Source organism: Pan troglodytes, chromosome 2, assembly GCF_028858775.2.
Source record: "Pan troglodytes isolate AG18354 chromosome 2, NHGRI_mPanTro3-v2.0_pri, whole genome shotgun sequence".
Lineage (NCBI taxonomy): Eukaryota > Metazoa > Chordata > Mammalia > Primates > Hominidae > Pan > Pan troglodytes.
Window position 1 is genome coordinate 16,018,732 of NC_086015.1, and position 267,247 is coordinate 16,285,978.

The 267,247-nt window shown below is 40.7% G+C and overlaps 2 protein-coding genes and 2 pseudogenes across 2 annotated transcripts; 2 read left to right on the forward strand and 2 right to left on the reverse strand.

Moving 5' to 3' along the window:
- The first annotated feature begins 1,592 nt into the window (after positions 1–1,592).
- On the forward strand, positions 1,593–185,793 carry SYN2 (synapsin II). Its single transcript, XM_001171832.7, has 13 exons — positions 1,593–2,125; positions 135,142–135,199; positions 136,393–136,484; positions 140,174–140,330; positions 145,736–145,825; positions 155,972–156,034; positions 156,438–156,580; positions 161,663–161,737; positions 162,799–162,901; positions 164,174–164,323; positions 177,716–177,776; positions 181,769–182,012; positions 184,894–185,793. The coding sequence occupies exons 1-13, from the start codon at positions 1,752–1,754 to the stop codon at positions 185,027–185,029; spliced, it is 1,746 nt and encodes a 581-aa protein (XP_001171832.4). The 5' UTR covers positions 1,593–1,751; the 3' UTR covers positions 185,030–185,793.
- On the forward strand, positions 62,542–63,858 carry LOC134809537 (actin, cytoplasmic 2-like; annotated as a pseudogene).
- On the reverse strand, positions 147,571–153,528 carry TIMP4 (TIMP metallopeptidase inhibitor 4). The gene is made up of 5 exons (XM_516284.7): positions 153,143–153,528; positions 151,827–151,924; positions 151,268–151,382; positions 148,830–148,954; positions 147,571–148,215 (listed from the first exon to the last, which is right to left on the reverse strand). The coding sequence occupies exons 1-5, from the start codon at positions 153,279–153,281 to the stop codon at positions 148,018–148,020; spliced, it is 675 nt and encodes a 224-aa protein (XP_516284.1). The 5' UTR covers positions 153,282–153,528; the 3' UTR covers positions 147,571–148,017.
- A 63,891-nt stretch (positions 185,794–249,684) lies between the features above and the next one.
- Positions 249,685–250,245, reverse strand: LOC470750 (glutathione S-transferase Mu 1-like; annotated as a pseudogene).
- Positions 250,246–267,247: the final 17,002 nt, after the last annotated feature.

Genomic DNA, 267,247 nt, shown 5'->3' on the forward strand with positions numbered 1-267,247 from the left:
CTGTATGATAGCATTTCTCACATCTTATGTGGTTCCTGTGTCTATCCTCCCTCCATCCCCCAGCCCACATAGATCATGAACTTGCAATAGACAAGAGCCACTTCCCATTCATTTCAGCCTTTCCAGCTCTTTCCACTGTGCCAAGCATGTAGTAGATAGGAAGACCACTGTGTTATTATAGTTGACTGGAGACTTCTCTGATAGCACCGGCTCAGAGCTGGATTGTGTATCTCTAGGCCTGAGTTCAGTGCCAGCTGGGATATAGGAAGCAAGAACTGCCCGCCAACATTAGTGACAAGCCACTCCCTGACTCCATTCAGCCCAGTACATACTTACTGAGAACCAATTGAAAAAAGGATTCAGGCATCACTACTGGAATACCTACTGCTGTGTACCAGATGCTTTACATACATGATCTCATTTACTCCATGTAACAACTCTGAAAAGGGTTACTTATTCCTTTTTATCAGCTAAGGAGAGAGGCTCACAGGGGTTATTGATCCAGGGTCACATATCACCCGGGGTGGTCTGCTGCAAAGTCTATCTGCTGTGTCCTGCTCCGTTACAACACAAGGGAAAGTGTATCTAATGAGAGATGAAAACTAAAGGTCCAAGAGTCACGCAAGATTTAGAGTGCACATGGGAAGGTGGTCATCAGAAATGTCTTCACAGAGGTGAAGGCAACGAATAAAATGGAAAAAACAAGTAGAAAGATCTTGAAGAGATGTCCTTCTTGGTATAGCACTGGATGCATCAATGCATGCTAGGAAAGAAACACGGTGGGGTTGGGGGATCCTTAGATATCCCTCTTGGGGTGGAGACCATGTCTCCAGTCTTCTCTTGGTTTTCTCTCACTGGTCAGTGAGGAGGGGGAGAGAAGTACATACTGTTGTTGTCCCTAGAAGTGCAGGAGTGAAAACACACCCCACCCCTCCTTCCATGACAGAGTAGAGGATCTGTTTCTCCCCTTTCCTCTCCCTCGCCTTGGAGTAAGGAGGCTGCCTTCCTCCCTAGAAGAGGTATTTCTTTTTTGTCTCACCATAGGGTGTGTGTGTGTGTGTGTGTGTGTTAGTAACAGCGGATTATTCCCTTCCCCCTCTTCTGGGGGCTGGGGAGATGACATCTTTCTCCCCAGCGTTGGGAAAGGAGGTGGTTCTTTTCCTCCTCACTACAGGGTGTTCGTGCTTGTGTGCGTGTGTGCGCGCGTGATTGGGATGACTCCTTTCGTTCTCACCTCCGCATAGGGAGGCTGACACCTCTTATCCTTCCAAAAGGAGTGGGGTCGGTTTCCTTCGCCTCCATTTCAGCTGGGACACGGCTCTTTTTCTCTCCAACCAAAAAGATGGTGGGGCCTCTGGTTCCTTTTCCTTCCCCTGGGGAGAAGGCCTGGCTCCCACGCCCTCCCCGCATAGTCACTCTCAGGTTGCTGGAGGCCTGGGTCGCCCCCTCCCGCAAGCCCCGAGAGTCGCCAGACGCGCGGCTAGGTGCCCTCCGTGAGCGGGGCGGGGCCGCCTCTGCGGCGCGGGGCGGGGGCTATCTCTGGCCCCGCCCCTGCCCCGCCCGCTCCCTCTCCGCGAGCCTCGCGCCGCGCGGCTTGCCTGGCCCAGTCCGCCGCTGCTGTCTGGCGCCGGGGTCTGAGTCTCTGCTGGCTAAGCCGCCGCCTCAGCCGCTTCAATCTCGCCTTCCGCCCTCGCTCTCCCTCCGCGCCGCCAGACCCCGTAGCCCCGCGCGCCCCCAGCCCTTTAAGCCAGATGATGAACTTCCTGCGGCGCCGGCTGTCGGACAGCAGCTTCATCGCCAACCTGCCCAACGGCTACATGACCGACCTGCAGCGGCCCGAGCCCCAGCAGCCGCCGCCGCCGCCCGCCGGTCCGGGCGCCGCCTCGGCCTCGGCGGCGCCCCCGACCGCCTCGCCAGGCCCGGAGCGGAGGCCGCCGCCCGCCTCGGCGCCCGCGCCGCAGCCCGCGCCGACGCCGTCGGTGGGCAGCAGCTTCTTCAGCTCGCTGTCCCAAGCCGTGAAGCAGACGGCCGCCTCGGCTGGCCTGGTGGACGCGCCCGCTCCCGCGCCCGCAGCCGCCAGGAAGGCCAAGGTGCTGCTGGTGGTCGACGAGCCGCACGCCGACTGGTAGGTGCCGGGCGCCGCCGCCCTCGGGGGTCGGGGTCCGCCGGCAGCCGCAGGCCAGGAGAGGACGGTCCCAGGTCGCCGAGGAAACGTTTCAGACCAATAAAAAGGAGGGTCCCCGAGGTCCCGCTGGGAGGAGGTGGGGGCTGAGCGCGCGCGCGTTTGCGGGGTGAGGGAGGGCATCCATCAGCCCGGAAAGGCGAACCCAAAGCTAAAATACCCCTCAATTGCCTCAGGTCCCCCAGGTCCCATACAAGAAGGAGCTACTTTATGCAACAGGAAAGGCCCTTAGGAAATAGTTTTTTTGGGGGGAGAGGAGGGGACACACTTGTTAGCTTAGACACATAAAATCTGAAGTGAAATAGTCCCAGGTGGCCGAAGGAACATTTAGGGCCAGTAAAAAAGGTTTAACTTCATGAAGCACGGAGTGAATTTGGAATGGAAATTGGTATTTTGGAGGGAGAAGGTGGTGGTGGGTTTTTTTTAAGCTGGACCCATGAAGGCTGATATCAAGTATTGACATCAGGTTGATGAAATCACACATGTAGTGGCCCAGGTGTACACGGGCTTGTTCCCCGGAGCATGGCTGAAGTCTCTTTATGAATAATAAAATTGTTGTATTTTGTGCAGCAGGGAGGGGACGTGTGGAATTTTTTTTTTTTTTTTTTTTTGATTGCTTGTTTTTCTCAAATGTGCGTGGTGGGGGGCGGGGGGTGGAAGTGAATGGTAGCTTTTTCTAGCTGAAAGATGAAGACCTTGGTAAAATATACTGGATCATTAAAGGGGTACAAATAAAAGGAGACCTGCCTTAATGTAGTAGATGGGAAACTTCAATAATTTTTTTTTCTTCTAAAGAGATAGGTAGCATGTTTCCAACTTAGAATGGTGAAGGCTGCTGCTTGGTAAAAGTACGAATGAGGTCCACTGAAGACAAATTAGTTAAAAGCGGCTCTATTTTATAGTTAACCTAGGGAATGGTGGGATGGTGAAATTGATAGGTGAAGGGCTTGGAGAAATGAAGAGGCCGAGAATCTGGGGGTGCCTTTTCTCCAGGAATGTGAGCAAGGGTTTTGTTTTTTTTTTTTTTCTCATAGGGGTTGAGGTTGGAGACTGGACCTGAGTGTTCTTCCCAGGAGGGGTGCACAGAGAGACCACAGAGCTATTTCTCTCCATTTCCTCTTTTGGCTGCTTCACTGCTTTCTCTCTCTAGCATTCTCTCTTTGGGAGACCCAGAGGGAGGGAGTGCTGGCGTGTGGGTGTGGTGGAAATGAGATGCAGATGTGGAGATGCCCTCCTGCTGGCTGCTAATGTCACCATTCTGAATAGTCCTTTGGGTGACTTATGTGGTTGGCCTTTTCAAGAGAGTAGAGTAGAAAATCCGAAAGGACTTTTGCCAGGAAATGACAAAGGCACATGGAAGAGGGTAATGGGGAAAGTGTAATGCATATGATAGTGCCACTGGCAGCCCTCCTTAGAATTACTCTGACTCAGTTCATATCAACAAGTGCTTATTACGGAGGAAGGGAAGGTAACCAAGCTAGTAAAGGTGCTCAGTCAGAGCATCCATTATATGCCAAATGCTGTACTCTCAGCATGATATCTCATTGCATTTTCTTCACAAAACTGAGGCTTAGGAAAGGTAAGTAATATGTTTACAATCATGTAGCCAGCAAGTGGTAGAAGCAGGATTTGAACTTAGGCCTGTTTGACTCCACTGCTTTCATTCCACTGTGTTATATTGCCTCACTATTATTATTAGCAATATTAATAACAAGCTCCCTCTAGGCGGTGTGGGGGCCTTTTAAGAGAACTCACTCAAATTTGGGACACAAAGTGGATACATGCAACAGTTAAAAAGAAATCTAGAATTATTGGTTGAGACTAGTGTTTCAGGCAGTCAACAAATGGAGTGGTTAGTGAGAGCCAGAGTTATTGGAGAAAGCTTCACAAAAGATGAATCTTGAAGAAAGGCCAAGAAAAGGAAGAGGAGAAATGAGAATGACATTCGTGCTTTATTTTTCTGTGCAGGAATTTGACCCTTCTGTACCTTGTCCTGATTTCTTATCCTATTAAATGCACTTGTTTTGAGTCTTATTGCCAGTTAGGTATCTATAGATAGGTACGGATACTTATTTGTATGGGTATGATGAAGCTGCTGCAGATTTCTGTTTAGTTATAAATGCTTCTGTAGCTTAAGATTTGAAACTCTCTTTGGATAGTATTCTCTAGGAAGCCTATTTGGCATAAACTAGAGAATTTGCCTTGCCCTGGAGACTAGAAGCCTCTGATGGAAGTCATAGAAGCCACTTTCCTGTGGGCTGACTCCCAACTGTTTTCCTATTTTCTCTGAAGTAATAACATTGATTTATTAAAACTCATAAGCCCAGTTCAAGTCTAGTTCTTGACAACAGTTTTTTGCTCCTGTGTTTCTGTGCTTAATAGCAGTTCCCAGAATTGCTCTTCTAATATGGGCCTAAATTTGTCAAAAACATCTCAGTTAAAAATTGATGAGTGGTTTTATTGAAAAGTCTCTATGAGTTAAGGAGCAGGTGCTTGCCGTGACAAGCGCAGTGACTTACACAGGTGATTTTTGCACTGAAGACTGATTTTAGTAAAATTGTCTCACAGTTTAAGCTACCTAGATAGTATTCAATGAGTGATATCGTATATGCCCTATATTATTTTCCTGGTGCTGGAATAGGAAGTCAGAGTGTAGACTCATTAGAACTTAAGAATATTGGTCCCCTCTGAATTATATAATGCTAAAATAAAAAGAGTCTGAACAAGCGTTTAAATAACAAGAGATGTAAAAGAAGGGCTTAAAATAAGCAGCCTCTCAGAGCATCCTTAACACAACAGCAGTTTCCTTTGAATTTCTGTCATTGTAATTGTGGGCAATTGGAGACCCCACCACTGACCAGGTTGATGGGAAAATTGGAAGATGTTTTTCTTTTGCTGGAAATGTTTTCATTGGTTGTTTGAGATCTTTAGATTAATCGCACACTAAAAGATCGTTGAAAAATTTATCTGTGCCATTAAAAAATGAAATCAAGCTCTTTATATACCTTATTATTTATTATTAGTATTTTGTAAATATTGTCAGAAAATGTCCTCTTTTAAGGTTCATGGCTAAATTTGAAATGCAATTAAGATTGCACTTTAATGATTGTGCTTAAACAAGGAACAGGTGTTTATGTTGTGTCTTCTGTGTGTTATACTCTCACTAGCGAAGAGGTACGTTTTCTCTCAGATTGCACTTTAATGATTGTGCTTAAACAAGGAACAGGTGTTTATGTTGTGTCTTCTGTGTGTTATACTCTCACTAGCGAAGAGGTACGTTTTCTCTCAGATTGCACTTTAATGATTGTGCTTAAACAAGGAACAGGTGTTTATGTTGTGTCTTCTGTGTGTTATACTCTCACTAGCGAAGAGGTACGTTTTCTCTCAGATTGCACTTTAATGATTGTGCTTAAACAAGGAACAGGTGTTTATGTTGTGTCTTCTGTGTGTTATACTCTCACTAGCGAAGAGGTACGTTTTCTCTCAGATTGCACTTTAATGATTGTGCTTAAACAAGGAACAGGTGTTTATGTTGTGTCTTCTGTGTGTTATACTCTCACTAGCGAAGAGGTACGTTTTCTCTCAGATTGCACTTTAATGATTGTGCTTAAACAAGGAACAGGTGTTTATGTTGTGTCTTCTGTGTGTTATACTCTCACTAGCGAAGAGGTACGTTTTCTCTCAGATTGCACTTTAATGATTGTGCTTAAACAAGGAACAGGTGTTTATGTTGTTTCTTCTGTGTGTTATACTCTCACTAGCGAAGAGGTACGTTTTCTCTCAGATTGCACTTTAATGATTGTGCTTAAACAAGGAACAGGTGTTTATGTTGTGTCTTCTGTGTGTTATACTCTCACTAGCGAAGAGGTACGTTTTCTCTCAGATTGCACTTTAATGATTGTGCTTAAACAAGGAACAGGTGTTTATGTTGTGTCTTCTGTGTGTTATACTCTCACTAGCGAAGAGGTACGTTTTCTCTCAGATTGCACTTTAATGATTGTGCTTAAACAAGGAACAGGTGTTTATGTTGTGTCTTCTGTGTGTTATACTCTCACTAGCGAAGAGGTACGTTTTCTCTCAGATTGCACTTTAATGATTGTGCTTAAACAAGGAACAGGTGTTTATGTTGTGTCTTCTGTGTGTTATACTCTCACTAGCGAAGAGGTACGTTTTCTCTCAGATTCTGTCCTGCCTTTGTTCCGGAGATTCTGACCCCAGTGATCAAGTGAGCTTTTCATCCTGGCATGATGTTTCAGTGTTTGATTCAGTATAGCACAGGTACTCTTGAGTGTCTAGACTGCAGATATAAGGCAACAGATATTTATGAAGCACCTTCTCTGTATAGGGGATATTTACTAAGAAAAATGAGACCCAGTATCTGCCATCTAAGAGCTTGCTGTCCAGATAGGTAGATAAGATAAATACTTTTGAAAAAAAATTTACTAAGAAGTATGGCCTTTCGATCAACAGCATTGGCATCAACCAGGAGCATTTTGAACTGCAGAATCTCCAGTCCCACCTCACACCTACTAAGTCAGAATTTGCATTTGAATAAGATCCCCAGGTGATTCATAATCACATTAAATTTTAGATGCACTTAGCTGAAGGATATGCCATTAGTGCTAAGGGTATGGCAATAACACCAACTACTGTCATTATTGAACAACATATGCCAGATTTACTAAGCTTTGTACCAATCTCATTTACTCTTTACATAGCAATGTAATACTGCAGAAGTTTAAAAGAGTTAAGAGATGGATCTGGGCTAGAGTGGGAATGGAAGGTTTCTCGGAACAAGTGAGGTTTTAACTGAGCTCGAAGAATTGGAATCAAAAGAGATAGGTTTGTCTCAGTCCAGACAGTGGATAGCATAAGGAAAGTACAACTGCAGAAAAGAGGGGGACAACGAAGAGACTGGATTGATGCGTTATCTAGGCGGTACCTGTCTCCATTCTTTTCTAGCCAGCCTTTGAGCATTTCATCAAGAATAGAGGAATTCAAAGTACTGCGAACCAGTGCTTGTGAGTGGCTCTAAAAAATACTTGAATTTGAACTTGAAAGAACACTCAAATAAGGTTTGGGGCTTCTCTTTGTTTAATACTTTAAGCATCTTATTTCTAACATAAATATACTGATTGCACAGAATTTGATTGTTCATAGCAGCAGTTGCCTGTACTTTAGAATTCTCAGATATTAGAGCTGAAAGATCATCTGAGTTACTTTATAAATGGGGAAATCTTGATCTCGAGAGGGGATGTGGCTTGTTCAAGGTTACTCACTTAGCTAATGGCAGAACCAGAACTAGAATCTAGAACTTTAATCTCTCTACCATGTTTTTTTTTTTTTCCCAACTCTACCACAGTATCCCTCCATTTTTACTATTTTCTACCTTTAACTTTTATATTTTTCCATCCCTTACTATCTCAAGAACTGGTGGGGACTTTTAGTCTCATAATGATAGCATTTAAACCTGAGGGAACCTGAATCATCATCTAGCCTAGAGAAATGGAACATTTTGCCCAAGGTCAAATGAGAAGTTAGTGAAAGAATGGGAACTAAAACTCACATCTGACTCCAGCTCAAGTTTCTTTTTACTCTTAAGTCGCTCTTTGAGATTTCTCAAATTCTTTTTCTCCTGAAAAATACTGTTTGTGTCGGCTTCTTTTAAAGACTCATCATGGAGCTGTTAGTAAGTGCTTAAAAAGACCATGTAAGCACGCTCACACTATTAGCGACACCAGCAATTACACTATTCCTTGTTTGTGTTCATTTATGTTATTGTTGTTTCAGCAAAGTTCATTCTAAAATGGTTGAAGAAGGTTGGGCGCGGTGGCTCACGCCTGTAATCCTAGCACTTTGGGAGGCCGAGGTAGGCAGGTTGCCTGAGCTCAGGAGTTCAAGACCAGCAACACGGTGAAACCCCGTCTCTACTAAAATACAAAAAATTAGTTGGTTGTTGCAGTGTGTGCCTGTAGTCCCAACTATTCGGGAGACTGAGGCAGGAGAATTTCTTGAACCCGAGAGATAGAGGTTATGGTGAGCCGAGATCGCACCACTGCACTGTAGCCTGGGCGACAGAGCAAGACTCCATCTCCAAAAAAATAAATAAAATAAAATGGTTGAAGAAGACTCTTGGAGACCTAGTCATCAAAATCCAGCAATCTAATAAAGTTAGTAGGACTGTGCCGTAATGCTGACCTTCCCTTCAGGAACCCATTTTTACGTTAGCGTTCCTATCTACCTAAGGTTGCTTACTGTCTTTCTGTACCCAAGTTCAGATCTGTAATAACCTTGTTCTTTTTAATATCTTGCTAAGGAAAAAGGAATGGAGGCCTAAATAGGAAGTTTTCCAGATGTGCATACCTTTCCCTCAAATTTACAAGGGATATAAGGATTAAACACAGGCCGTGTCTATTGGAATCGTCCAGTCCAATGGGAGAGGACAGGCATTTAAAGAGGATTTTAATATTGTATGGTAATTAGTATGCATAGGATGCTATGGGAACACAGAGATAAGTTATCCTGGGGAATGAATATCTTGTACTTAGAAATGTTCCATTAAAATGTGCCACCATGTATTCTTAGATAAACCACTTTGCATCTTTGGACTTTGATTTTCTAAAATTTGTCAAATGAGAGGATTGAAATATATTCTCCAAGATCCTTTCCAGTACTGTATTATTTCCGTGGTTCAGTTTTTGTGCCATTTTCTTTTAAAAGCATTAGCTCTAATTTTTTTCTATATGGTAATGCCTGTAAATCTTTGGAAGCAGAGACATATGTCAATAAATGACTAAACATTTCCCGGAATGAAAAGCTCACCTTTGAATGGTCTTAATTCAGTACCTCCTTGTTACATTATTGCTACCATATGTTATCATGAAAAAAGAGGCTAATCCTGTGATGCCTGCTGTGTATATTTCCTCATCAATGATGGGAATTGGGACTTGTGGCTAAATCTATGTGGGAATCTAAAACAAAAGATGACAATGCCACCTGATAAGCTTGCAGAAGTTCTTACAAGATTTACAGGTGTACACATAGTGGGAGTGCCACTAAACACACAGAAAAACCAAGATACAACTCTGTCTTGAGGCTACTGCATTTAACCATGACTTCACTCTAGGTGGTGGATATGATCCTGAAAAAGCTGTGTATATTGAGTTTTTGTAAATTGAATAATTTCAAAAACAGTGGGGCACTCACTATTTAAATGAATTGTGGAAAATCTTTTGCAAGAGAAATTGCCTTTTTTATAAGAAAAAAATTGTTACCTAATTTTTTTTAGCTTCCCACATAGAAGCAATTGGGTATCAATAAAGCTACAATATCTCTTTAGAGAAAGGAGAGGATGATTTAGAAGGCTTTTCTGTTCTGCAGACACTGCTTCAATACAGCAGGAAGACGTAGTTTTTAGTAGGGCAGTGACCTGTGGAGAGAATAAAGTGAGCAGATACCACAGGTGCCTGAACTCTAAGGATGTCCGTGCTGCATGACTAAGAATAGGAGGATGTATATGGGCCTTGGTGTTTGTTGCTTGACAGCAGGCATTTCAGAAATTTTAACCAGTTCATGTAAGATTGTAAAATAGATTAGATTCAGTCACCCTGCCCTTCTTTCCTTTTCAGCAGCATGAAACAATGCGAGATACAGGATTGAGGGTCAAAAGACTTCGAATTGAGATCTGGCTCCACTGTTAGCCTTATGGCCTTATCAGGTTTACATAATCTCCTTGAGCCTTTCTCCCATCTATTTGACAGATTTCCGCTGGAGGTCTACTATATATCAGGCACCGTTCAAGGTTCTAGAATAACAGACAAAAATTAGTTTCATTACCTGTAAAGTGGAGATAACATTATGTATTTCTGATACCACTGTTGTGATAATTAAATAAAATAAGGTACCATAAAAGCATTTTGTAAAAGCTAAAGAGCCATACTAGTAGTTAGTGTTACATCTTTCCCTGTTTCCAGCCGCAGGTATCTGATCTACCTTGGTTCCTTTTTTGAGTTCCCAAAATTTTGTTATGTAAGTGATTGTTTATTTTGCACACTTCTGGGATGAGGAATCTTCTTTTTGTTGTTGTTATTTAGTTGAGGGCCACCGACTCAAGACAATATCATCAAAGGCTTTCTTTTGTGTTTTTCAAAAGGCAATATAACTTAGTTTTTTTTTTTAATGACAAAAACATTACCCATTAACTCAGCTATATTTAATAATTAGGGGCAGAACCACATACATCTTAATTTTATTTAATAAGCGAATTCTAAAATAGCTCTCCTTCAGTTTTACTTGTAACTAATTAAGGAAGGATGGCTACAGAGGAAAATGAAGGAAGAGAGAAATACACAGAAGGCCTTTAAAAGGTAGTGCTTGTATTTGTTTCCCTATCCAATCAAAGCCTAGAACATTGCTTTCAGAATATTTTTAAACAAAACAAAAGCATTCACGGATCTTAGAAAGTTAGCTTCTTTCTTAACATTCTTCCCTAACACGTAGTTGCTCATTGTGCTTATTCACAGTTTGCCTCCAGCTTTTCAGACTCATTTCTCACTGTCCCCTCAATCCTGAATTTTGCTGTACTCTGGATTACCCTCTCCCTGCACACATGCTGGACTTTTAAGACCTGGTGCTATTATTGCACAGCTGCCTTTGTTTGGAATGCTCTTGTCCTGGTTCTCTTACCTTAAGGTTGATTTTCTTTATTTCATTTTCCGAGGATAAAGGCATTGCCTATTGTTGAAAAAGACTCATCTCTTGTCTTCTGCATGACCTTGCTTAAGATTTCATCTCTCTTTTTCCTTCTGTTCATATTCTCATTTTCTACTGATTGCTCTTTCTATGGGTTGCTCCATTCTTGTAAATAAAGTAACAAATGAAAAACTCATCGTCACCTTCCTAATCACTCTTCCAAACATGAAAGATAAATCTCACTCGTTACTTATCCAGTTATTTGCCCTTTTCCACTGACACTGGCCTTCTGCCTTCTCTGTAATATTGATACTGTTCTTGCTAGGGAACGTAATTGCTAAATCCAGAGGAAGGTGTCAAATGTTCACTGATGTGTTTGACACTGTATATCTTCCCTTTGGAAGTCGCTTGGCTTCAGGACACTGCATTCTTTGTTCCTTTTTAAAATTTTTAAATAGTTTTGTAAAGACAAGATCTTGCTATGTTGCCTAGGCTAGTCCCGAAGTCTTGGCCCCAAGTGATCCTCCTGCCTCAGCCTCCCAAAGTGTCAAGATTACAGGCATGAGCCACCACCCCCAGCCTCTTTGTTCTCTTCATACTTGTTTTATCGAAGTTTCTTTTCTTGTTCTTTCCCTTTGTCTACCTCATTAAATGTAGATGTTCCTCCGGGCCCCCTTTTCCTGCCCACTTCTTTTTTTATACTGCATATTCTCCCTGGTCCATCTACTCTCAAGGTGTCAGTTACCTCTTAAGTACAATCAGTTCCCTAATCATTACCTTTAGTCCAAAACTTTGTCCTCATCTTTAGACATATGTTCAGCTGCCTGCTGGACATCTCCATCTGGGTGGTTAAGGGTCGTTTGATCCAATATTGAAATCCATGTTTTTCCTTCCTATTCCAGCTCTTCTATTCTGTATTTTAAGTGGGACACCGATGGTCACCTATTTCAAGTTCTCATTAACTTTCACCTAGAACTTCTGCAAGTCTCATCATGATTTCCATTTAGTAACCTGAATGAACTATTTAAAATGCAAATTTGACCTTTTTACTCCTTTGCTTAAAGTTTTTCAGGAGCTTCTTACATCCTATAGGTAGTTTATGGCCCTCCTGTGATTTGACCCCTGCTTTCTTCTCCTGCCGTCTCTAATTATTTCCATGTCCAGACTTCCTTTTCCAGCAATACTGAACTGTTTGCACTTCCATACACACATTGTTGCATTCCTCCTCCTTGTCTTTGCTGTCTGCTACTACAGTTTCCCTTCCTCCTCTTTCCTTTTCTTGATTAAATTCATATTCATCTTTTGAGACTGAGTATTTCCTTTTCCAGAAACTCTTCTCTAACTCTCTAGATTGTATTGAGCGTCTATGCCCCCTCCATGCCCTCTTTAAATACTGCAAGTATCTTTATCTCTGGACACAACACAATGGTCTGTTTATGTGTCTGCTTCCCCACTAGATAGTGGGTTCTCTGAGGACAGGCTGAATGTTTCATTCCTTTTTGCATCCTTAGCATCCAGCATAGGGCTTGACACATAGATTGAGGACAGTAAATCTTTGCCATATTGAATTGAGCAGCAAGAGAGTCAAAGGATGAGATAAGGGATAGAAGGTAACAATGAAGAGAGGGAAGTATCCTAGGATTAGAAGTATATGTTAATATGTTGGAAGTCATCCTTACTGTCTTCAAATATAAGCTTTAGAATGCTTTCACTCTTACGTCCTATGAAATATAAATTAATTACTAATTTTCAACCATACCACATCATAAATCTTTAGAGATTTAGCTCTGAATGAGAGAGCCATAGCAGCCCACAATACTGGAAAGTATTATCTAGTCCATGGCAGCTCTGAGCAGAGCAAAGGCAAATGGAATAAAATTGAGGACCAAGTTTCTCTTACCATATATTGACACTTGGCTCTCAAGGAACCATTTTTCTGAAAATTCGGTCTTCTTTTTTCCTCAGTGTGAAACTCCAACCTCAGGCCACCCAAGCTGTGTGTTTCTTTCTCTTTAGTGAAAAAGTTCCTTTGGGCTATTGCTTTGTCTATACCTTTATGAGTTTTGTGTGCCTTCTTCCACACAGCTTTTTTGGCTTCCTGTTTTTTCAACTGCAAAGTGGGATTGTGGGAATGGTTTAACTTCCCCATTCTAAGGGCTCTTTAGAACTATCACAAACAATATATTTGTTTTCTTGAAAACAGCTTTAATTGTAAACAGTATACTAATGGTAGAATAGAGATTTGGAGAACCAAAACATCATTGTGATTGGAAAATGTTGAAAGTACACAGCAAGCGTTCATGATGTGACTGCTTACTTCTTCTGCCTTGCCTTTCTTTGATTTGCCACATACTTTGATGTAACCATGAGACACTACATAGAGTTAATTGAATGTGCCGTGCCCCTGTGTCTTTATTTGTACTACTTGTGCTTCCTGAAAGGCTTTCTTCTCCTGTGTCTTTACCTGGATAATCTTCAAGACTCAACTCAGTTGTTGCATCGTGTAGCATCAGGACTTAATCCTTCCTTAAATTATTTCCATTTGTGTTAGAAACCACAATACCATTGATTACCTGTCATAGCAGTTAGCCCACTGTATTATAATCAGGGTTTGTCTGTCTTCCCCAACACCTCACTTTCGACAACACTGAGATCCCCTTGAAGGCAGTGACTATAACTTTTATTTCAGTATCTCCAGGACAAAGAAAGTTTTCAGTACTTATTTGTTGAACTTATCAGTGACTTATGAAAAAAATTATGAAAATATCAATGATGAGCAAAAGCAACTCGTTGGTTCCCTGTAAATATAAACAAATGACAGCTGCATTAACCGAAGTAACTAGTCAGCAAGTAGTGGTATATATAAAATCTTTTTATAAAGTGTAAAGTGCTATAGAAGCATTAATTATTGTTACTGGATTAGAATTTCCTACACCTTCCGTTACATAAGGCTGATTACGTACCTGCTCGCACCTCTCCCTCATTCACCCTTGTCTGATGTGCCTAAACACCCCATGCTTGTTTTTTTCTGAAGAACAGCTGTTGTGCTCTCTGCTTCTCCTCTCTCAGCCTAGGCATTAAGCTGCCTTTGTTTCCTTGAGCTTTTCTCAAGTTCTAGGGTTTGTTCGTTCTTTTCTTCTTTCTATCTAGGACTATTCTTCCATTCCTGTCCTCCCAAGCACAACTATAATCCCTTTTCCAGGATATATACCTCTTATCTCTTTCTCTGTTCAGGGGGCCTGACAACTTCGTACAATAATTTCAGCCTGATTTAATCCTGTACAAAGAGGCTTGGGCTTCGTGAGAGGAAATTGAGATCCCCTTTCTCTATCATGGACTGAATCTTTGAAGGCCCTCAATAACACAACTGAAAACTGTTTCTTTTATATTTCTAGATTCCAGTGATATAGTGTGAATCCTTTTTTGTTGTACCTTGTAATGCAACTGTAGCAATACATATGAATATATATTTCCCTCTTCTGTCCCTCTCTTCCCCGATGAATAGCTAATGGTGAGAATTTAAGTTCTAGAGTCCTGTGTTCACTAACATTTTAACTGTTAGATAAAAGGGCACCAATGAAAGATTGATGAAATAATTAGCAAACTGCTACTAACTTGAATGTGTTAGTTGCCATGAAGGCTACGAAACCAGTGAAATACTTGAAATCAAATAATTATAGAATATATGCTTTCAGTCTTGAGGACTTATACAGAATCTCAAGGAAGACAGAATTAGGATAGTGTAATGGAAAGAGCATTGCAAACACTTAAAACACCTGGATTCAAGTCTGTACTCTGCCAACTAACTTTTTGTGTCACCATAGGCAGTTTAACTGTTCAAGTCTCAATTTCTGTTTCAAAAATTAGGGATGTAGGCCAGGCGTGGTGGCTCACGCCTGTAATCCCAGCTCTTTGGGAAGCTGAGGCGGGCAGATCACTTAAGGTCAGGAGTTTGAGACCAGCCTGGCCAATATGGTGAACCCCATCTCTACTAAAAATATAAAAATTAGCTGGGTGTGGTGGTGGGCACTTGTAATCCCAGCTACTCGGGAGGCTGAGGCAGGAGAATTGCTTGAACTTGGAAGGTGGTGGTTGCTGTGAGCTGAGATCGCGCCACTGCACTCCAGCCTGGGTGACAGAGACTCCATCTCAACAACAACAACAAAATTATGGATATAGGCTAAATCATCGATCTTCAGAGGCCCTTAAGAAATCAAGTGATCTGTAGAAATCAAGTGGTTTCTAAAGGTTGGACTGTTTGACTATATAAAGAACTGTTTATATAGTCAAACAATATCACAGTCTCAGTGGACTGTAGAAGTCAAAATGTTTCACAGAAGTCACAGATCTGAGCTGGGTTTTGATGGAAGAATGGGATTTAGATTAGTGAGGTGGGAGAGAGGCATTTCAGTTAAGAGTAAGAGAAAGAGCCAAAGCATAACATCAGTAATGAGTAAGATGTGTGTAGTGCAGATGTAGGCTAGTTGGCATAAAGGTTTCAAGGCAGGGAAAAGAGGGAAAGGCTTGGATAAACAAGGTGGGAAAAATGATAATACATAATGTATTGGGCATGTATTTTGTGACAGGCAGGCACTGTTCTAAGTAGATGTATTAACTCATTTACTAGGGTATCAAATAGATTACTACTATTAACCTAATTTTACAAATGAGGAAACTATAGCTCACAGTGAATTCAGAATTTGTACCCAGGGAGTCCAGCTCCAGAGTTCATGCCTCCATGCTCCTAACCATCATGCTCTGTGATTAATGGATAACAATTTGTTCCATATTTCTCCTTTCCACTGAACACCTTGGTATATTTCTTTTTCTCAGTGACACAGATACATGTTTGACCTTGAACAATTTCTTATTCTCTCTGAACTTTCTTCATCTAAAAAGAGGAGATAAAGTATATCTCAAACTAATTGAAATAAACTTTGAAAATGTCTAACAATATGATTGACACTTGACAGATGTTCAGTGAATGTTCCACCATGACAAGCAGATTTTCATAGCAGCTTTAAGACAACAGCTTACTACATGAGTATTTATAGGAGCCTTCAAGTGAGGATAGGAGCCTGTCATTTGTGAACAGATTTTCATGACACTAAAAAATGATTTAGAAAAATAGAACAAACCTAGATGAATATTCCTTCATTTTGGTTGGAGTAATTTGTTGTACATGGTTTGGAAAACATTGATTAGCACTGTTTTGAAACAGTCTCTGGGGAAGATGTTTTTAAGCTGACTTATATGTGGAAACTTCATACTTTGAGCACTATCACATTCATGTCTCATTTAATCCTCCACACAATAGAATCTGTGGTGCAGTACTAATACTATTCTCATTTTACATATGAAGGAATTAAGGTCTAAGTAGGTTAAGATGATTACCCAAGCTCAAATAACCAGGAAGTGATAGAATCAGGACTAGAACCCAGATTTGTGGGTTCTATAGGTTCTGTGGCCTGGAAAAGAGAATGTTCTACAGAAGGGACAAATCTGAGCTGAGCTTTGAAAGATGAGTGGGATTTAGATTAGTGAGGAGGGAAAGAGGCATTTCAGTAAAAAGGAAGAGATAGTAAAAATATAGTAACAGTAATGGGAAAGAAGTGGGTAGAGCAGATGTAGGCTAGTTGGCATAAAGGTTTCAGGGCAGGGAAAGGAAGAAGTTTGGATAAGCAGCGTGACTTTGGATCCTGTGTGTATTTCTTGAGGCTTCCTAGACTGAGTGCCAGGTGCCATAGAGCCAGGTGGTTAGCTAATCTGGTTGGAAATTTTGTGGGCAAAAATATCAGTTCTTCCAACCATTTAATAGACTTGTTTTCCGAGGGCATTTAGCTTAATGATTTCCCTTTGGTGCTAGCTTGGAATTCTCTTGCAGAAGCATCTAGATTCTGATACAAAAGGCCAATGAACAGCGCCATGAAGAGTAGTGATGGGAGGATTGAGACTAGTTTAATTCATGCCATAACAATTTGCTATTCTTCTCTGAATCTCAGTTTCCTCATCCTTAAAATTGGAATAATTTTACTTGTCCTAATTTCTTCATGAGATAATGTCTATGGGAGGACTTTGCAAACTGTAACAAAAACAACAGATTTCAATATGTATTGTCTGAAACTCTAGTAACTGGTGGGATTGAGAGTAGGTAGATATGAGGAAGAGTTCCCCACTTAGTTTCCTTTTAGGTATTGTCATGGGCACTTTTTCTAGTTATGAGAGTAAGAACTTAGGGGAGGAAATAGGTTTTCTCAAGTATCAGGGCTGTTGAGTCTAGTTAGAACTGTGTAGGTAGTGAATTTTTTTTTCTTACTTTTTGGTGCCTTCTCTCTCCAATGATGCCTCTTATTCTCTGTCTGTGGACATATATCTTATGACCTGGGACTCATTCCAGATGTGAACCTACTTTCTGAATCAAAATTGGGACATGAAGTCTTATTTTCCAGTGCAAGAAATAGTCTGGGAGATTTTTAGATGCTGAAATGGGGGAATTTGGAGGGAATTTTGGTGGTTGGAGACTACAAGACTGAAAATGTGAAATCAGCAGGTTCTTGGGACATTTAAGGCAAATTGTTGTTGGCATCCCTATTTCCTAGCCCTTAGTATTCAGTAGACTGAGCCCGTGAGCTAACCATGTTAGCTCAACTATGAGTTGCTAATGGTTACTGGCAACCCTTTTTCAGGTTTCTGCATGTTCATAGAAGGAGCTGGGAAATAGAAAAACTTCTCTGACACTAAGTCATGTATAGTGGAATTTCAGCACTAAGATCAGAGGAAAAGGAAAAGTATTCTTTATTGCCACCCACCTACATGAAAAGTCTACTCTTTGAAAGAATAAAACATCAGTTAACTTGGCAAAATGGGATGAGACTAATTTTCCTGTAGCCTCCAGATAACTTATGCAGTCAGGTTTGTTTGAAAAAAATGCACTCAACTTAACTGTGACCCTTGGAAGGAAATTGTAGTATTTCTGATTCATTATTAAGGTCATATATTTAAGTAAAACTTTACAATTTATGTACTTTGACTTGTATGTACCATTGCACTTAATTGTCACCTTGACCTTGTGAGGTAAATTGGTATAATTTCCTGCTTAGATTAGGAATCCAAGGCTCAGAGAGCTCGCGATTTTGCTTAAAGTTATAACACCGAAATAAAGCTGTGTCTAAAATCAATACTCTTCTCACTCTGTACCCTTTCTCTGTGCGGCTAAGCTCCTTTCTGATCTCTGCATTAGTCAATTGATGATGCTTTTGCTTAGAAGCACCAGGGATAGATAAAAAAATTGCTTAAGATGGCAAGAGCCTGTATGGTTTGTGACAGATGTTGCGTAGGTTGGATGAAAATAATTTAAAGATCGTCTCCTTTCCCTATATGCTTTTGTTAATGCTTATAATACTTCTATGACTTAGAGTTCTTCTGGTATATTTCAGACTGATTCTGAGTTGTCAGGAAAGAGGATTTTCACTCCAGAGCTCAGTTCTTTTAAAGCTTCTTATTTTTCTTTGTACCTGGAAATTTATTTCTTAGCCAGAACTCAGAGTGGCATCAGACTTAAACTTAAGTTCCTACTAAAAAGACTGTTCTCTGCTGGTCTGTCTTTTTTCCTGTCCTCTTCCCCCCCACCCTGGCCCCCCACATAATTAGTCCCTCTTGCAACATCCTCCTCTTCTTCTGTCCCCCCAGTTGATTCCAGCTGTAGTGATATGGAAGGTTCCTGGAGTAGAAGGGCAGTGGGTTTTGGAGTAGGGAAAGGATTTGAAGCACCTGGCCCTCTGACTCGGGGTACCCCCTGAAAGTTTTGGGAGGTTCCCTGCTGCTATGCCCACTTCCCAGGATCCTGTGCTTTCCCCCAGACCCTTAGGAGAAAGATCTAGGTAGCAGCTTTGAAGGAAGAAGGACTCTCCAGAGATTCTTCAGTGCTGATTTAGTTTTTCCCCTAGATGTATCTTAGAAACAGGCACCTAGATATAAACTTTTTGTTTGACTTTAATGATTTACCTCCTCTCCCCTTCTTGGGGGTATTTATTTTGAGGTTTCCCATGTATTTCATATATTCTTTCATGAATTATTCAGTAGGAATTGGTGCTGTAACGCGAGCACAAGAAACATTGCCCTGTCTTCACAAAGCCTATAGTTTAGTGGAGGAGACAAGCTATTAAACAAGCAATATAATAAAGTATGATTTATTATATCAGCATGATTAAAGGATGTTTTAAATAGAAAACATTTATCTCATAATTTTACCATAGCAGTAGAGGAGCTGCTTTCACATTTTTTGTATTCTCTTCTAATATTTGTTCATATACACACATTTTTACATAATTGTGGTTGTACTCTAGCTATAACTTCATATTTTTTTCACTTATAAATGATTTTGACATATGCCAGTCTTAAAAATTGTATCTTTTCATGGCTAATGTACCATGATTTCTTCAATTTATAATTCTGTTAAAGAACTGTATTGACTTCCAATTTTTCACCATTATGACATAGTACAACCATAGGCATTCTCAATTTTCAGGAGACCAACTACTTGATCAAAGATTATTATATCTGTAACTCTTGGTAATGTTACTATATTGCGATATCTGAAAAGATTCTATGAAAGGTTTTTTTCTATTATATTTGCAGTCTATCAACCATTTTTACCTCACTTTGCAGCACATGGTATTATCTTTTTTAGTGTTAATATCCATAAAGCAGTATTTGCCCGTTTTAACATGTATTTCTATGAGTATACCAGGTAAGATTAAATGTTTTCCCCAATGTTTGTTTAAAAATATGTGAAATGTCATGCCACTTTGGAGGCTGAGGTGGGTGGACCACTTGAGCCCTGTGACCAGCCTGGGCAGCATAGCAACATCTTGTTTCTACAAATAAATAAATAAATTTTTAAAAATGTGAAACGTCAGTTCTTGTCTTTTGGCAGTTTGTTTGTTTACTTGGTGGTTTGATTTTAAATGGGCTATTCAGTGTTAAAGATGAGGAATGGGTAGCAGCAGCTAGAATGGCTTCTTGGGTGTTTGTTCCAACTTGGCAGAAAACATCAGTGATTGTGAAGATAAGAATCAGATTCTTGGCTGGGCGCGGTGGCTCATGCCTGTAATCCCAGCACTTTGGGAGGCCGAGGTGGGCAGATCACCCAAGCTCAGGAGCTCGAGACCAGCCTGGCCAGCGTAACGAAACCCCGTCTCTATTAAAAATATGAAAAACAAATCAGCTGAGTGTGGTGGTGTGCACCTGTAATCTCAGCTACTTGGGAGGTTGAGGCACGAGAATCCCTTGAGCCCAGGAGGAAGAGGTTGCAGTGAGCTGAGATCACACTGCCTCACTCCAGCCTGGGTGACAGAGTAAGATTGCAAGGCTCTGTGTCAAAAAAAAAAAAAAAAAAAAGAGGTTCTTTCAGCTAAAATCAGTACTACATACAGGACTGACACCTGTGGGGTCTATACTAGGCTGTGAGTTCCATCAGGGCAAAGGCCATGCTTTATTCTTTGCCTCAGCCTTTAGCAGCCTGGCTGATGGTAGGCCTCAAAAAAAATGTTGAAGAAATTTCAAGTTCTTGGGACACTGGATAGTCTCCTCCAAATATCACTTCCGCATCTTCTTATATTGCCTAAAGTTTCACCATTTAAGTTGCATTTCATTCTTTGGATTTTAAAGAATGAAAATCTAATCTTGGAGACCTCTAGGAAGTTATTATTATTATTATTATTATTATTATTAGTTTTTGAGACGGAGTCTTGCTCTTTTGCCAGGCTGGAGTGCAGTGGCGCGATCTCGGCTCACTGCAACCTTTGCCTCTTGGATTCAAGTGATTCTCCTGCCTTAGCCTCCCGAGTAGCTGGGACTACAGGTGCACGCCACCATGCCTGGCTAATTTTTGTATTTTTTTAGTAGAGACAGGGTTTCACCATATTTACCAAGATGGTCTCGATCTCTTGACCTCGTGATCTACCTGCCTCAGCCTCCCAAAATGCTGGGATTACAGGTGTGAGCCACTGTGCCTGGCCTATTCTTTAAATTTTTTTTTTGTAGAGACAGAGTCTTGTTATGTTGCTTAGGCTGCTCTCAAACTCCTGGTCTCAAGCGATCCTCCTGCCTCAGCCTCCCAAAGTGCTGGGATGACAGGTATGAGCCACCGTGCCTGGCCAAGAAAATTATTAATGCCTATAGGAGGATGAATATGGTGGTCTCAGGTAACATACTGGAGATTATAGCTGCAATATGAGAGCAACACCCTGCAGAGATAGAATGTAGAATGCACACCCGGTGGTGGAGGAGTAGAGAAATGCTTACAAGAGTAGTAGGAAGTTGTCAGAAATAACAGCTACATTTATTGACCAGAATCCCAGGAATATGAGAACTGGCAAGTAATCTTAGTGTTTACCTGAGCCTTGGTGTCCTTATATGTTAAATGTGGATGAGAATGCCTATTTTCCAGGGTTATTGTGCCACTTAAAGTGGGTTATGAAAGTGCTCTGTAAATTCAAAAGTGCTTTATAAATAAAAAAAAAAATCATTGTCATCACCATCATGTAGGAAGCTAGGGAATACAGGGATAAAATTTCTTTTTATTATTTTTTCAGGAGCTAGATTTATTCTTCATATTTTTAGCTAATCTTTATCATTTGAAGGTGAAATTGAAGTTTATAAAGTAGTATTTCCCCCCCCCCCCACCCGCAAAGAAACAGTGAGGAAGTAGAGAGGATAGGGAGGTAGCTTTGGGGAGTGTAAGACTTTTTTAGCTTTTTATCATGTTAAATGAATAGCTTCTTTCTGCCCAAGTCTTTTTCTGAGAGGATGGTGAAAAGAGGAAGGCACATTGTGGACCATGTTCAGAGTCAGTATTTTACTTGATTGAAGCAGTGGGACAAGATGAGGAGGAATTATGAGTTAATCTTTGAATAGTAGGGTGGAATCTGCTAAGGAGAACCTTGAATACAAAGCTCACATATTTTTTCTTTATCTTGTAGTCAGTAGAAAGTTGTGAAGGTTTTGATCAGGGGAGTGAGTTGATAAGTGCTGTACTTAGGAAGGTTTATCTGAAGACAGTGTAGAAAATGGGCAGTGGGGGGCATGGGTGGAGAACTTGTGCAGTCCTGGAGACCAACTAGGAGCATGTTTTGGTTGTCCGTCTGTGAGGTACTGGATGTTTGAACTAGAACCGTAGCAGTGGAAAAGAAGGAGTGGATACAAGGGTGTCTTGAGAGTGTAGTCCTGGGGTAAAGGAGCTTTGGGGACCTTATGACCCTCAATCTGTTATTGCTTCCAAAGGTTTGTTTTCTCTGTAGACTTTTTAAAAATCAAAGTATAAAACTGACATACATAAACGTGCAGAAATAGTAAGTTTGTAACTCATTGAGTTTTTAGTATAAAATTATAAAGTATGACCCAAGATGAGATATGCATGCAACATTACCAGCGCCTGCTAAGCTTCTATCCATCATTACTTCCTTTTTTTTTTTTTTTTTTTTGAGACAGAGTCTCACTCTGTCGCCCAGGCTGGAGTGCAGTGGTGTGATCTCAGCTCACTGCAACATCCACCTCCAGGGTTCAAGCGATTCTCCTGCCTCAGTCTCCTAAGTAGCTGGGATTACAGGTGCATGCCAACACGCCCAGCTAATTTTTTTTGTATTTTTAGTGGAGATGGGGTTTCACCATGTTGGCCAGACTGGTCTCCAACTCCTGACCTCGTGATCCGCCCATCTCGGCCTCCCAAAGTGCATTACTTCTTTCAGTCTTGACTTCTTCTCCCTGAACAGATAACCACTATTTTGCTTCCTTCAGCATATGTTAATTTTGCCTACTTTTGAGCTTTATATAAACGAAATCCTACAGTAGAAACTCTTTTTGTGTCTGGTTTCTTTTGTTTAACATAATGTTCATGAGATGCATTTGTTTTCTTGTAGATAGCATTAGTTCATTCTTTGACATTGCTGATTTGTATTTCATTCTCTGAATATATCACAGTTTATGCATTCTGCTATAATGGATACTTAAGTTGTTCCCAGTTTGGGGCTACTGTGAATAATGGTGATAAGAACAATTTTTGTACATGATGTTGGTGATTATAAGCTCTTATTCCTGCTGGGTGTGTACCCAGGAGTGGCATTTGCTGGGTTATAGGGCATATGTATATTCAGCTTTTAGTAGTTTTACAGTTTTACAGAATGATTGTACCAGTTTACACTCCCACCAGCAGTATATGAGAGTTCCTCACCAAAACTGTGTCTTGTCAGCTCAGGCTGCTGTAACAAAGACCTTAGACTGGGAGGCTTAAACAACAGAAATTTATTTCTCACAGTTCTGGAGGCTGGATGTCTGAGATCAGGGTGCCAGTGTGATTGGGTTCTGGTGAGGGCCCTCTTTCCGGCTTGTAGACGGCACCTTCTTGCTATGCCCCTACATGGTGAAGGGAGAGAGCCTTGGTCTCTTCATCCCTTTATAAGGACACCATTCCCATCATGGGGGGGGAGGGGCTCTCTTCTCTTGACTTCATCTACACTAATTACTCCCAAAGGTTCCACCTCCAAACGTCATCACAATTGGGGATTAGGGCTTTAATATATGTGTTTGGGAGTGACACAAACATTCAGTCCATAGCAACATGGTATTGTCAGTATTTTAAATTTCAAAGGCTTTTATGTTATAGGAAACTTGACTAGAGAAGGCTGTACCTAACATAAAGGAAGAAAGGGATTATTGGTTATTGAATGCCTGCTGTGTATGAGATACTGCCTAAGTGCTTTTCCTAATATTGTCTCATTTAATCAAGGTAATCTCATGTAAATTTTGGGATCAGTGTTGTGTTGATTTTACAAGCCAGAAAACTGACGCTACAGGTTAGTCAGCTTGTAATTGCCATCCAGAATCCAGCCTAGATCTGCTGGAGTCTAAACCAATCACATTACATAGAAACTACAGTTGTCAGTGAGGTGTGTGGTTTTTTTTTGTTTTTGTTTTGGTGGATGGGGGGGCTTTTCCTGATGACCCTGAAAGTCCGTCATATAAGTGGTCCCCTTCTGATACATAGTGCCTAGCTGGCCCTGCAAACAGCAGCCACCCAACCAGGCACCTCCCCCTACCCTGTGCCTTCTCTGCTGCCTCACTGAATCTCTTAGCAGCCAGTCATTCAGACTGTCTCAAGGTAGATATTATACTGACACATCCTCTCCTCCAGCTGGCAAGCTCACGGAAGAAGCTTCCATTGAATTTTAAAGACTAGCCAAGCCTCTTGTTTCTTTCACCAGTTTTTTTCATGTAGCTTTTTTCCCCCTAAGAATGGGAAGGCAGGAATGACATGTGATAGAAAGAGCTTATAGGTGCTATTATTAAATTGTTGTATGACCTTGAATACCACATTTTCCTTGTCTTGGCCCAGATTTCCTAATTCATAAGAGAGTGTTGGGTTGGGGTCGGTGGTTCCATGGACCCTCCTCATGGCCTACAGTGGGAAGAGCCAAGTGGGAAATACTTTGGATCCTCTGGATATTATTACAACCAGTGTAGCTCTGGTTTCATTTATTGAATATGCACTGAGCTTTCTCCTGAGAATTTGGTTAAAGCAAATAATTATATGACAAATATATGCTTGAAATCCACTATAATAGATGATACTAGATGATCTCTACTAAGGGCCCTATCAACTTCGTGAAAGATCATGAGTGGCAAAACTGAAATGAGCAAAATTTCTACCCTTAACCTTTAAAAAAATATATATATACAAGGCCTTCATGCTACCCTCTGATCACTATGAGAAAATAGAAGGGGCTATAATTAATTTGCCTAGAATAGGAGGCTGGGGAAGGATTAACAACAAAGGCGGCATCTGAGTTGGACTTAAAGGAAGAATAGAAGTTCACTAGGTGGAGTAGGAGATTAGGGGAGTAAGGCCTCTCAGATAGAGGAGTGAGGCAGAAGATATGAAAAGACATTGCTCTTTAGGAAACATTGTGTTCTTGGTGCGGATATTGTGTGTGATGAAAAGGGGAAGAATGAGGAATGCTAGGAGACGTGGCTGGGAGGATCACTGAGCCACTTTGTAAAGAGACTTGAATAGTACAGTGGTGGGGACTAATGAAAAATGTTAAATATTGTTTGGGTTAGCACTGCATAGTTGCTAATCTGCAACTGCATGTTAAGCTCCTCTCAACTCAGGACCCTGATCCACACAGCACTGTTTGGATGTTAACTAATGCAGTGGCAGTGCCCACAAACTCAGAAGTGATTCCAGTTAGAGCCTTGGTGACTTGGGGTTTACACTAATTTCTTCTTCTTAATTGTCTCAGGGTGTTGGATATACGCGTAATGCTTGTATAAAATAAAAGGGTAGGAGAGTGGGGGGAGGCTCTGCTGATAGGCAGCAAGTCTCAGACTGCAATAAACTCAGTGGTGTCCTTGCCATTTTAAACTCATCATCAGAGGTGAATGTGGCAAGATTGTAATTTTGCCTCCTGTGTGAAAAATTAGAGTCAGCTTCATGGCTCAGCCTTCCCAGCTCTTCTCCATAAAGGATCTCCTCATTGTGTCTCCGGAAACATATGTTTATTTGTAATGCATTTCGTTTGTGGTAATTAGAGCAGCGTGCCTTTTCATTCTCCTGTCAAACACCCATCTCCCTGCCTAGAGAGCTTCGGAGCCTGATATAATGAGCCTGTGAATTACATTAGGTTGGAAATCAGGTTTCTAATTAAACACATATGAAAGATGTCGTACCCATTGTCCCCCTTTTTATCATTTGTGATCTTGAGATGTCCCTAGATCCTATGAGATTCCTGTCCTGGTTGATGAAAGATTTCAGATTGGAGCACAGTACCTGATCAGTTGGGGCTAATGTCAGCTTCATCCATTTTACAAAACACTGAGAAGAGTGAGTATATTGACATTAGTTGAAACATTGATGTGACTAGGCACTTTACATATATTATCTCATTGAATCCTTATGTCTTCAAAGAGATATTATCTCCGTTTAGCATATGAGCAGATGGTTAAGTAACTTCCCCAAAGATGCATACAGTTAGAAAGTGGTGAATGAGGATTTGAATTTTTGTCTGAATTCAAAACCCATGTTTCTTTCAATTCATGCCTCTGAGAGCAGAATGATTGTGCTATTAATATTTCATGGCCCAGTGGAAAAAAGTTTAGAGGGAGGACCTTAAGCATCAATGTCAGGAAAGGGGCTTTGGAGAATCAACACTTAATCAGAAGAGTAACTTTCATGACTTATATAGAGGAAAGAGGTTATAAGTAATTCTTGTGCTTTCTTTACTTCGGGAATGAAGCAGACTATTGTGACCAGTGGTAAGCTTAGATAATTTCCAGGTGTGAGGCAGACTAGGGTACAAGAGACTAATACAGTATGTAGCTGGGACTCTCTTTTTCCCAAATTGAGATATTATTTGCATACCATAAAATTCACCCCTTTAAAATATACAATTCGTTGGTTTTAGTATATTCACAAGATTATATAACCACCACCACTTATTCCAGAACATCTTAATCACCCCAAAAACCATATACATGTTAGCAGTATTTCCCATTCCTCCCTTAAGCAGCCCCAGGCAACCACTAATTTACCTTCTGTTTCCGTGGATTTGCTTATTATAAGCATTTCATATAAATGGAACCATACAATATGTGGCCTTTTGTGTCCAGCTTTTTTCATCTTAGCATAATGTTTTCAAGATTCATCCACATTGTATCATGTGTCAGTACTTCATTCCTTTTTATGGAATTTTATTCCTACACACAATATTTCCTTTATAGATATACTGCATTTTACTTGTCTATTTACTTATCAGTTGATGGACATTTGGGTTGTTTTCACTTCTGTGTAATTATAAATAAAGCTGTTATGAATATTTATGTACAAGTTGTTGTGTGAACATACGCTTTCAGTTCTTTTAGGTATATACCTAGGAGTGGAAGTGCTGGGTCATATAGTAATTTTATTTTTAACTTTTTGAGGTACTGCCAGACTGTTTTCCAAAGTGGTTGCACTATTTTATATTACCACCAGCAATTTATGGTTCCACTTTCTTCACATCCTCAGTGATAGTAGTTATTGTCTGGTTTTTTTATGTTATTATTATAGTCATCCTACTCTTTGTGAAGTAGTATCTCATTGTGGTTTTGGTTTGCATTTCCCTAATGATTAATGATATCAGCTATCTTTCCATGTGCTTATTAGCTATTTGTGTATCTTCTTTGGAGAAATGTCTATGCAATTCCTTTTCCCACTTTTTGATTGGGCTAATTTAATTGAGTCTTTCTGTTGTTGAGTTGTAAGGGTTCTTTATATGTTCTAGATAAAAATACTGTCTTAGTCTGTTTTGTGTTGCTATAACAGAATATTACAGACTGAGGAATTTATAAAGAAAAAAAACATGTTTCTCACAGTTCTGGAGGCTAGGAAGTCTAAGATCAAGGGACCGTATCTGATGAGGGCCTTTTGGCTGCATCATAACATGATGGAAGGCATGACATGGCATTACATTGCACAAGAGTGAGGGTTAGAGGGCCAAACTTATCCATTATCAGGAACCTACTACTGCAACAACTAACTCACTCCCAGGATAACAGCATTTGTCCATTCACGAAGGCAGAGCTTTCATTAGGCCCACCTCATAACACTGTTGCATTGGTGATTAAGTTTCCAACACATGAATTTTGGGAGACACACTCAAACCACAGCATTCCACTCCAGCACCAGCCCCCTTCTCACATGCAAAATATATTTATTCAGTGCCGATGGTCTTCAAAGTTTTAACTTGTTCCACATCAACTCAAAAGTCCAAAGCCCAAAGTCTCATCTAAATCAGATATGGGTGAGACTCAAGGCACAATTCATCCCGAGATAAGTTTCTTCCAGCCGTGAGCCTGTGAAATCAAAACAGGTTGTTTATTTCCAAAATATAATGGTGGGACAGGCATAGGATAGACGTTCCTATTACAAAAGGGAGAAATAGGCAAGAAAAAGGGGTGACAGGTCCCAAGTAAGTCCAAAACCCAACATCATGAATAACGGTAAATCTTAAAGCTCCAGAATAATCTTCCTTGATTCCATGTCCCCATCTTCTGGGCACTCTGGGTCAGGGACTGGGCCCACAAGGCCTCAAGCAGCCCTGCCCCCTTGGCTTTGCTGGGCTCAGTCCATGCAGCAGCTCTCACAGGTTGGAGTCTCGTACCTGCAGCTCTCTCAGGCCAGAGTTGCACACTGGTAGTTCTGCAGTTCTGTGGTGTTAGGGGGCTTATTACTGAACCAAACTTGGGTCCATCAACCTGGCATAGCAAAGCCAAACACTGGCATTGAGATTTGCAGCGAGAGAAAGTGAGGCATTTATTGCAGGGCACCAAGCAATGAGAATTGACAGCTAATGCTTAATACCTGAACTCCCCAATGGCTTACATGTAAGGGTTTTTAAAGGTGGGAGGCAGAGGTTACAGGCAAAGCCATACATTGATATACGGAGGCTATCATAAATTGATTTGACCTGAAAAGGTGGGGCATCTCAAGAGTGGGGGCCTGCAAGTCATAGGTAGATTCAAAGATGTTCTAGTTTGTAATCGGATAAGAAAATAAAGCTTTGTCTGAAAACTTGGGGTCAGTAGAAAGGAATGCTAATCTCTGGTTTGTGAGTGTGGACTTCCTCCAGGCCTCTCAGCAAGAAATTTAGAACAAAGAATGGTGGAAGACAGAGTTCAGTCCTCATTTCCTCTTTGTCTGAGGTCTGCATGCAAGAGGATGGCATTTTCTGTTGGTGAGGGTCCAGGTTTTTTTGAAAACAACTAAGGGACATATGTTAAGATATTATCTTTAGTTTCAATAGGGAACCAAACATTTTATGGCTCTAACTTCCTTGCTATTGTTTTAAGCTATTACTGCCTTCTTGTTTATCAGATGGCTCTTTGGTTTTTAAAGCCAGCTAGGTGCCTGGAATTTTTCTTGAAGGAACTAAAGATTTTACTTCATTTCCATGCTTGGAGTGGGGCCCAGCAGACCCCTAAGAGGGGTACCTGCTCCATCTTAGGCTGACCCACTCACATGGCTCCACTAGGCATTGCTGTAGTGGAGACTCTCTGTGGTGGCCTCATTCCTATGGCTTAGCTAGGCATTGCCCTAATTGTAGGGGAGGGGTGCGGCACACTAGCTGTGGTGGCTCTGGCTCTGTTCCTGTGACAAGTCTCTGCGTTGGCCCCCAGGACATCTGCAACATCCTTTGAAATCTAGGAGGAGATTGCCATGGCTCCACAGTTCTTGTATTCTGCATATTAGCAGAGTCAGCACCCTGTGGATACCACCAAGGTTTACCATTTATGCCCTATGGAGCTACAGCCTGAGCCACACCCAGGACCATTTGAACCACAGCTGGGGAGTCTGAGGAACACTGTACTGGCATGCAGGGAGCAGTGTCCTAATGAAACCCGAGGCAGTAAGTCCACCGAGGGTGTGCCAGGCATAGTGAGGAAACCATTCTGCCCTCCTAGAGCTCTGGGCCTGTGATGGGAGGGTCAAAATCTCAAAGATCTCTGAAATGCCTTCAGGGTCATTCTCTCATTGTCTTGATGAATAACACCTGGCTTCCTTCTAGCCGTACTGCTCTGTTTAACAAACTGTCAATTGGCTACATCCTTAGTATTCTCTCCTGAATACACTTTTTTATTCTTTGCCTTTCCAGGCTGAGAGTTTTCCAGATCTTTCCTTCTCCTTCCCTTTTCATTGTAAATTATGTCTAAGTCATTTCTCTTTTCCTTCACTTTACTATAAGGGGCCAAAGGAAGTAATGAAGCATCTTGAACGCTTTGCTGCTTAGATGTTCCTCCTACCAGATATCCTAGTTCATCACTATTAAGTTCTGCATTCCACAAAGTCCTAGGACATGAAGACATTTCCACTAAGTTCTTTGCAACTGTGTAACGAGAATAGACTTTACTCCAGTTTCTAATACCTTGTTCCTCATTTCCATCTGAGACCTCATCATCAGAATTGCCTTTACTGTCCATATTTCTACCTACATTCTGATTATGGCCACTTAAGTAATCCCTAAAAAGATTTAGGCTCTTCCTACAGCTCTCATCTTTTTCTGACCCCTCACCAGAATTGTCCTTAAGACTCTATTAATGGCAATCTAGCCTTTTTCTAGCCTGCTTCTCCAGATTCTTCTAGACTCTACCTATTACCCATTTTTAAAGCTACATCCACATTTTCAGGTATTTTTTATAGCAACAGCCCCACTTCTTTGCACCAATTTTTATCTCAGTCTGTTTTGTATTGCTGTAACAGAATACCACAGACTGGATAATAGATACAAACATTTATTTATTATAGTTCTGAAGGCTAGGAAGTCCAAGATCAAGGGGCTGTATCTGGTGAGGGCCTCCTTGCTACATCATAACATGGAGTAAAACATCACATGGTGTGTGAGAGAGAGTGTGAGCACAAGAGCAAGTGAGAGCAAGAACTAGAGAGTGAGCAGGCTCAAGTGGAAGGGGGTTGAACTCATCCTTTTATCAAGAACCTACTCCTGAAATAACTAACCTGCTCCCATGATAACAGCATTAATCCATTCATGAGGCCTCATGACTTAATTGCTGTTAAAGGTCCCACCTCATAACACTGTTGCAATGGGGATTAAGTTTCCAACATAAGAACTTTGGGGGACACACTCAAACCATAGCAAATACCTTACCATATATATGATTTGCAAATATTTTCTCCCATTCTGTGGCTTATCTTTTCACTTTGGTAGTGTTCTTTGGAGCACATGTTTTTAATTTTGATGAAGCCCAATTTTTCTGTTTTTTCTTTTGTTGCTTGTGTTTTTTGTGTATATCTAAAGAAACTGTTGCCTAATCCAAGATCACAAAGACTTACACCTATATTTTCTTCTAATAGTTTTATAGTTTTATCTCTTACACTTAGATCTTTGATCCATTTTGCCTTAATTTTTATATATGCTGTGAAGAGTCCAAATTCATTCTTTAGCATGTGGATACCTATTTTTCCCAGCACCATTTGTTGAAAAGACTCTTTTTCCTCTATTGAATTGTCTTGACACCCTTGTCAAAATCAACTCACCATAGAATTGTGGGTTCATTTTTGAATTCTAAGTTCTATTCCATTGATGCAATAGATTGCAATGATACATTATTTGTTCTTATATCAATATCATATTATCTTCATTACTGTAGCTTTGTAGCAAGTTTTGAAATTGGAAAGTGTGAGTCATCTAACTTTGTTGTTTTTTTTAAAAAAACTTTTTTTTGGCTATACTTTGAGTCCTTTGAATTGCCATATGGATTTTAGGATCAACTTGTGAATTTCTGCAAAAAAGGCAGCTGAAATTTTGATAGGGATTTAATTGATAGATTAATTTGGGGATATTGGCATTTATTAAATATTACAATCCATGAACACAGATTTTTTTCATTTATTTTGTTCTTCAATTTCTTTCAACAGTGTTTTCTAATTTTTAGTGTATAAGTCTTGTACTTATTTTAAAATTCTTATTCCCAACAATTTTATTCTTTTTGATGCTGTTGTAAATTGAATTGGTCCCTTTATTTCATTTTTGGATTGTTTATTGCTAGTATATAGAAATACAATTGATTTTTGTATATTGATTGTGTATCCTGCAACCTTGCTGAACTCATTTATTAGCTCTAAGAGTGTGTGTTCATGTTTGTGTGTATTCCTTAGAATTTTCTATGTATAAGATCATCTGCAAATAAAAATTTTACTTCTTCTTTTCCAATTCGGATGCCTTTAATTTCTTTCTCCTGGCTAATTGTCCTGGCTAGGACCTTCAGTATAATGTTGAGTAGAAGTTGAGAGAATGGATATCCTTGTTTTATTCCTCATTTTTGGGGAAAGCTTTCAGCCTTTCACTATTATAATGTTAACTGTGGTTTTTTATAGATGCTCTTTATTAGGTTGAGGAAGTTTCCTTTGATTTCTAGGTTGTTGAGTGTTTTTATCATGAAAGGGTGTTGGATTTTGTGAAATGCTTTTTCTGTGTCTATTGATACGATTATTTAGTTTCTTTTTTTATTCTATTAATATATATTACATTGACTAATGTTCATATGTTGAACCAACATTGTATTCCTGGAATAAATCTCACTTAGTCGTGTTATATAATCCTTTATCTATTGCTAGGTTTGGTTTGCTAACATTTTGCTTGTAGCTGGGGCTTTCCACAAAGTGTGTTTAGTAGATTTTCTGACATTGTACAGAGGGAAATACAAGGTCCCTCATGTTATTTCACCAGCTGCTATGTGCTACCACCATGTCACAGGCCTTACATACATTATCTTGTTTAAACTCTACCTTTGTGCTAGGTAGAGGTCACTTCAGTTTTCACTGTATTCTTGATGGTGATGTTCCTATCCTGCAGATGAGAAAACAAAGAAGCAAAGATTTTTTTTTTTTTTTTTTTTTTGTCATTCAGCATTTATCCTGTCTTTTTTGGGATTAATGCTGCAAGAAGTGAGACAGAGCCAAATAAAGCAATGGATTTTTTTTGAAGGTGTGCCATGAGTTATTTCTGATAAAGGTAGCTTTATGTATGTAGTAACAGAATTGGTCCTCTCATGGATATGATCATAGACAAGAGATCTTGTATCAGATCAGGTATTAAGGATCGGGAGGAAGAAACTAAACTTTTTCCTAAAAGAAGGATGTTGCCACCCTTTTTCTGAGATCAGATAAGATCAGGTCTTAATTCCTAAATCAGAATCCTTTTATGACATGTTTCCTGCCTTTAAGTAGTTGATAGTCTAGTATGAATGAAATGCAAGTTGTACAGTGAGGTTCTGGGCCTCTACCAATGGCCCACTTTAGTCATGTGGGCATTGGTTGGGGGAGCCTGGAATACTCATTATTTACTTAGCAATTATAAAGTATAGAATGATTAAAGTACAAAGTATGCTGATTTGGGACATAAATTGGTGATTTGGGAGATTTGTGTCCATGTTTGAGGAGGAGAGACTCCATGGATTTTCAGCACTTGTTGGATTTTCATTAACTAGGATTTGGTGAGGATTTGTCTTCCCAAAGATAATTGTAATCTGGTGGAAGATGGGCTGGCAACTGTGTAGTTGCAGACAGAAAAGGCAGTGAAAGTGGATTTCAGAGTGGTAATAGGAGGCAGGAGGTCTTTGGATTAATCTGCCTCTGATGAACAGGAGAGAATGTTAAACACAAAATCCTGCATAGTGATTACTTCTGATGGAAGCCAGAGTGAGGCAGGAGGGTATTCGTAGACAGCATCAACGGTATTGGCAAGTTCTCTTTCTTTCTTTCTTTTTTTTTTTTTTTTTTTTTTTTGAGACGGAGTTTCGCTGTGTCGCTCAGGCTGGAGTGCGGTGGCGTGATCTCGGCTCACTGCAAGCTCCGCCTCCCGGGTTCACGCCATTCTCCTGCCTCAGCCTCCCGAGTAGCTGGGACTACAGACGCCCGCCACCACAGCCGGCTAATTTTTTGTATTTTTAGTAGAGACGGGGTTTCACCGTGTTCTGTTTCTTAAAATGAGTTGTAAGGCCATGAGTGTTCTTTTTATTACTAGGCTTTATAACTTTCATATATATCACATTTAAAAAATATATCCAATATTTGATTCAAAAAAGAGGATAAAAGAAAGATGGAAGGATAGTGGAAGAGGACTAAGTCTCAGTGAGGAACTAAGGTGTTGATAGAAAAGTCAGGCAGCCTTTGCTTAATGTAGATTGTATTATAGTTTTCTTGCCCATTTGGAGTTATTAGGGGAATATGTGCTTCTCTCTTCTCCTCTATAACCTTTAACTGAGAGGTACTTTCTTAGAGCTGGAGCTTGGGAAGAGGAGAAAAGATGAAGCTTTGAAACAGATTTTGTTTCTACTTCTCAGAGAATAAAGGGGTGGGTGTAGGAGTGAGAGCTTATGTGTCCAGGCATCAAACTTGGCAGACAACTCCCTCAGAGCAGATGGAGTGAGGATTTCATTGCTTGACAGACTGACTCAGACCTGCCTCCCTGCAGCCAGCCACTACTGGGTATGGCTTGAATCTCTGTTGAAAGCTGCCGGATCATGGTATCCCTACTTCTACTCTAGCAATGATGAACTCCAGCCTTCCCAGAGGAAGAGCTGTCCAAGGAGCTGATGTGTTTGACCCTTATTGCTTGCTGGGATGGTGGCTTTGGTGAAATGGGCATTTCTTAGACTGAAGTGTTTTTTCAGAGATTGTATAACTCCCCCAATCTATGTTGCTTTAGAGAGGATTTTTACATTGGAATAGAGCTTGCCTCTGTGTCCTCTAAGCTGTTTTTCTGCCATGAGAAATATGAACTGGAAGATTCTACACAATTGGGTGATTGGTTTAGTGAGGTCAACACGGGAAAAAACCCTAAGACGTAGAATTCTTGTTTAAGAAGTAAGCAGCTTTCCAGAAACTTCAGATTTCTCTGCCAGTCATGATTTTAGCAACCAGTGAAGATGAGCATGTTTTGGATTAGAGCCACAGCCTTCTAGTTCGTGTCCTTGCCTTTAGTCTCCCTCCTGCCAATCTAAGGTGTAAATGCTGCCAGGCTTTTTTCTATAAAGCCCTGCTTTCATCATGGCATTCTCCATTCAGATAACCTCTAGTTGCCCCTCCTGTGCATCAGGTCTAGGCATACTGTTTAGCTTTGAAATTTGTTATATCTGGCCTTATGTCTGATATTCCTCCCCAGCATTCACCATCTGCACCTGACAGGCTGGTTTTCTCTCAGTCCTCCAGATATAATATTCATTTCCACTTATATCCCTCGCTCAAAACATTCCTTTCTTCTCTAGCTAAATCCTGCCTGTCCTTCTAAGACAGCTCATTTCTTCTTCCTTCAATGCTAGCATTGGCCACAGTCTGCTCTGCTCTGCCAACATATATAGTAGTTTCCAAATAATTTAGTGACAAGTTGTTTTCTATTTTTTGTATATTAGCGTTGGTCTGTAAGCCTTTTGAAGTCTTGGAACATGTTTGCTTCTCTTACTTCCCCATGGAATTTAAGATGGTACCTGGCATGTATCAGTATATTTGGTTAAATAATTAAACATTGAAAGTTTTGTAAATAATGACTAGTATTTGTATATCATGTTAAAGTTCGCAAAATGCTCTCACATTTATTATATTTCTTAATTCTCCCCCAAATTTTGTGATACTTCTATTTAAAGTTGAAGAAATTGCATCTTAAAGAGTTGAAATAATTTGCCCAAGGTTTCACAGTTGATAACTGCTCTAGATAGGACTAGAGCCCAAGCTTCAGGTCTGTTAAAAATGCTGACTTGCCTTGTGTTTTCTTGAAATCCCAGTTTTCTTTAAGGGATTTGTAGATATTGTTGTTTAATACTATGGAAATATGCTGGGAGCTCAATGGAAAGGTAATGTCTTCCTGTGAACTAGACAGTTATAGGAGACCTGAGAATGTTTCAGCTGCAAGTGGATCTAAAGAAGGAGGGTGTAGTGGGTTGAATAGTGTTCCTTTCTGCCTGGCCCTCCCCATCCCCCAATTCAGGTCCACCTCAGAATGTGACTTATTTGGAAACAGTGTCTTTGCAGCTAAGGATCTTGAGATGAAATCATTCCAGATATAAGGTAGATCCTAATTCCAATGGCTGGTGTCCTTATAAGAAGAAGAGAAGATACAGAGAGCAGCGCAGAGAGGAGAAGCCCGTGTGAAGATGGAGGCAGAGATTGCAGCTAGGCAACTACAAGCTAGGGAATGGCAAGGATTGCTTGTAACCACTAGAGGCTGGAAGAGGCAAGGATTGGATGGGCCCTACAGCCTTCGGAGGGAACATAGCCCGGCCAGCACCCCTTGATTTTAGACTTCTGGCTTCTAAAACCGTGAGAATAAATCCCCCCACACCTTTTTTTTCCTTCTCTTTTCTTTTCTTTTCTTTTTTTTTTTTTGTGAGACAGCATCTTGCTCTGTCACCCAGGCTGGAGTGCGATGGGGTGATCACAGCTCATTGCAGCCTTAAATTCCTGGACTCAGGCGATCCTCCCACCTCGGCCTCCCAAGTAGGTGGGACTACTAGTGAGCATCACCATGCCCAGCTAATTTTTTAAAAAATTCATAGAGATGGAGTCTCACTGTGTTCCCCAGGCTGGTCTCGAGCTCCTGACCTCAAGCAATCCTCCTGGAAAACAAACCTCTCAAAGCACTGGGTTTACAGGTGTGAACTACTGGTGCCCAGCTGCTTTTTTTTCCTCTCCTAATTTCACTTTTTTAAAGCCACCAAATTAGTGGTAATTTGTTATGACAGCCTTAGGATACTAATCTAAAAGAGAAGAAAAATAAGCATTTACTGCAGGGTCTCCTATATAACCAGGTATATTTTAGGCACTTTAATGTGTTATTTTATCTCCCAACAACTTTGTGTGGTAGGCATTATTTATCCATATTTTACAAATCAGAAAAATAAGGCTCAGAAAGATAAGCTTGTGTTTTAGGAATATTCTGTCATTTTGTTTTCAGCTGTCTACTTTCTTCTGTTGATTGCCTGAGGAATTTATTATGTGGCCCTCAGAATGACTGGGCATAAAACTGTGATGTCCATTCTACTGGGTTGGTTAAAGAAATGCACCGTGGATTAGTCAAAGGAGGGCCAGACATATCATATGACCTTTCCTATGGAAAAGTCTCAGCATCTGTCTTCCCCGACGTCTGTACCTATTTCTCACCTACTATATAGTCAAATCTCCATCATGAAACTTCCCTAGATTTCTTAACCTAATATTTTATCTGTTTCTCTCTCTCATCTGAACCTCCATAGCAGTTTATCTACTTCAATTTTATTGTACTCACTGCATTCTACCTTGTATTATATGATTTCTGCCTTGTGCCATTTGTCCAGGTATATTGTAGGTCTCAGGAGGATGGAGATCTTGTCTTGTTCATTTTTATATCTTCCATATTACCCACCAGAAATTCTTACCCATAACATGTTAATTAATTGTTGAATTTCTGTTTTCCTCTTCTCCTTCTTCCCCACTTTCCAGGTTCTAGTGTCAAAGTTCTCTCTCTCTCTCTCTCTCTCACACACACACACACACACCCCACACACACACAGGTGTGAGGAGGATTCAAGTGAGGAGAGGGCAGTAAGACATGAAAATGAATAGCATGAGCAAAAGCAAAAAAGAATGAAATGCTTCCATAGTAGTCAAACTGGTAGAATATCATATTCATTTTGTCTTTCCCATTTCATGAGTAATCAGGATATTGAAAGATTTGAAATGAGATCCTTCTGAAAAAGCAAAGGGTTCCAGAAATATGACTGAAAACTTAGTAACTGTCTAAAATTATTTTGCTCTGTGATCAAAATAATTATGAGCAACCATTCTTTTAGAGGAAAGAACCAGGATAATGGGTATAAGATATTTAGAATCTGATGAAGACATTTGATGAAACAATTAGAACCCCTGAAAATAGGAGGAATCCTTTTATGTTGAGTCTTGGTCATTTACTTTTATAGGGGTGTATGGAGGCACTATTTTTAGACAAGCAGTTAGCATCCCTCTTCATTATAAGTCTACATGGTAAGTCTACATGTGCTGTGAACTATAGTACATTCTTGCTATTGGGGAATAAGAAAAATACCTATAGTAAAGGTTTTTTATTGTGCTCTGTGGCATTGGGTTTATAGAATCATAGGACTTCAGAACCAGAGAGATAAGAGTAAGATATCAAATATTTATTGAGTACAATTGTGTGCTACATACTGTGCTAATCTCTTTATATATATTTAAATTTCACAATTACCTGAAATAATAGGTACACTTATCTCTATTTTATGAATGAGAAAATTGAAGATTAGAGAGGTTGGGAAATATACCCAAGGTTATGCAGCTAAGAAGTGGTGGAAATGGAATCATTAGAAAATCTGATTATATGCCTTAAAGATGATGTGATCCAGAGGTTCCTATCCTGGGCCCTCCAGGCATCTAGTAATCTAGTTAAGTTCCAACCCTGTCTCATTCTACTGTACCACCACCAGAGAGCTGTACATGTGGTATACCATAAAAATGATGTTTAAAGGGGGGTTTACTGCATTTAGTATTTTGGTGTTTTTTTTTAAACTTCAGCAACTGCTTAATGACTGAGATGTGATTATAATACATGAGAACTGTCAGACTTTTGAAGTTTTTCTGATGCAGTAAAAAGGAGTAGATAAAAAGTGAAATGGATTGTTCTTTGCTGCAAGCAGAGTTTTGTTTGTAAAATGTAGAAAGAGTTAAAATGAGATGGTAAGAATGAATGAGGAGGAATGCATTTCAGTTTTTTTCTGGGTTAAATAAGTAAATGTCTCTACTGTTTTCCAATTTGAATAGATGTTTTTCCCCCTTTGGAGGATGGGGGATTCCGTTACTTAGAGAGACTACCACCACTATTGCTATCACTAATAACAATCATTTGATTAGTGCTTTACATTTTACAAAGTACTTTCACTATGCTGTAGCCCGTAGACAATTAATCTTCCCATATCTTGCATTCCCATAGTCCTTTGCACATACCCTGCATTGTACTGAATCCCTTTGCCCCTACAATCTCCACCTCAGTGCTCATGGCGAACTGATTTGTGTGCCCTGTGGAGTGGGAGTACTGCAACATTGAGTAGTGGGGGGCCCAGGAATACCTCCCAGAAGCACAGGAGAGTACTATATAGAATTTGAATCTGGCGGAGTTAAGAAGAAAAAAGTTAAAATCAGTTATGCTTTTAAAAAATGAGGCTTGAATTTACAGCATAGTATAGTGGGTGAGAAGCATGGGATTTGGAGTCAGCAGAACTGAATTTGAATAACTTGCTTCTTTCATTTACCAGACATTTATTCATTCTCAAAGGAACCCATATTTCTCCTTTATAGTACTTAATTACAACTCTAACTAAATATTTGTTTAATGATTATACTTTCTACTAGGATATAAGTTTAATTAGGAAAGAGACTGTCAGTATTGTTCAGTTTTATTCTCTGTACCTAGTACAGCTACTAGTGTGGTTTAGTTGTTCAGTCAACATTTGTTGACTGAATAAAATGAATGAATGTCTGGTAAATTGGGTGGGTGAAACTGACCAAATCTGAGGAGTTGGGAAAGGTTTTGGTGAGTATATTACATTTAAAATGAGACCTGAAGGATGAATAGGAGTTGGCTAGGTAAATAAGGAGAGCAACATCCTGGGAGAAAGAACATGAAGCTTGTGAAAGGGAAAGAGCATAGTTAGTTTAAAGAAAGACATTTCTTTGTGACTGGAATGTAGAGAGGGGGAGCACGTGTGAGATGAGGCTAGAGTAAACAGAGGTTCATGCAGAGGCTTATAGGCTTTGCTAAGGATTTTGCACTTTATTCTCCTACTGTAGAAATAGGAAGCTATCTAACAGTTTTGATGGAAGAGAGCCATGATTAGATGTTCCTTTTGATATTTTGAAATGACTGCTCTGGCTGCCATCTAGTGGAGACTGGATTGGAGGAAGGGAAGAGTGGATGTTCGGAAATTATTAAAAGGCTATTGCAAAAAACTAGGTGAGAGAAGATGGTGGCCTGGACAAAAGTAGCAAACGTGGAGATGAAGAGAGTTGGAATAATATAAGAAATATTTAATAGATCATCAAGACTTGATGATTGATTAGATAAGAAATGAAGGAGAGGTCAAAGTATGACGACTAGGTTTCTGACTGCACAGCTGGGTGGATGGAGGTTGCCATTTACTGATACGAGGAACATTGAAGGAACCTGAAGGACAGATTTTAGGGGGAGATGATGAATGTTGTTTTAGATATGTTGTAATTGAAGTGCCGATGAGACAATAAAGTAAGAGAATGATTATGGGAAGTTGGGTGTATGGGTTTGAACTTCAGGAAAACATATTGTACTCCATGACTGTTCCATATCAAGATGGAAAGCACTACCTTGTTTTTTTCATGACTGAATGGTATTTCATTGTATATACTAATGTTCCAATTATGTGCCATAATTAACTTAAGGGAAAGGCAAATTGTATGGAAAGAGAAGAATACTTAATAGTGTGAGTTTCCTTTAAGAGGAGGAGGAAATGAGGTCTGGCTCACAGGTGTTTTTGGTCTTAGATAAGAGGAGAGACACCTGATCTATTATTTTAACAGAAGGGATGGAGGAGAATATGGGTGAAGATACAGAAGGGTGTGTAGATTGGATGGTGGGAAGTTGAGGATGTATCCATCTGGTGGCTTCTATTTTCTCTGTTAAGTAGGAGGCTAGGTCATCTACTGAGAAGAAGGAAGGATGATGGAAGGGGTACTATTTGAAGGAAATGAATAAGATTTTAAATCATCATATTTTGACCAGACAAACTCATGATTTAGTGAGAGTTGAAGGCCTTGTTGAGGTGACAATCTGTTCTGTTGTGTTATTTCTTTCTGGCATTCTTCAGCAGCTTGGGGACACAGAAAGTGGATACTTGAGCTCATTAAGGGTTTTTGAGGTTTTTGTCAGATGGAGACGATGAAAGGGAAAGGAAGTTTAGGTTATTGAAATACTAGATCATGGCATCTAAGTTGGATAGAGAGGCGAGTGATGGATTGGGGACAGTGATTCTCAAACTTTAGTATATATTAACATTATCTGAAGGGTTTGTTAAAACAGAGATCACTTCCATTTGTAAAACAGGAAGCAGTGTTCTGATGCTTTTCTCATTAGTTGTTGGAGTTGTAAGGTGGCAGCATGTGATGTTATGTTTAATTTGAAGAAAGCATTTAACCTGTTTTTTGCTGTAAACCATTCAGATTTAAGATGGTTCAATAAATCAGCAGTTAACTCTGGGTATGAGAGTACTTTGGTTTCCTTGGTACCTGATTGTGAGACCCTCTACAAGTTACGTACGTTGTGTATTCCAACCTTTTACTTCTGACTTACAGATAAAATGCCCATTGTTTGTTTCTAGGGTTTTGAGCATTTTCTGTAACCCTAAGTGAAAGATTTAGCCTTTTTATGCCTTTTTAAGATGAGACAATTCATGTTTGCTACATTTTACTTTCCCAAGGGCTTATTATGAGATTTTGTTTTATTATTTTTTGAGACAGGGTCTTGCTCTATCACCCAGGCTGGAGTGCAGTGGTATGATCACGGCTCACTGCAGCCATCGGACTCAAGCGATCCTCCCACCTCAGCCTCCCGAGTAGCTGGGACGACGGGTGTGCACCACCATGCCCAGCTAATTTTTGTATTTTTTGTAGAGACAGGGTTTTGCCATGTTGGCCAGGCTGGTCTTGAACTCGTGAGCTCAAGTGATCCACCTGCTTTGGCCTCCCAAAGGCCTCCTGGAGTGGTGGGATTCTAGGGGTGACCCACTGTGCCAGGCTGAGATTTTATTTTAACTACAAAATTCTTTTAAGACTGTTTGCCATATAAAAAGTCTACATTTTAGTTGTAGAACCCAGTGATTTATTGTAAAGATGATGATGATAGCTAACATTCATTGAACGCTTATTGTGTGCCAGGTATTGTGATAGGTAGATAGTGGATAAGACAGTCTAAGGAGTGCCTACTTAGTTAAGTGTTTTAATATAGTATCTCATTTCATCCTCTCAGCAGTTTTATGAGGGTATATACTATATTTCCCCCACTTAAAAAGTATGTGAATTGAGGCACAGGAAAGATAATATGCCCAAGTCATGCAGCAGTAAATGGTAGCTCGGGTTCAAATCTAAGTTTGTCCAATTCTGGACCCCTGCTGATAATCACTGTACTGGAATTGCAGCAGTCGGTAGTGACTATTTTATTCATTGTATCATTGGTTTATGGATTTTACAATCACTTGCAGACCTAAACCGTGGGAACCTATGTGTCAGTCTTTTCAGTTCTGTGTAAGATGAGATTGTCAGAGTTTTGTGAATATGTAGGTGAGATGTGAAATTAGAAGCCCTTGAAGTTTGGGAATGTACATGGACCCTTCTTTCTCATTCATTGAGCACATGCTTATCGAACACTTAGGGTATGTCAGGCCATTGTGCTATGTGTAGTAAGATAGTCTGAATGCTTACTAGTTTAGCGTAACTTTGGGAAAGTTAACATTGGGCCCAAAAGAGCAGCTGAGAGGAGTTGTAGGAAGAACATTAGAGCCCTGGCTCGGTGGCTCATGCCCATAATCCTAGCACTTTGGGAGGCTGAGGCAGGTGGATCACCTGAGGTCAGGAGTTCAAGACCAGCCTGGTCAACATGGTGAAACTCGTCTCTACTAAAAATACAAAAATTAGCCTGGTGTGGTGACACGTGCCTGTAATCCCAGCCACCTGGGAGGGCTGAGGCAGGAGAATCACTGGAACCCAGGAGGCGGAGGCTGCAGTGAGCCAACATTGTGCCACTGCATTGCAGCCAGGGTGACAGAGTGAGACTCCATCTCAAAAAAAATAATAATAAAAAATAAAAAAACTGAAAGATGAGGGAACTGAGTACTAGTTTAGTATCAGAGTGCTATAGATGGCTTGGGAGTTATATAGGAAATGATACAGTAAGTTCCTATAAAGTGACTGGTACATGTTGAATGAAAAACAGGGTTTGGAACTCATTTTGTTTTGCAGTCTTGTGATGTTTTCTGCTATGACATTCTTCTCTTTTATTCATTTATATATCCATTGGACGATACATTATGTTTGTGCCACATCTGCCTGGGTGGTTGACAGATTTGGAAACATGGCTTATATTTAGAAGAGTGGAAAAGCAGAAACTTTCCAGAGATAAAATCAGTACCTTGGAGAGCTCTAAGCAGGCACCAGAACTGTGCAACACAAAGCACTCTCGACAGTTTTGTTTTCTTTTTGTTTTGTTTGTTTTTGTTTTTGAGGGGGCTCACTGCAACCTCCACCTCCAGGATTCAAGCGATTCTCCTGCCTCAGCGTCCCAAGTAGCTGGGATTACAGGCACCTGCCACCACGCCTGGCTAATTTTTTGTATTTTTAGTAAAGACGGGGTTTCACTATGTTGGTCAGGCTGGTCTCGAACTCATGACCTCAGGCGATTCACCCGCCTCGGCCTCCCAAAGTGCTGGGATTACAGGCATGAGCCACCGAACCCAGCCTCGACAGTTCTTAGACTGTTAATGGTTATAATTCTCTGCAAGATTCTTGAAATGTTAGAGTTTATTAGAGTAAATCCATAAGTTACACCTTTCATTTAATGTTGATTCTTTGACCCAGGAATGGCTCCAGTTTGGAATGATTTTTTTTTTTTTTTTTTTTGAGATAGAGTTTTGCTCTGTCCCCCAGGCTGGAGTGCAGTGGTACGATCTTGGCTCACTGCAACCTCTGCCTCCCAGGTTCAAGTGATTCTTCTGCCTCCGCCTCCCAAGTAGCTGGGACTATAGGCGTGTGCCACCATGCCCAGCTAATTTTTGTATTATTAGTAGACATGGGGTTTCACCATATTGGCTAGGCTGGTCTTGCACTCCTGACCTCGTGATCTGTCGGCCTCGGTCTCCCAAAGTGCTGGGATTACAGGCGTGAGCCACTTTGCCTAGCCTGGAGTGATTTTTTAGGTTTGTAGACTTGTAAAGATCTTTGGAATAATCTCATCTTTCTTCTCTTCTCCTCTCTTTTTTATTTCTATATAGATAAAACAGAGACCCAAAAATAGAATAGCAAAAGGATTAATGTCTTGTTGACAGAAAGTCATTAGAAAATTCTGGATAAGAATCCTAGTCTTTTGACTTCCAGACAGATGCTTAGTATGTAACAATGGACCTATTATGAGGATAAAATAATAAGTTCTACACAATGTTTTTATCAAAAAATTATAGCTTTCTAAACAGGATTTTAAGATGACCTTATAAAACTGTGGCAAGGGGAAATGTGTCAATTTCTTCAAGTTCCCTGGTGGCTTTTTTTTTTGAAATGTAAAGCAGAGAGTATTTTGCTTAGATATGAGCTGCTACATTGTTCTACATCTCTGGCAGAGGCACAGGGACTAAAATAATTTGTCCTCCAGAGCTACTGCTGGTCTTCTAGTTTTGGGTCGTAGTGGTCTGTTTCTCAAATTGCTGCTGCCCCAGTGCTGCCCCTGAAGTTTTTATTTTTTTTTAGTACATATGAATCCTCAAATGTGAGAACTGAAAGGTCTTAGAGATCCTATAGTCTGCCGCCTTCATTTTATGATTTTCTTTTAGTTCTGTGCTAATCTCTTAAACTTCAAGTAGATCTCAGGTCTCTGAAACTGAACATGCAGGCTTATTTCTGGATCAGCCCACTTGGAAATAGCTTATCAGAGATCTTCTCTGGACCAGAGGAAATATTCCTTAAATGGGTCAGTTGTCAAGAATGTTCTTTGGAACACATTGTGTAACAACATCTGCTTCAAGGCCTTGTGTATGCCTGAGGTGTTAGGATCTCATTCCTTCATATGGAAGGTTTCTCAGGAATTTATTCAGCTTCTCCAAGAAGGAAGCTTTTCAGAGGCTAGAAATCTTACTAAATTCACCGTGTATTTCCCATGTGGGCTGTTGCCTCTTAGTTGGCTCCCTGCTGGTTTTCTCTTTCATTCAGTTTATTTTGTATTTTTTAATGATAATAATTATTCACCTTTGACAAATGTTTTGGTTTTAGAGCATTTTTGACACATCTTTCTTTAGCCCTAACAGCAATCATATGGGATCGATATTCACATTTTAGTATTTATATTCAGGAAACATTTATTGAATGCTAGCTACATGCTAGGCGTTGTGCTAGACTGTATGCTATATATCATTTTAAAAGTCTCACAGTATCTGTAAAGTATTATTCAGATTTTGCAGAAGAGAAACTAGAACTTTAAACAGGTTAAGTAAGTAACCTCTGTTCTATTCATTTCTTTTTTTCTTCTTTATTTTTTTGCACCTACTGCCTGATAGGAGCTGTGCTTAGCACTTAGGAGAGACATGTTTGCTGTTCTCCAGAATTAATGCAGTGCCTGAGGAACTCAAGATTTATAAAGTTACATTAGAATTTAATCAACTTGTTAAGACTTAATTGTTGGCTATACTTTCAAGAAAAAAATTAAATTGACTGTTAGAATTGGGCAAGAAGAATCAAAATTTGTGTGGACCAGGGAAATAAATACAAATTTATGGAGAAGGAATAGAACCTAAATTGAAGAATGTGGCACCGTTGTAGATCCCTGATCTCTGGATAACATGATAAAGAGTTAGGTTAGGAGTGTTAAGGTATCTGGATGGATTGGTAGGAGGAGAGACTAGAGGCAAGAAAACAAGTCAGGAGGTTGTTGTAATCAAGATTACCCATAGGAGCCAGCCTTGGTCATGTCTCCTTTCTTTCCAGAAAGAGAAAAACAGTTTTTTTTAGGCCAAAGCATCATAACATTCTTGAAACTCTTAGCATTGCCCTTGCAGTTTAGCTGTCAGAGAAATGCTAAGTTACGAGATTTGAACTCACATCCTACTTATCTTCCTTTGACCCAAACATGCTACTTTGAGCTTGCTGCTGGTTCCCATATCTCTTCTGAAGATGACCTTTTTGTTTTTTGACATAATTTCCATACATGTTGTTTCATTTTACCTTTACAACAACCCTACAGCAAAAGGCATGGTAGATATTATTCCCATTTGATAAATGAGGAAACTGAAACAAAGGTAAATTAACTCATCCAAGATCATACATTGAATTACTTTAGAACTGGAAATAAGATTCTGATTGATCCGGCCAGGCACGGTGGCTCACGCCTGTAATCCCAGCACTTTGGGAGGCCGAGGTGGGTGGATCACGAGGTTAGGAGTTCGAGACTAGCCTGACCAACATGGTGAAACCCCGTCTCTACTAAAAATGCAAAAATTAGCCAGGCATGGTGGTGGGTGCCTGTAGTCCCAGCTACTCAGGAGGCTGAGGCAGGAGAATTGCTTGAACCTGGGAGGCGGAGGTTGCAGTGAGCCGAGATCACACCACTGCACTCCAGCCTGGGTAACAGAGCGAGACTTTGTCTCAAAAAACAAAAAACAAAACAAAACAAAATATATATATATGATTCTGATTGATCCTTCTTTCTCATTATCTGATAAATGTACGCTTAGGTCTCACAGCCCCCCTCTACACTCCATCTATCAAACATAATTATTCTGTAATTTGTATTTATATCAGTGTTTACATTATTCTCATATATGTTTCTTTCTGCAGAGCTAGGTGACATACTTACTATGATTACAATGTTTACCATACAGGACTTTTCCCCCCTAGAGTTAATAGTATTCTCATGTTTTTTACATGAAAATTTTTATAACTCTCAAATTGAGAATAATTTTTGTAAACCTCAATTAAAATTTTTATATGCCTCAATTAAGTAATTAACTTAAAATAAGTTAAATTAAAAATTAAATTTTTTGTAAACCTCGAATAATTAAAAATATAATTAAAATGATAAATTTTGCAAACCTCAATTAAAAATTTTCATATTATTTTATCAGAATCCATCATATACCTGTGACTTGGTCCATGTTCCTTAGATAACAGAGCTTGAGGCAAACATTAAATGCGAATCCTTTACTGGGAGGTGCAATCCCAGGGCAGCAAGAATGATAGTAGGGGGAGTGAGGCAGGAAGGACAGGAAGCAAATGCAAGGTAATGCCTTATCACACTTGCCGCTGCTTTACAACAGGCAGTGAAGAGATAACAACTGGTCATTTGGCAGGTACACCAGTCTACCCACTCAGGACATTTCCATGTGGGCTATCCTGAAAACTGTTAGAGTAGTCCATGAGAAAGAGGGAAAGGGGCTCTATCTGTTGATTCCGCCTTATGTTCTGTCTCCCATTGGTTAAAAATTGCCCATGAAGAATAACCCTCCTCCCCATGCTTCCTGGTTGCATCATCAGATTTGTCCTTTGCAATTTTAGGGGAAGCAAGATCCTACATAGTGGCACTTCATCTGAATCTGGGAGTTGTAGGAGGAGCCAGAGACTTGGGGTGTATAGCCGGTTGACACAGAAGGTTTAACTACATGAGTCCATCTAGAATCACTCTGGTGGCCCCTGAAGGCAGAGTGAGTAAAGCCAAGAGAATCTGGGGAGGAGCAAAAGATTTGTCTGATTCAACCAATTACTTACATTATCTGAAAAATCTACCAATTCTCCCCTCTCTGATCCCCTGCCCAGAGGTCGCCCTTTGTAACCCTCTATCCTATTTTAATCTGGACAATTTGCTATCTAGGATTATTGCATCCTGGGACTTTTTTTTTTTTTTTTTTTTTTTTAACACTACTGTCTCCTGAGGAGTAGTTCCAGTTTCTTGGATCCCACTTTTTCTTTTTTGCTTAGCTTTACTTCCTCATTCTACAGGAAAATCTTTTCCAGGAGTTTTTAAAGAAAGGGTGCCTAAGAGATGAATCTTCTGAGAAATTAGATATTCAAAAATGAAATTATTAACCCATACATTTGATAGTTTAGTAGAATATAGAATTCTGGGTCAAAAATAATTTTTCTTCAAAATTTAGAAAAGTACTGCTTTTGTTTTCTAGCATCCTTTATTAGTGTTGATAAATTTAATATTGATTGGTCAAGAAGACAGAAAGTGAACAGTATAGGAGATCTGAATGCCAAAATTAAAAAGCTTGATACTTGACCTTTTTGACATATAGATTTTTATATTTAACAATTTAAGAACACACAGTTTCTCAAATATTCATGGAACATTCATAAAAATTAATATGAATAAAGCAGAGAACACATCAACACATTTCAAAAAGATATAAAATGATCTTTGACTATAATGAAATTAGAAGTTAATATAAAAAGATGAAAATCTTAAAAATTCCCCATGTATTTTGAAAATTTGAAAACACCACTAAATAATTAATGTAAATTAAAAATACCTAGAAGGTAATGACAATGAAAACACTACATAACGATATTTAAGAGATGCAGCAAAGGCAGTATTTTGAAGAAAACTTTTATTTTAAATATATTAGACAAGAAAGCTTTAAAAATGAATGAGCTCCATTTTGTGAAGTTATCAAATGAAGAGAATAAACTTAAAGGAAAAAAGAAATATGAAAAATAACGGATTTCCTTGCATACAGGAAAGATCTGGGATTTTGTGATTGTGTTGATTCTGTGGTCCAATTTTTGGAGAAATTATATATTTGCAGTTATGAATTTTTAGAACATGAACATGGTATATCCCACCAACTGTTTGAGGCTTTAAAAACTCTCAAATTATGCTTTGTGGTTTTTAAAGGCAGAAGTCTTTTACATATTTAGTTGCCTTTCTCTCTGGGTATTTGGTGGTTCTTTTGATGCTATTATAAATGGTATTACTCTTTGAATTTCATTTTCTATTTATTGGCTGTTGGCACATGGGAATAAAATGAATTTTTGCATAAAAATGATAAAATTAGAGTATTACCGTTTTGCAACTCCCATTGAATTAATGCATCTAGGTATTGAACATCAACAGCTGTTAATATCACAGAAAGGCAGACTTTATGAGCTCCTGATAAAAGGAATCTAACAGGAGTCTGATCAAGCCTCTGCATCCAGCTGCCAATTTGTGGGAAACACAAAGGATGGAGAAAGACGATCTTCCTGGTGAGAGTGTAATCAGCAAAACTGCTACTATGGGAAATTCTACATATGGGTCAAGATGCTCCAGGTTCTTGAACAGATCAACTCTAAGGAAAATAAAGGGATGCACAGGGAAACCTGTGGATTAAAAGAGATTTGGAAGACAAAGTTGTGTTGTTTTTTTTTTTTTTAAATAGGCAACTGTAAACTGTAGTGTTTAAGAATATACACTTGAATACAAGCATAAGGAAGTAATTCCATAAAAGTCAAGAGAGTGGTTACCTTTGCGGGGAAGGAGGGGGTCAAGGCTGGGACTGGGTATTGAAGTTGCTCCTGGGGTGGCTGTCAAAATTGGTTTATTAACCTGGATGGTGGATACATGAGTGTTTGCCTTATAACAACTCATTAAACTCATTAAGCAATACTCTTTTTTTTTTTTTTAATTTTGATGTGGCTTTCTGTATCTTTGTTTTATTTTACAACATAAAGTTTAAAGAAAAAAATGTTTTCTGTTGTCTGAACAAGAGCAAGAGGATTAGTGGGCAGAGAGGAGAAAAGAAGGGCACCTATATATTAAAAATATTTTTGCCTAAGGTATACTAGACTTTGTCCTAGAGCATTTCACACATGTTATCTTGACATTCAAAATGGATTATTCTTATTTGGCAGAGTCTCAGAAGTTAAATAATTTCCTCATGGTAATGAGTAGGGGGCAGGAGTTCAAGCCCAAATTTGATTGGTTCCAAAGCAGACTTTCTACTTCCCTCATTTACTGATGTTGGCAAATAGAAGTGTGGGTGGTATACTAATTTCTCTCTAAACCTAGTGTCTATAGTATCTAGCCTTCAGTTAGTCACCCTCCTAAAAAGTTGTGTCCTTTGTGTATATTAAAAATTATATGGAAACATGTATATTCTCACCCTCTCAACTAATCTGTTATATAAAAGACTGGTTATATTACTTGTTCTAACAGAACAAAAACGATAATTCTAAGACAAGATATGAAAATATAGTGACATCTGGGCCAGGTGTGGTGGCTCACGCCTGTAATCCCAGCACCTTTGGGAGGCTGAGGCAGGCGGATCACTTGAGGTCAGGAGTTCGAGACCAACTTGGCCAACGTGGTGAAAACCCATCTCTACTAAAAATACAAAAATTAGCTGGGCGTGGTGGCATGCGCCTGTAATCCCAGCTATTCGGGAGGCTGAGGCAGGAGAATCGCTTGAACCCAGGAGGCAGAGGTTTCAGTGAGCCAAGATCGTGCCACTGCACTCCAACCTGGGCGACAAGGCAAGACTGTCTGTCTCTCTCTCTCTCTGTGTGTGTGTGTGTGTGTGTGTGTCTGTGTATATACTTTTTGACATCTTTAAATCCCTTATTTTTAGGGGAATTGTTTTTCTAGTGAAACATGAACAAAGATATTTGAAATGAGTTTCAAATATAGTCCAGCAGCTGAGAAGTCCTAGAACAATCTTAAACATATAAAAATTAGGCTACAGGAAGGGATTTTATTTTCAGTCCTCTTATGTGATATGACTTTAGCCATGAACATTGTATAAATTTGGATTAGACATGCCTGTAGGATGACTAAGATTCAAACTTATTTCTTTGGTTACAGTTTGATTTTAGAAAGTTGGCTTTATATTTTGTAGCTTTGATTTTGATTATTGATTTCTCAGCATTTGATTCAGTCTGATAACTTTGGGCTCTTAATTTATGGATAACTGGTTTCTAATCTCTATAGCTTTCTGCTTTTCCACTCCCGTGGCATGCTTTTACTGTTACTATGAGACAATCAGGGAAGATTTTATGAAAAAATATAGTGGAAATACTTAAAATAAGCATGTAAGTAGAATTGGTTCTATAATTTTAGAAGAACATTAAAACTGAAACATATAAACATACTCGAAACATAGTCTTTATTTTGATCCTTTTAGAGCATAGTATTTCAACGTGTGGTCCTCTATCTGCATCAAAATCACCTGGGATGCCTACTTTAAAAATATATTCTGTGGTCCCATCCCTAACCCTTCTCCATCAGAATCTACATTTTTTAACAAATGCACATACCTAGAATTTGATCCCTGTCCTTTTCAAATGTCCATATTTATTTCTTCACTTTAAGTTTCTTACCTACAATGTCTATAAGGACACTGTAGATAAGTAGGCCATCTGGAGGTTGATTTGGTAGACCATTTGCATGTTTTTGAAACAATAGATTTCTGATGTAAGTTGATTATCTTAACAGTTTAGCATAAATATGTTTTCTTTCCCACAAATTAATGATCCCTTTAATGACAGTAGATGATTTCTGAATGATTCCCAGGTGTATTGTTAAAGACATTAAATTAAGATATGCTATTATGCTGTGTGTATATATAGGACTACTAAAGGAATCAGAACTCAGAATTTTTTTTAGAATGAGTTATTCCAGTCATTAACCTTTGTATGTTTGTGTGATATAAGACAACAGTAATTTACTTCTTTTCCTGACAAATGATTATTCTATCTCTGAAGCAAACTGTTCCTTCCAGTGCTGGACAATTTGCCTCAATTATTTCCACTTATTCTAGTATCAGCTCTTCTGATAATAATTAAGCACTAGCATGTCTAAGTGGACCCAGTGAATAAATCAAGATAAAATCACTGGGGAAGGGGAATATGAAAGCAGTGCTGGAACAGGGGGAGAGGGATGGGCAGAGAAAAACCCAGAAAGGGAGCATGGGTACTAGAGATGTATTTGATATTTTGCTTTTCCTGACCTAGTCAAAAGATTCTGTTAGAGTGTCATATCAGTGCTGAGAATGGCTTCTAAAAGCAGCAGTTACCTTTATCATTCCCTCTCTCCTCATCTCCTGAGAGTCCCTTCTCATTACAGTTTAATGCTGGTTCCAACTGTTTTCTCTTATAAACCCAACTTCTAGCGATAGCACTTGAGTCCCACATTCCCACCAGTTTGGATGAGAGAGTTTTAGTATTTGACCAAGAGCTGGATTCCACCACTGAAGTGTATCTAAATCTACCTGTCTGGTTATATGCATCCAAGTCATGTGTTGCCAAAGTAGTTCTGTTATAGAACTGAACTGGGGTCTACTTGCCTGGCACAGTAAGACCAGATATCCACACCAAGGTTTTGCAGTGGTAGAAAGGAAAACGTTTATTTGCAAGGCACCAAGCAAGGAGGACCAGGCAGCTAATGCTTAAATCCTGACCTTTCCTATGGTGTATAGGTAAGGGTTTTTATAGGCAGGAGTAAATTTCAGGAAAGCAGAAGTACAAGGAAAATCATAAATCAATACATAGAGGTTACACATTGGTTTTGGCCTAAAAGGGTGGGACATCTTGAAGCAGACGGGGTGAGTGGGTGGTGGGCCCACAGGTCATAGGTGGATTCAAACATTTTCTGATTTGCAGTTGCTTAAGGAAGAGAAGCTTTGTTTTAAAAGCCGGAATCAGTAGAAAAGAATGTTAACTCTGGCTCGTGGGTGTTACTCCCTCCAGGCCCCTCAGGAAGAAATTTAAAACAACGGTGGTTAGAATTCAGTCTTCATTGCCCTTTATCTGAGGTCTGTGTGCCAGTGGATCTGCTTGGTGGAGGTCTGGGTTTCTGAAAAACAACTCAGGGACATATGTTAAGATGTTATCTTTAGCTTCTACAGGGGAATCAAACATCTCCTGACAGTAACTTCCTTGGCTATTGTTTTAAGTTACTGTTACCTTCTTGCTGTAAAGTTGTTTATTTACTTCTCAGGGCTAGCTAGGCACCTGGAATTTTTCTTGAAGGAACTCAAGATTTTCCTTTATTTCCATGCTTGGCGGGGGGCCCACAGGCTCCTATAAAGGGGGTCCCTGCTCTGTCTCAATTCCTCAAGACACCAATTCATTAAACTGTAAGGATGAAAATGAAAGCAGCGGGTATCAGCTCTGACATTTATAGAGCGTGGAAATCATCAAACCTAGCCTTGCTCAAGAAACAGCTGAACAAAATGAAAATCGGAACTTTTCTTGCATCTATCAGAGGAATGAGATTGCAGAGCAAAGTGCTGCCCTAAAATATGGAAAGACAAGCAAATCTAGGAAGTCTCAGTTGAGATCTGCATACTTGGAGCAGAAGCTGCTGGAGTCTTAAACTGGTAGGAACACTTCAATGGTAATTTTGACAAATTGCTGAAGGTTGTTTATGGGCTAGCTGGAGATTGAGAAACTCCTGGGTCTGTAGTCTTAACAGTGGCATCACATTTTTATAGATTTTACTTTTAGGAACCCCACAGGTTTGTACAGTGTAGAGCCAAGAAAAATCTCATATTGGTTCTGGCAGGAAGAAAGGGAGAGTAACCATTGTGAAATACACCCAGAGCCTTCTCCATAACAAAGATCTACTCTCCAGAGGAAAAGACTACCAGAGTCTTATCCCACCTGGGAGAAGGGCATTTCTCTGACTCCAGCCCCCTCTAGTTTTACTATCTCACCTAAGGGGGAAGGGGAAAGAAACTGAGAAATACTCGTGAAGGTGACAGGCCCACTGAATGACTGAGATTTAATCGTAAGATAGCAGAATGCTTCCTTTCCCCCAACATCTTATCACCACACCAACAGGGCTACAGTGTAACTGCTGGGTTACAGCCAAATGAGTTATAACACACAGACTCTATCTGAGGTGGAGTTCTCAGGGAAGCCCAAAGACAACAGAGGACATACAAGCAGGGACACTGGAGGAATTTGAAGCCTCTGGCACTTACCACTGCAGCATGTATTAAACACAGCCAAACTCCTAGCTAGATTAACATAAAACCTCACACTAAAGGCCTATTTAGACCAGTTCCTATTCCCAATACATCATGTCTGGCTTACAAAAAAATTACAAGTCATGCTAAAAGGAATAAATAACACAGCCTGAAGTGTCTTCAAACCAAGCATCAGAACCAGCCTCAGATATGACACATATCTTGGAATTAACAAGCAGGACATTTAAAGTAACTGTGATTAATATGGTAAACGCTCTGATGGAAAAAGTAGATAACATGAAAGAACAGATGGATAATGTAAGCAGAGAGATGGAAACTGTAGGAATGAATGAAAAGCAAATGCTATAAGTAAAAACTGCAACAAAAATGAAGAATGCCTTTGATGGGCTATTCTGGACACAGCCAAGGAAAGAAGCTTGAAAATACATATGTCAGTGAAACTTCTCAGAAAGGCAAAGAGAAAAATAGAGTTTAAAACAGCAACAGAACATTTAAGAATGTGAGATATTTTCAATAGGTATAAGATGTGCAATTATATGAGAAGGCAAAGAAAGAACAGAAGAAATATATGGTAAGATATTTGAAGGCTAGGAATTGATGCTTAAAAAGCCTCTGACAAAATGCAACATTGATTCATGATAAACATTCTCAGCAAACTAGGCATAAAGGTGAATTTCCTCAACTTATTAAAGAATATCTTACAAAAAAGCCTATATTGTACTTAATGGTAAGAAACCATACTTTCTCCCTAAGATTGAGAATGAGGTAAAGATGTCTTCTGTCACCACTATTAGTCAACATCATATTGGATAACTTAGTGAAATAAGACAAGAAAAGGAAATTAAAGCTATATATATTGTGAAGTAAGAAATAAAACTGTCTTTGTTCACAGGTGACATGATTGTCTATGTAGAAAATTGCTAGGAAATGATAAACCTCCTGGAACATAAACAAGTAGAGCAAGGTTCCAGGACACAAGGTGAGTATATATAATTAGTTATTTTCCTGTATACCACAATGAAAAATTAAAAAAACACTACCATTTACAACAGCACCACAAAAAAAGAAAAAAAGTACTTAGGCATAAATCTAACAAAATAAATTCAAGACGTATAAGCAGAACACTGCAAAACTCTGATGAAAGAAATCGAAGATCTAAATAAACAGATTCTATATTTATAGATTGGAAGACTCAATATTGTTAAGATGTCAAGTCTTCCCAACTTGATCTGTAGATGCAGTGGAATCCCAATCAAAATCCCAGAAAGCAATTTTTGTAGAGATTAACAAGTTGATTCTGAAGTTTATATGGAAAGCCTAGAAACCCAGAATAGCCGACATAATACTGAAGAGGAATAAAGTTGAAGGATTCACACAACTTGATTTCAAGACTTTTTATTACATTGTAGTTATCCATGCAGTATGATGATGATGATATGAAACAATAGATCTATTTCAATCAATGGAACAGAGAGCCCAGAAATAGACTCACACAGATAATAATCAAATGATCTTTGACAAAGGAGCGAAGAATTAAATGGAGAAAGGACAGTCTTTTCAACAAATTTACATTCATATGCAGGGTAGTGAACCTAGACACAAATCTTATACTTTTGACAAAAATTAAAATGGACCATAAACCGAAATCTGAAATTTAAAACTAGAAATCTTCTGGAAGAAAACACAGGAGGAACTCTAGGTGACCTTGGGTTTGGCTGTGAGTTTTTAGATACAGCACCAAAAACATAATCTGTGAAAGAAAAAAACCGATAAGTTGGACTTTATTAAAGTTGAAAATTTCTGCTCTATAGAAGACATTGTTAAGAGAATTGAAAGACAAGCCACAGACTGGGAGAAAATATTTGCAAAATATGTACCTAATAAAGGAATTGTATCCAAATATACCAATAACTCTAAGACTCAATAAGAAGTGTAGACAGTTTGGCAGTTTCTTACAAAACTAAACATAGTCTTACCATACGATCCAGCATTCATGCTCCTAGGTATTTACCCAAATGATTTGAAAACCATATGCCAAGACAAAAACCTGCATGCAAATGTTTATAACAACTTTATTCATAATCAGCAAAAACTGGAAGCAACCAAGATGTCCTTCAGTAGGTGAATGGGTAAACTATGGAACATCCAGACAGTAGAATATTATTCAGTGATAAAAATAAATGAGCTATCAAGCTACAAAAAGACATGGATGAATCTTAAATGCATATTGCTAAGGTAAATAAGCCAATTTCAAAAGGCTACAGGCTACATGAGTCCAATTATATGACATTTTGGAAAAGACAAAACTATAGTGACAGCAAAAAGATTGGTGTTTGCCGGGGGGAAGGATGGGAGGGGAGGACTTAAATACAGTGAAACACAGGAGATTTGGGGGGTGGTGAAACTATTCTATATGATACTGAAATGGAGGAATACATGACACTATGCAAAATCTGTGGAATTCAGCAGCACAAAAGGTGAACCATAATGTTTGCAAAATTTTAAAAAATCACTTAGGGGATTGGGTGATCCCAGGATAGAATGCAGAATGTGATAAAATTACAAATGTGTAAAATAACTCACTGAAATGAATGAGGGAAAAAGGTGCTGATTTAATTGACTATGGAAATGAGTAGAGTCTGTAAGATTAAAGGCAAAAGAATCTAAACGTAAGAACTGTAGTTGATAATGTATCCCATGAGTGTGTGGATTAACAATTCTGATAATGCTATACATGTATACTGAAATTGAACAATTAAGTAAATGGATGGAAGATGGAGTCAACCAGGTTTCTCACTGTCGGAGTGGAAGTTCACAGATAAACATGGGAAAAGGCTAGAATAATCCATGTAATAATGGATTAAAGTTGGAGACATCGTTATGAACTCATGTTTAGTTTAATATAGGCACATACAGTTTCATATAGAAATATTTATGGATATTTTTAAAAACACATGGAAGGGGGCTGTGTCAAAAGAGCCTGAAGGCCAGTTGAAAGGGTTACCAATGGCTAAAGCTGGAATAGTTTGAGCAAGAAAATACAGTATTGGGTTATAATCCAAAATAATAAATATGCATAGGTCCATACTGATGCAAATAAATGATTAAAGGGAGAAGAGGAAAAAAAATCTACCATGCAGGATAATTTCCAATTTATGTAGATATTCTGCATCAAGAAGGTGGAATATAACTTCCCACCCCTTAAGTGTGAGCTGTGCATAGTGACATCCTTTCAAAGAGTACAGTAGGGAAAGTAGGAAAAAAGATTACATTGGAGAAACCTGACAAACACTCCCTCAGTCAGGTGATCAAAGTCATCATCAACAGTGATAAGTCATGTTGGTAGTGTATACCCTTGACATGTGACTAAAATGGTACTTTATCTCTGTGGTCTTTTTTTCCTCAAACCCATAACTCTAACTTTGAGAAAAACATTAGATAAAGACCAATTGAGGGGCAGTCTACAAAACACTTGGCCAATACTTATTAAAACTGTCAAAATTATCAAAAACATGGAAAGTCTGAGAAACTGTCAAGAGGAGAACTTAAGGAGACATGGTGATTAATGTGGTATCCTGTATGGGATCCTGGACCAGAAGATGTCATTAGGTTAGAAACTAAGGAAATCTACACTTAAAAACAAACAACCAAAGAAAATATAAATAAATTGAACTTCATCAAAATTTAAAACTTGTGCTTCAAATGATACTATAAATACAATGAATTCACAGAATGGGGGGGAAAGTAAATAATGTAGCTAAGAGAGTTCTAGTATCCAGAATATATAGAGTTCTTATGATTCAACAATAAAGAGACAACCCATATTTTAAAGGGGCAAAGGATTTGAATAGACATTTTTCCAAAGAACATATACAAAAGGTCAATAGTACATGAAAAGATGCTCAACCTCATTAGTTCTAATGGAAATGTGTCACAAAGCCACAATGAGATATAACTTTACACCCCATAGGACAACTATAATAAAAAAGACAGAGAGTAACAAGTGTTGGTGAGGATGTGGAGAAATTGGAACCCTTGTACGTGGATGGTGGAAATGTGAAATGGTGCACTTGGAAAAACAGTTTGTCAGTTCCTCAGAAGTTAAATGTAGAGTTACCGTATGAGCCAGCAATTTCACTCATAGGTATACCTGAGAGGATTTAAAACACGTGTTCACCCAACAACTTGTACACAGATGTTCATAGCGTTATTCATATAGCCAAGAAGTGAAAACCCAAATGTCCGTCAACTGATAAACAAAATGTGGTATAGTTCTACAATGGAATGTCGTTCAGCAGTAAAATGGAATTAAGTACTGATACATGCTACAACATGGATGCACCTTGGAAACGTTATGCTAAGTGAAAGACGCCAGTAACAATCATCAAATAAATGCAAATAAAAATTACGATAAGGTACCATCTCACACTATTCAGAATGGCTATTAAGAAAAGTCAAAAAACAACAGATGCTGGTGAGGCTGCAGAGTAAAGGGAACACCTACACACCTAGACACTGCTGGTGGGAATGTAAATTAGTCACCGTAGAAAACAGTTTGGAGAGTTCTCAAAGAACTTAAAACAGAACTACTATTCAACCCAGCAATCCCATTATTGGGTATATACTCAAAAGAAAATAAATTGTTCTACCAAAAAAACACATGCACTTATATGTTTGTCGTAGCACTATTCACAATAGTAAAGACATGGAATCAACATAGGTGCTCAACAGTGGATTGGATAAAGAAAAGGTGGTACATATATACTATGAAATACTATACGGCCATAAAAAGGAATGAAATTATGTCCTTTTCAGCAAAATGGATGCAGCTGGGGGCCATTATCCTAAATGAATTAATAACAGGAACAGAAAACCAAATACTGCATGTTCTCAACTTACAAGTGGGAGCTAAACATTGGGTACTCGTAGACATAAAGAGGGCAACAGTAGACACTGGGGACTACTTGAGGTGGGAAGGAGGGTGGGGGCAAGGGTTGGAAAAACTAACTGTTGAGTACTATGCTCACTACCTGGGTGACGGAATCAATCATAAACCAAACCTCAGCATCATGCAATCTACCCGTGTAACAAACCTGCACATGTACCCCCTGAATCTAAAATAAAAGTTGAAAGTATTTAAAAAGCCAGTAACAAGAGACCACATGTTGTATGATTCCATTTATATGAAGAGTCCAGAATAGGCAACTCTGTAGAGACAGAAAGCAGATTAGTGGTTACCTAGGGCTACAAGTGGGGATGAGGCATTAGGAGGTGACTGGTAATGGGTACATGGTTTCTGTTTTGGGTAACAAAAATACTCTAGAATTAGATAGTGGTAAATATACTAAACCCTACTGAATTGCACACTTTAAAAGGATGAATTGTATGGTATGTGAATGATATCCGGGTAAAGATTAAAACTAAGGAAATCTGGATAAAGTATGCACTTTAGTTAATAATAATGAATCAATATTGGCTCGTTAATTATAACAAATATACCATACTGATGTAAAATGATAGTATGGAAAGCTAGGCTTGGGGATTGTGGGAACTCTGGGCTATCTTAATAGTTTTTTCGGTAAATCTAAAACCATTCTGAAAAATAAAATTAAAAAAATGAAAGCAGCTGTTTCAATGTCAGAAGTGAAAACACACAAAATCCTACTTATGAAAACAGAAGGATATTTGGAGGCAGTTGTTTTAGAAGAAAGACTCAAGGTTGGGGGGAGTCTTAATAAATTATAAGGCATGCATTGAATATATTCAGCAAAACTCTTGGCAGCATTGGTAGAAAATCTGGCTGGCTTTTATGCAAACTGACTATTTGCATGGCTACTAAGTTTTTCAGCCCAAATAATTCACCTTCCTTACCCTTACATTTGTATACTTATATCAGAATATTTATTATGTAGGATATGAAAATAAATATGCTGGAGTCCCAGCATCACAGAAGGTGGCATGGTACTTACATTCAGAACATAGAGCAGTTCTGTTCAAGAACCTCTTTACAAGTGTATTAGTCCGTTCTCACACTGCTATAAAGAACTACCCAAGACTGGGTGATTTATAAAGGAAAGAAGTTTAATTGTTGCACAATTTCACATGGCTGGGGGGAGCCTCAGGAAGCTTACAATGATGGCAGAAGGGTATCACTTCTCGGCCTTTTGACTAAGATCAAGTGTAGAATCATGGCAGAAGTGAAAGCAAACATGTCCTTCTTCACATGGTGGCAGGAGAGTGAGTTCCAAGCAAAGGGGGAAAAGCCCCTTATAAAAACTGTCAGATCTCATGAGAACTCACTCTCACAAGAACAGCATGGGGGTAACTGCCCCCATGATGCAACTACCTTTCACTGGGTCCCTCCCACGACATGTGGGAATTATGGGAACTACAAGCTGAGATTTGCATGGGGATACAGCCAAACCATATCAACAAGATTTGTTAAATTATATTTCACATCTCCCTAGGGGAGAAAAGACAAATGCAGATTTTAGCATGGGAAAAGAAACAGAATGAGTCATGTCAAGGTTTTAATCCAAGTCATTCAGTGATTTAAAAAAAAAGAAAAAAGGGATGTTTTTTCCCTTATTGTTTCAACTCTATATGAGAGGTAAACCTTTCCTTTCCTTGTAAAATTCTTTTCAGCCTTCAAGGCCAAGTCTTCTATGGAACTTCACTTTCTCCCTGGTCCCTACTATATTCCTTTGTTGAACTCCTCTAATTAATATGCATGGCATCACAACATCAATTCATAAATAAGAGACTGTTAGAATGTTTATTAATTGGGGGTGTGGTGGCTCATGCCATGTACAGTTTCTCCTTCTCTGTTAAATCATTTTCATCTGCATATTACAAGCTCCAGACTCTCTTATCTTAACCAGAAAAAAAAAGGAAAGAAAGAAAGGGAAAGCTTTCTTGACACTTTCTGAACTTTCCTGGTTCATTTCCTAGAAATATTTCTCAAATTCTATCTCTCTGTCTTCAGGTCTTCACTTCTTAAGCATTCTATAAATTTTTAAAATTAAAATTTGAACTCAGGCCAGGCACGGTGGGCCCATGCCTGTAATGGCAGCACTTTGGAAGGCTGAGATGATAGGACAACTTGAGCCTAGGAGTTTGATACTAGCATGGGCAATGTGGCAAAACCCTGTCTCTACAAAAAGAAAAATTAGGCAGGTGTGGTGGTGCATGCCTATAGTCCCAGCTACTTGGGAGGCTGAAGTGGGAGGATCACCTGAGCCTTGGGAGGTCAAAGATGCAGTGAGCTGTGATTACACCACTGCACTACAGCCTGGGTGACAGAGTGAGACCTTGTCTCGAATGAATGAATGAATGAATAAATAAAAATTTGAACTCAAATGTAATAAGTGTATTTGATATATATCTACCACTTGATATCGCTCTCTTTTTATAGAAACATTTAAAGCTCAACCTTTTATGTCTGAAAAAAGCTCAACCTTTCATGTCTGAAAATATCTTTATATTATCCTTGTACTTAATTGATAGTTTGCTGGCTTTAGAATTTTAGGTCGGAAGTCATTTTTCCTTAGAATGTTGAAGGCATTGCTCAATTATCTTCCGGCTTCCAGTATTGCTCCTGGGAAGTTTGCAGCCATTTTGATTCCTAATCTTTTGGATGTTGATCTGTTCCCACCCTCTTCCCTGAAAGCATTTGGAATTTTCTCTTTGGCTTGCTTTTCTGAAATTTATGATGGTGAATCTTGGTGAGAATCTGTTTGCATTTGTTTTGCTTGACTCTCTGGAGCCCTTTCAGTCTGGGTAACAAACCTTTCAATTCTGAGATATTTTCTTGAATTCCTTTATTGTTGATTTCCAATCCATGTTTTTCTATGCTCTCTTTTTAGAACTATTATTCGGATGTTGACCTTCCGAATTGATCAGCAGATTTAAATTTTTTTCTCTTCTGTTTTTCATTTCTGAGGTTTTTTTCTGTATTTTTAGGAAGATTTCCTTGACTTTTCTTCCAACCTTCCTAATGAGTTTTCTTCCTGTGATATTATTTTCTCTCTTTAAAAATCTTTCCCACTTAAAGTGTGCAATCCAATGGTTTTTAGTACATCTGCAGGGTTGTGCAACTACCACACATCACTATCAATTTTAGAACATTTTCATTAACCAGAAATAAAGCTCTATACCCATTGGTAGTCACACCCCTATTTCTCCACACCTTCTCAGCCTTAGGTCACCACTTATCTGCTTTCTGCCTCTACAGAGTTGCCTGTTCTGAACACTTCATATAAATGGAGTCATATAATATATGGTCTCCTGTCACTGGCTTTTTTCACTTAGCATAATGTTTTCAAGGTCCATCCATGTTGTAGCATGTGTCAGTACTTCATTCCATTTTATTGCTGACTGACATTCCGTCATGTCTGTACCACATTTTGTTTATTCATCAGTTGATGGACATTTGGGTTGTTTCCACTTTTTGGCCGTATGAATAACGCTGCCATGAACATTTGTGTACAAATTGTGTGACCTTTTTTTTTTTTTTTTTTTTTTGAGACGGAGTCTCGCCCTGTCGCCCAGGCTGGAGTGCAGTGGCACAATCTCAGCTCACTGCAACCTCCGCCTCCCGGGTTCAAGCTATTCTCCTGCCTCAGCCTTCTGAGCAGCTGGGATTACAGGTACATGCCACCACGTGTGGCTAATTTTTGTATTTTTAGTAGAGACGGGGTTTCACCATGTTGGTCAGGCTGGTCTCAAATTCCTGACCTCGTGATCTGCCCGCCTCAGCCTCCCAAAGTGCTGGGATTACAGGTGTGAGCCACTGCGCCCGGCCGTGGACACGTGTTTTAAACTCCTTTGGGTATACCTAAGGAGTGAAATTGCTGGCTGCTATGATAATTCTCTTTAATGTTTTGAGGAACTGCCAAACTGTATTTCCAAGTGTACCCATTTTACATTTCCACCAGCAGTTTGTGAGGGTTCCAGTTTCTCCACATCACATCCTCATCAACATTTATTATTGTCCATCTTGTTAATTATATTTATCCTACTGGGTGTGATTTGGTACCTCGGTTTTGTTTATTTGTTTTGTTTTGGGTTTTTTTTTTGAGACAGAGTCTCTTTCTGTCTCCCAGGATGGAGTGTAGTGGCATGGTCATAGCTCAGTACAGTCTCAGTCTCCCAGGCTCAGTCAATCCTCCCACCTCAGCCTCCTGAGTAGCTGGGACCACAGGCACACACCACCATGCCTGGCTAATCTTTAGTAGAGACGAGGTCTTGCAGTGTTGCCCAGGTTGGTCTCGAATTCCTCAAACTCAAGTGATCCTCCCGCCTTGGCCTCCCAAAGTGCTGAGATGATAGGCATAAGCCACTATGCCTGTCTGGTACTCCAGTTTTGATATGCATTTTCCTGATGGTTAATGACGTTGAGTATCACACAGTCGCTGCCGCCAGCCCGTGCACCATGTCCTCCTACTGCTCTGCCGCCCTGCTCCTCCGCCTGTCACAATGGAAGAAGAGATTGCCATGTTGGTCATTGACAGTGTCTCCGGCATGTGCAAAGCTGGATTTGCTGGGGACGACGCCCCCCGAGCCGTGTTCCCCTCCATCCTTAGGCGCCCCTGGCACCAGGGCACGATGGTGGGCATGGGTCAGAAGGACTCCTACGTGGGTGATGAGGCCCAGAGAAAGCATGGCATCCTGACCCTGAAGATTGGGACTCTGACCCCATTGAGCATGGCATCGTCATCAATTGGGATGACATGAAGAAGATTTGGCACCACACCTTCTACAATGAGTTGCGTGTGGCCCCAGAGGAGCACCTGGTGCTGCTGACGGAGGCCCTTGTGAACCCCAAGGCCAACAGAGAGAAGATGACCCAGATCATGTTTGATACCTTCAACACCCTGTCCATGTACGTGGCCATCCAGGCCATGCTGTCCCTCTATGCCTCTGGATGCACCACTGGCATTGTTATGGACCCTGGAGATGGGGTCACTCATACAGTGCCCATCTACGAGGCCTAAGCCCTCCCCCATGCCGTCCTGCATCTGGACCTGGCTGGTGGGGACCTGACTGACTACCTCATGAAGATCCTCACCGAGCACAGCTACAGCTTCAACACCATGGCTGAGTGGGAGATCATGGGTGACATCAAGGAGAAGCCGTGCTATGTTGCCCTGGACTTCAAACAGGAGATGGCCACCGCCGCATCCTCCTCCTCTCTGGAGAAGAGCTAGGAGCTGCCTGACAGCCTGGTCATCACCATTGGCAATGAGTGGTCCTGGTGTCTGGAGGCGCTGTTATAGCCTTCCTTCCTGGGCATGGAATCTTGTGGCATCCATGAGACCACCTTCAACTCCATCATGAAGTGTGATGTGGACATCTGCAAAGACCTACATGCCAACAAGGTGCTGTCCAGCGGCACTACCATGTACCCGGGCATCACCAACAGGATGCAGAAGGCAATCACTGCCCTGGCACCCAGCACCATGAAGATCAAGATCATCGCGCCCCCAGAGCGCAAGTACTCTGTGTGGATCTGCAGCTCCATCCTGGCCTCACTGTCCATCTTCCAGCAGATGTGGATTAGCAAGCAGGAGTACAACAAGTTGGCCCCTCCATCGTCCACCGCAAATGCTTCTAAATGGACCGTAAGCAGATGTGTAGCATTTGCTGCATGGGTTAATTCAGAAGTATAAATTGCCCCTGGCAAATGCATACACTTCATGCTAGCCTCATGAAACTGGAATAAGCCTTCAAAAAGAAATTGTCCTTGAAGCTTGTATCTGATATCAGCACTTGATTGTAGAACTTGTTGCTGATTTTGACCTTGTATTCAAGTTAACTTTTACCCCTTGGTATTTGTAGAATGCCTATACATATCTTTGATTTCACCCCTTAGTACAAGTGGCCACTTTGTGGCTGATGTAAGAACGTGCTTGTGGAAGACAAGTCTGTGGCTTGGTGAGTCTTTGTGGCCAGCAGTATCCGATCTGTGCAGGGTATTAATGTGTCAGGACTTAGTGTTCTGGAATTTCTCTAGAGGCTGGTAAGGGCTCCTGAACCAGTGGTTTCTGTCCTGCTGGTCTGTCAGGGTTGGAAAAGTCCAAGCCATAGGACCCAGTTTCCTTTCTTAGCTGATGTTTTCCTGCCAGAACACCGAGGGCTGTTAACTTGCCTTGAGTTGGAAGTGGTTTGTATTTACACCTGTAAATGTATTAATCCTTTTAATTTATGTAAGGTTTTTTTGTATGCAATTCTCAATTCTTCAAAGAGATGACAACAAATTTTGGTTTTCTACTGTTACGTGAGAACATTAGGCCCCAGCAGCACATCATTGTGTAAGGAAAAATAAAAATGCTGCCGTTAAAAAAAAACAAAAACCTTTTTATGTGATTTTGGCTATTTGTATATGTTCTTTGCAGAAATATCTATTTAAATCTTTTGACTGTTTTGGAATTCGGTTGTCTTTTTATTATTGAAATATAAGAGTACTTTATATATTCTGGATACCAAACCCTTATCAGATATATGATTAGCAAATATTTTCTCTTGTTCTATGAGTTGAATTTTTACTCTATTGATAGTATCTTTTGAAACACAAGAAATTTTGTTAAAGTCCAAATGTGTTTATTTTTTCCTTTGTTGGTTGTGGTTTTGAGGTCATATCTGTTATCTAGTCCGAAGTCACAAAGATTTATGGCTATATTTTCTTTTAAGAATTTTATAGATTTAGCTCTTACATTTAAGCCCTTCATCCATTCTGAGTTAATTTCTGTATGTAGTATGAAATAGTGGTCTAAATTCATTATTTTGGATATCGATATATGGTTGTCCCAGCACCATTTGATGAAAATATTCTTTTTTCTCCATTGACTTGTCTTGGTACCCTCACCAAAAGTAAATTGACCATAAATGTGAAGGTCTATTTCTGGGTTTCTCCTATTTATGTTTTTAGCTTCCAAGAGCTCTTTGTTTTTCTCCAATTGCTTCCATATTCATCCTGTTTTTCTATCATGGGTCCATTATCTTTGTGAAGATATTAATAATGGCTTTTAAAGCTTTCATTTCTCTGTATAGTCTCTGTTTCTCCAGGTTACCTTTTTCTCTGCCCACGGGCTTGATCTCTGTGTTTTATTCCATAGTGTCTATTAAAATATGTATTGTTCTCAATTGTCTGCTCAAGTTTAAAGACAGAGCACTAAAGGCTAGTTGAAAGCTCTGTGCGTTTAAGTAGAGCCTACCAGCTGTGGGCCTCACTGTCAGATGATCTAGTAGACTTTATCAATGTGGCAATATCTAAATTGTTTTTCTTAAACAACTTAGAAAGCTCTCTCTTACTCTTCATGGAAGGGTATAATCATGGCTCCCAACATTCTACAGTTTCAGTGTGGAGTGGACTGGGTTTTTTCAACTGTTAGAAAGTAAGTTTTCCCTTAGTTCTACATGTTTTCAGTAAAGCATCTGCATCTTCAAAAGTGTCTAGTGGCCCCTAGGGCAAAACCCCTGCTTTTTAACTTCTTCAGAGAATAAATTCTGGTTTCCTGTATGGATTAAGGGGCGCCAAGGTGATGAGTCACCCAGCGAGGTATAATAGTGGAGATGACATAGAGGCCTAAGTGCTTCTTAAAAATCAGCTCACCTGTATGTATAACACCACTTCCAGAGACTTTTGGAGGTTCCATGGTATAAACCAGGCTGCTTTTTCCCACTGCTGGCTTAGGACTCAGTTTTCTCAAATCTGCAGTCAGTTACCACTCCCTCCATTCTCCGATATCCACAGTTTTGTTGCTGCAATTTCTTCTTCCATTCTCTTCGTCCTTGTGGGTTTATAACTAAAAAGAAAACCAAAAATAAAGCAACCCTTTACATTTATTGTAGTTGGATTTCTGGAGGTAAAAAGTTAACTATTTGTGTTCATTCTGTCATCTTTAACCACAAGACAGAATATTAAACAATATTTTTGCTATTGGTTTGTAATTTATGTTATAAGTGCATTGGAGCCAAAGATAAAATCTTTGAAATTTGTTGAGGGTGGCTTTATGAGCCTTGGATCGATTAATTTTTATAAATCTTTCATATGTGCTTAAGAAGAATGTACTCTATAATTGTTGTTATCTAAATCATTTGTTGGATCAAACTTGCTAATTATTATATAAATATTCACATACTTGGTAATTTTCTTATTCTTAATCTATCAGTTATCTAGAGAGGTTTGTTAGAATCTACCACTTCAATTGTAGACTTGTCAGTTTCTCCTTGTAAATCTGTCAACTTTTGCTTCATATATTTAGAAGCTATGAATTAGAGCCATACATGTTCCAGAGTAGTTCTATCTTCTTGCTAGATTACTCCTATTAATCATATATAATAGGCCTCTTTATTTCTCCATCAATGCTTTTTGCCATTAATTCTGTTTTATCTATCATATAGTTTTGTCTAATTTTAGCCTGGTACATCTTTTTCTATCCCTTTACTTTCAGCCTTTCTATGTTTATGTATTTTAGGTGTATCTCTTGCAAAACAGCCTATAAATGAATTTTTAAAATCAATCTGACAGTATTTGTCTTAACTTGAAATTTTACATTTATTATAATTACTGATGTTAGATTTATTTGTACTGTTTGTATAATGCTCACTACTGTGTTTTTACTGTTTATCGTTGTCTTTTTCTTTCCTGCCTTCTACCAGATTGCAAGCCCTCCCACTCTTTTTTCAGTCCATTAATTTGGAAGTTATATATTCTGTTTGTATTATGTTAGTGAATACTCTTAAAATTTTAAAGTTGCAGTTGACTTAAAAGTCCAAATTCAGTCAAATTCTTTATTCTTCTCCAAAACAACTCCGCAGTCTTGTTCTGATGATGTGTTATTATTGTCCAGTTTTTATACTTGTTTTTGTATTCAAATTTGTTCTTTTTTGTTTTTCTGTGGCTTGGATTTATACAGGAGTCTTAATTCTGCCTTATGCAGACTCTTCCTACTCCCTATATTTAGTTGATTGGACCAGGGGTAGACCCTGGATCTAAGTCAGGCTAACCCCTGGAAACCTGAAACTGGGCCCAAGAGACACTAGTTGGATCTAGTGAAAAGCCAGAGATGAGAGAGAGGGAAAATTTGGTTCCTGATGACTTTGCAGTTTCTGATTCCAGTTTCTCAAGAGGTGCAGCTTTGGAGTTCTCTGAGATATCCCTGTATCCTTGCAATAAATTCTCCTGTTTTGTTAAAGTAATTTATAGTGGGTTTCTTTCTTGTTATCAAAGGAACTTGAAAATGCCATTCTCCTTCCCAGAATACTAATTTTAAATTAATTATATCATTGCACATCTGTTTAATACTTCATAGCTTACTAAATATGTACTGTCATTAATCTATTCTTACAACAATGTGAATATTAATGGTTTTTCAACTAGATAAATGAGGAAACTGAGGCCCAGACTCATGAAATGATTGGCCCAAGTTCTTAAAGATATGGTTGATCAGCTTATATGAAAACCCAGGTGTTATTTTTAGCCCAGTGGCTTCCTATGCACCATTGCATTCTAAATTGTCCTAAGGTTGTCACAAAGGTTGTTTTCCTAACATAGAGCTTCATTTTCTCCAAAGAAATAGAATTGAGATTATAGGGAAAAGCTTTTATATTAAATGCTTAGATAATATAATGAGAAATCTGTTATTCTATTTGGAGGAAAATTACTTTGAGTACAATTGATATGATGTCAATTGCTATGATACATGGTTTTTAATAACCAACACAGGTGGAGGCTTATAATAAAAGGATGCCTTGCTATTATAGTAGAAGAATGAAATAACCTGCAGTCCACATTTATCTGTGAATGCTACTCAGTTTTCTTTCTTCTTAGCCTTGCAGTTTTCTTTAAATTAGAAAATTAAATCTTCAGGGTCATTATTTTAAAAGATATTCTATTCCTCTTCCCTGATAACAAATTCCTTATATATTAAGAATTACTGGAACAATATTTTTATCCTGTATATGGCCAGTGATTTAAAGGATGCTTTCCATTTCTGAAATTGCATTAGGAGTACATAAATGCTTTTAAAAAATTGTTCAGTAAAGCAAGTGTGATACCTATTTGCAACACTAGGCCACATGTGGGATTTTTAAAACAATGAATTAGTCACTGTCTTTAAAGAGCATATAGCTGATAATATTACCAGCCAATGTTCCTTGAATGCTTACTATTTGCCAGTCACTGTTGTAAATATTTTAGATCATATGTTAATTCACTTAATCTTCACGACAATCCTGTGAGGTATATACTATTATTATCACCATTTTATAGATGAGAATCTTGAGGTGCCTTTACAGAGAAGGGTAGAGTAACAAGCTCAAGTCACATAGCTAGTAAGTTGTAAAGTCAGGACTAGAATATATGCCTGACTCGCTGCAAAGTTCATGCTTTTTCTTCTTATGCCATGCTGCCTTTAAGCGCTGGGGAAAAGCAATCTAGTGGGGAGGCTAATGAAATAATACCAGTGTGAGGTAATGAGTTCCTGGAATAAGTGCAGTCATATTACCACATTTCTTGAATTTTCTCAGTAGTGATTTCAGATACTCTGCTTGTCCCTATGAGCCATGAAAATGTTAGGCAAAATCTTGTTTTAGTACATAAAGTAATTGTTTTTTGAACCTAGAAGTAATTATATTTCTTTTCTCAGGCTGTGTACAAATTTTTGATTACGGTAACATGATCACCACGGGAAGTGAGGATGGAGAAAAAAATCATTTCAAGGGAATCATACTAATAATACATATTCACCTTTTTATCAGTCATTACTAGATAACATGATCACCATGAGAAGTGAGAATGGAAAAAAAAATTGATTTCAAGGGAATCATACTGATAATACCTATGTTTTTATCAGTCATTACTAGGTGTTAGACACTATGCTAAGTGTTTTACCCGTTTTAATTTAACCTCACAACAATTCTGTTAGGTAAGTATTATTACTCACCAAAGCTAAGAAAGGTTAAGTAAGTTGTACAGTCTCACATGGCTCATTAGTGATAGAACTGTGTTTTGAACATAGGTCTATCCCATTACAGACCTCTTTGAAACTGTTTCTGGAAACAAATTTGATGTCACTCAAATAGCCCAGGGATGCTAAGATTACAACATGTCAAATGCCTCTGTAGTGACAGATGGTTTGGATAACAAGATTGATTGAAGTTAACTTTAACCTGAGAAATTGTGTGGTTTTAGATGGAAGAAGAGGTGCTGAAGGAAGACTGAGCCAGCTGCCAATCAATGGGATAGAATTTGAGAGGGAGAAGTGTTGGCAGTGGAGTTACAGTTTCCTCCCTGATTTTCCTGATTAACTTTACTACTCAGTGCAGGTTTGCGATGGGGCAATCTTGCTACAGTATCTCCTCTGTGAACTAGTCTCCACACCTAGTTAAGTTAATATGGTTAGTTAGGTTAATATGTAAAGTTAAGCATTGAGCTTGGTATCCGTGACCCAATTATGATGGTTTCACTCCCAAGAAAATTCATATAAGAATAACTCTAAGCATGGCCATAGATTTTAATCAAACCTTGCATAGAATTTTTTTCTTTTTTTTAAAAAAAATTTATTTTTCTTTTAAGTTCCAGGGCACATGTGCAGGATGTGCAGGTTTGTTACATAGGTAAACATGTGCCATGGTAGTTTGCCGCACCTATCAACCCATCACCTAGGTGATAAGCCCAGCATGCATTAGCTATTTTTCCTAATGATCTCCCTTCCCCCACCCAACTCCTGATAGGCCCCAGTGTGGTGTTCCCCTCCCTGTGTCCATATGTTCTCATTGTTCAGCTTCTACTTACAAGTGAGAATATGCGGTGTTTGGTTTTCTGTTCCTGTGTTAGCTTGCTGAGGATAATGGCTTCCAGCTCCATCCATGTCCCTGCAAAGGACATGATTTTATTCCTTTCTATGGTTGCATAGTATTCCATGGTGTATACGTACCACATTTTCTTTATTTGGTCTATCCTTGATGGGCATTTGGGTTGATTTCATGTCTTTGCTATTGTGAACAGTGTTGCAGTGAACATACATGTGCATGTATCTTTGTAATAGAATGATTTATATTCCTTTGGGTATATACCCAGTAATGGGATTGCTGGGTCAAATGGTATTTCTGGTTCTAGGTCTTTGTGGAATTGGCATACCATCTTCCACAATGGTTGAACTAATTTACATTCTCACCAACAGTGTAAAAGTGTTTTTATTTCTCCGCAACCTTGCCAGCATCTGTTGTTTCTTGACTTTTTAATAATCGCCATTCTGACTTGTGTGAGATGGTATCTCATTGTGGTTTTGATTTGCATTCTCTAATGATCAGTGATGTTGAGCTTTTTTCCATGTTTGCTGGCTGTATGAATGTCTTCTTTAGAGAAGTGTCTGTTCATATCTTTTGCCCACTTTTTAATGGGGTTGTTATTTTCTTGTAAATTTGTTTAAACTCTTTGTAGATTCTGGATATTAGGCCTTTGTCAGATGGATAGATCACAAAAATTTTCTCCCACTCTGTAGGTTGCCTGTTCACAGTGATTATAGTTTCTTTTGCTGTGCAGAAGCTCTTTAGTTTAATTATATCCCATTTGTCAATTTTTGCTTTTGTTGCGATTGCTTTCATTCATGACATCTTTGTCTGTGCCTGTGTCCTAAATGGTATTCCCTAAATTTTCTTCCAGGGATTTTATAGTTTTGGATTTTACATTTAACTGTTTAATCCATCTTGAGTTAATTTTTGTATAATGTGTAAGGAAGGGGTCCAGTTTCAATTTTCTGAATATGGCTAGCTAGCTAGTTCTCCCAGCACCATTTATTAAATAGGAAATCCTTTCCCCATTGCTTGTTTTTGTGAGCTTTGTCGAAGATCAGGTGGTTGTAGATGTGCAGTCTTATTTCTGAGTTCTCTATTCTGTTCCATTGGCCTATGTGTCTGTTTTTGTACCATTACCATGCTGTTTTGGTTACTGTAGCCTTTTAATGTAGCTTGAAGTCCAGTAGTGTGATGCCTCCAACTTTGTTCTTTTTGCTTAGGATTGTCTTGGCTATACAAGCTCTTTTTTGGTTTCATATGAATTTTAAAATACTTTCTTCTAATTCTGTGAAGAATGTCAACGGTAGTTTAATGGGAATAGCATTGAATCTATAAATTACTTTGGGGAGTATGGCTATTTTCACCATATTGATTCTTCCTGTCCATGAACATGGGATGTTTTTGCATTTGTTTGTGTCCTCTCTGATTTTCTTGAGCCGTGGTTTGTAGTTCTTCTTGAAGAGGTCCTTCATTTCCCTTGTTAGCTGTATTCCTAGGTATTTTATTCTTTTTAGCAATCGTGAACAGGAGTTCATTCATAATTTGGCTCTCTGCTAGCCTGTTGTTGGTGTATAGGAATGCTTGAGACTTTTGCACATTGATTTTGTATCCTGAGACTTTGCTGAAGTTGCTTATCAGCTTAAGAAGCTTTTGGGCTGAGATGATGGGATTTTCTAGATATAGGATCATGTCATCTGTAAACAAAGACAATTTGAGTTCCTCTCTTCCTGTTTGAATATCCTTTTTTCTTTCTCTTGCCTGATTGCCCTGGCCAGAACTTTCAATATTATGTTGAATAGGAGTGGTGAGAGAGGGCATCCTTGTCTTGTGCTGGTTTTCAAGGGGAATGCTTGCAGCTTTTGCCCATTCAGTATGATATCGACTGTGGGTTTGTCATAAATGGCTCTTATTATTTTGAGATATGTTACTTCAGTACCTAGTTTATTGAGAGTTTTTAACGTGAAGGTATGTTGAATGTTATCGAAGGACTTTTCTGCATCTATTGAGATAATCATGTGGTTTTTGTCTTTAGTTCTGTTTATGTGATTAATTACATTTACTGATTTGTGTATATTGAACCAGACTTGCATCCCAGGAATGAAGCCAATTTGATTGTGGTGAATAAGGTTTTTTGGTGTGCTGCTGTATTCAGTTTGCCAGTATTTTATTGAGAATTTTTGCATCGATGTTTATCAGGGATATTGGCCTGAAGTTTTCTTTTTTTGTTGTTTCTCTGCCAGGTTTTGATATAAGGTGATGCTGGCCTCATAAAATGAGTTAAAGAAGAGTCCCTCCTTTTCAATTGTTTGGAATAGTTTCAGAAGAAAGGGTATCAGCTCTTTTTTTTACCTCTGGTAGAATTCAGCTGTATATCCGTCTGGTCCTGGGCTTTTTTTGGTTGGTAGGCTGTTTATTAATGTCTCAGTTTCAGAACATGTTATTGGTCTTTTCAGGGATTCAGTTTCTTCCTGGTTCAGTCTCGGGATGGTGTATGTGTCCAGGAATTTATCAATTTCTTCTAGATTTTCTAGTTTATTTGCCTAGAGGTGTTTATAGCATTCTCTGATGGTTGTTTGTATTTCTGTGGGGTCAGTGGTGATATCCCCATTATCATTTTTTATTGTCTATTTGATTCTTCTCTCTTTTCTTCTTTATTAGTCTAGCTAGCAGTCTATTTTATGAATTTTTTCAAAACAACAGCTCCCGGATTCATTGATTTTTTTTTTGAAGGGTTTTTTGTGTCTCTGTCTTCTTCAGTCCCACTCTGAGCTTGGTTATTTCTTGTCTTCTGCTAGCTTTGGGGTTTGTTTGCTCTTGGTTCTTTAGTTCTGTTAGTTGTGATGTTAGGTTGTCGATTTGAGATCTTTCTAGCTTTTTGATGTGGGCATTAATGCTATAAATTCGCCTTTTAACCCTGTTTTAACTGTGTCCCAGAGATTCTGGTACGTTGTCACTTTGTTCTCGTTGGCTTCAAAGAACTTCTTGATTTCTGCCTTAATTTTATTATTTACCCAGGAGTCTATTCAGGAGCAGGTTGCTCAGTTTCCATGTAGTTGTGTGGTTTTGAGTGAATTTCTTAATCTTGAGTTCTAATTTGATTGTGCTGTGGTCTGAGAGACTTTTTGTTATGATTTCAGTTCTTTTGCATTTGCTGAGGACTGATTTACTTCTAATTATGTGATCAATTTTAGAATAAGTGCCATGTGGCACTGAGAAGAATGTGTATTCTGTTGTTTTGGGGTGGAGAGTTCTGTAGATATCTATCAGGTCCACTTGATCCAGAGCTGAGTCCAAGTCCTGAATATCTTTGTTAATTTTCTGTCTCAATTATCTAATATTGATAGATCCCACTGGAATTTTTTAGGGTACTTGCTGTTCCAATTGTGGTGAAAGAAAAGTGTTAACAATCTGAAGGCTGATAGTTTAGAAAAAAATATAATTAATTAGTTATCTTTTTTAACAGCATCACCTGTTAATGTATTTTCACTGATGAGAGGATTTTATCACATCTGAATTTTAGATTTTAGTGCTTTTTAAAGACAGTAAACAACAATGTTTAGTCAAAGGGTTATCTGCACTATTAACCTCGTATAGTGCTGGGCATATAAATGCATGAAAAATGCTCATTGAATAAACAAGTGAAAATCTGCCCTTTATTTATGCATGCACTATTGCTTTTCCTAATGCATTGCTGTAAGAATGTCCATAATATCAAGTCACAAAAAGAGCAACTTAAAAGGAAAATGAAATACTTAATATTACCTTCTATTGACTTCTGAAGGAATGAGCTATTGTTCCAGATATTTTGTATTTCCAAAATAAAAAGGTAACTGAAAGACAATTTGCTTTTTTGGCATTCCTTATTTTTGTGCACATTATTAGATTGCTCATTTTAGATATTTGAGCTTTTAGCTCCTTCCCTTAATTTACTTTTTTTTTTGTTATCAATGCAAATTGCAAATGTTCTGAAAGAATATTTAAGAAGGCCATTCAGACAGTGATCAGTCCTTTGTAATAGACCCAAGTAATATGTTTTGTATGTTTCTGGGGTTAGGAAACTTCTGTAAGTGAACTGATGATTTCTAACAGTGCTTGAAAATTAGAGAATTAGAATCCCAGAAGTATTTTTCTCAGTAGCCATCTAATCCGTCATTCTTCCACCACATATGCCCCCTCTTCCACCAATCCTCAGGTTTTCCCTGTGTTCATACTGCTTACTTGAGTATCTATATTGATTTGTAATCTCTTTTCCCACTTATCTATATGCCACTCTTACCTCAAGGCCCAACTCAAGTATTATTTCCTCTGGTGAGCTTTCCTATAGCTCACATTGTTCGTTCTTTGTGTGCTTATTGGTTTGTCATTAACTTTAACATTTGTTCTAAGGGGTAGAACTGAAGGACCAATGGGCGGAAACTAAGGAAGACAGAATTAGGATCAGCATGTGTGTTGGGGATCCCCAGAACCACCCCCATTTTTGATGATTCACTAGGGGAACACCCAGGGCTCAGCATATAGTCACATCTAAGATATATTACTGTGAAATAATACAAAGCAAAATCAGCAAAGGGAAAATGAACATTGGGCAAAGTCTAGAGGAAATCAAACATGAGCTTTCAAGGGTCGTCCTCTGGTGGAGTCACATAGGATGTATTTAATTCCTCCTAAGTTGTGACAAGGGTGAAATGTCTACCAGGAAAGTTCATTAGACTCAGTGCCCAAACTTTTTACTTGGGCCTGGTCACATGGACACCCTCTGCCTAGCACATACCAAAATTACAGACCCGCAGGAGTAAAGCAGGTATTCAGCATAAAGCACATTGCATAAACAGTTTAGGCACAGTGAACCACTCTTATGAGTCCTGAGAATTGTATTATCCCTCCTGAAATCCAAGTTCTCAGATGCCGGCCAAAGACCAAATTTGCGAACAGGCTTTTGTAAGGATAGCAGTCTCAAGCTTGCTATATTAACTCTTTTCTGCAAAGTTTGGTATTAGGAAGGCCTTTCCAAAGTGCTAACTTCAGAACTAGGCTGACTTAAGTAAGTATTACCTTTTTACTAAAAGGCATTTACAAATAAATTGTGTGAGAAGTTTTAGAGGATGTATATCCATTGCTCACTGAAGACTCACTGTTATTCAAATCTGGGGCTTTTATAATCCCTTGATATATATTATAGTTTCTTTTTTTAAAAACTGTGTTACTCTTTTATTATACAGGAGAATGGCTTTGAGTTAGAAGTCAGGATACTTGAGTTTTGATGTAGTGTTGTCACTCTTCACCTATCTCCTTAATATCTCTTACCTATTTATAAAGGATTTGAACTTTTTTATTTCAGAGTTTTCTTCCTAGCTCATATTTCTGCCCCTTGAGAGAGTCTATTGGATTTGATTTTTAAAAAGTTCTTAATGATACCTAGTAGAAAAACCTACTTTCCCGTAATATTTAACCATTCTTCTTCTTATTTTTTCCCCGAGACTGAGTCTCACTCTGTTGCCCAGACTGGAGTGCACTGGTGTGATCTTGGCTCACTGCAACATCCACCTCCTGGATTCAAGCGATTGTCTTGCCTCAGCCTCCTGAGTAGCTGGGATTACAGGTGCATACCACCACACCTGGCTAATTTTTGTATTTTTAGTAGAGACAGGGTTTCACTATGTTGGCTAGGCTGGTCTAGAACTCCTGACCTCAGGTGATCTGCCCACCTCAGCCTCCCAAAGTGTTGGGATTACAGGCGTGAGCCACTGCGCCCAGCCTGTTGTTTTTAATCAGATCTTTTGGAGACAGCTCTATTTTTTACCTAGGATGTCTGTGAATAATAGTTCTGTCTCTCTCTATATTGGTGGTAACAAATCTTGCAGACTAAAATTTGAGTTTAGCTTCCTACCTAGGGTTGGTGGAACTGCAGTGGTGAGGAATGGGAAAACTCAAGGAGAGAGCTAAGGACAATAGGAATGTTTATTCCTTCCTCCCAAAGTTTCTCCTTAGACTTGGAAAGTCTTCAGGGTTAGGAAAATCCTTAGAAAATACTGGAAGTGCTAATGTTCCTGAAATTCCTGTGTCATTATAACTTCTGTTTTTGTGGACTGTCATGATTCTCTGAGTATAAAGAGCCTATGTGTGGGCTGCTGCTCCCACTGAAGATGGCACTTCATCATCTGTTCTACCTAGTGGTCTCTGGTGAGAATGATGGAGCCTAACCATCTGCTAGTTTTAATCTGTCTGGAAACAGGAGCCCTCTGAGATTGAGGAAAACCTAGTTTCTCCATCTACCTAGCAGAATTACCACAATATCTCCATTCAATCCCATATGCTGCCAGCACTCTACCAAGTAAGAAATGACCAAAGTTAGGAACAGAGAAATCCTTAGAGACCATATAATGTGTTTCATGGGTTGGGATAGGGAGAGGAGAATGCTGGAATAGTCCCCTTGTTCAGACATGTCTCTCCCCATTCTTATAATTTAGAAACCCTGTTTATGGCATCTCTGTTAGGTAGCCATCTAAGGTTTAATTAAAACTCTTCATTGATCAGGAATTTATTTCTGCCCCTTGAGTTAAGCCATTTAATCACTTTGAATATATTTTTTATAATGTTAAGATGAAAACTGCCTCCCTATAATATCTAATCATTTCTAATTTTCTTAATTATGTCTTTTGATATCACTCAGACTACTCCATTTTTTTTTTCCTGAGGAGCCCTTCAAAATAATAGAGAGTTTTATTCTCTTTTTATTAATTGGTATTGTCTTATACCCTGCAGATGCTCTTGGGAAATATAATCTATTAAATTAATATTCAAATTAATTAAACAGATTCTTTCCTCCTGGACAGTGGCTCAGATAATAATCTAGAAGGAATATTATGCCCAGAAATCTTGTTCTTCAAAAATGAAGGGGAGATAAAAATCTTTCTCAGACAAAAATTGTGGGAATTTATCACCACTAGACTTGGCTTATACAAAATGCTAAAGGGAGTCCTTCAAGCTGAAGGAAAATGTTACTAAGCAGTAACACAAAAACATGAAAGTACAAAACTCACTGGTAAAAGTAATCACATAGTAAAATTCAAAATATTCTAGTACTGTGATGACAGTGGAAAATCAATTACATCTCTTATATGAAGGTTGAAATATTATATAGTTGCAATAATCTGTTAAGGGATACACATTATAAAAAGATGTTAGATGTGATACCAAACACATAAAATGGAAGAAGGAGTAAAAGTTTAGAGTTTGTGTAAGTGATCAAAGCTGTTACCAACTTAAAATAGCCTGTTACAAGATGTTTTATGTAAGCCTTATGGTAACCATGAGGCAAAAACCCCTAGTAGATACACAAAAGATAAAAAGAAAGGATTCAAAGTATACCACTACAGGAAATCATTAAATCACAAAGGAGGACAGCAAGAGAAAAGAGGAACAAAGGGTCTACAAATTAACTAGGAAAAAAAAAAATCAGCAAATTGGCTGTAGTAAGTCCTTACCTAATAATAATTATTTTGAATTTAAATGGATTAAAGTTTCTAATCAAAAGGCATTGAGTGGTTGACTGGGTTAAAAAAAAAATATGTTGCCTACAAGAGACTCACTTCACTGTTAAGGACACATGTAGACTCAAAATGAAGGGATGGGAAAAGATATGCCATGCAAAGGAGCAGGAATAGCTATACTTACATCAGACAAAATAGACTTTAATTCAAAAACTGTAAAAAAAGACAAAGAAGGTCATTATGTAAAGAGGTCAACTCATCAAGAAGACATAATAATCATATATATAGATTGTTATGGAATATATATATACACACACACACACACACACACACACACTCAATGTCAGAGCACCTAAATATATGTGGTGAATATTAAAAGATCTGGAGGGAGAGACAGACTGCAATACAATAATAGTAAGGTACTTCAATACCCCATTTTCAACAATGGGCAGATTATCTAGACAGAAAATCAGTAAGGAAACAGAAGTCATATTGCGTATCTTTTCCAACTACAGTGGTATGAAACTAGAAATTAATAACGGCATCTTGGAAAATTAACACATATGTGGAAATTAAACAGTATGCCCTAGAACAACCAATGGATCAAAGAAGAAATTAAAAGGGAAAATAAAAAATATTTTAAGACAAGCAAAAATGGAAACACAGCATACCAAAACTTATGGGATGCAGCAAAAGCAGTCCTGAGAGGGGAAATTATAGCAATAAATGCCTATATCGGAAAAGAAAAATCTCAAACAACCTTACGTCATACCTCAAAGGAACTAGAAAAAGAACAGAGTAATCCCAAACTTAGCAGAAGGAAGGAAATAACAAAAGTCAGAGCAGAAATAGATAAAATAGAGACTGGAAAAACAATAGAAAATATCAATAAAACTAAAAGTTGGGTTTTTAAAAAGATAAACAATATTGACAGTATTTTAGCTAGACTAACAAAGAAAAAGAGAAGATGCAAATAAACCCAGAAATGAAAGAGTGGACATTATACCTGATACCACAGAAATACAAAGTAGCACAAGAGACTTCTATGTAACAAATTGCATAAGCAGAAGAAATAAATTCCTAAAAACCTAGAACCTATTAAGATGAATCAAGAAGAAATAGAAAACCTGAACAGGCAATAATGAGTAAGGAGATTGAATAAGTAATAAAAAGTCTCCCATCAATGAAAACCCAAGACCTGATGGTTTCACTGCTGACTCTACCAGATATTTAAAGAACTAATACCAATCCTTCTCAAACTCTTCCAAAAAATGGAAGAGGAGGGAATACTTCCAAACTCGTTTTACAAGACCAGCATTACCCTGATGCCAAATACAGACAAGGACACTACAAAGAAAGAAAACTACAGGACAATATCTTTGATGAACGTAGATGCAAAAATCCTCAACAAAATACTAGCAGACCAAACTCAACAACATATTTAAAAGATCATTCACCATGATCAAGTGAGATTTATCCCTGGGATCCTAGGATGTTTTGACATATGTAGATCAATAAATGTGATACAGCATATTAACAAAATGAGGGACAAAACCCACATCATCATCTCGATAGATGCAAAAAAGCATTTGACAAAATTCAACTTCCTTTCTTGATAAAAACTTTCAACAAATTAGCTATAGAAAGAATGCAGTTCAATACAATAAAGGCCATATATGACAAGCCCACAGCTGACATACTAAATGGTGAAAAGTTGAAAGCTTTTTCTCTAAGATCAGGAATAAGACCAGGATGCCTACTCTTGCCACTTCTATTTATCATAATACTAGAATTCCTAGCCAGAGCAATTAGGCAAGAAATAGAAATAAAAAGTATCTAAATAGAAAAGGAGGAAGGGAAATTGTTTCTGCTGATGATATTATATATTTTTTTAAAATCCTAAAGACTCCACCAAAAAACTATTCGAACTGATAAATGAATTTAGTTAAGTTTAAAGCTGTAGGATACAAAATCAGCATACAAAAATAGCATTTCCATATACTAACAATGAACTATCTGAAAAAGAAATTAAGAAAACAGTCCCACTTACAATAACATCAAAAAATAAATAAAATATCTCATAGTAAATTTAACCAAAGAGGTGAAAGATCTGTATATCAAAAATTATAAAACATTGCTAAAAGAAATTGAAGATGACACAATAAATGGAAAGATATCTTGTGTTCATGGATTGGAGACATTAATGTTGTTAAAGTATCTATATTACCCAAAGTGTTCTACAGATTCAGTGTAATCCCTATTGAAATTCCAATGTCATTTTTCATAGAAATAGCAAAAAAATCCTAAAATTTCTAAGAAACCGTAAAAGACTACAAATATCTAAAGCAATCCTGAGCAAGAAGAACAAAGCTGGAGGCATCACACTCCTTGATTTCAAAATACATTTTAAAGCTATCTTAATGAAAACAGCATGGTACCAGCATAAAAACAGACATGTCAACCAATGGAACAGAATAGAAATCCCAGAAATACCAGCCTGGGCAACATGGTGAGACCCTGCCTCTACAAAAAAGGAAAAAAAAAAATAGCTAGGAGTGGTGGTACACACCTGTAGCCCCGGCTGCTTGGGGAGGTTGAGGCGGGAGGATCACTTGAGCCCAGGAGGTTGAGGCTGCAATGAGCTGTGTTCATGCTACTGCACTTCAGCCTAGGTGACACAGTGAGGCCCTGTCTCAGAAAAATCCCAAAAAGTAACCCATGCGTTTATGATCAATTGATTTTCAACAAAGGTGCTAAGAACAGATAATGGGGAAAGGACAGTCTCTTCAATAAATGGTGTTGGGAAAACTGGATATCTACATGCAAAAGAATGAAATTGGACCTTTATCTCACATCATATAAAAAAAAACCCCTCAAAATAAATTAAACATAAGACCTGAAATGGTAAAACTCCTAAAAGAAAGCATAAGAGAAAACCATAGGTTGAGCAATGACTTCTTGGACAGGACCCCAGAAGCGCAGGCAACAAAAGCAAAAATACACAATGGGATTGAATCTAACGAAAAAGCTACTGCACAGCAAAGAAAACAACAGAGTGAAGAGACAACCATGGATTGGGAGAAAATATTTGCAAACCGTACATCTGATAAGTGGTTAATATCCAAAATATATAAGGAACTCAAACAACTCAATAGCAAGAAAACAACCCAATTTTTTTAAATGGGCAAAGGACTTGAACAGACATTTTTAGAAAGAATGCATATGAATGGCCAATAGATATATGAATAAGTGCTCAGTATCTCTAATCATCAGGGAAATGCAAATAAAAACCACAGTGAGATAACATCTCATACCTTTTAGAATCACTATTACCAAAAAGACAAAAGATAAGTATTGGGGGGGTTGTGAAGAAAAGGGTGCACTATTGGTGGGAAGGTAAATTAGTATAGCCATTTTGGAAAACGCTATGGAGGTTCCTCAAAAAATATAATTACTGTACAATCCAGCTGTCCCACTTCTGGATATATATCCAAAGGATTTGAAATCAGTATGTCGAAGAGATATTTGCACTATGGTCATTTCAGCATTACAGTAACCAAGATATGGAAACAATCTAAGTGTTTGTTAACCAATGGATGGATAAACAAAAATGTAGTATATATACACAATGGAATACTATACAGCATTTACAAAGAAGGAATTTCAGTCATTTGCAACAACATAGATGAACCTGGAGGATGCTGTGTTAGGTGAAAGAAGCCAGACTCATGGAAAACAAATCATCTCACCTTTATGTGGAATCTTAAAAAGTTGAACCCATAGAAGGAAAGAGTAGAATGATGACTAGGGGAAGTGGTGGAAGGGGAAAGGAGAACTGTTAGTTAAAGGGTGCAGAGTTTCAGTTAGACAAGAGGAATAAGTTTTAGTGATTCATTGCATAGCATGGTGACCATAGTTAATGCTGTATTGTCTACCTCAAAATTGCTAAAAGAATAGATTTTGGCCGGGCGCGGTGGCTCACGCCTGTAATCCCAGCACTTTGGGAGGCCGAGGCGGGCGGATCACGAGGTCAGGAGATCGAGACCATCCTGGCTAACATGGTGAAACCCCGTCTCTACTAAAAATACAAAAAATTAGCCAGGCGTGGTAGCGGGCACCTGTAGTCCCAGCTACTCGGGAGGCTGAGGCAGGAGAATGGCGTGAACCCGGGAGGCGGAGCTTGCAGTGAGCCGAGATCGCGCCACTGCACTCCAGCCTGGGCGACAGAGCGAGACTCCGTCTCAAAAAAAAAAAAAAAAAAAAGAATAGATTTTAAATGTTTTCACCACAAAAAACAATAGGTAAAATGGTGAATAAATTAGCTTGATTTAATCTTTCTGCAACATGTACACATATCAAGACATCACATTGTGTTCCATAAATATATAAGTATTCGTCTGTTCTTATGTTGCTAATAAAGACATATCTGAGACTGAAAAAGAGGTTTAATGGACTTACAGTTCCACATGGCTGGGGAGGCCTCACAATCATGGTGGAAGGCAAAGGAGGAGCAAAGGCACATCTTACATGGCTGCAGGCAAGAGAGAGCTTGTATAGGGGAACTCCCATATATAAAACCATCAGATCTCATGAGACTTATTCACTATCATGAGAATAGCATGGGAAAGGCCTTCCCCTCATGATTCAGTTACTTCCCACTGGGTCCCTCCCAGGACACATGGGAATTATGGGAGCTACAATTCAAGATGAGATTTGGGTGGGGACACAGCCAAACCATATCAATGCACAATCATTATTTCTCAAACATTTAAAGAAAAAAGCTGGGTACAGCAGCATGTGCCTGTAGTCCTAGCTACTTGGGAAGCCAAGGCAGGGGGATTACTTGAGCCCAGTAGTTTGATGCCAGCCTGGGCAACATAGTGAGATATTATATTTAAATTTTTTCTTTTTTAAGAAAAGAATCTAGCAGGAATAGTTAATTTGGAGGAATCCTGGGTTATTTGTGTTATAGCAGCCTCTAGGGAGCCTGAAGGCATTGTCTAGGGGGAGTCAAGGGAAGATAATTGGGGAGTCAGAGAGAGTACAGAAATGTAGGCACGATGTCATAGAGGTTGGCTATTACCCAAGGTTTGTGGGTGTAGGGGGAAATCCTGAGCTGGATTCAAGACTATTGAGATTTAGTCTTGTCCTTGTTCCCAGAGTTCTGTAATTCTGGACAGTCACTTGTAGTGCTTCATTTTCTTATCTACAACAGGAAGGAGTTAGATTAGAGAATTCAATGAGCACTAGGTAGCCCTGAAAGCACTCTAGGCTGTGATTACCAAGAAATAGACTAAAAGCATTTTAAGAGAATTTCTGCCTAGATATCTGACTTGGCCTCCAGGAGACACATTTCTCTGAGACTAGCAAATTTAATTTTGAACTTTTTTTTCTTTTGATAGCTAATTGGCCCTTATGAATTATTAAATCAGCAGCTCCTTAAGAAATCCACACCCAGAGCTGATGAAGAGAGGAAGTCTCTGGGGCTGTGGTCTTCAGAAAGCTTAAGCCATTTTCTGCAAATATTTTATTTATAAATGACTATGAGGAAACTCTAGCCTGTCTCTGACTTTATGAATGTATAAACGAAACAGGTCATACCTAGGATCCCATGGGAGCATCAAACTCAAACACTAAGTTAATGTAACTTAGAGTAGCCCCCAGAAAGAGATGACACAATGTAGTGGAAGGAATGCTAAGCTGAAGAGTCTGAAGACCCAAGTTTAAATTTCTGGCTCTGCCACTTTCTTGCCAGTAAGACCTTGAGCTAATGAGTTCACTCCTCTGTGCTTCAGGGTCTTCAGCTATAAAATAAGACAGTTGGACTAACTTTCAACTTTTAGTAACTGAGGCTTGGCAACTTAGAAGTAAGAGAATGGAGCTAGAAGCCCATGAACAGGAAGTCATCTGTAATGACATCAAGGATAGCAGGTTATTCCTGGCCAAGAGCTTGATGTGAAACTTTACTTCCTATTGTTCCTTGGCCTAATTGATGTCGTGATGCTTTATCTGATTGTGTCACTGACAGACTGGCTAGGGAGTGATTTTCTAACTTTTCCTCCACAGTTACCCCAAATGATAGAGAAAAGTGAATCCCATGGTTTTGCAGGAGAGGACAGCATAGCACTAAATGGTTTGCTTTGAGTGATAGATGTATTTAAAATGTTATAAGACAAACTCATGTAAATTTGGCATTCTATTCCATAATATTGTGTTCCATAATGTAGTTAGTTTTAATATCAGCATGTTTTAAATTGTTTTTAGGGAAATGGAAATTCAAAACTTCCTTCTTCTATCTCTTCCCCTCATAATCTTGGTAGATGGAGGGCTTAAGTCTAGAAGAATGATCAACACTAAACTGTTTATAATAGTTTGCTTTCAGAGGTGGGATTGTAGAGAAATTTAAGTTTATGTTTTTATATTCCTTGGGCTCATTACAACTATATACTAAGAACAATCATTGTGTAAAATTGGTACTGCAAAAAGAATCTCTATGGGTATTCTGTGAGGATATGTATTTTTTTTTCTCATTACTCTTATTTAAGGAGCATGGAGCTATAAGAAGATAACCTTGCTCTAATATTTTCTCAGAAATATTTTGATAGTTTATAAGCTAAATGATAGCTTGTAATGTTAGCATTTGCCAAACTGTTTGCTGTGATCTATATGGGAAAATTTAATTAATCAGCTATGGAGAGATGGAGAAGTAGACTGATTATTATAGCCTTTTTAAAAGGTAACAGATCCTCACAGCTCAAGTAATTCTTATAAGTGAGACCCAGAGACAGAAAGTGACTTACTTGAGATCACATCCAATATTAGCAGAAGAGCTAGGATTTGAAGCCAGGTATTTTGCCTTGTCTCAGAGCTGTTAGCATTTACTTAATTTGGGGTATTTTTAAAATTTAAGTTGGATTACGGGTATTATTTATGCTAGTAATTTGCTTCTTTCAAAATAGTTAAGCCTCAAGACTTAGTGGGAACACTGACAGTGGTCTACCCCCTGTATTTTGTTCCACACTCAACATCTCTGGAGGCTGTCTATTGGAATAGAGGGTTTGACCACCAAATAAATGTAAGCAGCCTATGTTCAACTGTTTTCTATAAAGACTTACTTGGATATTGAGAGGCAGGTGTGTTTATTGCAAAATGAATGTTAAATCTTCTAATAACTTCTGGATTTGAGTTCAGAACTACTTTGGCCAACTGACAAAATAATTGCACAAAATGTAGATAAACTATCAATGGAGGAAGATGTCACTAAAACAGGTAATTCAGGCAGATCACTACAGATCAATCCATTCTTCTTTTTGCAAAGAAAATTCATTTTTTTAAAAAAGTGTGTTTTTCACCCAGATATGCTTTCTTTAACTCTTCTTGCACATTTAAGGCCGATTATCAGAGGATACTTGGAATCTGAACTTTTTTTAGACTGTATGTGAGGAAATAATGGAAAATATTTTAATTCCTTCACTATTAAATGGAGCACCAAACATTCCAACTTTCCTCGCTATACTTTTAAGCATAATTTCTAAAGATAATTAGGATTTAGATTTAAGTATAGAAAAATCTATATGTTGCCCTTTCTTTAAGAGGTGGTTAAGACACACTCATTGCTTTCCACGAGCTCATTCTAGTAGGGAATACAAATGAGAGCAATTAACCTCTCATCTGTGAGAGAAAGGCTTGTATAGAGAGGTATGGGGAGCATAGAGGAAGAAGTAAGTTAGTTTACCTGGAGGGGTCATATCTGAATGGCTTTGAAGAGAGTAAAATTTCTCCAGACAAAAGAACCATTATTCCAAGCAGATCTTTCTGAGCTTCTGTGAATTCAAAACACTTATTAGCTATACCACTTATTTGGCATCCCTGGACCACTCATATTATTTCATTTCTCATGCCTTATGTCTTCAGCCAGATTCTAGGCTTCCTGGGGGTCAAAGACTGTGTTTCATATGTCATTGCATTGTTTCAGCACTGACTCTATAGTGTTTCAAAATGTTTTGTATAGTTGGTACACAATTAATGTTTGTTGATTGACCACCTTAACATTTGAGAGGTGGAAGAAGGGCCTGTTGAGCCAGAGTTTGAGGTGACTTTGGAATAATTTTTTAGGTTTCTTGATCAGTATTAAAGACCCATTGGATCTCTGAGAATAGCTTTATCTATAACATTTTCCCTTTTTCCCCATTTTCATTACTACCCTCACTGGGGGTTCTCTGTGACTTCTCCCAGGGCCTGTTAGCCATCCTGATTACTTTTCCTCTCCCACAGGGTGCCTTTGACCTTAAAGTTATTATTTTTCCTCTTTGGGCATCTGTTTTCTCATCAGTAAAATAACATGAAAGTAATCTTTAAGTTTCTTTCTAGCTCCAATATTCTGTGATGCCATTGTCCAGAATCTCTACTGAATGGGGGAGCAAATTATGTATCACATTTTTTGTTATAAAAATCAAATCGGTTTATTGAACAGATTCTGGAGAATAAAACCTTCATTCAAGCCTCAGCCTTAGTGGGCATATTAGTATTGTGGTCTCTGTGGGTTTTTAATCAAAGAAAACTGTGGACATAGGAATGGTATCATTTGTCAGTGTAAGCTGCAATGAAGAAATGCAAGGTAGAAAAAGATGACTGACATCATTAGACCCACTTTGACAAGTGTGATATTATTCTCAAAGTACTCCCGGGCATCTGAGTTATTTTTGTCTCCTGTGGGTCAGAGTCTGGGGCTTGTTCTCCTCCCCTGGTAAGATAGCTAGTTTAATGATGGCTCTGCCATCACTGAAGTACATTTGGTCTTAATAATGGGCTTAAATTTTTCTTGGTTCTGTTGGGAACTTCAGCTGTAACAAGGAAACTTAGTAGTAACGATACTTTGATGTGGGAAAAAGTAAGCACCTTTTGCTGAAATCAGTTGCTCTCATCACTGACTTTGAGCATGTTATTTTCCTTTCCACATTAGCGTCTTTTTTCTAGGTGTCCTGCTGTTCTTTGCTGATATCCTTACTCTATATCCTAACTGTTCTAATGGTTACTTTTCAAAAGTACATCTCTATCCCCTGACTGCCCTTTCTCCTTTCTCTAAAAGTCTTATAAGAAGGCTCTGCCCTGCAATTTTTTTTTTTTTGAGATGGAGTCTTGCTCTGTTGCCCAGGCTAGAGTGCAGTGGCATAATCTTGGTTCACTGCAACCTGTGCCTCTTGGGTTCAAGAGATTCTTCTGCCTCAGCCTCCTAAGTAGCTGGGACTACAGGCACATGCCACCATGCCCAGAATTTTGTGTATTTTTAGTAGAGATGGGGTTTCACATGTTGGCCAGGCTGGTCTTGAACTCCTGACCTCAGGTGATCCACCCACCTCAATCTCCCAAAGTGCTAGGATTACAGGCATGAGCCACCGTGCCTGGCCCCTGCAATTTAATATTTAGTTCTCTACTGTCTAATATTATTAATCTGTTTTATGTGTGTTCATTTTGTCTCCTTAAATAGATTATTTGCTTCTTGAAGGCAAGGAGTAATCTTTGTTCATTTCGTAATCCTAATATCATTGGGTTGGCCCCAGAAACATGATGGAGGAAGGAGTGAAAGAGTGTAAAAGACAACATTTATTGAATTCACACCCTTTACTAGGCACTGTGATATGTACCTTATATTTTATTTAAAAAATTTATAACAGCCTAAAGATAGGAAATATCAGTTCCATCTCAGTCCTGAGGAGACTTGGCCTCAGAAAGGCTAGGTGGGGTGCCAGAGGCAGTGTGGATTCAGGCATATTTGGTATTAAGTCACCTCCATCTATGCCATTTACTTTTTGTGTAACCACAGTAAGTAACTTAGCCATTCTGAGTCTCAGTTTCAAGATGAGGGGGTGAGTGTAATACCTACTCTGTTGGGTTCTTGTGAACCTTAGTAAGAAAGATAAGGTATTTAAGGGGCCTTTGAGTGCCTAGCACATAGAATATCTCTAAACAATACATATTTGACAATAGAATGGACAGGATTTGCTACTGGATTGGTTATGATGCACAAGGAGAGAAGAGTAAAGCATGACTCCCAGGTGTCATCTTGAACACTTGAGAAGAGTATATAATTCACAGAGAATATGGAATGCTAGAAGAAAAACAGGTATGGAAGGGAAATATTGAGTTTAATTATATGTTGAATAGGCAACTGAATTTATAAGTCTGGAGCTCAGAGGAGAGATCTGAAACAAAGATACAGTGTAAATCTTGGAGTTGTTGGCCTACGTGTGGTGACTGATGTTCCTAGGTAGAAGAGAGAGAAAAGGCAAAGTAAGATGGCCTAAGTTCTGAAGAACTTCAACACCAGCAGACAGGTTGAAGAACCAGGAAACTAGTTTGACGAAAGCCAAAGGAAGAAAACATTTCAAGACAGAATCATCTACACATGATGTCACTTTGTTCTCACCTTCCACTTACTCTTCAGCTCACTACAGTCTGGCTTCCGTACCATTCCCCTCAATTACACTAAAATAGCTCTTTTTTAAAGGACCGTCAGGCTGGGAGCAGTGACTAACACCTGTAATCCTAGCACTTTGGGAGGCCGAGGCAGGTGGATCACAAGGTCAGGAGATCATCGAGACCATCCTGGCTAACACAGTGAAACCTCGTCTCTACTAAAAAATACAAAAAATTAGCTGGGCATGGTGGCGGGCACCTGTAGTCCTAGCTACTCGGGAAGCTGAGGCAGGAGAATGGTGTGAACCCGGGAGTCAGAGCTTTCAGTGAGCTGAGATGGCGCCACTGCACTCCAGCCTGGGCGACAAAGCGAGACTCTGTCTCAAAAAAAAAAAAAAAAAACATTGGCCGGGCACGGTGGCTTACGCCTGTAATCCCAGCACTTTGGGAGGCCAAGGCAGGCGGATCACGAGGTCAGGAGATCAAGACCATCCTGGCTAACATGGTGAAACCCCATCTCTACTGAAAATTTAAAAAAAAAAAAAAAAGCCGGGCGTTGTGGCAGGTGCCTGTAGTCCCAGCTACTCGGGAGGCTGAGGCAGGAGAATGATGTGAACCTGGGAGGTGGAGCTTGCAGTGAGCCAAGATTGTGCCACTGCACTCCAGCCTGGGCGACGCAGCAAGACTCCGTCTCAAAAAAAAAAAAAAAAAAAAAAAAAAGGACCATCATCCCCTAATTGGACAGATTTGGTGGGTATTTCTCTATCTTCATTGAACTTGTTCTATCGCCATCATTCAACAAAGTTGACCATTCCTTCTTCTTTCCCCCTACTTGGTGGCTGCTCTTTTTTAGTATCTTTTCATCATCATTCCCCCAGTACCAGATCTCTAAGTGTTGGGATTTCTCAGGGCTCAAAACAGAGCCCTTAGTTGTTCTCTTTCTGTAAATTATTTTCTTGGGTGATTGCAGCCATCACCATAGATTTCATACCATCTTGGTCTTAATGACTTCCCAATTTTTATCTCCAGTAAGACCTATCCTTGAACTTCAAATATCTGCATGACATCCCCACTTGCAGTTCTTATGTACGCATCCAAAACTGAACTCTTGAATTTTTCCTCCTTCAAACTCATCTCCTTCCCAGCACTTCCTTTCCATCTCAATAAATAGTACAACCATCAACCCAATCAAGCTAGAACCTTGGGGTCACTTTTGATACCTTCCCCTGCCATTCATGACATCTAACTTGACACTATGTCAAATCTGTTATACCTTTAGAATTTATCTCATGTCATCCATTTCTCCTAGTCCAGGTCACCATCAGTGTGACCTAGAGTCTTGAAATTACTTCCTATCTTAAAGCTTTCAGCCTTGCTTTCCTATAAATCTTTCTCTATACAGCAGGGAAAGAGATCTCCTAAAAATGTAAACTTGATAGGGCATGTATGAGTTGAAGATAAAATTAAGCATTTTCACATTAAAAGACAGATTCTTGTTGGCTCCTTCAGAGTATTACAGCAGGTCAGGGGGTGGCTTAGAAGAGAACCCAGGTGTTCTGAGAACCAGTCCAGAGCTCCAGAAGGACATCCTCACTAATAGGATTCCAAGTGACATTTTCACAAAGTTAAATGAGAATAAAGCACGTGGCTTTTCTGTTATTCTGTTAGTTATAAGACTTTTGCTACTAGATTATATTATAAAATTCATTTGTGATCATCAGCTTCTGCTTATGTTTGTGATTTTAATTCACTACGTAAAATACATTCATATAACTAAAGGAAACTATATCTAAAAAACTAAAGGAAATATGAGAATGATGTCTCCCCAAATAAGGAGAGAGAGTGAATGAGAATGAGTGTGTGTGTGTAACTCTTTCCATATATAGTAGAAGTTTTGCAGTTTAAAAGTTAGTAACAAATGAAAAATTTACTAGAGAGGTTAAATAGATTTAAGCAGGAAAAAAAATGAACTTGAAAATAGATCAGTTGAGATTATACAATCTGGGGAACAGAAAGAAAAAAATGTACAGAGCCTCAAGGACCTGTAGAGCACCATCAAGTGTACCATCATAAACAATGAGAGTCCCAGAAGGAGAAAGGAAAATAGGAGCAGAGAGAATATTTGAAGAAACAATGACAGGAACCTCCCCACACTGATGAAATACAAGAATTTATTCATCCGGAGGTGGAGAAATAGGAACACTTTTACACTGTTGGTGGGACTGTAAACTAGTTCAACCATTGTGGAAGACAGTGTGGCGATTCCTCAAGGATCTAGAACTAGAAGTACCATTTGACTCAGCCATCCCATTACTGGGTATATACCCAAAGGATTATAAATCATGCCGCTATAAAGACACATGCACACGTATGTTTATTGTGGCACTATTCACAATAGCAAAGACTTGGAACCTTGGAACCAGCCCAAATGTCCATCAATGATAGACTGGATTAAGAAAATGTGGCACATAATGGCCGGGTGCGGTGGCTAATGCTTGTAATCCCAGCACTTTGGGAGGCCAAGATGGGTGGATAACGAGGTCAGGAGATCAAGACCATCCTGGCTAACACGGTGAAACCCCATCTCTACTAAAAATACAAAAAATTAGCCGGGTGTGGTGGCGCACGCCTGTAGTCCTAGCTACTCGGGAGGCTGAGGCAGGAGAATGGTGTGAACCCACAAGGCAGAGCTTGCAGTGAGCCAAGATCACACCACTGCACTCCAGCCTGGGCGACAGAGCGAGACTCCATCTCAACAAAAAAAAAAAAAAAGAAAAAAGAAAATGTGGCACATATACACCATGGAATACTATGCAGCCATAAAAAAGGATGAGTTCATGTCCTTTGTAGGGACATGGATGAAGCTGGAAACCATCATTCTCAGCAAACTCTTGCAAGGACAGAAAACCAAACCCCACGTGTTCTCACTCATAGGTGGGAATTGAACAATGAGAACACTTGGACACAGGGTGGGGAACATCACACACCAGGGCCTGTTGTGGGGTGGAGGAAGTGGGGAGGGATAGCATTAGGAGATATACCTAATGTAAATGACCCCTGTAATGGTAATGGGTACAGCACACCAGCATGGCACATGTATACATATGTAACAAACCGGCATGTTGTGCACATGTACCCTAGAACTTAGAAAGTATAATAAAAAAAAAATTTATTCATCTGAGAAGATCAATGAACTCTAAGTAGGATACATTTTTGAAAGTTTGAACACACCATAATCAAACTGTTGAAAGCCAAACCCAAAGTCAGTCTTGAAAGTGGCAAAAGAGAAGTGAGTCATCATGTAGAAGAGATCTTAAAAAGATTAACAGCTTATTCTCATCAGAAACCATGGAGACCAGAGGCAGTGGGATGACACACTCAAAATGCTAAGAGAAAAAGACTATCAGCAAAGAATTCTATTTCTAACAACATTTTTCTTCAAAAGTGAAGGAGAAATTAAAACATTCCTAGATGGACAAAAAAATGAGAGATTGTTGCTAGCAGTAGTTATAAATTTGTGTCAGTGGGCATACAATATATAAAAATACTTATAATAGCACAAAGGATGTAGGGTGAGGAGGGAATGGAACTATATAGGAAGAAAATTTTTGTAAACTATTGTAATTGGTATCAATCCAAACAAGTTTGTTACAAATTAATATGTTAATTGTAATTCCCTAGACAACCACTAAGAAAGTAACTTTTTAAAAAAAGTAAATAAATGACAAAGATATTTAAATGGTATAGTAGAAAATGCAAATTTAGCACAAAAGAGATTAATGGAGGAATAGGGGAATAAAAAATTAAGATATAGGGAAAACAAGCAACAAAATGTCAGATGTAACTCCTACCTTAATAATTACATTAAATGAAATTAGATTAAACACTTAAAAAACAGAATGACAGAATGTATTTTAAAAGAACATGATTCAACTATATGCTGTCTACAAGAGTTACACATTAAAGTCATTAAAGTCACAATTAGGTTAAAAGCAAAAGCATATATATATATATATAATGCAAATAGTAACCAAAAGAGAGTTGGAATGACTGTGCCAATATTAGACAAAATAGACATTAGATAAAAATTGCTACCAGAGACAAAGAAGAGTATGATATATTGATAAAAGATCACTCTATCAAGAAGATGTAACAATTATGATCATATACGCACCTAATAACAGAGCTTCAACATACATGAAGTAAAAATGGACAGAATTGAAGGGAAAAATTGACAATTCAACAATAACACTTTAAGACTTCAGTACTTCACCTTCAATTATGGATAGATTATCTAGACAGAATATCAACAAGGAAATAGAGGATTTGAACAACACTGAAGTCAACTAGACCTAAGAAATATCTATAGAACACCCAACAATAGTAGAATGCCTATTCTTCTCAAGGGCACATGGAACATTCTTTAAGATGGATCATATGTTGGTCCATAAAGCAAATCTCAATAGATTTTAAAGGATTGAAATCATACAAAATATGTTCTCCAACTGCAATAGGATGAAATTAGAAATCAGTAACAGAAGGAAATTTGAGAAATTCACAAATACATGGAAATTAAACAACACTCTTACACAACCAATGAGTCAAAGCAGGGAAGTTAGAAAATACTCTGAAATTAATGAAAACAAACACACCATATTGAAATCTGTGCTATAGGTAAAAGCATTGCCTAGAGGGAAATTTATAGCTATACTTGCCTATATTGAAAAAGAAGGAAGATTTGAAAATTAATAACCTAACTCTCCATCTTAAAAAAAAATAAGAGAAAACTAAATTCAAAGCAATCAATGAAAAAAGGTAGGCTGGGCGCAATGGCTCACGCCTGTAATCCCAGCACTTTGGGAGGCTGAGGCAGGTGGATCACAAGATCAGGAGATCGAGACCATCCTGGCTAGCACAGTGAAACCCCGTCTCTACTAAAAAATAGAAAAAATTAGCTGGACGTGGTGGCGGGCAGCTGTGGTCCCAGCTACTTGGGAGGCTGAGGCAGGAGAATGGCGTGAATCCGGGAGGCAGAGCTTGCAATGAGCCGAGATCGCACCACTGCACTGCATCCTGGGCAACAGAGCGAGACTCCCTCTCAAAAAAAAAAGAGAGAGGAAAAAAAAAGGAAAGATTAGAGTGGTAAGAAATGAGATAGAGGATAGAAAAACAGTAGAGAAAATCAATAAAAACCAGAAGCTGGTTATTTGAAAAGATCAACAAAATTTGACAGGTCTATACAAACCAAGAAAGAGAGAGAAGACTCAAATTACTAAAATCAAAAATAAAAGAAGGGATGTTACTATTAACCTTAGAGAAATAAAAAGGATTAAAGGTGAAACTAAGAAGACTTGTTTGCCAAGAAATTAGCTAACCTAATTAAAATGGCCAAATTCCTAAAAAGGCACAGAGAGCTGAAAGTGACTCAAGAAGAAATAGAAAGTCTAAAGAGGCCGAATTAGTAATTAAAATTTGAAAACCATAATGAAAAGCCCAAGATCATATGGCTTCACTGGTGATTTCTACCAGGCATTTAAAGAAGAATTGACATCAGTCTTTCACAAACTCTTCCAGAAACTTGAAGAGGGGGAACGTTTTCTAACTCATTCTATGAGGCCATTATTACCCTAATACCAGAACCAGACAACACATTACAAGAAAACTACAGACCAATATTCCTTATGAACATGGACACAAAAAATCCTCAACTAAATAATAGCAAATTTAATTAAGCACCATATAATAAAGATTATACATTATGTTCAGGTGGAATTTATCCCAGGAAAATAAAGTGTGGTTCAACATGCAAAAATCACTCTGTGTAATGCACCCTATTAATAGAGTAGAGGAAAACCCCACATGATCATCTTAATAGACACCAAAAAAGTTTGACAAAATCCAACACCCTTTTATGATAAAAACACTCAACAACTTAGGAATCAAAGAGTACTTCCTCAACCTGATAAGGGGCATCTACAAAATCCCCACAGCTAACATTATACCAGTAGTGAAAGACTGAAAACTTTCTCCCTAAGATTAGGAACATGACAGGAATGTTTACTCCTACCACTTCTACTCAACATTTTACTGGAGATTCTAGCCAGAGCAATTAGGCAAGAAGAAGAAACTTAAAAATCATACAGGTTGGAAAAGTAAAATTCAGTTATGTTTCTATATGCTAGCAGTGAATAATCTGAAAATGAAATTCAGAGAACAATTTCACTTATAATAGCATCAAAAGGAATGAAAATAAAACAGTGGAATAAATTTAACAAAAGAAAGGCCGGGCGCAGTGGCTCAAGCCTGTAATCCCAGCACTTTGGGAGGCTGAAACGGGCGGATCACGAGGTCAGGAGATCGAGACCATCCTGGCTAACATGGTGAAACCCCGTCTCTACTAAAAATACAAAAAACTTAGCCGGGCGTAGTGGTGGGCGCCTGTAGTCCCAGCTACTTGGGAGGCTGAGGCAGGAGAATGGCGTGAACCCGGGAGGCGGAGCTTGCAGTGAGCCGAGATCGCACCACTGCACTCCAGACTGGGCGACAGAGCGAGACTCTGTCTCAAAAAAAAAGAAAAAAAAAAAAAAAAGAAGAAGTGCATACAGTGGAAACTACAAAATTGTTGAAAGAATAAGATCTAAATAAGTGGAAAGACATTGTTAAGATAGCAATCTATGTCAAAGTGGATTTGATATGGATTACACTGAACCTGTGCAGTTTTTTATTGCAGAAATTGACAAGCTAATTTTAAAATCATATGGAAATCCTAGGGATCCAGAATAGCCAAAACAATCTAAAAAAGGACAACTGGAGAATTCCCATTTCCTGATTTCAAGTTACTACAAAGCTTGATAATAAAGTGATCAAAATGGTATAGTACTGGCATAAGGATAGACATATAGATTAAAGAAATAGAATTGACAGTCCAGAAATAAACCCATAATCTACGGCCAATTTATATTTGACAAGAGCGCCAAAATAATTCGATGAAGGAACAAGAGTAAAAGGTGCTGGGGCAACTGCATATTCACATGCAAAAGAATGAGATTGGAACCCTATCTCATACTATATACAAAAATTAAAATGGATTTACAAACTAAGTGTAAGAACTAAAACTGTAAGAAACCTGAAGAACATATTAAATCTTAGTGACCTTGGATTAGACAATAGTTTCTTAGATATGATACCAAAAGCACAAGCAATAAAAGAAAAATAGAAATATTAAATTTCATCAAGATTGAAATTATGTTCTTCATGGGATACTATCAGTAAAGTGAAAAGACAACCCACAAAATGGGAAAAAATATTTGCAAATCATATATCTGATATATGTAAATAGTAGACAGAATATATAAAGAGCTCTTATAACTCAACCACAACAAAAAACCCATGAAAAAATGACATGGGATTTAAATAGACATTTCTCTAAAGAACTTGTACAAATGGTCATGAACATCTACATGTCAAGTAGATGAAAAGATACTCAGCGTCATTTACCATCAGGATGATGCAAATCAAAACCACTACGAGATACTATTTCACACCCCTTGTCATTGTTATAATAAAAAAGATGGACAATAACAAGTGTTGGTGAAGAAGTGAAGAAATGGGAATCCTCATACACCACTACTGGGAATGCAAAATGTTGAAGCCACTTTAGAAACCAGTTTGTCAATTCCTTAGAAGATTAAATCTAGAGTTACCATATGATCCAGACATTTTGCTCTTCAGTGTATAACCAAGAGAACTGAAGATGTATATCCACGCAAAAACTTGTACATGAAAAATTCTTATGACAGCATGGTTCATATTTGTCTAAAGTGGAACAAACCCAAGTGTCCACTAACTGATCAATGTATAAATAAAATATGGTATATCTATGCAATGGAATATTAGTATTCAACCAGAAAAAGGAATGAAGTATTGACACAGGACACAACATAGATAAACCTTTAAAACATTATGCTAAGTGAGAGAACCCGGGCACAAAAGACCACACATTGAATGATTTCATTTATATGAAATGTCCAGAATAGGCAAATTTACAGAGACAAAATAAATTAGTGATTATCAGAGGCTGGGTAAAGGAGGGATATGCTATGACTGCTGTTGGGCACTTGGTTTCTATTTGGGATGATTAAAATTTCTAGAATTAGATAGTGGTGACAATTACACAACTTGTGAATATCCAAACACTGATTCTCACATTTTAAAAAGGTTAATTTTATAGTATGTGAATTCTATCTTAATGTCTTTAAAAAAGGGATACAAGGAAGAAAAGTATAGAGATCTGAGAAGAAAATGGAGGTAAATTACTTCTATGGCCCTTAAGCATGTTAGACTATAGTGTAAACATCCCTCATAGAGGAATATTTACAGAGGTGAGACTGAATTGGAGGTGTTATTGGGACAGTATATTTGTGGAGATGTATCCAATTCCTTTTAGGATGTTGGCAAAATCACTAGGAAGGCATTTAACAGCAATGTCTAGTTGCCTGGGGGATACAGGGATTAGTCAGACACAGTCTCTGCAATTTAGCCTAGCAACTAGTTGTTAAGATAGAATGCTACAAGGCAGAGTGTGATCAGAGTTATCGAATGATGCAAGTGATAAGAGGTAAAGGAAAAATGAGAAATCATGTATGATTGGACAGTCAGAGAAAGTGTTTTAAAGGAGGACATGAGGATTCTATTTTAACCTTGAAGGATAGAGCAGAATTTGGTGCATGAAATTTGGTGCATTTTGGTACATGAAAATGGTGCAGAAATGGGCTTTTTAAAAGACCAGGTAAAGTGATGGTTTTGTTTTAGAAATACTACCAGCAAGCCAAATACCCAGCCGCAGTTCCAAACCTGCTTAAAGCCTATCATTGCTAATTCATTTGCCATTCTTAGGTCTCTTAAGAATAATAAATATTATTCAGATATGTCGGTTTTGTTGAGTGTAGTTTTTGCAGGGATCTGGAAACTCCATGGACACTTCATGTTTTCAATGAGTCAGGCAATAACAGAATAACTGAATGAATATGTGGGTAAATGGTGACAATGTGTCATGAAACAAGGATTATTATGATCCGATTTTGTGCATTGCCCATTAAAACATGGAATAAAAAGAGAATGGCAATAAATCTCATTCTCTTTTGATTGCCCCCAACTAAAGCTGATCTTCATTTCTGTCATTTATTCCTCATTTTTAGCCTCCCTTTCTTTTCCAGATTAGGCCCTGAACCATTGTTTTGCTATATCTTAACGCATGGTCTTGAGAATAATGTGATATAATCAGGCCATATTCCTTCAATTTATTGTTTCTTCTTCATAAAGTAGATGACTAAGAGTTGTTTTCTTTGAGATGTTTTTAAATGAGCAAGTCATGGAACTCAGATGGCTTTATGCTTAGTTTTTTATTAAACCACAGAGATTTAGAAGATCGTTTGTTACTGGATCATAACAGCCTATTCTGATTGATACAGACATATAATGAACTACTCAATAACAATAGTAGGAGCCAGAAGGACTGAAATGGCATTTCCAAAGTGATGAGAGAAAATAACTGACAACCCAGAATTATATCATAGTAATTATGAACACTTATTTAGAATTTACAGTGTGCCAGATACAGTTCTACAAGCTTTACCTATGTATTTGGTTAATCTCCACAGCAACCCTCTAAGATAGGTACTATAATTGTCCTCATTTTATAGATGAGAAAACAGAAGACTAGAGAAGTTCTGTGAACTTCTAAGGTCCACAGTTAGTACCTGGCAGAACTGGAATTCAAACTCAGGCAGTCTGCCCCAGACCACTAATGTAAAACAGTCTTTCAAGAATCAGGATGAAATAAAATTTATTATATAACAGAGCTTTGTTTAAGGAACTTAAGGAATAAGGAAGATAATCCCAGAAGGAAAATCTAAGATGTAAAAAAGAAAAGCAAGCAAAGAAGTGAGTGAGCTTTTCTGTATGTCAAGATGAACATTGTTTGTATGAAATAATAATACATAATTATGGAATTTAAAAAGACAATTAAAATTCTGGATTTTAGCAATAGATGTCAGTCTAAAGGGGGATGATTGCAGTAAAGTATTCCAAAGCCTTGCATCTCAGTAGCATTTTATTACTTGAGAGCTTAGTGATGCAAAATGTCAGGATCGCCTCATTACTTACTAATTGAAATCTGCATTTGAACACATTTCCCAGGTGATTCATATTTACATTAAAGATTGAGAAGCCCGCTTCCAAGGTCCTGGAATTGTTTGGGATGGGAATTGTGATATCAGTTAACTTCAAGCTTGGTCACAGTCAACAATATAATTTCAAGAATAACCCCTGAAAGAAAACAAATAGCATGTATAAAACTTCCAAATCAGTCCAAGGCAAAACTGGACTCAAAATATTAACAAATAAAAAAATAAGTGGCCAGGAAAAGAAAGAAGTTCAGGGCAAATGAAAAAAGCACAGTCGAGTTAAGGCATAACAAAATTCCAATAAGTGTGAGTAGCCAAAATTTGCCAGTTAGATTGTCAAATAGAATTTTAAAATAATCCAATTATATGATTTTTAGAAATAACATATAAAACACAGAGCATGAAAGTGAAAATATCAAAACAAGATATATCAGGCAAACACTAAACATAAGGATGTTGGGGTAACAATAATACTTAAATAAAGCTTGGAAAAAAGAATGCTAGAGTAGTTACACTAATGTCAGACTACAGATAATTTTTTAAATTTTATTTATTTATGTTTTAGAGACAGAGTCTTACACCGTCACCCAAGCTGGAGTACAGTGGCATGATCATAGATCACTGCAGCCTCAAAATCCTGGGCTCAGGCAATGCCCCTGACTCAGCTGCCTAGCTGGGACTCAGACAAAATATGTGTAAGGCAAAAAGGTTAAACTTAGGTTTAATTTTAAAATAGCCTCAAAATAAATAAAGCAAAATTGATAGGCCTACAGGGAGAAATTTGCAAATGCTATATATTTGCTAGATGTCAGTACATTCTTTCTTATTTGAAGGCCAAGCATCAAAAAATCAGTAAAGATATAGGACATTTGAGCAATGTGATTAATATGTATGATCTAGTGGGCACATATACAGGGCTGTACCCAACAATTAGAGAACATACCTCCGTTTTAAGTACATGTGAAACATTTTTCTTTTCTTTTCTTTTTTTTTTTTTTTTTTGAGACTGAGTCTCACTCTGTTGCCCAGGCTGGAGTGCGGTGGAGTGATCTTGGCTCACTGCACCCTCCACCTCAGCCTGAGTGATTCTCCTGCCTCAGCCTCTCAAGTAGCTGGAATTACAGGCACCTGCCACCATGCCTGGTGAATTATTTTTGTATTTTTAGTAGAGATGGAGTTTCACCATGTTGGCTAGGCTGGTCTCCTGACCTCAGGTGATCTACCCGCCTTGGCCTCCCAAAGTGCTGGGATTACAGGCGTGAGCCACCGCACCTGGCCCATGTGAAACATTTTTCAAAACAAAATAACAAAACTTAGCGAAGAGGGAAGAGATGGTGGTGATTAGATGAGCATTAACTTGATTCTTTTTGACAATCTTTTCTTGAGCATTAGTAGCGCTAAGTGAGCACAATACATGTAATCACTGTTTCTGAAGCCTTAATCATCCCTTTGAAACCCATCCATTTTTTCCACTTGCAGACCTTGCCATGAGTTGAGAGGGAACTGCCTGTGTCTTTGACAATATAATTGAATGTACGAGCAATCTGATTTCACCTGTTCATCAACTCTAAATTAGAAGAATGTCAACTCATGCAGTGGCTACAGTATTAGACAAGGACTTTGCATCTAGTCACTGGAGTAGGAGGAATAGAGATTTTTGAATTCTGGGCAAAACCTTTTCTTCAGCATTTTTGAGCCTGCTGAAGTCATTTTTGGCCTTTCCAAATATATCTTACCCTTACATGGCGAGAAGTAACCTTGATCTCCTCTAAGTCACTATAGTCTTTTATCTATGCGCCATGGTTGGCACATAGTGGACATCTAACAAATGTTTGAATGATGGAATGGGAAGAAAAGATTTTCTTTCCTTTTCAGGGGCTACCTAGGACAAACACCACTAGAAGATCCATACCTTCTAGTGGTGTTTGTCCTAGGTAGCCCCTGAAAAGGAAAGAAAACCTGACATCAGAAGACAACCATGCTCTAGGGCAACTCCAGTGCTTTGTAAAGAAGGAGAACATCAGAAACAATCTATAATATTCTCAAAGACCCTTAGCTGCAGAATTCATATGGTGTCACTTGAAGATTTTTCTCTCTTAAGATTTCAGGAGAACACAGGCAGTTCCAGGAGACACAGGCAGTTCCCTCTCAATTCACGGCAAGGTCTGCAGGAGAACACATAGACTCTGTTGTACTTGAGGGAAGATTTTTCTAGCCTAGCCTGAAGGGAGGCCACATGTTATCCCAGACCCACCTTGCCACCTTAGTAGACACTATAAACTCATACAACTCCTAGAGTGTAACACTGGAAATGATTTGTTGTATTAGTTTTCTGTTGCTACATAACAACACCTATTTATTAACTCACAGTTCCATAGGTCAGTAGTCTACACAGGGATCTTCTTAGAATCTCACAAGGGTAGGAATCAAGGTGTCAGCTGGGCTGAGTTCTCATCTGGAGACACTGGGGAAAAAAATCTGTTTCCAAGCTCATTCTTGTTGTTGGCAGAATTGGGTTTCTTGTGGTTATAGGACTAAGATCCCTGTTTCCTTGATAGCTTTTAGCCAGGGGCCACTCCCAGTTCCTCCAGGCTGCCTGCATTCTTCGACATGTGGCCTTCTCAATCTTTAACCCAGCAATGGTACATCAAATCCTTCTCATGCTTCAGATCTCTTCCTCTTCCGTCTCCAGCTGGAGAAAACTCTCTGCTTTTAAAGGGCTGTGTAATTAGATTAGGCCCACCTGGATAATCTCCCTATTTTATAGTCAAATCTGTCTTGTAATAACTTATTCATGAGAATAAAATCCATTATATTCAACAATCCTGGGATTGTGGGGGTGGGGGAATCTGGGACCATTTTGAAACTCTGCCTATCACATTTGTTTATAAGTTTTATCTCATTTACTGGATCCTAAGAGTCTTGAGAACAGGTTAGTGCCTGCCACATCATAACGTTTAGTAAATACTGACATTTACATTATCTGTGACTAAAAATTAATGTGTTGGGAGTTATGTATGAGGTTTACAATCTTATTCATGTTTAAATCCCTAGTCTCTAGCATAGTATATCATTGATAGTATGTATCATTGATAATATGTCTAAATGTTTTAGAAAACATTTAGCTAAATAAATGAAAGAATAATTATATAATTCAGGGCTGTGGCTACTATGCTGATTATTATATAGCATATTTTTTCAAAAATCATGTGTAATTTAGTTTTCAATTTTTTTGTAGTTTTAATAACATGATAGAGAACAGATAGGGTCTTCTAGTGTTTTTTTTAACAGCTGCTTTAAAAGTGAAATTTTGCGAATTGCTGATTTACATCAATATCTTCAGTATTTCTTCCTCATATAAAGAAAGGATCACTAGACTAGGAGATAAAAGTTGGATTCAGATCTTGGCAGAGGGGTCTGTATGTTTGTGTGTGTGTGTGTGTGTGTGTGTGTGTGTGTGTGTGTTTGAGGGGTGAGGACTAGTTGGATTAATCTTTTACATTCCAGTGTCCTGTGCTGCTATTTCCTATACTATTCAACTGTTCAAGCATACTATTTCATATAATCATGTGCCTTATACATTTTGATTTCAGATATCCAGCAGAAGTATTCCAGCTAAAGGAAAAAATACTTGAAATTGGGCATCAGAGAGATTAGCCATTTCCTCCAGATATCCAGATGGATACCAACAGTTGCTGCCAAGACAAATTTATGTTTGGAATTGAAAGTCTGTTACCCTGGGACTATCTAATGCTAATGTTTTTCTTCCTGTTTGAGTAGATTTTTAACCTGTAGTTATGAGTGATGGATGTCGTTGCAGTATAATAACATTTGCTCGGTCCTTATTGATGATCTGCTCAAAAAATAGATTAGTAGATACTTAACCCATCAGAGAGCTTGTTGGTGTAATAATGTCACTGTAATCAGGCTGCGTAATGTAATTCTCTGCTTAGTTCAGTTGCTAATGGTCATCCGGAGAGGTCATTCCCATCCGAGATGACTCATGTGGAGGCTTCTGGAATATGGTACTGTACTTTAAAGAATGCTGGCCAGTGAGTGCGGTGGCTCACGCCTGTAATTCTAGCACTTTGGGAAGTGAAGGTGGGCAGATTGCTTGAGCTCAGGAGTTCAAGACTAGCCTGGGCAACATAGTGAGATCCCATCTGTATTTTAAAAATGCTATGTAAGAGGAGCAATATGACTTACTCATCATCTCTGACTTTTCAGTGCAGGATGGGGTTTTAACCCAACATTTCCTAAAATCATGTGACTATAGAAGTCCTATAGAACATTCAACAAATCTCCTAGAATACAGTTTGGGAAAGGCTCATTTCTTCTGATTTAAGAAAGTAAGGCCAGCCGTGCATGGTGGTTTATGCCTGTAATCCCAGCACTTTGAAAGGTTGAGGTAGGAGGATCACTTGTGCTCAGGAGTTTGAGACCAGCCTGGGCAACGTGGTGAGACCCTGTCTCTACAAAAAATAAAACATTAGCTGGGCATGGTGGCATGTGCCTGTGGTCCCAGTTACTCAGGAGGCTGAGGTGGGAGAATTGCCTGAGCCCAGGAGGTCCAGGCTGCAGTGAGCCATGATCACACCACTGCACTCAAGCCTGTCTCAAAAAATAAATAAATAAAATAAAAAGAGAACAAAAAGAAGTAAGACCAACTCTTAGGAGCATCAGAGTGTTTTTATTAGAAGTAGCTTATGACAATTGGAGAATCTGAGGCCCTTGGGGATTGAAGAGTTGCCCAGTATAGTGAGTTGGTGGCAAAGCGTGGATGAAAATAACGCAGATATCCCTCACTTCTGTGCTTTTCTCACTATAATACGGTTCTTAACAAACTGATAAAAAAATCTCCTAGCTGCTATAAGCCAGAAACCCTTTTTTGTAGAAGGTGGCTGTAACTTTTACATTGACTAGGTTTCAGTTCGGAGATAGGAGTGGGAAGAGGGCTTTGACTTAAGGTATATGCTGGTTCTTTGTTTAATGAATGTCACCAGATAGTTGCTTTTTCCACCTCCGGTTCCATTCTTTTTAAATACAGAGTCCCTCTTTTTTGTAAAGGACTTTTAATTCTTTACCCTCAGGAGTACTGCTGTTACTAAGTCATCAGATTCCACTGTGAACTAATTCAACCATTTTCTTTTCTAAAATCTGTACTATAGGAATGGGCATTGCAGTGGGGTCCTAAATCTTTCATAAATTATTTAGTTTTTTTGTTTGTTGGTTGGGTTTAAAAAAAAAAACATATAATCAGTTTAGGAGCCAGTTTTTTTTTTTTCTAGTTTTTCTTGACCATCATCTGCTTAAAAGAGAGGGAAGGAAATAGACGAAAAACTCAAATATCCATTCTGAATGTCCAATTTTTAAAAAATGTGGTCATAAAGACTGAAGTTTGCAGTTGCCCTGGCTGATACCCTCTAATTTCATTCCTAAATAACTGTTCCTTTACATTTTGAAGTTTTTTCATTCTTGCTTTCTCTTACCAGAAAGTACCATTATCATGAATCATTTTAAGGGAGTATTTTATAGAAAATTGGAATAGGGTGGACTCAAGATAGGAACACAGTCAGGGGCCTGGGGACATGGAGAGGTGTGCAAGAAACAGAAACAGACACAGATGACACAGTGCTAAAGGCACAGTAGTGGAGATCACTGGAACTCTAAAGTCAGCAGACTTCCTGATTTTGAGCTATGTTGTATTGGACAAGATACTTAATCTCGCTGTGCTCATTATCTGGTCTCTAAAATGAGAATAATACCCCTATCTTCAGGATTATGAAGATTACAAAAGTCAAAGTATGGGTGTTTATTATAATATTGCATTCATCCAGCCGGTTAGAGTTTGCCTTTGGGATGTGATTGAGAAAGTTTTTTTACCTTCTCCTTTTTGTTTGAAATGGTTATACTAATTATGTAGTATCAGAAACCAGTAAAACATATTTTTGCTTTAATATAAAAAGGGAATATGTGAACAGCCTGCCATTTAGTTAGCGCTCAGTAAATGTGAGTTCTCTTTTCATCTTTCCTTCCTTCCCCCAGCACACCTTCCACCTCCAAATTTCCTTGATTTTTTTCTTGACACCAGCCTTTTCCTCTGTAAGGAAGGGAATAAGACCCAGCTATATCTATAACTCTTCTGGGTTTGGGGTAGATACAGGATGAGTGGAGGGAAGTCTGCCTGTGCAAGAGGCAATAGAGTATATAAAGACTCGGACTTGGGAGAAATTCAGATCTAAGTTTGTATCCTTACCCCTACCATTTAAAAGCTAAGTAACCTAAGACAAGTTTCTAAATAAAACCTCTGTATTTTCTTTTTTAAAATAGTGATATACTGGGCACAGTGGCTCATGCCTGTAATCCTAACTCTCCAAGGCCAAGATGGGAGGATCGCTTGAGCCTGGGAGTTTGAGACCAACCTAGGTAACATAGCAAGACCCCATCTCTACAAAAAATTTAAAAGATTAGCTGGGTGTAGTGATGTGTACCTGTAGTCCCAGCTACTGGGGAGGCTGAGACCAGAGGGTTGCTTGAGCCCAGGGTTCAAGTGTACAGTGAGCTGTGATTGTGCCACTGTATTCCATCCTGGGCAACAGAGGGAGACCCTGTCTAAAAAAATAAAATGGTAATAATTGTAATACTTACTCTTAAAACTCCAAAATGATCCTTTGACTCCATGTCTCACATCCGGATCACATGGAGGCAAAAGGTGGGTTCCCATGGTCTTGGGCAGCTCTGTACCTGTGACTTTGCAGGGTATAGCCTCCTTCCTGGTTGCTTTCACTGGCTGGCATTGAGTGTCTGAAGCTTTGCCGGGCACTTGGTGCAAGCTGTTGGTGGATCTGCCATTGTGGGGTTGGAGGACAGTGGTCCTCTTCTCACAGCTCCACTAGGTGATGCCCCAGTAGGGACTCTGGGAGAGCTCTGATTCCCACATTTCACTTCTGCACTGCTCTAGCAGAGGTTCTCTGTGAGAGCCCTGGCCCTGCAGCAAACTTCTTCCTGGACATCTAGGCATTTCCATACATCCTCCGAAATCTAGGCAGAGGTTCCCAAACCCCAATTCTTGACTTCTGTGCACTTGTACAGCACAGGGACTCTGGCCCGGCCCATGAAACTATTTTTTCCTCCTAGGCCTCTGGGCCTGTGATGGGAGGAGCTGCTGTGAAGACCTCTGACTACCCTGCTGTATTTCAGACTTGCATGGGGCCTGCAGCCCCTTTGTTTTGGCCAATGTATCCCATTTGGAAAGGCTGTATTTACCCAATGCCTGTACCCCCATTGTATCTGGGAAGTAACTAACTTGCTTTTGATTTTATAGGCTCCTAGCCAGAAGGGACTTGCCTTGTCTTGGATGAGACTTTGGACTGGACTTTTGAGTTAATGCTGAAATGAGTTAAGACTTCAGGGGACTGTTGGGAAGGCATGATTGGTTTTGAAATGTGAGGACATGAGGTTTGGGAGGAGCCAGGGGTGGAATGATATGGTTTGGCTGTGTCCCCACCCCAATCTCATCTTCCCATGTGTTGTGGGAGGGACCCAGTAGGAAATAATTGAATCATGGGGGCAGATCTTTCCTGTGCTGTTCTCGTGATAGTGAATAAGTCTCATGAGATCTGATGGGTTTAAAAAGGAGAGTTCCCCTGCAGAAGTTCTTTGCCTGCTGCCATCCATGTAAGACATGACTTGCTCCTCCTTGCTTTCTGCCATGATTGTGAGGCCTCCCCAGCCACTTGGAGCTGTAAGTCCATTAAGCCTTTCTCCTGTATGAATTACCCAGTCTCAGGTATGTCTTTATTAGCAGTGTGTAAATGGACTAATACACTTACCTGATGGGGTTGTGGTCTGTATATACTTAGCATGGTATCTGTCATTTTGACCCTCAATAAAGGTTGTTATTATTTTCATCATCAGGATTATCATAATCTCATCCTATTCAGATCCTTTTCAGGTCCTTCGGCAACCCTAAAGAACTAGAAATTCCTAAGCACTCCTATTTGATGGTTTGGAGGAAGCGTTTTCATCTTTTAGCAGATCTTCCTTTTTAGACCTTCCTCTATATCTTAAGTGGGACTTCTGACTCAAAAGCTTTGAATTTACTTTTACTGTCAATATATTACCCACTGTACTGGCTTACCCAGTGGTTCTGGTTAGTAGGCTGTTTTTTAAGAAAAACAGATCCAAACTCCTTGCTCATCAGTTCACTGCTTTGGGCCATTCATTCCTAGGGATATTGACTACTGTTCCACGTTGACAAATTAGAGAATCCTTGGCTAGTATAGTGTGATGTATTATTTTGGGATGCCCACGCATTAAGGGGCTGGGAGAAGGAATCCTGGTGTCTGATAAAATGAAATAGAATCTGGGTCATGGCATCATTGTTGTATCCAGCAGGCTTTTGGGAAGGCAACTTTCAGAAACTTCTTAGGACATTGGCAGAAACTCTGAGGTGAGACCCCTGGGTGAATTGGTATGGTTTGTTTCCCTAGAATCTCTGCTAAGAGGGGGAGCACTGTTTGTCACTGAAAAACATGAGTGTGGTGTAACCTAAGGAGAGGCTTATCAGAAGTGCTCTGAGTCTAGAAGAGCCTTCTGCTTGGGATCTGAAAGCAAAGCACTGGTGTACAAGTAAAATATCATGCTACAGTTTGACTGTCTGCTATCCCCTGCCCCATTGTTCCACTTCTTTGATCAGCTCTATTTTCTTTGAGGGTATTCCTGGCAACTTCACAGTCAGATTCAATGAATTAATTTTATTTTTTAATTCAGCATTGATTAATTGCCCCTGTCAAATGAACTGTGACATGGGCCACTTAGGTTTGGTTCACTATTTGGGGTGCCTATCCTGTACTCAAACCCAGCTTGTAGCTGTGGAAGACAAAGACCTCCACAGCTATAGGGTATGCTTTCAAAAATTTTGCAGTGGAGTTACAAGTCTATTAACCCATTAAAATATAAAAGTACTAAGAACCTCTCACATTATGTAGTATTTGGCAGTGTGCAAAATATTGCACATAATTCTCTAGGTTATCACAGTGACCCCTATAAACCTTGTTAATTATTATATAGATTTTCTAGATGAGGGCTCTAAAACCAAAAGAGGAGAAAGTATTCAACCAAGGTCATAGCAAATTAATAGTGATTGGCAGACTAAAACATAAACCTATTTCTTCTGCCTCCATGTGAAAGTTCATTATACTATACCACAGCTGCTTCCATGGATATCTTGCAGTGCACTTTTAAAAAAAATAAATACCCCAGGAGTTAAGTCATATCCGGTTAGCATATGGTATATAATTGTGGTACAAGTAGTAAATTCTATGATAGTCCAGAGAGGAATGATCATCATGGGCTGTAAAGACCAGGGAATGCTTTGTAGAGTAGGTAAGACTTGAGTTGAACCTTACATGAATGAAGGAACTGTCAAGAAGGTATTTAGTGCCTGTTCTTTTGAGTGACAGAGCTTTCTTGTGCAGAGGGCTTTGTGCAAGTTCTAGGCCCCGTGGTGGTGATCTTAGTCTGTCTGTTATCATCCTAAAGAAGCATTTCATTCTCTTCTCTGTTCTGTGCTCTAGGGATATTTGTGGTCCAGATCAGCATCCTAGTTCTTGTACCAATATCTTCATGCAATATTTTTTTCCACCAAAGTATTCCTAAGGAGAAGAGTGTACGTATGTAACCCAATAGTTGCTGCCCTTCACTTGAAATATTTTGAAATCTTGTTTTGATTCTAATATGTTATATATGATTTACATTTTCTCCATAATATTTGTAATTATTTAATGTAAAAGCCCTTAAAAAAGGAGGGGAAAAAACTCTGAGTAAAAGTTATGCTTCAAGAAAATTAGCTATATTTACCCCTCCCCATTTAAAAAATTGAGGTACTATTCACAAAATATAAGATTCATCATTTTAACCATTTTAAGGTGTACAATCCGGTGCCATTAAGTGCATTCACAGTGTTGTACAATCCTCACCACTATCTAATCCAGAAATTTCTCATCGCCCCAAAAGGAAACCCTGTGCCCATTCTTCATTTCCCTTTCCCTCAACCCTGGTAACCACTAATCTACTTTCTGTTTTATGGATTAACTTATTCTAATATTTAATAAAAATGAAATCACACAATGTACTAGTTTTGGTGTTCGATTTCTTTGACTTAATGTAATGTTTTCAAGTTTAATTCATGTTGTAGTGTCAGTACTTCATTCCTCTTTATGGCTGAATAATATTTCATTATATTGATATACCATGTTTTGTTTATCCATTCATCAGTTGATGGACATTTTGGGCTATTTTCACCTTTTCCCTATTGTAAATAGTGTTGCTGTGAACATTCATGTACAAGTTTTCATTTGAACACCTGTTTTCAGTTCCCAGAATGGATTTGTTGGATCATGGTAACTCTATGTTTAACTTCCTGAGAAACTACCAGACTGTTCTCTATAATGCTGCACCGTTTTATATTCCCACCAAGAGTGTATGAAAGTTTCCATTTTTCCACAAGCTTGCCACCACTTGTTGGCAATAGACAATAGTCCATCTTTTTTTTTTTATTGTAGCTATACTAGTGGTGTGAAGTGATATCTCATTGTGGTTTTGATTTGCATTCCCTTAATGACTAATGATGTTGAGCATCTTTTTATGTGCTTCTTGGCTAGTTGGATGTGTTCTTTGGAGAAATATCTGTTCAAGTCCTTTGCCCAATTTTTAATTCTGTCATCTTTTATTGTTGAGTTGTAAGGGCTGTTTATATATTCTGGGTAAATAAACTGTTATGAGATATATGATTTGCAAATATTTTCTCCCATTATGTAAATTATTTTCATTTTCTTGGTAGTGTCCCTTGATGCCCAGAGTTTTTACTCTTGATGAAAGCCAATTTGTTTTTTCTTTGGTTACTTGTGCTTTTGGTGTATATCTTAAAAATCTTGCTTACTCTAAGATCATGAAGATTTATCTCTATGTTTTCTTCTAACAGTTTTATAGTTTTATCCTTTGGACTTTGACCCATTTGAGTTAATTTTTGTGTAGTGTTATAATGTTAATGGTAGAATCTAGGTGGGGGGTTCTCTGTAAAATCCCTTCAACTCTCAACTTCACCATATGTTTGAAATTTTTCATAAAAAAATATTGAAGGGAGAAGGAAACCAAATTTAGAAACTTATTATTTAGAAATATACTATTTCTTCTTTGAGCATCCCCTCTTCCCCACCTTCTCCACAGCTTCAGAAGAGAACCATAATGCAGGTTAAAGGCAGTTGCTGGACAAGGAGAACGTAGCAGTGCACTCACCAGGCTCCAAGCTAACATGAGAGCTTTCTATTAACCGCAACTCCTCTGTTAGCCTGTAACTTTCTGTTCTGTCACCCCGAATCTTTCCTCCACAATATGCCCCCAAGAAACTTGCCTTTCCATCCCCAATGTTATCCCCAGTTGCTGTTTCTGTTAGATAAATGCCCTATTACCCTGAAATGACTTCACCTTTGTCATTTCAAAGAATGATCTAATTTTCATCTGAACAAAGGCATTTTTGCAGAAAGAAAACTCCATTGAGAATCAGCAAACATGTGTTCTAGAGTAGACTCAGTCAGGTAAGTGACTTGTGCAAGGTCAAATAATTGATAAATGGTAGAAACAGAGTTTGGGTCCAGAACACCTTATTCCGGTTTATCATTACTACTGCTCTTTAGGACCTAAAGGAATGCATGGTGGAGTTTCAGAAAGCAAGGATATATTTCATCACTCAGATTCTGCTGCATGGACAACTACCTACTTTAGAATCTAGCTCTGTAAGTAAAATCAACTTTTGAGGGAAGAATGTCCACAGCCAGTTTTCAGTGGCTGCATAAGAACAGTTTCAACCCTCGTATCTTGTACTTTACCTACAAAAAAGCACCAAGAAAGTTGGCTGTGAAAAACGTGAATTTTTGTGCCATATATCAGATGAAACCTTCTAGGATTCAGGTTTCTCCTTTAAACTTTTATTCATTCTGTATTTTTAATAAGCTATCATAGGGTTCTTCTGAAACCAGTTCCTTAGAAAAGGTATGCAAGGGACCCAGAATTCCAATTTACATAGGAACTTAAATCCCAAGGGGTTCTGGCTGATGGTCTTTGATTTTTGCCTCCCTAAATTTACATTAGGGTAAAAGATTATGTTTTGGGAGTGCTGTCTTGCTCCCCAGAATATAACTATATTTTCCCCCAGCACTCAGTACACTATGTAGCATATAGTAGGCATTCTGTGAACTTCTGATGAATTGTTGGCTTCCTCACAGCAGGGTCTGGAATTGCTCATCTCTGTACACCCATCTCCTAGTACAGCACCTCCTAGCATATAATAGGTTTTCATTAAGGTTTTTAAAAATTAATTGCATTGATATTGTTACTTCACTTTTAGGTGAGTGCCTATCCTTTTAACTAGGCGTTTCTCAGTCAAGACTGTCAGAGCCCTGAATGAGTCATTGAGTCAGGATTAGAGGGTTAATGATAGCCCAGAAAAGATAGGCACCACTTGTTAGCTGATTCATGGGGCTAATGTCAGCTCTTTTAGGGGAGGTGGCCTAGATAAATCAAAGTCTGGCAATAATGAACTCATAGCCCGCAGACAGCAAAAATTATGGACCTTTCTGAACTCCTGCAAAGGAAATGAAAAACTCTTTAATCAGATTTCTGGACTTGAAACTAGGGATTTTTGTAAGGATGCTGTATTTCAGATTGCCAGCATGGAATTGGGGAGCATGATCAGAGAAAGGTTGGAAGAAGAGGGGAAGATAATAGGGACTTAGCTGGAAGAAGGAAAAGGAAAAGGTTGCCCGGAAAGCAGAGAGAAAGATGACCTGAAACAAGAGTAACCATGGTCTCACCTTGGTTTTGTGATCGGTCAATGATCTGGTGGCAAACGAACTTTTTGCTAGAGAGCTATATCCTCAGAGTGGCCAGAATATCCACTGTCTTAGGTTTGACTTCAGTAGTTAACATTCTCACAACCCTTTTCTAGTCATATGAGATGGGATCCAAAGTAAGCTTTATGTGTTTTGTGGAGAACGAGGGGAAGAGGCATTAAACAGTCTCCTCCTCTACAGTAAAGATTCTCAGAGGCATTTATCATATTTTGGAGAGGGTTCCCCCTTGTTGATTACAAATGTGGCTGTGAGCTCTAAAATCTAGGGCATACTTTATTTATTTATTTTTGTTTTTTTGAGACAGGGTCTCCATTCTCTTGCCCAAGCTAGAATATAGTGGCAGGATCATAGCTCCCTGTAGCCTCACCTTCCTGGGCTGAAGTGATCCCCCTGCCTCAGCCTCACGAGTAGGTGGGACTACAGGCATGCGCACCACGCCCAGCTAATTTTTAATTTTTTTTGTAGAGACAGGGTCTCACTATGTTGCCCAGGCTGGTCTCGAACTCCTCAGCTTAAGCAATCTTCCTGCCTTAGCCTTTCAAAATATGGAGATTATAGGCATTCACCACCACACCCAGCCCGTCTAAGGCATTCTTGATTGGAGTCTAACCTCAGGAGGAAACAAAGGTCATTGTAGTGTCAATATTACCCAATAATTTTCTGTCCTTTGGAAGTTACATAAAATCAGTGCAGTTGGCTACAACCCCATGTCCTTTTCCCCACCTTCATGGATTTATGAAAAGATGTACCATCACTGTGATCTCTCCTTGTTCACATGAGCTTAAATATGGGATCACTGGATCCAGTTGTTATTCTTAGAGAAAATAACTAGGCACTTTCTTCCAGTGATCACTACTGAATCATTCAGCATTTACGTTTTGAGTGACAACTTTCTTAGGTACTTGGGATTCAATGTTGAGATAGACAGATTTAGTCCCTAATTGTACCTTACCAATGTACAATCCTTAGAAGAAATATCCTATCTTGTTTAAATCTGTTCTCTAAATCAAGTGCTGGAAATTACTTCAGATATATTGCTCTGGATTTTGTGCCTGTGTAAGAGCTCATCATTCATTGTTTAGAGAGGAACCAGGAGACAGAGAACTAACTCTATCCCAACTCATCCTCCCAAATAACATCAGGAACTGGAACCAACAGCATTCTGGATGGTATGAGTGGGAAGTGCCAGAATCTGTTACATAACCTGTGAAAAATTCTGCCTTGGGGTTGCAGTTAGAGTTGTCAAGTTTTAAATCTTCTCCTCTGTGTCTGCTTTCTGCTTTTGCCCTTCTGGGAAAGGATAGAGCTTCCTGCCCTGAAGTTAGCAGCATCTTCCCCATAGACAGGAGTCAGCCTTCCTGGAGCAAATTTGGAAACAGATTCCCATATCTTCCTATCTTGGCCCTCTGTGCCACACTCCACTTAGTCTTGAGTCTGAGTTCCTACTACCTGGAGGGTGTTAGATGATATGACAGTTACAGAGATGCATGTGATAGGCATGTTGCACTGAGAATTTAGTGAGATTAGGGAGATGGAATATATACAGTAAAAACTAAAAAGGAAGATGAGTGATGTTTGTACAGTGTGAAGTAGCATGACAACAGAAACAGCAGTGACCCTTTAGTTAGAAGATCCAGGTTCAAAGTCTGAAGTTTTATGTTCATGAGCAAATGTACCTCTTTTGGCTGAGTTTACTCACCTATAAAATGGGGATAATCATTTTGATCCTGCCTAACTTTCAGGGCTGGAGTGAGACTCAAGTGAGATAATATATGAGAAACTTTGAGTAATGCAAATTAAAATACAAACACAGGCTTGGTGCAGTGACTCATGCCTATAATCCCAGCACTTCAAGAGGCTGAGGCAGGAGGATTGCTAGAGCCCAGAGTTTGAAACCAGCCTGGGTAACATAGCGAGACCCTGTCTCTAAAAATACGTGAATGAGTGAATAAATTACAAACACATGTGGAAAGAAGTCTTATTCCATTTTACAGATGAGGAAACAGGCCCAGAGAGATGGAAAAGCTTACTGAAAGTACCCTGTTTTGTGATGAAACAGTTATTTATGTTTTAAGCACAAAGTAGAATAACTTTTCTTCTTTTTCTTCCTCCTTCATAGACTTTGTCTGCCTCAGGACTGTTAAGTAGCCCAGAATGCTGTTGACCTCATATAAGTTGTATTTTGGTAGAGTATGAAGAAGTTTAGGGGGTCCATATTTTACCTTAAGGATATTTGTTATAGCATTATACCATCACCTTATTTATTGGGCTTGGCAAAAGTTTAACACAGTACTATCTGATAAAAATATAATGCAAATTGCAAATGTTAAATTTTAAGTTTTGTAGTAGCCAAAGCAAAAAAACAAAAAAAGAAGTGAAAGGATACAGGTAAAATTAATGATGTATTTTATTTAACACACTGTATCCATAATATTCTCATTTCAGCATGTACTCAATATTAAACAAATTGTTAATGAAATATTTTACATTCTTTTTTCATACCAAATCTTAGAAATTGGGCACGTGTTTCCCCTCACATCTCACATCTCATTTGCACTTGTGGTTGATGCCACTGTATTGGAAAATGCAGCCTTTCACAAACTCCATTTTTCCTGCTTTTCATTTCTGGCTTTCTAACCTTCATTCCTGTCCCCACTATATTATTTTAATAGATCTGCCTATCTTCTTTTTCTTTGGTCTTAGAGAAGCAGGCTTCTTTTCTGCCTAAGTGTCAGCTATCCTTCCTTGGTTAGGTTAAAAAAAAAAACAATAACAACTCTTCTGGCCACTATTTGAAATCAGCTAGTGCTGCCTGAACTATGCCTTTCCTTCCCTGTGAACATTCAGCTCTTTTGAACTGAGCTTCCCATCTCACTTTATTTATGTGTCTGCCTCTTCTGCTAAATTTTGTGCTCCTTGAGGACAAGGATAGTGTTTTATTCATTTCTGCAATCGTAGCAACCTAACACAGCTTTTGGCCCCTAGTAGAAATTTGTTAAATTGTTAATAAGTGAACAGAGAGGCTTCTCCTGAATACCTTGCCAGCTCCTTTTTACCCCCTAACAGCTATTTTTCTCTCTTTTCTCTCTAATAACAGTTTTTGCATCAGTGCTGTGGTTTGGCACATACAGGCAACTTTTGTTATTTGTGGTTTTATTTGCAGGAAAACATGTAGCCATATTCCATAATTCTTTCCAGAAACCCTTTCTTTTAGTCACCTTTCAGGTTGTCTGATTTTACCTATGTCAGGAAAGCCTTTGGGATCTATTTGGAAGCTTTGCTCCTTAGCTGCCTATTTCTTGATTCCTTATGTCTTTCCCAGGTTCGTTTCCTCCTCTCTCCTTCATACCTGCCTTTGCTGTCTCTATCTGGACCTTCCCTTCACCTTGAGTTTTTTATGCAGTGTCAACCCCAATGATCTCAAGGTAGAAGCTTTCAATAGCAACTTATGGAACCACAAAATCATAGACCCCTGAAGCTAGAAAGTGTCTTAGAGATTTAAGTTCAAAGGTTTTCACAGTTTAAAAAACATCTGAATTTTTTTTCTAACAAAGATTTAGGCAGAACCTTATATATAAAGCTGGTTTAAAAAAAAAATGGAGCTCCTTTGGTTGAAAAGAGGTTGGAGGTTCCCAGAGATACCAGGGCTCCATAGAACATGGTTTGAGAACCACTAGTCTAGTTCAAATCCCTGACAATACAAATGAGGAAACAGAGGCCTAGGAAGTTAAACACCTTGCTTAATTCACACAGCAAGCTAGTGACAGGATCTGGACTAGAATCCAGGTTTCCTTTCCAGGTCAGTGCTTTTTTAACCACAGTTTTCTTTTTAGAGCTTTATTTCCCAAGGGGAGGAAACAGTAACAATGAGTCTTTTATTTTATTGCCCTTGATGAGATCTGACAGAGTCTACCTCTCCTTCCCCACTAGTAAGTCAGGTTGGCCCCCTCTTGTTATTGTTTTTCTCTAGGACCCAGGCTGGGGCTTGCCTCAGCCTTTGTTCTGTTCCCAGTTTTTGTGGTGCCAAGAAGGATAGGGAGAGAGCGGATTCAGGCAGGTCATGGTGGCACAGATGTTTCCTGTCCCTTAGCCAGTCTGGCTGTGTCTTTCAGAGAAAGCCAAATGCCATGGCCAGGTGTGGTTTTGGGGCCTTCCAAGCCCTTGGAGGTGGTAGTTGTTTATAACCGCAATTTCCTCATTAGCTTCTGTTTTTCACAGGCCTCTAGCCACTACCTGAGGGAATACATCTCAACCTCTATCCTAGGAGTCATCAATCATTCAGAGCTCTTTGTGGTCTGGCCATGACCTACCTCTGTATTTTATTTCCCAGTGTCTCCTTCATGTGTCCTATGTTTTCTCCCAGAATGCTGTGAATTTCTCCCCCTTCCTTCTCATCTTCACCTGTTAAAATTTTACTTATCTTTCCAGATCAAGCTTAAATGACACCTTCTTCAAGAAGCCTTTCTGAATTTCCAACCTTGCGCAATCCCCCTCTGTTATAGTATATAACTTTTTAGTCTCATCGGCCATCATTCCTTGCCTTATATTTTAGGTACAGTAACTTTACACATACCATAATGTTTCTCACTTTCATGTCTTTGCTTATGCTATTTGCCCAGAATTCCCTCTCCTAACCTTTACTTCACTTTTGCCTGGCTAGCTCCTACTTAAATTTGGGATAGGCTCAGGCATCACTTCTTTTAGGATGTCTTCTCTGACCCCTCCAACCTGGGTTAAGTTCTTCTCATCCTAGAGTGTACCTGTCTCTTTCTGCTTACACTTTATATTTTATCTGTTTGTAGCCGAGTCTCGTACTAGACAGCATTCCTAGAACTTCTGTGCCTCTTCCTAGTTCTAGCATCTAGCAGCATCTCACTTATGGTGGATGTTTAATAAATATTTATGGAATGAATGAGTAAATAATTGTTATGCTATTGTAATGTTTTGAGTTATTTCTGCATTTTTTATGGTTATTTGTTTACCACTAGACTACAGACTCTGTGAGGACAGGGAAAGGGATTGCTCTTTACTTGTTTTTTGTTTTTTTTGTTTTGCTGTACATAAGGCCTTATTCATAGTAAATAGTCAGTGTTCTCCAGTGAAACAGAAACAATAAGAGGGAAAGAAAGAAAAGGAAGGAAGGGAGGAAAGGAGGAAAGAAAGGAAGGGAAGGGAAGGGGAAGGGAAGGAGAAAGGAAGGGAAGGAGAAAGGAAGGGAAGGGGAGGGCAGGGAGGAGGGAGGAAGGGAGGGAGGAAGGAAGGAATGAAGGAAAGAAGGAAGGAGAGAGAAAGAGATAGAAAAATAGAGACTTATTTTAAGGAACTGGCTCAGATGATTGTGGGGGCTGGCAGGTCCAAAATCTGTAGGGCAGGCTACAGGCTGGAAACTTGGGCAAGAGCTGATACTGCAGACTTGAGTCTGAAATTGGTAAGACAGGGCAGCAGGCTGGGTTTCTGTATTACAGTCTTGAGGCAGAATTCCTTCTTCTCTGCAAAACCTCAGTTTTTACTCTTCAGGCCTTGAACTGATTAGCCAAGACCCACACACATTTTCTAGGGTAACCTCCTTCATTTAAAGTCAACTGATTATAGATATTATCACATCTACACAGTATCTTCATAGCAACATCTAGATGAATGACCGAACAACTGGGTACCATAGCCTAGCCAAGTTTGCATATAAAATTTAATCATCACAGTAGGTGACGAATAAACATTTGCTGAATTGGAGTATGCTTTTGAACTTCTTGTCTAAAGCTCAGAAAAAAGAGAACAATTTTCTTTTTTTTCCCAGAAGTAATTTGAACTCAAATCTTAAAATCCTCAACTCTGAACAAAAAATAACAACATTCTTTGAAATACACTGAATTTTCAAGAATTAAGAGACTCTCGAGGCTGAAAATAAAAGCAGACTGAGTAGTAAGCCTATAAGAAGATGTTGTATCAGGCCTCTTGGGATATCTGTCTTGGTAACGTTGGGGCTTTGATTGTAATACCAACACAGCAAAAGGAGATGATAATTTGAGTCTTCACAAGACAGAGTTAAAGCTGAGACCCACAAGTGAGGCTGGGACCCTCAGTAAAGTGGCAGATAGGAAAAAAATCTCATCTGTACATGGAGGACAACAAGAAAGTTGTCCATCTCAGCCTATGTGCTGGACAGAAAAAAATGCTTCCTTTGAGAATTCATAACTACAGGCCTGTCTTCACTTGGACTTATACTACATGGATAATCTGAGGCCCCATAAGTCAATTAATATAAAATTATGCCCAGCCACTGATACCTTGGAGTGCTTATCAGAAGAAAACATAAACCCTCTTAAGCTGTTAAAAAATCTAAAGTTATAAAATGGTAAAAAGATCTCTACTGTAAAATTAATAGATTTAAAATTGTAGGAACAAGAAAGACTTAAAAAAAACATGAAGAAAGAACATGATACTATGAATAAAATAAGGCAGATATGACAAATAGAATTTCTAGAAATAAAAAATAAAAGCATTGCCAGTGGCCATATAAACAGTAGATCAGACATTGCCAAAGAGAAAGCCAGTGAACTGGAAGGTAAAGCTGAAATTACCCATGATGCCTCTCAGAGACAAAGAGAAGAACATGCAAGCAAAGTGAAGAGACATGGAGGATACAATGAGAAGATTCAATATGTGTCTAGCAATAGTTATAGAAGGAAGGAATAGAGAGGATGGAAAAGAGGCAATATACAGAGGTAACAGTTGAAGTTTTTCCAAAATTGATAAAAGACATCAATTGGGAAGCACATCAAAGTTCCAGAAAAATAAAGCCAGATCTAGACATGTCGTAGTGAAGTTGCAGAGCATCAAAGACAAAAAGTAGGTCTTAAGAGCATCCAAAGATAAAAGAGATATCCTACAAGGAATCACAACTGGACTGAGAGCAGGGGCAAAATAGGCAAAGGAATATTGTCCTCAAAAGCTGAGAGGAAAAAACAAAACAATCTAGAATTTTCTACTTAGTTAAGCCTTTATTCAAGAGTGAGAGTAAAGCTGGGTATGGTGGCATGCAACTGTAGTCTTAGCCACTTGAGAGGCTGTGGCAGGAAGATCACTTGAGCTTGGGAGTTCAAGGCCAACCTAGGCAATGTAGTGAGACCCTGTGTCTAAAGAAAAACACAGACACACACACACGAGGATAAGATGGAGACAATTATAGACAAGTTTAGGCCAGGCACAGTGGCTCATGCCTGTAATCCTAGCACTTTGGGAGTTCAAGGCGAGTGGATAGCTTGAGCTCAGGAGTTTGATGCCTGTAATCCCAGCACTTTGGGAGGTCAAGGCAAATGGATCTTGATCTCAGGAGTTCAAGACCAGCCTGGGCAACATGGCAAAACCCCGTCTCTACAAAAAAATACAAAAAAATCAACCAAGTGTGGTGGTGTGTGCCTGTAGTCCCAACTACTCAGTAGGCTAAGGTGGGAGGATCTCTTGAGCCCGGGAGGTTGAGGCTGCAGTGAGCCATGATCACACCACTACACTCCAGCCTGGCAGACAGAGCAAGACCCTGTCTCAAAGAAAAAAGAAAAAAAGACAAGTTTACATCTCAGAGATCGCTTCTGAAAGGACTACAAAAAGTAGATATTTTTCAGGAAACAGGAAATTGAATCCAAAAGGAAGTAGTGACGTGAAAAAATCAAAATTGAGCAAAAAATGTTGGTAAACCTATGGGTAAATCTAAAGCAAAACAAAATAAAAATAGAAAAAACTTGACTGTACAAAGTAATAAAAACTGACTAATTCAGGGAATATAAAAATGAGGTGAAACTAAAACATTGCCTAATAATATGTGACATAGGAGGAGAGTAAAGAGAGAAGGGGAATGACCAGTCCTAAAGTATACTAAAACTAGGGAGGAGAGTAGAGCTACTGATTAAAGTTATATTTAGGTAAGTAAAGTATGTCCTTTTTTTAGAAAAGAAGTTAAGGCTAACCACAAAAAGAATAGAAATAAAATGTGTAATTACTAGAAAATTAAAGAGAAATGACTTGTGCAAGGGACCCCTGTACAAGAAAGATGAACTCAGCATTACTTGCAATAAGAAATTTCAGAGTAAACTAAATGTCCATCATAACAGATAAATAAATTGTGATGTATTCAAGTAATAAAAATAAATAGGCCAGGGTTTTGTATATTACCATGAATACATGTCAGAAATATAACACCGAGTGGGAAAAATGCAGGTCGTAGGCAGATAGATATAAAATAGCATCACTTATATTAAGCCCCAAACAAGCAAAACAGTACTATATTCAATCTACGGATATATACACATGTAGTAAAACTATATAAAAACACATACAGAAATAATGAACGTTAATTCAGAGTAGTTATCCCTGGGGAAGGGATGTAGAGGAATAGGATTGGGGAGGAATATGCAAGCGATTTCAACAGTGTATATTAATATAGAAAAATATTAAGATCAAGTAGCAAATAAACAAGTATGTTATATTCTTTAAATATAGCTGTATGACAAATAATGAAATTAAGTTTGGAGAAATGTATACAGCTGCTGAGGATTTTTCTTTTTTTTTTTTGAGATGGAGTCTCACCCTGTCGCCCAGGCTGGAGTGCAATGGCACAATCTTGGCTCACTGCAACCTCCGCCTCCCGGGTTCAAGTGATTCTCCTGCCTCAGCCTCCCAAGTAGCTGGGATTACAGGCGTGTGCCACCATGCTTGGCTAATTTTTTGTATCTTTTTCACCATGTTGGCCAGGGTGGTCTCAAACTCCTGACCTCGTGATCCACCCACCTCAGGATCCCAAAGTGCTGGGACTACAGGCGTGAGCCACCACGCCCAGCCAGCTGCTGAGGATTCTAAGTTTATTTTTTCCACAGTAAGGCATAATATAAAGTGACGGAACAAATTTAATACTGCTGGGTCTGATTAAAATTTATAACTTTGAAGAAATAAACAGATTTGCATTTCTCCAAGATTATGTTTTCCCTAAGTGGTAGTTTGTCAACAGAAAGCTACACTGAATAAAATCTCAGAGATATCCAACTTCCAATACTTGCTGCTTTGTTCAGGTCTGATCTGACCATCTGGAAGAATTTCATTAAGTTTTAATTATCATGCACTAAGAACATAAGCAGAGCATTTTCAAAGAGGAGCCTTCATTTCATGCTGAGTCTGAAAACCTTATCATAGGAGGAATGTTTGAGAGAATAGGGGTAGTATAGCCTGAAGAAGTGGTCTCAAGGGGCCCTGTTCACTGTCCCAGACAGGATGGACATGGACAAGAAAGAAGCAGACCAGTTTTATGTGGACAGAGCCAGAATCAAACAGCAAGCTTCAAAATGGCAAATGTCAGCCCAGCTTGAAAAAATGAATTGTCTAAAAGTGAAAAAAAAAAAAAAACCCACAAAACACACAAAAAAGCTGAGAAATTTCTCTGATGTCCCCTTGTTATAAATATTACAGAAGAGATTTTTGCATTGGGGTATGAGGTAGGATATGATGATCTCATTTTAAGTTTCCTACACATGAATGACAGAGACAGACTAGAGTCTTTAAGTCACTCAAGTGAAGATAGTCATATACCAAAATTGTTTACACATAAGGGGAAAGCTACTCTTGGCCTCAGGCTTTTAGCTGTATTTTAGGAAACTCTCTAAAGCACAGAATCTGGAAACTGGGGAAACAATATTTAGGTAGAAATCTCGCTTCTAGAGAGTACTGTCAAGGTTTCTGCTTCATTATTCCCCAAATTCCAAATTATGTGCTTCATAGATCGGCAGAAGTCCCTCTCCTGGCCATTGGCAAACCAAGAAGCAAGGAACTGGCTTTATCCTACTTTATCCCTGTTGCCCTGGCACTTCCTGTCTGCCATATGTATATTCTGTATTATACGATAACTGCACCACCACTGGGCAGTGATTTGTGAATTTCACTTTCATGCTGTACTACCTTTGTTAAAGTCACTTGAAATGCCCTTTCCACATCACATATTGAAATCCTACTGTTTAATTTCTACACTGTCAGACCCTGAAAATATTAGAAGCCCTGTGGGTAAATCCCCTCCCAAATGAAGAAAAAACAATTCAGATGAATTCCTAATGTACAAAAATTTTTGAATAATGCCATATTTTAGGTGTAGTATGAAGTGGTTAATCTGCTCTGGAGTCAGTTTTCCTAGTTTCAAATCCTGAATCTGCCACCCAGTAGTTGTATGACCTTGAACAAGTTACTTAATCTCTTTGTGCCTTAGTTATCTGTAAATTTGGGAGATAATGCTATCTACCTTATATAATTCATTATGAGGATTAATTCATAAGGTGTATAAAGTGGTTAGCACAGGTACTAGTGCTTAATATTAGTTGATATTAATTTTATTGCAGTTATAATTTTGGTGCTTGTACTTTAGATAACAATCAACGGTACTTCTCTCGAACACTAATTTATTTTTATTCTTCTTTGTTTTAGAGCAGGGTAAAGTCTTTCCTTCCCCTTCCCCCTACCAAGTCCCTTTCATATAGGTGAACAAATAATAGGTGCCTAATCTAATGAATCTTTGTTGCATGAGTAAATTAATTAGAATTACAATATTTTGAAAGGCTTATAGAATATATTTCATTACAACAGCACTACATAATGAACGTCTTTTCAAAGGAATGTGTCCAAACACTAGGGGTAAAAATGAACTAGGTTTTTCAGGCTAACCAGTTTGAGTTGGTTTTTAAAACTACTTTTTAGAGCTTTTGAATGTGAAGTGTATTTCAATGGATCATTAGAGGTGGCTGAAAGGATGGACAAATTCACTGAGAAAAGAGCAAGAACAGCACTATCTGTCTTCATACTTCTCTATTAAGGCATGAGCTTATACTCTGGGCTAACCTTGATCTAACAAAAAGGACATTGTATCGAGAAGACATCAGCTTTCCCACCGTGTGATCTTGGTCAACTTTCTCTCTTTAAGCCTCTGTTTCTTTGCCTATGAGAGGATAGCATCTAAGGTCCATTTCTCCATTCAGAGCCTGTGTGGTTCCATGTTGCTAAACTCAAGTGCATCTGGGAACCTGTGGCATGACTCTTCCAGAACAGTGCCAGTTCTCCCAGCCTGCCAAAATTCAGTTGTTAGTGTCTGTTCTGGTGAATAATATCCCCCCTGAACTGGCACCAGTTGGAAAATTGTAGAATGGAATGTGCCACCTGGGTTTGGATTTGGAAATCCAAAGTATTGTTGCCTTGAGGTATGAGGATGTTTCTGCTGTGCCATGGTGGTGAGTAGGCTGATAATGCCAGCCATGTCAGTTTGCACTTGGACCAGGAAAAGAGGATCAAGTCTGCTTTGCTAACAAAAGCAGAATGTGAGGAGATCTCTTTTATTTCCTTGCAGCAATTTGCTCTACGAACTGTGTACTGATGATGTGGTATTACAAACAGAATCAATGCATCAGCAAAATGATAAAAATAAAACTCCCTTGTGCTTCTATAATACTAAGCTGTTTACATTTTTTTTTTTTTTCAGACAGCATCTCACTCTGTTGCCCAGGCTGGAGTGCAGTGGTGTGAACATGGCTCACTTTAGCCTCAACATCCCAGGCTGAAGCGATCCTCCCACCTCAGCTCCTAAGTAGCTGGGACCACAGACACTAGCCACCATGCCAGACTAATTTTTTATTTTTTTGTAGAGACAGAATCTCATTATGTTGCCCAGGCTGGTTTCGAACTCCTGGACTCAAGTAATCCTCCCACCTCAGTCTCCACAAGTGCTGGGATTACAGGTGTGAGCTACCACGCCCAGCCGATTATTTACATTCTTTATGATACTTGATCTCACAAGCGCTCTGAGTGGAAATCGGGTCCTCAGTTTCTACATCCTGTTATATCACTTAGGGATTTCTATGTGTTGAATTCCAGTCTTCTTCAATTTGGAGGAGAGTTACCTTTCTTGCTCTAAGGAGGCAGCATGGTGGAATGGAAAGGGAACATGGCCTGCCTCAAACTGTTGTTTGATCTTGAACTTGTCAAATTTCCCTTCTTCAGGCTTCTGTTTCTTCACAAGTAAAATAAGTAAAAGATCTCTAAGCAAAATTTTCCCTCTCAGAAGGCTGAGGGAATATTATCTTGTTAATTTTTCATATTATCATGTGAATAAAATGTATAAATACTTCAGTAATTGTTGACTTATACCTAAAATAGAACATTAAGGTGGAAGATGGTCCCATCATACATTGGAAAAAACATGTATTTGTCTATATTTATAAATGCCTGACCAGCATTAAAAGAATGAATTCATTTTGTTGAAATGCCCTCCATTTCAAAGAACTCACACAGGAAAGTTTTTTTTAACCCAGTGGTTTTTACATAAAAAGAGGAGGAAAAAAACCCCTGAAATGTGTGGCTGTGGTGCACTTGATACTTTACATTCTCATTTACTCATTCAACAAACATTAGAGCACTAACAGGTACTAGGCATTGTAACAGAGCTGGGCATGAGATTGATACAGTGGCTACCACCACAAGGTCGCTATTCTCATGGAGCTTACATTTTGGTTGGGCAGATGGATAATAAGTAGTTGAAAAAATTTCAAAATAGAAATAACGAATAATAAAATGAAGAATCATAAAAAATTTCAAAATAGAAATAATGAAGAATAATAAAATGAATAATAAAAGATTTCAAAATAGAAATAATGAATATTATGAAGATAATATAGAGAATGATGGAGGGGGCACAGAGGAAACTACTTTTGTTCAGATAGTCAGTAGAAACATAGGAGGGAATATGTGAGCTGAGACTTACACATTAAAAAAGAAGCAGGACATGCAAAAATCTGAGGGAAAGACGTACAAAAGCCCAAGAGGACAGATAATGTTTCAGGAATACATTAAAGGCAGAGTCATTTAATTCTAACAGACTTTAGAAATGGGTACTGTCCTTACCTTATAGATGAAGAAACAAGGAAGTAAAAGAGCCCAAGTTCAGACAGCAAGTAGAGGACCTGAGATTTAAACCCAGATTAGTCTAGCTCTAAAATTCACACTCTTTCCACTGTGCCACTCAGCAGTTGATGAAAATGCAAAATTTCATGCAAAATGAGAAGGCATGAAGAACTTTTTTCTGTGTAACATGGTGGGGAGGGCACTCTTCCTTCTTTTTCATTCAGGGAGTGTGTATACCCCAGCCAGAAGATGTAAATGGCTATTTGTTTTTGTCATCTGATAAACATATGGTATTGTGTATTTTTGTGTGATATTGTTTTGTGTATTATGGTTCCTTGTTCCCTTAAGTCCCAGGTGGGCAGGTGTCCTCTGCTGGGAATCAAGAAATAGGTCTTTACTGAGAGTGTTGTTATGGGCTGAATGTTTGTGTCCCCCAAATTTATATGTTGAAGCCCTAACCTCTAATATGATGGTATTTGGAGGTGGGGCCTTTGGGAGGTGATTAGGTTGAGATGAGGTCATGAGAGCGGGGCCCTCACGATGGTGTTAGTGTCCTCATAAGAAGAGAGACCACGGCTTGCTCACTGTCCTTCACATGTGAGGACACAGAGAAGGCAGCTGCAAACCAGGAAGAGTGCCCTCACCAGGAACTGAATCTGCTGGCACCTTGATCTGGACTTTCTAGCCTCCAGATCTGTGAGAAATAAATGTTATTTAAGCCAGCCAGTCTATGGCATTTTGATATAGCAGCCCAAGTGTGTGTGTGTATGTGTGTGTGTGTACATATATATATGTGTGTGTGAGTATACATAGGTATATGTGTGTCTGTACATATATACACAGATGTATATGCATCTCTGTGTGCGTGTGTGTGTGTGTGCATGTGTGTGTGTTATAAAGAATTGGCTTTCACAGTTAAGAGGCTGAGAAGTCCCAAGATCTGCAGTGGGCAAATGGGAAACCCAGGAGAGCTAATGATAGTTCCAGTCCAAGTCTGAAGGTCTGAGAACTGGGAGAGCCAATGGTATAAGTTTCAATCTGAGTCCAAAGGCAGGAGAAAAGCTATGTCCTTGCTTGAAGACAGGGAGAAAGAGCAAATTCTCCTGTACTCCACATTTTTGTTCTAATCAGACCTTCAGTGGGTTAAATGATGTCCATCCTCAGTGGGGAGGGCAATCTGCTTGACTCAGTCTACTCATTCAAATGTTAATCTCATCCAGCAACACCCTCACAAACACATTTAGAAATAATGTTTAAACAAATATCTGGGCACCTGTGGCCTAATCAAGTTAACACATAAAATTAACTGTCATAGATGTGCTTTGTATAAGGCAGTGGTGAGTATGAAGTTGAGTTGTTGGAGAATAGGAAGGATATATAAGACACAGTATGCACTATCAGGAGGCTTCTGATACAGAGGAGAAAAGAGACACAAATTAAAAATCAGCTGATGATACTAGACTGTCTGTTTAAAGTGACAAATCAACAGGTTTCATTCAGGCTAGGCTTCCAGAAGGAGGAGAAACTACTGCAGGAGGGGAGGTCAGGGAAGATTTCCTAAGGAGGCAGAACTTGTTTCGGACCTTGAAGAATTATGGCAGGGGTGATTTCACAGTGGTCCAAGGCACAGGGGCTGGGAAACTGTCTGAATTATAGAAGGAGTAGGGCAGGGCTCCTGCATATGCTTATGCAGGTTGTTCACTGTACAAGGACATCTATCTGAGGAGACAAGTAGGGGCTGGGATGCAGCCCCACATTCCACTCACCAATCCAAGTGCCCTGGTGCAGGAGTGTGTCCTGCAGGCATCCTGAAGAAGAGGTGCCTTTTTCTAATTCCTATGGAGACACTGAAGCAGACTTAAAAGAAGAGATATTAGTTGCAAACAGAAGGGTGAGACCAAATCATGGAGGACATTTCCTTGTATCTAGACTGCTACCAAAGGATGGGAACATGCAGCTCTGGTGACAGCGGTGACTGTGGGTGTGATTCGTGACTGTACAGTGGAGGTAGACCTGCAGTATTCAAGATGCTAGGAGCCTTACATATCTGGCATAAAATAAAGCCAAATCTTCAAAATTATATTTGCCTGCTCTTCAAAGCAAACTTGATAACTGACCCACTTTGCTCCAATATCAAATCAGCCTGATTTAATTTTATAAGCCAGTCATGGAAAGAAAATCTGTCCCATGACTCCAAAGCATTCTGTTCTGTAGCTCCACTATAATTACAGACAAATGCATCTAATCTTCCCGTCATGTGTTCTCCTGAGTTACAGGATTCTTTTTTTTTTCCTGTATTTGATAATCTTGTTATCTTGTGATACTGCATCATTTAATTATTCCCCAAAATAGAGATCTTCAGAAAATCTATTCAGAAAAAGTGATTTGCTGTTCCCAACTGAAATCACAGCTGGGATGTTTACACAGAAATTAGTTATTTTCAGATCTTTGGGATTGCTGCTTTTCTTAAGAGATCTCATCTGCCACATAAGGCTGTTGAAGCCTCCCACAGATCACCTGATGAAATTTCATAAACTCCAGAGAAGGCATTCACAGAGGTCTTCAAGCCTAGGACTCTGTATTAGATTGAGCCTGGTTGCTCTCTCTGATTTTTTTCTTTTTCTTTTTCTTTTTCTTTTTTTTCTTTTCTTTTCTTTTTCTTTTTCTTTTTTTTTTTTGAGACAGGGTTTCACCATGTTGGCCAGGCTGCACTTGAACTCCTGGGCTCAAGTGATCCTCCAGCCTCAGCCTCCCAGGTAGTTTGGACTGCAGGCACACGCCATAGCACTCAGCTGTCCTCTGATATTAACCTTCAGATATCTAGCTGTGTTCAGTAACTCTATAAACATTTCATGTGTCAAACAGTAGGACAGGCTTTGGTAACACAAAATGAATAGAGCAGAGTCCTCACCTAAGGAAGTATATGGTCTCTAAACTTGATCATCAAAAGAGTTGGAATTTAATTTGACTAGCTCTGCCACCTTCTAACTGCTACCTTTAAGCAAGTCAGTTAATTCATCTGAGCCTCATTTTTCTATAAAACCAGTAACATTAAGATGACATTCTTGTAAGAGGCATATTGTGAGGATTAATTTGGGTGATCTGAGATGAGTGATTTGATTTGTGTAGGGTCACTCAGTGTTTGTTTTTTCTTTCCCTCCTCCTACACACCCATGTGTTGCCTTTGTATCTTTACAGACTGAAGACGACTCATTATTTTAGCTTTACTAAAATCAGAGCCATTTCATTTTGTTCTGTTTTTCTCTGGACCATTTCTACTTTCATCATGTCACTTTTGTCCAGATAAGTGGACCTAATATGCTGTATCATAAATAGGAAAGCATTACAGCTTGTACAAGATGGGGTCAGGGCATGAGTAGCCCTTTATGTTGGGTTTCCATAAGCTTTCTAGTGATAACTAACATTTTTTTACCTTTCATTCTATCTTTTTGGTTTTTGCCTGTTACAGCTCACAGGACTGTCTTCAGGAAACAATTTTCTGTCATTCCAGGTTCCTTTACCAGATTGTAGTTGAGCATTCCAGTTCATGATCCTCTGATAAGATTATTTCCCCTGAATGTGTTTTCTTACACTTAGGCACATTAAAACTCCTCTGCCACTTTTCTGCCCACGTCCACATCTTCTTTCAGTTTACCCCTAATCATCTTGGCATTTTAATCCCTGGAAGAGCTGAATGCCATCTGCAACCTTGGCAATTTCCCCGTGCACTCTCTTCCACATCATTTATATGAAAGTTAACTAAGACACCATGCAGCTTGCTCTCTATCTAAGAAGTGCCTTACTTGCAGAGCATTTGATATAACAATTTAATCAGTGAATTAATATCAAGGACCAGCCACAGAATGTTGCCTTTATCTGGGAAAGTATTCATGTCTTCCTATTCTTTGTTTCTTATTCTGAACCAAACCAATGATCCATAACAGAAATTTCTCCAGGTACTGAAAGTTTTATGGTCCATAAATTAGATAACAAATCCAAATTTGAGTTGAGAACCCCTTTAATGTAAAGCCTGACTGTTTGAGGTCTTATTTATGTCTCTGTTCCAGAACATCTACAGTGGGAGTTCTATAAAGTGTTATGTCATTTCATTAAATCTGATTTTTTAAATGTCGTTGTCATTTCCCAGCTAGCTACTAAGCTCCTAGACCTAATCAATCAAGTGATTAATTGAATTGTCAGGTGAATGCTGTGCAATAGGTATTGGTCCTCCAAGTGCCAGTAAAATAGAAAATTCTGAAGTCTAATTACTACACTGGCGTCTGAAATGATCTTAAGCACTGATTCATTCCCTTCAGTCTTCTCCACATTCCAGAGAAAGCAGTCTCTCAGATCTTAGGCATATCTGACTGTATGATCTCTCTGCTTAAAATCTTTCAGTATTTTCTGAGACAGTTGGGAAAACTTGAATACAGACTCAGTAAAGATGTTAATAAAATTAATTTTGTTTGGTGAGACAATGGCATGGCACTTATATTTTAAAAGTCATTATCCTAGAATATCGGCAAATTAATACAGATGAAGTAGATTAGAGATTACCTGGGACTGAGGGGAGAGGGGAATGGGCACTTATTGCTTATTGGCTACAGAGTTTTTGTTTGGGATGATGAAAAGTTTTGAAAAATAGATAGTGGTGGTGGTTGCATGACATTGTGAATACCATTGAAGTGTATACGTAAAAGTGGTTAAAATGGAAAATGTCGTTATGTCTGTTTTGCCACTGTAAATCATAAAAATAACAATCATTAACAATGCTTAAAAATTGACAGGATAAATGACATGATGTTTGGGACTTACTTTAAAATACTCAAACCATAGTCTCAACAACAAAAACAGTGAGGGTAATAGATGAAAAAGATTGGTAAAATGTTGATGATTATTGTGGATATTTCTGCAGTGAAAAGTTGTAAAAAATCATATGGAGACTAGCCCTCAAGTTCCAGAGACTCCACCTGACATTTAAAGCCCTTTGCTCTGCCACTTCCCTGCCTTGGGAACCTCTGGTCTTCACTGTTCAGCCAGCAGCGTGCTGGGCCCCGGTAGTGCCCAGAGCCTCACCCAAGCTTCTGTGCGTTTGCCCTTACATTTCAATTCTGCATCCTCCTTCCTATGTGGCTAATTCCTACTCATTCTTTAAGACTCAGTTCAGTCTCTTTGGAGCATTCATGGACTTCTCCAGGCAGGGAGAATGGCTCCCTCCTTTGGGTTCCCATAATGCTGTGCTTGTATGTCTACTGCAGTTGATACTCTGAATTATAATCTTTTATTTTTGTTTCTGTCTCTCCACTGACATATGAGGTAGAGGAAACTTGCTTTCCACTGTACATCCTCCTGGACTATATGAAACTTTTATTATTGTTTTAGTTGTGTGCTTAATTTTTTTTTTAAAGGAAAAGATTAAAAGGTAGAAATGTGAGTGCTAGATGTAAATCTGAAGAGTTGAGTGGGAACTTAGCAGTGACCCCCATGTAGATATTGGCGTCCTTTTGTAGACTGTGCTTTCTGTACTTTGTTATCACTAATGGTTGCCAATTTTTATAGTTCCAGCACCTACCACTGGATGCTCAGTAAATTTTTGCTGAATTTAGTGACAAACCACGGCGTTTCTTTCTACAAGTTGCAAAAGCCAGCTATCCAGCTTCTTTGAGGGAGGGAAGTGGATGCATACTTGTTAGAAGAGACAATTAATGTTTGGGTATGGTTTTTCAGAGCAGCAAATAAGCAGCTGGAGGGATACCCCTGTGCCAGTAGAGTCTGTGGCTATTCAGCCAGTGCAGTGAGTGGTGAGCTGTGACTGCAATCAGCTGCAGTACTCATCTTGCCAGTGGGTGGCGGCCGGCGCTCACAAACTTGCACCAGGACAGGCAGGCATGATTTTTACCCTAACAGTGTAGGTGGGGAAATAGGAATCTCCTGCTATTTCTAGTTTATTTTCTAACTTCTTGAAGCCTTCAGATGTTTGGTTGAAAGAACAAGGCCTGAGTCAGAGTCAGTAAAAGCTAGAAACTAGCACCTTGTTAAAGGTAAATGTCTAGACCAGTGCTAGATATTTACTAGGTGCTGGACTGTTTACAGAGCTCTGGGAAGTCTTTTCCTCCCTAAATGCCTTCTGGAGTATGTGAATCCATCTTCAGTGCTGTCATCTTCTAGTCTGAGATTTGATCCTTATGCAAATTCCAGTCATCTTGGGAGGATTTATACTCTAGGCTGTTTCAGGTCCATTAGCTCCAATATAGACAGAGATTGAAAACAGATTTTCATGTGGAGGAGGAGAGGAAGGAAAGAACTTGACCCTCAGGATTGATACATGTGAGAAGAAGATGGCAGGGCCTGCAGAAATAGGCTCTGTCCTGAGGGTGCTCTCTTCTGGTTTTCTCCAGTGGTCCAGCCCAAACCACCACTCCTAACATCCCAGTCAATAAGCAAGTCCTGATTGTGAGGCCACTAAGTCACAGCTTTGTGAAGGATTTGGAAATTTATGGATATAATGATTATATTTGTACAGGCCTAGAGCATATAATCAAACAATAAGACATAATCAGTATTTAAAATCAAAAAATTTCTGAAAAATCCAAGACTCACATATGGATCATCCCTGCTCTGAAGCATTGTTACATAATCTAGTGGTCTGAGGCGTAGGTGGGGGAGCAGTGTCTGATTATTAGACAACCGACTTTGAAAGGTGGTATCAGATGATGATGCTGTGAGCCAAATATCGTGAGCAGACAATAAATGTGATGAAAGTTCAGAAAAGGAAGAAGCCATGTTGGCTCTAGTCATATTAAAATAGCATAAATGTTTGCTGCTTTTTGCTAACAGTGCTTCATATTTGCATAAATTTCAGCATTTCCAAAACTTTCATGTCATCTGATTCCATTAAATCTTCACAACCACCTGTGAGCCAAACATTATTAAATGAGGTAAAATACATAAAACACTTAGAATAGTGCCTAGTACATCACAGGTGTTCACTATTAAGATCACCATTAGCCCTATTTTATAAATGACACAACTAAGACTCGGAGACGCATTATTTGCCCAAAGTCACACAGCTGAAAAGTGGTAGAAGTAGGCCTGAACCTAGCTTCCCTGGCTTCCATTTCTAGAACTCTTTCTCCATTATCCCATGCATAAAAGAGGGCATATTTAAGCTAGGCTTGCCTGGGTTGGGCCAAGTTTTGTGGGGGCGTTAGGAGAGAAGTCTCTGAAATCATATTCCTCAGCCTCACAAGCCCTAGTTGTTAGGTGGATGGGAATTGATGAAGGTATTCACTTCCTTGAGTAACAAGAGTTAAATCTAGAAGCTTCTGCTCATTTTAGCAATAAGGGGAGATGGTTCATTACCTGGTCCATCAAGGAAGCTGCAAGCCATTAAACTTACATAGATCCTCAGCTGCTAGGCTTGTTAAGAAAAATGTTACAATAGGGGGAAATTGACAACACAGGCACTACAGATATTTTTAGTCTGTGTTTCAAGGATGTACATGTTGGGTTCTGTTTAGGATTGAGCACAAGGGGATGAATTTAGATTTATGTGACAAGACTGCCAATCAGAAAGTTCATATTGGCGGGGCATGGTGACTCACTCCTATCATCCCAGCACTTTCAGAGTCCAAGGCAGGAGGATTGCTTGAGCCCAGGGGTTCAAGAACAGCCTGGACAACATAGTGAAACCTTGTCTGTACAAAAAAAAGTTTAAAAATTAGCCAGGCGTGGTGGCATGTACCTGTAGTTCCAGTTACTCTGGAGGCTGAGGCAGGAGGATCACTGGAGCTCAGGCAGTCGAGGCTACAGTGAGCTATGATTGCACCACTGCACTCTAGCCCGTGCAACAGAGCAAGATCCTGTCTCAAAAAAAAAAAAAAAAGTCCGTACTGGGCATCTTATCTGTTCCTATCTTATGCAAGGGACTGTGTGGGAAAACTAAGGGAAGTACAGTAGTTTTCCCAGACTTTCAAATGCTGGTAAGAGTGGTATCATCTTTTTCTTGGGTGGGGGACAGTTTGGGAATATCAGTAAAAACCGTAACTGTGTCTGTTCCTTGTACCAGCACTTCTGTCATAAATTATTCATCCTATGGATATATTTTTAAATGTAAGCCATTGTAGCACTGTTTGTAATAGCAAAAACAAGAAACTAGAAATCGAATGTGCTCACCAATATATAATGCCAATGCCAATAAATGTTTACCAATAAAATACTGTATGTCCTTCAAATGGAATTTCATGCAACTATTAAAAAGGAAGAGGCCCATCAATATGTGCTGAAAGCATATCACTAAGATAAATTTTTAAGTGCAAAAAACAAAAGTTTAAAAAAATTTATGTAGCATGACATATGTATGTGTTTGAAGCATATATGTATGCAGGTATAGCCACACATTTTTTCCCCTCCACTGGAAGTATATGCTTATAATTGATAATGGGAAGTATATGTGATAAGAGAGGAATGGGAAAAAAGAACATTTTACATTTTGTTTTATCCTTTTATATAATTTTAAAGATTGATTGATTGATTGGTTTAACCACATGATATACTATTTTTAAAAAATTTAAGCCTCCCTAAGGTCATACAACCAGGAAAGGGTACAGCTAGAATTCACACCCCAGATTGTGATTCCAGAGCCCATCCTCTGGATTCTAGCACACTGCCCTGTACTAGTGTTCTCTTAGTATCAGGAAAGACTTCTATCATTTGCTAGCAAGTTACACAATTTTTCATGAAAATACCTAGAATCAAAATGTCCAAGAGCCTGGAGCTGCAAGAATGTGCTCATTCTCCAGAAGAGGGCTCTGTGCCCCATCTGCCGGCCATCTTGGCTCCTTTTCTGTAAGGTTGTGGCTCAGCCAAGACAGGTCAGTGACCCTGGGCCAGGAAACACACACTAAGATTTCCAACAGGACAAATTACCTTAAGGAAAAGGCATTAGGATAGCTAGAGAGGTGGGGGTGGAGGGAAGGCATGAAAACAGTTCATTAGCCAACTTGGTCAATGGGCAGGTGCAGGAAGTGGCAGATAAACCCAGCCAGAATCTATAAATATATTTCAATATCAGTGTTCAAAACCCACAAAATAAATGAGTGAATTAAGAAACTTGGCAGCATGTAAGCACCTAGATGTAAACTCTTAGTTCTAGCCTTAACTCCCATGAACTTTTCTTTCTGATTTGGGCATGTTATTTAATTGTCCTGGGCTTCAGTTTCCCCATCAGCCAAATGGACCACATTATCTCTCTTGGCTCCTTCACAGAGTTGTGAGGAACAACTAGGGCAAGGAACATGCTTTGCAAATGCAAGGCATCATACGAAATGCGAGGTTATTGTTAATGTCTCTGAGATTTACCTCACAGAAGGAGAGCTATTTTGAGACAGGAAAATAGGAGGAAGCATCAGAAAAGCATTGCTGATAACAAGGTAGACATACCTCACCAATGAAAGAAAGGGATCTCATGGGTCATTCACTCCAGTTCCTCCTTTTTATAGTCATGGACAAAAACCTGCGGAGTCCAAGGTCTGCAGAGAAGTGATAGTGCCATACTAGACTCTATTAGTTAAACCTGTAAATAAAATGGAATAGTAGCCAAAGAAAGGGAATATACTACAGGGCCCCTGCCTGAGGGGCTCGCTGAGCTGTGAATGTTGATCAGGGTCCTGGAAACAAGCTGGTGTGAAGCTTAATAAGAAATTGGGGCAGAGGTGGGGGGTGGACTTAAGTGGTCCAGCTCCAGGATGGCTGAGTGCCTCAGAGGAGCAATTTGAGGGTGGCCAGGGACTTGGATAGGACAAATGACAACTTCCTAGAACGGGGTGTTCCAGAACCCATAGAGAAAAGGAAACAGCCTGGCCTCGTCCCGGGTAGTTGACAGGAACCAGAGTAGGAAGTATTTGTAGTGGGACTAATGCTCACATCATTAAGTCCCTTGTGAGTGGAAGAAGGAAAATGGGAATAAATGCAATGCGGCACACACAGGGCAAGTCCGTTTTAGTAGTGGTGTGAGCAGAGATGGAGAGAATAGATCACCAGGGGGAGACAGTGCCTGCAGTGTGAAGGGCAGTGGGCTCAGAGTGCCACAGACTTAGATGTGAATACTGGCTCTGCCACTAACTTGCTATAGGGCCTTGAATACACCATTTTCAATTCTGAATCTTGGTTTCCTTGTCTCTGAAATGAAGCCCTTTCTCTGTATCTTATACGTTGTTAGGACTAAATGAGATGTTCTTGAAAACAACTTGCATGTAATTCCTAGAACATGATGCCCAATAAATATTGGTTTATTCCTTCATTTTGGGGACAAACTCCCAAAAAATCTCCAATGAAATATTACAGTTGGAAATTTCAAGCACTGGAAAAGCAAGCTCAACTTACCTAATAGGTAGAATATGGAAAGGCCCTTTTGACAAATGGAGAACCAGCCTAAAAGGACAGATAAGGAAATCTAATGTGGGGAGGGCAGGTTAGAAGCAAAGTAGGAATTAATATAAATATAAGCATAAAAATATCTGCTTATAAGGGATTAATTACTTATTACAGGGGATTAATTAATGCATTAATGTGAGGTTCCTCTAGATCTGTGACAAACTGGGAAGATACTATGTACTGTGTAACTCACCTTGACCCATTTTCTTGACTGCTCAGAAATGTGGGCTAAGTTTTGTGTTCAAATGCAATGGCTTCCCTCAGTCTTTTCCCGCTACCTTCTATTTTGGTCTAATTAATTTCCTCTCATTCATTGATTGTTCTTTAATCCTTATTTTGTTGGTTATATTTTTAAATTACTAATTGCCTCAGGTCCTCTTTGTATGGGTATGAAGAAGTAAAGTGATAATAATAGTTTCTTTAAAAACTAAAAATCCAAGGGTGGATACCAAATAGAAAACCGTAGTAAAACGAAGGATCAAGGAAAATAAGGAAACTGCAGAGATGTATAAAGCTGATCTAGCCTTTATGAAGAATAAAACTGGGGAAATTCCTATTTCTAGATGCGTTTTATAGCTAAAAGACCAGAGATGTTATAACAAAACCTGATAATGAAGGGATGTTTTGGATTATTTTATAGATGGGTAAATTGAGGTTAAAAGAGAGGAAATGGTTTGTCTTGTGGTGATCTCATAGCAGAATGTGGATCAGAACCCAGGTCTCTTGACCCTCATTCTGGAGATCTGTCTGCTGTGGTCCTCTTTTTTGTAATAGTAAATGTCTGACTTTAAATACTTGCACAAAACTAATTTGTGTGGGTTTATTCTTTTCTCCAGGGCCAAGTGCTTTCGGGGCAAAAAAGTCCTTGGAGATTATGATATCAAGGTGGAACAGGTAATCAGCCTGAAGCCCAGAGCTGCATCCGCGTCATCACAGTTTCCTCTTGACATGCCAGAGTGAACCATCTCGTTCTGCTGAGTGGAATACTGTGTCCATCATTGGGTTCTGGACTCTGCATCTCCTCTCTCTCCTATCCTTTCCCCAGGACCTTTCTGTCTGTGAGGCATGGTCCTGGAGTCTGCATCTTTTCATTTCTCTGATTCCTTTTTATGGCTCTAGTGTCTGTAGATGAGCAAGCAGTTTGGTTCTTAGCACCCTCTTGCAGTGTAAGGTTCCCAGACTGAGGAAAACTTTAGAGGTCTTCCCAGAATATTGCACGTTACCTCCGTATTGTTGGTGGCAAGATATTTCTCGGTAGGCACATGTCTGCCATTCAGGTATGCTGCCCCGAGTGATGGCTCCTTTGGGTCTGAGGCTATACTTTAGAGGAAACTTAGAAAAGAACACTTCCTTGTTTTAATACAGTGAATCACAGAAAGTCCAATTTTTTTTTTTTTTTTTTACCTTCCTCCATCCTTTGCTTCATAATAAATAGTGATTGGGTCCATTTGGGGAAGAAGAGGACGTTCAGTTTCAACAATGCATGTATTTCCTATGTGATAAAAGAAGTTTCTCATCATTCATTATACAGTGTGTTATGACTTACTGACTGTTTTCAAACAACTTGTTACATAGGCAAGATTGATAAAAATTATTCCCATTTTATAGATCGGGGAAATGGAAACCTAGAGAGTACAAGTAACTTGCTTAATGTTTTATGCAGCTAGGTAGGGGGAAAGCAGAACTAAAAACTAGTTGCCTAAATTTAGACCTAGTGCTTTTATGTTGAAACTGATAAAAAGACATTTGTCTCAGTCCACATTCTCTCTCTGTAGAGAGGCAGCACAAAGGATGCTGGGCTGGGAGTTAGAGGACCTGAGTTTCGCTCCTTTCTCTGCCAATGATAAGTTTTGTCCTGAAAAGTTACTTAACTGCTCTGAGCCTCAATTTCCTCCTTTGGTAAATGGGGATAATTATCTCTGTCCCACCTTCATCACAGTGTTGCTATTAGAATTAGACTAACTCAGTATGTGAACATGTTTTGAAAACTGTATATAAATGTTTGGTGGTAGGGATGTTGCTGCTGCTATGTAGAGGACTTGGTGAAGTCAGGATTGTGAACTTATTCCCCTATTATTATTTTCCAGGCAGAATTTTCAGAGCTCAACCTGGTGGCCCATGCAGATGGCACCTATGCTGTGGATATGCAGGTTCTCCGGAATGGCACAAAGGTTGTCCGGTAAGGGTCTTTCCGTCCTCAGGATCATTGTGACTGTCTCCAGAGTTACTACCTCTGGCTCAAAGAGGTGGTTTCTAAGTCAGGTGTTGGAGTGAGATAGCAGTGCTATGTATGGTATACAGAACTTAATGATGTGTGTTGTGCAGAAATAGTAGAAAAGACAGAGAAAGCCAGCTTCTCACTGAGCTTAGTCCAGTGGTAGAGAAAACAACCTGAAGCTTCACAGACTGAGAGCTCACTTAGAGATAACTGGATTCCTTATAGGATTATTTCCCCCAACCCCTTCAGCCAGTGCAGCTCTGTGCTTTTATCCTGCATACATTTCCCTTGGAAAACAGAGTTCCATTGCTTTAAAACAAACAAACAGACTTGAAAATGTCTGATGTAGTTCAGCCTTCCATTTTACATTGATTTGCTTAGATTCCCCTAGTGAGTTGTGGCAGAGCCCTGTCTTCTATGTGAGATCACTTGACTCTCCATCCTGTATTCTTTCTATATTCCTCATTCCTGGGAACTCCTAAGTCTGTTAGAAAAACCTAGGGCTGGAAGAGACATGGTGGGTGGAAGAAAATTAGCAATTATTGAGCACTTACATGCCAGGTGGTGTGCTGGATGCCTCATAGATGTGATGTTGTAATACTCACAGAATTTTGTGAGGGAGGTAATGAGAATTCCAGACTGGAAAGTGGCGGAGCTGGGAGAGGGGGCGGCGGGAAATGGTTTCAACAAGTGTTATTCTTCCCAGGAGCTCAGTATGGCTTCAGGTTTTCAGACATCAGTCTTGTTCCAAGAAGAGTCTTCACCTCACTGTCTTCTCCACCTCAATCTACAGTAACCTGACAGGCTTCCAGTGTCCAACAGGAACTGGATTGGTGACAGGAAAGGCCAGACTGGAGGTGTCTGGGACCTAACAACAGGAAATATGAGCTTGTCCATTCTGAAGATCAAGAAAGAAGACAGAAAAAGAGATGTCCATCTGGGTGGGGAGTGAGTTCAGGTAGCCCCTACAAGAGAAAATGGATGGGCTCCTCCAGCTGTAGGTAGAGAGGGTAATGGGGATGCATGAACGCAAGCAGGTGGTGACAGAGAGGCCCAAAAGCAGGGCAAGAATAATGGCAGGCCCTTCTGGGTACCAGGGTAGGAACTCAGGGGCTGGCCACAGTGTACAGCTCAATTCCTGTAACTGGGGTGCAGGATTGGAGTTGTATTTCAGGCATACAGCTGGTGCCAGCTTCCCAGGGACACAAGAAGGTCAGAGCAGCTCTAACAGATGCCATATTTCTGTTTGTTTGTTTGTTTGTTTGTTTAATAGATTGAGGGGATTCATGTACAGATTTGTTACACGAATTATGTACATTATGTAATAGTGAAGTTTGGGGTTCTAGTGTTCCATCACCCAAATAGTGAGCATCATATCCAATAGGTAATTTTTCAGCCCTCATCCCCCTCTCATCCTCCCCTCTTTTGGAGTCTCCAGTGTCTATTGTTTCCATCTTTATGTCTGTGTGTACCCATTATTTGGCTCCCACTTATAAGTGACAAATGCAGTATTTGATTTTCTGTTTCTGAGTTACTTCACTTAGGATAATGGCCTCCAGCTCCATCTTTGTTGCTGCAAAAGACATGATTTTATTTTTTTAATGACTGCGTTGTATTCCATGGTGTATGCTATATATATTTTCTTCATCCAGTCATCCACTGATGGATACTTAGGTTGATTCCATGACTTTGCTACTCTGAATAGTGCTGCAATAAACATATGAGTACGGGTGTCTTTTAATATGATGATTTATTTTCCTTTGAGTAGATACCCAGTAATGGTATTGCTGGGTCATATGGTAGTTCTACTTTTAGTTCTTTGAGAAATCTTTATATTGTTTTCTGTAGAAGTTGTACTAATTTACATTCCCACCAATGATGTAAAAGCTTAAGTCCTCGAGTGGCCAAGGAAGGCTCCTTCAACCCTCACTTTAAAAGACTAATCTCAGCCTGGGTGGGGCTGGGGCTGGAGGTGGTGGGCGGATGGCTGCCTGGGCAGAGAACCAAGTAGGTCATTGTATATCTCATGATTCTGCTGAGGCTTAGTGCCTTGGGAGTAGATGCTGCCACAGAACTGACTCTCTGGGAAGGTGGGGTTTCTCTGAAGCTCAGACATAAAAACAGGGGCCGTGGTCCTCTGGAATAGCGGTGGCTAGAAGCTTTGCTGGCTAGAGGGGAAACGCAGGAGCTTTCCCATGCATGGGAACACTCTGTACTCTCAGGGCTTCCTGTAGCCATTGCTCAACCTCAGTTCTGCGAAAAATATTTGTACCCCTCCCTAGCCTCCGCTTTGGAAGAATAACATTGGGAAGTCTGGCATCTGTCCTCAACCAGCCTGGCCCCTTGCTCTCCTGGGGGCCTGATGAGGGCATTGCCTATTTTAAGGAGCAGCTTTAAGGAGTCAGAAAAAGACACTGAGATCATGGACCTCTGTGGCAGTGTGGTGAAGGGAGCCAAGTACTGTCTGTTGTCTTCAGTTTTCCAGGACCTGCTTTGAGCTCCAACTCGAAAGCCACAAGGAGCTTCAGGCTCTTATACGGCCTCATGAAGTCAAGGAAAAATATTTTTCACTTAAGGTGTGAGAGTCTAAAAGTGTTTCTTCCCTCCTAAGGGTATTTGTACCTTAGAAAAAGGCAGTGCTTAGCCCAGAGGAGAGAGGAAATGTCAGAATTCTGTTCCTCAAATCTCCTTTGGAAAGTACCATAATATTGGCCAGGCGTGGTGGCTCGCACCTGTAATCCCAGCACTTTGGGAGGCCAAGGCGGGCAGATCACTTGAGGCCAGGAGTTCAAGACCAGCTTGTCCAACGTGGCGAACATGGCAAAACCCCGTCTCTACTAAAACTACAAAAAATTATCTGAGCATATTGGTGTGTGCCTGTAATTCCAGCTACTTGGGAGGCTGAGGCACAAGAATCTCTTGAACCTGGGAGGCGGAGGTTGCAATGAGCTGAGATCGCGCCACTGCACTCTAGCCTGGGCGACAGAGCAAGACTTGTCTCAAAAAAACAAAAAATACAAAAACCAAACAAACAAAAAAGGAGAGTACCATAATATCCCATTTCCCAGTCCAGAAAGGAATAATAATAGTAAAATTACAACCATTGCTCATGCATGCACTCCCAGCACTTTGGGTGACTGACGTAGGAGAATTACTTGAGCCTAGGAGTTTGAGATCAGCCTGAGCAACATAGTGAGACCTCATCTCTCCAAACAGTGAAAAAATTAGCCAGGGGTCATGGCACTTGCCTATAGTCCTAGCTACTTGAGACGCTGAGGCAAGAGGATCACTTGAGCCCAGGAGTTCAAGAACAGCCTGGGCAACATGGTAAGACCCTGTCTCTCCAAAACATAAAGAATTAGCTGGGCATGGTGATGTGTGCCTGTAGTACTACTTACTTAGCAGGCTAAGGCAGGAGGATCACCTGAACCCAGGAGTTTGAGGTTACAGTGAGCTATGGTTGTGCCACTGCACTTCAGCCTGGGCAACAGAGTAAGACCTGTCTCTAAAATAACAACAGTAAAATGAGGGGCTTGGACTAGGTGGTTCCTAAGCCCTCTTCTTTATCTTGGGTTTTGGAAATGGGAACCAAAATGATATATGGCCTGAAGTGCTGGTTAATGGCAAACCTGCCTCTACCTTCTCACCAGGTCCTTCCGGCCAGACTTCGTGCTCATCCGGCAGCATGCATTTGGCATGGCGGAGAATGAGGACTTCCGCCACCTGATCATTGGCATGCAGTATGCAGGCCTCCCCAGCATCAACTCACTGGAATCCATATACAACTTCTGTGACAAGCCATGGGTGGTGAGTGAGGCCCCCTTCCCCCAAGTAAAAGAGTAGGATTCAGGCCCTACATCTCCCAGGTCCCTAGCAGGGACTCAAGATGCAGTAGGCCCCAGCCCCAGGAGGGTCCCTACATCTCCCAGGCCCCTAGGAGGGTCCTCAAGATGCAGTTGGCCCCAGCTAAGAGGATGTGAGAGGAGCTTCCCCTGGGACATGGGGGAGGGCTGGCCGTCAGAATAGCACAGCATCACCTGTCACAGGCTCAGCACCTTTGCTGCGGAGTGGACCTTTGGCCTCACAACAAAGTCGCACAAAGATACCGTGAAGAAGCCCTTATAGGTCTATAGGCTCTGCCCTTGGCCATAGGCTGCAATGATAAAAATGTCTGTTTCTTGCCTCCTAGAATGATTAAACTTTTGGAAAGGCCTGAGCCCAGTGACAACCAAGGGAATAGTCCAACTCAGGTAGTGACAGAGTCCTACCAAGTGGTTCAGCAACCTGAAAATGAAATTTATCCTCATGCATGTGAATCAAATACTTATGAGCTAGAAGTGTCTTGGAGATCATCAAAGCCTAACCCTAATTCTGACCTTAACCTTTCATGATAGAGATATGAAAATTAAAGAAGGAAAGTAAGGTGTAGAAAACTACTTACTATAGGATGCCAGTTTCTGAGATTTTTCTGTTAATTTCATTTAATCCTCACCTTACAAGGAAGATATCATTATTGTCACTTTTTACAGAGAAACAAAACCCAAAAAGGATTAAGTAACTTGCCAAAGTTACAGTGCCAGGATTTCTCTACATCCCACTGCCTCTCCCGTAGATTGAGGCTCCTATATAAGGAGGAAACTGTTCTGGTTTTCTCTTCCTTGGCCAATTTGGAAATCTAGGAGGGCAGTGGAAACTTTTAGGCAGATAGAAAAAGTGGGGCTAGGAGGGAGAGTGACTTATGATGGCTTTGGGGGCACTCTGGCTTCCCCTCCGACCACTGAGGGGACCCAGCTCCTCTGCTGGCTCTGCTACTCCAGGCTGGCCCTCTCAGAAGGTAACACCTACCCCTAATCACATCCTCATTGGCTTGCAGTATGCAGGCCTCCCCTGCATCAACTCACTGGAATCCATTTATAACTTCTGTGACAAGCCATGGGTGGAAAGTGAGGCCCCCTTCCCCCAGGTAAAAGGCTAGGATCCAGACCCTGCATCTTCCAGGCCCCTAGGAGGGACTTCTGGACCCCAAGATGCAGTAAGCCCTTCTTGTTTTGTAAAAATGAAATTTCAGCTGTCACACACCCTGGATTGCCAAGGTTCCTGGCACTTGTGGCTAATTGTGAAGTTTCCACGCCTTTACACCACTCAGAGAGCTGAAGAGGGGTGTGTGTGTGTGTGTGTGTGTGTGTGTGTGTATGTATGTATGTGTGTGTGTTAACCAAACAGATCTGTCACTTCTGCTCTTGATCTTTTTTTTCACCCTGGAACTAACAGCTTTCTTTTCCTTTTGAAGCCAGGGAGAGCTTGGAGTGTAAGAAAAAGATCAATGGACAAGTAGTCAGGAGGGCTGGGAGCTGCCATGGTTAAGGAGGGGGTTGGGTTCCCAAGCTCCACTTGTTCAGCCTTTCCTTCTGCGTGGCCTGAGGCATCTGGAATCCTAGATTCTGCAGAAACACGCTAACAGAGAGTGTGATTTTAGTATGTTGCCAATCACAGAAGAGCATATGTGAGACCTTTACCAAGTGTCTTTTTTGTGGACCTCCCCTTTCTCCTCAGTCACATGTCCTTCCTGCGGCACACGTGTCCTAACCCACGTGCACCCCCGGTACTTGTCAGAATTTGACTCTCTCCTAGTCACACAGGGTGATCCTGCTATTAGCAGCTTTTTCTGGGTGATTTCACTACTTATCAACGCTCTGACCGAACCTGTGCCCCAGTTTCTTCATCTACAAACTGGGAATAATAGTAGCACCTGCCACCACTTTGACAGCCTGGTTGTTACAGGCTCCTAGTATATGGGTTCTCTTAAAGAAATCTGTGGCCAGACGTGGTGGCTCACGCCTGTAATCCCAGCACTTCGGGAGGCTAAGGCAGGCACATCGCGAGGTCAGGAGATCAAGACCATCCTAACTAACACAGAGAAACCCGTCTCTACTAAAAATACAAAAAAAATTAGCCGGGTGTGGTGGCAGGTGCCTGTAGTCCCAGCAACTTAGGAGGCTGAGGCAGGAGAATGGCGTGAACCCGGGAGGCGGAGCTTGCAATGAGCCAAGATCGCACCACTGTACTCCAGCCTGGGCGACAGAGCGAGACTCTGTCTCAAAAAAAAAGAAATGTGTTCCCTGTTTTCTTTTCCTAAACTGTGCCAGAGGCCAGGGCAGGAAGAATGGGGAGAGCCTGTGGCTAGGGCTTTGCTCCTCCCGGGATCTGGGATCTGGTGAGGGGTCACACTCTCACCCATTCACAATCTGAGCACATTGCCTTGGGCCCTGCATGAGAACAGCAGGGCTCCCTGGCCAGACCCCAAGTTCTCCCTTCAGTTTCACTAAGCAGCTGCCACATGAATGACGTTTTACATATTGTTCTCTGCTAGTTCATGGGAGTGGACAAATTTGGTGACTGTGAGGGGAGGGTCCCTTTCAGTTGATGACTTTGGGTTGTGTTTCTCAATATCTTTACTATGACTGCTGTTGGTGTGAGGAGATACTTTGATTGGGTTGGAAAAGGCTCTGCCTTGCACAGCTGTGTCTCTGGGCACATTGCTGTTTCTGAAGTTGGTCAGGGCAAGCCACTGGGATTTGGGGAGCAGAAGTGGACCTGTCAATGAAAGCAGCATTCCAGACAAAGCAAGAATGGCACCACCCTTTATTGCTGCCAGTCTATCTGAAATTCTGTGAGTCTTTCTGGGTTTTTGGAGATAAGTGCACCAGAGTTAAATTAAATCATTTAATTTCCAGGAGTGATAGGCATAGGGACACATTACTCAAATGGATCTGGAATCCCATTTTTTTCCAAGAAATCTTTCTTGATTCATTGGATGAGTGGCTATAATGGACATATCTTCCTATTAATTGCCAACAGCACCCCCAGCTCCCAAATTCATTCTTTTGTCTATGTGTAGAGGAAACAGCCCTTATCAGATGTTACATTTGTTTAATTGGTGACTGTGTGGCTGTGATTTAATCTAAGTTTCCAGGGAGCTATGGGTTAGATGCCAAGCTCACTACCTTGAGCAGACAGGACTGCTGGAGAGGAGGGTGGGGTGAGCTCCCTGAGACCCAACAAGAGCCTGGGAACTGGCTGCCATTATTGTGTTGGCTGTCCCAGGGCTCTGGGAGTCTGCCACAGGCTGTCCTGGCATCTGTGTGGTGTCTGTGTAACTCCCCCACATGCTGGAAAGGTAGGGCCCCACATGTCTTGGTGCCATGCCAGAGCGTGGGCTGCAGCAGGACAGAGGTCGTTTGGCAGAGCTGGCATTAACTCCCTAGGGATGCTGGAGAGCCTTGGGAGCACAGGCAGGTGTCCAGAGGCAGAGCAGAAGTCCAGCCAGGCCCAGATGGGCAGGCAGGATGTAAAGGTCAGATGAGCAGGTGTGGAGAATCAGAGAAGGCAGGAAAGGTCTGAGGGTTCGTTCTTGACAGTTAAAGCAAATTGAAGGACCAAAGTTGGTGAGGACAGCAGGGTACAATGGTGAATGCACCCAGCAAGGAGAAGAGACCTGAGTGCTCTTGCAGTGCAGCCCTGACTCCAGGATGTGATCCGGGAGCCTGCACTTTCCTTTGCTCTCCAGCCTCAATCTCAATTTGTCAAATGAGAGGGCTGGCCTAGAGACTCTATAAAGTCCCTTTTGACAATGGTATCTTAGGGGCTTGAGGGTCCATGAATCATCCTTTCAGTCCTGGAGGAGGCCCTAGAGCTCTAGAGTCACCAATTGTTTGTCACTAAAGGGAGGGACCCAGGAATTCCAGTGTTTTCCAGGATTTCAAAAATAACAAAATCATATCTATACCTACAAAAGGACCACAACAGATGATCACTTAAACTACAGTTTGATAGCAGAGTTTGGGAGGAAATATAATAAAGAGATATTCTTTATGGTACAAAGTTTGAGGAACTGATCAAATTTAACCGTCTCATTTTATATATGAAGAAAATGAGATCCAGAGAGGAAAACTCATTTGCCCAAGGACACCTAGGAAGTTAACAGAACAAGAATCAGAAGATTCCAGTTTTCTAACAACCCAGTTCCGAGCTTTTACTGCCCCAACCTCGTCTCCCCTCCCTGGCTTAGGTGCCAGAATCGCTTGTAGAGAACAGGACCTGAGCTGTTGAAAAATGTTCTAGCCTTCTTTTCTCTGATAAATAGATTTCATCTAGCAGCTTTCCCTTCTAGCCATGCCAGATACCAGTGGCTTCGAGTGTGAACTAATCCAGTAGCCCTAGAGAGATGTGTTTCCTCTGCTGCTGATGCACTGGGGATGGGAGTGTAGGTATGTATGTGACTGGATTGAGCAGGAAAGTCCTGTGTTTCCTGTGGAAAGGGCATAGTTTCTACAGAGCCTGAAAGGCAGCTACTTGTAGGAATAAGGAGAGTTATGGATTGGAAATGAAGGGGCCTTGCTGTGAACCTGGCTCAACTACTGTGTGACTTTGGGCAAGTGACCTCTCTGGGCCTCAGCTTCTTCATTTATAAGATGGAGCGGGGTGGGGGAGCCCAGCTGTGCACTAAGAAAGCCTTTCAACCCTGGCACTGTAAGTATGTGTACTTTGCCCCTTCCCCATGGAGCTATTCCAGTTTCTCATATGTAGGCAAAGGGTCCAGTAAGTTCAGTCCCTCGTTAGGTAGTAAGTCCCAGAAAGACTGGGCCTGTCTATCCCACATACCATGACCATTCTAATCTTCCTGAAGAACAGCTTCATTTTATGATGCCTCCTGCTCAAATTCTTGGTGATTCCATACTGCTTACTGGAAAAATCCATCATTCCTTTGCCTGACGTTTGAACTTCCAAGACTTGGCCCGTGTCACCTATCCAGCTTCATGCCTTGCCATCACTCAGAGATGCAGGTGTGGAAAGTCAGAGACCCAATTTTTGATCCCAGCTTCGCCTTGCAGTTCTGTGACTATAGGCAAGTTTTGTAACCTCTCTGGGCCCCATATGTAAAATGAATATGATAAAATACTAGTTAATCAATTTGATTTGAAACATCATTACAATTGAGAAAGGTAATTGAATTTTAGCTCACTCTTTCCCTTCCCCAACTAATGCGTATCATATCCTTGGGAATAGGAATTGTACACTTCTTTTATATCCTCACAATGCTTAGTATAAAGTCCTCCACAGAGCAAATGCTCAATAAATATTTGATGAGTTGATGTTTCATCTGTTTCAGAAGTTATCTAAGATAAGCTGTAACATTTGCTTTTCTTTTGCAGTTTGCCCAGCTGGTCGCTATCTATAAGACACTGGGAGGAGAAAAGTTCCCTCTCATTGAACAGACATACTACCCCAACCACAAAGAGATGGTAAGTGGCTCAGTGGGGACATTAGTCTTTCTGCTGTTTTCATTTTGCACTCAGCCACCTGGTTATTGTGGGGCTCTGAAAAGGGCCTCAGCATCTCAACCCCAAAGACTCCACTGGGGTTGAACTATAGAGCTTATGCAACTGGAATAACTAGATTTTAGCTGACAGCCTCTTGTCAAATTCTGGAGATAGAATAGGGAAAAACAGGAGTAAGGGCAGTTTAATCAAGCTGAGAAAATAACAAACTTCTGGACCAACAATCAGATCTCACTGCTTTTGAGTCCCAGCCCTGGCTCTGCCACTTGTCACTGAACAAGCTACATTTCCTCACTGTGTGCAGTTTCCAATAAGACGGTCAAGTGGGCATATTTATCCCTGCACAGGATATTCTAATATGGTACAGACACAATTTAAGTGAGATTCATTAAGTAATAGCTTCTGGGAAAGTGTGAAGCACTCTACTAGATGTAAGGCATTGCTCCTACTATTATTAATCCCCTGACTCTCCCATTCCCCTGGCACTTCCACAACTGTGATAAGGCTGGGTTAACACTGTGCCTTCTCTGAGGCCATCCTAGTAAGTCAGAAGGAGCAGAGAGATGGGACGGTTGGTTGGTAAGGAGGCTATTGCCAATGTTTTTCCTGTGCAGGGACCTGGAGCTCAAACTCCCTTCTTCTTCCCTGTCCCCACACCCTCTGCCCCAGGCTGGTGTGATCAATTGGTGATCTTGCTTAACCCACCAATGGAGACTCCCTGCGAAGCATTCCAAGTGGAACAGAGATTATGTTTGTGCCCGCCTCCCCACTTCCTTGGCCAAAAGGGGTCTCCATTTACACCATTTCTGCAAATCAAGAGCCTTCTTTTGACACATTGTGCATGGCCCTGCTCACCAGCAGACCACATATCAAAAAACAACCTTGGGCATTGAAAAGAACCATCTCTGTCATCTTTGCCAGAGCTTCCCCAGGGAGAAGCTCTGAAACTCTAAGCTCTTGTCCTTAATAAATCCTAGAGGCCAATATCAGGACTTTTCCTTTCAGGGCAAGCCAGGAAGCCTTGCAGAGGCTGAGGAGCCCTGAGGGTCCTTTGGTTGGGGAATCTCAGGGAGCCCAAGACACAATGGTGAGAGTACTCAGCTGAAGGGTACAGGGGGCTCTCTGGGGATCAAAGCTGGCTTTTTCCTGCTGTAGCATCTAGCAGGGCTGGCTGCTGGAAAAAAACTGCCTTAATTGCCAGGTATATTCCCTACCTACCGTGCTTTCCCCTCAAGGGCCTTTGTGTTATTTCTCTCCGGTGCTCTATCCTGAAATTTGCCCTCAAGAGAGGACCACCTCTCTGTGGTGTAAAAAGCCAACAAAGGGGGATTTCAACTCTGTAAGAAAAAGGCTTTGTGGCTTTTAAAAAGTTCTGAAATAGGAATGAAGATATTAGTAATTTAAAAGAGACAGAAGAGAAGCCTTATGGACATCAGTTGAGGGCATTAAGGATAGTTAACTTGGAGAGGTAGTACCTATTCTGAGACAGTAAGTGCATTCTTATTCAAAGAGGTGTGCTAACCAGGTGGGACCCTCTGCCAGAAATGGTATAGAGGGGATAACAGCATTGGAAGGCAGGTTAGTCCATTCTACCTCTCACATTGAATGATTCTGTGTCTCCCAAATGACTCCCCCAAACAGATGAAAGTGTATCAGAGGATTAGGATGAGTTGAGACAGGGGAAGTAGAGGATACACAGCCACAGTATGTTCTTGTTTTCATTCCCACCAGTCAGCCTGTTTATGATGCTGTCAAACCACCTTCTGATATTGTACGTCGCAAGGATATACCATCTCATGTGTATGACATTCACCATTTCTCCCCTACCAGATCGATTAAGACAAAGGAAAACACATATTCCTGGGGAGGAAAGGGAATAGTCCTGGCTTTAGAAAACAGACTAAGCCAGAAGAAACACTTGCAGTAACAGCTACAAGGCTAGACTAATGGAGTTTGGGAGGCAGGGGCAACAGGCTGAGGGCAGGGCAGAAAAGTCATGGCCCCTTCCCTGCCTTGACAGTGGCCAGACTGTCCACTTGGCACTTCTTATTAGCTGGCAGCAAGAGGTCAGGTGGTAATGGCCAAAGCTCTGCAGGGAAGGAGAACCGGCTTGATCTTCAGGACTCTTGAAGGGATGTGATGGTCACTGGTCCCTACTAGGGCTGAACGATGTCAACAAACTCCTTCCTGAGAGGCAGGTGGCCCCGGTACCAGCTGCAGGTGCCGTCAACATGCTTCATACAGACATAATGCTGAGCCTGGTAACCATAGAGCTTTCGCTCCAACAGCCAGTCTGTCCAGAGGCACTCGTTAGGGGCCGAGATGGTACAGGGTACTGTGTAGCAGGTGGTGATCTAGAGTCATGGCCACACAACATTAAAGTGAGTAGGGTGTCCTTCTTTTTCCGTTGCTGCCTTTCAGATTCCTACGTACCTTTCCAGCCCATCTCAAATGCCCCCTATCTTATCAAGCCTTTCCCAGTCCCCAGTCTTCTCCTGGATTCTCCTTCCCCAAGGTTCCCCATATTCAATATTGCCACTTAGTGGCATCTCTGGAGTCAGACAGCTCTGAGGGTCCTTATTCTACCACTGACCTTGAGCACTTCACTTGCCAGAGCTTTCATTTCTTCACCTTAAAATGGAAATCTTAATTCATCATAAATATGTTTTGGAGACTAAATTAAACATTTACAGTAAATTTACTATTACAGTGGCTGGCAAAGAATAGACTCTCTTTAAAGGGTAGCTGTATTACAGTTATCTCGGTCTGCCTCCTGTGATGGCCACCTTCCCAGCCAAAGTGTAAGTACTTTGAGATCAGGGCCTATAGACTGTATTGCTTTCTCATCCCCAACTTCATACAGTGCAGATCTCAAGTATAGTCTAGTAAGTGAATACATTCATGCATGAACGAAGGCTCAGAACCCTTCCCCCATCCCTAAAGACTTTGGAAATGGACATTCCCTTACTTGGCAGCCACAGTTCAGATGGTAGTGATGATTCAGACTTTCCCTCTGCACCAAGGACAGGTCCTCCCAGGGCTCGATGTAGTTGCACAGATGAATGAAGACTTTTCCATCACTGAGGACCTGACCTTCAAGGGGAGATGGAGGAGAGTCAAGCATCAGGATTCTTCTCCTGGAGCCCCAGGGGCCCAGGTCCTTGAAAAGCCCAGAATTGCAGCCTCCCCAATGACTTTGGTGGCAGTGGTGGCATGGGGCTCAGTGAAGGGACCAATAAATAAAACTACTATAATCTTTCTAGCGAAAAGATAAGCAGATTATGTTTGTACGAGGCAGAGTTGTGGGATCTGGTGAAGGCCTTTTCGTTTAGCATGGTACAGAGAGAAGAATGTGGTCTTTAAAGTCAAAGTCTGTGTGGGATCCCCCTTTCTTTTCTGTCATTTACTAGCTGAATGATCTTAAGGAAGTTGTATAACCTCTCAGCTGGAAGATGAAAATTATAAACTTGTCAGATTAAATGAGAGATTGTCTATAAAGTTCCCAGCACAGTTGTGGTCCCACAGAAGATATTCAATAAATAATAGGTCCCTTCCCCTTTCCAGCCCTTCCCAGTATCTGCACAGGCCAGGCTCCTGCTCTAGGTTGGTGAGTCTTTTACCTTCCCCATAGGAAATTTCCCCCTTTTTACCTATGAAGCTCCTTTTCACCTTTCAAAGACCCTTTCAGTGCCACCTCAAAGCCATCTCTGACCACCTAGCTAGCCCATGCCTCTTTTAGAACCTCAGTCGCTCAATCATTTACTCACTGAGTGACTGCTGTGATCTAGTACCAGGAATACAGATATAAAAATGACAGGATCTCTGCTCCCAAGGAGCTTAGAAATGGGTAGGGTAGAGGGATAAGTAGGGGAAAATTACACTGTTGTGTGGTTCTATACAAAGTGCAGTATAAGAACAAAGGAACATACAATTATTTCCATCTATGGAAGGAGTGTGGGGCAAAGAAGGTGTCTCAGAGAAGACTGTGCTTGCATTGGGCCTTGAAGGGATGAGTGGGAGTCCACCTACCAAACAGGTTGGGGGAAGGGCTTCCTGTCATTGCCACTATCCTGTGCAGAGGCAGGGGGACACAGCCTGGCAGCATACCTTCTGCAACCACAGGTAGCTGAGTTCAGTTCTTGGGAAAGTGAGGGGCTGGGAACTGATATTGACAAAGCTAGAGAGGGCAGCAGTGTTCTGGTCACAAAGAGCTTTCAACACCAGGCAAAGGAGCTTGTGCCTTCTCCTGTAGGACCTGGGCACCATTGATAACTTTTCTTAGACTATTTTTTGTCATTTCTCCCCACCCTCAGTTAGACTTGACCTCCCTGAAGGCAGGGAACATGTTTCCTCATTTCCCCTGCTGTACCTCCATGCCTAGCAGCGGGCTAGACACACAGAGGGCAGGTGCTTAGGAAGGAGGTGCGATAATAGAGTTTGAAAGGGCCTGGTCTGCTAGACCTGGGAACTGCAGGGCTCAGTGGTGTGTCCTGCCTCTGCCTCTTCCATCCAGGAGCTCCTCAGTTCTGTACAATTCCACATCCTCAGAGCTAGGAAGCCCTTATCATTGTAGCCTCCAGTGCCTATGACTCATCAAGAGCCATGTCTGGACAGTGAACTCTTTTGAGGACTATGCCTTGTTACTGAATCTCCACTCTCCTGGCCAAGGCATGGCAGTGACTAAGTGGTCATTCATTGCTAAATGTGTGGATAGATCGTGGAATCCCTTCACCTGTTCCCTCCCCCACTGCTGTGCTTTTTCTTTCCCTTGCTTTCTTTCTAAATATTGTTTTATGTTTTCAGGCCAGTTTAGATCCCACTTACACAATGAAGCTTCCCTGATAGTTCACAACTACCAAATAGTTCCGTTCCCTGAACTCCAAAATAATTTAATGTTGCATTCATTTATGGAGTCATATTTTTGTGTGATTCTTTAACTGCTCTATCCCAACCAATTCAGTATGGAGGAATCCTGCCTGGGCCCAAGTTCACAGAGACAGAACTATGTTAGACTCAAGCTCCTGTTAAGTCCTGTGCAAAAGGCAGAGTTGACCTGCAAGGAGCAGTTTTAGAGAGGAGATTTTGACTCAAGTTGCCAAAAATCTTATACTAATTTAAACTATTTGAAAAATGGAAGCAGCTGCCCTACACTGGGTGAGCAGCCTGTCCTTAAAATAGTGAAACGGTGGCCAGAGTCACTGTAATAAGAACTCTTACATTTAAAGGGAGGTTACAAGGCTCTTCCTAACCCAGAGGTTGTCTGTCACTAACACAGCTCTGTTTTATGCCCAAGAAAATGCCACCTGGCTCAGCCTACTGCCCAAGGAAGACCCTGGCTCCTTTCTCACTACCTCCCCTAGGGCAGAATCTATTATATTAAGGCCAGTTGTTGGTCTTTTAACTTACCAGTCAAGAGATACTGCTTCTGGCTGTTGGCTTCTAGTTTCACACCACAGAGGGAAGAGTCAAAAGGCGTATAGATATACTGAACATCCTTGACTTTCTCAAACCCTTTGAACATCTGACAGGCAATTACAAAAAAAGGCAATATTGGGTCAGTGAGTGTACTGTATATATTAACAGGCAAAAACCTCTCACTTCTCAGCCTAAAAATTTAAGCAAAAGTCTAGTTCAGGATTTTGTGTCCTCAGATGTCCCTACTGGGTTATTTTCTCTCTTTAAAAAAAAAAAAAACAAACACCTAAACCTTGGTTTATTCCAGTAGGTACCTGTAGTGGCACCATACACCAGCAGCTGTGGGACCAGATGGATGCTGAGGCCCTCCCCGGCAATATCCCTGGGATTCTATGGGCTCTGCCTCCAAATCTCATCCAGTTCCACTTCAGCATCTAGACCCAAGGATCACGGAGCCAGGCCACCTGAAAGCTACCAGCCCTCCCAGAACACAGACTCCACTTTCTCCATCAGCCTTAGGGGCTACACATCCCAGCCTGCCCCCATGTACCTTTATCTGTTTGATTTCATACCGGAGCATTTTTTCAGTGTCAGCAGGGTCTGCACTGGCAGGAACTACCTTCTCACTGGAGATTTTGGCCCGAATCACTGCATAGGAAGAGAAAAGAGGGAACCTTCAGCAGCTGGTGGGGGCAATACACCTGAGGTCTGGATGATCCAGGATCCGTGAAGAAGTCTATAGGGCAGTTCTTGGTTTTGGTGTGGCTGGGTTGTGAGCAACGTGATGTGTGAGAAGGGGGACCTGGAAACACCTCCCCTGCAGTCACTGGAAGTTCCAAACCCCTCAGGCTTATTAGGTCCTATAACCGCTAAGCTGTTTCTGCCTTTTGAACCAGTTAGTCTGGAGAGCTCTAGTTCTCCATAGCCGTTTGTGCAGTGGGGCACAGGGTAGGAGTCAGAGTAGAGAAGGGAGGAGGAGCCCCTTCAGGGCAGTCGGTGTGAAGTTTATCTATTGCTGTGGTCAAGGCCTCTCATCCCGCCTACAGTTGATATTAGTAAATGTTTATTGAATTCATAAATGTTCTGACCCTGCGCTGAGGTATTGCATCTCTTGCCATTTGAGCATTAATAACCAAAAACTGTTGATGATGTTCTTCCTCTGTGCCTGGCCTTGCACTAGGCACTAGGCCCATAGATGTGATTAAGACAGGGTCCCCATCCTGCAGAGCTCTTGATCTAGTGGAGTGCACACTTGTAAAGAACAATAGCACAGCATAGTAGGAGCGCTAAGACGGTTAGAGATGCTGAGGCGGCACCAAGGAGCCCGGGAGCCTGCAGAGAAGGGGAGAGACCTAAGTTAGCCCTTGAAGGAGGAGAGGAGTCTGCCAGGAATTTAAGGGTGTGAGGGAGGGCATTCCAGGCAGAGGGAAGAGAAAGGACAGAACGTGTGTGTTGCCATAGGGGCTTGGTGGCAACCTCAGTTATAGGCCTGGACAGACACGGGTAGTTACAATGCAAGCCCTCTCCCCTCCTCTTTCTGTCCCCAGTCTAGTAGTTCAGAATAATCATCACATAGCTCCGGTGACACCTTGTGTAATGACACTCCATAATTGCAGTATGGCCGGAGTGAGGGAGGTCGCCATGGAAGTCCCTGATGAAATCTTCATTTCCTTATGAATCAGTCAGGTTCTGGGCTTGCAAGGTTGCTATGGCGCCTGGTCCTTCTCCACCCATCAGCCTCAGCAAGAGGCAACCGGTAAGAATTTGAGCTCCTCCCTTTTCCTCTGGACTCCTGGTGTACTGCTGGCCAGATACTAATCCCCCACAACCACCCCCTGCTGTGGACCTCGCGGACCTCGGACTCACCAAGTGCCGAGTGGCAGATGTGCTGCTGAGGGTGCGCTGGGGCGCAGCTGCATGCCTCACCCAGCCCCAGGGGCCACAGCAACGCCAGCAGCCGCAGCAAAAGCACCCAGCTTGGCGCGGGCCGAGGGCTCCCAGGCATGACACTGCAGATCCCCGACTGAGCCTGTGAGGTCTGTGGGACTGGACAGCCCCAACAGGGCTCCTTCCCAAGGCCGTTGTGCCCCTCGCCCCAGGCTTTATGAGGTGGCCCTAAGGGCCAATCCCGCCCCGATGGGCTCCGCCTTCCTTTGGCTCTAGGCCACCCGCGGAGGCAGGACCCGAGGCTCTTCCGACCTGCATACTCAGTAAGATGCAGAGGGAAGCCTGGAAGGAGGCCCTGACCTCTGTTTCCCTGCCTAAGTCATGAAGCGATCTGGAAGCAGAGGGGAAGCACTGGGAGAGGGGATGGTGTCAAGGGCAGAAAGACGGAAAGAGCCACAAAGACAAATGCATGAGGACAGAAAAACTGAGGGCTGTGATTCAGGCAGAAAGAACAAGAGTGAGGAGAGGCACAGACAGAAAGAGTGAGACAGGCAGAGTCCCAGAGAGGCAGACAGAATTACAACAGGCAAAAGAGACAGTGACAGAGAAGGACGGACCCCTTGCTGAGCTGCACGCTGGGAATGAGACGAGCTACTCAGGGCTTCTTTCAGCTGCAGGAAGTGCTTTCAATGCCCTATTTATGAGGCTCCAAAGCAACAGCAAACAGTAATAGAACAGGACAGAGAAAGTTGGGGTGTGTGTGTCTTGGCTCTGTTGCCTGGGGGGTGGGGAGAGATGTCAAAGAAGCAGCCAGTGCTTTAGAAACCCTTTCTCACTCCCAGAGCCTCAGACTCTCCAGATAGCTGGAGACAACGCTCTTGGTGTACAAAACACAAAGTGTCCCATCACTTAGGGCAAACCTTGGACCTCAAAGCCCTCTCGAGGCCCTAGACTACGCTGATTTTTATTGCATGTCCCTTCTCACTGGAGACTATGTCATGTTCTAGAGGGTGGGACAGCTTAGAAAACAAAGAAGCAGGCTGGGCGTGGTGGCTCACGCCTGTAATCTCAGCACTTTGGGAAGCCAAGGCGGGTTGATCACCTGAGGTCAGGAGTTCGAGATCACCCTAGCCATCATGATGAAACTCCATCCCTACTAAAAATACAAAAGTTAGCTGGGCGTGGTGGCCTACACCTGTAGTCCCAGGTACTCAGGAGGCTGAGGCAAGAGAATGGCTTGAACCCAGGAGGCGGAGGTTGAAGTGAGCTGAGACTGTGCCACTGCACTCCAGTCTGGGCGACAGAGTGAGACTCCGTCTCAAAAAAAAAGTAAAAGAAAAAACAAAGAAGCAGGGGACTTGGGGGTGACTGTGACCAGAGCCTTGTCTGCTGTTTGGGCACAGTGTTGCAAGCCTCCAAATCCCAAATCTCCATGGGATTATTGCTGTGGGATGTTTCCACATGGTGCTGGACTGGATAGTGGGAGGCTGGGTTCCAATTCTGACTGTCACTGTAGCTTTGTGACTTTTGCCTCTCTGGGCCTCAGTTTTTTCTTCATAAAGTAGAGTTGAACTACGTGATTTCTAAAGCCCTTTGAAGTTCTTCTTCCCATCCTTGGCTGGCCTCAACCAGGAATGCTGAGATCCTCAGGCCAGATACCCCCAGTATCTGTTTAAATCTTAGTTCCCATAGGAGTCTGACTTTTCATCAGGGTCAACATTATTTCCTTCAAAGGATACCTTTTCATTTTGATGGTGTTAGTGATATTTGAAAAGAAGGGAATTGAAAGAGAGCTGAGTCTGACTGAAAGATGAAATGCCCGGGTTAGCATCCAGGCTGGTTCTTCATACAATGTTCAGACCAAGATAGAGGCTGATGTACTATTTGAAGGGAGCTCAGAAAGCATCCCATCTGATCTCTTCATTGGACAGATGTGAAGGCTGAGGCCCAGTGAGATACAGTGACTTGTAGAAAGTCCGTGGCAGAAGAGGACTAGAGTACTCGTCTCCTGACATCTAGCCCAGTGCTCCTTCCACTCCACAATATTGCTTCTTACATCACCATTTTGTAGCAGCTTGAAATCTTGCCCTTAGAGGATAATCCTTCTTTTAAGGTTTTGTTGCTCCTCTGTTAAAGTATGGCTACCTCAGTGTAGAGTTCGCTCCCCTAAGGATCTCTCTCCATTTATAAACATACTGAATTCTTCTACCGGCTCTCTTTCAAACCCCAAGCTGGGAAGAAATGGGCCTGCACATGCAAAGCCTTGTTTGGTGGTGAGATTGGGGTATTGGTGAGCAGTGAAGAGTGTGAAAGAGGGAGAAAACAACCAGGATCATTACAGGAAAGCTGGGCCTTTGAAGGTTGTAGGTACCAAGAGGGTACATGCTGACAGGGACATCAAGATGCCAAAGATGCGTTTTTAAAATAAAAATACAGGTTTATTAAAGTACATCTACATATAGTAAAGTTCACTCTTTCAGAGATACTTTCTTTTTTTAATTCTCTTTGTCTGAGGGCCAGTCCTGCCCAGGTTTTGTCTAATGCAGAGAAAATTGACAGTGCATTTTAAAGATGTAGGGTATACCAAATAAGAGTACAGGGTTCTTGTAGCACTGCCACTAATATGCTGTGTGACCCTGGGAACTCACTGTCATTCCATGGGTCTCAGTTTTTTAATCTGTAAAGCAAGTAGATTGGACTAGTTCTTTAAAGAACCCTCCCAAGGGTATTCCCAAGAAAAATATGTGTAGGATTCCACGGAGAGATGGGCACACTCTGACAGTTTATTCACTTCTCTTCTGATTTCAGCTGACACTGCCCACGTTCCCTGTGGTGGTGAAGATTGGCCACGCTCACTCAGGCATGGGCAAGGTGAGGCAGAGAGGCCTGCTGTGCTTCAGGGTTGAACCAAGAAGGGCAGTTTTCAGAGCGCCCATTTGTGAACTGCTATTCTCCCTCTGTCACTGATGAATTCTTTCCAAAGAGAAGATGATTTGCCACCTCTAAAGCCATGAGTGTCACCCAACCAGACCTCTTTCAGTAAGCAGAATGCAAGCCACCTGCTTGGTCCTCTGGGTCCTTTGCAGCAAGTGTGGCCCTTGAGTTCTGGGAAGGGAAGCTAGGGAGAAGGGGCCTCCTGGGGAGATGTGGCACCCAGATTAGTGTCTGGATCGGATACATATTGGTGGGTTTGGAGGCTCAGGGCCCTTGTGACTTCTCAGTGTGTGTATGTGTGTGTCTCCCTTTCCCCCTTTCTGCCCTGCTCTAACATTAGGTCAAAGTGGAAAACCACTACGACTTCCAGGACATTGCCAGCGTGGTGGCTCTCACCCAGACCTATGCCACTGCAGAGCCTTTCATTGACTCCAAGTATGACATCCGGGTCCAGAAGATTGGCAACAACTACAAGGCTTACATGTGAGTAAGAGTGGGGTATGTTTTCTCCTCAGTGATGATGGAAAAGCTGAGCCTCCACATTGCAGCCAACTCTCAGATAACAGAGAGGTTGCCACTTAAGTCAGAGATTTTTTTACCTGGGTTCCTTTTAAGTCAGAGGAGGGGTCTGTGGACTAAGATGAGAAAATATATTAATATTCATTTTCACTTGCCTCTAAAGGAAATTTAGCTTTCTCTTCATTTTGAACAGAGACAACAGACTGCATTAGTTACCTGTACATAGGAGTTTGTCACTAAAGGTGATTACTGATATTCTTAGATCTTACTATAGTTGAGACACATATCTCTATGGATTATTCTCATTCCTACTTTAAAATAATGGTAGTTGTTAGGCTTGCCACTACCTCCTGTTACTTCGAAACACATATTTTACTAATCACAGATTTGTTTAATATTTTTGATAACTCTAATTGGGTAGCTCTGGGATCCCATGTACTCTATCTTATACAGTTACACATCTTATATATTGTGTTCATTGGAAGGAATCCATAGGCTTCCCCAGACTGCCACAGCACAAAGTTAAAAAGTTCCTGGTATAAATATCCAGTACTGAAAATGCTACAGAGCATTAAAAGCCCAGTGCATGACTTCTCTGTAACTGTGTCCGTTTGCCAGGATGGAAAGTTAAAAATTTCCTGCATTAGAATTTAGTAAAGGAAAAGATTTCAAAACTGCCTGACTTTCCATAATACGCATAAAATGCAGGTGGCTTATAATTCCAATTTTGGAAATATTAATCCCCCACTTAAAGTTTACAGTGGGCCAGGCGCGGTGGCTCATGCCTGTAATCCCAGCACTTTGGGAGGCCGAGGCGGGCGGATCACGAGGTCAGGAGATCAAGACCATCCTGGCTAACATGGTGAAACCCCATCTCTACTAAAAAATACAAAGAAATTAGCCGGACGTGGTGGTGGGCACCTCTAGTCCCAGCTACTCAGGAGGCTGAGGCAGGAGAATGGCATGAACCCGGAAGGCAGAGCTTGCAATGAGCCGAGATCGCGCCACTGCACTCCAGCCTGGGCGACAGTGCAAGACTCTGTCTCAAAAAAAAAAAAAAAAAAAGTTTACAGTGGTGTTTTCTTTACAAAGAAAGAACATTATTAATGTATAGATTTGATCTTGGTCACTCAGGACTTCAGCAGACTTCAAGGTTGAGCAGCCTTCCCTTTCTCTTCCCCACCTGTGTCTGTTTTTCTTCTCTTACCCCCCTTTTCACTACTTACACTCCCCACCCCTTGAGTGAGTTAGGCCCCCTCCCTGCACTCCTGTCCCATACCACCCTTCACACACCTCTTGGTTAGCACTTGCCACACATGTGTTTTGTGTCACCCTCCTCCTCCAGACTCTGAGTTCCTTGTGAACAAGAATGATGGAATCATCTCTGCATCTCCATTACCATGTATAGCAGCAGAAACATTAATAGGCACCCAATAAGTATTCAGGGAAGAACCTTTATGGAAAACTGAGGCATAGAATTTTTTTTTTACCTTTATTGTCTAGATTTGTACTTTTTTAGTTTACAATTTTATATTTATAGTCTTCCTGCTTCCAGAAAATAATTTAGGATTGCTTTAGAAATATGCGCAATGTGGCCAGGTGTGGTGGCTCACATCTGTAATCCCAGCAGTTTGGGAGGCCGAGGCAGGCAGATTGCTTGAGCCTAGGAGTTCAAGACCAACCTGGGAAACATGGTGAGACCCCATCTCTACAAAAAATACAAAAATTAGCTGGATATGGTGCTTGCCTATAGTCCTAGCTACTTAGGAGTCTGAGGTGGGAGGATCACTTGAGCCTGGGAGATCGGGCTGCAGTGAGCTGTGATTGCACCACTCCAACCTGAGTGACATGGGACCCTGTCTCAAAAAAAGAAAAGAAATATGCACAATCTAAGACAGAATAATTTAAAAACCATTATAAAAACTTGCTAAAAGAAGCGAAAAAATATATACCTTCAGGCACCTAGGAAAGCAGATTACCTATCTTTTAATTTTAAAATCCCCTAAATAAACACAAAACATTAATGACAACAGTGGAGTAAAAGTGTCTTGATCCTTAAAAGAAGACACCTAATTTTTAAGGGTTAAGGTTTCAAAAAACAACTTAAACTGAAGCATAAAAAAAGAGACTTCTAAAACATTGATGAAGGGTGGGTGACCAGAGAAGCTTTAGATAACATTTACTTAATTTTTGGTGTGCAAGGGACCGTCAGTTATTGGAGAAATGTTTAGGCCCTCTTAGCTTCTCTTCACCAAACTTCTTCCCTAAACTTGTGGCTATATTCCTGCTCTCAGAAGAAGGAATTTACTTAGCAGTAGCCAAGATCAGGCTTGGGATTCTTTTCGTCTACCCCAGCAATCACCGTGGAGATCCAGAGACAGCCACTTTGGTGTGAAGAAGGTACCATTCCTGCCTCCATCTGCAGTAGGCAATAATGTGGGTCAGCTGTGGAGGTCATATGATTTTTGGATCTAGAGAATGGCCTCTCAGTGTCCCCTTTACTCCCACATGCCCCAGGTAGCCTGTATGGATCTATGCCCTGCATCCCATTGTTAGAGAATGGTGTGAAGTGTTGGGGAGCTTTGCAAACTTTAAAGTGCCATGAAAATGTAAGGATGATGTTAATTTCCACTCAAAAAGGATTTTAACCTATAAATCAACAGGGTTATATAATATTTTTTCTAATATCTTAAATATTGAAAAAGTCATAGAGGTCATAGAGGTTATGGGACTGGCTTGAAACCAATTATATGAGGTTCAGTTTCTTCCTTTTTTTCTTTTCTTTTCTTTTCTTTTTTTTTTTTTTTTTTTTTTGAGACAGAGTCTCGCTCTGCCACCAGGCTGGAATGCAGTGGTGCAATCTCAGCTCACTGCAACCTCCGCCTCCCTGGTTCAAGCAATTCCCCTGTCTCAGCCTCCTGAGTAGCTGGGACTACAGGCACCCACCACCACGCCTGGCTAATTTTTTGTATTTTAGTAGAGACGAGGTTTCACCATGTTGAGCAGGATGGTCTCGATCTCCCGACCTCGTGATCCACCTGCCTTGGCTTCCCAAAGTGCTGGGATTACAGGCGTGAGCATCCGGCCCTAACTTTCCGATTTTCAGTATTTATGTAAGTGGGTCCTTCAAATGTATGATATGGTGATGGGCAGCCATGAAGTCATTCAAAATTTGTGATTGAAAGGTTCTACTACTGAGACTTCTCATTTTGAAGTGAAGCCTTCTCAGATTATGAAAATTATTAAAATTACTACTATTAATGAAATAAATGAGCCTATAGATGAAACAGTGTTTCACATTGTATATGCATCAGGGCAGTAGGAATATCCTGATAAACCAAGGAAACATCGTGGGAAGAAAGTTAACACCTACAGACAGAATTGTAAAATGAATTTTGGCTCAGGTTGAGTTGGGTATGCAACCTGAAAATAGTGGGAGTCAGTGTACAAATCCAAAGTTTGTGAGACTCTATTATGTGCCATGGCTCTGTGCTGGGGACATGGAAGTGAGTGACTCTCTGCCCCTGCCTTGAGCAGTCTGGTCACAGGGACACATTTGTAAACCATGAATGTTAAGAAGACAGAGTTATTTTTATTATGATTCTGTCTTCGTGTTTCTACTCAGGTTTTGCCAGCCACTCAGTAGTTTGTTTCTTTGCCTTTCCTGAATTAGGTAGTGGAGTGTAGGGAAAAGCACATCATGTGAGGAAACCAAGATTCCTGGACTTTTATCTCATACCTGTTTGGACTAGATATATAATCTCGGACAAGTCCTCTAACCTTTCTGAGTCTTACTCTTATCTGTCAAGCGGGGCAAGAATTTCAGCCTGCTCACAACAGGGGGTTTGAAATGAGGGGTTTGGTGAGGAGGCACCTTAGAAAGCAGTCAGTACTGTCCAAGCGTAAGGACTGTTGTGACCCTGTTCATTAACTCATGGGGCCACCTCGTGGTTCTGAAAAATGAGCCATATATCTAGGTTCCTCAGTGTCTGAAATCAGATCTCTGGGGAGGACACTCTCTAACAGTATTGAATGATAAGGGCAGCATATGAGGGGCTCTGTCGACAGTGTAAGCAGGACTCTTCTGTCCCCTAGGCTATCTCCTTCCTCTTGACTGTGTCTGGATGAAGGCTGATAATTAAAAAGACATATTTTGGGTGTTTATAGTTAATTTAAACCTGTATCAATTGGTCTTTCTGACAGCCCTGTGTTAACAGATAACAGGCTCAGAGGGGTGAAAGGACTCCATGAAGGTCACCCAGCCCATCAAGAGCAAATCCAGAACCAGAAACCAAGTAATCCACCTCCTATTTAGTCTAAGACTAGTTGACACCAACACATATTCACGGATGGAGGGTGCTGTGGGCACAGCAGAGAAGAAGCTGATGGCTTGATGCCATTGGCTCCATTTGACAGACAAGGCAACTTAACCCTGAAGAGTTAATTGACTTCCCCAGAGTCACATTGCTAATAATATAGTGGCCTTCAGAAGTTAATAATGAATGAGTGAGTGAGCCAGTAAAGAAGATATTGGAAGATATTCATAAAGAACCCTGCGGGAGTTTCAGGATTGATGGAATTCAGTTTGTATGTATCAAGTCAGTATAGATACTGAATGGGTAGGCGTCTGGGAACACAAGACACGATATGTACCTTCAAGTGGTTTTCAGGCTTGTGGAAAAATCTAAGCTTAAGACTCAGATCAAATAACTAAAATAAAAAGTAGATTTAAGATTGAAAATCAGGCAGAAGCAAAGTCCTGTAGAAGTTCTAAGGACAGTGAAAGGTCATCCGGTTGAGAGATCAGGGAAGGCTCTGTGGAGCCAGAGCTGTCTGGGCAAGACCCTTGTAGAGAGGAGGAGGGCATTGCAGGTGGGGATTTGGCAGAGGCACCCAGGCTCTAGGCTCAGCAGACAGACCCCTGGGCTACTTGTGGGAGAAGCAGGTGTGGAAAGCAACAGTGAGCTAAAATTCTGGAAAGTTTCATGCCCTCCTCTTGCTGGTGTGGCTCACTGCCTGTCCTATCCTGGTGGGATCTTGTTGCAGGAGGACATCGATCTCAGGGAACTGGAAGACGAACACTGGCTCTGCGATGCTGGAGCAGATCGCCATGTCAGACAGGTGAGTTGAGAGAAGGAGTCCAGTTTCCAGCCCAGTGAGAGGGAGGCTTCCTTAGATGAAGAAGTTTAGGAATTAAGCTCTGTCCAAAGGGAGTCATGGAGCAAACCGGACAGATAAAACACAAAAGGCCCAAGTATCCCATTTAGCAAGATCAGGCAGGACTGATGATAGAGATAGATGATAGAGATAAAGACTGCACATACCATAGGTAAAAGCTTCCTGAGGCCTCACCAGAAGCAGTTGCTGGCACCATGCTTTTTGTACAGTCTGCAGAACCATGAGCCAAAATAAACCTTTTTTTTTATATAATTACCTAGCCTCAAGTATTCCAGCAACACAAAACAGACTAATCAAGGAGTGAGGTGTTGCTATAAAGATAGTTGAAAATGTGGAATTGGCTTTGGAACTGGGTAAGAGGCAGAGGTTAGAAGAGTTTGAAGGGCTCAGAAGAAGACAGGAAGCCAAGGGAAAGTTCAGAACTTCTTAGAGACTGGTTAAGTGGTTGTGACCAAAATGCTGATAAAAATATGGACGGAGGAGGCCAGGCTAACAGGTCTCAGATGGAAATAAGGAACTTGTTGGGAACTGAAGCAAAGGTCACCCTTGCCACTCCATAGCAAAGAACTTGGCCGCATTGTGTCCATGCCCTGGGGATTTATGGAAGGCTGAATTTAGGATTGATGACCTAGAGTATCTGGTGGAAGAAGTTTCTAAGCAGCAAGTGGTCAAGAAGTAGCATGGCTTCTTCTAACAGCCTATGGGAAAAGACTGTACATACCATAGAAGCTCTAAGAAAGGAGTAATTGGCATGGGCTGGAATAGCCAAGGAGGCCTTCTAGATATGGTGAGAACTGCTTTGGGCCTGCAAAAATGGGTAGAATCTGGAAAACAGATAGAGGAGGGCACTGTAAATAAGGGTATGTGCTTGATACGGGTAGATGGAGGGAGCAGTGGGGATGGGAGGTGGGAGAGATGGAGGCAGCAAGGAGAGCCTGACTGGCAAGCAAGCTTTGTGGTGAGCGAATTGCCCCAGCTTCAGGACACCTTCCCATCACCTCCAGGTACAAACTGTGGGTGGACACCTGCTCTGAGATGTTTGGCGGCCTGGACATCTGTGCTGTCAAAGCTGTACATGGCAAAGATGGGAAAGACTACATTTTTGAGGTAAGTCTGGACCAAGCAGTAAGAGGTAACTCCTAAGGCTTAAGAACTATGTGGGCAGCTCAGACTGCCTTTAATTTGGAGTCTCCTGAACCATGGAAATGTTCCAGCAAGATCAGTGGGTAGCTATTGTTTCTAACCTGCTAGGCTGACCCATGCCATGGGTAAAAGATGTTGGATATGGGTTGATGGGATCCTAGCCATTCCTCTGGGAAGACTGTGGTGATGTTACCATTCTCTGTCTCAGAAAGCCACCCTTGGGAGTCATTCTGTCCAACCTGCTCATTTTACAGGTGAGGAAACTGAGGCCTAACACCATGAGCATGTGCCCAAGACCACAGGGTGAATCAGTGTCTCAGCTGGGCACCAGATGCAGGAGATTCTTCTTAGTGTCTCTCTGAGCCTTGGAGACACTACTCAGCCTGGTCCTCTAACACAACTTTGCTGACTCCCTTTTCCTGTTGTAAAGGCCAGTGGCAGTATGAATCCTTCACACACATTCCTACCCAATCTGGCTGGGAGCAGGAAAGGCTCCTTACTAGGAGTTGGTGGTATTTCCAGGATATTGGTGTCAGGAGTCCAAAGTAGGCTTCAAATTCAGAATCTATCTCATTTCCTGCATGGTCTATAACCTTCTAAATGGTCACACCTCTCCTCGCTAGGTGGGCCTCTGTTTTCTCATCCATAATTGAGAAAGTTGGACTATGGAGTCTGTGAGGCATACACTTTCTAAAGGAGGAAAACATTGATCTGAGCCTTGAGGTACAGGAAGAATCAGGATTGGTGGTAAAAAGGGAGGGCATCCCAGTTCAGGTACAAAGGGATGAACCTGGTCATTTAGTGAGCAGAGCGTGCTTGGAGACAGAGATTCTGTGGGTGAAAAGTAACAGAGATGAAAAGCACATGCTCCTAATCAGAGATTTAAGGGGATGCCTTTCACATCTACGTGCTCCCCTGCCTGCAAACTTTTGCGCCCTGAGGCTCTACCCTCTCCTTGCTTTCTACCTCTTCTGGCTACCTTCATCCAGCAATTTTTGGTCTCACTGAGCCCTGGCACGGGTAAAGCTTGGGGAAAAGACCTGAGGCAAAGGTTTGTAGAAGGAAGGGACAAAGATCCTATTTCTGCAAATGATCACACTTCCAGCTGAAGACAAGAACTCCTGCTTCATCTCCAGTCCATCTCTGCTGGCTTAATTCCTACCCATTCTGAAAGATTGTACCAGGCCATTTATGTTTCCAGACCCCTTTCCTCACCTGGGACACATCTCCCACCAGGTCATGGACTGTAGCATGCCACTGATTGGGGAACATCAGGTGGAGGACAGGCAACTCATCACCGAACTAGTCATCAGCAAGATGAACCAGCTGCTGTCCAGGACTCCTGCCCTGTCTCCTCAGAGACCCCTAACAACCCAGCAGCCACAGGTAAGCAGCTAGGAAGAGACATAGCAGAGCCAAGAACCATTCCCAAGCCCACTGCTCTAGATGTTGGTGGCTAAAGAATGGAGTACAGGCCAGATGCCCACAGGCCTAAATGGGATCTAAGGAGACATCTCCCTCTTCCTTCCCTTCCCTTTACCCTGGAGTCCTGATTATCTTTCACCACCCCTTATAGGGGCCTTCTCAGCAATCTGCAATATCAATTATATAATTAACCAGAGGAGCACTGGTTCCCTTTCCTCTGAACCTGAAGTCTCCAGGGAACCAGAGCCAGTTTCTCCTGGGACTCAGGATGCTCCCGTTTTTAAACTGAGAGGTATTTGAGGAAGAGCTGGGTCACATCACTTACTGTCTATTCACTGCTTCACTGTGTTGAGCCTGCTATCTTCATAAATAAGGAAGTCTCTTTCTGAGAAATGTGCTGGTCTGGAAAGGGGAGAGTCAGGTCCCTCATTCTGGGAGAGAGTGACAAGGCAAAACTCAAATTAGAAATCTTTCTTTCCTAAGAGAGAAGTGGCCTTCTTCAGTTGGCTGTAGTGCATGACTCATGGCCAATCACACTCATGGCAACAGCATTCCAGCTGCGGATCTAGTGGGAAATCCACACTAAAGTTTTGTGAAACATCAGGCCCTGTGGCAGGGAAAGGTCTTTATTCCCATGCAAGAGGTATCTCATCTTTCAAAAGTATCCTCAAAGTCCACTAAATGTTTATATTATGAAATGGGAAGAACTTGGGACAATGAATCAAAAACTGAATCTTAAGTCTAGCTCTTCCTCTAAATAGCTGTGTAAGTTTGCAGGGAAATGACTAGCCTTTCTTGGTCTCAAGTTTTTTTATTTATTAATGAGAATTCTCTCGGCTATCTTTCCATCAAAATCCAACTTTAAACAGTTAGGGAGGTAGAATAGAATAGTGATTCAGAGTGTGGGCTTTGAAGTGAGAACTACCCAAATTTGAATCCTAGACTCTCCATTTATTAGCTTCGTGACCAGCACATAAAACAGTGTAACAATTGATAAGTCAGTTCCTTCTCTGGATCTCAAGTTTCCCCACTGATATCTAGAGACCTTTTGTGCTCTGAAAATTTCTTTGAGTAGAATACTTCCGTCTTCTCTGATCCTGATAAATGGGAACTTCTGGGCTAATAAATGTGGACCCTGACTGTTTCTGGGTATCTGAGTTGAGAATAGCCCTGTATGGTGGGATGTTATATATTAGCTCTTATGAGAGTTTTAGTTACTAGAGAATCACAGTAGGGTAACTAGGAAAATGAAAGTTAATTGCCTGTTAGAGATACAAACCCACTATTTAATTACTATATTTAACTAGAGATGATAAAAAGATTTTTATGGTTAAAAAAATATCAGGCCTATGGTGAGATTTTATGATTTTGTAAATGTGATGGAATCAAGATATTTGAATCCTTGTTCTGCCTTTTAGTCCACACTAGATTATGAGAGAGAATCTGTGAACCAGGTTACTGCTTGTCCGTGCTCTAGCAGAAGAGTGACAAGTAGTCCCTTCTTCCCTTTAATACTGAGAAAAACAGAGAACATCTGGTAGTATCTTAAAGAATTTATGACAGGGTAAGAGAACCTGACATTACCCAGACAGAATGGGCTGCTCTGGGATTCTGTGAAGGGCCCTTAAGTACTTATAAAAGTGTAAACTTTCATGGCCTTCTGCAAGGAAAGTCATTCTGAACTAAAGTAAAGGCCGTGCTAAGAGTCAGGAGACCTGCATTTAGCCCTGTCCTTGCCACTGCTTCACCAGGTGACCTTGGGTAGGTTTATTCCCATTTCTGTGCCTCAGCATCTTTGTGTGTAAAAATTAAAGGTTGAACACACTAAGACACTTTTAGCAAGACAATCCATATTATACAAAAATGGTATCTAAAGTATAAAAGTTAAGCAAAGAGATAATTTATAGAACAAAATTTTCTACCCCACAAAAAGCATTAGCCCTTCTTTGGTATAAGCCCCTTATTTTATAAACATTAAGTGTTGTAGCTTAAACATTTTGTAAGAGAAATCTACAATGTGTCAGAGTCAAGGCAGAAAACAGCAAGGAATAAGCTCCCTAAATATAGCATCTCTTGCAGAAATTCCTTGTAGCAAAGTCAGTTTGACTCAAGGATAAGCTTTTCTTTGCTCAACCTTACATTCATATCCAAAGGATATTGTGGAATGCATACCATGCTGGGAGTCAGGACACACAAGGGCTAATCCTCACTCTGCTATAACATTATGTGACCTTGGGCAAGTTACTTCCCATCTCTAGACCTCTGTTTCCTCACCTATAAAATGGAGTTGAATTAGATGATGTCTAGATCCCTTTCAATTCTAAGGCCACATAATACCTGGAGTTAGCCAAACTGCAAAGTCTGAAAGCACATTTCTCCATAAGACCCTCACTCCTAACATCACCTGAAAGTTCAGGAAGTTCCTAAAACCACTCTCAAGTTTGACAGTTCTCTGAAAGAACTCACAGAACTCACTGAAAGCTATTATACTCACAGTTACAGTATATTATGGGGAACGGATACAGATCAAAACTAAGCCAAAGGAAGAAGTGTAGAGCAGAATTTGGGAGGGTTTCAAACACAAAACTTCGATTAGTTAGGACTCATGACTCATTCCCCTCCTGGCTTTGATATGTGACAATATGCATAGAGGATTAACAACGAGGAAAGCTCCTCTGAGCTTCAGTGTTCACAGTTTTTATTGGGGCTTCATGATGTAGGCATGACTGGTTGATCACCTGGTTGAACTCAGCCTCTGGCTTCTCCCTCCTTGGAGGTCAGAATAATACCATGTGGCCTGAGGGGCCCACTGTGAGTGACAAAGACACTCCTATCACTCCAGAAACTCCGAGAGTGTAGCGGTTACTTCCGAGGAGCCAAAGATGAAGGCCAGAATTCTCTTAGGGAAAAGCCAAATTCTTTACTATACACATGATTAAGTTAATATAGTAAATGTTTCTCAAATACTTTCAGCCCATGTGGGCAAGGACTGTGCCTTATTGATCTGCATTTCCATTGACTAACATGGAAATGCAGAGTGTGTGCTTAAAATTAGTTAATAGCCTTAGGACTTAAAGTTGCTGTCCAAAAGATTTATATTCTAAATTGAAATAATGATTGAATTCACAGAGGTCATCACCATTTCTCAGATGGTATCTTCTGGTAACCTCTATTACCTTCCTTCTGAGCCTTGTGCCTTCACCTCAGGCCACCCAGAAGGCAGAAGACACCCAATAGTTGGCCACACTTGTCAAAATGCCACAACTTGAGCTTAAAGCCATGACTGTACTGGTCATATTCCCACCTCCCATTTCTTCTAGATAATAGCACATTTTCTTTGGTTAAATTTGAGCAGACATTTCAGCCATCATGAGACCAGGACTATGGAGCTGTCAAACTAGATTACCTTTGTGTCCCTGCTATCACATCCACCCACTTATCTGCACCTCCACCCACATGAATCTGCTCTAAGGCTCACCCTCCACTCGTGACCTAGATTCCATCTCCTTTTTGTTTTCAAGTATCTGCTTTCTTCTCCACCATCAATTTCTCTTTTTCCAAAAGATTATTGGAAAGTTGTTTTAGCCACCGTCTCCCTTTTACCACATTTTCTCTCCTATCCTCTCTAGTCAGCATCCCGCTCCAACCATCCCACTGAAATTGCCCTTGTCAGAGTCACCTCCATGAGACCAGACGCAGTGACTCACACCGGTAATCCCAGCACTTTAGGAGGCCGAGGCAGGTAGATCACGAGGTCAGGAGTTCGAGACCAGCCTGGCCAATGTGGTAAAACCCCGTCTCTACTAAAAATACAAAAATTAGCTGGGCATGGTGGCAGGTGTCTGTAATCCCAGCTACTTGGGAGGCTGAGGCAGGAGAATCACCTGAACCCAGGAAGCAGAGGTTGCAGTGAGCCGAGATCGTACCACTGCACCTGGGTGACAGAGCAGGACTGTGTCTCAAAAAGAAAAAGTCATCTCCATGTCACTGAGTCCAGTGGTCACTTTTGTTCTTATCTTACAGACTTTTCAGTAGCATTTGACGCAGCTGACTACTCCCTCCTCTAAACACTATTTTCTAGGCCCCTGAGGCCCCCCCGCCCATCGCTTGGTTTTCATTCTACATCATTGGCTTCCCCTTCTTGGCCTCCTTTGCTGATTCTTCCACTTCTGCTGAGTGTCTAAACATCAGTGCCCCAGAACTTGGTCAACGTACATTTGTTGGTGGTCTTGGCCAGCCTGTATCTATCTCCTGCCCTGACCACCCCTTCAAACTCCAGACTCACATTTCTAACTCTTGCTTGACATCCTTACTTGCAATATCTTAAAGGCACCCTAAATATAACACAGCCAAAGCAGAACTCTAGTTTTTCCCCTTAATCCTGTCCCCCCAACATTGTTTTTCCCTAGCAATTTATGTAGGCCCCTACCTGCCTCTTTCCCTTGTACTATCCTAACTATTGCTCACTGTGCCCTAGCCACACTGGTAAGGGCCTTTGTATTAGGCTGTGCTCTCTCTCTGAAACGCTCTTTCTTCTTAGTTTTGCATTTTTTTTTGAGACAGAGTCTTGCTCTGTCACCAGGCTGGAGTGTGGTGGTGCATCTCAGCTCACTGCCACCACCACCTCCCGGGTTCAAGCGATTCCCCTGCCTCAGCTTCCCGAATAGCTGGGATTACAGGCACGCGCCACCACGCCCGGCTAATTTTTTGTATTTTAGTAGAAACGGGATTTCACCATGTTGGCCAAGATGGTCTCGATCTCCTGACCTCATGATCCGCCCACCTTGGCCTCCCAAAATGTTGGGATTACAGGCGTGAGCCACCGCGCCCGGCCATAACTGACTTTTCCTTAACAGTATAACTGATACTTCCTCAACTATCCAATCCAAAGCTGCCACCTACTCACTGGCTACCACCTCTCCCTTCTTTAATTTTCTGCATAGCACTCACTATCAGTTGAGATTATTCTTGTCTATTTAATTGTCTGTTCTACTAAAATGTAAGGTTCTCAAGAGTACAGACTTGTTTATGGCTGTATCTCTAGGGCCACCGTATCTAGCACCTAGTAGCCATTAAATACATCAAGGGTGTACCAAGGGGAGGCAGGTGAGAGTGGTTTGCCCAGGTGCAATCAGTTGGTTATAGAAAATTTTTAAAATAGCAAAACTAAGTTGGCCTGCTTTTTATTATTAACATATGATAGCAATTCTATACAAATGACATTGATAAAATACTCTTACCACCAAGCAAACCACTCCTGCCCCACTCCCTTTGATGTGCCATTGTAATACATATTTGTTGAGTGAGTTCACCATTTGGAAGAGGCATCTTTAATAGCCCTATCAGCCTATTGGATTGATGTCAGGATCCTTTGGATGATCTTGGCAGTGTGCAAGTGGAAAGGATGTGAACCGAGGAACATTACCTGCATCCAAGCCAGGACTTTGCATGGCCAGCTCAGCCCTTAGGTGTTGTCACTGACTTGCTCACAGGCATTGTCACCATTCCTCACAGGCACCTCTTGCTGGCCTCTTTCTTCTGTGGCTGTGGAAGCTCAGGCTGAAAGAGCTTCTGGTCTGAGTCATAAGCCCTAGGAGCTGCTCCTGCCCAGAATTCTAGACCAAGACCAGGACAGACTTGTGGCTAGCCACTTGTCTACCCTTCTCTGTTTCTCCTTCTCTATCGTTGTCCTTAGCTCCACCATGAGTGCTTTCATTTATTTGATGCTAGAGGAACACCTAAAATGGGGACAGGGAGCTGGGGCTTGGGGTGAGGATGGTGATTAGAGGGCACACCTTACCTCTAGCCTGGGATGGATTAATTATAGAACGCAAAGAGCAAAGACATGGTGGTGGGCCCAAGCCAGCTGCAGTACACATTTCAAAGGAATAGAGGAAGGGGCATAAGAAGCACTGGCCATGTCACCAAGAGCAGGGAGGTGAGTGGCAAAGCCTGATCTGGTTGATGACAGCTTGGCCTCAGCCTGGACAGACTGCCAGCTTGCGGGCTGCTGTGAGGGTCAGCAGCAGCAACTGACCCTCTGTACATGGACTCTGAAATGCTTTAGGGAGACTGTTCTCGAGGTGGCAGTGACACCTGGTGGTCACTCATGGCCAAAGCCTCCAGGCTCTATACCTGCAGAGTCTCTTCCCTGTACCACTGCCTTCCCACCACCCCTCCTACACATTCACTGACTTTTGGGGTCTCTTGTCTAGGATCTGAGCTGGGCCTTGCATCCTAGGGCTCTGATGAGGTGTGGGCTGCTCCTCAGACTCCCAGGAAACAGGGAGAGAACTTCAGGGGGACAGAGCTTTCAGGCCATGCCAGTAAAGATGGCATCTGGTCCTCTCCTTCATGTGGCTAATGTTTTTTTCATTTCTCATTATACTGGTTCCACTCTTTTTATTTTCCTGTAAAATTCTCCAGAGCCAGAAGGCTGAATTGCTCATGCAGGAATTTCAGACACTGACGGGCTGAGGTGGGAACTGGTCTCTCTTCAGTGCCCCTCATTTATGCCACAGAGCTGGCTTCCCGTTTGGCTGGTGGGTTACTCATAGGGAATGATTCTAAGACTTATTCTTTGGAAGCATTCATATACATTTGGTGTCCAGAATGAAAATGAACCTCTTCTCCTACCCTGAGCTGATCAGAGCACATCTGAAATGTTTCCAGTCTGAGGGTCACAGTATAACAAGGACAAACTCTTAACTCCGATCAGAATGTGCTCAGAGGAGAGAAACCAGGAGGTTGAGGCATTTGGTAAATCTATGCTATGAGTAAAAGTTAAAGGAATTGCAGTTGAATAGCAGACATCTCAATGAGTGCATTAATTAATATCTTTAGCTCTCTGATGCTGCCATGGAGTCGAACTGATTCCAAAAGGTAAATCTGTTAGCAGACAGGTTTTGACCCAGTGTAGGGAGTAAACTCTCTAACACTCAGAAACGGCATGCGGCTGCCACATTGTTGCTGATGTTCAAGCAGGAGCAGGATGAGCAGCTTGTAAGGCACATGGTGAAAGGGGAGGGCTGGGGACTGGGGCTGTTGGAGCAGGTAACTTATAAAATCTCCTTCCAAGCCTGACATGCTGAGATCCAGACTCTGTGCAGCCATGGGACCTGGAAAAGGCTGTGATGAGAATTCAGAATTGAAGGACTGAGGCTGAATAACCTCTGGTGTCTGGTGGGACATTCTACCAGCCCTTTTTTGTACTGGTTCTCTGGTATGAAGAGAAACAGAAAACATTTCCAGCTAGGTTTTTCCAGCCACAAAGGCTCTGAAACAAGCTTGTCTAACCTGCAGCCCAGGATGGCTTTGAATGCGTCCCAACACAAATTCATAAACTTCCTTAAAACATTATGAGATTTTTTGCAATTTTTTTAGCTTATCAGCCATTGTTAGTGTTAGTGTATGTGTGGCCCAAGACAGTTCTTCTCCCAGTGTGGCCCATGAAAGCCAAAAGATTAGCCACCCCTGTTCTAAAATATGAGGTCTCCTGAGTGCAAGAAGACCAAGCCTAAGAAGGGGTTTCTTCACTCTGAGAAGTGGAGTCTAAAGGGCTGTCCAGTTAGGGAGGGGTCTCTGATCCCCGGCATGGGACTAACAGGGCTTCACTTGAGCTTAGAAGAGGTAAATTTAGAACAAATGAAAGGCCTTCCTGCTTCCCACAGCAGGAATGGCTTTAGCAAATTTCTTCCCCAGTGAGTATAAGCTGAGAATGTGAGGAGATTTGGGGCAGGTTCAGATAAAGCCACTAGTGACTAGATCCCTTAACAGACTATTAAGAGAAACTAACTATTCTGGGACTGTCTTAACTTTTCAGGGACATCTTTAATCATTTGAAGCTGACATTCTGACCTTGAGAGACCTGCCCCTCAGTGCCCCCAGAAGACGCAGGGACTGCCCCCATGGGATATTTCTTGGGTCCTAGGTTATGGGAGGGCCCCACTCCAGGAGATGAGCTCTGCAAGCAGAGAAGCAACTCCCCCCAGGAGGGAAGGAGAAGCGGCTCATCCCTGGGCACCTTTTAGAACCTTTCAGAGGAAGGAAGGTGGGCGCTGGTGACTACAGGGGCAAGCCCAGAAAGATCCCAAGGTGCCTCAAAACATGCGGTCCCCTTTGCACCGACTAAACCTACAACCTCCCGACCACATTCTTTCCCGCTGCCTCATTCTCCCTGGGGTCCTAGACCAGGGAGCGGGGCCTGGGGGAGCTGATCAGAATAGTTCTGTGGCGTGTCCGGCAAGGAGCTTGGCCTGGCCTCTTTCCTGGGGCCAGACCCTGGGACCCTTTCCCAATTTCCTGTCTCAGATATGCTGAGCAAGCACAGGCCTTCCTCCTTGGTTGGGGCAGCTGGTCTCAGGCCAACAGCTCACAAGTGTTGAGTCACTCAGTGTCTTTCCTTCCTCAGCTTTCCATCCTGCTGGGACTTCAGGAGCTCCTTTCTCCAGCTTGTCTGCCGAAAGCCACAGGATGGCATTTTAAAGTTGCCTTTGACAAAAACCCACAAACCCTCATCCATGGGCTTGGTTTCTGTCACAGGCCAGTGATTTCCTTTCCAATCATCTCAAGAGCTAATATTTACCATTTCTGCAAGGACCTTGCTGGAACTAAGCAATATACAGAAGGCATGGTATAACCCAGACCAGAATTCCCTACACATGAAACTGCTATGCATCAGGTGACAGGAAACCACACAACAATATCTTCTCCACTGATGCACGAAATTCTAACATTAGACCTCCCTTCCTTTGGATTGATATTTATTTTTTAAATAATAGTAGGATGCTCACTTACATTGCCTAACACTTTACAGTTTACAAAGCACACTCTTTAGTTTAAGCCTAACAATCCTTATTTAAGATGTCTTGGGCTGGCAAATGTATCTTTGTTTCACATATCAGCAAAGAGAAGGCAACTGCCTTGCCCAAGGTCACACAGCTGCTAAGCAGGAGAGCTGGATCTTCTGGGCCCCAATTCAGGGAGTTCTCCACAATACTGTGCACCATGCCCTTTTGGTGCTCCCACATCAGCAGAGGGGAAGGTAAGAATGGAATGAGCTGGGCATTTGTGACTCTATATCTCCATGTAAGGAAAATCCTTGCATTCCTCCCTTAACAAGTGGTGGACCTACCAACCTGGAGGAGTCTTGAGCTTCACCAGCTCTCTCCTTCCTCCCTGGCTTCTCTGATCACTAAGCCCAGTAGATTCAGCGTAGCAGGATACCAGCCCAATTAGCTTTGATGGAAGCGGCACACTCTCCTTGCCAAGCTCCTGAAAGCCTATACCTGCAAGACATCTCTGCACAGGCCCAATAACCCTAGGGTCTTGCTGAGTTCAAGACTCTGTAGCTGGTCCAGGCTGGTCTGGAACTCTGTAGCTAAGAAGGGATTGTCTCAGTTCTCACACACCGGAAGAACTGAAAAAAAAAAAAAAAGCATAAATGAATTCATGGAAGCCTAGAGCCAGAAGGGCCTGTAGAAGTCATGTGCCTGCAGCTACATGAGCCCCCCTAACCAGAGTTTGTCCAAGCACTGCTGAAATACCTCTCATGCCAGGAAGCTCACTACTACCCAAGCCAGCCCTTGACACTATTCAGATTTATATTTGACTAATTTCAGTCTTCTACTAAGCCCTAGGTGCTTCCATGGTTACCTCATTTATACCATTTGAGAAACTGTGACTCAGGATAAGTAACTTGCCCAAAGTCACATGTGTAAAGTTGTCATTTCGAGACTTCTAACCATCCTATTTGCTCCATGTACCCATGTTTTTCTGCTAGCATCACCCTTAAGAGGTGGCCAGAACTGGTTGCAGTGCTCTCTCATGAGGCTTGATCAGCCAAAAGAACAGTGGTCCTATCACTTCCCCTTGTCAAGACACAGACATACCTCCAGCTGCATCCAATTTTTGGCAGCATCATTACAGACTGACACCCTTTGAGCCTGTCATCACTCTGTAAACCCAAGGTTGTTTGGGGTTTATTATTTATTTATATATTTTTTTGAGACGGGGTCTCACTCTGTTGCCTAGGCTGGAATGCAGTGGCGTGATCCTGGCTCACTGCAGCATCCACCTCCCAGGCTCAAGCTATCCTCTTGCCACAGCCCTCTGGGTAGCTGGGACTATAAGCACATGCCACCATGCCCACCTAATTTTTGTATTTTTTGTAGAGACAGCGTTTCATCATGTTATCCAGGCTGGTCTCAAACTCCTGGGCTCAAGTGATCCACGCACCTCGGCCTCCCACAGTGTTGGGATTACAGGCGTGAGCCGCACCCAGCTGGGTTTTTTTTTTTTTTTTATGCTACTATAAGGTCATTTATTCCCCTTCCATTTTGTGTACAGCTAGGCACAAGCACTGCACTTCACATTCTTACCTGTTTGAATCAATCCAGCTTCCTGAGGAAAACTCTGCCTCTCAGTCTGGCCATGAGTTCCTGCTGTGGGCTGGCTCCACGCCAGCCTTTGGCAGTGACGCCAGAGTGGCCAGACTTCTGTGGAATTCGGCATCCCAGGATGCTCTGGGTGACTGGAAACAGATCCCATGGTAGCCAAGCCCCACAGGGAATAGGCCCGGAGCCCCTAGTAGACAGCAGGCTTGTAGGTGGAGCCAGGGTGTCTCAGCCTGGCAAGGGACAGTCCTTGGGAATTCTCCTCCCCGCCTCCTGTAGCCCCTGAGAAGTCTTCCATACACAATCTCAGTGGAGCCGGGGCCAAGAGAAGCTTCCTAGGCGCCATCAAGGGTGGCCAAAGCATATTCCCAGGCTCCAGCCCAAAGGACTGCCTCCGGGAGCTCTTCCTCTCAAGCCTGGAGAAGGGCACTTCTGGGCTTAGTTCATCCGTGGGTGTCTTACATGTATATTCCTATGGCTGAGGAAAGACAAGGCCAGCCTACATGGTGTGATCACCCCTGTGAGCTCATCCTGTGTCTGGAGTTCTACCATTAAAGCTTAATCTATGGGATTTAAAATGTTTTCTTGGAATCATAGTTTCACAGGATTGGAAGGAACCTTAGCATTCATCCACTCAATCTCATATTTAAAAAAGGAATATTATCTATGATGTCTTTGTCAGATCATTCACTACCCACTATGTGAACACATACGTCTACCTCCCAAAAGAGCCTATCTCACTATTTTTACAAAAGAAAGTTCTACTTGTAGGTGAAAGTCTGCCCAGAGCTTTTGTGCCCACTGGCCCTGGTTCTGCTCTTATGCCACATAGTCTTCTGTAACCCTCTCTGGGAATACCAGTTCTCTGGGAGGAGAACATCGTAAGCTGCTCTTGGCCAACATTTGAGATGACGCATTGGGACCCTTCAGTGGTACTGGGCATGAGGCCCTGGGGGAGAGACCAGCGAGAGCCAGTCCAGTAGCTTCACAAACTGGGACTTTTTCTGTCCTTCACCTAAGTATCTGTCTCTGACCATGAGAGGCTGTGGTGTTGAAGGCATGGGCCAGACTAGAGAATGAACAGTAGAGGATCAGGCCTGGACTGAGCAGCTGTTTAAGACATAAAGGAGGGAGAAGGCTAGAAAGGGCAAGCCCAGCCATGCTGAAGCAACCAGGAGTACTGATGATACCTCATACGGTACTGTGAGGTACAGGGAGATAGTGCACAATAGTGCATCCATGTTACTTGGAACACAGTAAGCACGCCATAAATGTCAGCTCTAGATGATTTAGAGAAGTTAAGAGACACAACTAGAAAAAAGGTTTAGGAGGTTAATAGGTAGCCCCAGAGAAGATAGATTGGAAAGAAAAAGATGAAAGAATTAGGAGACTATTCTAGCAAGAAATGATAAAGGCCTGACCAAAGTTAGTCCAGGGAAGATGGTGACTCAGATACCAGGAGGGAAAAGTGGAGGAGTCCTGAAGGCTGATGGGATGGAGTGGTTTCCAGCTGGCTTCCCGGGTATGGGTATTGCAGTGTCAGGCTCAGACTGTGCCTTATGGATCCCAAGAAGGTCCCCAGAGGAAGGGAAAGGAAGTAGTGTTCTCACTGTGACTTGTGGGGGTTGAGGGTTATGGTAGAATGGGCACTCTGATGTGGTGGCACTGAGGACATTTCAAAGGCCCCCCTCCCAGCTGCTATCCCAAATCCTCTCAGTAGAACAGTTCCGAGTAATGAGGTTAAAAGACTGTGATACTGAGAAGGTAACACTTCCTGGCAGTGGAGCTGAAAACAGGCCATAATGGGCAGGGAGATAAATGGCCAGAATGGGATGTCCAAGGGAAATGGGGAGCAGGAGGAGAAGCAGCTTTATGTGGGAGTAGGGCTGAGGGGCACATCAAGAGGGGAGAGGAGCACTGATAGTGAAGCGGATGCTCACTGAGGACATGCTTGTTTTTAGCCACCGCCTTGCCTTGGAAGCCCCTCATTGACATCACCGTTGGCACACTTGGCAGGCTTTAGGCTTCACAGAACATTTCCCTTGTGCTGAACTCAGACTCCAAACGTTCACTGCCTCTAATATAAGCATTAGACAAACTAAGTCGCACAGGTCTTTAATCCCGTCAGGGCATAATCAGAATCACGGCTGGGAGAGGGAGCATGGGATCGGAGCCATGCTGTTGGGTTAAGTGTAGTCATGCTGTTTGGGAGGGAAAAGCAGCCTGGCCTTGAGCGCTGTTACAAACATTAATGTCTTATTCTTTCCCTCTAAGGTAAGGAGGGTTCTGAGAAACAAATGACAACCCCTTTCTTTAAGTCCCTCCCTTTGGGAGTTCCCAGCCGAGTCCAAAGAGTGGATCTGATCTCCTGAGTCAGGCCTAGAACTGATCCCACTCTGGAGTTAACTCCAGATGAGAAGTGAGCCAAGCCTAGGCTAGTCACTAGGTCCGGCTGGGCGCAGGCGTGCGCACACATACACTCCTCCCCTGCCCTCCTGCTCACCTGCCCCTAGAGCCACCTATAGTCCAACCCTGTCTCTGGGGTTTGGCGTTGGCCCTCCCTTTCCTTTAGACAGCCAGGCCTGTACGTAGAAGTGGGAGCTGGACTTGGACAGGCATCAGAAAACCAGAAAAGAAACCAGGTGGTGCTAGAGGACGCAAAGCTTCTAGAAAGAATGAGTCTAAATGGAGGAAAATGAAAAAGGGGTTGAAGAGGTCTCAGGCATTGTTACCAGAGTGGCTCCAAGCCCCAGACTGCCCACACTGCCCCAGCAACACCCGAGGCTGAGGGTCCCCTTTAAAGTGTTTCTGGAGCAGCAGAAGCCTATGGCCAGATCCCACTGGATCCCACCAGGTCCCACCGGATTCCACTGCGGCCTTGCCATGGAGCCACGTGGTTTCTCTTTGGAATTCAGTGGCTTGGAGTTTTGTTTTTATCTCTTACATTTTTGTCTTCCAGAGCGGAACACTTAAGGATCCGGACTCAAGCAAGACCCCACCTCAGCGGCCACCCCCTCAAGGTTGTTTACAGTATATTCTCGACTGTAATGGCATTGCAGTAGGGCCAAAACAAGTCCAAGCTTCTTAAAATGATTGGTAGTTAATTTTTCAAAGCAGAAATTTTAAGCCAAAAACAAACGAAAGGAAAGCGGGGAGGGGAAAACAGACCCTCCCACTGGTGCCGTTGCTGCGTTCTTTCAATGCTGACTGGACTGTGTTTTTCCTATGCAGTGTCAGCTCCTCTGTCTGGTTGTTTACCTGTTCCTGTTCGTGCTTGTAATGCTCACTTACGTTTTCTCTGTATAACTTGTGATTCCAGGGCTGTTTGTCAACAGTGTACAAAAGAATTGTGCCTCTCCCAAGTCCAGTGTGACTTTATCTTCTGGGTGGTTTGATAGTGTTTTTAAAAGTAATATATAATGTGGGGTGAAATGGGAGTAGGGGGGTGGACAGGGGAGAAATGAAAACCACAAAAAGAAAACCCAACTCCTCTCCTCCCCCCAAGCTCAGTTAAATCCCCCACCTCCAACTTTCCCTCCGCCAGTGTGCTTGGGATCTTCAATGAACTGTGCTTTTCGCTTTCTTTCTGCATGACTATTGTAACTAGATAGAACATTAAGAGATTTTCAAGATCAAACTTCCATAGCTTCATCCACTGAATTTGAAGGCATCCACCTTTTTCTCCATTTGCTAAAATTTGGTGCAGTTTGAGTTTATGTGAATAGGCTGGCTGTGCCTGTAGAGCTCTTGTGTTTTTAGTGATGACATGAAATACAAAGAACAAGCTATTTCCAGGAATGTGTTCTGTATTTTACATCCCAGTGTACCCTTTATTTTATTATTAACTAATTAACTATGAGATTTTTTAAAAATGGGGCCGCTGATGTGCAATATCAAAGTGAACTTGTGAGTATTTTGTGTGTGTTGATCTCAGTTGTTTCTTCATTGTTGCTGTTTCTGGATCCAGCCATGTGTGCGCTTGTGTGGACCTGAGGCTGCTTTCTGTTCCCAAAGCTTGACCTGTGTACAGAGATAATTCCTTGGCAATGTTGGACATAGAATGCAGGGAGCTACTAAAGGTCTGTCAGGGATTTGTCCATTCTGCTCTTGGCCTCTCCTGAGGCCTCATAATGGGAGACCAAATCAAAAATGTCCCGTGTCACTTGAGTGGGTACACTGCCTACAGAACCTTGAGGTTGACCCCTGCTTCAGTTCTCAGCTGTTTACCACAGCCCTCCAGGGTCCAGAGATTGAGGAGCTTTCTCTTTCCTGGGAGGAACTGTCTCAGATTTAGCTTGTGTGTGTTTTGGACAGAGGCTCCACAGCGGTGGCTCTTGAGGAATCCTCACCAGTTTGTTCTCTTCCCTCTGACAAGCAGCACCTGAGTAGATGCTGAGGCAGTTCATTAAACCAGGCCTCAGCTTCAGTGCCTCATCTTGCCATCTCCCGGACAGGCTGGGAACGGGCACCAAGCAGCCGCCTCTAACAAACACCATGGTCCGTGGAAGTTCATGCCAGCAGCTTGCCTTTGAGAAGAAATGCTGCTGGCTCTATTTTTACTTTCCCTTCCACCTCTATACTGTCATGTCACCGTTCTGAACTCCCAGATCTGAGAAGGAACTAGTGTTGGTGGTATGTAACAAGAGTTACGTATCCAGGGGCTTGTGCCTTGGTTTCTCCTTTGATTGCTGGTAAATTCTGAGGCCACAGAGAAATGCATTGAGTGTGAATGTTGTCATCTGTAATCCCTCCCTCAGCTGATAATGGTAGTTGATCTGTTGTAAATATATACATATATGCATATTTGCACTTCCAGATGGGTTGCATAAGAATCAGGTCCTTAAATACCTCCCAATCTGATGAAACGATAGAATAAAGTAACATTTCCCAGAATGGAGGAATACATTATTTTATCTTATATTTTTGTCCAAGCGATGAGCTGATGGTGGTATTGCTTCTCTGCATGTTATCAGTGTGTACATCTGGTGCTTTTCATGTGTCATTTGTGAGCCACAAATGCAAAGTTGCCATTTGAATTCAGTCAGGCTACAGGGTGGTGTCAGTCAAGGTCTTTCAGGTGGGAAATTGGTTAGGGCTCCCACCGCCAAATGCAAGCAGATAGCATAACCTGACTGTTATGTGCCCTCAGGCAGCATGCTTAGGGACAACTCTGTGGCCTGGGGGACATCTGTGTCACAGTATAGGATTGCCATTCAGGTGTTTTGTACCTATTTCTTTCCTGACGTTGTCCCCTTTTTTTGTACTGATCCAACTGGGAGAACCTCAGCCAATGCTGGAAGTATGATTGAAGTACCTCTCTTTTGTGACTCTTGTACAGCTTAATGTGCAATAAAGGAAAAGTTATATCTGTCTTCAGTGTTAAGTTGTAACGTTTCTGGCTATCCAAGTATCTGCACAAATGGGAAAGCACTCAGGTTTCTGGTGCAAGAGACTGAGCTATTAACCTGTATTACCTTACAGGAAAATGCTAATGCAAATGATGCCAAACTTTGGAAGTGGCAAAAGCTGGTTAATGTGAAATAATCTGCTAATCTATCATCTTCACTAGTTATTTGATTTGAATTTGGAGCTTCTTAAACCTGCAGAATTCCATTGATTTATGTATGTGTTTATTTCTCTGTAACTAACTCTGGTATTATTTGGTTAGATGATAAAGGGTATTCTGTGCCCTATAGTGGGGAACTGAGCGGATAGTCATGGGTGCACAGTGGCATAGACATACAGTTCTGCCTCTCCAGAGGGTGCAGATGTTCTGGTGTTTCTTAAAAACTAAGTGATAATACAACTAGCTGGTGCTGAGTTTCTGTAAGTCCACTCCCTCCAGCAGGCCCGTGGATGTGGACTGTGGGATTGAGGCTGAGAGACTGGACCTCCCAGGGCAGTCGTGCATCATTTCCACTAGTCAGTAGGTGCTAATGCGGATGGCTTTTGATTTCTAAGCGTTGGGACCCTCCTCAGCAAACTCTAGGCAATCTGGTACCACCTTAATGCCTGTCAGCTTCCAGAGGAAGGAGGACCTTTTTCCTCTCCAGGCCACCAGATGGTTTAGTGTTTCATGCTGGGAGGAGGGTGTGCTGTTCCTTTTTAGGGGGGCTTTTATTTGCCAAATGGCACCCACAACATCCCCAGGGGAGAGTGGGGTTTGGATGTCTTGAGAATTCTACCACACATGGCTGAGAGGTTCATCCTGCTAGAACCCCTTGAGGATATTACTGAGAGGCAAAACAGTGCCTAGGAAGAATGGATTTCTCCTGGTTGTGGGCATGAGTTAATGCTAAAATGAAGCCCTGGTGGGGCATGGTGGGCCTGGCAATCAGACCCACGCAGGCTTGGAGCAGGACCAAGGGCAGCTCCATAAAACAGCATATGTCAGTGACCATCGAGGTGATCATAAGGTACGGAATACTTTTTGAAGAACTTGCTCAACCCTATTATCTTTGAAACACTACCCCTTAAAAGACAACTAAGACCAGGGCTTACACTTTTTAAAGTTTTATGTTTGGGAAAACCAAGGCCCAGGGAAGTTTGGTGACTTGCTCAGGGAGTCACTGGTAGACTATTTCTGAGATCCAGTGCTCTCTCCACCACACTGTCCTGCATCTGCCATGTGGAACTTGAGACTTCCCAATAAACCCTGGAGCAGGGTGGTCTGTGCCTGAGACACCTCTAGGGAGGAGGGGTGAGGACCCTGCATTCTAGGGCCCTCTGTGAGAGAGGGCGCCTCTGACGGGGCCGCTCGTCCCTGGTTCCTCCTTGTCCTACTGACTGCTGCTGTGGCTGAGTTGCTCCGTTTCTGAGGAGAAGCTCTTAGTGGCTATATACAAGGATAGCTAACCAACGACCCCCTTTAGGGCCCTTCAGAGACTCCAGCTTCTTGGAATAGAGCTTATCCTTTGGGTAATTAACTAACCACACCCTTTGAGGCATAAATTCTAATAAGGAAACATTTTTATATGGTTAAATTATGAAGTTTTTCTTGTACTGAACCTAGGGGGCCCTGGGCAACCCCAAGGAATGCAGCCCCCAGGCAAGGTGCTGCCTCCACGCCGGCTCCCCCCTGGACCATCACTGCCACCTTCCTCCTCTTCCTCCTCCTCTTCCTCCTCCTCGGCTCCTCAGCGGCCGGGCGGCCCCACCACCCACGGAGATGCACCCTCCAGCAGCAGCTCCCTGGCAGAGGCCCAGCCACCCCTGGCTGCTCCACCACAGAAGCCCCAGCCTCACCCACAGCTCAAGTAAGAGACAACTCAGCAGCTCCTCCCTCCCCTCCTCCTACCCTTCTTGTGGGCCTTGGGCTCCAGAGCTGCTAGAAATCACCTTCAATCAGGTCTCCTCCTACAGATATTTTGTGATGGGATTTGGTTTTTTTTTTGTTAGTTTGTTTTTGGTTTTTGTGTGTGTGTGTGTGTGTGTGTTTGGTTAAAGGAGTGGTTAGGGTTCACTGGAGAAGGGAGGAAAGAGGGAAGTGAAAGTCTAAAGTTTAGCTAGAAATTCAACCCCCTTCCCTTTCTTCCTGGGAAGTGGCACTATGGCAGAGTCACTGTCCCTTCTCTAGTCTTGTACTAGCTTAAGGTTTTGGTTTGTTTATTTTAAACCCTGTCTCCCACTCTTTTTTCCATTCCTTTTCTTTGTGTGTGTTTCTTTCTTTGTAAAAAAAATTTTTTTAATCTTTCTGCCTCTGACTCACAGTTCGGAGTATGCAATCAGTAAGGCTGCCCAGAATGAAAAGAGGGAAGTAGTTAAATCCGTTTCAACATTTTACCTTCAGCTCTGTCCAAAGGAGGTCAGTTTCTGGTGTGGGCAGCAGAGGAGTTCCCAGGCAGAGACGCTGAGGAACTCCATCCTCTTGGGTCCCCCACACCCAGCAGTCAACCCTAGAAGCCCCTCCACACTGCCCCACTGCACAGACCCCTGCAAGCAGCAGAGCTGTCTTTGGGAGGGACAGCACCTGGATGTGGACGATGGTCAGTTCTGCCCTCTCTCCCACAGAGGCCTCTGATTGCTTGTGCAGTGTCCCCAGCAGACTTCTGTCACCACCTTCAGCACAGACAGCCGTAGCCTTAGGGGGATGGTAAGGGGATGGTAGTGATACACCCCTGCTTCTCAGAGTGAGATGACGGGCAACAAATGACTCTTCAGGGAGGGAGAAAAGGGGGCTGGAGAATTCTGGAGTTGAAATGAGCCACTAGGAGAGCATGTAGTCATTGCAGATGAGAAAAACTTTGCTCAAAGAAAAAATTTTTTTTTCTCAAAGCCGAGCTACTCCTCTAATTAGTGGCAGAGCCAAGGTTGCGGGGCTCAGGTGTCCAGATGGTCACTTTCTCTGGGTCTTCCAGTCCCGTGTGATGGGAGGGGCATCACCCACTCTTGCTCCCCAGCTCGGGCCAGTGGCACCTCTTGCCTCTTGCCTGCCACATAATGTCCCTTCAGCCCAGCTGTTTCCTGCCTGCTGACTTTTTTTTAATCCCTCCTGCCTTCCCACTAGCCAACTCTAGCCCCCGCGTGAGGGCAGATCCTTGGATTGTCACTGCCTCTGGGCTGAAGCTGTTGAATAGAGCCAGCCTCTGATGACAAGCTGGAGGCTCATCCCCAGTACTCTGCCTGTGCGGGCTGAGGAGTGCCCCCACTCCCAGAGGCCAGCGTGTTGGGTCTCGTTCCCAGCCCTAATGAAAGGCAGGGTGTCTGTTCACAGTCACTGCAGGCGGAGAGAGACTGCTCACAGTTCTGTAGAAGGGAGTTTCTCCTGAGCTGCACCCAGCATTTAAGGGAGGGCTGAGAGTCCCAAGACACCAGGAGAAGAGTTCTGGAGCCAGAAAGCAGCAGGAGCGAGTAGGAGTCAAGAAGGAGAAAAGCTGGGCCGCTGGAGAAGCCAGACTTCATGTCCTCTCCTGGAGTACAGGCTGGGCCTCCCCATGGCCTTGTGCTTCATGGTTTTTCTCTGTGAAACACTAGTCTCTCAAGGGGAAAATAGGCCCCTAAAATGTGTGTAGTTTGGATTTTCTCATTAGAAAACTCCCTAAGAAACTTCTAAAGGCCTGATATATATCTCTTTTGCCACTGGACACCCTGAACCCCATAGACCTCATATTAGCGCTCTTCTGAGGAGGGTTACAGGGGTGGTTACTACATCCATTTTAAGAACAGGGAAATTGCCGGGTGCGGTGGCTCACGCCTGTAATCCCAGCACTTTGGGAGGCAGAGGCAGACGGATCATGAGGTCAGGAGTTCAGGACCAGCCTGGCCAAGTGAAACCCCATCTCTACTAAAAATACAAAAATTAACTGGGCGTGGTGGCGACCATCTGTAGTCCCAGCTGCTTGGGAGGCTGAGGCAGTAGAATCGCTTGAACCCGGGAGGCGGAGGTTGCAGTGAGCCGAGATCGCACCACTGCACTCCAGCCTTTGCGACAGAGATTCTGTCTCAAAAAACAAAACAAAACAAAACAAACAAAAAGAGAACAGGGAAATTGAAGTGTTAGAGTTTTGAGCCAAGCCAATATATTCTTTTGGAATCAGAGAAGAGATCAGAATAGAAAGAGCCAAAAGTGCCTAGAGATCTTCATTTTACCAAACTTGGCAGATGAGAACCCGAAGAGAGGCACGTGGCTTGCCTCCAGTTAGGAGGGAGTGAGTGGCAAAACGAGACTTTGGCCCAGGTCTTCTCATCTGGCTCCACCAGTTGACAGGTGATAGAGAAGACAGTGCCAGCATCACGGGCCCATTGGGACTTCTTTTCATCAGAAAAGTAATGTGAGATTCCTAGGTTAGTTCTTACCAAGTTGGGATCTCTGAAATTTAGCCCTTGGGCATTTTAGATTAAATTAAAGAAGCGGCCTTTGAGTCACCTCTTCCTCCTCTTTCCCTTCTTTATTTTTTCCCTTCTCCCTTGTTCCCACACTGTCCCCACCCTTTCTATTCTAGTAGCACCAAAGTTGAGGAAGTAGCGTAGGGGTCTCCCAGGGTCTTGGTAGCATGGCCACTTCTGGCATTATCCTCCATCACCTTGGTTTCCCAGGGAGGGAGTGGGGGTTCTAGCTGTGTATCCTCACGTCACCGTCCTTCCCTGCCTTGCTGGGAACACCACCCTCTCACATTCTCTCTGGTTTTTATCTTCAAGCAAGTCGCAGTCCCTGACAAATGCCTTCAGCTTCTCTGAGTCCTCCTTCTTCCGGTCTTCAGCCAATGAGGATGAAGCCAAAGCGGAGACCATCCGGAGCTTGAGGAAGTCCTTTGCCAGCCTCTTTTCAGATTAGCTCTTCAGACACACGGGGCACCCAGCCCAACCGGGAAAGGCATCTAAGACATTCACCAACAACAGTCAGCCAGCTTGGTGGTGATGTCCCATGACCTTGACGTGTGTGGTCCCTTCCTCTGCTCTGTTGTACTAAGTGATGTTGTGCAGCCCAGAAAGGACCATTTGACAGTCTCAGGGCAGGTGCCTACCCAGCAAGGGGCACCTGGCATCAGAGAGGAAAGAGCTGCTTCCCTGTAGTCATGAGAGCTTCCTTCTGAAGTCATCGTTCGCTGTGAGTTTAGTGGCCTTATTGTGACAGTGCCATCATGTCTTATTCTTCCCTGTGAAACCAGGATTAATCGTGGACTCCTGGCAGCTTAACCTAGCTCAGTTGCAGTGCTAAGCATGCCCCGCCCCCATTCAGTGATACCTGTTTGGGAAGTATATACTTCCCCAAAAGTACTCTTGGCCCTAAGTTTTAGGAACTTTCCCCAACCTGGATCCCTTGTCATACCTGTGTTACTGTTTAAAGCACACCCACCCAACTTACAAGATTGTAGGCTGCTGTGGTGGTGAAGCACCTTGACTCTGCTGATATTCGGGAGAACAAGGATCTGCAGTTTCCCCCTTTCTCCCCTCTGAAGAGTGGTTCTTATGTGCAATCTGCAGTAACCTTGAACTCCAGAGCTGCACTATAGAGGAGAATGCATGCCACTATGACAGCAGTATGCCAAGCTTTGTGTTCATCTCCTAATAAACGTTAAGACCTTTGGTGTAATAAAAGCAGCAGCATTCACCAACATTTGATTCAGCCATGAGGTCTTGACCCCTTGGCCACCCTTTAGGCTGAGTGTCCATGAGGGGTGTGTGTGTGCGCTTGAGTGTAGGGAGTGAAAAATCTAGGTGTGTGAAGCTGTTTGTGTCAGTTTGTGTGTGTGACTGCAGGTGTACATGTGTTTGCAAGTGTTTGAGAATGTGTCTGTCCTTTACATACCACTTCTGGGCTTCCTCACACCTCCCCAGTGAATCTGTCTCCTCCAAGACACCTAGCCTTCCTTCAGCAACTCGGCGTTTCTACCTATATTACGGACTTTGTAACCTTTCAAATAAGCACAGAACCCTTGCTCCCGGAGGAGCCAATTTAGACTCACTTGCCTGGTCTATCATCAGTCTCCTCAGCTGAGGCCCACATGGTGGTGCCAATGAGGCTGGACCGACCTGCTCTGACAACCAGGCTCCCACAGATCTCAACGAAGGCATCCTAAAGAGGCCTGCAATTGAGGGTGGGCTCTGAGGGATTTCACTCTGGCTGCTTCATGACTCCCTGATACTCAAGTATATTTTCCCAAAGACCACGGATGCTGTGAAGATAAACACTACATCTGCACCAATAAAAAATCCATATATTAAAATGTTAATATCTGAATGTTAATAAGTATCTAGATAATTTCCTACACATGACACCCATCCTACTAACTCAACAAGATAACCTCCTCCAAATGCCACTATCTTAACTTCTCTTCACGGGCAGTAGATGCTGCAAGGTCACAGAATGAATTTCTCCGATAACCAGGGTCTCCTTTCTTACTCATTCTCTGTTTTCACAGTTCAAGGATTGAGCACCGTACCCTCTTCTTACACTTAGAAAACAGGAAGTAGAACCTCCCATTGAGTGACACCTGGGGGGTGAGAGCCCTCCTCCCACAACACACATAACTAAGGAACAAACCAACCAAACCAATGCGTGGGGTACCTGGGCGCAAGGCAATTGACCTTTAGAGTTCCTTCTGTTTCCAGCTGTAGGGGAGGCAGATGTCCTCTTAACGTTCTGTGGCTGGGCCTGAAAATTAAGCATACATAAGACAGGTGAACAGGACAAACGTATACACATTTTATTTAATATTTTTATGCGCATGTGGGAATCTTCATAAGGAAAATGGAGACCCAAGCTGTTAAGCCCAAAACTTGTATACCATTTTAAACAAAGAATGATAAATTGTGACGATATGACAAAACAAAGGGGTCTGGGCTAGTCAGCCAGTAAATTGTGGGAAAGTAGGAAATATATGGGAGAAACTAATGGGAGAGAAGGGTTACAAGTTTTAGTAAGGTTTTGTCTGTGGAGATTCATCTCAGTGTCAACTCCCTGTCTCTGGTGATAAGAATGTTTGTTCCCTTCTTCCTTCTGGGGGAGAGGCACCCTTCCCACAAGAAGTTTTAGTCCTGCTTCAGACAGGAAGGGGGAAGTCGGAAAACCTTTCCTGCATCTGTTGTTGTTCTGTTGCCTTCAGCTCAACATAAACAATATGCCAAAGTGGCATATTTTGAGGTGGCATACTCTGACCCCCTTCACAAACCAAGAGTCTGCCACTAGCCATTGCTTCTATCCCCGATTCCAAATATGTTTTAAGAGAAGTCATTCATTTAGTCAAAACATTTCTTGAGCACTTACGATAAACATAAACATTGTGATGGATTCATAGGAATATTTGCTGACACTTCCATAGTCAGGCACTATTCTAAATACTTAATGCTCATCAACTTATGTATTCCTTATAATAAGCCTATATGGTAGGTGCTGTTATTATTTTATAAATGAGAAATGGAGGCACATCAAGGTCAATAACTCACTTAGGGTCACTCAGCTGGGCAAGTGGCAGAGCTGGGATTTGAACCAACCTAAGCAGTGCAGCAGCAGAACTCATGGCCTGAGCTACTTTGCCATATTACTTTTATTTAATCTAGCAAAGTCAACAAGACAATTGTATTAAATTTTACACAGTGTGATAAGAGGTGCACACAAAAATTTACAGCGTATCCACCTCTTCTTTACATTCTCTCTCCATCCCCTGACCCCAGGGAAAGAAGGACTGGGAGAAAGGAAATCTGTGACCAGTGTTGACCCCTTGTCCTAAAACCATGAGTAACATACACAATGTTTCTTATTCTGATAGAATATAATTCTGGTTCTTAAAAAATTACTCATTCTTCCACATGTGATGTCAGACCAAAAACCACAAGTGGCTTATTTAGAAAATGAGTCAGCCTGGAAATGCTGCAGTGACAAAAAGGAGAGGCATTTACCATAGGTCAGGCAGCACCCTGGTCTGAAGGACATATGGATTTTCTCCAGCCCTTAGTAATGGGGTGGGGCTGGGGGTGGGGAAGTTCCATTCAGAAACAGCCTTCTTGCTACTTAAAAAAGACAGCCCCAGAGACTGGGAAATTGGCTATTCAACAACCATCAATAAATATTCAGTGAATACTGTGATAAAAATTATCTACAGCTAAGATCTCTGAAAGGTTGGTTGCGGTCTTCTACAGATCTTGAAGCCTTGTCTGTAGGCCAGCTTTGACCACTGTGCAACCACCTCTGCAGTTTATGGGGATTCCCTACCTATGTCTTCACCCCAGATTAGTAAAGGTAGAAAGCCTCATCCCTGCCCACGTGGAACTCATCATCATCTTGGGTCAAGATAAATTAATTCTGTATTTTATTGATTTGTTCACAACCCCTTATTTTATTTAGCGCCATAAATTTTATGAGAGGAATATAAAAATGAATTAAGCAAGGATTCGGCCCTTACAAAGTTTATAGCCCAGTAGGGAAGATGTGTAAATATAAAGAAGAAAATGTAATGCATTAAGTCAAATGCAGTCAAAATGTTAGTTTGGAAAAAAAAATAAGCTTGATAGGTATTGGTGAGGATATGAGAAGCAGAAGGAAGTCTTACACGTTGCTAATGGGGGTGCATGTTGGTACTGCCATTTCAGGGAACAATTTGGCAATCATGCATAAACCCTATGACTCAGCAATTCCATTTCTGAACATTTACTCTAGAGAATCTCTTGCACATGTACATAAGAAACCAAGTAAAAGAATATTGGTCGCAGCACTCTTTGGGCAAAGAATGGAAATAACCACCTCTCGTGGGGAATTAAAATATATGGTTTATTCATAAATTGGAATACTGTGTAGGAGTTAAATAAAATATATGAGGAATGCAGATGAGTTCAGGTAAGATATGGAAGGAGAATGAATAAGATGAGCCAGGCAAGTGTAAAATGGACCACAAGCAGCATATGCTGTTGCAGTGGGGCAAGCTTCTAGCTCAGGAGCTCAGAGAAGACCGCACCCTGGAGGTGAGCTGTGCACAGCCCACAGGACAGGAGGCACGCCACCTGCCGGGACTGGGCTGGGTGCACGGAATTCAGTCACTGAGTTTTACAGCTGGAAGTTGCATCTAGTTGCATCAAGGCCCAGGCAACTTAAGGAGTTTGCCAAGGTTACAAAGGGAGTTAGTAATAGAAGCAAATGAGTCTCAACACTAAGTGTCTGGTGGGCCACTGGGAACATTGCCTTTCCTGAAATAAATGGGTTTCATATTCGGGGGCCCTCCAGGGTGATTGAGACTTATGGAATCATTTCACAGAGGCCAGGAGGCAAAGGGAAGAGATAGTGTTGGCTAGTGGAAATAGCCTGGGTTTTGGCATCAAATTGAGTTTAAATCCAGGCTCTGCTAGTTATTGGCTAATTGATTATGTAGTTTAACTTTTCTGTGTCTCAAATTTTCTCATCTATAAAATGAGAACAATGCTACCTTTCCAAGGAGGTTGTCTTAAGAATTAAACAAGCTGATAGAGTCTGTTCCTAACAGTGGTTAGCATGCGAGGTCACAAGAAACCATCTCTGTCACATAGAAAACCTGTATGAGTAAGTCCCAAACCCCCTTTCCCCAGGACTCCTCCAGGAGCAGCCAAACGAATGCCAAACATGCCTTTCTCCTGCTCCTGCAACCAGGGGAACCTCTAGGGCAATTTCAGCCCATCCGATGTCTTTTCCTAGGGCTATGGCTCCTTTTAGTTGTATTAGCTAAACTGAGTTGAGGGTGGACACTTGGGGAGGCCTGTGCTGTGCCAAGGCATTCCAATAGCAGTAAACACACGGCAGACACATACATACGTACACACATGCGCACAAAGTAAAAACTGCAGCTACAGAAATAACAACGCAAACCCCAGGTGACCACAATGGATGCTTTTCTAAACACTGAGACCATACCATCATTCCTACAATGGTATGGTTCCCTTCAAAGCAATTCCTTTGGGAGATTATTTATTCCTACAAGGCTGCTGCTTATGTTCAGAACATAATTGCCTTCAGATCTGTAGTACATTATTTGAATTCCTGTAACTCTTGGAAGATCAGGAATTCTTTACCTGGAATCCAGGTATTCTCATGCATGTATTGTGCATTTCGGCAGGCCCTCAACACACATAAAATATCAAGAATCGTTGCTTTAGGGAGTAAATTTTGATATAAAAAATTTTAATTCTTTTGGAGTCAAATCTAGTGATTAAGCTAGATACTATATACAGTCCAAAATGCAATGTGACTATAAGTTAATGAGATAACGTTCTGTGGCTTACAAACTAGTTCTGAAGTAAATTAATCCCAGAAAGGGGTCTCAGATCCATTTTGAATAGTTTCTCTCTGAAATCAATGTATAGACCCATCAAGGTTATCAGGTTTGAAAGAGAAGTTGGATTCCAACAAGCAAATTCTATTGTTTGTGGAAAATAAACAATTTATTACTGTCTAATTTGCAGGTTACAGGCTACATTCAGAATAATGTTTTCTCCTCAAATAATCATAACATTATTCCTTACATTCGTATTTTACAGTTTATGTAGCACCTTGCAGTTTAAAGGCACTTTACAGTTTACAAACACTGACTCATCTGTCATTTTGTGGAATTCTCACAATAGCCCCGTGAAGCTATCCCTCATCGTAGGTGACTTCTGAGTGTCTGAACTGTGGGCTCACACTGGAGTGGTACTTTTCCTCCTGTGGTACAAGTTTCCTTGGACTTTAAGCCTGTTGATTGTAAACATGTAGAAAAATAATGCAACTAGTCATTCTCTCTGATTTATCCACCTCTTATTCAACACCCAAATACTCTGAGAACTTGCTTTCTGTCTTGCTTGGATATTAATACAGTTAGACACACACACTTGTGCTTGCCCACTGGTCTATATTTTCAGGACTCTTGTTTCATGGGCCCTACTCCCCAACCTGCTACCTTTATCGAGGAGATAACCTTCCAGAAAGGGGAAGAGGGAACACCAGAGATAACCTGAGAGGGGAGGAGAGCTGGTACCTGGCCCCACCTCATGTGTAAATGAATGCTCCCCAGGGAACCGCACCCCTTGGTCATTTTCAGCCACCTCCATATCCACATACATCTCTTCTGATAAGAATCTCCACCCTTCAGCTAACTCCTCCAGGCAGTTCACAGCAGAAAGCAGAAAGCTACAGCCACCTGGGTGGATCAGGTTAAGTTCAGCAACCGCCTAACCCTACTTGTTTTAGATTCAGTCCTGAGGAAGGGAGATTAGCTCTATTGGATTAGTGAAGGGACAATACAGGTTTAGACTTCTTGGATCCACTCTGGAACTCACTGGTAATGATAGAAAATTGCAAGACTAGGCCCAGAGGGGCTCAGCAAATCCTAACCTGTATATACCCTGAAGACCTCAAACCACCCCTGGGACCTGAGTGTTGTAGGGAATGGACTGGAATGAATTTGGGACGCTCATTTACCTTTGGAGTTTCCCTTGGGCTCTAAAGACAGTTTGGTTTGCATATTTCACATCAAAGCAGTGGTACATTTCAATTTAAGATTAGTAGACAAGGCCAGTAGATTATTTCTTCTTAAGAACTATTCCTTTATTCTATCCCCATAGCTATTATTCTGGATTAGGGCCTTTATTCACACCTCTTATTGTGATAGCCTGCTAACTGGGCTCCCTGGCTTCATTCCCTTGCTTATTTCTGCCCGGTACGCTTCTAAAATCTCTGATCGCATCATTCCCCTGGTCACAGTCTTGCAGGGGATGTCCAAGCTTAACAAGTGAAACCTAAACTCCTTAACTTGGTATTTAAAGCCCTCTAGAGCCTAGCCTCAATTTACCATGGACTGGTTAAGTGTAAAGGCTTTGGGTTAGTTTCAGTACCAGTTCTGTCACTTGCTAGCTGTGTGACCTTGGCAAATGACTAAACTCTAAACCTCAGTTTCTCTCCTATGAATGGGTTAATGATTTCATAGTTTCATTTCCAAGTTTGTTCTGTTGGGATCCATTTTACCATTCTAAGGTGAGGAAATGGGTCCACAGCTGGTCTCAAGATGAGGAAGTAACTCAGAGATTTATCAAGGTTCTAGGCATGATTTTTAGGCTTCTGAAACTGGAGTTTGGCCGTTAAACTAAGTTAATGGATCTACTGAGCATATACCCAACAGGATCTTTTTCCCTAAGACTGCCATTTCAAAGGGCATAACTATATCTAAAGAGACTAGATTTCTTATTTCTTTTTTAAATTTATTTTACATTTAGTCAATAGACCATTAGTAGATAAGCCTTAAAACTTGTTGAACGAAAGGATGTCATCAACGGGAAAGATTGCGAGTAGTTGTATTATTGTTCCTAATTCCTCACTCTCCTCCTTTCTTATAAGTGGATGATACCTCCCCACCCATTGCCAAGTGACCTGCCTCTCTGTCCCAAAGACGCTGGGCTTAGTTATAGAACCTGCTTTGGCCAATGGCATGGAAACCAACAGAATTTACTCCATGAACGCCAACTCATTTGGTTCTCCCATTGACCTCAAAATGGTTAAACTGAGTCTCAGAATGGAGACAAGCACAACAGAACTGCAGGCAGTTGCAGCTGCTGGCATCTTAATGTGAGCAATAAATACATGTTTACATTGCAAGAAATTGGTATTTTGGAGTTGTTTTCATAGCGCAGCTGACTGATACATATCAACAAAAAATGTATTAAGAATAGGCCCTTCCTGGAGTTTTGCCTAGAGTGAGTGAGTCAAAAAACTAATTTTTAAACTAGCTGTTGCAACACTGCAGGAAGTTGGTTGAAAATTAAAGGAGACATTCAAGTGAATGAGGGTAGTATGGAAAGAGGTGTAAAGTCTGTACTAGGAAGAGGAAATGGTGTTTCTTCGACTTTAAAATCTTTTGTATTAGTTTGTTACATTCTTCTCGGGCTTCCTAGACTATCTTTTTAAACCTTGGAGTTTGATTTCTCCCAGAAAAGGCACAGCCTGTGAACTGATTTACAGTATTATTGGAAGACGAGGTTGCTTCTAATAATTGATAAAGTTCTCTCAAGCACCCTACTTGAAAATAAGCCTTCCTGTCAAAAAACTGTTTAGTGACGTGGAAACCAGTAGGCTTTCCTGATTGTATCTGAAAATGTGGCTATAAATCCTTATACAATAAAACTACATAAAGAGCGGCCACAGAACATCTGCCTGTGGAATGATAGCATAGCCCAGCAGTGTTTTTTGTTTGTTTGCTTGCTTTTTTTTTGGGTTTTTTGTTTTTTTGTTTTACAAGACCTACTGAACCTTTAGGGGGGTAACTAAAATGTAATAGGAATGGACATGAGAGTATTTTAACACAAACAAAATCCCAAAAATCCCAAAACCTGCATTTCTAACTTCTTGTAATCTGAGTCATTACTGCAGACCCTTTGATGCTGTTGTTTTCAAAAGCAAATATTGCTTTGGTTTGCATCCGTTAACTATATCCTCATGATGTTCTTGCTGCTCCCAGATCTGCATCCCCAATTCTTTCCAAAAAGTTAGGCCAGATAAAGCCTAAAGACACTTTCATCATGGCACATCTCTAACTCGCATACCCAGAATAGCTCCTGCTGCCTAGAGCCTAAAAGCCAATCTATAGCTTATTGTCAAGGCATCTGCAAAGAAAACCAAATGTATGGTCTTAGCTGCCTACTGTATCAATTATCTTCTCCAGACTAGTGATCTACTCACAATTTCCCATATGTAACTTGTGCTTTCCTGCCTACTTGCCTCTGCTCATGAGGTTAGAGATGTGTTCTTTCTTTCTCTTCTAAGAGCTTGTCCAAATTTTCCGCCTTTTAAGCCCCCACTCTCAAGTTTCTCCTGTGAAGCTTTCTCTGACCACAAAAGTACAAGGGATTAGGGTCCCATTGCTACCATAATGAACATGGGACGGCACAGGCTTTTTGGAACCCAATACTGCCTGACTTAAAGAAATCAAAGAACTAGCTGGGTGCACTGGCTCACACCTGTAGTCCCAGCACCTTTGGTAGGTTGAAGCAGGAGGATCCCTTGAGGCCAGGAATTTGAGGCCAGCCTGGGCAACATAGCAAGAGACCCTGTCTCTACCAAAAACAAAAAAATGTATTTTAAAGAAGTCAAAGACCATAATTTATTATAACTTCTTAGGGGCTAAATAGATTGAGCAGAAGGCAAAAACTAAAGTATTCTATAAAGCCAGATTCTGCTTCCAAAGTGCTAAGCTGTCATTAATTTCATTAGAATCTAGGGACAAATACAAACACCAAAATCACCTTTCTAAAATAATGGCCATTGCTGAAGCAATTCTTTCAGAACCTGGAGACCCATTAAAGATTTTGAGTTCTCAAGACATATGGAGAGTAAATCTTGCAAGGCAGGGGAATCCGTGCATTCCAGGAAATCTATAAACCATAAATATTATTTTTAGCCCAGTAGTTTTAAAACTTTTCATTTCATTTTATTTTTTGAGACGGACCCTTGCTCTGTCGCCAGACTGGAGTGCAGTGGGGCGATCTCGGCTCACTGCAACCTCCGCCTCTCGGGTTCAAGTGATTCTCCTGTCTCAGCCTCCCAAGTAGCTGAGTCTACAGGTGCGTGCCACCATGCTCAGCTAATTTTTGTATTTTTAGTAGAGATGGGCTTTTACCATGTTGGCCAGGGTGGTCTTGATCTCTTGACCTCATGATCTGTCCGCCTCAGCCTCCCAAAGTGCTGGGATTACAGGTGTGTTTTTTGTAATTAAACACTATTTTTTCAAAAAAATCTTTTTACATGGAAACTTAACATGAAATGCAGGTTGTAGTCAATTTATTCCGGTTAAATTGGGGCAACAGGTCAGGCACACGACTGGGTTAGTCTCTGTGATCCCTCTACCACACCTGATCCTTGCATCCCTTGAATGGGAAGCTGAGTCTCTCACAAACAATTTATTGCTGGACTACTCCAAAGCTCCTACTCAGTCTACATCACTGATGATTGTTTTTTACCCAGGCTGTCTTTAAATGGAACCTTTTGGACTTCCTGTCTAGCTGAATCTGAGCTAAGGTTGCATTATAGCCATTACCAAAATGGAGAAATCACTGCTCAGGCTCACCTGGGATGCACAGGGTAGGAACTCTGAACAGATAGGAGCATATGCCATGCATGCCTAAATTCCCAACAAAGAGGGGAGAGGCTCCGCGTCAGCCTCTGGATCAGAGCCCACTGCCTCCAGCCCGGTGAAGGCAGGCAGGAGGAGTTCCACAGAAAGCGCCTTGGAAAATGGGATTGGGCTCATTGGCAGTATCTTTATTCCCTACAATTGCTTCAAGCCTCAGGGCTGCTGGCTGCTTGAGCTATCATTTTAATTAAAACATTTACCCTAAGTGACAGGATCAAGCTTATGAAAGGTTACAAAGACTAAGAGTAGAGAATATTAAGAATGTGTTTCAAGGCTGGGTGCAGTGGCTTACGTCTGTAATCCCAGCACTTTGGGAGGCCGAGGCGGGTGGATCACCTGAGGTCAGAAGTTCAAGACCAGCCTGGCCAACATGGTGAAACCCTGTCTATACTAAAAATACAAAAATTAGCAGGGCGTGGTGGTTGGTGCCTGTAATTCCAGCTACTCGGGAGGCTGAGGCAGGAGAATTGCTTGAACCCGGGAGGGGGAAGTTGCATTGAGCCGAGATTGCGCCATTGCACTCCAGCCTGAGCGACAGAGAGAGACTCCGTCAAAAAAAAAAAAAGAATTTGTTCCATATGTGGCCATTTTATAGTCACCAGCACCCCTTCTAGGTCTCTCTTCTACCATGAAGTCCAAGATTTCAACAGATGAGATTATCTAGGATCACAAAATACATGTATTGTTCCTTGCATGAAAAAAGGAGCTTAGAAATCACAGTAAGATACCATCTCACACCAGTCAAAATGGCTGTTATTAGAGAGTCAAGAAATAACAGATGCTGGTGAGGCTGCAGAATAAAGGGAATGCTTATACATTGTTGGTGGGGATGTAAATTAGTTCAGCCACTGTGGAAAGCAGTTTGGAGAATTCCCAGAGAATTTAAAACAGAACTACCATTCAACCCAGCAATCCCATTACTGGATATATACCCAAAGGACTATAAATCATTCTACTAAAAAGACACATGCACTTGCATGTTCATTGCTGTGCTATTTGCAATAGCAAAGACATGGAACCAGCCAAGGTGCCCATCATTAGTGGATTGGATAAAGAAAATGCGGAGCATATACACCATGAAATACTATGCAGCCATAAAAAAGAATGAAATCATGTCTTTTGCAGCATCATGGATAAAGTTGGAGCCCATTATCCTCAGTGAATGAACACAGGAACAGAAAACCAAATACCACATGTACTCACTTATAAGTGGGATCTAAACACTGAGCACACAGGGACATAAATATGGGAACAATAAACACTGTGGGCTACTAGACAGGGGAGTGAGGAAGTGGGGCATGGATTGAAAAAGTACCCATCAGGTACTATGCCCACTACCTAAGTGATAGGATTCATACAAACCTCAGTATCACGCAATATGCCCACATAACAAACCTGGACATGTACCCCCTGTATCTAAAATAAAAGTTGAAATTTTTAAAAGGAAAGAAAAGAGAGCTTAGAAGTGAATAAGCATTTGAATGGCAATGTGGGATGAAAGATTCCTCATGCCAGCTTCCACATCCAAATGAACTGAGGAAAAGTACCGTATGACAGATAATCATGGATGAACCTAACGGGAAAACGTAATTTCCTGCTAGTGGTTTTCCAGAGCCTGTTGGTGTAAGCACAGGTAGAGCTAAAGGAACCCCTTAATCTAGGTTAGGTATTATTGAGTTAGGTATTATTGCCTTCCAACAAGCCCCCGAGACCCCAGGACTGTGAGATAGAGGGATAGAGAGGAAGGCACAATCCTACATGAAAGAAAGTGATTCATTAAAAAACAGTTTGTATTTAAATACAATATGAAAGGAAATATAAGACTTTACAGTCTATTGTGAGTAAGGGTGTGGCTACTGGAGCCAACTTAGGAAAAACAAAACAACTAAAATCATTTTTTATACACATGTACCAGCCCGTGGGTAAAACACCAAAGGTGCCTGATGGGTGTGAGCATGTCAGAGCTAAGCACAGAATAGAAGAGTACTCCTGAGAAAACCCCTGCAGACCCTCACAACACAGAATCCTGCTGATCAAACTGAACCGTAAAACAAACACATCAACAGAAGACCACTTTGCTTCCTCTGAATTATGCTGAAAGTGTAGCGCTGTTCCGAATATAGATGTTTTGTTATTTAATGGGTAGCGGCAAGGTGCTCGCCTAGGTGGTTTCATGTTGTCAATGTATGAATCGAGTCATTTGCGCTTCTTGCTGCACAGTTACTCTCGCTGGATGTCAGCAGTGTATGACTTCTGCCCCCAGTAGAATACAATGTAATGTGCCTCGAGGGGGATGAAGGGACACCAGGTGATGGCCCTGAAAGCAGGGGGCTCTGGTTGGTGACAGCCAGAACTGTATTCAGTCTCCCTCACTTTTGCCACCTCCGCTGTATCCCAAACTCACATCCTTTAAGAAATTTTCTACCCAATTGGCTGAAGTCACTTCAATCTGCCCTGCAGTCAGTCCAGGTGCAAGGCACAGAGTGAAGATGTGTGTTTCCTCTGAGAGCTGTAAAATATTTCCTAAGAGAGAAACAACCATTAATTTTTTTTTCTGATTTGCATGTATATTTAGAATAACGGAATCATTGAACTGGAAGGAATTTCAGAAGGCATCTAGCCCAAACCCACCTATCACAAACTTGGCATGGAGCTGTGCGTGAGGCTTGCAAGGTACCTTCACATAAACAGTAAAACTTCATGCCTTCAAATCCTATTCTTTCAAATTTTATAATATTGCATAAGAGACACAGAAGGATAAAAAGAATAAGCCCATGTTATGTATTATATTAAAAGTATATAATCAAAGATCTCTGGGATCAAAGGAGAAATACTAAATGATATTGCAGAATTCCTAGAAAATTCCAATATTGAACACAGACACATCAGACTCTCGGGTAAACAGTGCTCAAAGGAAATTAATAGTATTAAATATCTATGTTAAGAAATGTGAACATAAATGAATTAAATGTGCAACTAAAAAGGGAAATAACATAAACGGGAGAAATTAAAAAATTGATAAAAGCAGAAATTAATGAGGATTTTAAAACTGACAATAAATCAAAACTTGTTTGTTGAAAAAGTTAACAAAAATAAACAATTCAATAGCCAACTTAGTTTTTTAAGAGGCAGAAAGCCCAAACATATCAAGTGAGAAATGTCAAGGGGAAAGTCATTATCAAAAGAGAACCAATTTTAAAAACGACAACTCTGTACAAATACATTTAAAAACCTACATACAGTAAATAATTTGGGAGGATAGTGGCTCTCAAGCTTTTTGGGCTCTTGAACATTACTGGAGACTCAAAAGAGCTTTCATGTATGTGGATTATATCTGCTAGTATTTACCATGTTAGATAATAAATTCATTACATGTTGACATAAATAACAATTTTGTGAAAAATAATTAGATTTTCCTAAACAAAAACATGCAGAGAGGAGTGGCTTATTTACTTATGAAGATCTCTTGAATGTCTGGCTTAATAGGAGACAGTTGGATTCTCACCTGCTTCTGCATTTGATTTGTTGTGATGTCTCACATACTGCAGGATCACTGTCCTGTAGTTTTTTTTTTTTTTTCTCTTTTGAGAGAGTCTCACTCTGTTGCCCAGGCTGGAGTGCAGTGGTGCCATCTTGGCTCACTGCAACCTCCGCCTCCCAGGCTGAAGCGATTCTCATGCCTCAGCCTCCCAAGTAGCTGGGACCACAGGTGCATGCCACCATGCCCAGCTAATTTTTGTATTTTTAGTAGAGACAGGGTTTCACCATGTTGGCTGAGCTGGTCTTGAACTACTGGGCCCAAGCGATCTGCCTGCCTCGGTCTCCCAAAGTGTTGAGATTACAGGTGTGAGCTACCGCGCCCAGCTGCCCCTGTATATTTGTGAAGGAATCTCAATGAAAGAAGTAACAACTCAACATTATTACAAAAATAAATTTAATCTTAACCCCTTAAGAGGATCTTGGGAAGAGGGGATCCTAGGACCACACTTAGACTTGATGTTCTAGGAAAATACAATTTACAAAAAATATATAATTTGTCAACAAAAAAACTTCAGACCAATTTTACTTTATGAATGCAAAATTTTTAAATAAAATGACCAATAGCATATTAAGCAAACAACATGATCAAGCAAGACTCATTCCAGAATGCAAGAATCCTTCAATATTAGGAAATCTGTTGATGTATTTCATCATATTAATAGATCTAAGCATCTGACAAAATAAAAACCCATTCCTGATAGAAACACTGAATAAAATAGGAATCAATTGATACTTTCTTAAAATAATACAATACAAAAATTACAATGTTATTTCCTTCACATGAATTTATGTACATACGTTTTATATATCATGTGTAGATCTTAGCCCCTAGACCAGCATCTTACTTAGTGAGAACACTAAAGGCTAAACTAAAATCAGATATCGGACAAGGGTGACCACAATTACCGTTATCATTTAATGTGATGTAGGAGGGGTTAGTCAATGCTATTAGGCAAGAGAAAGCCACTAGATGCATAAGAATTGAAACAGAGATAAAACTCTCTCTATTTGGGAAAATCCAGTAGAATTGATGGGAAAACAAATAATTAGAGAATTTAAGAAGCAGGAAATTAGATATTTTCTCCCCCTTATTTGGCCTGCTACATTTCTCTTTGCTTTTTGTTTTATCTCATTAGCCCGTTTTTCTATTTGTAAAGCAGTATCACAGTTTTAATTACTATAACTTTACAGTATGTTTTGATTGTGTCAGGAAAATTTTCTTCCTTTTCAAAGTTGTGGATTATTTTCTCATGCACATTTTCTCTTCCATATAAAGCTTAGGACTAAATTGTCAAGTTCCTTTAATACAAGCCTTTTGAGATTTTGATTAAGAAGACATTAATTTACATACTTATCTGCCAGGAGAATTGACCTCTGCAATATAAGAATTCCCACTGTATAGCATACATTGTCCTCCTAGACAAGGCCTTCCCTAACCACCTATTTTAAACTGCATCCTCTCCAGCACTCACTCTTCCCCTCCTGGCTTTATTTTTCTCCACAGCACACACTGTCTCCATCTAACACACTTTGTATATTACTTATTTATTTTGTTTACTGTCTGCCTCTCTTTATCAGCAATGAGTACCTTTGTCTGTTTTGTTTATCACTATAAATAGCCCCAAAACCTAGGACAGTGCCTGAGACTTAATAGGTGCTCAACAAATATTTGCTGATGAACTATTAATATATTTGGGTCTTCTTTCATTCCTTAAATAACATTTGATGATTTATTTAATATAAGATTGGCTAATGTCTTTTTTTTCTTTCTTTCTTTCTTTTTTGAGACAGTCTCACTCTGTCGCTGAGGTGCAATGGCACAATCTTGGCTCACTGCAACCTCCGCCTCCTGGGTTCAAGCGATTCTCCTGCCTCAGCCTCCTGAGTAACTGGGATTACAGGCGCCATGCCCAGCTGCTTTTTGTATTTTTAATAGAGACTGGGTTTCACCATGTTAGCCAGGCTGTTCTTGAACTTCTGACCTCAGATGATCCACTCACCTAGGCCTCCCAGAGTGCTGGGATTACAGGTGTGAGCCACCACACCCGGCCGATTTGCTAATTTCTTAATGATTTGTTCCTACTTAGGTTTGTTGGTGGTGCTATTGCTAAGAGAACTTTTTCCATTTAATTTTGTAATTGATTGGAAATTAGAAAATTGTAATAATTTTTCACTTGAGTTTCTTGGATTTTTCTAGATAGACAGTTACATAATTTGTAAATATTGTGTTTTTCTTTCAATATTTATACCTGAAATCTTTCCTTGTCTTGAATTTTCATTGGCTGGAACCTCCAGCAAAATGTTGAAAATTACATTAAGAAGGATTCTTGTTTTCCTTCTAACTTTTGGGAAATGCTTGTCATACTGAATTATTAACTATTACTAAATACAGTAGATACATATTATCTGGTTAAGGATATTTCCTTTTGTCCCTAGAAAACAGGAAGCACAAAAGTTTTAAATGTTAATGTACTCAAAGTATTAATATTTTTCTCTGTGGTTTATATATTTTTTGTTTTGTTTGAAGAAGACTTTCTTACCGCAAGATCATAGATACTTTCTTCTATAAATTTGCCGCTACTATTTAGGGCTCTAATGTACCTGGAATTGATCATTGTGGTTGTGAAAAAGGAATACAGTTTCATTTCTTCCTATGTGGACCACCAGTGATCTCCACATAGCTTCTGGAAGAGTCTCTTTTTGCCTCAGTGACCTGCAGGGGTATTTTTGTCATACATCATTGCTTGGGTCTGTTTCTGGCTTCTCAGATTTGTTCCATTAATCTAGTCACCTCTCCTCGCACAAATACTGTACTCTCTCACAATAGTTATATAATACATCTTCATATCTGACTGGGAAAGTCCCTCACCAAGTTCACCTTCAAAATTATCTCTGTGACTCTTGGCTCTCAGCCCCTCCAAAAGAATTTTAGAGTTTTTATTGTAACTGTATTAAATGTATATATTAATTTGAGGGAGAATTGCCATTTTCATAATACTTAGTTTTTTGGTCCATAAATGTAATATATCTCTCAATTTATTTAGGACTTCTTTTATGTTATTCAATGATGCTTCCCCCAACCCCCCCCCCCCTTTTTTAAGAGACGGGGACTTGCTATATTGCCCAGGCTGGACTCAAACTCCTGGGTTCAAGTGATCCTCCCACTTCAGCTTCCCAAGTAGTTGAGACTGCAGGCACTGGCCACTGTGCCTGGCTTAATGATGCTTTTAAAATTATCTTCACACAATTATCTTACATGGGTTTTCTTAGATTTATTCCTACATAGCTTATAGTTTTCATTATTATGATAGGGATCCTTTTATTTTCTAATTGATATATTATTGGTGCATAGGAATGCTCTTGATTTTTTTTTAATGTTGATCTTCTCTTCAGGAACCTCACTGAATTCTCTCATTAGCAATCTGTTTAGAAATTTGGGGGGTTTCTGTGTAGACATTCATATTACCTGCCAAGAAGGACTGCTTTGTGTCTTCTTTTACAATTCCTTAGCTTCTTGTTTTCTTCTTTGCTGTTGAACAGAAGTTCTTAATTTTAATTAAGTCCTAATTGTCTATCTTTTCCTTCATTGTTATAGCTTTCTGTTACTGTTCAAGAAATTGTTACTTATTTCCCTGTTATCTTCTAAAAGCATTACTGCTTTTCCTTTCATATTGAGATCTACAAATCATCTAGAATTGATTGGTGTGTATGGTGGGAGGTAGGAGTTGGGATTTATTTATTCTTCATTATAGATATCAAACTGATCCAGCACCATTAACTGAAAAGACCATTTATTACTTATGAAATTACAGTGACAACTTTGTCATCAAAATCTGGCAGTCTGTTTCTGAACTCTCTGTTATGTTCTACTGAGTTCTATCTCTATTGTGTTCTATATAGTCTATATCTACATACCATGTTGCCTGAATTATTGTAGCTTTATAACAAGCCTTGTTATCAAATAGTTTTGCCCTTCAACATTTGTCTTTATCAGGATTATCTTTGCTATTCACCAGCTAGCTTGTCATTCTTGTTTAGGATTGCATTTAATCTAAAGATCAATTTGGGAAGATTTGGCATCTTTGCAATATTGAGCTTATCAATCCATGAATATGGCCTATACCATTTATTTGGGTCTTTTAAAATTCATTTAAGTAATGTTTGTAGTTTTCTGTGCAGAGATCTTCTACATCTTTTGCTAGATTTTTTTCTTGGGTATTTAATTTTTTTTCTATTGTAAATACTATCATTTAAAAATGTGTATTGTTTTGTTTATTTCTGGCATGTAGAAATCAAGTTGATGTTTTTGTATGTTGTCCTGATATCTAGCAATCTTGCTAAATTCGCCTGTTTTTAAAAAAATAAATGGCATTATGTATATTTGAGGTTTATAACATGATGCTACAGGGTATATAGAGAAAATAGAATGGTTGTGAAGCAGATTAACATATCTATCATCTCATATTGTTACTGTTTTTTGTGACAAGAACAGCTAAAATCTACTTATTTAACAAAATTCATAATGCAATACAATTTTATTAACTTTAGTCCTCATGTTGTACATCAGATCTCTAGGCTTGTTCATTCTATATGTCCACTATTTTGTATCTTTTTACCTCTATCTCCTCATTTCCTCTCCCCCACCTCTACCTGTGGTAACCACTGTTTCATTCCTTCTTTTGTCTTTTTTTGAGACAGGATCTCACTCTTGCCCAGGTTGGACTGCAGTGGTGCAATCACAGCTCACTGCAACCTTTACCTCCCAGGCCCAAGCGATCCTCCCATCTCAGCCTCCTGAGCAGCTGGGACCACAGGTGTGCACCACCACACCCAGCTAATTTTATTTTAATTTTTTTTATACAGACAGAGTTTCACTATGTTACCCAGGCTGGTCTTGAACTCCTGGTCTCAAGCAATCCTCCAGCCTCAGCCTCCCAAAGTGCTGGGATTGCAGGTGTGAGCCACGACACCAGGCCTGTTTCATTCCTCTTGAGAATGAGAAAGAGTTTTATAATTTTACTTCTTAAAATTAGGTCCTTGATCTATTTTGGGTTCATTGTTGTATATGGTATGAGGTAAGGATTGAATCTCATTCTTTGCATGTGGTTATTCAGTTGTCCCAGAATGATTTATTGAAAGCACTATTCTTTTTCCATTGAATTATTTTGGCACACTTGTCAAAACTCAGCTGAGTATAGATATAAGGACCTTTTGGGGTTTTGCTTTTTACATTTTACAGTCATTTCTCTATATTTGCAACAGATAGGGTACATGAAAGTGTGAACTTGTGTTGACATCTTAATGGAAAGGTATTACTTCACACTCTTCCATTAGCTCAGGAATTAATCTCTTTGCTGAGTTTGATGCTTCCATATCATGCTGTTGATTTTTCTCAAATGTTTGTTATTCTTTTTTGTGTGCTCATCTATGCTTGAGATTCCTTATTTGGATGCTTTTTTCTGTTTGCCATTATCTAATTCAGGTGCTAAATCGGGGAGAACAGATATTATGCTAAATGGGGTTGTCGGTGATCTCGTTTTTGGGCTGTGAAGACTCTGTGGAGACAACCCTTCTTATGTTTGGCTCTTACTAAAGTATTAGCCTATTTTTCTTACTCCCACATTCAGTGCTTTAATCTGGATGTAGTTGTTGTTAACCATGCTGAGAGCAAGTGGGAATGGGGAAGACCCAGCTGGCCTAATGGCTCCAAATGCATCCTCCCAATTAGTAACCCTGATGAATGCTCCAACCCCCTCCCCACCATCCCCAACTTAAATTTCCTGATTCTGTGCTTAGAACCACTCTAAACTGCTTACGCTTTTTCAACAATTTTCTCTTGTACATGCTTTGATTATGGTTTCCTCTGATTTTTTTTTTCTATGCATTTGGTCAGATCTTCTGTTTTTCAAATATTCCACAAAATTCTGGTCTGGTCATTTTTTTTTTCTTGCTTTATTACTATTTATCCTTTATACATTTATGTCTTTTTATAATCTCATATGATTTTGGATGGGAAAAAATTAAGGATTTGTTTCATATTTATTTCACTATCTTAATTTAATCTGCACATTTCAATAATAACTTGGTATGATGGCTAGTTTTATGTGTGAACTTGACTGAACCATGAGATGCCCAGATATTTGGTCAAACGTTATTTTAGGTGTGTCTGTGAAGGTGTTTTTGGAGGAGATTATCATTTGAATTGGTCCACTGAGCAAAGCAGATTGCACCTCCCCAGTGTGGGTGACCCTCACCCCACCAGTTGAAGGCCTGAATAGAACAAAAAGGCTAAACCTTTTGGTAATAGGGAACTTCTCCTGACTGACTGCTTGAGCTGGAACATTAGTCTTTCCCTGGCTTTGGACTCAAATGAGACTCTTCGTGGGTCTCAAGCCTGCTGGATTTCAGACTGGACCCTGCACCATTAGCTCTCCTTGTTCTGAGAACTTCAGACTCAGACAAGACTACACTATCAGCTCTCCTGGGTCACCAGCTTATTAACTGCAGATCTTAGGACTCCTTAGCCTCTGTAATTGATCTAATTCCTTATAATAAATCCATATTATAAGGAGCATATAACATATATATAATATATAATCCTTAAAATATATGTGTGTGTGTGTGTGTGTAAATCCTGTTGATTCTGTTTCTCTAGAGAACACTAATATACAAGAGTTTTATCAAGAAATGGTTGATAAAGAGAATAAGATACTATAGAGAATACCATCATACACTTCAGAAGCATCCAGTTATAAATAATTGATATTACTAACTGCGAATCGTTAATCTTAGGACCCAGCATAGTGCTTTGACATAACTGAAATACATTACATATGTAATGAATTGGTAAATATAAGTGATTGATAAACAGGAATACATTTTCATAGGGCAAACATCCCCAAACTTGGTGGTGCATTAGAATCATCTGGATTCCAGGGCCTCACTATCAGAAATTTTAGATTCAATAGTTCTATCTAGATAGAATGTGACCTAGGATCTGGTTTTTGCAAGCACTTCTCTAATAATTTTGCTAGGCAGCCAGGTTTGGGAACTACTGTTTTAGGCCAGTCCTAGGAGTCTGAATTTTACAGCTGAATTTTTAAAAGCTACAGCAAGTTTCTGTCTGTTTATAATAATAATCAGAATTGATTGGCTAGGTGCAGAGGCTCAAGCCTGTAATCCCACACTTTGGGACACCGAGGTAGGAGGATGGCTTGAGGCCAAGAGTTCAAGACCAGCTTCGGTAACATAGCAAGACTCTGTCTCTATTTAAAAAAAAAAAAAAGAACCTACTTAGTGTTTTATTGTGTGCAAAGGGCTTTTATTAATTCTCTCATATGATCCTCACAAAGTCCTATTTTATACATGTTATAAACAAAATCTAAAAAGCTAAGATTTATTGTATTACTTCCAAATACTATGCTAAGTGATTTAACTAAAATAATCTCATGTAATCTTTATAACAGTGCTCCATAAGTAATTCTGGCCCTATAAACAAGAAATATGAAGCTCAAAGACCTTAAATTACTTGCCAAAGGACACACAGCTTTGTATTTCCTGCCTGGCATTTAGTAAAAAGTGGTATTGCATTAAATCAATATGTACTGTTAACTGAATTAGTTACTATAACCTACTTTTAAAAACTTTTCAAAATAAACTTGAGTATAATTTACATGCAATAAAATGTACCCATTTTTAAGAAGTACAGGGTGAGTTGGGGCAAATGTATATACCCATGTAACCACCCTCCTATCAAGATAAAGGACATTTCTCTCAACAGGGAAAGTTCCCTCATGCCATTTGCAATCAATTCCTGCACTTCTCCACTCACCCACCTGTCCTAGGCTTTAGCCAACTACTGATCTGATTTCTGTCACTATAGATTAGTTTTACTTGTTCTAGAATTTCATTTAAATGGAATCACACAGCATGTACCCTTCTCTGGCTTCTTTTGCTCAACCTAATGAGTTTGGGAAACATCCATGTGTCATGTATCAGTAGTTCCTTCCTTTTTACTGCTGAGTGGTAGTCCATTATTGATCTTATTGGGAATCCCTTGTATGTGGATGAGTTGCTTCTCTCTTGCTGCTTTCAAGATTCTCTCTTTGTCTTTATTTTTCAACAATTTGACTACAATGTGTCTTGGTGTGCATTTCTTCGGGTTTATCCTGCTTTGTGTATGATGATTAGATTCATATCTCATCAAATTTGCAAAGTTTTGGCTATAATTTCTTCAAAAATTTTTTGTCTCTTTGTCTCTCTTCTCCGTCTGGGACTCCTAAGATGCATATGTTGGTGAATTTGCTGGCATTCCACAGCTCCATCAAGTTTTGCTCAGTTTTCTTTATTCTGTTTCTGCTCTGCAAACTGATTATTTCAATTGCTTTATCTTCATATTTGCTGATTCTTTTACTTGCTTAAATATGTTATTCAACCTATTTTAATTTTTAAAAATTTTTAGTTATTGTACTTTTCAGCACCAGAATTACTATTTGCTTCCTTTTAATAATTTCTTTTTATTGACACTCCCTATTTGCTAATACATCATTCTCCGAATTTCCTTTATTTCTTTGTCCATGGTTTCCTTTAGCTCATCAAGCATATTTAAGACAGTTGAATCAATGTATTTGAGTATTAATTCAAATTTCTGGACTTACCTGGGAATAGGTTTTGTCACATTTTTTTCTTGTGAGTGAGCCATATTTCCCCATATCTTTGTGTGCCTTTTGCTTTTTGTTGATACATGAACATTTTGAATATTTTTTTGAGACAGAGTCTTGCCCTGTCACCCAGGCTGCAGTGCAGTGGCACAATCTTGGCTCACTGCAACCTCTGCCTCGCAGGCTGAAGCAATTCTTGTGCCTCAGCCTCCCGAGTACCTGGGACTACAGATGTGTGCCACCACATCTGGCTAATTTTTGTATTTTTAGTAGAGATGGGGTTTCGCCGTGCCGGCCAGGCTGGTCGTGAACTGGCCTCAAGTGATCCGCCCACCTCTGCCTCCCAAAGTGCTGGGATTACAGGCAGGAACCACCATGCCTGGCCAACATTTTGAATATTGTAATGTGATAATTCTATAAATCAGATTCTCTCCTTACTCTGGAATTGCTACTGAGGAATGCAGTTGTCTGTTTGGCGACTTTTCCAAACTATTTTGGCAAAGTCTGTATTCCTTGTTTTGTGTGATTACTGAAGTTTTGTCTCTGAGGTCAGCCTGTGACCTGATAGAGTCTCAATTTTTTTAAGTGTTTTACCTTTTAAAGCCTTCAGATAGATGATATTAGGTTGGTGCAAAAGTAATTGCACCAAAACCGTTCAGCTCCCACTGGCTATAGTGGCTTCCCTGGCATCTATTAGGTTGGTGCAAAAGTAATTGTGATTTAAACCTAATAGATGCCAGGGAAGCCACTATAGCCAGTGGGAGGTGAAACAGATGCAAATGTCTGTGCAAGTTCCTCAGGGAACCACCAGACTGAGCAAAATGCACCACCTCAAATTTTAGAAGACAAGAAATTTAGAAGACAGATCCTTACCACCCTAAGCCAGCCACTCTAGGAATGCAGGCATTGGCCCCACAGTAGAGGAGGGGCTGAGGAATGGGGGATAATAACTGGTTCCTACACGCCAGTGTCTTACCAAGGTTGAGCAGCCTCTCTCTTCACTAAATGCTCCTTTGGCTGCTGTAAATGTTTGATCGGCTTTCAGAGTTCTCAAATAGTTGATTCTGATAGTTTTTTCAGCTTCATGTTTTGTTTTGTTTTGTTTTGTTTTGTTTTGTTTTGTTTTTTGAGACGGAGTTTCTCTCTGTTGCCCAGGCTGGAGTGCAGTGGCGCAATCTCGGCTCACTGCAAGCTCCACCTCACGCCATTCTCCTGCCTCAGCCTCCCGAGTAGCTGGTCCTACAGGCACCCACCACCATGCCCGGCTAATTTTTTGTATTTTTAGTAGAGACGGGGTTTCACTGTGTTAGCCAGGATGGTCTCAATCTCCTGACCTCGTGATCCGCCCGCCTCGGCCTCCCAAAGTGCTGGGATTACAGGCGTGAGCCACCGTGCCCGGCTGCTTCATGTTTGTTTTGGTGAGGGTCTAACCCCTGAAGCTTTCTACTCCACCATTTTCTATGACCAGCAAGTGTGTTATTTTAAGATCTTACATTACATGTGAAAGGTGTAATATTATGTGGCTGTGACAATATAAGACATATATTGCAAACTCAAAGCAGTCACAAAAAGTAACACAAAGATTTATACTCAGTATTTCAATCAAGCATACAAAATGTATTCTAAGAATGTTGAATTAATCCACAGAATTCAGGAAAAGAGCAAAAAAGGAACAAAGAACAGCAGGGACAAATAAAAAACAAGTAGCAAGACAACAGATCTGAACTTGACCATATCTGTAAATATTATTACATGTAAATAGTCTAAACACTCCAATTAAAGTGAAGACAATTTTGTTCTTTTTTTTTAATCCAAGCTATATGCTGTTTACAAAAGGTGCATTTTGTTTTTTTTATTTTTAATGTTAATTTTAATTTTTTTGAGATGGAGTTTTGCTTTTGTCATCCAGGCTGGAGTGCAATGGCGTGATCTCAGCTCACTGTAACCTCAGCCTCCTGGGTTCAAGTGATTCTCCTGCCCCAGCCTCCCAAAGTGCTGGGATTACAGGCGTGAGCCACCATGCCTGGCCAAACAAACATTTCTTAGCTAAGATGAGAGAAGAACTAACCACAAGAGAAAGATAAAGATAAATTTAACTTCATCAAAATTATAATCTTCTGCTCTCAGAAGGACACCACAAGAGAAATGAAAAGGCAAGCCACAGACTGGAAAAAATATTCATAATACATGTACCTGACAAGGCACTTGTATCTAGATAATCTAAAGAACCCACAGATTGGGGGAAAATATTTGTAAATCACATAAATGATAAGCATTTAATATCCAGAATATATAAAGAACCCCTACAACTCAACAACAAAAAGACAACCAATGAAAAACTGGGCAAGGGACTAGAATAGATATTTCTCCAAAGAAGATATACAAGTGGCAAATAGTACATGAAAAGATGATCGTCTTCATTAGTCATTAGGGAAATGCAAATCAAAACCAGAATGAGATCCTACTTTACTGATGGCTGTTATCAAAAAACAGAGAGAGAGAAATTACAAGTGTTGGTGAGGATGTGGAGACATTGGAACCCAGGTACACTGCTGGTGGAAATGTAAAATGGTGTGGCCACTTTGGAAAATGGTTTGGCAGTTTCTTCAAAAACAAAACATAGTGTTACCATATGACCCAGTATTTCCACTACTAGATATAACCAAAAGAATTAAAAACAGAGACTCCAACAGATACTTGTTCACAGCAGTGCTATTCACAATAGCCAAAAAGTGGAAACAGTCCAAGTATGCATCAACAGATGAATGGATAAACACAAAATGGTATTTCCACACAATGGAATATTACTCAGCCATAAAAAGAAATGGAGTTCTGACATACACTACAACATGGGCGAACCTTGAAAATAGTGTACTATGTGAATTAAGCCATACACAAAAGAACAAATATTGTGTGATCCCACTTTTATGAAATAATTGGAATGGGCAAATTCTTAGAGACAGAAAGTAGAATAGAAGTAACCATGGCTGGGGTTGGATGTGGATGATAGGGAGTTACTGTTAAATGGGCTGAGTTTTTGTTTGGAATGACAACAAAATTAGGAAATAGAGATGACTGATGGTTGCACAGTACTGTGGATTACTTAATGCCACTGAATTGCACACATAAAATGGTTAAATTAGCTAATTTTGTGTTATTATATATTTGCCACATTTTAATTGTAAAATGAAAATGCAAAAAAGCCTATTTCTCCCTCTTGTTTTTGTTATTGTTGTATACTTTTAAATTGTATACATGTCTGGCGGGGCACGGTGGCTCACGCCTGTAATCCCAACACTTTGGGAGGCCGAGGCAGGCAGGATCACCTGAGGCCAGGAGGTCGAGACCAGCCTGGCCAACATGGCAAAACCCTGCCTCTACTAAAAATACCAAAATTAGCTGGGCATGTATGCATGTTATAAACCCCTCAATACATTGTTATTATTTTTGCTTCAAACTTTAAACTATCTTTTAAAGATTATCTATAAATTATCTTTTTTTTTTTTTTTTTTTTTTTTTTTGAAGACGGAGTCTTGCTCCGTCCCAGGCTGGAGTGCAGTGGCGCGATCTCGGCTCACTGCAAGCTCCGCCTCCTGGGTTCAAGCGATTCTCCTGCCTCAGCCTCCCGAGTAGCTGGGACTACAGGCGCCCGCTACCAAACTCGGCTAATTTTTTTGTATTAAGACGGGGTTTCACCATGTTAGCCAGGATGATCTCAATCTCCTGAGCTCGTGCCTGACCTCGTGATCCGCCCGCCTCGGCCTCCCAAAGGTGCCGGGATTACAGGCGTGAGCCACTTTGCCCGGCCTATAAATTATCTTTTTTTTTTTTTTTTTTTTTTTGAGACGGAGTCTCGCTCTGTCGCGCAGGCTGGAGTGCAGTGGCGCGATCTCCGCTAACTACAAGCTGCGCCTCCCGGGTTCACACCATTCTCCTGCCTCAGCCTCCCGAGTAGCTGGGACTACAGGCTCCCGCCACCACGCCCGGCTAATTTTTTGTATTTTTAGTAGAGATGGGGTTTCACCGTGTTAGCCAGGATGGTCTCGATCTCCTGACCTCGTGATCCACCCGCCTCGGCCTCCCAAAGTGCTGGGGTTACAGGCGTGAGCCACCGTGCCCGGCTAAATTATCTTTTAAAGTTATTTTTAAAAAGAAAAATTTAGTAGATCCAAATTTCAATCTGAATTCCTTATCCTTTAGCCTGAATAACTTCTTGTACCATTTCTTGCAGTGCTAGTTGGCTGCTGATGAATTCTCCCAGTGTTTTCTATTAATGTTTTTCTTTCACCTTCATTTTTTAGAGATATTTTCACTGGATATTTTTTTCTTTCATCATTTAAAAATCATCTGGTTTGCATGGTTTCTGAAGAGGGCAGACATCATTCTTATCTGTGTTTCCTCAGTATTATAATGTATCTTTTTTCTCTAGCTGCTTCTAAGAGACTCTCTATAATTTGTTTTCAGCCAATCCATTATGATGTGCTTTGATATAGTTTCCTTTGTGTTTATCTTGCTTGGGATTCACTGAGCTTCTTGAATTTATAGGTTTATAAGTTGGTGGAGTTTTTTTTTTCTTCAAATTTTGGGGGATATTGTCCTTTATTTCTTCATTTTTTTTTTCTGTCTCTTCTCCTTCTTGGGCATTAGACCACTTAATATTCATTTTAGGCCCCTTAATGGTCACACAAATTACAAAGTTTCTCTTTTTTTCCAGTTTTTTTCTTCTCTGTTTATATAGTTTCTACAGCTATGGCCTCAAGTTCCCTGATCTTATTTTGCATTTTTGCATTGTCTAAAATGCTGTTAATCTCATCTGGTGAAATTTTTATTTCAGATATTGTATTTTTCAGCTCTCAAATGTCCATTCAGCTTTTACATATCTTCAATTTAATTTCCATTTGTATTCACATTTTAACTTAAATCCTTGAATACATTTGTGGTAGCTTTTTAAGTTCTTGTCTGATAATTCCGCCATCTGTGGCACGTTAGGGCCACCTAAAATAGCTATAGGTCACTTTTTTTTTCTTTTTTGCTTCTTCACAAGTCTCAAAATTTTATATTGTATACTAGATATTGTGATGTTTTGTGTTGGTGTATATTGTTATCTTCTTTCAAAGGGTATTGTGGGCTTTTTGGCAGGCAGCTAAAATACTTGGGGATCAGTTTGGTCCTTTTAAGGCTTCTTTTTAAGTTTGCTATGTAGATACAGAATCACCTAAGACTATAGTTAGTTGAGCCCTCCTTCTAAGGCTTGATCTTTCTGGGACCTCTACTGAATGTGCCAGGTGTTTAAAGAGGTCTGTCCTTGAATGCCTCCTAGCATTGTGTGAGCTCCAGGAATTGCTTATAGCATCCTGATAGTTATGTTTGCCCCTGTTATTAGCCCTGCCTTGTGTAGTCTCATTCTGTGGGTGCTCGGCTTAGTACTCAGCCACAGGCTGAAGGAGAACTCATGCAAATTTCTGGAGCTTTTGCTCTGTGCAGCTCCTTTCTCACCATTACTCCATCCCAAACACTTTGTCTCCTCAGCCTCCCAGAACTTTAATCTCGGCCTCCTCAATCACCAGACCCCCATATACTGCCTGAGTTCCCCCTCCCTGGACTGTAGTCCAGATAGTGCCTTCAGCAGAAAGCTGGGGTGAGGAAAGGGCAACCTTGTTTGTCTCTCTTCTCTCTTTTTTTTTTTTTTTTGAGGCGAAGTCTCGCTCTGTCGCCCAGGCTGGAGTGCAGTGGCGTGATCTCGGCTCACTGCAAGCTCCGCCTCCCGGGTTCACGCCATTCTCCTGTCTCAGCCTCCCAAGTAGCTGGGACTTGTCTCTCTTCTCTTAAGGATCATGGTCCTGTGCTCTCCTTTGTCTAATATCTGAAAACTGTTGTTTCATACAGTTTGTCCAGCTTTCTGGTTGTCTCCAGCGGGGAGAAAAACTCTGGTACCAGTTATTCCATCATGCCTGGAAGCAGAAGAGCTAGAATCTGCTCTCTGGTTTCATGGAACAATGATGGCTTATGTGTTCCCACTCTAGGTAATGTAAGGATGAATGAATGAATATGAATGTAATATAGTAAAATAAATTACCAGTGATGTAATCAGATCTCCTATAGCTTAGAGAAGCTTTAACTTCTCACCTTAAACAAGATTACTTTGTCATGTTGCCAGTTTAATTTAAGGTCCGTTCTTCCTCCTAGGCCATGCATTTTCCAGATGTTATCCCTTTACAATGGGCCTTTAGTTACTCATTAACCCCACTGGAATGCCACCTTTAATGACATTAGCTATCTTCTGTGATTCTCTGCAACATAAGGGTAGGAGCATCAAATACACCTTATTTCCCTGAGGTACAAATAGTAATCTCCAGCTTGCTCCACTGATGTTGGAAATAAGTCATCCAACCATGTTTTTAAGGTCAGGCACGCTAATTTTTGTCTATCTTTCCATGGAGAAAATAAGGTTCTCTTTATATGATATAAAAGTGTAAGTTCTGCTATGGAGATGATGGCCAATCTCACTCAATTTGTGTTTGGGGTATGGATTTTGTTAATCATGGGAGACATGGTGAATCGAAGTGGGTCTCCCATATTTTTATGTATATTTTCTGACAGTCTACTCTTCAAGGCTTGTAACATATTAAATAATTTATATGAGTGAGAAATTAATCATTACATGAAGTCAAATCTCTTAGGTATAAAAATCTATGGTTTATATTAATTTGTGTTTTGCCTGGTGTGCACTACACAAGATATTAAGCAACTAAATGCAAAAAGGTAAGTAAAGGAGACACAATTATTTTCACGATTTAATGTTTATTCAAGTGCTCACAGCCTTCCTGGTGCTGCATTGAAAATACAATATAAGCAAAACTGGAAAACAGGTGGATTTCATTAGCAGAGAGGTTGTCCAGGTATACAGTGGGTTTCACCTTCCACACTATGAAAATACAGCAGCCTATGTGCATGTCAAAAGTGCCACATGAGCCAGGAGGCTTGACTGAGACAAAAAATGTTTGGTGAGGGGAGGAGAGAGGCAGATTTGTATGCTTTTAAGATTAGAGGATTCCTAATTGTTTTCATGGCATAAGGATCTTATAGGAGTTGTTAAAAAGAATTTAAGGTAAGAAAGAAAAATTCCAGTCCTTTAGTGACTTTCAGGTTTTCAGCACATCCTAGTTCTTTGACTTTATGAATGGGAAAAGGTAGCATGTATCCACTGGCTTAATCTAAGGTGTCAACAAGCCTTCTCTGAAGTTATTGAAATAAGAGGAGTGCCCACAGTTACTAAAGATCTTCCGGTGATAAAAGAGGAATTGCATAAACTTCTGGATGCATGCATTAGAATGATTCAGTGTTTCACAAAAAAATTTGCTCCCGTTGACTCTCCAGTTAAGTAAAATTTCAGGAACACTTTCTCCTCATATTTGGTTGAGTCAGTCCAAAGACAAGAACTGCTCGCTCCTGCAGCAGTCATGGTTTCTGAAAGCTGGTCAGAGAGTTGCTTTCATTGCACCTTCTTCATCTCCATTTTTCCCCAAATACTCACTTTTGACTGAATGAATGAGCAGGACTCTATCATACCTGCAAGCAGAAAGTTTTTCTAAACCAGGTTAGCAAGGGCAAGATGGCTGGTGGGCTAAGAGCATGCTCTGAACTCCTTGCAATTGAATTGCTTAATTCACCTGAAAAACCTGCTCCTCTTCTCTTGCTTATCAAGCATGTGCGTAGGGGACCTGATTAAGGAAGGATAGAAATAGGATATAAAGGCACTGCCACAAATCTGCAATGTGAACATCTACCTAATAAACCCTTTGTTGAAGGCCCATTAACCTTTAACTTCCGGGTCTATGCATACTGTCAACACTTGACTCTACAGAACTTTCAGAGAATGGCGTGCAGTTTGGATAGCCCAGTTTTCTGGATGGCTGTGAATAAGCAGTCAAGCTTTTAAAAAATTAACTGTTCTGGAAGGAAATCATCTGAAATTTGTTTTTCCCTTATAAACAAAATGTATAGAATACCATTTTCTTGAAGACATAATCATTATTATTCATTCATTTATTTATTTATTTTTAGATACAGGGTCTCACTCTGTCGCCCAGGCTGGAGTGCAGTGGTGCAATCATAGCTCACTGTGGCCTTGATCTCCTGGGCTCAAGCGATCCTCCCTCCTCAGCTTCCCTAGTAGCTGGGACTACAGGTGTGCACCACCACACCCAACTAATTCTTTCTATTTTGTGTAGAGATGGGGCCTCATGATGTTGCCCAGGCTGGTCTTGAACTCCTGGGTTCAAGCTGTCCTCCCGCTTCAGCCTCCCAGAGTGCTGGGATCACAGGTGTGAGCCACCATACCTGGAACCACTTTTAATTTGTTATTTTTAACTGGATATGGGCATAGGAATTATTATTGCCTGGTTTCTTGTGCAGAGACTCCCATATGAATAAAGTTCATTGACTATGGTGCATAGACTTGGTGACATATATTTCATCTGCTCAAAGACATGTTTTACTGTCTTTTTTGGAAGATGTGTTCCAAATAGATGGGGCTGCTTGGGTTTCATTACTATATTATATAGTTTTGAATACACTGAAGAATTAATTCCCATACTACCAAATGGAATAGCAGATGCTGTGGTGCAGGGCCCCAAATTCCCCCTTCAGGACTAAGGCCTTCTTTGCCCAAGCAGCACATATTGACTGCTCAAAGCTCACAGCTTAGTTTCTCTGTGGCAGTCTCCGTCAGCCACAGAGAGCTTCCCCCAAGGTTATGTGCCCTCCCTGGGTGCAGCTCATATCCAGTGATCAGTCAGTGTGGGTATTCAAAGGCCCAGCCTCCCTGCCTTGACCGGAGACAACTTTGAAAGGCCACCCCAGCTCCAGAACTTTCTGTGGGACCAGTGGAGGCCTCTGTTGCAACCGTATTGCTTCCCTCACTCCTTTCCACTCCTTTATTCACTGAGAGCAGTCCCAGCGAGCCTCCTGCAAGCAGATCTCCATCTCAGAGTCTGTTCCTCAGGGAACCCACCCTAAGCACGGCAGCACAGTGAGTAAGGAGTTCCCAGGCTGACGTTAGCCAGCCAGTCCTTCACACTCCCATGATGTGAACATTTTGCTTTATGGTGGTACAGCAGGTCCCTGAATCACATAGTCAGTTCATTCTAAGTTTGATGAGAAAAAAACCTATCCCTGGCCGGGGCCACTGCCTGTGTGGAGTTCGCTCGTTCTTCCCATATCTGCAGGGGTTCTCTCAGGGCACTCCGCTTTCCTCCCACATTCCAGAGATATGCACATTAGGTTCTTTGGCGTATCCCAGTGTGAGTAAGCGTGGGTGTGTGTGAGTGCTCCCTGCCATGGGATGTGAGTGTGGTTGGTGTGGGTGTGTGTGAGTGCGTCCTGGCTGGGGCTGGCTCCTGCCTTCTGAGCTGCCTGGCTGGACTTTGGCCACCTGAAACCCTGAATTGTTATAATTGGGTAACTCTTCTTATTTGTTTTTATTTATCTTTTTAAATGTATGTGTAGCTCACATTTATTTCAATGTTTACTGTTAGAAGTGTTTTGGTCTTTATTTAGAAGTTTGGTGGGTTTTGAGACCAGAAATATGCCATAGGAACTTAACTCTTGTTTACATTGGTCTATGGTAAAATTGGTTTCTTCAATGAAATCCCTATCAAAATACCGATGACATTCTTCACAAAAATGAAAAAAAAAATCCTAAAATTTATATGGAATCACAAAAGATCCCAAATAGCCAAAGCAATCCTAAGCAAAAAGAACAAAGCTGGAGATGTCACACTACCTGACTTCAAAATTTACTACAAAGCTATAGTGACCAAAACAGCATGATTTTGGCATAAAAACAGACACATAGACCAATGGAACAGAACAGAGAACTCAGATATAATTCCACACAATTACAGCCACCCCATCTTCAATAAAGATCCCAAGAACATACACTACGGAAAGGACAGTCTTTTTAATAAATGGTGCTGGGAAAACTGGATAGCTATAAACAGAAGAATGAAACAAGACCTCTATTCCTTACCATACACAAATATCAAATCAAAATGGCTTAAACACTTAACTCTAAGACCTGAAAAATGAAAGTACCAGAAGAAAACATGGGAAAATGCTCCAGGTCTGGGGAAAATTTTTTATATAAGACCTCAAAAGCACAGATAAATCAAAGCAAAAATAGACAAAGGGGATTACATCAAGCTAAAAAGCTTCTGCACAGCAAAGGAAACAATCAACAAAGTGAAAAGACAACTCGCAGAATGGGAGAAAATATTTGCAAACTATCCATCTGACAAGGGATTAATAACCAGAATATACAAGGAGCTCAAACAGCTCAATAGCAACAAATCAAATAATCTGATTAAGAAAATGGGCAAAAGATCTGAACAGACATTTCTCAAAAGAAGACATATAAATGGCCAACAGGTACATGAAAAACTGCTCAACATCACTAACCATCAGAGAAATGCAAATCAAAACTACAATGAAATGTCATCTCACCCCAGTTCAAATGGCTTGTATTAAAAAGACAGGCAATGATAGACGGTAGTGAGGATGTGGAGGAAGGGGAACCTTCATACACTGCTAGTGGGAATGTAAGTTAGCATAACCATTATGGAGAAGTTTGAAGGTTCCTCAAAAAACTAAAAATAAAACTTCCATATGATCCAGCAACTACACTACTAGGTATATATTCGAAAGAAAGGAAATAAATATATTGAAGAGATACTTGCACTCCCATGTCTATTTCAGTGCTATTCACAATAGCCAAAATATGGAATCAACTTAAGTGCCCATCAATGGATGGATGAATAAAGAAAATGTAATATATATACACAATAGAATATTATTCAGCCATAAAAAAAGAATTAAATGCTGTCATTTGCAGCAACATGGATGGAACTGGAGGCCGTTATGTTAAATGAAATTAGTCAAGCACAGAAAGACAAACACTGAATGTTCTCACTCATATATGAAAGCTAAAAAGTAGCTCTCGTGAAGGTAGAGAGTAGAATAGTGGTTACCAGAGGCCAGGAAGGGTAGGAGGAAGCAAGGGGGAATGGAAGGGAAAAAAGAAAATAAATGTATTTATTACCACTGAACTGTGCACTCAAAAATGGTAAAGTTAGTAAACATATATATTTTTACCTCAATAAAAAATAAATAAAATTTTAAAAATCGGTTTTATTATACATTGTTTTGCTTAAAGTTGCAATTTCCAAGAACCTATTGAAGACACTGAGTGAGGACCTCTGCCTTGATCTTCTTCTACTTCCACTTCTTGATTTCTGTATTTTCTAGAGAATTCCTTCGAGTGAAGATTTTATAGTTTACTAGTTGAGATCATGAAAATCAGGTTTCCAAACATAGATTATAGATTATAGACTATAGACTAACATTTACTGCATTATTATCATTATCATTATTCTGAGACAGGGTCTCCCTCTGTTGCCCAGGCTGGAGTGCAGTGGCACCATCTCAGCTCACCGCAGACTTGATCCCCTGGCTGAAGCGATCCTCCCACCTCAGCCTCCCAAGTAGCTAGGACTACAGGTGCACACCACCACACCCAGCTAATTTATTTTTGCATTTTTTGCAGAGGTGGGGTTTCGCCATGCAGGCTGTACTGCATGACCTTTATTGAAGAGGTTTTATGTCTTTGCTTCTAGCCTCTGAAGTGTCCGGAATTTTTCCTATCATTTTATTTTTTAAATGTTAGAAATGTTTATTTTGACTATCTTCTGTTTTCTTTCTTCTTTTATACCAAAGTTTATGCTCCAAAAGAAAAAAATGTTTATGAACACACATTTTCCTGTCTTGGCCTTCTTCAGATTCCCTTGCTCTGATATTCTTGCTGCAAAAATTTAGACAAGTGTTGTATACCTTCATTCTTTGCTTTGACGTAAGGTCTCCATCCTAGTATTTTGACAGTTCACTCTGATAATCTCTCTACTGCATTAGTTCCACCTGGAAGTTTCTAGTCCTAAAATACTGAAGTAGCCTGGTTAATCAAGTTACATTCAGGGATTAGAAAAAGCATTGGAAAAAACTTTAGTATTCCAATGTAGTGCAAATGTTAATTTAGTTAAATCACTTATGAACAAAAAAAGTATCACTGATCAAAACAAGCATACTCTAAACTAATGTAACTCATTTCACAGACTATCTGTCATCGAAGGGATCTTAGAGATCACCTGATCTAAGTCCCTGATACCACAGATGAAGCCCGGAGAGGAGAAGTGAATTCCCCAGAGTCACAGAGCTGGGTAATAGTGACAAAAGCTGGAACTTGAAGCTAGGTCTCTTGATTCAGAAAGCTTGATACTCTGTCACATAACCACTGAATTCCTTTTACTTTCTCTCCAAATCACTCCATGAACCAAGAGAATTTTCTTGACTCAGTACTTTGGTGACCACAGTTATTTTAACTTCATTGCTCTGTCAACTTCAAGTGGGTTTCTGGCATTCCCAGTTCCTAATTCGGTTATGCAATCCATCAGCAAAATTTGACCAACGCAATTTAGCTTGGGTGAGAAAATGTTTAGGCACTTTCATCAATAGTTGTTTTTTTTTTTAAGCTTGATGCGACCATTTGATCTGCTGCAGGTGAACCCAATGTACTAAAATAATTGTTAGGACGTGCACGTTCCTTTTATAAAATGTCTCACATAACATACATCTTCGTGTGAATTTTTAGCCTCGCTTTGTGGTAGGATGAACCTCTTTTTCTGACCAAAAAGTACATGCAAATTGGTTCACTTCCCATAAACTTGAGTTCCATCTAAACAAATTGGTTAACTAAATAAGTAACAAATGAATATCCAATTATACAAATATTCATCAGGGAGGGCCATCAGGGTGAGCTTTCAACGTGAATAAGCGTCTTAGAATTACTCAAAAAAGATAAGAGTGGTGCCAAGCTGGGGGATTCTATTTCACAAATATTTTCCTTTCATATCTCTGGTCTTTGTCAATCTCTTTGGAGTCACCAAGGCAGACAAGCAATTGACAGTTTCTTGCAGTAAATTATTTTGCCTGGAAATCCTGCATAGCAGGTATTGCCTGACTTAGCTGGAAATGATAAACTAGCAATGTTGCTATTCGAGTTGGGAGGACCTGAAGGAGCATAAAGCTACCTGCTGTGTTTTCATATCTCCTAAAGGGAGTGATAAAGAACTTCAGTTTAATGGAGGGGGTTGGGGACAGGGTGAAGGGAGCAAGAAGAACCAGAATTCTCCAAAGCCTTCCCTTTGGGTTAAACTACCCAGAGAAAAAGCCAAACCCAGCCTTGATCACAACTCCATTCTGCAGCAACATCTCCAAAGATATCACAGATCTACAAAGATCTGAGTTATAAAAATCTTTCCCTGGCTTCTCCTGGAATGTTCTGAACTGGCTTCTTAAGAAGTGTTCTCCTGTGTCTGGTGTGGGTGAATCTGACGTGGCTTCTTGTATTTGCCAGAGGTGAATGGACTGTGCCAAAATGACCCACATCCTTCCCAGGGGTTTGGTGGGTGCTGATACCTAAGGTACTGCAGGTATTTTAGTGTCCTGCTGCCTGTCTGGAGCCAGGTGGCCTCATTTAAAAATTCTTGAGCCTCATTCTGCACTAGCCCCCACCACCACCATCACCGCCACTAACCTCCTGGCATTCTTCCCTAGGGCACTGGGATTCAGGCTGAGACCTGCTTTCTTACAGAGATGTTTCCTTCCTATCTGGCATATCCAGGTAGAAATCACGTTTCATAATGTTTTTCTCCTTTTGTTCTCAGATGTTCTAAGTCGGCTCTCTGCAGCACATGTCAACATTAGAACACCTGGGGCAGAGCTGGCTCCCAGAACAAAAGGACACTGCCAACAAGCTTGCTTAGTGTTTCTCTGCAGTGGAAATCTTGGGACTGCGGCCTGCTTAGAAATACCCGAGATAATGCAGGGGAGAAAAAAAGTGCAAGGCTTCCTATTAGAACAAGATAGAAAACCACATAGATCGTTTTAAGGAAGCTGAGCTTTTGACTGGACATGAGGGGAAATGGCGTAGGGAAGGTGGCCTGTCACTGCCCCGCTTTTGTTGAGTGTACTTTGGGCTTTATTTTGTTGGTCACGATTGCAGCAGGTTCTGCTGCTGACCTTCTATCAAGATGGTCCCTGGGTAATGTGGGGTCCAGCATCAGCTCTTGAGGAAAGTGGAAAGGCTGCTGAGTGTATGCGCCACAAGAAGCCCCTCCCTCAGCTCTGTCTCTCAATCACTAAGAATGTTGATTCACTAAAGTCCAAACTTGCGCTGGCGCCATCTTGGCCTCTCATGCCCTCCCTGGTCTCTCTCCGTCACCTCCATAAAAAGCTACAAGTGAGTCAGCTGCAACGGGAAAAAGGAAAGAGGTGTGTTTCTGGCTCCCATACATATGACTCTGAGCAGAGAACAACTGCAAACAAAGCCTTAAACCTGAAACTCTAAAGGGCAGGGTGTGGGAAGGTTTGCGGCCCGGTGCGGGCAAGGTTGAAGTGGCATGTTCAGCAGGTTGGACATGTGTACTTTCCTTCCATTTAATAATTAGAAAGGAATGAACTCTCCCCACTGAACTGCGGTCCAGCTCTGGTGCTCCTCATGGAAAATACCACTTAAGACAACACCAAGCTTCAAAGCCCTTGCATTTCCTGGCCAAGGATAAAGGGTTCCCTCTTTCCCTGCAGTGAGTCCTACCCCTCTGAACCCAGCCCCAGTTACTCATGTTCTAGAATGTTTATTAATTAAGTTTGGCTTCTCTGGTTGATTTTGCAGAAAGATTTTTTTTTTCACACTTTGAAATCAAGCATCTGCACATGGGTTGGTTGGCAGTCTGTTTGCAGACAAGGATGCAGAAAGAAAAGTCCTTGGACTCCATGCCGTGTTGTGTGGCGGCAGAACGCTGCCTCTAGTGCCATTCCTCAAGGTCTGCATAACTAGAAGAAGTTATCTGTGTTGTTAACAGGAGACAATATCACCCTGTCGTACCTCTGTGGAATGTTGCTAGGTAAGAAATGAGAATTGTTCATCCAGGCCTGCAGAGGCCTCTCATGAAGGACCAGCAGATATTTTGCAGGAATCCTGGATTGTTTCCCTTGATATGAAGCTTAAACATCTAGAAAAACATTATGAAATGTGATTTCAATCCACCTGGCAGTAAGGGACCCTGTGGTGTTAGGTTTTTAAAAACTCACACACACTTATAACCATGGAGACAAGTTTTAGCCTGTACCTTGGAGCCCCTAGTTAAATCCCAGGAGACAACGCAACAGAGAATGTGTAGGGTGGGATTCAGTGGACTCGAGTCAGACCACCCAGGTTCCAATCCCAGCTCCTTCACTTATTAATGCTAAGTAGGAGACAGCGACAAATTACTGAACCTCTTTGTGCTGTGGTTTCCTCATCCTTAAAAGGGGAACAATAGTAGTCCCTACCTCGCAGAGTTGCTACGAGGATTAAATTATATTTGTAAAGTGCTTAGAAGTGTGTCTGACACATAGTAAGCTCTATATAAGTGTTTGCTAAATAAATAAAAGTGTATGTTGCAATTGTATTAGTTTGTGAGGGCTTCTATAAGAAAGTACCACAGGCTGGGTGGCTAAAACAACAACAATTGATTGTCTCACAGTTCTCGAGGCTGGAAGTTCGAGGTCAAGGTGTTGGCAGGGTTGGTTTCTCCTGCAGTCTCTCTCCTTGGCTTGTAGACGGCCACCTTCTCCCTATGTCCTCACGTGGTCTTCCCTCTGTAGCTGTCTGTGTCCAAATTTCCTGTTCATAGAAGGACACCAGTAATATCAGATTAGGCCCTGCCGGAATGACCTCGTTTTAATTTAATCACTCCTCTAAAGGCCCTATCTCCAAATACAGCCACATTCTGAAGTACTAGGGGGTAGGACTTCGACATAGGCATTTTGGGGGATGGGTAATGCAATTCAGCCCATAGCAACACTTTAAACATGAGCTCCTCTGGCTCCAGGGGGACTGTGTGGAGCTGAGATAGACATGTGTAATGGCAACTACCAAACCACATGCAAGGAGGCTCTTCGATCTGTATGAATCATCCTTCAGCCCTGGTATGTTCATCCATCAAACTCTTATTTTATACTATACTCACAGGCTGGGTCTCTTCTGGGGACTTTAGGAGCACATTTCTTTAATTGGTCAAGTCTTTCATTTTCAAGCTCTATTGGATTCTCCCTAGTCCCGGCGTCCTTTTGTTAAAATCTGTCTTTGATAGACTTTGAGTATGTTGCTCATCAGTCAGTCCTTCATCTTTCCAGAGTGTCTTGATTCTTTAAGACTGCTTGCACACAGACTCAACCTGTTCTGTTTTTTAACTAATTTGATAGTTTTGTTTCTAATTCTTCATGGCGTGCCTTAATGGGTGGGACAGAATGCTCTGTATCTCGCCACACATGCAAGAGTGTTAGCTTATGAGCAACTGGCTTGTTCTGATGGGGAAGGAAGCCCAAAGAAATACCACAGGAGTCATTAATTTTAGAAGTAGTAATGAAGATAAAATCCAAGTGTAAGTTGGAATAAAAAAAGGAAATTTAAAAATCAAGAATCCCCCCAAACCTGAAGACACAGTGGATTAGGCTTTGAGCTTCAGAAGAGCAGTTTACCCTTTGTTGTCTAGTACTCTTGTTTTTTTTTTTTCTTTAATTCTCCATGGTGACTAATGTAATTTTGAACATATATAAGTGCTCAATGAATATTTGTGCATTAAAAGCATTTGATTGAGGCTAAAGTTTAAAAGAGACTATCTTAGGGCTTATCTGCAGAAAATTTATTAAATTCATTAATATGTAAAAGTACAAGTAAATGACTCAAAGGGGGTTTGAAAATATAAATGACTCAAAAGGGACTCAGAAGTAGAGGGTGTTTCTCATATAGGACCATTTACTCAAAGGGAAAAATATCAAAAATATTCTCATACAAAGAGGAACAATCTACTTAATTTGAGATAACAGTTTAACTCTCCTGCTTTAAACTTAAGAGAAACAAGAAATCATAGATGATAGAAGAAGGACATTTGCCTAGTTCATTTAAACCAAATCCCTCAACAGAGGCTCGGAGAGATGAATTAACTTGTCCAAGATCATACTGGATACCAAGCTGCTAACCTGATTCCCATATCCTATGCTTCCTCCTTTCTCCTGGTGATCTGGTGATTTATTTAGTACATAAATAATTTTTAATAGGCTTCAGTTTCAGAAAGCATGCACAGTAGTCAAGAAATGGGTGCAACCCACCTGTTCATTGACAGATGAGTGGATAAAGCAAGATGTGGTCTCTCTTACAGTGGGATGTTACTCAGCCTTAAAAAGGAGTGAGTGTCTGACACATGCTACACTATTGATAGTCCTGTGTCAAATGGAATAAACCTGTCATGAAGGAGCAAATACTGTAGGAATCCACTTATATGAGGTTCCTTATGTAGTCACATTCATAGAAACAGAAAGTAAATGGTGGCTGCCAGGGGCTGGACGAGTGAGAAATAGGGAGTTGTTTAATGGGAGCAGAGTTTCAGTTTTGCAAGATGAAAAGAGTTTTGCGTGGTCACACAACAGTATGAATATACTTAACATTACTGGACTGTATTCTTAGAAATGGCTAAGAGGGTAAATTTTATGTTAGGTAGTTTTTTGCCACAATTAAAACAAACAAACAAACAAATAAATAATAAATAACGGCTGGGTGCAGTGGCTCACACCTATAATCCTTCAGAGGCCAAGGTGGGAGGATCACTCGAGCCCAGTAGTTTTGAGACCAGCCTGGAGTTTGAGACCAGCCTGGACAATATAGAGAGACCCTGTCTCTACAAAAAATTAGAAAATTAGCCAGGCATGGTGATGTGTGCCTGTAGTCCCAGTTACTCAGGAGACTGAGATGGGAGGATCCATTGAGCCCAGGAATTTGAGGCTACAGTGAGCTGTCATCACACCACTGCCCTCTAGCATGGGCAACAGAGTGAGACCCTATCTCTAAAATAAATAAATAAGAGAGAGAGAGAGATAGGGAAAGTATGGGAGACAAAACACACACACACACACACAAAATGATGAGAGGAAAAAAGGGGCAGAATACCAAAGAGAGAGAGGGAAAAGCAAAGATGCATCCAGCTTTTTGCAGCCACGGAGCTCCCATCACTGCCCCCTCCCCACATCCAGACTTCTGCTCTGATTCTCACTTCCGCTCACACACGTCCCATCTGTTCACCAAAATCACACTGCTGTTCACACCTGAAGTCCCTCCTCTACGATCAAATTCCTAATCCCAATTTCTACTCACACACCTCGTGGGAGGCCAACACCTTCTTCTGGTTCTTCATTCTCTTCCTCCCCAGGGCTGACCATCACCAAAGCCAAACAGCTCTGCCATACTTTCTACTCTCTAGATAGCCAAGGAGCAGAACTAAACACAAGTGTGAAGATGAAATTTATTTCAGGATCCCTTGTGCAGCTCCTGGGCAGGCAAGGGGCTCTCACTGTGCTCAGCCCACAGGCTCTCCATTTTCTCAGGCCAGCTGCCCTTTCTTGGCACAGCCTTCTCTACTTAGTTCCTGCACCATCTCCTTCCCTCCCTCCATCTCCAAGCACCCTACCCCACAATCACATCACCACCTCTCCTACACACGATTCAAATTGGCTCTCAGGCGATGGTCATGCTAAAAATAGAATTAGACTACAGAAATGATACCGGAGCAATATGGAAAGATGATGACTTATTTTCATGTGTTAATCTCTCAGGGACTATTTGCATTGTAGTGGGTGATACAACTCACATGACCGTCTCCTGAATGGGAAAATGTTAGCCATCAGAGGCAGGTCTTTGGGAGAACCATCTTAGGGTGGTGAGACCTTTGAGGTACTCACCCAAAAGCCATGTAGCTCTGCCTCCTTTTCCCTCTTTTCTGCTCCCTGAGCCTGGTATGTGTTGGTGGCTTGTCCACCTAATCATCCTGAACTCCTGAGAAGTCTGCCCCTGTCTCTGTGACAGTGTCACCTTAGAGGGAAACAAAATTTGAAGTGTTGTGCTTGGCTCCATAGGCAGAGATTCCAAAGTCCCTACTTTCGAGTAGTTAATAATCCACATCTACTGCCTCAGTTGGGTGGCCAATTCAGAAAAATTATCATTGGGAGACTTCAAAAGAATGGCCAGTTGAAGCATATTTCTTAAATTCCTGGTAAATCAGGTTTCATCCTCTTCCTAATGGAAGCTTTCCCCAAACCTGCTGCTTTTAGATAACATCAAATTCTTGTCTGAGCTTCATCTTTTAAAATGTCTTCTTTACTTGGTTGGAAAGGCTAGTGAACAATGACATGGTCAGAAATTGCTAGGGAAGGTGGGAGAGAAACGGAGAGTGTGAATCTTACGAAAGTATCAGCTCCTTATTTTACTGAGTGCTGACTTGGCAGAAGTGATTTAAAAAAATGTGTTTCTAATGTGACTAGGTACACATGGATTATGGAGGTGAGCCCTTGAAAATAAGTTCTTCACTGAAAAGCATTTTAATGAATGGCACATATGTCCTTCTAAATTACCAAAAATGTTCAAGCACTGGGGTCAGTTCATAGCTGGCGTTATGGTTGATGAGGAGATTTGTTAGTCATTCTGAATGCAGTGATATAAAGATATGCAGCTCTCTGTATGCCTTTTTAGTGATAGCTCATCTGTTGTTCATAAGCAAGACACCCAAATATCTAAGTGTCAGTCTCTGTACTAATGAATGGACTTTCTGTTCTCACTCACCTTGAATTGTGAGAATGAAAGATCAGATAGTGTTAATTGTTTTCAATGGCACTTGGCAATTGATCAGGGATCTCTGTAGCCCTCATCATGTCTTTTATTGCTCCCTCCTTGAAGTGGCATGCCAAATAAAGCAAGAATCTCTTGTGGCATATTTAAAGCCACCCCCACTTTTTGTAGCACCAGTATGAAGAAGGAGAAAGTTCAAAATGAGAATTTGTTTTCCAAGGAAGAATGGTACAAATAAATCAGCTCTCTCACACAGACTGCTATCAAACCAACAAACCGATGCAGCTGCCTAGCCAGGGTAGCTGTTAGGGTGATTTGTAGCTGGGATTTCTTCAAAAGGCAAATCCACAATTCTATAAGAAGAGGAGTTAAGCTAACGCTCCTAGGTAATCCAGTAAAGCTTCCAGTAATTCTGCTTTTTCTCTCCTCTCAGTCATTTTATTTTTGTCCTTTGTTTATCATTTGGAATGATGACTCATATTGGCTATTGGGCAGCTCTTTGGCTCTCAACTTTCATTTAAGGCACACTGCGCCCTTTTGAATCGTATGGAATTCCTTTTCTAGTTGAACATGTTATGGCAAATCCTAGAGACCATAAGCCTAAGTAAGTCTTATTTACAAACAAGTTATCTCCTTTTATCTCCTAAATTTTTTTTCTTTTAAATACACTTTAAAAAGGAAGAAATACTACAGTCTTCCCAAGGGCTAAAATTTTAGCCTCTATTTCAACTCTTCTTTTATCCACTTGAATTTCAATATTTTTTTGAATGGACTAGGTTAAACCTGGATATTAGGGTCCAGGAAAGAAAGATGCCTCCCTTGGGTTTCCCTTAAAATTAATTAACTAACACTTTGGTTAGGAATTGACCCTGAAGAGCTTTAATTAATTTTCTTCTGCCAGAACCAATGCTTTAATGTTGGTATTTGAAAGCAGAGTAAAACAAAACCAAAATAAATAAATGAAATAAAGAGGTTTCTGTAAAGATTTTTAAATGCCAGGCATTAGAATGTCAACGTTTGCACTATATTTTGTAATTGTTGTCATCAGATTGAAAAGTCCTTATTAAGCCATTAAGTCTGCATGGTGCTGTGGTAAGCAATGCATAAAGAGAACTACATAGAGATAATTCCCATTTTGATGGGTAGAAAAGGGAAGCTAAGACAGGCACACCACGAAGATTATAGATTTGTTCCAGTGGGTAAGGAATAATGAGGATTAAGAAACATATGGGGGGTTTGTTTGTTTTCACAGTTAAATTTGTTAAAAAGCAGAATAACCATACAACTATAGAAATAGAGGCGCTTTAAGGATCACCCAGACCAACCCTCTAATTTTATAGATTAGCAAACTGATCCTAGAGCTGCAAAGTGAGTTGCCTAAAGTTATAGAAAATTAAAAGAAACACTCGGCTCGGCGCAGTGGCTCACACCTGTAATCCCAGCACTTTGGGAGGCCGAGGCAGGCGGATCACGAGGTCAGTAGATTGAGATCATCCTGGCTAACATGGTGAAACCCTGTCTCTACTAAAAATACAAAAAATTAGCCAGGCGTGGTGGCAGGCACCTGTAGTCCCAGCTACTCGGGAGGCTGAGGCAGGAGAATCGCTTGAACCAGGGAGGCAGAAGTTGCAGTGAGCAGAGATCACACCACTGCACTCCAGCCTGGCGACAGAGCAAGACTCTGTCAAAAAAAAAACAAAAAACAAAAAAAAACAGGATTACAAACTAGGTTTCCTAAATCCAAATTAAATATTATTTCCATTGCATGATTTTGCCTTCATGTTTTCTAAAACACATTAGTAAGTTGTGTATAGATGCTGTGTCAGCAGAGATTTAAATTTTCTCAGGTTAGAAATGGCAGGATTCATTTAAGAGGAGGAAAGGAAAAGATGAGAGGCAAGGGAAGAGCACATCTGAAGGAAAGACACGGTAAAGAGGCAAGTGGAGAAGAGGAAGGAGCTGCAAGTTGACACTTAGTCCCTCTTACCAAAGAGGAATAGTGAGATGTCTGGACAGCAGCGGGGAGCACCGCACTGGGAAACAGGATGCCTGGGTTCCGCCTCTCATTGGCTCTGGACGATGGATCAGTTACTTAACACCTCAGTATCTTAATGCCTTTGTGGATGAAATAAAGAGTTGAACTGAATTCACTCTGTGGTGTCTTTTCCTGCTTTCTCATGTTATGATTCTGTTATTTGATGGGCACCAAAACATTGGGTAGTGCTGGAAAGAGAATCCTGTGTTGTTACGGAAGAACGTGTAAGCTTCCCCCAGGGCCACGTGTGAAAATACAGTTAGTAGCCGTGCGCCAGGAGAAATTATCTCTTTCACTAAAGATCATAGCAACACAAAAAATTCGGAAGTTTTCTTGTTTATTTCAATCTTAGTTTCTTCTTTACCATATAGGATGGTTTGGATTTGGTATTTATTCACTTATGTATTAGAACTATGAGAGCCAGGTTTTTTGTTGTTGGTTTCTAGGTCCATAAATATGTATGTAAACATATATATTAATAACTTTAGGCATTATTGATAAGGGGAGTGTTTCTTTTTTTCACTCGTTTGGTTAAATTCTTCCTCCTTGCCTAAGTTCCAAATTTGGGGTGGTGTAAAGAAAATGTGAGACACACACACACACACACAATGGAATACTATTCAGCTATGAAAAAGAATGAAATCATGTCTTTTGCAACAACAGGGATGGAACTGGAGACCACTATCTTAAGTGAAACAACTCAGAAACAGAAAGTCAAAACTGCATGTTTGGGGTGAGGGATGAGAAATTACCTAAAAGGTACAATGTACACTATTAGGGTGATGGTTACACTTCACCACTAGGCGATACATCCATGTAACAAAACTGCACTTGTACCCCTTAAATTTATACACTTTTTTTTAAAATGGGGGTAATGGATGAGTTTAGGGGAATGTTCCTCTAGTATGGAGTGGGTGAGGAAGCTGCGTTTTTCGGCTCACTCTGTGATCTCTCCAGGGGAATGCTGTGGTTATAAAGTGTACGCATTCTTGTACTGGATACTCATTCTTGCATTGTCCTCAGTTTTTAAAAAAATGACAACTAGATCACACTGGTTGGCTGCTTTCTATTATGTTAAAAATGCAGCTAACAGGTATCTACTAGAGACAAAGCTGACTATTAAAATAAATTTAACAATTCCTGATCCCAGTTTGGAAACCTAAGGGTACAAAGCTTTTTTTTTTCCCCATAATGTGCTAAATAAAACTTTCAAACTTATGCATATAATTATGAAGGCAAAGAGTCAGAATTATAACCCATCTCAGCAAAAGGCAAGCCAGCTTAAGGCATATTTAAACAAAGCCCATTTGCTGAGGCCTGATATAAGTGCAGTGTGCATCTAGCCGTACCATCCCAAATATTTGGCCCCAACCTGCCAGGTTCTACCAACTGTCGGTGTGTTTTGGGTTATGCCGTTTGGATGTTTTGTCTGCATGGCACTGTGTATCTAGATGTTTGAAAACATCCAGATGATAGACTTTAAAATTTTTGTTTTGATGGGATATTTAACATTATAATCAAGAAGCATTTCCAATCAATACATGGGCATCATCAGCTTTCAAAAAAGCTTAGGCTTTATTTTATTTTAGATTAACATGAGAGAGTAAAAACATTTATAACTATTATATTTTAACTCAATTTTGCATATTGACTTTACATTTGCAAGAATTACAGTCTGAAACAACATAACCAAAAAGCAATTAAACTGTCCCTAAAGTATTTAGAACATTCTCACTCGTTGTCTGCTTGTCTTTTTTTTTTTTTTTTTTGACATTAAAATTTGATCTTTGCCTTATTGGAACTATGAAGAAATCTAAATCTGAATAGCCCTTTTTATAATACACAGCCATTGTTTGTACTTGCAAAACTGGATTAAGAAATCACTGGTATTCTTACACGTTTTTTAATTGCCAAAGAAAATTCAGCATATTTCTGCTTAGCCTTGAAATTTCCACCAACCAGACGGAGAGATTGTGCACCACCCACACCCTTCTCCTTGGCTTTCCCAAGTCCCCAGGGAAATCTCAGCTGGAAGCCCGAATGACATGTCCACACTCCTCTGTTCCTTGCTGTGTTACAGCTGTCCTGCAGGTGAAACGATTCCCCTGCTGAACCCGTGAGGAGGTTGAGCACTTCATTTGTTCAAATCAAACAAACATCTTCCCTATGCTTCCCCGTTTCCATCCTGTCCTGTATCGAAAACTACAGGCAACAACCTCTCTTTGAGGAGAACACTTTTCTGTGTGCTTCTCCTCCTTAGTTTTAGACATCACACTGCACTGGGGTCATAACAATATTCTTTTTTTTTTTTTTTTTTGAGACGGAGTCTCACTCTGTCGCCCAGGCTGGAGTGCAGTGGTGTGATCTCGGCTCACTGCAAGCTCCGCCTCCCGGGTTCACGCCATTCTCCTGCCTCAGCCTCCCAAGTAGCTGGGACTACAGGCGCCCGCCACCACACCTGGCAATTTTTTTGTATTTTTAGTAGAGACGGGGTTTCACCGTGTTAGCCAGAATGGTCTCGATCTCCTGACCTCGTGATCCGCCTGCCTCGGCCTCCCAAAGTGCTGGGATTACAGGCGTGAGCCACTGTGCCTGGCCAACAGTATTCTTAAGCAGAAGCACATTGCAACACATGTAATGAGTACAGCCTCCTTTAGTTCTGCAAATTCCTGTTATTCAAGCCCCAATCCTGCCTTTCCCTCTCCCTCTCAAAACCAGCACACACACACACACACACACACACACACGCACCACACACCACACTCACAGTTTTTAAAAACTGGCATAAGAAACTAAATTCCCCCAAACCACCATCCCTGCATTCTGCTTCTCAGATACATCTTAATGACTTTCACCTCTTTCTTCTACTGTGTCTTCTGTTTCTTCTGATATTTCTTTTCATACTTCTAAATGCTATGCTTACGTTGCCTTTTTTTTTTTTTTTTTTTTGAGATGGAGTGTCACACTGTTGCCCAGGCTGTGGTACAGTGGCATGGTCTCTGCTCACCGCAACCTCCGCCTCCCGGGTTCAAGCGATTCTCCTGCCTCAGCCTTGCAAGTAGCTGGGATTACAGGCGCCCACCACCATGCCTGGCTAATTTGTTTATTTTTAGTAGAGATGGGGTTTCGCCATGTTGGCCAGGCTGGTCTCAAACTCCTCACCTCAGGTTATCCGCCTACCTCGGCCTCCCAAAGTGCTGGGATTACAGGAGTGAGCCATCGCACCTGGCCTATGTTGCCTTTTTAATAGCCTCAGGAATCTCCCAACTTGAAGCTACAGAAGCTGTTAATTTAGTACACTTACTCTCCACCCCCCACCTTCTTTCCTTTCCTTTATTCTTCTCTTTCTTTCAATATAGTTTGTGCGTGTGTGTGTGTGTCTGAGACAGGGTCTTGCACTGTCACTCAGGCTGGGGTGCAGTGGCACGATTATGGCTCACTGCAGCTGCAAACCCCTGTTTTCAGATGATCCTCCCGCCTCAGCCTCCTGAGTAGCTGGGACCACAGGTACACCCCATGATGCCTGGCTTGTGTGTGTGTGTGTGTGTGTGTGTGTGTGTGTGGTGTAGGGATGGGGTCCCACTATGTTGCCTAGGCTGGTCTTGAATATCTGGACTCAAGCAATCCTTCTGCCTTGGCCTCCCAAAGTGCTGGGATTACAGGTTATAAGCCATTATGCTGGGCCTCCCAATATAGTTTTATCATAATTTTTGGAAAAATGAATGTTCTGTGTTTACATTATTATTATTATTTTAGAGGAGGGTCTTGCTCTGTTGCCAGGCTGGAATGCAGTGGTATAACCATGGCTTGCTGCAACCTTGACCTCCTGGGCTCAAATGATCCTCCCACCTCAACCTTCCAAAGCCCTCGGATTACAGGCATGAGTCACTGTGCCTAGCCATTTTTACATTATTATTACCACGTAAATATTGTTCATGAGCAAGCCACATAGTACATTATATGTATATTCCTTTTTTCGTACAAGTTAATTTTTCTCGAGTTAATAATTGCCTCCCACTTACTTTTTTTGTACAAGTTAATTTTTCTCGAGTTACTAATTGCCTCATTTTTGCTCATTTGTTTGTTTTTACTACCACCAATTCTTCCCAAATTCTCTAAAGAACTGTAAAACTCAGTTCAACACAGACACATCGGATAGGTAACCTATAGATATAATTTTGGGGGTGACATCTCTCTGGGAACCCTTCTATCCTCCCACTCCAGGTGGGACTAGTTGCCCTTTTTGGCCTCCTACCCCGCGTCAACCTTGCCTCTACTGTCATCCTGAGAATTGCCCTCCCTTTCTCTGGTGTTAGTTCCCCTGGTTCCTGGATTCTTGCCTTCTTCGTAATTAGTTTACTCCGCCGTTTTGTTGGAGCACATTCTGTAGTAACTTCCTAAGAAAAAGTAAGTGGGAAGCAATTTTTTAAACTTCCTAAGAAAAAGTAAGTGGGAGGCAATTTTTTAAAAAACCTTTTTATTTGTGAATAATGTCAAAATTACAGAAGAACTGCAAGAATATCACATGGTACACTCATATAATCTCCACCCAGATTCTCTTTTCTATTCTGTTTGCTTTATACACACACACACACACACACACACACACACACACACACACACACACACACACGAGAGAGAGAGAGAGAGACAGAAAGAGAGAGAGTCTATGTATATATTTTTTGGGCCAAGTGTTCTATCTAATCTACCATCCATATTCCAATTTTGTCAACTGATCCAGAAATGGTTTTTGTGTATATCTTTCTCTCTAGAACAGGATCCAGTCTAGTGTCAGATATTGCTTTTAGTTGTCATGTCTCTTTAGCCTACTTCAGTTGGAAATTTCCACTTCTGTCTTTTTCCTTCTTTACACATTTTTTAAAAAGAATAAAGCCCTCTCCCTTTTATTTTAAATAGAATGCTCTTCATTTTTATTTCCTGATGATTCAAGTTATGCATTTTTCTAGTCAGAATACCACCTCAATGATGTGTCCTTTTTTAGGACATCACATGTAAGAGACACCTACTGACCATTTGCCCCTCACTGGTGATGTTAATTTTGGTCACCTGGTCAAGGTGCTATTCAATTTCTCCATGCATAGTTGTTTTTCCCCCTGCAATAAGCAATCTGTGGGAAGACATTTTAAGACCATGCTATTATCCTCTTAATTATTGAAAATTTGCCCTGAACCAGAATCCATTAATGATTCTTGCCTGAACCAATCTTTACTATGATGGTTGCAAATGACGATGTAATTCCTGCACTCCCTTCACATTCACCAGTAAGCCCTCAGCATTCTACTGAAAGAGCCTTCCCTTCTCTTCCCAGCCACCCATCCATCTACCCTTGCATCCACCCTCCCATCCAAAATCTGTCCATCCATCCATCCATCTATCCATCCATCCGCCCTCCCACTCAATAGCCATCCATCCATCCATCCATCCATCCATCCATCCATCCATCCATCTCTTCATCTATTCATCCAATCTATCCACCTATTCATCCATCTATCCATCTATTTATCCATATATCCATCTATCTATCCATCCATCCGTCTATTATCTCCCTTTCCTTGGTATGGACTCAGATTTCTGGTATTTTTTCCCAATGGCTTATCATTCCCTGTCTCTACTCTGTATTTCTAGAATTCCTATTTTAAAAATTCTAGCACAGTCCTCTAGTTGTCTTATCTTTCCTCTCTGTTTTTCATCTGCTGGCCTTTTAGTTCTACTTTCTGGGACTGTTTCTCAACTTCATTTTCTAATACATGTATTGACTACTTTTATCTTTTTGGTTTTCAAGAGCTCTTGCTTGTTTGTGATTGTTCTTATTTGATGGGTACAATGTATTCTTTGTCTCCCAGAATATTGTTGCACCTGTTTTCTGCTTCTGGCATTATTTTCACTGAATTCTCTTTTTTTCAGATTATTTGCTTTGATTTTTTAATTATTTGTGTCCCTTTCATTGTGGAGGTGTTTCTCAAAAGTTTGTTGATATTTGACAGTTTATTTTTAAGAGTGAGGCATGATCAGTGTTTGTTGAATGGTGGACTTTGCTGTGATGTGATTCACTAAGGCCCATTCATTCCACTGAGATGCCCCTAAATGTCATTAACTATAAATATTTTTTCTCCTAAAGTAGTTTCTCCAGGAGAGAATCATGCAATCTTCCGTTGGGGAGAAAGCATACTGGGGGTTAAGAGGGCTGTAGGGATGGTTGGGGAAAGTGAGGGTTATAAGGTTGGATGCCAGAGAACAGAGGAGGGACTCGTGTCACAGTGCTCACCTGTACCCTCCATTATGCCTACAGTTCTTGTGCCAGAACCTCTCTTTCTCTTTCTATTTCTCCAAAGAATAAACCTCCATTCTTCTGTAGGGTAATGGAGGCATAGTGACTTCACTGGATGAAGGAATGGAATAGACGTGGAAATGTTCTTGATACAGGTTTTCAGGCAGTCTTCAATTCTCCTCATCCAAGGTTCACCTGATACATCCAATTCCTGAACTTTCTAGGGTTCTGTAGAATGAATCAACCCTCTTCTCATTGCTCTCTGCATCGGTAGACCTGGATTTTTGCTTCCTCCACTTTACTAAGCAAGTTACCACTGGTCCTTCTACTTCCCACCTTCTAAAAATGTGGACAATCTTCCATCCATTGTTGTCTCCTCTTTGATTCCCTTTCTACTGGTGAGTTCGTGCCATGATAAATTCCTATTTTGTTATTTTGATGTTTCAAAGGGGAACAGAGGTAAAGATATGCATTGGATCCACTTTGTTTAACTGGAATGTGAACAAAAATTTGAATCTGGATGAGAGAAGCAAAGTCCAAGATTGTAATTAGCATTCCAGCTTCCTGCCCTTATTCCTTTCCAAACCACACGTAAATGGCTCCTGGGTCTGAGTGCTGTGCACCTAAGTTTGTTTTGTAATCGGGAGAAAGACATGATCCTAAAGGAATAGTGTATGGGAAAATGTGAGGTAGCTGCTCGGGGGAGGGTGTGAAGAGAAGCGAATCATATCCCATTTCTTTATATAATATGTAATATTATATCTCATCTGCACCACCCCACATGCCTTTGCAAGATGGATCTACAAAAATGGAACAACTTCAAGTAGACCCAGTAACAGAGATTGCCATATGGATTGGCTACAAATGACCTCCATTTCACCACTGAAAATCATAATTCAGGTACAACATAAGATACAAGGATGAATTTAATAGAAAATTCAGTCAGAAAACAGAAGTTAGTTTTCATATGTTCAGCAAGTCATGTTCAACACCTATTAGATGCCAGACACCATTCTAAACACTTATTTCTTAGGTTTTTCTTGCTAAGTTATCATTGACAACCTCAACAGGAGAATATGTGTTTTTGACAGAAATGCAGACAAACCCAAGCTACAATGACGAAGTAGGGACCTGTGGTTGACTTTCCATAGTAATAGAACTGAAGGGTGACTGTGAAGTATAATCTACCTAGGTTGTAATTGATTTATCTCACAGGGATTTACTAGTTTTACCATGTTTGCATGATAAAATATTACTTAGATATATAATAGAATTATATTTTATCATTCTATAACTAACTGGAAATTAATCAATTTGTCCAAATTAACAGTTTATTTATCACTGTTCACTTTGTGTGTGTGAAACCATAGCCAGAGTGCTGGTAAAGTTTATTTCTCTTCTCAAGCAGTGATGTAGTAGAAAAGGAAGACCCACTAGAGGATCCACGAGACCAAAGGGAAGAGAATTCATATATCACCGAGTACTCCAGTAAACCTCGATGGAGTTTTAGTTCAATACTGTGATACAGGAAGAGAGGAATATTTTCAATACAACTCCTTCACAGAGTTTATTGATGGTGGGAGGTAAGAGGGAAAGGGGATTGTGGAGGCCTCCGCAATGTATCATTGAGTAAATGAAGGACATTGTGGTGTCTATGGTAAGATCCATTCCGTGTTTGCAATGGGGGAAACGTTCACGTATTTATAGAGGGAGTCCAGCAGTACTTACACAAATGGTTAAGAGAAGTGATGGCAAATTTGCAGAATACCTTAGACCACTTGGTGATCACCTTCATTCCACCAAATATCAGAGAGGGCAATGATATGGAGCAAAAACTAAAATACTGCTCATGGCAGTGAAAGTTGGTACAACCATTTTGGAGGGCCATTTGGAGCTTCACCTCAGAATAATGCAAATTAAAACAGTGAGGAGATACCATTTTGTGTCCATCAGGTTGGAAACAATTTTAAAATCTTGGAATACTAAGTGTTGACAAGCATGCGGGAAAGTGGAAATGATACAGTGGAAATCCAGACGACCACTTTGAGGAGCATTTGGGCAACAGCTAGACTTTGTAGAAATGGTCTGCTTCCAGAATCCTTGCCTCTGTGAGGCTGCCTGTTGTTGCCTGTACCAGTGAATGACATTGAGCATAGAACTTTTCAGGCATGTGCTTTTCACTCAAAACGTTTAGACGTCGCTTCACTGTTTTAGGCGAATGTTCCTGTGCAGAAGTCTCGAGCCCACCTAATGAGTTCCTTTTCCCTGCGCAGGTGGCTTGATGCTCTCTTTTGGGATACTTGTAGGAATTTTCTTTATCTTCAGCAGCTTCACTAGTATTCTTCCTGATATTGATTATTTTCTATATATTCCCCAAGACTCTCTGATGTGCAAATTGAAGTATTCATTGCGGTAATGCTTCCTCCTGTCACTGAATATGTCTTTGACTTGGTTTTCCATGTTTGTTCTGTGCTTTTTTACTCCTGACACATTTTTTTTTTGTTCTGGGACTGTGTTGTTTTCTCCTCAGTTTCTTTCCTCAACATTTCCAGCTCTTTGGGGGCCTTATTCTTTAGTTTTGTTATCTCATCTTCCCTTTAATCTCTCAAGAGTGTGAAGGATATGGTATCTAAGCATTTCTTCTCTTTCCGGGATAAGTTTGGATTCTTTACCAGTTCTGCACAGTTGCTTTTTGTTTTTTCCTTTTGGGGGGCTTGTAGAGGGGAGAGTAACAAATTTCCGCATGGTCCTGCATCCAACTTGTTTTGCCTACCCATCTTTGACAAAGCAGTCCTATCCTGGACTATTTGCCCCCAAGATAGTGTAGGCAAATTCTCCTTGACTCCAAGGAGTTTATCTGGGTAATATTTGGATCCACCCCTTAGAACATGTGTTGAAGGGCGGATGTGAATGGGGTGTGGTTTTGCTCCATCCCTCACTTGCCTGTAGAGAGCAGGAAGGAATGAGAAGAGAGAGTTGGGGCTTGTTGCAGATGAGTTAATGCAGCTTTGTCACCAATCTTTGTAATGAGCTCTGAATCAAAAGGGCATTCTATTGAGTTAGGGGGAAAAGGGTCTGTCCCTGTAGACAAAGAGTTGAGGCAATGAGGCCCTCTTGAGTTTCAAAGTGTTCCCCTGTTTCAGAGTAAACCATCGAGCTGGTGCACTTAGTGTGAAAGCGTTGGGTGTTTCAACTTTTAGTGTGATGTGGTCTAGTGTTCCTCCCTCCACGCAGAGATTTCATTTGCTGCTTTAAACAACAAACAAAAACTCTCTTTCACTTTCCACCTGGCCAAAAGGAAAAAGGGGTAAATTCTGTGAGTTGTTCAAAATGAGGCTTATGATCTATTTATCTAAGGAGGGAGAGGCTTGAAGATAGTTTTCTGCATTTTGTTTGTCACCTAAATATTCAATCTTCATACCAAAACCTCAGTGAAATTTTCACTCAATACTGATTGCTCCACTGCATTTCCTTCTGAGAGAAAGTCAAGAGCCTGTTCCTTATAGCTCTTTTAGTTGGATAAAATTTGTGTTATATCTGACAATAGTTTTTGAAGTTTGTGGAATGAAATGGAGACCTTCACATGGTTTCAACATTGATTGTATGTTCTTTTCTCTTTTCACTTAATTTGGTACATTTGGCTCAATTTGGGGAAGAAAATTCTTTTGTAATCCTACATTCTAGCTGCCGTCTAAAGGTCTTTCCAAATTCATGTTGTATATGTCTTCTCTGTTGCAAATGTGGTTGGTTGAGATTATTTGCATTGAAATTCTTTATGGCAAATCATGCCTTCAGATCTTTATTGGAATGTTTTCACCTGGTCTTAAAAAAGACCTTTCGTGGTCATCATTATTTCTATATACTTACTCCTACCAGCAGCCCACAGCCCCAAAGAAGACGGAAGATATAATCTTTTAAACAAAATACACTTGATTGTTTTAACTCTCGTGGAAAGAGTAAATATAATAATAACATACTTAGACAATTCTACCCAGGTTAATGAGTAGCATTATCTCACAGGCTGTCTGTCCATTTGTAGTGTAACTGTGATTTGGTAAGTAGAGTGTGAACAAAGGTGAAGAAATTTAATAACTTCCATGATCTTCTTAAGTTTTTTATTTTTTTCTTTTGAGATGGAGTCTCGCTCTGTCCCCCAGGCTGGAGTGCATTGGCGTGATCTCGGCTCACTGCAACCTCCGCTTCCCGGGTTCACGCCATTCCCCTGCCTCAGCCTCCTGAGTAGCTGGGACTACAGGCACCTGCCACCACGCCCAGCTAATTTTATGTATTTTTAGTAGAGACGGGGTTTCACCATGTTAGCCAGGGTGGTCTTGATCTCCTGACCTCGTGATCCGCCCACCTCAGCCTCCCAAAGTGCTGAGATTACAGGCGTGAGCTACCACTCCCGGCCAATCTTCTTAAGTTTTAACAGAGTGCTTTTTTAATCATCTGCTTAGGTATACCCAACTTAAGCCCATACATAAAAATGGCCACTTGGGCACTTTTATTAATGGTCAAACACTAAAATTGTAATAAGGAAATCAGAAAAGGTCATTAACAAATGATTAAAAGAAAAAAATACAAACAGCCATTTTAAATAATGTTTACCTCACTAGCTATCAAATATATTTAAATAAAAAGATACCATTCCATTAAAAAAAAAAAAAAAAGCCCAAGCCAGGTGTAGAGGTGCACATTTGTAATCCCAGGTGCTCAGAGGCTGATGCAGGAGGATTGCATGAACCCAGGAGTTTAACACCAGCCTGAGCAACATAGCAAGACCCTATATCTAAAAAGAAAAAAAAATTAAGTCCAGAACTGGATGGCTTCACAACTGAACTCTACCAAACATTTAAAGAAGAACTGATGCTAATTGTTCTCAAACTCTTCCAAAAACATTGAAGAGGAGGAAACACTTCCAAATGCATGTTATGAGACCATCATTATCCTGATAGCAAAACCAGACAAGCATGCTACAAGACAAGAAAATTACAGACCAATATCCCTGATGAACATAGATGCAAAAATCTTCAACAAAATAATAGAAAACCCAATTCCTGCCACTGCACTCCAGCCTGGGTGACAGAGAGAGACTCTGTCTCAATTTAAAAAAAAAAAAAAAGCATTTGACAAAATTCAATATCCTTTCATGATGTTAGGTATAGAAGGAATGTACCTCAACACAGTAAAGACCATATATGAAAAGCCCACAGCTAACATCATACTCAATGATGAAAAGTCAAAAACTGTTCTAAGATCAGGAACAAGACGAGGATGGTCACTCTAGTCAAGATAGTACTGGAAGTCCTAGCCAGAGCAATAAGGCGAGAGAAAGAAATAAGGGACATCCAAATTAGGAAGAAAAGAATGAAATTATCTATTTGTTGATGACCTAATCTGATATATAGAAAATCTAAAGACTCTACAAAAAAAACTGTTACAACTGATGAATTCTGCAAATTGCAAGATGTAAACTCAACATACAAAAATCAGTAATATTTTTATATACAAAAAAATGAATTATTCAAAAAACTAGGAAAACAATCCTATTTACAAGAAAATTTTTAAAATAGGATAAAAAACTTAGGAGTAAATTTAATCAATGAGGCAAAAGACCTGTACCCTAAAAACTATAAAACATTGAGGAAAGAAATTGAAGATGAGACAAATGAATAAGGTGATACCCTGTATTCGTGAATTGGAAGAATTGATATTGTTAAAATATCCACACTACCCAAAGCAATCTGCAGATTCAGTGCAATTTCTATCAAAATTCCAATGTCATTTTTCACAGAAATAGAAAAACAATCCAAAAATTTGTATGGAACTGCAAAGGACCCCTAATATCCAAAGCCACCTTGAGCAAAAAGAACAAATCTGAAGGCATCACTTTACCTTATTTAAAAATATGTTACAAAACTATAGTAATCAAAACAGCATGGTAATGGCATAAAAGTAGATACATAAACCAATGGGACAGAATAGAAAGTCCAGAAATAAATGCATGCATATATGGTCAACCGGTTTTTGACAAAGATGCCAAGAACACACAATGAGGAAAAGACAGTCTCTTCGGTAAACGGGGTTTGGAAAACTGGATATCCACATACAAAAGGATGAAAATGGGCCCTTATCTCACACCATATACAAAAACCAATTCAAAATAGATTAAAGACTTAAATGTAAGACCTGAAACTGTAAATCTACTGGGAGAAAACACGGAGGTAAAACAATTTCTTGGGTAGGATTCCAAACTACAGGCAACAAAAGCAAAAATAGACAAATGGGATTGCACCAAAGTAAAAAGTTCCTGCATAGCAAAAGAAACAACAGAGTGAAAAGACAGTCCACAGAATGGGATAAAATATTTGCAAACTATACATCTGATAAGGGGCTAATATCCAATATATATAAGTAATTCAAACAACTCAATAGCTAGAAAACAACCCAATTTGAAAATGGGAGAAACACCTGAACAGACATTTCTCAAAAGAAGACACACAAATGGCCAACAGGTTCATAAAAAAATGCTCAACATCACTAATCATTAGGGAAATGCAAATTAAAACCACAATGAGCTATGACTTCAAACCTGCTAAAATGGCTATTATCAAAAAAAAGAAAGGTAAGTGTTGGTGAGGACATAGATAAATAGGAACCCTGGTACACTGTTGGTGGGAGTGTAAATTAGTATAGCCATAAGAAAAACAGTATAGAGGTTCCTCAGAAAATTAAAAACCGAATTACCATATGATACAGCAATCTACTGTGGGTATAGGGGATTGAAATAATTATTTCAAAGAAGTATCTATACCCCTGTGTTTTTTGCAGCATTATTCACAATAGCCAAGATATGGAATCAATGTAAGTGTTCATCAGCAAATGAATGAATAAATAAAAAGTGGTATGTATACCCAGTGGAATGCTATTCAGGCTTTAAAAAGAAGGAAATTCTGTATAAAAACTCGGATGAACCTGGAGGACATTTTGCTAAGTGAAATAAGCCAGACACAGAAAGATAAATACTGCATGATTACACTTATATGTAGAATCTAAAAAAGTCTAACTCATAATAGTAGAATGTAGAATGGTGGATTACCTCAACCGTGGATTGGATAAAGAAAATGTGGTCACATACACCATGGAATACTACACAGCCACACACACACACACACAAAAATCGTGTGCTTTGCAGCAGCATGGATGCAGCAAGAGGCCATTATCCTAAGCAAAATAACACAGGAACAGAAGACCAAATACCACATGTTCTCACTTATAAGTGGGACCTAACTATTGGGTACTCACGGCCATAAAGATGGCAACAATAGACACTGGAGACTGCTGGGGGGAGAGAGGGAGCTAGGAGTGGAAAAGTGAACCATTGAGTACTATGCCTAGTACCTGGGTGAGGGGATTATTTTTACCCCAAACCTCAGCATCACGCAATATACCAAGGTAACAAACCTGCACATGTACCCAATGAATCTAAAATAAAAGTTGAAAATACTTTAAAATAAATAAATAGAAATTTTGTTTCACCTATGTGTAAAATTAAATGAGGCTGTGCTTACATAACAAAGGAAATCCCATTGAAAAAGATCTCATCTAACTGACTATTTGACGCTGTTTAGAGTGAATACTTCATTTCTAGTAAGTTGTTTTTGCCATGATAGAGTCACGGATTTAGAAATTGTACCTTTTTAAGGAGTCTCATCAAAGAATAAAAGCCATTCTTCTTTGCATTGTTCTCACGTATTGCACAAAGCCTTAACCCTATGTCCAATTTTGTTCTTAGATTAAATAAATTAATTAAACTATAATAAAAAAAAGATGGATTACCAGGACTGGGGGTGAGGGGTGAATGGGGAAAGTTTAGACATTGGTCAAATGGTACAAAGTTTCAGTCAAACAGGGAATAGGTTTTAGATATCTATTCTACAGCATAGTGGCCATAGTTAATAATAACATATTGTATATTTCAAAATTGCTAAAAGAGTAGATTTTAAATGTTATCACCACAAACACACAAAAGATAAGTGATAGATATGTTAATTAGCTTGATTTAATCTTTCTACAATGTATGCATATCAAAATATCACATTGTACCCCATAAATATCTACAATTATTATTTGTCAATTAATAATAAAAAATTAGATATTATTTGCTTGTCAAATTGGCAGAGTTTTTTTTAAATTTAATTTTAAATGTTGAGAAGTGTGTAACGAGATACTCTGACACAAATAAACGTGGACACAACCCTGATGGAATATAATTTGAAAATTCTTGGAAAGAAAACTTTGAGGTTTTTGCTTTTTGACCCAGACATTCTACTGCAAGGAAACCATCCAAGGTAATAATCAGTGAAGAATATAAGCATTATGTACAGGAGCACTTATTGCACTGTTATTCATAAGAAGAAAAAAATTTAAAACAACCTGTTTTCAAATACTAAGGGAATGTCTAAATCAATTGCACTACTTAAGATGAAATGTCATATAACATTAAAATTGTGTTTTGGAAGAATTTTAGCAACATGGGAAAAGTAGAAGATGTACTGTTAAGTGATAGAAGCAGACCACTCTACATAAGTTCAATAATGATATGTCATGTGCATAAAATAAATCTGGAAAGAAATACACCAAAATATCATCAATGATACTATCTTGCTAATGGAATGATACGTGATATTTTTATTTTTCTTAAAATTTCTCAGCCAGGCGCGGTGGCTCACGCCTGTAATCCCAACACTTTGGGAGGCCGAGGCAGGCGGATCACGAGTTCAGGAGATCGAGACCATCCTGGCTAACACGGTGAAAACCCGTCTCTACTAAAAATACAAAAAATTAGCTGGGCGTGGTGGCAGGCGCCTGTAGTCCCAGCTACTTGGGAGGCTGAGACAGGAGAATGGCGTGAACCCGGGAGGCGGAGCTTGCAGTGAGCTGAGATAGCGCCACTGCATTCCGGCCTGGGCAAAAGAGTGAGACTCTATCTCAAAAAAAAAAAAAAAAAAAAAAAAATTTCTTCACATTTTCCAAGTGTTTTATAATAAGCATGCAGTATTTTATAATAAAGTATGTTATTTTATAATAAAGTGCATTATTTTATAATAAAGTATGTTAAAATGTGTATTATGTTTACATATGCTATACATAATATCTATGTATCAACAGTATGTCCTCAGCAGGATGAGGGCATTGGGACCTTATGTCATCCTTAAGATGACAGGTCAGGCCTTTCATAATATGTTTGCTGCTTACCTTTCTAGTTCGACAGCTTACTCTTCTCAGAACTTTCCATTTCACTTAAGTCATGCTGAACGACTTGCAAGCTCCCCGCACACGCCATGTTTGTTCTTGTCTCAGCATCTCTACAGATGTTGTTTTTTCTTCCTGGAATGCTCTGGGCTTGATTTCAGGAGAAGTTCATTCCTTTGGAGAAAAGACTTGTAAGAACAAGAGAAGGGCCTCAGTTCCAGGGGTTCTGGAGTACAAGGCAAAACATGAAGACAGGATGTCAGGCAGAGGGGAATAAGGTGGAACCCCAGTTATGAGAATCGAGTAACCAAGAAACACATTAAATTAGGTGCTAGAACAACTTGGTGCTGAGTCCTCTAATGCTAGACTAAAGCCCTTTGGTTCCCACTCCCTGAAGATATTACCGATGCCCATATTTTAATCTAAAACCAAAATCAAATTCTAAAGCTAAATAAAAAATGAATTGCAATTATTGTACCATAGTTTATCTTCATGAGAAGGAGTGAGGGAGAGTTTGTTTTATCGTTAACCCTTGCTGAGTAATCATCTAGGTCAGCCTCTGTCAAGCTTCCTCTACACACGAGCTTCTCAACCTGTTTCACATCATAGGGTTGACAGAAGTGATGTCTTTATGGCACACAGGGGTAAATACAAGAGGCCCCCGTGGACACAAATGATCAGCCTTGGTTCTCTATGGGCCCCAGTCCTGGCCAGCTTCCCTTAGGGCTAAAATGATCACTATCTCAACCTGCCTGAGACGCATTCCCCGCACACTACCTCTGATCTACATCATTCCAGGCTGAGTTGAGTCTAGTCAGCTTGTAAATGTCCCCAGGAAAAGAGATTTCCTCCCTCTTCCTTAGGTAGTTTTTCTCCTTTGGCTGTTTCCTCAGATGTTGCCTTCTGAATAGCAGCCAGAGATTCCTCCTTTCAAACCACACGCTAGTCTAGCCACCGCTACCATTTTTACGGACTTTATTTTAGTGTACACCCATGATTGCATTCTTTAAAGAAGCAATTTCCTGTCACTTTCTTTTGTACAATACCCTAACGTTATGCTGTACCTTAGATACAATGACCAGACCATGACTTGCATTTCAATAGATTGCTTAATAAGCATCTTTTCTATCAAGTGTCAGCAAAATTCTGTAAGTGGAGACAGAAGTAAATCAGTTAGCAATCAGCCAACAGCTATTTTATTCCGGTTGTATGAGGGGCCCTATAATAGATCCTTCAGGAAGGAAAAAGGAACAAAAGAAAGAGAAGAGGTGAGGAGTTTATGTTGACCACTGTCTTCTGGTGTCTTATGAGGCATCACAAACAGACTTATTTCCACCTTTCTTATTCTCTGCTAAAATACTATCCCTAAAAATGTGCTGCTTAATTTTGGTGATCATATTTCAAAGGAACAATAGATATGGAAAAAGGCAATTTTATAAAAGTGCCGTTAACTGTTCATTTTTAAGGGAACAATTAAAATGCTACCTATTGCAAATTGCTCAGGCTTAATTTCATTTCACCAAGGATAGGAAAATGATCAAATATTTTTTGATTTTTTAGTCTTGCTGATTAGCTGAACTAGTTCCTACCATGAGCAGCTAATGGGAAGGGGTGGTATTCCAGACTATATAGATTCATTATTTGTTCCTGTCCCTCCCACTTCTCCAGTGTAGAAGTGTTGGTGCATAAAGCTGTGAAATCATTTACATTTTCCTTTTACCTAATGCTTCCTTAAAATGGCACATGCATCCCTTGCTTTGGAAAGTGGTAGCTACTGTACCTTTTTCTAGCTCCTATTTTCCTTGTAAATAATACTTAATTCCAATAGCGATAATGGCAGCCTTAGAGGAGTTTGAACAAGAAGACTTAGGCAGAAACTACTCTTCATTTTAAAAAGTTTTACTTGTCAAATAAAGATTGAATATATTGAACGTGTCCAACTTGATGATTTGATACACATACACACTGTATAATGATTACCACAATCAAATTAATGAATACGTCCATCACCACCCATCCTGCACGGTGGATCCCCAGAACTTGTTCATTTTAGCACTGAAAGTTTGTACTTTGATCAACATCTCTCCAGTTCCCATACCCCTGCCCCTGGCAACCACTGTTCTACCTTCTGCTCCTATGAGTTGAGCCTTTTTCAGATTTCATGTATGTATTAGTCCATTCTTGCACTGCTATAAAGAAATACCTAAAACTGGGTAATTTATAAAGAAAAGAGGTTTCATTGGCTCATGATTCCGCAGGCTCTACAGCAGGGGTGTCCAATCATTTGGCTTCCCTGGTCCACGTTGGAAAAAGAATTGTCTTGGGCCACACATAAAATACACTAACACTAACTAACAATAGCTGATGAACTAAAAAAAAAAAAAAAAAAAAATTGCAAAAATATCTCCTAATACTTTGTGTGTGTGTGTGTGTGTGTGTGTGTATTATCTTAATTCTCAAAATATCCTTAAAAGGCAAACACAAGTATTAGTGTATTTTGCAGCTGCAGAGATCAAAGTTCACACACAGTAACTACATCATGAAGCCAGGTGCCAAATGCTAGAGGCCACATTCTGAAACACCTCTCAGCTCCATCACACACTCAGATTATGTGCGTAGTCTCCTAGCTCTGAGAATACAGTTCAAACTCCTCAATTCGGTATATAAGGCTTTATAGCATGGCTTTGGTTTATGACTTTATTTTCATCACACACACTATTTGTTGGAGCCATTCACAATAACTTGTGCCATGCCTGAACGCATAGTATTTGTTTTTTAGAACAGCTGTTAAACATGCAATACTTTACTGAACATATACATATCACTGTACTGCTCGATTAATTTTCTTTTTTTTCCAATAGGTTTTTGGGGAACAGGTGGTGTTTGGTTACAAGAATACATTCTTTAGTGGTGATTTCTGAGATTTTGGTGCACCCATTATCTGAGCAGGTACACTGTACCCAATGTGTAGTCTTTTATCCCTCACGCCCTTTCCCCCAAGTCCCCAAAGTCCACTGTATCATTCTTATGCCTTTGCATCCTCATAGCTTAGCTCTCATGAGTGAGAACACAGGATGTTTGTTTTTCCATTCCTGAGTTACTTTACTTAGAATAATGGTCTCCAATTCCATCCGGGTTGCTGCGAATGCCCTTATTTCATTCCTTTTTATGGCTGAGTAGTATTCCATGGTGTATGTGTGTATGTGTGTGTGTGTGTGTGTGCATATATATATATATACACCATAATTTATTTATCTTTATCCACTCGTTGTTCTTGCTGGAGTAAGATGGTATCACATTGTGGTTTTTATTTGCATTTCCCTGACCGTTAGTGATGTTGAGCAATTTTTCATGTTTGTTGGCCATTTGTGTATCTTCTTTTGAGAATTGTCTATTCATGTCCTTAGCCTACTTTTTTTTTTTTTCTTGAGACAGAGTCTCGCTCTGTCTCCCAGGCTGGAGTGCAGTGGCACGATCTCGGCTCACTGCAACCTCCGCCTCCTGGGTTCAAATGATTCTCCTGCCTCAGCCTCCTGAGTAGCCTGGACTACAGGCGTGTGCCACTACGCCTGGCTAACTTTTTGTATTTTTAGTAGAGACGGGATTTCACCATGTTAGCCAGGGTGGTCTCAATCTCCTGACCTTGTGATCCACCCGCCTCGGCCTCCCAAAGTGCTGGGATTACAGGTGTGAGCCACCACACTCAGCCTAGCCCACTTTTTGATGGGATTTTTTTTGTTTTTTTTTTTTTTTTTCTTGCTGGTATGTTTGAGCTCCTTGTAGATTCTGGATATTAGTTCTCTATCAGATGTATAGATTGCAAAGATTTTCTCCCACTCTGTGGGTTGTCTATTTATTCTGTTGTTTCTTTTGCTGTGCAGAATCTTTTTAGTTTAATTAAGTTCCATCTATTTTTCTTTGTTTTTGTTGCATTTGCTTTTGGGTTCTTGGTTATGAAGTCTTTGCCTAAGCCAATGTCTAAGAGGGGTTTTCCGATGTTATCTTTTAGAGTTTTTATAGTTTTACATATTAGATTTAAGTCCTTGATCCATCTTGAGTTCAAAATCTCATAATATTTTAAGAAAGTTTACGAATTTGTGTTGGGCCACATTCAAAGCCATTCTGGGCCACATGCAGCCTGTGGGCCATGGGTTGGACAAGCTTGCTCTACAGGAAGCATGGCTGGGGAGGCGTTAGAAAATTTACAATCATGGCAGAAGGTGAAGGGGAAACAGCAAGTCTTCACATGGCCAGGGCAGGAGGAAGAGAGTGAAGAGGGAGGTACTACATACTTTTTTTTTTTTTCATGGTTCAGGCTTTACTGGGCATCACACAGGGCTGGAGTAGGGACCCAGCAAAGGGAGCAGGGCCCACAGATGGTCTTTGAGGACAGTGCTGGGGAGCTCAGGGATCAGTCCAGCTTCTCAAAGAAGAGATAAGCACTGATAGGGAAAGCAGTCAGGTTGGTGTTAGTGCAGGAAAAGGGAGATGTTAGGAGGGGGACTTTGATGGAGGAGAGTGGGGAGCTGAAGCTTTAAAGATCCTCGATGTGGGGAGGGATCATGTTAGAAGAAAGGAAGCCAAGGAGGCCTTGGGGAAAAGAAGAGAGTGGAAACAAGGAAAAAGGAAGAAGTCTGGTTCAGGGAGTCGGGCTGTTCTCCAGTGTTCTCCAGGCTCCCAGGCAGCAGGGTCGGCTCCTCCCTCCCATCTTCTGGCATCACGGGGCCCTATTTACTGTTCCACGTAGCTGACTTCCCAAACAAAGGACCTTGGAGGCATTGGCTGGACTTCATGTAGGCAGAGATCTTCTTCAAACCCTCAATTCAGGACATGAAGTCCTTCAGGTTTGGGAAGGCGTCCAGGCAGCTGGGGTCAAATATACAGTTCAGGTCAAGGATGTCATAGGCAAGGAAATCCACATAGGTGATCTTGTCTCATGCAAACCATGGCCACTTCCCCAGAAACTGTGAGTAGAGCTTTAGCTTTTCAGGGAGTTCCTCCAGGTACTTTGGCTTCAGTTTCTCAAATTCTGGGATGTAGCAGATCATGGCCAGCTGCATCAGGTTGTCCATGGTCTGGTTCTCCGAAATGTCCACACGAATCTTCTCCTCTTCTGTCTCCTCACACAGGCTGTGCTTGCAGGAAATGTGGCACAGGATGGCGTTGCTCTGGGTGATCTTGTGAGCCCCATCAAACAAGTAGGGCAGATTGGGAAAGTCCAGGCCCAGCTTGAATTTTTAATTCAGCTACTAGCTTCTGTCATAGTCAGTAGAGTCCCCCTTTGTGTACTTCTTTTCCTCGTAGCTTGAGTCTGTGTATTCAAGGAGCAGGTGGATGGCATGTGCCAGCCCGTGGATGTCCCCGTACCCCAGTGTCATGGGCATGGTGCTGGTTGGTGCAGATTCTGCAGACCGGTGCTACACACTTTTAAACAACCAGATCTCGTGAGAACTCACTCACTATCACGAGAACAGCAAGGGGGAAATCCGCCCCCATGATCATGCCAGTCCCCTCTGCCAACACTGGGGATTACAATTCAACGTGAGATTTGGGCAGGGACACAAATCCAAATCATATCAATGTACAAATGAGATCATACAATGTTTGTCCTTCTGTGCCTAGCTTATTTCACTCAGCATAATGTCCTCCAGGTTCATCCATGTTGTTCCAAATGGCAGGGTTTCCTTGCTTTTTATGGCTGAATAACTTTCCATTGTATGTATGTATGTATGTATGTACCACATCTGTGAGACTGGCTATTATCAAAAAGACAAGAGATAACAAGTATTGGCAAAGGGGTGGAGAAAAGGGAACCATTGTACTCTGTTGGTGGCAATGTAAATTGGTATACCCATTATGGAAAATAGTATTATGATTCCTTAAAAAATTAAAAATGGAACTACTGTGTGATCCAGCCATCCCACTGCTCGGTACATATACAACAGAATGAAATTAGTAGGTTGAAGTCCTATCTGCACTGTCATGTTCATTGCAGCATCAGTCATAATAGCCGAGATGTGGAGCCAAGACTGACCTAAGTGTCTGTCTGTGGAGGAATAGATAAAGAAAATGTGGTACAAACAACTTACTCTTTGCACCTTGAAGAACATCTAGACTTAGGACAGACAACTTTCCTATCATAACTTTTTAACAGAAGCTAGTAATATATGGGATCTGTATTGTTTTCAGTACAGATAAGCTATGTTGTTCGCCTTAGGCTTACAGGATGGGATGTGTACACAAGCTTTTAGAAGCTGTTTTCTTTCACCTTAGTCAACACGCTTGCAGTTTAGGTACTTGCCCACAGATTAGAGGGGACTTTTATGGTTTTATAGGACAATCAGCTAAATTTTCCTAGCCAGTATGGAGAACTGAAGCAGGGACAGCCCACAGCCTAGTCAGCTATGTTTTGGTTGTTGGTGTTCAGTTTTTTGACACAGAGTTTCACTCTCTTTGCCCAGGCTGGAGTGCGCTGCCGCGATCTCGGCTCATTGCAGCCTCCACCTCCCGGGTTCAAGCTACTCTCCTGCCTCAGCCTCCTGAGTAGCTGGGATTACAGGTGCCCGCTCCCACACCTGACTAATTATTTTCGTATTTTTAGTAGAGATGGGGTGTCACCATGTTGGGCAGGCTGTTCTCAAACTCCTGGCCTCAAGTGATCCAGCCACCTCAGCCTCCCAAAGTGCTAGGATTACAGGCATGAGCCACCACGCCCGGCCGTTTTTTATTATTTTTAATAATAGCTCAGGTATATCCAGTAATTCTACTTCTAGGTGTTTAGCCAAGAGAAATGCAAACATGTCCATGTAAAAACTTGTACCTGAATGTGCCTACCAATCTTATTCATAGAAGCCAAAAAGTGGACACAACCCAAATGTCCAGCAATGGATGTATCAGTAAGCAAAATGTGGTCTATCCATACAATAAAATATTACCCAGCAATAAAAAAGAATGAAATACTAAAACATATTCCAACATGGATGAGCCTCAAAAACATTGTGCTAAGTGAGAGAAGCCAGTCACAAAACACCACATACTGTATGATTCCTTTGGTGTGAAATGTCCAGAATAGGCAAATCTGTAGAGACAGAAAGTAGATTCATGGTAGCCATGGGCTGGGGGAGGCAAGGAGGGGAGGGAAAAGGGGAATGACTGTTAATGGGTATGGGGTTTCTTTTTGGGGTGATGAAAATGTTTTAAAATAGATCCTGGTGGTGCTTGCACAGTTCTGAATATACTGAAAGCCACAGAATTGCACACTTTAAACAGGTGCATTATATAACATGTGCATTGTGTCTCAGTAAAGCTGATATTTAAAAAATAGCTCAATCATAATTCCTCACTCAGGTGTGGGTTAGGAATATGACTTCCTTTCAAAGAGTACAGTATGGAAAGAGGGGGAAAAAAATAATAACTTTATCATGGAGAAAGCTGACAAACACCCCCTCAGCCAGGTGGTCAAGGCTGACATGATGTGATGAGGACAGCGCTTACCTCTGTGGTCTCCCTCCCCCAAATCCACAACCCCAGTCGAACCGTGAGAGACACCAGACAAACCCCAACTGAAGGACTTTCTATAACATACCCAACCAGTCCTCTGCAAAACTGTCAAGGTCATCAAGAACCAAGAAAGCCTAAGAAACTCACAACCAAGAGGAGTCCAAGGCAACAGGATGGCTAAGTGAAATGCGGCACCCTGGATGGGATCCTGGGACAGAAACAGGACGCGAGGGAAATACTGGGGACATCGGAATGAAACATGGGCTCTAATAATAATCTATGCCAACATGGGCCCATTAATTGTGACAAATGTATCATACGAATGTAAAATATTAATAATGGGAAACTGGGATTTGCCTAACTTCTTTGTGTCTCTTTCCTCGTCTCCGAAGTAGGGGTATTAATGGTACCCACATCAGGGGTTTGTGCGGTGTAAGTGATTTAAGCCATTATATAATGTTGAACAGTGCCTGATAGTAAGCGCTCAGTACATGTTAGCTACCATTCCTATAGTTATTCATCATTTCAGACATTTTGTTTTAAAATGAGAGACGTTAAGAAAAAATCTACTTAGTGCAACCATAAAGCTGACTGTTTTAAAAGAGGTTCAGAAGTGCTGCCTTTGCCTGATGTTTATTAAGTAAACACTTTTTTCAGAGGGAGGTGATAGAGAATTGAATACATAGGTACCTTTTTCTCTTAAGCCATCTACTTTTAAGATAAAGTTGGAAGGAAGTGGAATAAAGTATGTACACCCAAGGGGTAAAATGTAAAGGGAATACTTTATATACTGCATAAGGGAGGAGAAATAGCAAGGAAACTGTAAATAGTTAGTCCCCAAATTAAAAACACCCAGCTCGGCCGGGCACGGTGGCTCATGCCTATAATCCCAGCACTTTGGGAGGCCGAGGCGGGCAGATCACGAGGTCAGGAGATCGAGACCATCCTGGTTAACACGGTGAAACCCCGTCTCTACTGAAAATACAAAAAAATTAGCCGGGCGTGGTGGCGGGAGCCTGTAGTCCCAGCTACTCGGGAGGCTGAGGCAGGAGAATGGCGTGAACCTGCGAGGCGGAGCTTGCAGTGAGCCTAGATCGCGCCACTGCACTCCAGCCTGGGCGACAGAGCTAGACTCCGTCTCAAAAAAAAAAAAAAAAAAAAAAAAAAAAAAAAAAACACCCAGCTCACAAATATCACACATGTATATATACACACACAAATATTATGAATATAGTCAATTACAAAATACACAGTGCCTGGTTAAATTTGAATTGCAGATAAACAGCAAGTACTTTTTTTAGTATAAATTTGTCTCAAATATGGCATGGGACATACACTAAACAATGATTTGTTTATCTGAAATTCAAATTTAACTAGGCATCCTGTATTTTTATTTGCTAAAGTTGGCAACCCTGCTGAAAGAACATTATGCATTTCAGGTGTGGTGCGGTGGCTCAGGCCTATAATCCCAACACTTTGGGAGGCCGAGGCAGGCAGATCATTTGAGGTCAGGAGTTCGAGGCCAACCTGGCCAGCATGGCAAAACCCCATCTCTACTAAAAATACAAAAATTAGCTGGGCATGGTGGTGGGCGGCTGTAATCCCAGCTACTGAGGAACCTGAGTTACGAGAATCACTTGAACCCAGGAGGCAGAGGCTGCAGTGAGCCGAGATTGTGCCACTGCACTCTAGCCTGGGACAGAGTGAGACTCCGTCTCAAACAAAAATACAAATGATCATTATGCATTTCAATGTTTATTATGTTTTCTTTCTAAGATAATCATGAGGCAGGGCGTGGTGGCTCACACCTGTAATCCCAGCACTTTGAGACGCCAAGGAGGGCGGATGGCTTAAGCCCAGGAGTTCACGACCAGCCTGGGCAACATGGTGAAACCTCATCTCTACAAAAAATACAAAATAAATAAATAAATAAATAAATAAAATACAGAAATTAGCCGTGCGTGGTGGCACATACCTGAAGTCCCAGCTACTTGGGAAGCTGAGGTGGGCGGATCACCTGAACCCGGGAGGCAGAGGCTGCAGTGAGCCACTGCACTCCAGCTTGGGTGACAGAGTGAGATCTTGCCTCAAAAAAAAAAAAAAAGATAATCCTAAGAAACTTAGAAAACTGATCAGAAGTCCCTCTGAATGTCTCATGCATTTGCTAAGCAGTAATTCTGTAAGCTGCAGTGATGCTGCTGTGTTTCCGTCAAAGGTCACCAACTTGTTGGAAAAAAATTTAGAAGTTGCAACAATGATATCTTTAAAGAAATTAATTTATCAAATCACCTTTTCTATGTAAATTCAAGAATAAAAATGTTTTCTATTATAGTTTCGAGGTTTCAGTGAGAAAAAAGGAGAAAATGTTAGTGTATGAAAGAGAAGCAAAGAAGAACAGCAGATGTGGAGATGCAGGGAGGCATGAGACAGTCAGAGAAAGGCAGACGGGAATGAGTGGGGAGCAAACAGAGGAGAGAGAAGGACAAAGGCAGCCAGGCACAGGAGGCTCTGGGGTGAACTGCTGTGCAGAGGCTGTGGTCTCAACAAGCCGAGAGAGCACCTTGGGGCAGTTGGGGTGCACTGGTCCTCAGAGCCAGGTCAATGTCACCCTAAGGACTAGAAGAAATCAAGCTGAGGGTTGGATGTAGGGTATCCTACCTACCCTGCTACTAAAGAACCTTTTGCTTTAAGCTGAAATGAGAATATTAGAAATGAAGAAAGGAAGGAGTGAGGGAAGGAAAAGGGGAAAAGGAAGGCAGGAAGAAAAGGTGTCCAGCTTTCTCTTTAGTTATGTGTAATAATTTATCTAACTCAACGGGAGAGACTTTAAAAAATAACAGTCTTTTTTTTAATGTGCCTTCCAGCTTTCTTTATTTTATTTTTAATTTTTGTGGGTACACAGTAGGTGCATATATTTATGGCACACATGAGATGTTTGATACAGGCATGGCCCTGTGACATAAAAACGTCATGGAGAATGGGGTAACCATCTCCTCCAGCAATACAATGGACCATCTTGAGTTTGGCTTGGGAATTAAACAAATCTCTCTCTCTCTCTCTCTCTCTCTCACACACACACACACCCCATGATTAGACTCTACATGTTTGACCCTGACTCAGTTCTGTTTCCTTTCCCAGCATCCTTGAACCTGGCAAAGTGGCAAAGGTGGGGAAGAGCTGAGTCACCAAAGATAAAGTATAATTTGAGTAATCCATGAGTAAATCATAAAGATTTAGTTGTATGTTAAATTGTTACTAGGCCCAAAGAGTCAGACTTTGAGAAAAGATTTTGAGCTGTTATACTTTGGATCATTCAGAAAATGAAAAATGGTAGTATTTTACTCAGGAAATTTCATTTCTACTATGTGAGTCTTTTTAAAGCACATGGATGTGGAAATTTTGGAGGAAAATGTCCTTATATATCATTGAAATGAAATACAAATGTGCTTCTTGTTAAGGTGTGCACATATCAAAAGTCTTTGTTGTATAGGCCCTTGTTCTCTGAGGAGAAAATGCCTAATATTAACAAACAAGGATGGTGAGAATAGTATTTGGGGTTGTTTAATTTAGAAAGAAGGCTGGATAATAGCCAACAGATTTCTTGGCTTTAAATAAGACCCTGGTGACATGTTTCATTTTGATTTCTGAGATTAATTAATTATGGGAAAAATCTTAGAATTTATTTAAAGGGTCACATGGGAAAAGTCATGCAGCAGGAGAGAGGTTTGGTCTGAGATGGAGAAGGAGTTCCAAGATAGGATGACTGGCATGTGGAAAATTACTGAGAAACAAATAATGGCTAATGTTCATGTTTTCCAAATTAGAAGGGAGAAATTATTTTTGATAACACTGTAGAGACTGTTAGAACCTTTACACAATTTTGTGGGGCAGGGGGCGGGGGAAGAACTTGGTGTACGCAGAATGGGAAACTTTCCAAATTATCCAGTGTTGTATCTCTAGTATCTAGCACAATGCTTGAGATATAGATTTTCTACTGAAATGTTGGATCACACAATCCATTTTTTGCATATGGATTGTGGGATCCAACATTTAAGTAGAAGGGAGTGAATTCAAGAGCAGTTGCACATTCTGATAAATGGAGAAACTGTAAGATTAAAAAGAAGATTCAGGCTGGGTGTGGTGGCTCATGTCTGTAATCCTAGCACTTTGGGAGGCAGAGGTGGGTGGATCACCTGAGGTCAGGGGTTCAAGACCAGCCTGGCCAACATGGAGAAACCCCATCTCTACTAAAAAAAAAAAAAAATACAAAAATTAGCCGGGCCTGGTGGTGTGTGCCTGTAATCCCATAATCCCAGCTACTCGGGAGGCTGAGGCAGGAGAATTGCTTGAACCCGGGAGGCGGAGGTTGCAGTGAGCTGAGATCAGGCCATTGCACTCCAGCCTGAGCAACAGAGTGAGACTCCGTCTCCAAAAAAAAAAAAAAAAAGAAGAAGGTTCATTGAAGAAAGAAATACAGACCATTTTATTAGACTGGAACTGGCTTCAGCAATTTGGGTTCTTTAAGCATCTGCTAAGGTTACTGCAAAAAGGCCTGAGTGTAGCCAAAACATCAGATTTTAAAGGAACATACAACACATCTGTTGAAATTGAAGACGCAAAGGTGAAGATTTATTTTTGGTCTCTTTTCTATCTATGTCTGACAATAGTTTCACATAGTATGCTTTTCAATTTCTTTTTTTTTTTGGTAAACTGTAGAGTATTTGGGGGGAGTCTTTCTGCTATAGAATATAATCCCCAGAAACAAACACAGTGGGGAAAAAAAAGAAAAAAACATAAGCAAAAGATTCCATCTAGAGAGCTCAATTTTAGCTTTTTCTGTCTTCGATCCACTTTCCTCATTGATCTAAGGTCTTCTGCAAAGATAATAAAATTAACGGCAAAGTCGCATGTGCCATCACATACTCATGCTTCTATTCTCTACCTCCCCATTTATCTCGTGTCTCTCATCTCCCCTGTCAGAATTCTTTCACAGCTTCTGATTATTTTTTAAAAGCCATGTTAACAGTTTGTTCCACATATTAACTACTTTTGCTGGAAAGAAATCTTTAGCCATGATTTAATTCTTCTTTTTTTTTTTCACCAAGTGCTCCTTGCCTAATCTGCCTGCAACTCCAGATTTTGCAGCTTTCCACACACATTGCTTCACATTTTTCTCTGAAAAAGATGACTTTTTTAGCATTGCCATTATGTAAATGTTACTCTTCTTACAGAAAATTCTGCTGAAGCTAAATTCCTCCCCACCAAGCACATCAGTTTAGGTAAACAAATCCTTAAATACACCATGTTCTTTCTCTGTTTGGTACAAGTAATCATCTGAAAAAAAAATTAATCAAGTGATTCTCAAAACTCACAAAGTAAATAGCCAGAGTTTAATTCAATACCATCAAGTTTTCAGTTATAGCGCTCGCTCATACTCTGCAATGCCTTCTCTTCCTCTTAAAACTGCTCAGTGGAGTCCAACTCTGGAAAGTAATAGTTACTTCTTAATAATAGTTACTGTCCCACAAATTCTATCATATTCATTCCAAGAATAAAACTTTCACTTTTCTGCATAGGAGTAAGTGGAAAATGGACTTTCATTCCTTTTCCCAATTTAGGATGAATATTTATTCAGTAGCTACGTTGTTTTGGCGCCGTGTCGGGATACAGGTGCAGTTCCTTTCTAGATTTCACATTGTCTGGAATGTTCCATGTGTTGATCCAAAATATACTTTATGTTCCGCAAATGAGAGGAAGAGCTTGGAGGCCTGGATTCTTTTACCACAGTAGTTTTTAAACAATTATTTGAAGCAATTCAGTGTTTTGCATATTTTATTTACATTTTCATGACCCATGAGATACTTTTCCCCATATTTGACTTTTACTATTTTGATAACTATTAATGTGATATATAAACCTCTGAAAAATGCAGAAAATAGCAAGAAAAGAAAAATCACCAGTACTCTGTCCCCCAGAGATAAGACCTTTTTAATGATTCAGGGTAATCTGTCTTCGAGTTTTTAGTCAATTTTAACTTTTTTGAAAGTTAGTTTTGCAACCTGCTTTTTAAATAATATTTTGCACGTCCTCCATTTTCAACTGCCTAGGGTGGGCAAACAATTTTGTTAGCTACTGTTTCTCATCAAAAATAGTCCAGGATTTGATTATGTGAACTTGTGGGGATGGGGGACACTCCAGGAACAGAAATATCAGTTGTGGCATAGAGGAGAGAAGAGGATCCAAGAGAGGCAGTCTGACAACCGGTGCACATTGACAGTCCCCCAAATCCATAGCACAGAGCTCAAATTGCTTTGGGTTTCTGCAGATTTTTTAAGTTACATAAATAAATTTCACCCTATTCGTCCTTATAAATCCTTTCCAGTTTTTTTTTTTCAGTCTGAATGGTTAATTATTGGCTTGTAAGTGTTCAGAGAAGTATTAGGGTATACAAAATATTCACTGGTATTAGTGTTTTAGATTTCAATAATCAGCAATAATTCTTAAATATTTTCCAAATATCTTTTTGGTTGGAACAAAATCATGGCACGTAAATTTTTTCCCTCAAAATATACTAACTCAATAATAGTGATCAAGGCCTGAGATATTATAAAAGTATTGTTCTTTTACATATGATGCATTTAGGATCCTGAAGCTATTATATTTCAATGCTTAATTAGTCATTTCCAAAGATAAGCATTCACTTTGTCTCAAAATGAAACAAGCATGAAGTCTTAATTAAGATTTAAATTGGGTGAGGTATTACAGTTTGTTATTTTTTTTCTAACACACAGGACTCATTTTGGATGAGTTTTTAACTAACATATTTATGACTTCCATTGGGATACAAAATAGTATGTTTTTGTTTTTCTTTGGTTTTGTTTTTAACAATCAATTCCCTGCACTAATGGTCTGGGTGAATTCAACGTGGAAATGTCCTTCATATTTTTCAGTTAAATTGATCAAAATGATATGTTGCTCTTTGCTGTTTGTTTGTTTTTTGGCCACTGCACATTAGCTAATTCTTTAAACTAGGAATTTTTTTTCGCAAGGATCTAGTAAAAGAGAGAAGGGAACATTTGTTGTTAAATATAACAGAATAAATTATAATTGTATGTTTGTAGGTAACTTGTAGATATGTACTGCAATTTCCTAATAAATATTACTTCATTTCTCAGGCAATTCACTATAGAAATTATGCACTCTCCCACAATACAAAAAAACTAATGTCACAAAGGTGAATTCTAAGATACATATTGACAATAAAGAGCCGTAAGCACACGGTGGGCAAAAGTCCTAGCAAACTTGAAAAATATTTAACTGAACAATAATGGAGCAATGCCAGATGCTAAAAGTCACCAAAGATAATTTTAATTGTTGTAGATATAATGGTGTTCAATGACAGCTGTTTTGGAACAAAAAGGTTATTTCCTGAAAATTTCAGTAAGTTTTCTCCTAAAATAAACTCTCATTGATTGTTAAAATTACCAATTGTCCTTAATGGCAAATAGACACTAAAGTTGGCTAATAACTTTAAATATGGAGTCATTCCTACATGTTGATTTGTAAACACTATCTGGAGGAAAAATTAAAAAGACATAATGTAGCTGAGGGTTATTTCTCCCTATGGAGATATCACAGGACTCTTATGTAAGAGAAGTCGTTGAAAAAAATATCTAAAGCAAAAACTACTTACGGACCGAATGTTGCAACTTTCCCACTATGCACAGCTTCCTCTCTCCTTTCCCCTCTCTTTTTTTGGAAATGACAAGAATAAGCTTTTTTGAAAACTAAATTTTGTGAAATTATAAATTTAAAAAATTAATTATTTAACAGAAGAGATGTCACATTAGTAAATAAAGGTGTATTTTGTGTGCTGGCCTAGTAGTACTAGAATAAAAACTGCTTTAGATGTTGTGTTTATTTATACATTACAAGCCTATTTTTAAGTTTGTTTGACCTAAGGTTATAATTGTATATGTTACACTTAAGTAAAAGTAATGTGGGGGAAATGTAAAGATAAAGAAGGCAGAGTTTCTGTTCTCAAGCCAAGACACATCCTCATTCCATTCATTATTTATTCCTTTTATTTCATTTTTCTCTAATTAAGAAAACTAATATATATTCATTATTTTTAAAATTGGAAAGTTCAGAAAAAGATAAAGAATAAAGAATCACTTGAATATGCACCATCACCCAGAGATAACCACTGTTAAAACATAAACTTATGGCTTTCCTCCATACATGTGCATGCACAAATATATCTTTTTTTTTTTTTTTTTTTTTTTTTTTTTTTGAGACGGAGTCTCGCTCTGTTGCCCGGGCTGGAGTGCAGTGGTGTGATCTCAGCTCACTGCAAACTCTGCCTCCCGGGTTCAAGTGATTCTCCTACCTCAGCCTCTCGAGTAGCTGGGACTACAGGCATACACCACCATGCCCAGCTAATTTTTGTATTTTTAGTACAGATGGGGTTTCACCATGTTGGCCAGGATGGTCTCAATCTCTTGACCTCGTGATCCATCTGCCTCGGCTTTGGCTCACTGCAACTTCTGCCTCCCACGTTCAAGTGATTGTACTGCCTCAGCCTCCCGAGTAGCTGGGATTACAGTCATGAGCCACCATGCCCTGTTAATTTTTTTTGTATTTTTAGTAGAGATGGGGTTTCTCCATGTTGGTCAGGCTGGTCTCAAACTCCCGACCTCAGGTGATCTGCCCGCCTCAGCCTCCTAAAGTGCTGGGATTACAGGCTTGAGCCACTGCACCTCGCCAAATATATCTTTAAACAAGAAGTAGATAGTGGGGTTTTTTTGTTTTTTTTGTTTTGTTTTGTTTTGTTTTTAGATTTTAGTTATCAGTTTAACAATGACCAGAAAAGAACTGACTTTCTTTTCTTTTCTTTTCTTTTCTTTTCTTTTTTTTTTTTTGAGACAGAGTTGCTCTGTCGCCTGGGCTGGAGTGCAATGGCACCATTTCGGCTCACTGCAACCTCTACCTGCCAGGTTCAAGTGATTCTCCTGCCTCAGCCTCCTGAGTACCTGGGATTACAGGCGCCTGCCACTACGCCTGGCTAATTTTTGTGTTTTTAGTAAAGACGGGGTTTCACCATGTTGGTCAGGTTGGTCTCGAACTCCTGACCTCAGGTGATACACCTGTCTTGGCCTCCTAAAGTGCTGGGATTACAGGCATGAACCACTGCACCCAGCCAGAACTCACATTTTTCAAAGAACTCCCATTGTCCTTAGGTACCACAAGAATTCCCATTTTCCTGAGATATTTAAGAATCTTTTTCTTTTATTTCATTCTAGTCCTGCCTTGTGGGATCCATAGCATTCAATCATATATGCTAACTAGGTAGCATTCCAGTATTTTCCACTTAAGTATTCCTTTTAAGATGCTTGGTTTTAAGCAAAACATTTAGGTAAGGGCTTTTATATGTCAAAATAATGTATTAATATTAAATCTATGTTTTTAAAAGATTAAAGTGGAGAAAATTTCCATGAGGCTAAGTCTACTCAAACAAGTAATTAAACATGGAATTAAACATGGAATTAATCACTAGTGTCTGCCAATCAAATGTTTTAGAATTCAGTAGTTTTTGTTTCACTCTCATGTGTGGGATACATTCTAATGTTTTAATACATTTATTAATTTATTCTGTAGTAATACTACACTGACTTTAAAAAGAGTACATCTATATGTTCTGACATGAATAGACCTTCTTAAGGAAAAAGTTCACAGAAAAAATGTATTTTGAACAATTTATGCTGAACAATAATAAAAGTACATATGTTAAATTACATATGTATAGAAGTATACATATTTGCTTCTGTTTGTGTGGAAATGCATAGAAAAGAGACTAGCAAGAAACACCTCAATTTGGGAAGGGAAGTGGAAGTGGGGAAGTTGTGAGGGGGAACCTGAACAATTTATTCTAGAGATTTCTATATTCCTTTCTGCAAGAATATATTCATGCATTACTGATATCATTGCTTTTAAATGAAAGAAATAAACATTCTTTTACTACTTATATTGGTGCTTCACTACTCTGAATAGTGGTCCCCATCTCTAAGAAAGTTGAGTGCTCCCAGAAAAGATGTCTGCTTTGCACTTTGCACTTTCCCCACAGCCCTAGCATTAGTGCCTTGGCTCAGTAGGTCCCCAGTAGCGCATGTCTTTCTTGAACCTTTAAAATAATTACCTAGAGTGTGATTTAGAAGCCACTGCTCCACAGACCTGCAAAGCCATTATCTTGTGGAGGAATCTACAAAGAGCTCTGGGTATGAATTTCATTGTAAGTCCTTATAATAAAGTTACAAACAAAAACTGGGATTAATTTTCTTTTCTAGTATGCTATTAGAAGTTCAGTTTAAATAAAGTTTAACCACACTTGGCACATAGTTTTCAAAAATAAGATCGGGAGAACAGGAACTAGTAACTTCTAGTTCTGCTGCAGGACCGGCCAAGAGCTCTGCAATGGGCATCATTTTTTTCTATTAAAAAAAAAAAAAGAGGTCTCGGTGCTCTACTGAGAACAGCAACCGATGGAAAGAAAGAAGGTATTGGATTTTACAGTGTGAACACAGGAAGGAAAAGTGTACGTGGAGCCCCTCCCCCAGCTGCTACTATTTGCCCTGAACCTAGATATAGGTAGGGCCTGATTGGATATGGCAAGTGTAGTTCCGGATTGTGGTTGCACAAGAAATTCAGTCTACTTCATTATGAATGATGTTCATTGTATTAACGAATTCCTAAGTGAGAAAAGGTGAGATGGACATTTTTTGCAGGTGATTTCTTTCCTAAAACACACTTAAGCAGTACCAAACAGCTTCAGTTGTTTACACCGGCAGGTTTTTTTTCAGATCTCTTGTGATCCAGCCCCAGAAGTGGAAGTATGGCTAGACAGGCATCAGTCCCTTCGTTCTGAAGACTTTTTCTTTTTTCCCTGGCTATCTTTCCTTATCATGGGCAAGCCTCTGTCATCTTATTTCTTTTTTTTTTTTTTTTTTGGAGACGGAGTCTCGCTCTGTCGCCCAGGCTGGAGTGCGGTGGCGCAATCTCGGCTCACTGCAAGCTCCGCCTCCCAGGTACACGCCGTTCTCCTGCCTCAGCCTCCCGAGTAGCTGGGACTACAGGCGCCCGCCACCATGACCGGCTAATTTTTTGTATTTTTAGTCAAGACGGGGTTTCACTGTGTTAGCCAGGATGGTCTCGATCTCCTGACCTCGTGATCTGCCCGCCTCGGCCTCCCAAAGTGCTTGGATTGTAATCATGCGCCACCGCGCCCGGCCTCCACTGACACAGTTTCTAAAGAGCAGGGGACACTCACTCACTCTCTGTGCTTTCTCACCACTGTCGGTAACCAGCACATGACTGAGAGCCGGACTCACAAGTTAGGCTAAGCTGAGTCACAATCAGCGCTGCTGCAAACTAGTTGTACGACTCTGGTCAGGATCTTCTGTGCCTCAATTTACTCATCTGTAATCTAAGAATGATAATATTAATATTAATAATGCCTTCCCTCAAAGGACCATAGTGCAAATTAAATAGCACAGCAGTTTACAGTGCCTGGTACATTCACAGTAGGTGCTTAATAAATGTTTCTGACTGGCGTGGCTTCTGCTGCTGCCTTGGTTCTCGTCAAAGTTCCCAGGCCTATCTTCTTGGACTTCTCTGTGCCGTATGACAGTGTTGTCTGCTCTTCTCCTTTGACCTTCATCCTCCCAGGTCGTTCTCATTTTTCTTTTTTCTGCCCTTCTAGCTGATCCTTCTCAGATTCCACTACCCCTTAAAAGCTCACGTTCCCCACAGAGGCCACCCCAGCTTGCCCTTCCTGGAGATCTCTTTCCCATCAATGGCTTCCATCGCTACGCAGACAATGATGAAACCACATTGCATGTCCATCCCAGACCCCTTCCCGAAGTAACAAGCATGGATAACCATGGTCTGTGGACATCTTCACCTGGCTCTTCCCCACAAACACCAAAAACTTCACATGTCTCAAATTGAGCCCAATTGCTCACATCGGAAACCTGAGGTCAACTTAGGCTGTCTAGTGCAAATGATTTTGTTTGTTTGTTTGTTTTTTAAAAGGCCTTGGACTCTACCTTCTAGGTTGTTTAAAAAAAAAAAAAAAAAGAGTCTCACTCTGTTGCCCAGGCTGGAGTGCAGTGGTGTGATCACAGCTCACTGCAGCCTCAACCACTAGGGCTCAAGTGATCCTCCTGCCTCAGTCTCCCAAGTAGCTGGGACTACAGGTGCACACCACAACACCCAGCTAACTTTTTAAATTTTTTGTAGAGACAAGGTCTCACTATGTTGTTATGGCTGGTCTCGAACTCCTGGGCTCAAGCCATTCTCTTGTTCCCCAAAGTGTTGGGATTACAGGCATGATCCACCGCCCTTGGACCCCAAGTATTTCTGTATGGCTACATCACACTCATCCTTGAAGATTAAGCTCAGGTATTCCTTATTTGGGAAGCCTTCCCATTAAGCAACCTGGGTTAGGTTTCTCCCCTTCCTATGTACTTCTATGGCACCACGTTATTGCCATGTTTATTGCACTTTCTGCATTGTAATCTTTTTTTTTTTTTTTTAACTTTTCTGCCTCCTCTACTGAACTATGAGCTCCCTAAAAGCAGGGTCTTTTGTCTTTCACCCTAACACAGTGCAGGGCAAAGAGGATGTGCTTAATGAGGATTTGAAAGTGAACCTGTACTTGGCTCACCCTTCAAGCTTGATTAACTCCACTGCTATCTCAGGCATACTGATGTCAGCCTAGAATTTAGCAAGATGAGGGACAGATAGTTCAATAACATTCTAAAGAATTTACAAAATAGTAAATCTGTTCCTACATCATTAAGAGTTAACTGTGTACTGGAGTTCGAGGGAGACTTGCCAAGTCAATAAATTACTTGCTGTTTACTGAATACCAACTGTTTCCCCACATGCTGAATATGTTTACTATTTCCATTGCTTGCATTTCTTACTGACAGTAATTGGAATTAAACTTTTTTTTTTTCGTGAGAAGGAAGAGATTCTTTTGGTAAGATATCATCTTAAATGATGGCTCTCAAATACTTGAAAATGCAATTTTTCTCTGTCTTAGAGTGTGGGATTTAGACTCTAATTTGCATGATAAAGAACAACATTAAAAAAAAAACTAGCCTTATATTTTGAGCTCTAACAAAATTTTTCAGTTTACTCATTCTGACCTTCCCATTACAGCAGTGGTTCTCAAATTTTAACGGATGGTGGTTCTCAAATTTTAACGTATGTGAAAAGCCCTTGAGTCAAAGAACAAGAGATGGAATTGGGAATGAAAATATCATGGCTTTTTTGGAAAACTTTTGGTTGTTTACAAGGAAAAAATTGTTTACGAAAATTTATGTAGTTAAAATTAAAACTTAGGCCAAGCATGGTGGCTCACACCTGTAATCCCAGCACTTTGGGAGGCTGAGGAGGGTGGATCACCTGAGGTCAGGAGTTCGAGACCAGCCTGGCCAACATGGTGAAACCCCATCTCTACTAAAAATACAAAAATTAGCCAGGTATGGTGGCGGGCACCTGTAATCCCAGCTACTAGGGAGGCTGAGGCAGGAGAATCGCTTGAACCTGGAAGGCAGATGCTGCAGTGAGCCGAGATCATGCCACTGCACTCCAGCCTGAGCAAAAGGGCAAGACTCCGTCTCAAAAAAAAAAAAAAAAATCGCAAACTATCACCCTGATGCATCTTAAATTTCAGATTCATGGACTCAACTAGGTAGTTCTAATTAGTCCAGGAATCCTAGATCCCACCTTTCTGGGATTAGAAACAAACAAATAAACAAAATAATAACAATAACAAAACACTAAGTGTTTGACATGGATATGAGAACCGCTGATTATGGATTTTTTCTTTTTCTTTTTCAAGACGGAGTCTCGCTCTGTCACCCAGGCTGGAGTGCAGTGGTGAAATCTCGGTTCACTGCAAGCTCTGCCTCCCAGGTTCACGCCATTTTCCGGCTGATTATTGCTTTTTAAGTGGAAACACTTTTAAGTGATCTTGAAAGTTATCAGTTTAAGAACTGATACTTCTCTCATAAACAAATTGACAAAGTAGCAAAAAATTGCTGAAAAAAATTATCAGTTTAAAACACTACAAATAGTTAACATTGAAAGTTTTTAGTTTGCCAGAATTCTTAGATTTGTCTTAGAAATAGTCCAAATTATATCAGTTTTTTGTTTGTTTGTTTGTTTTTGTGACAGGGTCTTGCTCTGTCACCAGGCTGGAGTGCAGTTACTCGATCTCGGCTCACTGCAACCTCCGCCTCCTGGGTTCAAGCGATTCTCCTGCCTCAGCCTGCCGAGTAGCTGGGACTATAGGCACGCGTCACCATGCCCAGCTAATTTTTGTATTTTTAGTAGAAACGGGGTTTCACCATGTTGGCCAGGATGGTCTCGATCTCTTGACCTCATGATCCACCTGCCTCGGCCTCCCAAAGTACTGGGGTTACAGGTGTGAGCCACTGCACCCAGCCTATATCACATTTTTTACATCCGATAGTTTCCCTTCTAGAATGCCAATTGAATAAAGGGCCTATTAAATTCTGTGGTTTTTAGACAGTGTCTAATCTTTAGGCACCACAAATTAACAAGATTGTTCTTTATGCATTGATCCATTTATGAATATTCACTGAGTACCTACCATGTATCAGGCACACAAGCACTTTGTATGTAAAGTGCTGGGATTTGAGGAGTTCTTCCTGTTTGGAATAGAGTGGTATTTTAAACATAATAGTAATTCAATAAATGTGTGTTGAGTCACTGATTAAATTTAGTATAGAAAATACTATTATTTGAGCTCTTTTGAAATCTATACAAGAATGCTGTCAGAAAAAGTTGCATTGTTAG

What these genes read in the sequence shown, in the direction of transcription:
- SYN2 (XM_001171832.7), top strand. Translation starts at nt 1,752, where the DNA reads ATGATGAACTTCCTGCGGCGCCGGCTGTCGGACAGCAGCTTCATCGCC. An exon ending in GGAAAGACTACATTTTTGAG is followed by an intron (nt 162,902 to 164,173) that starts GTAAGTCTGGAC and finishes ATCTCCCACCAG; the next exon opens with GTCATGGACTGTAGCATGCC. An exon ending in CAGCCTCACCCACAGCTCAA is followed by an intron (nt 182,013 to 184,893) that starts GTAAGAGACAAC and finishes TTTATCTTCAAG; the next exon opens with CAAGTCGCAGTCCCTGACAA.
- TIMP4 (XM_516284.7), bottom strand. Translation starts at nt 153,281, where the DNA reads ATGCCTGGGAGCCCTCGGCCCGCGCCAAGCTGGGTGCTTTTGCTGCGG. An exon ending in GAAGCAGTATCTCTTGACTG is followed by an intron (nt 148,955 to 151,267) that starts GTAAGTTAAAAG and finishes CTCCCCTTGAAG; the next exon opens with GTCAGGTCCTCAGTGATGGA. An exon ending in ATCTGAACTGTGGCTGCCAA is followed by an intron (nt 148,216 to 148,829) that starts GTAAGGGAATGT and finishes CCATGACTCTAG; the next exon opens with ATCACCACCTGCTACACAGT.